The sequence below is a fragment of the Mustelus asterias genome, chromosome 3 (genome assembly GCF_964213995.1).
Source record: "Mustelus asterias chromosome 3, sMusAst1.hap1.1, whole genome shotgun sequence".
Lineage (NCBI taxonomy): Eukaryota > Metazoa > Chordata > Chondrichthyes > Carcharhiniformes > Triakidae > Mustelus > Mustelus asterias.
Genome location: NC_135803.1, coordinates 37,379,124 through 37,667,481, shown reverse-complemented (window position 1 = coordinate 37,667,481; position 288,358 = coordinate 37,379,124). Strand labels below are relative to the sequence as shown.

The window sequence follows — 288,358 nt, the reverse complement described above, 5'->3', positions numbered from 1 at the left end:
CACCTTCCACACTTGCCTCTTGCAACTGCACTGATTAATGGGCTGTAAAATTAAACAATACAGCTCCACAAATATAACAATGGTTATTCAGAATTAATGAAGCTTAATACATTTGTGACTGGGTCAGCACAACGCACATCCACCCCTCCATGCAACTCACATGTCAGTTATTAGCACTCTTACCTCTGAGTCACAAGGATTAACCCCACATGTACCCTGACTACATTGTCTCGGCTGAGGCACCCAAGTAGCCGCACAGAAGTGCTGCACTGTTGTAGGTGCTGCCCTTTGGTTGTTGTGATTCAGGTGGTTGATAAAGTCCCCATATTGTGAGTCAAAGTAGAACAGCGAGTTCTCCCAGTATTCTGGCCAATGTTCTCCTCTCAACAAAACCAGCACAAATAGATTGACTGGCCATTTATCTTATGGCTGTTTGTGGGATCTTGCAAGACACAGCCTGACTGCTATATGTGCCTATTAACAGTTACAACACTTCCAGTGTTGTGGCTCAGTGGTTAGCATTGCTGCCTCACAGCACCAGGGACCCGGGTTCAATTCCCACCTTAGATCACTGCCTGTGCAGAGTCTGAACGTTCTCCCTGTGCCTGCGTGGGTTTCCTCTGGGTGCCCTGGTTTCCTCCCACAATGTGAAAGACGTGCTGGTTTAGGTGCATTGGCCTTGCAAAATTCTCCCTCAATGTACCCCAACAGGCGCCACAGTGTGGCAACTAAGAGATTTTCACAGTAACTTCATTGCAGTCTTAATGTAAGCCTGATGTGACACTAATAAAATAAACTTTAAACTGTAATAAATTTCTGGTGTTGCGTTTTGAGATGAGAAAATCTGCTATGTAAGTGCAATTTTTTTCTTTTTACTTGAATCCATCCATTGTGGGATGGGGGGCCAGGGTAAATTAGCACCTGTGGGATTGGCCTTGGGCTGACTGGGAATTTTGACATCTGACGGACAGAATGCACAAAGTTTTGAGACATCACACGGTGCCCCAGAACAGAGGTGGACGTCTGTTGTAAGATTGAAGAGAACGCAGATCAGTTCAAGCAACTGAGAGGTGCCGTTATTAGTTTGGTGAAGCTAATTTGGTGTTCCTTGAAGCCAGGAGTTGAGGCAAAGAGAAGCCCATGAGCTGTGGTTATTTGCTTAGTGCAGCTTAGGAGCTGGGATCATGCCAGTGATTAGATACTGGAGGGCAAGACTTGTAACTTCATTGGAACTCAGGCTTTGGAGGAGAGATTGAGTAACTTGGAAGTGAGCAGTCACTGGGGCAATTTGAACTGGAGTTCTGTTGTCTGACAACTCTTTACAGGCAGAATAAGCAAGAGGGCCTACAGGCTGAGATGACATTACTGTTGAAGGAAAATGAGGTTAAATCCTTTTTTGGAGAAAAGTTGAAATCCCTCAAGAGGAAAATCAGAGTTTGAAGGAATTTTGTGATTCGTAATGATCACTGACATCTGGGTGGCTGCAGAGGAAATTTGTGAGATTAGACTTTGTTGTTTGTGCCTTTCGTGTGGTTTATTCCCAGCCACAGTTCATTAATTCATGTTTACCTTTGTTAATTATGGATATTATAGCATAAGATAGAGAGTATTGTCTGTTTGCTTTGTTGCCTTGTGTATTATAAGAAAAATCTGTTTATTGAAGATCGTGGAATCTTGTTTTATTCACTTAGTAAATACCTGGGATTTCAAATTTTGTCCACTTTAACAAAAAAGTGACTGGTCCCGAACTGGATCGTAACAATCTGGGGGTCTTAGTGGGATTTGACAAGCACAGACTGATACTGGTGCTGGGACTTGCTAAAGTTACGGTTAATTGCATCGCACAGTGAATTTTATGATTTTTATTGAAAAGCAGAATGGTTTTAAGTTTAAGTTTATTTATTAGGGTCACAAGTAGGCTTACATTAACACTGCAATTAAGTTACTGTGAAAATCCCCGAGTGGCCACACTTCGGTGTCTGTTCGGGTATACTAAGGGGCAGTCTACCATGGCCAATCCACCTAACCTGCACGTTTTTCAGACTATGGGAAGAAACCGGAGCACCCGGAGGAAATCTACGCAGACACGGGGAGAACGTGCAAACTGCACACAGACAGTGATGCAAGCCGGGAACCAAACCCGGATCCCCAGTGCTGTGAAACATTAATGCTAACCACTCTGCCACCGTGCCGCCAAATGGTTTCGTCAGTTGCTAAGACATTTCTGGAAAGGGAAAACTTATTCCTGAACGATTTGCAACAATCAATCAAAGCGAGGTTCATAGCATTAGCAACAAAGTTAAAGGTTGAGTTAAAAGCAGAGGCTAAAATAAGGTGAAGTTGCAGTTTTGGCAGATGTACTTATCCTAAAAGCCACGTATGGGTGTTTTAAAATTGACAGCAAGCAACAGTACTTTGAAGCGGAAATGACTAGCCCAGGGCCAAGAAAAGTTGGTTTCAGAGATAGAGCAATGTCTAGAGCTGCTTGAGGAACTGGGATCTACTCAGGAAAAGCTGATTGGTGTAAAGAACCATCTTTCATGCGCAAAATAGGTGAGTTGGATAATGAAAAATTGAAGACGGGTGAAAAACCATGAGCTTTGGTCACAGGAAGTAGAATACTTCAATGAGGCTTTGAAATATCTAAATAATAAATTCATAGTAAGAAAATCAGCATAGATTAAAACTTGATGAATTTCAAGTATCAGAAGTCTCTATAATATATCGTGAAAAACACCTTAAACAGGAAAAGGAATCACTGATGAATCAGTTGGTTGAATAACAAAATCAAAACCCAAAACTGTTGGAATACTGAAACTTTCTCATGAAACGAGCTGTGAAATTCTTGAACTCCAATGCAGATCCAGGGTGGGATTCTCCAGTCTCATCTGTGAAGGGACCCATTGCAAGCGAGAGCGGAAGATTTGGTGTTCCAGATAAAACTCCATTCACTGCCAGCGGCACAGGAAAATCCTAGGCGTGAACGAGGGCGGATGATTTTGGCACAATAGTTTAAAAGCAACTGAGGAAAAGTTAATGAGTAAATTTGAAAGAGTCTAAGTGGCAGCCAACAACCATGGAAGAAAGATTCCAAAAATGAGCTGAATGCCTATATGAATTGTCCAACTTGTATAAGGGTTCTGCAGATGACATTGAAACAAAGGTAACTCAACTCCTGTGGTACAGTGGTTAGCTCGTTCTGCTGTGGTACAGTACACACTGCTGTGGTACAGTGGTTAGCTCGTTCTGCTGTGGTACAGTACACACTGCTGTGGTACAGTGGTTAGCTCGTTCTGCTGTGGTACAGTACACACTGCTGTGGTACAGTGGTTAGCTCGTTCTGCTGTGGTACAGTACACACTGCTGTGGTACAGTGGTTAGCTCGTTCTGCTGTGGTACAGTACACACTGCTGTGGTACAGTGGTTAGCTCGTTCTGCTGTGGTACAGTACACACTGCTGTGGTACAGTGGTTAGCACTGCTGCCTCATAGCAGCAGGGACCCAAGTTCGATTCCCGTCTGGAGTCACTGTCTGCGCGAAGTCTGTATGTTCTCCCCATAGCTGCGCAGGTTTCTCTGGGTGCTCCGGTTTCCTCCCACAGTCCAAAAGATGTGCTTGTTAGGTGCATTGGCCATGCTAAATTCTCCCTCAGTGTACCCTGTGGTGAACCATCGTTGGTTCACCACTGGGGTTTGTTACCATGTTACTGTTGGGCTAGGGTGTTATTACTGTGGGGGTTGTACTATGTTGTTGGGTTAGGGTGTTTACCTGTTATGAGAGTTATCGTGGCACATTCCAGTGGGGTCCCGCCTCCGGTGGCAGGGTATAAGACCCCCTGCTCCGGCAGGACCCCTTCAGTCTGAACTGGTGTATTCGTGTTAGTAGTTCCCTTGTTACTTTATTAAAGCCTTCAATACCGAAGCCTTGATTCCATGTGCTTATTGACGCGCATCAATTTAATAAAGTAAACAGAAAACTCACAACTGTGCAACAAGAAGAAAAAAAAACAGAGAGTATGGAACAGATCCTAAAACCGGATCGTCTGACACTGGACCCACGTGCGTTCGGTGCAGCTAACACATTCGACCATTGGTGGAAGTGCTTTGAGGACTACCTGGCAGCCTCGGTAGCTATCACGACGGACAGTGATAGACTCCAGGTCCTCCACGCGAGGGTAAGCGACACGATTTACCTAGCCATTCGTGCAGCTCCCACTTACCAGGGTGCCGTCGAGCTCCTAAAGAATAGGTACATTATGCCACCCAACGAGATACATGCTCGTTACCTCCTCGCTACACGACGTCGGCAGTCGGGCGAAACCATAGAGGATTATGCCAATGAGCTCCTGCAGCTTGCCAGGGGTTGCGACTGTAAGGACGTCTCCGCCGAGCAGTATATGTACGACCTCGCCCGAGACGCGTTCGTAGCAGGGGTAGGATCCTCGTACATCAGGCTTAAATTGCTAGAAAAGGGGAAACTCAACTTGACCCAGGCAATGGGGATGGCCGTGAGGTTGGAGGCGGCGTCGAAGAGCTTGGCGCTGTACCCCGAGGACCACGTGCAGTCAACGTGGTTGGAGCAAGCTCTGCTCCCTCCTCGCCCCGCGAACCCGCGCTCCCAGACCGATTCGACGACGGCGGCAGCTCCAGGTGGCCAGCGATGCTATTTTTGTGGAGGGGCCAAGCATCCACGGCAACAGTGTCCGGCAAGAACGGCAATCTGCAGCCAGTGCGGTAAAAAAGGCCACTACGGCAAAGTCTGCAGGTCCAAACCTAAAAACGGCAGTGCAGCTTGTAACCCTCCAGAACGGAGACCATCTCTTTCGGCGTCGCAGCACCCACGAGGTCCGACCACGTGCGATCTCAGGACGGCGCCATCGTGGCACAGAGGAGGAGGAAGACCACCAGGAGTCGCTGCGCTTGGCGCCCTCGCCCACGTGCGATCCATGGGGGCGGCCATCATGGTCCACGACGACTAGGAGCGACCAGCAGGGGTCCTCAGCATCCACATCGGCAGCATGCAGCAGCGACCAGCAGGGGTCCTCAGCATCCACATCGGCAGCATGCAGTGATGCCCAGGGGCCAACGGTGGCGTCGATCTCTCTGGATCAGACCAGGCATTACAGACTGGAACATTCTATGATGGAGGTAAAGGTTAGTGGCAGAACTGTGAATTGTCTGTTTGACAGTGGGAGCACCGAAAGTTTCATACACCCTGAAACTGCTAAAAGGTGTGGACTCCGGGTTCTCCCTGCCAAACAGACAATTTCCATGGCATCACAGTCCCGGTCTGTACCGATCCAAGGACGATGTATGGTAACTCTTGAGGTACAGGGCACAGTTTACGAGCAATACAGGCTCCTTGTGCTACCTCACCTTTGCGCGCCAATTCTCCTCGGACTAAACTTTATGGTCCACATGAAGAGTGTGATCCTACAGTACGGTGGGCCACTCCCTTCACTGGCAGTAGGGAATCAGCCGCAGCCTCCAAATTGCCCAAAGCGCCCCGCGTGCAATTTATCCACCCTGAAGATCACGACACCATCCCTTTTTAAAAATCTGGTACCTGGCTGCAAGCCCATCGCTACTAAAAGTAGGCGTTACAGCGCTGAGGACCGGATCTTTATTAGATCTGAGGTTCAGCGGCTCCTCAAGGAAGGGATCATACAGGCCAGTGCTAGTCCATGGAGAGCGCAGGTCGTGGTAGTCAAAAGCGGGAACAAACCTCGGATGGTCATCGACTATAGTCAGACCATTAATAGATACACGCAGCTGGATGCGTATCCTCTCCCGCGCATTTCTGATATGGTCAATCAGATTGCGCAGTACCGAGTGTTTTCTACCATAGACCTTAAGTCCGCCTACCATCAACTCCCCATCCGCCCAGAGGACCGACAATATACGGCTTTTGAGGCGGATGGTCATCTATACCAATTCCTCAGGGTTCCATTTGGTGTCACCAATGGGGTCTCGGTCTTCCAGCGTGCTATGGACCGAATGGTGGACCAGAACGGGTTGCGGGCTACCTTCCCGTACCTGGATAACGTCACCATCTGCGGCCATGACCAGCAGGACCACGACACGAATCTCCAACACTTTCTGCGCACTGCATCTCGCCTGAATCTGACCTATAACAGGGAGAAGTGCGTATTCCGTACGCGTAGGTTAGCCATCCTCGGATACGTGGTGGAAAACGGGGTCATTGGCCCTGATCCAGACCGTATGCGCCCACTCACTGAACTTCCCTTACCCGCTAGCACGAAGGCACTGAGGAGATGCCTCGGGTTCTTTTCATATTATGCACAGTGGGTCCCCAACTACGCGGACAAAGCTCGTCCGCTCATTAAGTCCACGACCTTCCCACTTACGCCGGAGGCCCAATTGGCCTTCAAGGTTTTGAAGAGCGACATCTCGAAAGCCACGATGCACGCGGTGGATGAATCCATCCCTTTCCAGGTGGAGAGTGATGCATCTGACTTCGCCCTAGCCGCCACACTAAACCAGGCAGGCAGGCCCGTCGCGTTCTTTTCCCGCACCCTTCAAGGCCCAGAAATTCGGCACTCAGCGGTGGAAAAGGAGGCTCAGGCCATTGTGGAGGCAGTCAGACACTGGCGCCATTACCTGGCAGGTAAGCGGTTCACCCTGATCACGGATCAACGATCCGTGGCGTTTATGTTCAGTAACACGCAGAGGGGCAAGATCAAGAACGATAAGATCTTGCGGTGGAGAATTGAGCTCTCCACCTATAATTACGATATTATGTATCGTCCAGGGAAGCTCAATGAGCCCTCGGATGCCCTCTCGCGCGGAACATGCGCCATCATGCAGGAGGACCGCTTGAAGGCTCTCCACAATGATCTGTGTCATCCTGGAGTCACCAGACTCTACCACTTCATCAAAGCCCGCAACCTGCCCTACTCGGTGGAGGATGTCAGGTCAGTAACTAGAAGCTGTCGGATTTGCGCAGAATGCAAACCACACTTTTATCGACCAGACCGGGCACAATTGGTCAAGGCCACTCGCCCTTTTGAGAGGCTGAGTGTGGATTTTAAGGGCCCCCTTCCCTCAACGGACCGGAATGTCTATTTTCTCAATATAATAGACGAGTATTCCCGGTTTCCGTTTGTTTTCCCCTGTGCGGACACGTCAACTGCCACCGTCATCAAGGTTTTCAGTGAACTTTTTACCCTGTTCGGGTACCCCTGCTACATTCATAGCGACAGGGGCTCGTCGTTCATGAGCAACGACTTGAGGCAATTCCTGCTCTCATTCGGGATTGCCTCTAGTAGAACCACGAGCTACAACCCTAGGGGTAACGGACAGGTGGAAAGGGAGAATGCTACAGTCTGGAAGGCTGTCCTACTGGCACTGAAATCCAGGGGCCTTCCAGTCTCCCGTTGGCAGGAGGTCCTTCCAAATGCGCTCCATGCTATCCGCTCCCTCCTGTGTACGGCAACCAATGCTACTCCCCACGAGAGGATGTTCTCATTCCCTCGGAAGTCGTCCTCGGGGACCTCATTGCCAGCCTGGTTGACGTACCCAGGACCCGTCCTTCTGCGGCGCCATGTGAGGGCTCGCAAGTCCGACCCCTTGGTCGAACCGGTCCAACTCCTCCACGCCAACCCTCAGTATGCCTATGTGGCATATCCTGACGGGCGAGAGGACACTGTCTCCATTAGAGACCTGGCGCCCGCAGGGGACGTAGCAACCCCTGTCGCTCCTATTCCCCCAGTCACAAATCCACTACTCCTCATTACTTCCCCAGACGTGGCGCGGTCAGCACCGGGACCAGTGCATAACACTTTTACTCCCATGTACAGCTTGCCTGAGACTCGGAGATCGGCGCCACCATCATCATCACCACCACCACTACCACCAAACGTTCCAGGATCCCCTGCACCATCGCCTCACCAGGGCCGGCCGGCCCGGGAGTCCTTGAGGGGACAGCCAGACGTTACTTTAAGAGCGCCACCACAAGCACCTGCTCCGTTTTCGCAACCGGTGTTGAAGAGATCGGCGCCTGCTCCGGTTTCGCAACCGGTGTTGAGGAGATCGCAGCGTCGGTGCGGTCCTCCAGACCGTCTGGACTTGTGAATCCTGTGACTTTTCTGTTATTGTCTGTTATATGACCTGTTTTTCGTCCACCCCGCCACCTTTTGTTCTTAAAGGAGGGGTGAATGTGGTGAACCATCGTTGGTTCACCACTGGGGTTTGTTACCATGTTACTGTTGGGCTAGGGTGTTATTACTGTGGGGGTTGTACTATGTTGTTGGGTTAGGGTGTTTACCTGTTATGAGAGTTATCGTGGCACATTCCAGTGGGGTCCCGCCTCCGGTGGCAGGGTATAAGACCCCCTGCTCCGGCAGGACCCCTTCAGTCTGAACTGGTGTATTCGTGTTAGTAGTTCCCTTGTTACTTTATTAAAGCCTTCAATACCGAAGCCTTGATTCCATGTGCTTATTGACGCGCATCATACCCGAACAGGCACTGGAGTGTGGCGACTAGGGGATTTTCACAGTAACTTCATTGCAGTGTTAATGTAAGCCTACTTGTGACACTAATCAATAAACTTTAAACTTAATACTTGGGAACCTTCATTATCTCCTGAAACAAGCCAATGAACCCCTTAAAATAACTAAAGATCAACTTGTTGAATAGATGCCTCCAGAACCAGAGCAGACACTGAAGTAAAAAGATCACCAAACCTAGGAAGAAATTGGAAAGTTAGAGAGTAAACAACTATTTGGATGAAATTATGAAAGAACTGGCGATGAAGATTCTAATTTTTAAGCATCAATGTAAAGATGAATGAGTGCACATCTCTCGCCTAAACTAGAAGATGCCATGAAGGAAATTCACTATTTACAAAAAGGTACTGGTGAAGTGAATAAGAATTCTTCATTGCTCAAAGGGGGAACCAGAGATTAAGGCTGTGATTTTCCAGCCGCATCACTCCCAGCACAAATTGTGTTGGGGCAGCGCGGGGTCGGAGAATCGCGGGTAAGGGGTCTGGCTCATTCGGCACCTGCGTGAAACCCCAATGCAATGCTACCAGCCACCGTGCCCAGATGTGATCTGGTTCCCGCCCAGTGAGTGCATCAACCAGATTAGCACATTTTAGATAAGCATTTACATATGCTTAGTCCATTCGAGGCCAGATTCTGCCTGCTCCCGGGGTTCACCAACTCCCCGGTGCAGTGGGAACCTGGCAAGAATCACTATTGGTCACAAATGGAGACCAGGCGTGGTGGCCATTCTGGGGGCTCAGAGTGCATTGAAGCCCCTGGGTTGTTGGAGACATGGCTGGGGAGTGCCCATCTGGCACACTGGCAGTGCCATCCACTTCAAAAGGGGAGTGAAACGGCAGACTGTCAATCAGGATTAGACTCTGTCTACATTGTGCTCAGGATCAATGGGTTACTTTAGGAGATGTCAACCGTGAAGAGAAATCAAAATAAACACAGGTGGCTGGAGGATATTAGAAATCCATTGACCTGACAGCTGAATCTTTTACGAGGCACTGCACATTGAACTTATTACAGATCAAAGACTTCAAGTGCACTGGAGAGGGTTTCAATTATTTCTGCTTGCTGAAAAGCCACAGAAACTTCAAATCAAAGCTGTGTGCATACATTCAGGCTGAGTGCACAGCTGGGCAGACCGAAACATCCACCCCCTCACCCCCCGGGTGAAATTGGGTTTCCTCTGGGTGTTCTAGTTTCCTTCCACACTTCAAAGATGTGCGGGTTAGGTTGATGAGCCATAGTAAATTGCCTCTTTATGTCAGGGGACTAGCAGGGTAAATGTGTAGGGTTACGGGGATAGGGCCTGTTTGAGTTTGTTGTCGGTGCAGGCTTGATGGGCCAAAGTACTTCTTTTGTTTTGGTTAAGCTCTTATAAATCTGTAAATGCGAGGTGCATCATTGTGAAAATTGAAAAGGTTGCCTTTTCAGTATGTAATAAGCTGTTTGTTAAAAAGTTTTGATGGCAAGAACTTGTTGTATGTTCAAAGCTATAATAAATCTAGGGCGGTTCAGTAAGGCTAAAGAAGGAAAGGCTAAATTGCCAAGGAACAAATAATTGCATTTACAACAGTGTCAGACAGAATAACGATGCGACTGTATACGACTCCCCCTTGGCTCCAACTGCGGATCCTCCCCCAGACCTGGGATACGCGCCCTCGCACTCGATTGGCTCGGCTTCCCGCCTCGACACTCCATCGGGTCCGGCTCGACCACATGGCCTTTTGGAAATGCTCCCTTAAAGGGGCCACGCTACCACAAGAGCTATTGTAAAAAAATCTTTACTACAATGGAGCTTTCATTTTCCTAAGGAGAAGGGGTCTGAGGGTATTGAGCCATGGTAAATTAGCAACAGTAGGAGGGACCATTGGTTGACCGAAGATTGTAACATGTAAGGTACAAAGTTTTGATACGTCAGACCCTGCCTCAGAGCAAAGGTTGATCTCTTGTAAGAGTTAACAAGACACAGATCAGTTCAAGCAGCAAAGAGGAGCAGTTGTCAGCTCAATGAAGCTGAAGTGATTGACTGCTCTGTGAAGCTGGGAGGTTGGAGCAACAGACAAGAAGTCACTGGTCCATAACTGTATCATAACATTATATATCACACTTCTAATATAAATGACAAAATATGTTTTGTTTCTAAACACCATTGTTCCTTCAGAGTACAGAATTTAAAACATGCTTTATCCTGTTATTTGTATGCGCATTGAACAGAACCTTGAAGATTTTCCTTCTCAATCATTCATGTCACTGACATGATGAAATAAATCCTGTCAATTTGTATTAACTGATTCTGTTAATGCTGTCTTTGCAAAACAGGCGGGTAAGCCGAGGTGCCAGTATTTGTTAACACAACGGAGAGCTAAGCATATTTGTCTCTTGCTGAAAAAGAGACATGCTGTCAAAGCTTTTCATCTTGCACTCATCAGGACAGATGCAAGAATGCCAAATTTCAAAAGGAACAACAATTTATACTGCATGAGGAAAGGATGCTGATGCGTTGGCAAGTCTGCTCTGATTGAGTAAGGCACTGCCTTTGAGAATGCACCAGGGAATTATTGACCCCCAAATGTTTGTTTAATTCATTGCCTAGAAATGTCCAAAAGATGTGCAGGTTAGGTGGATTGGTCATGGTAAATTGCCCCTTAAAATCAGAGGGATTCGTAGGGTAAATATGTGGGGTTATAGGATAGGGCTTGGATGGGATTGTTGTTGGTGCAAGCTTGATGGGCTGAATGGCCTCCTTCTGCACTATAGGGATTCTATGATTCAATATTCCCTTTGCCTGCAGGACCAGGTCCCTACCTGCCAATACATGTAACTTCCAGCAAGCAGAAGTAAGCCACTTTGGGGGGAACTTTACCATTTTGAGTCTAAGTGTCGGATCTGGGCGTCAAATAGATCCGCGCCTGGAATCCTCTTTCCAGCGCGCCCATACGCGTTTTGCCGGCTCCGGCCCGATCCGCGCTGTGGGCGGGGCTTAGCACTGGCGGACCGATCGGAGCTCTGAACTGCGCATGCGCAGTTTGAAAAAATCTGACAGAGCGTGCCCGGGCACGAAAGAAAAAGCAGAAAGTGGAAAGCGGCTCTCTGACGTTCATCCTCTGGTCGGGGGGGTTCTGCTGCCTGTCTGCGGCCGATCCCTCCTGGCACCACCACTGGTACACTACCAGCCACAGCCATCTCTCCCACTCTCTCGCACCTGCAGGGAGAGTAATCTGTGGCTGGTAGTGTACCAGTGATGGTGCCAGGAGGGATCGGCCACAGACACGCAGCGGAGCCCCCCCGACCAGAGGATGAGACGTCACACCCCTCTCCCCGCACCCCCCCACCCCCAGCCCCCCCCCCTCCCCCCCAGGGGATGATTGGTCACACTCCCTCCCCTCCCACCCTCCCCAGAGGATGATACGTCACACCCCCTCTCCCCCACCCCCCCCCCCCCCCGCACCCCCGGGGATGATGCGTCACACTCCCTCTCCCCCCCCTCCCCAGGGGATGATACGTCATATCCCCCCCCCCCACCAAGGGATGATACATCACACCCCATCTCCCACCCCCAGGGGATGATACGTCACACCCCCTCTCAACCACGCACCCAGGGGATGAGACGTCACACCCTCTCCCTTCCCGCCCCCCACCCCCCCCAGGGGATGAGACATCACACCCCCTCCCCTCCCAACCCCCCATCCCCCCAGGGGATGAGACATCACACCCCCTCCCCTCCCACCTCCCCCCCGCCCCCTCCCCCAAGAGGATGAGACGTCACACCCCCTCTCCTCCTCCCACCCGCCTCCTGCCCCGACCAGAGGGTGACCTGGGTCAGAGAGCTGTTGCAGTCTCTGACCCCGCTCTTCGGAGGCTGCAGCGGCGACTTCAGACTTTTATTTGGCAGGTCGGTTACAGCGTGGACGTGGATCGGACCAGAAGACGGTAAAGTGGGATTTGGCGGTAGAGTTGGGCGTGCGGTTCATTAAGTCGATTTAAATGCATGCAAATGCATTTAAATTGTCGGGCCGCCTGATTCGGGCGCGGGCCGGACCCGCACCCGAATCGGGTGTCGGTAAAGCCACGATGTGCTCGGAATTGGGTGAAGATCGCGGTATCAGCCCGACGCCCAACTTTACCGCGATTTCACGCCCGAAAACGTGCGCGAAGTTTTGGTAAAATCAGGCCCTTTGTCAGACAGGCTTATAATCTTAAACGGTGTTTAGGAATGACACTAAATTAGTTAAAACAGCCAGAAGAAAGATTTATTTTAAAAGGAGGCCCTCCAGTGGAAATATATGAAGTTATATATTCTTTAATATTGCTTTTTATTGTGCTTGCTCATGTTAGAATTAACTACAAGACCTGAATCATTCAAAACAACAAAACATTTAAAGTATTAGTTGTACCTCTACGCTGCATGCTTGATATCGCAAGTAAGATTCTGTTATCAGTACCACTCCTGAGTAAAGAACAGCAGATACACCAATATGATACAACTTGTACTGGGAAAAAGTGAGCAATAAACGTTTTCTGATGCTGCTCCTATTTATTAATAAACTGAGCATTTTATCTTTGTGTCATCATAAGCCCAAAAGAAGTTTCCCTAACACGCAGTTTGATTGGTCTGAACTATATCCTAAATTAAGATAGAAAATACAGAATGTTTTATTTGTAATGGTATGTAACTATCTTAAGGAAGTATTTGATAGTATTAAAACTGTGAGGCATTGTCAGCCGATGAAACATCATAGCCACATCAAGGTGGGATTTTTAATTAACGTACAGTGCAATTATGAGTCCAATTTAAAATAAAACCCAGTAGTGAAAGGAAGGAAAGAGTTGCCAGCTCCACAAGGTAAAAATGCCTTTTCCAACACTCCTAGTGGACCTGGAGTACTTCCCCCATTGGTACCTTTAAGGAACAGTTCAGCTATCCGTCACTGATTGTAATTTCTCTCTCCCCTTCCCTGCTGACCTCCATCCACACCATCCGCATCCCCACCACCCAGCTCAGATGTCCCTCTGGGATGTCCCCAGCAATTTCCTCCTGCTGCTGATTAACATTCCTGGCTATGGAATAAAAATCGATCGTGCAATCCTGCCTGTCTGGCCTTGCCAGGTTCTTGAAACATTATCAGCTTTTCTCATACACTACCCTTGACGGATAGCACATTGAGAATCAGAATAGATGGACAGTGAGAAACAGAGTCAGAAAGGAAAACATGGAGGGGGACAGACTTAAAGAAAAACAGACAGAAGAGAGACAGAGAGAAACAGATAAAGAGAGACAGTGAGAATAAAGGAGGAAAAGTTAGAGAGGCTAGGGGTGCATCCACTAGAGTTTCGAAGAGTGTAAAGATGATTTGATCAAAATTTTTAAGATCCTGAGGGTTATTGACAGGGTGGATGTGAAGATGATGTTTCCTGCCACATATTCATGTTAAACTTCATCTGCCAAATTTTAGCCCACTCACCTAACCTACTCATATCCATTATTTCTTTATCGCATCTTACAATCCCACCTATTTTAGTGTCATCTGCAAATTTGGCGATAGTACCTCCTATACCAACATACAAGTTATTAATATAGATTATAAATAGTTGGGCCTGAGGACTGAACCCTGTGGCATCCCAGTAGTTACAGTTTGCCAACCAGAAAACAACCCATTTATCTCAACTCTCTGCTTTCTGTTGGTTAGTGAGTCCTCTATCCAAGCTAATAAATTACCCTTGACCCTATGTGATCTTACTTTGTGTATTAACCTTTTGTGCAGCGTCTTATCAAATGCCTTCTACATCTACAGGATTCCCATTATTCGCTTTGCCTGTTACATCTTCAAAGAACTCAAGCAAATTAGTCAAACACAGTTTACCCTTCATAAAACCATGCTGACTCTGATGGATTGCATTCTTTCCCAAATGTCCAGTTATTAATTCCTTAATAATAGATTCTAACGATTTCTAACGATAAACTAACTGGTCTATAGTTTCCTACCTTCTGCCTCCCTCCCTTATTGAATAAGGGCGTTATATAAGCATTTTTCCAATCCACTGGGACCTTTCCTGCATTCAGCGAATTTTGGAATAGTATAACCAATGGATCCAGTATCTCAGCTGCCACTCCCTTTAAGATCCTAGGATGTAGGCCAATAGGCCCTGGGGCATTGTCTGTCTTCAATCCCAATAGTTTGTTCAACACTTTTTCCCTATTGTGATGGTATTAGAATGCTCCACCAGGAAAACTGAGCCAAAATACTGATTTAGTGCCCCTGCCATTTCTGTGTTTCCCACTATTAACTCCCCAGTTTCATCCTCCAAGGGTCCAGCATTCACTTTAGTCATTCTCTTCCCTTTTATATAATTACAGAAGCCCATCCTATCCTTTATTATATTTTTTCTTTCATAATTTACCTTTTTTATTATGTTTTTAGTAACTCTAGTTTTCCAATGCCACTGGTCTTTGCAATGTGGTATACTTTAGTTGTTCCTTTATGTTATCTTTAACTTCTTTCCTTAACTCTGGATGTTTCCTCTCCCTCTGACAATCTTTTTTTTTCTCTGGAATGTATTTAAATTGGGAGGAATTGAATATCTCCTTAAACATCTGCCACTGATTATCAACTGTCCTACCTTTTCGTCTTCCTGCCCAGTCCACTAGGGCCAAATCTGGCCTGATGCCTATGAAATTACCTTCGTTTAGCTCCAGAATGCTAGTGTGGGACTCCAGTTTCTCACCCTCAACCTGAATTTGAAACTCTAGCATGCTATCATCACTCTTCCCTGGAGGATCCTTAACTATGAAATGATTAATTAATCCCTCCTCATTGCACAACACCAAATCGAGTTCCCTGGTTGGTTCCACAACATATTGTCCCAAGAAACAATCTCTAATACATTCAGTAAACTCTCCCTCATGGCTACCCTTGCCAACTTGATTAATCCAATCTATATGCATAGTGAAATCACCCATGATCATTACCATAACTTTCTAACAAGTCCCCAATATTTTCTCATTTATACTGTGCCCCACTGCAGAACTATTGTTTGGGGACCTATATATTACTTCCACCAGGGACACCTTGCCCTTGTTATTTCTTATTTCTACCCAGGCTGATTCTACGTTTTGCTCTCCAGTATCTATATCATTTCTCGTAACAGTACTGATCTCTTCCTTCACGAATAAATTTACACCATCTCCTTTTCCTTTCTGTTTATCCTTCCAAAATACTGAGTACCCTTTGGATATTTGTTCCCAAACCTGGTTCCCCTGCAACCACATCTCAGGAATCATCACCAAATCATACAATTTGTCTCTATTTGTGCTGTTAACTCTTGTGGTTGAATAGTTGAAGTTTGCCTATGCAGATAGACTCAACAAGCAAAATAGATCCAGCGAGTGAAGACTCCTGTTTTCACTGTAGATGATGGCTCTTGGTAACCTGAGTTAGAATAGCAGTGTGTCCAATATCTGTTTCTGGAAAACCTTCCTCAGTCTCTCCCTGTTGGGAAACAGTTTCTGTTTCAAGGTGTCTCTTGTGCTGTTCAATATGTTTCTCCCTTTAGGCAGATTCCAGTCTTTTCCTATAGTACGAAACCCAACGATGGTGGTTCCCAAAACTAACGAATGATGCTTCCAAATTGGGTATTGACCATTCAAACAGCCTTTCTCCAACCTATGGGTTCTTTGTTTTGTTTTTCACTAAAGTCCTGATTAATTAATTGTCTTTGTTCTGAAAGAAAGCCAGCAAATGGAAGGATCTCATTTACTCTTGTGGGACACTTGGTGAATTTCAAATTGTCTTTTGTGATCCTTCAGCCGCACTGATCTAAAAACTGAAAATTCCCACCCGACTGTCAATGGGATTTCACATTGTTCACATCCCACCCGCTAAAATTCCCGAAGCGGGTGGGATGGGAGAATTCCGGTATTCTTATAATGTTTTGAACCAACACAGAAAAGTGTTGTCTATCCCTTTTCTGAACAAAAGTTTTTTAAAGTTTTTTTTTAGCAAACAAGTGCTTTTCTAACATTTTGTACTTAAAAATCTACAATGTCATAACTACACGTTTGTGACAGTTTTCTGTGAAGAGTGGAGTTTTTATGTGAGTGATTAGCAAAGGTATGATTATTAAATATAAAAATCAAATGATTTTTCTCCTAATCATTGGATTTTATTGGAACAACACAAGATTTAACTTAACATCGTAACAACATCAAAATAGACTCAAAGGGTGACTCAAAGTTTTCTAAAGTCTCAAGGAAGTACCACAATCTTCAATTCTGGTCCTAAAAGCTGTCTATTTGTCTTGGACACACTTAAAATCTTGAGACTGTTTATGAACTGCAAATCAGCTCAATAAATGGGTACCAGGAATGTTGGAATTCGGAATACTTGCTTCCACTGATATTTGGTGCATTATTCACTGCCTTTATAGACTAAACAATGAAAAATTAAAGCTGAGAATTTCTGTATGAGTGGACAGTAATTTCATTGTCATTAAAATGTTATCCCATTCAATTACATGATAAATGATTGGAACATTTCAATGTTTGTATAATAGTTTCACTAAACTCATTGTTTAGAATAATATATCAAATATCTCTAGTAGGCAAAGCTAAAACACAATTAAGTGGCTCCCCGTTTGTTAACACTATCTAAGATACAAGATCGGTTATGACCCGTTTCCCAGCAACCTTAGACTGTTTAAAGTGCTTAAAAAGGGAAGCTTGCTGAGCAAGTCAGGGCTGAGATCAATTGTTTGAGGCCCAAGTGAGTTGCTTCTTCTTTGTATGCTCGTAGGTAACTTTCTGGAGTATTGGCCATTTAAACTTCTTGATCTGGAGGTTTCGACACAGGCTGCTCCCTGAATTTATATCAGTCAGGAAGTAGCTTTTACCATGAATCCACACTGGGAGATTCAAAAGCTTTCCCAGGATTAGTATTCAGGGAGGTTGAAATGAAACAACGGTACGTGAATGGGAGCAGTTCTGCAAGTAGACCGTGACTGGGGAGGCGATGGCCTAGTGGTATTATCACGAGACTATTAATCCAGAAACTCAGCTAATGTTCTTGGGACCTGGGTTCGAATCCCACCATGGCAGATGGTGGAATTTCAATTCAATAAAAAATATCTGGAATTAAGAATCTGCTGATGACCATAAAACCATTGTCGATTGTCAAAAAAAACCATCAAGTTCACTAATGTATCTTAGGGAAGGAAATCTGCCAACCTTACCTGATCTGGCCTAAATATGACTCCTGAGCCACAGCACTGTGGTTGACTCTCTACTGCCCTCGGGCAACTAGGGATGGGCAATAAATACTGGCCAGCCAGCGTCACCCATGTCCCATGAATGAATAAAAAAGTAGAGTAAAAGTGTATGACAACAGCAACAGTGAAGGAGATCATTGTAGGAAATTAGCAAAGGTGAGAAATGAAGATGGATCAGACTCTGATTAGCGGATAGCAACAATGAGTGTCCCTGGGTGTTTGGGGTGGGAGAAGGGTATGCAGAGCCCCAATTGAGGGGGGCACAGTCGTACAATGGTAAGCACTGATGCCTCACAGTGCCAGGAACCTGGGTTCGGTTCCAGCCTCGGATGACTGTCTGTGTAGAGTTTGCATATTCTCCCCATATCTGCATGAGTTTCCTCCAGGTGCTCTGGTTTCCTCCCACAGTCCAAAGATGTGCAGGTTAGGTGGATTACTCATGCTAAGTTGACCCTTAGCATCAGGGAGATTCGCAGGGTAAGTATGTGGGGTTATTTGGATAGGGCCTGGGTGGGATTATTGGCGGTGCAGGCTCGATGGGCTGAATGGCAGCAATGGAGCAGCACGGTAGCACAGTGGTTAGCACTGCTGCTTCACAGCGCCAGGGACCCAGGGTCGATTCCCAGCTTGGGTCACTGTCTGTGTGGAGTTTGCACGTTCTCCCTGTGTCTGCGTGGGTTTCTTCCGGGTGCTCCGGTTTCCTCCCCCATTCTGAAATACGTGCTGGTTAGGTGCATTAACCCGAAGAGGCGCCGGAGTGTGGCGACTAGGGGAATTTCACAGTAACTTCATTGCAGTGTTAATGTAAGCCTTACTTGGGACTAATAAGTAAACTTTAACTTGGCCTCCTTCTGCATTGCTGGGATTCTATGATCTTAATTACAGGGGGCATTTGTGTGAGGATAGTGTGATGGTGTGGGAGTTCAGGGAATCAGCGGGGAAAGCACTCCTTCTGCTGGACTACAAGCAGTGTTGTGAAGGCACCTACTTTGTCCCTAAAGCTGCTGAGGGATATCCTTCAGCTGTCTGGCCACCCATAAAATCCTCACAACAGCTTAAATCAGAGACGGGCAGCTCTGATTAAAATATTGAAATTGTCATAATGTCCCCTGGGAGCCCACCCTAGTCCCGTTTTCACATAACCCAAAAGTGCACAGATCGGAGACGTATTGCAGTCGAGATTCATATTGTTTAAATTTTAACATCTGACCCAAATATAGTGCTTGCATGTGAATACTCATCTCTACATCGCTCACTCATTCCTTATGTGCACTTCGCCGACTGAGAAATACCAGTGAGATAAAACATGAGCTGATGCAAATCATGCAGCTGCTTTATTTTGAATAAAAATACAGAATGCCAGTCAAAGCAAATTTGATTTGGTTCAATTTCAAAACTCCTCAAAAACTGGAGGAAAAAGTACACTAAGCCTGGTACACTATAACTTTTGTGCCCTGACTTAATTGTGTTTGACACTCTTTCTCTCAAACTTTCTCTTGCTTATTTCTCCAAATATTGACCTGCCTTTTAGCACTTCCCAGCCACAGGTCCACACGTCAGTTTGGCGAATTGCCCAAGTGTCGCTTTTTCCATTTCTATTGCAGCAAGTGGCAGGTTCATCCCTTCAACTTGTTTCCTGTTAAGGGATTCATTTAATAGACCTGTCAACCAAACCAACTACCTCCTGTCCCAAAATTACCATTCTCAACAAAGAATCACATCAGTAAAATTAATGTTCAAAGTCATTTTTAACCCCGATCTTGGTCTTAATCTGTGTATAGGTATGTTTTTATTTTCAATGATATTTCCATTTCCCTTTTAGACGCTGTTATGGGTTCTGCTTCCACCACTATTTACGGTTGCTCATAAAAATTCTTTGCTTAAAAAACATTTATGTTTTCCTATTTATCTTATCAAAACCCCTCTTAACTTTAAAGACTCCCATCAGATTTCTGTCCTTTTCCATTGGAAAGAGGAAGAAGTGCAAATACAACAGAATGAGAGAGCAGGGACATGCAATCATGAGAGATACACTCCGGGAGTGAGAGAAACAGAAATATATAGGAAGTGAAAAGCACAGAAACACAGTGAAAGAGAGACAGGGTGAAAAGTATAAACATACAGGGAGTGGGTAAGCAAGAAGAACAAACACACAGGGTGAATGACAAGCAAAGATGCAGAGAGAGACAGAGAGGGGGAATCACAGGCACTGGGAGAGCGAAAGAGGGAGAGAACAAGAGAATCTAGGATGCAGAGAGAGAATCTCAGACACTGGGAAGTGAGAGAGGGAAAAACACAGCACAGGAAAAGAAAAAAAGAAAAACAGATGCAGAGCGAGAGAAGCAAAGACACAGAGAAAGAATGAGAAAGAGACGCAGACACAGGAGCAACAGCGAGACAAAACACAGCAAGAGAATAAGAAACACAGGGTGAAAGAGTCATAGAGAACAACAGACACACAGAGGAAGTGAGAGGGAAACAGGGACTCATAGAAGGAGGATAAGAAAGAAACACAGGGGGTTGAATGGAAAGCACTCGCCATCCAGAGAGTTGGTGCGTAATGCACTCCCGCCAACTGTGCAGTGGGTGGGACTTCCATCCGCCCTAGGAAGGAAGTACTGCCTTGGAGAGCCATCAGCCAATCTGTGTACTGCAGTACTCTGTCTGGAGCTAAGTCATAGAATCATAGAATACCTACAGTGCAGAAGAGGCCATTTGGACCATTGAGTCTGCACCGACCCTCTGACACAGTATCTTACCCAGGCCCTCTCCCCCACCCCATCGCCACACATTTACCATGGCTAATCCACCTAACCTACATATCCCAGGACACTAAGGGGCAATTTAGCATGGCCAATCCACCTAAACTGCACATCTTTGGACTGTGGAGGAAACCGGAGCACCCGGAGGAAACCCACGCAGACACAAGGAGAAGGTGCAAACTCCACAAAGTCACCCAAGGATGAAATTGAACCTGGGTCCCTGGCACAGTGAGGCAGCAATGCTAACCATTGTGCCACCGTGCCTTCCTAGGACCATTCCCAAGGAAAGTCCCAAGGGTGCCGTGGGTGGGATTGTTGGGGATGACCTGGGGGTTCGGGAGATGAGCGGATCACAATGTTGGGAGGTAGGCCAAGGGGGGAGGTGGGGGGGGGGGGGGGGGGGGGGGAAGGCCAGAGCTCCCAGCTCCCAGAGGGATGGCCGCTCAAATCTGAAGTGACATTCAGATAGAGCTGCCACCAACCATCCCTCCCCCCCCCCCCCGCCCCCCCGCTCCGCCACTCCCTGCCCCTTCAACGCACAACTGAGAAAAGTTGAAAAATGGATTGGCGGCCTGCCCGTTCCGCCAGCACAATGACCTGAAAAACACATGGATAATGTAATATTTCGGGCAGTATGGCAGATAATGCTTTCAACTGGCTCCTTGGTTATTGGTGGGTGCGCTGCAAATCCACACCTGCGTTCACCGACCGAAATATTGTGCCAGTGCAAGATGATGTCAGAATGCATGCCCGGAGTCATTTACATGCTATTTTACATATTCCTGGTCCGATGTGAACCTGCCCACGATACGTAAAATTCTGCCCAGGGAAAGAGAGAGAGAACCGCAAACACACAGAGCAAGTGAGAGAGAAAAAAAGAAGCAGACACGCAGGTACACCACGATAGAGAGAAACAAACACTGTTCAGATATACGTTTCCTGCCTTGGAGCAGTGATTATACTTCATTGACTGTACAGAACTTTGGGAATGGTCCTGAAAGATACAATATAAAAACCAAACCTTTCCTTTATAAGAGTGGCCTGAAATGTCCAGGCTCCTGATTTATTTTGCCTCTCTTTGAGAATACCCTTGGCGTCCACTCAATGGGTTAGAATATAACTCCCTCTGCGAAGCAGAAATGGAGTGATAGCAGAGTGAAAATTGAGGTAGCATGGTCATCCCGTGCCCATTCCTTTTCCATATTTCCCAGGGCCAGCAACGAGATGATTGAGGAGAGCCCACTTGAATAAGGTGATAGCTTCAGTAATCAATGCAAATCAGTGCCCTACAACACACAGAATTCTTGATGATATAAACTGCCTGCAGAACAGGCAGGCAGGCACTCCATTGTTCAACTTTTTTCAATTGCAGGTGGGAAGGGGGGTTTGACACCTCAATCTGAAGGTCCCTTCAGATTTGGGGCATCCTTCCTTCGGGGGCCTGGGAGCTCTGTCCCTCCCTCTCTCCCCCTCGGCCAACCCCCCGACACTGTTATCGGCCTCCCTTCCATCCCCCAGGACATCCCCAACCATCCTGCCCCAGGGTCCCTGTGGGGCTTACCTTGGGAATGGGCCCTGGACTTGGTTCCAGGCAGGGTGCTGCAGTGCGATGGCCTAAAAATCGCATGGGCACCATATTTTGGTTGGTGGGCGAAGGTGCAGCCTGGCCGCCAACAACTATGGAGCCAATTGAAAGGATTATCTGCCCTACTGCCCACTATTTTACAAGCTTCCAGGTTGGACATGCACCCACCTGGGACACGTAAAACTCTGCCCACGGAGAGGAAACATGTACTATGGACATTTGGCTCAGTAAAACCTGTCAGAACAGCAAGATAGTCCTCCAAGTTCAGTGCTAAAGTAAGGAGGATCAGTGCTCCTTGAACATCCACAACAACATCGTGGGCCCTTGCTGCACCTGTATCTCCAGTGCCCAACCCCTCCCAACGCAAGATGGCAGATTGTTCCCTCACAGCTGAAATCCACAGTCTGCCATATATTTCCTATTGATGCTAGGTTCTCAAAATGAACTGACCATTCCCCCTTGCAAAATCGATCAACCAACAGTTAAAATCTACCCAAACAAATCCCTCAGAGTTGCAGCTGACATTAGGAACTCACCATATTAGGAAATCATTGGCGTGACTTACCTGCATTTTCCCATATATGATGCAACACACTGTGCTATTGCACTGTCAAAATTCAATTTACAGAACTGTCAGCAATGGCATACAAAATGAATGTGCTTGCATAGTTAGATACCATTTCCAATTCAAGGATGTCTTATAGTCTATTGGTAACTGCACTGCTTTCATACAGGTCTATCTTCTTCATGCCAATGGAATGTAAAATCAGGCAAGGCGTATAACAGACAGCTGATCCACCACCATCATTTTTTTTGTCCCCATTAGAATTGACAATTATCCCAGATGACATTGAACTGTGCTGTTGTTTAAAGACCTTTTCATTTTCAACTAGAAACTTCGTTCATCAAAGACTAAATTTGTCTTTATAGGTAAAATTGTAACATTCTCCACAAAGTGAACATAGCATAGCAAATCAATCACTGCTGCTGTAATTAAATACTCCATACAACTGCTAAGAGAATTCACATGGAACAAATTATACTGATTTCAGTTACCGTATCACAATATAAACCCAAACCTCTAACTACATTCCTTGGCTTAAAGATGGTTATATAGAAAGTGATGTAGTGGCCATGGAGACTTCTAATATTGCTTTTAAATTTGTCAAAGTTTACTTAAAACATTTTTCAACCATTATGTGCTTCAAGCTAAAAGGTTAACAATTTTGAACAATATCTTTATGGAGGAAAATCTATTTATTGTTTTCCCTCAGAGCTCCTCATGTTATCATTCACAATCTCTGCTGCACTAACATTAACAATATTTTTTACTCACTATGATTCCTGAACTCAAATTAGAGTTTTGGGCGCAATCTTATCTCATTTAGAAGAACAGGATTCATAACAAGCAAAGTCCAAAGTAACCTGAGTATTTTGTACCGTATTCATCTTATTGGTTTGTATAAACGGCAAGATATTAAAAGATAAATGGTCTTTTGCAAAGAATTTCTAGAATTGAATTACCTTTCCACGTGGAGGGGTCCCCCAGTGACAAAAGTGCTGCTAGTGAACTGTGGCCCTGACCTCCCACACCCCACATCCCTCTCGAGAGGCCCAGCAGGCATGGCGCTGGTGACTCCCAACCTCACTTACCCCTCTACAAGGGCTCCCAGCCATTGAGGTGCCCTCTCCCTCTAGTTGCAGCCCTCACAATGGCCACCACTAGTGGTGGCGCTGCTGTGGCTGCTGAGCTCTCAACCATCTGATTGGGCTGGCAGCTCTTTGCAGGGTGGGCCATCAGCTGCCCAAAACTCAAAATCAGCCAATGAGTTCTAATTTTTAAAAATCTCAACGCAATTGCCTGCACATATGAACAAATGATTCTCAAATCTATTAGCAAGGAGGAAACTTATTGAAAATATAATAGTCGCTTTGGTGCAATAGAAAGGCCTTTTTTAAGGAAAGAGTTTGTACCATAAGATCATAAGACCATAAGATGTAAGATCAGAAGTAGGCCATTCGGCCCATCAAGTCTGCACTGCCTTTCAAGAGATCATGACTAATCTGATATGACTGGAGTTTAGAGGAATGAGAGGGGATCTCATAGAAATGTATAAAATTCTAACAGGGTTAGACAAGGCAGGTTCAGAAAGAATGTTCCCAATGGTGGGGGAGTCCAGAACTAGGGGCCATAGTTTGAGGATAAGGGGTAAACCTTTTAGAACTGAGGTATGGAGAAAGTTCTTCATCCAGAGGGTGATGAATGTGTGGAATTCACTACTACCGAATGCAGCTGAGGCCAAAACATTGTCTGATTTCAAGAAGAAATTAGATATAGCTCTTGGGGCTAAGGGATCAGGGGATATGGGAGGAAGGAGGGAATCAGGATATTGAATTCGATGATCAGCCATGATCAAGATGAATGGTGGAGCAGGCTCGAAGGGCCGAATGGCCTACTCCTGCTTCTAGTTTCTATGTTTCTATGATATGACGATCCTCAACTCCACTTTCCCATCTTGTCCCCATAACCCTTGATTCCCTTACTGATGAAAACTCTGTCCAGCTCAGCCTTAAACATACTCAATGAACCATCTCTGCAGCACTCTGCGGTAAAAAAAATCCACAGATTCACAACCTCTGAGAGAAGAAATTCCTCCTCATCTCGGTCTTAAATGAGAAACCCCGTACTGAGATTATGCCCTGTGGTCATAGTCTCTCTCACAAAGGGAAACAACCTCTCAGCATATACCCTATCAAGCCCCCTATCTCAATAAGGTCACCTCTCATTCTCCTAAACTCCAATGACTAGTTCTTAAATGGAGTGCTGGAGGATTCCACCAGAGAAGAGTGTTCTTTTTTTACAAAGTACCTAACTGAATGTGGAGCTGGGAAGAGCAGCAGCGTACCCCCTGGCTACAGTCCCGAAGATCATCGCTGCCTGCTGATTCACCCTGTCCTGATTGCCTCCTTCCTCCTGGTATCACCCTCCTTTCCTCCATCACAATTCCCCATCACAACCACTTCGCAGCACCTACCTGAGCGCTACTGCCAGGGAAGCAGTCCCCTTTACGGGACACATGAGTTACCTCCAGACTCCGGATTGGTGTCTACAGCTCACCAAACTTGTGCTTATAAGGCCAGAGACCCAAGCTCAGATGGGTCTTAAGACTCTGGCCTACTCACATTTGCCCCAATATGCACTAACGTGAATTTCAATGCTAATGCTGCCTTCAAAAGGATATTGATAATACACAAGGCATGCAGAGTGTGTTTCGAAGGAAAATCTGATCAGGCTACAATTTTGTTGACAATTTTTTAAAAAAGAAAGTCCATCATTAATGTATACTATTTCTGTGTTTCTATGATGGTTGTAGGGAAAGTATATTCTACTGAATTATCACATATAATCTAATGGGAAATGTCTAAACATTTAAATGGTGCATCTCAATTACTCTTTGATATTCTACTTTAGAATTCGAGTCATTCTGGAGAACAAAACATACACTTCATTTGACATTAAATTCCAATTCAGTGACATAATGGATGGGAAATTCAGCATGTAAACTAATGTCCTCTTTCCTGTCACCTCAAGACAGGAAAATGGCTTAAATCAGGAGTTCTACAGCATTGGACAGAATTAACGGAGGGATAATAATAAAAATGCTGATATCTCCACCATGTTTGGGACCATGATTCAATTAAATAGTCTACACTTATTCTTTTAGTGTCAGTAGATTACATTGAATGGTCATATACTAAATATTGTACAAAGGAGATAGCTGCCCACCTGCTAATGTCTCTCTTGATTATCCTTGTCACCATATATACCCTTGCCTTGGGCGGCACAGTGGTTAGCTCTGCTGTCTCACAGCACCAACGACCCGGGTTCGATTCCCAGCTTGGGTCAATGTCTGTGTGGAGTTTACACGTTCTCCCTGTGTTCTGAGTGGGTTTCCTGCGGGTGCTCCAGTTTCCTCCCACACTCCAAAGATTTGCGAGTTTGGTTGATTGACCATACCAAATTGCCCCTTAATGTCAGGGGGTTGGTAGGGTAAATAAGTAGGATTATGGGGAAAGGGCCTGAGTGGGATTGTGGTCGGTGCAGACTCAATGTGCCAAATGGCCTCCTTCTGCACTGTAGGGGCTCTATGATTCTATTCTATGCCTGCAGGCAACATAACTTCAACCTTCTATAAGTTCCACTTCAATTATGTTGTAGATGAGAGTAGGCTATGGGCACAGACTTTGAATCTATAGAGAGCTTAAATGTAGTATGTGGGAGAGGAAGTAAGGGCTGAGCTAAAAGAAACCTATTCTATTCTAAATATTCACTAACTTATAGCACAGAAATATTATAAAACCATTTTGTCTTTTGAAATGGAAACTATCATTCCCCTCAGGATATCCCTCAAGTGCTACCTTAGATGTTTGGCCAACTGCAAAAGATCGTTGTGTGTGTCACTAACAGTGTCTGCAGCACCTCGTGACTTGAGACTGAAGCCGATTGTTGGTCAGACACAAACTTATAAATACCCTCTCTTAAAAACCAGTTAGAATTGAAACTTCATTACAAGGAGAGGGCATCACAGCAATTGATTAAATGTGTGCTCCTTCCTCAGGTAACACGGGCATATATACTTTACATGGTGTGAGTACAGTAAATCTATTTATGACCTAGTTTTATTGAGAAGGGAGTCTGTTGCTTTATTGAAACTCTAGAGCAGCAGATTTCTGCCAGGTTGGAGTAGATTTTCCCCCACAAACCCATCCTCCCCAGAGTGATACTAAAGCCATCACTGGACAGTGCAATAGTTCCAGCCACTCACAAGGTCAGGTTGTTTTGTCACCAGGTTGCATTTCCATCTCTTTGGTACAATGTTCAATTTTTCTGTGTTTGATTATGAGAGCCTGTTTACTCATTGTGCTTGATTAGTTCGGTTTGGATGTGGACTCAGGGAAAAAGTAAACACACTGGAGGAGTTTTGAGAAGCAGAAAGATGTAAACATGGATCAGGCATTAAACAAAAACTCCTGTAAATAAAGTTGCTATACTCATTGAAACTAGTGTGACATGTCTACAAATGTCCGAGGCTTAAAATACAACAGTTGACAGGTGTGTTCAACTGGGAGATGTAGGGGGAGTTGAAAGAGATTATTCATGCAGATTTTAGGTGTTAATGAACCACCAAGGTCCCCAAGATCCACATCCACCCTATTCACATGCCACCCAATATGCCTGCCCCCTACCACCTTACCAACCTGCTACCCTGCCACCCTAACCATCCTACCCATCTTCCAGCCTACCACCTCACTAACCTGCTACCCTACCACCTCACCCACCCAACCATCCTACCCGCTTACCATCTCACCCACCTCACTTACCCTATACCCTCACCCACCCTACCCACTTACCTCATCCAGTCTACTCCTTCACTCACCCTCTCACCTTACCCACTTACCTCATCCACCCGACCTACTCAACTACCCTACTCCCCTTCACTCATCCTACCCCTTTAGCCAGTTACCTTTCCTCGATAGTTTTTCAAAGATTCTTTGAGATATTTAGACTCTATTTCCCAAAATACGGCAGCTAGTGCCATAAAAAGGGGGTGTGGCTTGTCTTCCTCCAACGATCCGGCATCATGGAGAAGCAGTTCCATTTTACTGTTTCTGGAGAAGCCAGGATCTGACATCCCGGGCAGAAATGCAGAGGTCCAGCTGGCGCAGAAGTGTAGGAGCAGATTGGCAAACTAATGGTGATTACCACTTCCTGGGCCAACATATTGAGTTACAATAAAATATAATCCCTACAGTGCAGAAGGAGGCCATTTGGACCATCAAGTCTGCACCAACAACAATCCCACCCTGGCCCTATCCCCAAAATCCCACATATTTACCCTGCTAAGCCTTCTACCAATCACATCCCGGGACACTAAGGGGCAATTTAGCATGGCCAATCAACCTAACCTGCACATCTTTGGACTGTAGGAGGAAATCAGAGCACCCAGAGGAAACCCATACAGACACAGGGAGAATGTGCAAACTCCACACAGACAATGACCCAAGTCGGGAATCGAACCCAGGTCCCCTGAGCTGTGAGGCAACAGTGTTAACCACTGTGCCAGTGTGCCACCATGAACTCCTCCTTTGTGCTCCTCCTACCCAACATCTTGGAGACATATCAGTTTCTTTGGTTTGGACCAACAGTCTATTGTTACATTTATTAGCTTAGTCCATTGATCCTTTACAGACAATACTAATTGCTGATATGCTTCCCAAGTTTATTTGTCACTAACATATCGCTGCAGATCCTGTTTACAACAGAGATGTGTGAACATACAGTTCACATGTTAGAATTACTCAAACCCTTGTGTTTCTAACATTACTTGAGCACTGCAGCGTTAAAATTTAGTCCACTGGTTGCATTATGAAAAATAGGTCGATCCTTACAACAATGTATAGGCAAAAGAATTATTAAAAAGTTTTTTCAAGAATGTACTTTATTCATAGAAATTATATAAGTACATTTCATGATCATTCAAAGTTGATATTACCTAATTTTCAAACCAAATCAGTGTCTTCCAACATTGTGTGCTACTAAATTAAAAATTACAGATAATATTTACAAGATTCATTACAAACATATAAGTCAAGGGTTTTTTTCGGTTTCTGGCCCCCGATGGTTGAAAGGCCTTGGACTTTCCCCATTCAGTCTTTGAGTTAGCTGCCCCAGCTTTACAACATCCCTCTTCATAACAGGCTTATATCTGTTCAGCTTATATTCCACATATACTCTTGCACTTTGCCTAACAATTAGCAAACCACAAACCATATATTGGGGGAGGCAGTGGCGTTGTGGTATTGTCACTAGACTAGGAATCCAGAAACCCAGGGTAATGTTCTGGGGACACTGGTTTGAATCCCACCATGGCAGATGGGGCAATTTGAATTCAATAAAAATCTGAAATTAGAAGTCTAACGATGACCATGAAATCATTATTGATTGCGATTAAAAACCCATCAGTCTCACTAATGTCCTCGAGGGAAGGAAATCTGCCAGCCTTACCTGGTCTGGCCTACACGTGACTCCAGACCCACAGCAGCGTGGTTGATTCTTAACTGCCACCCAGTTCGAGGACAATTAGGAATGGACGACAAATGCTGACCTTGTCAGTGATGCCCACATCCCATGATAAATAAATAAATTGTTCACATGTTTATGTGAACAGTAGAGAAAATGTATTCCATCCCCTTGCACATGACTGGGACAGTCCCCTTATTTCCTCACATCTTTCTATATTTTATATATTCTATCAAACTATTCTATAGTTTATTTGCCATCTCAAAAATTGCCGCAGGGTCCTGATCACCTCATAGGACCCAGATTTAAATATCATGATTTCGTTATTGCTGTGTTCAGATAGCTGCCTGGATGACCTCATCTTGGAACAGACACAATCAATGGAAAGGTGTTGGTGTCTCTTTTCCTCTGATCCCTGAAGCACCGTTTCACCCAAGTGGAACTCCTGTTCATCCGAAAGCCAGTGGATTTTGCTACCAAATAAACCTGTTGGACTTTAACCTGGTGTTGTGAGACTTCTTACTGTGTTCACCCCAGTCCAACGCCGGCATCTCCACATCATTCATCCTAAAGCAGGTACACATATCGGCTGGAATTCTTCGGTCTCACACGCCGCACTACAACTGCCAGTGAGAACGGAGAATTTGGCACTCAGCCAAATCTCCATTCACAGCAACAGGAGTAGACAATCGCGGCCACGGGCGAGGTTGGAGAATTCTGGCCATCATGTGAGTGTGTGTGTGATATATTAAAAACAGGACATTAATAAATGGACATTATATCAATCTTTTGATCCATATCAAATGTAACTTCTTTAGAACATAGAACATAGAACATTACAGCACAGAACAGGCCCTTCGGCCCACGATGTTGTGCCGACCTTCATCTGAAACCAAGATCAAGCTATCCCACTCCCTACCATCCTGGTGTGCTCCATGTGCCTATCCAATAACCGCTTAAATGTTCCTAAAGTGTCTGACTCCACTATCACTGCAGGCAGTCCATTCCACACCCCAACCACTCTCTGCGTGAAGAACCTACCTCTGATATCCTTCCTATATCTCCCACCATGAACCCTATAGTTATGCCCCCTTGTAATAGCTCCATCCACCCGAGGAAATAGTCTTTGAACGTTCACTCGATCTATCCCCTTCATCATTTTATAAACCTCTATTAAGTCTCCCCTCAATCTCCTCCGTTCCAGAGAGAACAGCCCCAGCTCCCTCAACCTTTCCTCATAAGACCGACACTCCAAACCAGGCAGCATCCTGGTAAATCTCCTCTGCACTCTTTCCAGCGCTTCCACATCCTTCTTATAGTGAGGTGACCAGAACTGCACGCAATATTCCAAATGCGGTCTCACCAAGGTCCTGTACAGTTGCAGCATAACCCCACGGCTCTTAAACTCCAACCCCCTGTTAATAAAAGCTAACACACTATATGCCTTCTTCACAGCTCTATCCACTTGAGTGGCAACCTTTAGAGATCTGTGGATATGGACCCCAAGATCTCTCTGTTCCTCCACAGTCTTCAGAACCCTACCTTTGACCCTGTAATCCACATTTAAATTAGTCCTACCAAAATGAATCACCTCACATTTATCAGGGTTAAACTCCATTTGCCATTTTTCAGCCCAGCTTTGCATCCTATCTATGTCTCTTTGCAGCCTACAACAGCCCTCCACCTCATCCACTACTCCACCAATCTTGGTGTCATCAGCAAATTTACTGATCCACCCTTCAGCCCCCTCCTCTAAGTCATTAATAAAAATCACAAAGAGCAGAGGACCAAGCACCGATCCCTGCGGCACTCCGCTAGCAACCTGCCTCCAGTCCGAAAATTTTCCATCCACCACCACCCTCTGTCTTCGATCAGATAGCCAGTTACCTATCCAATCGGCCAACTTTCCCTCTATCCCACACCTCCTCACTTTCATCAGAAGCCGACCATGGGGGACCTTATCAAACGCCTTACTAAAATCCATGTATATGACATCAACCGCCCTACCTTCATCAACACACCTAGTTACCTCCTCAAAAAATTCTATCAAATTTGTGAGGCACGATTTGCCCTTCACAAATCCGTGCTGACTATCCCGGATTAATCCGCATCTTTCTAAATGGTCGTAAATCCCATCCCTAAGGACCTTTTCCATCAATTTACCAACCACCGAAGTCAGACTAACCGGTCTATAATTAACAGGGTCATTTCTATTCCCTTTCTTAAACAGAGGAACAACATTTGCCACTCTCCAGTCCTCTGGCACCATCCCCGTGGACAGCGAGGACCCAAAGATCAAAGCCAAAGGCTCTGCAATCTCATCCCTCGCCTCCCAAAGAATCCTAGGATACATTTCATCAGGCCCAGGGGACTTATCGACCTTCAGTTTATTCAAAACTGCCAATACATCCTCCCTCCGAACAACTATTTCCTCCAGCCTATTAGCCTGTAACACCTTCTCTTCCTGAAAAACATGGCCCCTCTCCTTGGTGAACACTGAAGAAAAGTATTCATTCATCACCTCGCCTATCTCTACTGATTCCATACACAAGTTCCCACCACTGTCCTTGACCGGCCCTAACCTCACCCTGGTCATTCTTTTATTCCTCACATAAGAGTAAAAAGCCTTGGGGTTTTCCTTGATCCGACCCGCCAAGGACTTCTCATGTCCCCTCCTAGCTCTCCTCAGCCCCTTTTTCAGCTCATTCCTTGCTAACTTGTAACCCTCAATCGAGCCATCTGAACCTTGTTTCCTCATCCCTACATAAGCTTCCCTCTTCCTTTTCACAAGACATTCCACCTCTTTTGTGAACCACGGTTCCCTCACTCGGCCATTTCCTCCCTGCCTGACAGGGACATACCTTTCTTGTAACTACATCTGCTAGAGGTTGCTTCTGGTAGCAATCATAATAGAAAAGTATTATATACCTGTGTGGGTGTTGCCAAAAACCATTGAAAGAAATTATCTGATCTATTCCCCGTGAGAACAGAATTTCTTTGAATAAAGCTGGAATTTAATTTTTCTATTGAATTTAAGATTCTGCAGGATTTGTCCACATATAAGATATCAGCTGGGAATGCAATGTAATGTCAACAACAACTTAAATGTATATAGTGCCTTTAACACAATAAAACATGCCAAAATCCTTCGAAGGAGTATTAGAAAATAAAATTAGACCATGAACTCCACAAGGATGTGATAGCACGAGAGGAGGTGTTTGCCAGGATGTTGCCTGGGATGGAGCATTTGAGCTATAAGGAGAGACTGGATAGGCTTGTTTTCTTTAGAGCAGAGAAGGCTGAGGGGGGACATGATTGAGGTGTATAAGGTTATGAGGGTTATGGACAGAGTGAACAGGGAGCAGCTGTTCCCCTTGGTTGAGGGGTCAATCACAAGGGGACATAGCTTTAGGGTAAGGGGCAGGAAATTCAGAGGGGGTTTCCTGCCTCTTATCCTAAAACTATAGTCCCTCATGATTTTTCCACTCAAGGGGGTGGTGGGAATCTGGAATGCACTGTCTGGGAAGGTAGTGCAGGTCAGAAACCTTACAATCTTTAAAAAATATTTGGATGAGCGCTTGAAATATCATAACTTTCAAGGATATGGGACAAGTGCAGGAAAATGGGACCAGCACGCCTTTAGTGGTAGATATTGTTGGTGCAGGCTCGATGGGCCAAAGGGCATTTTCTGCACTCTATGATTATATGACTCTGTGAGCTGATTAGGACAGATAACCAAATTGATCAAAGAAGTAGGTTTTAAGGAGCATCTTGTATGAAGAAAGAGAGATGGACAGGTTTACAGGAGGGATTCCGGACCCTATGGCCGAGGTAGGCATGGCCTTCACCAGTGGATTAAAATCAGAGATGCCCAAGAGGACATTCCATCATTTAAAGTAATCTCATCAGAGTTAATCTGAAATGATACACAGAACAAAAATGCTGCAGCTGTTGGAAATGTGAAATGAAAGCAGAATATTCTGGGCGAAGTATGCAGGTCAGGCAGCGTGTGTGGAGAGAGAAACAGTTAATGGGTGGAATTTTGTGGAGGTGACAGGTGTCTTGGCCACCAGCCTGTGAGATCCAACATCACCTCTGTGAGGGAAGGCCCACATATCTTGTGGCACTCGGAGAATTAACAGGCCAGCGGAGGCAGACCTGGGATTGAGGAGCCCGAGCACAGATGTCTATCCTACCGAGAGCAGCTGGCCAAATACAAGGCTGGCTGCCCTTCTCTGCTCAGCAGTGCCACTGAAGAGGCAGTGGCTGCTGCCAGAACTACACTCACCTGAGGCCTTGGGCCAAGGAGGCATGGAGGCACAAGTGAGCAATGACAGGAAGGGGGTCATAGAGGAGGGGAGATGGGGTTGGCAGCCAGGGCAGGGTGAGGCTGTTAATGGGCATCCCTCCTTCATGATGCAGGGCCCTCGATCAGTTGCTGAGTGCCTTTAAACAAGGGACCCCGCTGCAATCTTGCCAGAATTTGCTCTCCATGCTCCCCGCATGGCAAGTTCCCACCCACCACCCATTTAATACCAGCAACAGTGGGCTTCAATTGGTGACAGGGAAGCAAGGCTATTCAAGGGTCTTCCCACCATGGGCTTAATCAAGGCGGAGACAGAAAGGTAGCAGGGTCCTCACTCATCACCCACCCTCCTGATGAAATGCCCTTCCCCCACCAAACTCACCTTGGGGGAGGAAATAAGGTTTCATGTTCCAGTGTTTCATGTTTATATCAAATCTCTTCTTCCTTTCATTACCACTGAAGATTATAAGAACATGTTGCAAATAACCTTCCTGGTCCCTTTTAGTAAAGTATATAAGTTGTAAGGACACCACTACTGACTGAACTGGTTGAGTCTTGAAGGGCATACCTGTCAGATGAAATGCTATTGACCTGAGGTGTTGATCTGTTTCTCTCTCCACTGATGCTGTCAGACCTGCTGAGTTGTTTCCTGCAGATCATTTCCAGAATTTTCTGCTTTTAACTTTCAATGTGAGGTGAATATCTTTAAACAAGTGAAGCTACTCGATAAGGAAGCCTAGGTATATTGCTGCTGAGCCAGAGTACGGACCTGCCCATGTCAAAGCTGTAAAACTGGTTTTATAAGAGGTGGCTGTTTTGATATTATGGGCTAGCCTTGAGTATTGTACATTGTTTATCATACATACCTATGAGGGTCAATTCAAAACCCTCCCACTGGGTGGGAAAGGTGTGTGGGAGGTAATAAAATTATGCAATTCGCTTTATTGGCCTGAGGTATTTCCGTTTCTCCTTTGTAATATTTTATCTTTATTGCCTTTCAAGTCAGCGAGGTTTCTTGGTACCTGCAGGCACGCGTTTAATGGAAATGATAATATACCAATCAGATGATGTCATGGAGTCATAGAATCCCTACAGTGCAGAAGGAGGCCATTCAGCCTATCGAGCATACAACTACAACAATCCCATCCAGGCCCAACCCCATGTATTTACCCTGTTAGTCCCCCCCCCCGATATTAAGGGGTAATTAGCATGGCAAATCCACCTAACCCGTCTTTTGGACTGTGGGAGGAAACTGGAACACACGGAGGAAACCCATGCAGACATGGGGAGAATGTGCAAACTCCACACAGATAGTGACCCGAGGCCAAAATTGAACCCAGTCCCTCGCACTGTGAGGCAGCAGTGCTAACCACTGTGCCACCATGCTGCCCAGTGGTGCCATAATACTATTTCATAGAATGGAATCCCTACATTGCAGAAGGAGGCCATTCGGCCCACTGAATCTGCACCGACTCTCTCTGACAGAATACCTTACCCAGGCTCTTTCTCCCGCCTTATCACCGTAACCCCACACATTCTGAGTGGAGCTTGAGTTGAGGCCTATTGAGTCAAAAATCCACCAGGGAGACCTGGAGGAAGGTGGCAGAGTGGCCAGAGGAAGTTAGTTTCTTCGTTTTTGGAATGATTCCTTGGGACCGGCAGCTCCTCCAAGCCTTGAAAGGAATCCTTCAGCTCCTCAGCTGCAATCTCTCCTCCACCTTCCCCAGTCTCAGCACTGATCTGAGAGCTTACCTTATGCCGAGGGCCATTCCCTTGGGCAGATCCAGTGTTGTCTGACTCCCACTCCAAACCGCTGACCTTAACAGTATTCCTGACAGCATCGGGTGGGAGATTGATGTGCAAAATCGGGTTGCTCTTCATTCAACACCGAAAGGTGAAGGGGATATTCAATGTTTTCAACATCATGAAATGTTTTGAGAGAGTAAAGAAGGAAAAAATATTTGTAGGCTCAAAAGAATCGCTGAACACCGGACATAAATTTTAGTGAATTGGCAAAAGAAGCAGAGAAGACATGAGGAGAAAATATTTTGGGTTTTAAAAATCTCATTCATATTTACAAAGCTCTCCATGTCTGGTATTCTCCTTAAGCTCCACAACCCCCAGAATCTGTACTCATGTAACTCTTGCTTCTTGAGTATCCCTGATATTAATTGCTCCACCATTGATGGCTGCACTTTCAGATGTCTGGACACTAAGCTGTAGAAATTCCTCTGTAAACCTTTCCACTTCTCTATCGCACTCTCAATGACAGCTTCCATTGATATAGCGTATTTAATATATTGACACATTCAGAGAACTTCACAGATGCATAGTGAAACAAAGTATAACACTGAGCTACCTATGGAGGAGATATGGGGGTGACATATGGGTCAAAGGGATATGTTTTAACACGTGTCTTGAATGAGGAAAGCAAGGCAGAGTCACAGAGATGTGTAGGGTGGAAATTCCAGAGCTTGGGGACGGAAGGAATTGAAAGCACAGCTGCCAATGGTGCAAGGAGATGGTAGCATAGTGGTAATGTCACTGGACTAATAATCCAAAAGCCCAGGCTAATACTTTAGGAAAAATCCCACTACGGCAGCCGGTGAAATTTAAATTCAATTAATATAATCAGTAATGGTCACCAAAAAACTATCATTTGTTGTCATAAAGCCCATCTGGTTCACTAATGCCTTTTGGGGAAAGAAATTTGCCATTGTTACCTGGTCCGGTCTACATATAACTCCAGTCCCACAGGAATGTGATTAACTCTTAACTGCCTTCTGAAATGGGCTAGTAAGCAACTCGATTCACGGTCAATTAGTGAATGGCAATAAATGCGAGCCTTGCCAGGGGTGCACACATCCCATGAAAGAATTTAAAAAACAATGTGGGTGTACTTATACCACATGGCCTGCAGCGGTTGATTTTAGGCCCGCATGTTATTCTCCGGGACTGGCGCCATCTATTAACAGCACAGTGAGGTCGGAGAATTGCCTCCATTGTTTTAAATTCTCATCTTTGTTTTCTGATCTATTCATGGTATCGCCACTCCTTAGCTTTGCAATCTCCTGCAATCCCACAACCCTCTGAGATATCTGTGCACCCCTAATGACCCCTAATGTGAACAGAATTCCCACTCACCTGAAGAAGGGGCTCAGAGCCTCGAAAGCTTGTGTGGCTTTTGCTACCAAATAAACCTGTTGGACTTTAACCTGGTGTTGTTAAACTTCTTACCGCGGTTCAAAGTAACAGCTCATCACCACCTTCTCAATAGGGTGGGCAATAAATGCTGGCCTAGCCAGTGACACCCACACCTCATGAATTTTATAAATTGCAAATGCACAAGAGGCCAGAATTAGGGGTGCACAGATATCTCAGAGGGTTGTGGGATTGCAGGAGATTGCAAAGCTAAGGAGTGGCGATACCATGAATAGATCAGAAAACAAAGATGAGAATTTAAAACAATGGAGGCAATTCTCCGACCTCACTGTGCTGTTAATAGATGGCGCCAGTCCCGGAGAATAACATGCGGGCCTAAAATCAATTTCGGACCTGTTGTCAAACTGCTTGCAAGACTCCTGGCCACTTCCTACTGGCACAAACTGCATTGCGCCTTTTTTGGGCGCAAGTCTGATTTCCATATTTAACTTAGAATTTAAATATGCATAGCCCATTCAAATCCTAATACACAGAATTCACCAGCCTTCAGGCGTGGCGCGATAAAGGCAAAAATCACTACTGGTTTCCACCAGCAGAGACCTAGCAGAATAGTCATGCCGGAGGGCTCACAGGTCACTGAAGCCCTCAGGTGCTCAGGAACATGGCCAGGCAGTGCCCACCTGGCACACTGGTGGTGCCTGGCTAACAGTTAGTTTGGTACCATCAATGTGCAGGGGGCTGTGCCGAGGGGATGGGGCCTAATTGGGGGTCATGACAGGGTCTCTGCAGGGAGTGATCTGATGGGGAGGAAGCATGCAGTGATGGATTGTGAAGGCAGTCTTGAGGGAGACATGCCGGGGGTCTTGAGGGGGGCATGTCAGGGGTTTTGAAAGGGGGGCATGTTGGGGGTCTTGATGAGGGGCATGCTGGGGGTCTTGAGGGGGTCATGTCAGGGGTTTTGATGGGGGGGGGTATGTTGGGGGGGCATGTCAGGGGATCTTGATGGAGGGACATGCTGGGGGTTTTGATGGGGGGCATGTTGGGAGTTGAGCAATGGGACTCATCGGGATGGCCCCTATGCTGATGGCCCATATCGGGGACCAGGGTGGGGGAACATGCCGCTGATGAGGAGGGGAGATCCCAATGTCCATGGATGAGGGAAGGGGTCTTCCAATGGACTTTGAAGCCAATGTAGATCAGCGAGTGCTGTGGTGATGAAGGAACAGATCTTGCTGCAAAACAAGGCATGGGTGGCAGAGTTTTGCATAATTTCAAGTTTACAGAGGATAGAATGTGGGAGACCAACCAGAAGTGCATTGGGATAGTTCAGTCTAGAGGTAACAAAGGTATGGATGAGGTTTTCCCCCTGCAGGATCCTCTTTAAAACCTACTTCTTTCACAAAACTTTTGGCCATCTGCTGTAAGATCGATTTATGTGACTCACATACTTTGCTCTCTAACACTCCTGTGATGTGACTCGGAATATTTTGTTTCATTCGAGGCGCTATATAAAAACAAGTTGCTGTTTTGATCTGGAATGTACTGTTGGAAGGAGAGATGAAAGCTGATTCAAAAGTAACTTTCAAAAGGAGACTGAATAAGTTCTTGAAGAAAACTTCTACAGGGCTTTGGTGAAAGTGCAAGGACATGCGACAAATTAGATATTAAAGGCTCAATGGGCCAAAAAGGCCTCCTTCAGTGGCTGTAACATTGATGAATTAATGTGGATCACAGCAGTTAAAAACAGCTGGACTCTCTCCGATAGGTTTCCCTCCAGACTTATCATTCATTTTTGTCCCATCCACGCACTGATCCTGTACCAGGTTAAAGTTGACCTTGTACTTCAAAAGAATCTTTGCAAGTTCAAAAGTTTTCCATTCCTTGTTGTTGTGAAGGTTATTAGAACCTGTTTCAAATAACTTTCTTAGCCCTTTTTGTTCAAATATAAAAATTGGAGGGTACAGAATATAACTTGGGGATCCTCAATGCCCATTAACAAGGGGAGTCGGGGGGTGCTTGGTGGGTGGTAGTGTGAAATGGAAGAAAAGAGATTTCCTCCAGGTTCATGCTCCAACCACACAGCAATTTTACACTTGGGCGGCTATGGCCTTGGACGGGAAGCTCACCTTTGCCCCCCTTTGCCACTTAAAGGCTGGTCCTTTCCCAGCCTCCATTTTAGGTTGGTGGATTTACCTAGCTTGGGGAATGCCCAAAATAGACAAGACCTGAGATCTTCAGTGGGAACTGGGAGCCCAAGTGGGGTGGTGCCTCAATCAGAAGTCCCATCTGAAAGGGGTTCCATCCATTTGACCCACACCCTCTTAAGGTCCAGGTGGCCACTGAACCTTTTCCTCCCCACCCCACTCCAGCCCCCCCCCCTGCCTTTCCCCAACAGCCTGACACCCCAATTACCCTTCACAGCCTCCCAGGCTTTCCCCACCTGCCTTGCCCTGGGTCCCCTTAAACTTACTTTGTCCTCAGGTTCCGGGACTTAGGGTCAGGCATCTTCAGGTGTCTACAACTGCAGTGACTAGAGAGTTGCGGAGTGAGGGCCAGAGGTCCTGTCTACAACCACTTAATGCTCATTCAAGCCTGAAGTGGTTGTGGGGCACTGGGAACCGGCTCAACAAGTGGCAGGAAGGGAGTCACTGCCATCTGAAAAATTCAAACCCCTATCTATTCTGTCTAGACCCCTCATGAAAACCTCCATCAAATCTCTTCTCAGCCTTTTCTTCTTTAAGGAAACAACATCAGCTGCTCCAACATATCCATGTTGCTGAAGTTCCTCATCCCTGGAATCATTCTCATAAATCTTTCCTGCACCCCCTCCAAAGCCTTCACATCGTTCCTAAGCTGTGGTGCCCAGAGTTGGGCAAAATACACCAGGTGATGTGTTTTAGAAAGATTCATCATAATTTCCTTGTACTCTATCAACTGGGTCGAAGGGTTATGGAAAACAGGCAGGAAAGTGGGGTTGAGGCCAAGACAGGATCAACCTTGATCGTATTGAATGGTGGAACAGGCTCGAGGGGCTGAATTGCCTACTTCTGCTCCCAGTTCTTATGTTCCAGACAGGTTAATGGAATGAGTGGGCAAATGTCAGATTAAATTTAATGCAGAAGAAAAATGATGTGATTCACCTCAAGCAGTGTTATGGCCCTTGGCCAGACCCCTAAGTTGTTGGTAGGATGTGGTTTGGGACCAAAAACCTAAAACGATTTACAATATCTATCTTATACTCTGACATTCAATGTAAGTATGAGGTACATGTTAATTAAGAAACAAAGCTGTGGTCTAACACACCACATTGCACAGTAAATACCAAATGCAACCGAAAGAGTTTTCATGGATTTCTCAAAACCCATTCAGACTTCAGCAACATTAAGGTCAGGATGTTACGGCCGTTCACACCAGCGGGATTTTACCATCGCGCTGCAGTGAATGGAGATTTCCCTGGGCACCAAATTCTCCAATTTCACTGCAGCAGGAATGTGGTGTGAATGGCCAGTAAGATCTGATCTGATTTGATTTATTATTGTCGCATGTATTAGTATACAGAGAAAAGTATTGTTTCTTGTGCGCTATTCAGACAAAGCAGACCGTGCATAGAGAAGGGAAGGAGAAAGTGCAGAATGTAGTGTTACAGTCATAGCTAGAGTGTAGAGAAAGATCAACTTAGTGCAAGGTAGGTCCATTCAAAACTTTGATGGCAGCAGGGAAGAAGCTGTTCTTAAGTCTGTTGGGACGTGACCTCAGACTTCTTTTCCCGACAGAAGGTGGAAGAGAGAATGTCCGGGGTGTATAGGGTCCTTAATTATGCTGGCTGACAGAGTCAATGGATGGGAAGCTGGTTTGCGTGATGGGTTGGGCTACATTCACGACCTTTTGTAGTTTCTTATGGTCTTGTCAGAGCAGGAGCCTCAAAGTCAACCAATCTCACTGAAACTTCTCTCTCATGAAGGATTCTAATCTTTAATTTCAAAGATCTCAGCTTGGAATTCTTCCCAAAAGTTGCTGCAACTTGGACAGCAGCAACAATGCCACACCTCACAGGATTTTAATTTCAGCTCCTGACATTCTGGATTCCCGAGTCTACACTCAAATACCAACTCCCAAGCACAGCTTTGGCACTTTGGTTGTACCAAGCAGAACACAACTGTTCCAATGGCCCACAGCACCAACCTTTGGTTGCTTTCTTGGAACTTTAGGCTTCTCTTGAGCCCTCCTCACGTACCAGACTGGGATATGGGAGTAGGGCCTGGGTGGGATTGTGGTCGGTGCAGACTCGATGGGCCGAATGGCCTGTTTCTGCACTGTAGGGTTTCTATTTCTATGACTGGGACAACACCAACAACGGCCAACCTTGCAGGGTCACAATTGCGTCTTCTGAGATCCCATTCCCCTGAATTCTTCAGGCTACACCCAAACATCAAATGCCAGGCATAACTTCAGCCTTTGGTGGTGCTGAGCAGAACACTACTGCTCTGAAGGGTTATTTTGTCCCAGTAGTCCCCTTCAATTACCTGGGCTTGTCCTGAGCCCTTTTTACTTAAAGTCTGCTCCCCACAGTCCATTTCTTTGCTCCTCCCTTTTTCCTTAACTCGGACCAGTTTCTGTTCCCTGTCTCTATCCCTTACCCTGGATTTCCTTTTGGAACCTCTCCCTGTTCCCTCTCCCCTGTTTGGGATCTCTCCCTGTCCCTCTCCTTTGTCCCGGGTCTGGGCCATTTGCTGCCTATGACATTCCGCACCTGGTCTTTGCACCAATTTCCTTTCTTTTTTCAATGTGCTGGGCCTGTCCTGGTTCCAATGAACTTAAAGATGCTGAACTGTGTTTGTGCAGCCCATGCTGGGCCTACATACGCGCAGAAAGTCTGAGGTCTTTCAGGAGTTGAAGTTCCCGATCTCTGAACCCATCTTTAAGGTAAGTCTGGATTTCATAACAGTAGGAAGAGTAAAGAGAGCCATAATAAAACGAAGGATACAATATTAAGGGGGTGGAAGGAACTGTGGGTATATGCATACAAATTATTGAAAGTACAAGAGAAGGTTGACTAAGCGACTAATAAAGCATAGGGGAACCTGGGATATATAAATAGGACATTCAATACAAAGGATGGAAGTTATGATGAACCTGTCTCAAACACTGGTTCAGCCTCAACTGGAGAACAGTTTTGACAACGCACTCTATGAAGGATGTAAAAAGATTAGAAATCGTGCAGTAATGATTCACGAGAATGGTTCCAGGGCTGAGGAACTTCAGTTCGATGGATAGATTGCAAAAGCTGGGGTTGTTCTCCTAGGAGAAGAGAAGATTAAGCAGAGATTTGATGGAGGTGAGTCTGGACAGAGTAGATATAGAGAAAGTCTACTTGGTGGAAGGATTGCGAATCAGAGGGCACATATTAAAGATGATTTACAACACAAACAACAATGAGGAAAAGCATTTTTATGCAATGAATGGTTAGGATCTGGAATGCACAATGCACTGCCCGAGAGTCGAGTGGAGGCAGATTCAATCATGGCTTTTAAAAGAGAATTGAAAATTTAGCTAAAGAGAAAATCTTCCCATGGCTACAAGGAAAAAGTAGAGGGGTAAGGCAAGACAAAGTAATCTGAATGACCTCCTTCTGAGTCGTAACTATTCTATGATTCTATGATCTCCCAGTTTGCAGCTCATCATTGTATTAAGATGGTCAGCAATGCCATCTTCATGAGGACCAGCCAGTGTGTGCACTTCCCACTGATCTGGCCATTAAGGCAAAGAGAGTGAAAGGACTTGGGCCCATCACTGAATTCCCTCAGGTGCAGAATACCTTTGACACGTATACTTATCAAGGCGCGCACAGGACAGGCAGCAGCCTTCATCAACGTGAAAGGTGCCCACTCCATCGATGTAGAACTGGTCCCTGTGCACCACAAAGCTCTGCTCAAAATTCCCAATATGACACCTACATCCTAAGACAGTCCCAGGTGCCTGACCTTTTCAGGCCCTTTGTGCATCTTTAGGAGTGAATATTGGGTGATGGGGGTTACCCACGAAAGAGATGATTACTTACACTTGTGAGGAACCCAAGTACAGCTGCAGAGGGGAAATACAACAGCTACAAAGGGACAACTTGAACAACCACTGAGCAGGGCATTGGCCTTCTGAAGACATGGTTCAGTTGCCATGTTAGATAGGATGGAACTCTTCAGTATGTCCCAGCAAGGGTCTTGTGTATTGTGATAATGTGTATTGCTACAGGGGGGAAAAGCTTTGATTTAAATCAAGGTATTTAAACACTATTTGCCTTTACCAAATTCATGCTGGCTTTCCTCAATTAATCCATACTTAATAAAACTGTGAGTGAAAGTGCAGTGTGTGTGTGTTGGGGTGGGGGGCAGGAGTAATGAGAGTGTGCATGTGTATAGGGGGGATGAGAATGTGTGTGGTTGGGGGAGGAATGAGAGCGTAGTGTGTGTGTGGGAGTGAGAGAGTGAGTGTGCGTGTGGGATTGAGAGTGTATACATATGTGTGTGTTGGACAGTGAGAGCAGTGCTTATGGAGGGGGAGTGGGAGAGTGTGTGTTTGTGTGGGAGAGAGTGAGAGTGGGATTGAGAGTGTATTGGGCTGATTCTCTCAGCCCGCTGGGCAGTTTTTGCAGCACAGTGGGCTGGGAGACTCAAGCAGAGGCCATTTTGTGAGCTCCCCGCTAGGCACCATGGCCTCTGCGAGGCTCCAGCAGCCGGATTTCTGGCACCATCTGCTCTGCGCCAGATATTGATGCAGAGCTGAACAAATTATTCTAATCCTAATTTAAATATCCTTAACATATAATTGGCAGGCCCAGGACTGAAGTCTGTGGGCCCACTAGCCTCTTCCCAGAACCTACCCCCCCCCCACACCCCCCACGCCACCAGGAGTGTTTCACTCCAGCGCAGTTTACAATAGCTCCCCAGTTGCAGGGATCGAGCAGCCTGACTGCTCAAGAAGGAAACTCGCCACTGCCTTCTCAAGGGCAATTAAGGATGAGCAATAAATGCTGGCCTTGCCAGTGACACCCACATCCCCATCAATGAATTTTAAAAAGACAAATAATTACTGCTGTTATTAAGAAAGTCAGAGACTAATTTGAAGCAACATAAAATAATGAAGCTTTAACAACACTGGAGGCAATTCCCTATATTTTGTTTGCATGATGTCTACTGATTTTCTGTATATTACATCCATCCTACGATATTAAAACTATTTTTAAAAATCTGCTAACAAAAGGACTAGTGTGATTTTCTTTAAATAATGCACTTTGGAAAGACGTAGCCAGAACTCTCCCAACGTTTAAAATGGCAAATAAACCCACAAAGTAATCTTTTTAGCCGTCAACATGAACTGCTTTATATTTGTTAGGACTCTTTTGCCCAAGGTATAAATGTAGAGTGTAAGTTGAAATCAATTTAAAAATGCATAGTCAATTCTTGAGCCAAGCCAATGGGATAATTAAGTAGTCAGATGTAGAAACTTAAATTAGTGAGTAACACTATGGCAACAACTTTAACAAAACCCACCCTTCCAGACACAGTGATTGATGGTTTTACATCTCCCTATTTTACTCTCCATTGAGGTCATGGAAAGCAAAGTTGGGAGCGGTATATACCAGTGTTCCACTCCCTTAGCTTCCCATCATCAAGTTTAATGCATCCTCATTATACTTGATTGTTTTGTCAATTACTAGCCATTAAGAATCTGAGGTATTTTCAAATGTTAAGCTCACAAGTGATCCAGGTTGTCAAATATTTTATTTTGTAAATCATATTTCTTTTATTTCATCACAAGGTTTCAAATATTATTTAAATCCTGCTTGTAATAAGTGAATTATCAGACTGTGATTGCCTTGTCACGCAACACATTCTTGCAATTAATATTTTTAACAAATACTTCCAGTGAACAAAAACAGTTGTACTTTTCTGAGATGCAAAGATATTTTCACTCAAAAATGAAACATATATTTAATTCAGAGGGAGTCCGATACTGTGTAATTTCCTACAATTGCCTCTGTTACACATATCAAACCATTGCTGGGCTCTGAACAGAACACCAAATGCAAGATAGTTACACGACGTGCACGGAGTTCAACCATGATTACATGGTGCATCCATGTTCGTGCATGGTTCTGCTGTTCCACCATTTAAACCCAGCAAAAATGCAGTTAATGGAGTTGATTTTTACTTGGGCTGGAAATTTTCAAAGAGGGCACCAAAGCCGATGGTGATCCATCTGACATTCCCTGGCCTAAAGGATTCTATCTCCTCAGTTGCATTAGCATTTCTTGCTGCTGACTCCTACATAAAGTCTGCAGGAATATAATGGAGGCTAGCAGCTGGCGAGTCCATGGACTCCAGCCATTGTTGAGGTTAATGGATTGAACGGTAAGGTCCTCCCTAACATGGAATTTTAAATTTCATTGTGGTGCAATGACATTATCGGGTTGTTCAACATAATGTGGATTCCCGAGGGTTTGTTTAATTCAAATGAATGAATAACTCGATATTTATAGTGTTAAAAGGGGGCTGTATAATGAAATTCTGAAACTGCCTCTCATGATTTTTAAACCACTAAGATTAATGGTCACTAACTCATCAGCCTTGGCTTCAAGATGTGCATAACTGTGACAGAAAAGATGTACACCAACAGCACTCACTCAACACTAAGAAGTTGGACTAATATGGAGCTTTTAACACAGAACCATGTCACAAACACTTTGGAACATCAGTCCTTGTATTTCTTCAGAATGCAATTATACTCACACCAAAGAGAAGTAGACTGCATTTTGTCACCAAATTTTATGTGATTTGGAGTTTTAATCTCACACAGCAATAGCTTAACTTGCAGTTAGATATGATATTAATTATTACATAAGCATTGTCAGAACTGTATTACAGTCACATATTTGAAATGAGTTATTTTTTATATCTTCCTTCAAGCTACGTGCAACATTCTTCACAGTGGCTGCTTCAAACTATTTGATGCTATCGATGAAAGACTTCATTTCATACCTCAGCTGAATTTCAGGTAACAATACAGTATAAACAACATGATCCATGAAATCTTTAAAGTTTAGGATGGAAAATAGATCATTTTTCACATTTCTCTGTTGAACTCCACCAACATAGCTTAATTTCAACAAAAAAATAATTTACACATTTTCAGTTTTATTTAGTTCACTCTCTGGATATGGGCATCATTGGCAAGTCCAGCATTTATTGTCAAACCCAAGTTACTCTTGAGCAGCTGATGGTGGTTCCTGAATTGTTGCACTCCGTGTGGTGAAAGTTCTCCCACAATGATGTTTCACTGGATGTTCCAAGATTTTGACATGGCAATATTGAAGCAATGCTGATACTTGTCCAAGTCAGAATGGTCTTGAAAGGAAGCTTGTCGGTGATTATTTTCACATGTACCTAGTATCTTTGTTCTAGGTAGTGGAAGCTGTGGGTTTGTAAGCTGTTACCAAAGAAGCCTTGGTGAGTTGCCACAGCACAACCTGTGAATGGTGTGCTCTGTAGCTATGGTACTACAACGTCCCAGAGGGCGTGGATGTTTAAGCCAGTGGATGAGGTGCCAAACAAATGGACAGCGTTAGCCTAGGTTGTGTAAATCTTCCTAAGAGTTGGCGGAGCACCCAATCAAGTACAGTGTATCCCCTCACACTCCTGACTTGTATCTTATAGGTGATAAAGAGGCTTTGGGAAACACAAATTTAACATTGTATTCAAGTCTCCCAAATAGCTCAACAAACTTCTCTCATGAGAATGTAACCATAGATACTAAGAAATATCCAGGTACCATTCTTAATCTTTGTTGGCCCAGCTGATTTCAGCAAGGCCATGATAGGATTGCTCCACTGGGGCAGAAGGGGGAAATTTAGCCTTTTGTTTTGTTATTGGGATGTGAATGTTGCTGGCAAGTTTAGCATTATTACCCATCCTTAATTGCATTTGAAGATGTGATGGTGAGTCACATTCTTAAACCGCTGCAGTCCATGTGACATAGATACACTTAGAGCATTAAGAGGGAGAAATTATCAGGATTCTGACTTAGCAACACTGAAGGAATAGTAATATGATTCTAAGTCAGAATGGTGCGTGACTTGGGGAATTTGCAGGTGGTAGCACACACTCAAACACACAAGAAATAGAAGCAGGAGTGGGCCACCAGACCCTTTAAGCCTGCCCCGCCATTCAATATGATCATGGCATCAACTCCTTTCTGTGCCATTTCCCCATAGCTCTCTATTCCTCAATCTATCAAATATTTTTCCACTTTAAATACTTCCAATGATCCAGCTTCCACCACCCTTTGGGGCAGAGAATTCCTGAGATTCACCACCCTCTGCGAGAAGAAATTTCTACGCACCTCAGTTTTAAATGACCAGCCCTTTAACTTGTAGCTATGCCCCCTTGTTTGAGACTCTCCCTCTAGTGAAAACATCTCACCATCTACCCTGTCAAGCACCCTGGATCTTACATGTTTGAATACGGTTACCCCTCACTCTCCTAAACTCCAAGGAATAAAGACCCAGACTATTTAGTCTCTCCTAATAGGACAACCCTCTCATCCCAGGAATTAATCTGGTGAATCTCCTTTGGACTGCCTCCAATGTTATTATAACCTTTTTAAGGTAAGGGGACCAAAACTGGATCAGTATTCCAGGTGAGGCCTCACCAATGTTCTGTACAAAATGCTGTTTTCCTTCTTAACTACTAGCTGGACCTGCTTGCTACTTTTTTGCGATTCATGCACTAGAACACCTAAATCCCTCTGTACTTGATTCACCTGCAGCCTCTGTCCATTTAGATAATAATCTGCCTTTTGATTCCCCCTATCAAAGTGCATGACCTCACATTTCTCCACATGAAACTCCATTTAAATTCCCATGTGTCCATTGCCCTTGTTCTTCTAGGTGGTAGAGGTTACAGGTTTGGAAGGTTCTGTCTTAGGAGCCTGCAGTGCACCTTGTAGATGGTACACATTGCTGCTACTATGTATCGGGGTGGAGGGAGTGACTGTTCAGAGCGGTGGATGGGCTGCCAGTCAAGTCCACTGCTTTGCCCTGGATGGCGTTAATCTTCAATGGTGTTGTTAGAACTACATTTGTCCAGGCAATTGGGAAAGGCTTTGGGGAATCAAGAGGTGAGTCACTCTCTGCAGAATTCCAAGCCTCTGACCTGCTGCATGTTCTCCCCGTGCCTGCATGGGTTTCCTCCGGACGCTCCAGTTTCCTCCCACAGTCCGAAAGACATGCTGGTTAGGTACATTGGCCGTTTTAAATTCTCCCTCAGTGTACCCGAACAGGCACTGGAATGTGGCAATTAGGGGATTTTCGCAGAAACCTCATTGCAGTCTTAATGTAAGCCTACTTGTGACACTCAAATAAGCTTTAAAACTTTTAAAACTCTTGCAATCATAGTATTTACAAGGCTGGTCCAGTTATGTTTCTGATCAATGGTAACCCCAGGATGTTGCAGGGATTCACAATGTCGTTGAAAGTCATGGGGAAATGGTTACGTTATTTCTTGTTCGAGATGGCATTGCCTGGCACCTGTGTGACGTGCATGTTACTTGCCACTTATCAGCCCAAACCTGAGCATTGTTCAGGTTTTACTGCATGTTGACATGGAAAGCTTCAGTAATTGAGAAGTTGCGAATAGTACTGAACATTGTGCAATCGTCATTGAACAATCCCACTTGTGGCCTTATGATGGAGGGAAGTCATTTATTCTTAATTTCATCCCACCCTCTCCAGTTGAATTAAGAACAATTTAAGTTTAAGTGTATTTATTAGTGTCACAAGTAGGCTTACATTAACAATACAATGAAGTTACTGTGGAAATCATCTAGTCACCACACTCCGGCACCTATTCGGGTGCACTGAGGGAGAATTTAGCATGGCCAATGCACCTAACCAGCATGTCTTTCGGACTGTGGGGGTAAACTGGAGCACTGGGAGGAAACCCATGCAGACACAGGGAGAACTTGCAGATTCCGCAAAGGCATTGACCCAAGCCAAGGAATCGAACTAGGGTCCATGAGGCTGTGAGGCAACAGTGCTAACCGCTGTGCCACCGTGCCGTCAATTAAACAAGACTAACATGAACAATTATTATTATGGGTAAAAGAGGGCAAGTGGGTTTGCATGGATAAGGTGGGGGGGGGCAAGGGCCTGAGTAGAATGCTCTGTCAGAGACTCGGTGCAGGCTTGATGGGCTGAATGGCTTCCTTCTGGACTGTACAGATACTATGATTCTGTGAAGTGCTGCCTGTGGAAAGAGTCAATGCAGTCTAAATGTGTACCATGTAAAATCAGTGGCAGCTTGTTTTGCACCCTATTGACTTCAATGGAGAAGTAAATCAGTTGGAGTATAAACTAAACCCAATTCACCATCACTCGTTTTAAATACCCATCCAAGATAAATTTCTACCCAATATCTTCAGGACACAAGAGGGAAGTCCTCAAAGGGGGAAAGATATATTCGGTATGTGAATGGTTCATAAAGGGAAGGCTCACTGAATCCAGATAATGCAAGTTGTGTGGAATAAATAATGAAGTGAGCCACTAAGGTAGCTGGTAAACATTCAGGGCCCGATTTTACCATTTGGAGTCTAAGGGCCGGATCCGGGCGTAATACAGATTCGAGCCCGGAATCCTCTTTCCAGCACGCCCATACGCTTTTTGCCGGCTCATGCATGCGCATGCGCAGTTCAAAAAAAGTCTGAAGCAGCGCGCCCGGGCGGGAAAGAAAAAAAAGCAAAGAGAGCGGCTCTCTGACACATGGAAGAGTTGGCAAAAGTTATACCTGCTCTTGTTAGAAAAGTTCTAACAATCTAATAATGCTATTAAACTCAAAGCTTTTGCTGAAAGATTACACTTGCATCTATTTCAACTGTCTACTTTTGTTTCAGTAATGAATGTGAGCTGCTTGGGTTATTTTGGGCTGATTGTGTCTACTTGCAGGGCTCAAGTGAAAAATAAAGTGTGCATTTCTGAGAATCTTCAACCACACAGAACAAAGTACATCTATATCATTTTGAGTGTCTGTTCATTCCTGTTGTCATGATGTGGAGATGGCGGCGTTGGACTGGGGTAAACACAGTAAGAGTTTTAACAACACCAGGTTAAAGTCCAACAGGTTTTTTTTTTGAGAGCAGATATCCACTCCATCTGACGAAGGAGCAGCGCTCCGAAAGCTAATGGCATTTGCTACCACATAAACCTGTTGGACTTTAACCTGGTGTTGTTGAAACTCTTACTGCATTCCTGTTGTCACAGAGACGTCTCCCCATCAACATATTGTAAAATAAATATATAACAAACCCAGTACTTGTAGTGTATATCCTGAAGCAACAGTTCTTTAGAAGAAATTGCTAGTCCCAGGAACATCTAGGATATACTTAAGAAGTTAAATATTTTCAATCAAATGAATGTAATGGTAGTTTATGCAGAAAAATTAGTTTATTAACTTTCTAAAGTGTAACAATATTTTGAAAAGAGATGCTTTTTACTGTTAACGGATAGGAATTAAAACATTCAAATGTTTCAATTCCTATCCTTTAACAGTAAAGATAATGAATGGTTTACATGCTTGGAATGGTTTACGTCCTCCCCCCACCCCGCGCCCCCCCCCCCAACCAGAGATCCATCCTCCCCCCTCCCCCCTCACACTCGCAGAACCGCCACCGACCCGGGATGGCGGAATGGCTGCGACTACAAGACACCCATAAGTACCGGAGAGCTTTCGGACGCCATGCACCTACCTCCTCGCCAACCCTCACTGAGGAAGCGCCGGCTTCCGACTTTTATTTAGCAGGTCGCTAAAAGCGCGGATCCGGATCGGGCCGTGCAGTGGTAGAGTGGGATTTGGCGGTAGAGTTGGGCGGGCAGTTCATTAAATCGATTTAAATGCATGCATTTAAATAGTCCGGCCGCCCGATTCAGGTGCGGACCGGATCCCCGCGCCCGAATCGGGTGTCGGTAAAGCCGCGATCTGCTCGGATTCGGGTGCAGATTGCGTTAAAGGCCCGACACCCGAATTTACCGTGATTTTGCGCCCGTTTTCTTTGGTAAAATCAGCCCCTCAGTCTGCAAAGCATCACAATTCTTGCCAGATACCCTTATAAATTTTCAAATACTATATTTTCCATTAACAAAGAGGAAACATGACTAAAAAAGATCGATTTAAATATTATTTCTTCCAGTGCAGAATATATAAAAAGTTAAAAGGGACACACTGTTGATGCCTTTCTTATTAGATTTCTTACCTGCCTGACTGTAAGCAAAAAAAGTAAAGCAGGAAATACTTAAACCTTTCTGAGTTGGAGCTCAATGATGGGAGTTGAAATTGAACTTTAAAGTGGTTTGGACTATTGGCGCTCCTACTTAAGTTGCAATTTGTGTCGGGCAACATTTAAAAGTCACATTCTTGGAGCAATCGCGTTTCCTCCTCTGCAGCCTGGAGTTTGCCATATTCCGATGGGTGGCCCGCAGCGTCGGCCCGCTTCAGCTGGAAGCTGGGCTGGGTGTCCAGGAGAGCCGCACGCCAGGAGCAGCGGCTGTGCCACAGCGCAGTGAGCCAGAAGATGGCCAGCAGCAGCACGATGTTAAGCGCGACATGCCAGCAGAAGAAGCTGGTGATGAACATGAGGTTGGCCATGTCGTCGCTCCTCCAGGCTTGGCCGCTGAAGGGTCTGTAGAGGATGAAGGCGGCGTGGAGGAGCCAGGTCCCCTGGGTCATCACCAAGCAGGTCTTGGTGAACCACAGGACGTGGTCGTTGGGTCTCCAGATCTCGGCGGTGAGGACCAGGCAGACCAGGCAACAGGCGAGCAGCAGCAGCGTGTGCACCGAGTTTTCCACCCGTTCCTTGCCGTGCATGTGAGAGTACAGAAGCAAGGCTTCGATATAGAAAGCCAGGGCGATGCCAATGCTCTCCAGCAGGTAGAGGCGCCTGGGCAGGCAGGCCTGGCTCAGGATGTCCACCCAGCCACTCAGTGCGAAATAGGAATACATGGTGGCGTGCTGCCACTCATTGGGGTGTATGAATGGGAAGTCAGGCTTCTCTCTGTTGTACAGGGTCAGTTTGTACACTCCCGGTGGGTAAAAGAACTCCGCCAGCACTGCCAGGGTCCCGTAAAGGATCTTCATCACCCCCTCAGCGGGAATCCGCTTCAGGCAGCCCCTGAATCCCGGCTGCCGAGCCGGGGACACCAGTGGGATCCTCTCGCCCCGAAGCATCATCAAGGAGAACTTGAAAGCGTAGAGAACGCCGAAGGACAGGAAAGCCAGACCCGGCGAGATGTGACCGATGAAGGTGCCCATGCTGTGGTTACACACCCGGCTGCTTTGTTGTGTGAATGAAGGATTGCCTCCGCGATGAACCTGTCAAACCACATCCCGGCTGCTTCTCTTAAAAAAACATTTCCTGGGAACGCCTTTTACAGCTCCCTTTTCTTAAAGCACCTGTTCCCATAACTGTCAACTTGCAAAAGGCCAACTCCAGCGACATTCAGTAGAAAGTGAGCAAGCTTTAACCCACTGTAATAAAATTCACACCTCTTTTTTGTTACACAGGAGTCAAGGACAGTAACGCCCGGGGAATGTTCTTTTGCCAAGTTTCTTTATTAATAAGACTCGATTCTTTTGTTAGGTTTCTGTAGCGATGACCACTCCCACCCCTCCCCCGCACACACTGATGTGGTTATTGTTAAATAGTAAGAAGTCTCACAACGCCAGTTTTATTTGGAATCACGAGCTTTTGGAGCATTGCTCCTTCATCAGGTCCTTCATCAGGTGAATCGGAGGTACCTTTCCACTCACCTGATAAAGGAGCAGTGCTCCAAAAGCTGATTCCAAATAAACCCGTCAGACTTGATTTGATTTATTATTGTCACATGTATTAGTATAAAGTGAAAAGTATTGTTTAGAAACATAGAAACATAGAAAAACTACAGCACAAACAGGCCCTTCGGCCCACAAGTTGTGCCGAACACATCCCTACCTTCTAGACCTACCTATAACCCTCCATCCTATTACGCTCCATGTACTCATCCAGGAGTCTCTTAAAAGACCCTATTGAGTTCGCCTCCACCACCACTGACAGCAGCCGATTCCACTCGCCCACCACCCTCTGTGTGAAAAACGTACCCCTAACATCTCCCCTGTACCTACCCCCCACCACCCTAAACCTGTGACCTCTCGTAGCAGACATTTCCACCCTGGGAAAAAGCCTCTGAGAGTCCACCCGATCTATGCCTCTCAACATCTTATACACCTCTGTTAGGTCTCCTCTCATCCTTCGTCTCTCCAAGGAGAAAAGACCGAGCTCCCTCAGCCTATCCTCATAAGGCATGTCACTCAATCCAGGCAACATCCTTGTAAATCTCCTCTGCACCCTTTCAATCTTTTCCACATCGTTCCTGTAGCGAGGCGACCAGAACTGAGCACAGTACTCCAAGTGGGGTCTGACGAGGGTCTTATATAGCTGCATCATTATCCCCGGACTCCTAAACTCAATCCCTCGATTGATAAAGGCCAGCACACCATACGCCTTCTGAACCACCTCCTCCACCTGCGGGGCCGATTTCAGAGTCCTATGGACCCAGACCCCAAGGTCCTTCTGATCCTCTACAGTACTAAGAGTCTTTCCCTTTATATTGTACTCCTTCATCCCATTTGACCTACCAAAATGGACCACGATGCATTTATCTGGGTTGAAGTCCATCTGCCACTTGTCCGCCCAGTCTTGCATCCTATCTATGTCCCTCTGTAACTTCTGACATCCCTCTAGACTATTCACAACCCCACCAACCTTCGTGTCGTCGGCAAACCTACCAACCCATCCCTCCGCTTCCTCATCCAGGTCATCTATGAAAATGACAAACAGCAAGGGTCCCAGAACAGATCCCTGGGGCACACCACTGGTGACCGACCATTTAGAAAAACACCCATCTATACCCACTCTCTGCCTCCTTTGGGCAAGCCAGTTCTGGATCCACCGGGCAGCAGCCCCTTGGATCCCATGCCCTCTCACTTTTTCTAGAAGCCTTGCATGGGGGACCTTACCGAACACCTTGCTAAAATCCATATAAACCACATCTACCGCCTTCCCTTCGTCAATGTGTTTAGTCACATTTTCAAAGAACTCCACCAGGCTCGTAAGGCACGATCTGCCCTTGACAAAGCCATGCTGAGTATTCTTGAGCATACTAAACCTCTCTAAATGCTCATATATCCTGTCCCTCAGGATCTTCTCCATCAGTTTACCAACCACTGAAGTTAGACTCACCGGTCGGTAATTACCTGGGCTATCCCTATTCCCCTTCTTGAAAATAGGAACTACATCCGCAATCCTCCAATCCTCCAGCGCCTCTCCCGTCTCCATTGACTACGCAAAGATCATCGCCAGAGGCTCTGCAATCTCTTCCCTCGCCTCCCACAGTAACCTGGGGTACATCCCATCCGGACCCTGCGACTTATCTATCTTGATGCCATTCAAAGATTCCAGCACAACCTCTTTTTTAAAGTCCACATACTCAATCCTTTCAGTCCACCGCACCCCCGCAGTACATCCACCCAGCTCCTTCTCCTCTGTGAAAACCGAGGCAAAATACTCATTGAGCACCTCTGCCATTTCTACTGGTTCCGTACAAACTTTCCCGCCTTCACCTTTTATAGGCCCTATTCCGTCACGTCTCATCCTTTTACTCTTCACATATTTATAGAACGCCTTAGGGTTCTCCTTCATCCTACCTGCCAGGGCCTTCTCGTGACCCCTTCTGGCTCTCCTAATTTCCTTCTTTAGTCCCTTCCTACCAGCCGTTCACTCTTCTAAATCCCTATCTTCGCCAAGCTCTCTGAGCCTTTTGTACGCTTCCCTTTTCTTCTCGACTAGGTCCCGCACAGCTTTCGTGCACCACGGTTCCTTTAACCGACCAACACCTCCCTGTCTGCTTGGAACGTTGTCCTGTAGAACTCGAGACAGACATTCCTTGAAAAACTGCCACCTCTCTTCAGTACATTTCCCCGAGAATACCTCCTTCCAATTTACTCCTCTAATTTGCTGTTTCTTGTGCGCTATGCAGACAAAACTTACAGTACATAGAGAAGGAAATGAGAGAGTGCAGAATGTGGTGTTACAGTCATAGCTAGGATGTAGAGAAAGATCAACTTAATGCGAGGTAAGTCCATTCAAAAGTCTGATGACAGCAGAGAAGAAACTGTTTTTAACCTGGTGTTGTGAGATTTCTTGCTGTGCCCACCCCAGTCCAATGCCAGCATCTCCGCATTATTGTTAAGTAAACACTGCTGTGACTCAGTGATCTTTGGCAGCAAAACTGGACAGGGTCTGGGGACGGTACTCATAGAATCATAGAAACCCTACAGTACAGAAAGAGGCCATTCAGCCCATCGAGTCTGCACCGACCACAATCCCACCCAGGCCCTACCCCCACATCCCTACATATTGTACCCGCTAAACCACGCATCCCAGGACACTAAGGGGCAATTTTAGCATGGCCAATCAACCTAACCTGCACATCTTTGGACTGTGGGAGGAAACCGGAGCACCCGGAGGAAACCCACGCAGACACGAGGAGAATGTGCAAACTCCACACAGACAGTGACCCAAGCCGGGAATCGAATCCAGGTCCCTGGAGCTGTGAAGCAGCAGTGCTAACCACTGTGCTACCGTGCCGCCCTGTGGGGTACTGTGGGGTTGCACTGCACAGATTTCTTCTGATGCAGGCAGCATGCAAGCATTGGGCAGCCTCCTGATTTAAATGATTGTAGTGTACAGCCTGCACTGTCCAGTGGGCTACAGACCAGACCTGGCAAAATCCTGAGGAACCACTTAAAAAAGCAGCCTGTATCTCTTAAAGGAGAGGCACACATTGGTGCTGTAAATCATTCTACAACTGATACTCACCTGGCAGACACAAGAATGGCACAGCATGGCACGATAGCAAGCTCCAAGATTTTCCAATGCTACAACTGGAGGCCTTCATACAGTGGCTGCCCTTCACATCAAGGTAGCATTTGACCAAATGTGGCATTAAGGAGCCCGAGTAAAACAGGATTCAATCAGGTGGAATCAGAGGGGCATACCTGGCACAAAGGAAGATGGTTGTAGTTGTTGAAGGTCAATTATCTCAGCTCCAGGACATCACTGCAGGAGTCGCTCAGGGCAGTGCCCTACGTCCAGCCATCTTCAGCTGCTTATAGATGACCTTCCTTCCACCATAAGGTCAGAAGTGAGCATGTTCACTGATGATTGCACAATGTTCAGTGCCATTCGTCATTCCTCAGATTCTGAAGCAGTCTATTTCCAAATGCAACAAGACCTGGACAATATCCAGGCTCGGGCTGACAGGTGGCAAGTAACATTACACCAAACAAATGCCAGGCAATGACCATCTCCAATATTGGAGAATTTAGCCATTACCCCTTGAAATTCAATGGCAGTGTCATTGCTGAATTCCCCACCGTTAACATCCTGGGGGTTACTATTGACCAGAAACTGAACTAGACTAGCCATATAAATACTGTGGCTACAAGAGCAGATCAGAGGTTAGGAACCTTGCGGCGAGTAACTCACCGCCTGACTCCCCAAAGTCTGTCCACCATATACAGAGCACAAGTCAGGATTGTAATGAAATACTCTACTTGCCTGGATGGGTGCAGCTCCAACAATACCCAAGAAGCTCAACATCATCCAGGACAAAGCAGCCCACTTGATTGGCACTCCATTCACAAATATTCAGTCCTTCCAGCACAGATGCACAATGGCAGCCATGTGTACCATCTACAAGATGCACTGCAGGAACTTACTAAAAGTCTTTAGACAACACCTTCCAAACCCGCAACCACGCCGACCTAGAAGGATTAGGGCAGCAGATACATGTGAACACCATCTGGAAGTTCTCTTCCAAGCCACTCACTATTCTAAATTGGAAATTCACTGTTCCTTCATAGTTGAGGGGTCAGAATCCTGGAACTCCCTCAATAGCAGCACTGGGGAGTGTACGAGTGTACTGGGGAGTGTACATTTCCACTCCATCTGACGAAGGAGCAGCGCTACGAAAGCTAATGGTGTTTGCTACCAAATAAACCTGTTGGACTTTAACCTGGTGTTGTTAAAACTCTTGGAGTGTACCTACACCACATGGGCTGCAGTGGTTCAAGAAGGCAGCTCATCAACACCTTTCCAAGGACAATTAGTGATGGGCAACAATTGCTGGCCTAGTCAACGATGCTCACATCCCATGAATGATTTTTAAAAAGGTCTTTGGGGTCTTTCGCTGCTGTTGGGAGTCCAAACAGTACCACTTTTTCAAACAATCGCACTTTCAAAAACTGGACCTCAATGTGGTCCTGAGGAGACTCTGATGATAATCCTGCCTCTATAAAGAAGCAGTGAACTGCATGTCTTTAATTTGGGCTGATTGCCATGTTGATTTACTGCTGGTATCAGTTGGCACAGAGTCATCTGCATCTACATCTATTAACACCATTACATTATACACAAGGAATAAACTGCTTCTGTTTAACACTCTCAGTCAATTTCTAAATGAGTTTGATTTCATTTTTACTGAAGTAAATGACCGTAAATACATTGAAAGCATTGGGCTTCGTTTTAACAGCGAGGAAAACTGCCATGAAACAATTAGGACCATTGAAGCCTGGTACTGAACATAGACCCAGTTAATGACTTCAATCGCAAACAGTGTTTAAACAAATATTACACATCTGGAAAGTCCAAAGTTCAGTAACTTATTTCAATAAATTTTTAGGAGAGCAGAGATAATCACACCTGTTGTCATTGGTGTGATAAAACAAAAACAGCTTAATTTAAGATTAGAAATAAGCTAAGCCTGTATCCATTGGCATTTAGAAGAATGAGAGGTGAACTTCTTGAAACAAAAAAGATCCTGATTAGTCATAGGAACACAGGAAATAGGAGCGGGAGGAGGCCATTCTGCTCTCTGAGCCTGCTTCGCCATTCAGTATGATCATGGCTGATCATCCAATTCAATAGCCTGATCCCACCTGCCCCCCCTATCCTTTGATCCTTTTCACCCCAAGAGCTTGAAAACGTACAGGGCCGGATTCTCCGACCTCACCCGCAGCTGGGATTCTGTGGTCCCACTGCAGTGAACGGAGATTGGCTGAGCGCTGACGGCACTGGCAGGGCGTGAACGGCCAGAGAATTCTGGCCACAATATTTTAGCCTCAACTGCTTTCTGTGGTAGTGAATTTCACAGGCTTACCACTCCCTGGGTGAAGAAATTTCTCCTCATCTCAGTCCTAAAAAATTTACACCTTATCCGTAGACTATGACCCCTGGTTCTGGACTCCCCCACCATTGGGAACATCATTTCTGCATCTAACCTAACTAGTCCTGTAGAATTTTGTAGGTTTCTATGAGATCCCCCTCATTTTCTGAATTCCAGTGACTATGATCCGAACCAACTCAATTTCTCCTCAGTCCTGCCATCTCAGGAATCAGTCTGGTAAACCTTTGCTGCATTCCCTTTATAGCAAGGACATCCTTCCTCAGTTAAGAAGATCAAAAAAATATTCCAGGTGTGGCCTCACCAAGGCCCTGTTTAATTGCAGTTAAGATATCCCTTCTCCTGTACTCAAATCCTCTCTCTATGAAGACCAACCTACCAGTTGCCTTCTTTACCACCTGCTACACCTGCAAGCTTACCTTCAACAACTGGTGTACAAGGACATCCAGGTCTCATTGAACATTCCTCTCTCTCAATTTATAGCTATTCATATAGTAATCTGCCTTCCTGTTTTTGCTACCAAAGTGGATAACCTCACATCTATCCACATTATACTGCTCTGCCATGTATTTGCCAGCTCACTCAGCTTGTCCAAATCGCACTGAAATATCTCTGCATCCTCCCCACAGCTCACCCTCCCATCCAGCTTTGTATCATCTGGAAATTTGGAGATATTGCATTTAGTTCCCTCATCTAAATCACTAATATATATTGTGAATAGCTGGGGTCTTAGCACTGATCCCTGCAGTACCCCACTAGTCACTGCCTGCCATTCTGAAAAAGACCCATTTATTACCACTGTTTTGGCCACATTCTCCGACCATGCTCGCAGCCAGGAATCCCCTATCCCGCTGCAATGCACAAAGATTTGGCTGAGTGTCAAATTCTCCATCCTTGCTGGCAGTGACAGCGGGGCATGAACGGCTGGAGAATTCCAGCCCTTGTTTCCTGTCTGCCAACCATGTTTCTATCCATCTCAATGTATTCCCCGCAACCCCATGCGCTTTAATGTTACACACTAATTTCTTATTTGGGTCTTTGTCGAAAGCCTTCCGAAAGTCCAAGTAAACCACGTCCACTGGCTCCCCCTTATCAATTCTACTAGATCCATCCTTGACGAATTCCAGAAGATTTGTCAAGCATGATTTCCTTTTCATAAATCCATGCTGACTCTGTTTGATTTTGCCACTATTTACCAAGTGCTCTGCTATAAAATCCTTGATAATGGACTCTAGAATTTTCCCCACTACTCAGTCTGACTGGTCCATAATTCCTTGTTTTCTCTCTACCTCCCCTTTCAAATAGTGGGGTTACATTAGCTACCCTCCAATCTGTAGAAACTGTTGCAGAGTCTATAGAATATTGGAAGATGACCACCAAGGCATCCACTATTTCTAGGGCCACTTCCTTAAGTACTTTGGGATGTGGATTATCAGGCCCTGGGGATTTATCAGCCTTCATTCGCATAAGTAATTCCCCAACATAATTTCCCTACTAATGCTGATTTCCTTCAGTTCCTCCCTCTCACTGAACTCTGTGTTCTCCAACATTTCTGCTGCATTATTTATGTTGTCCTTTGTGAAGACAGCCATATTTTAGTTCCTCATTATAAATTGTCCTGTTTCTGACTGTAAGGGATCTACATTTATCTTCATCAATCTTTTTCTCTTCACATATCTTTAGAAGCTTTTACAGTCAGTTTTTAAGTCCCCAGCTATCTTACTGTTGTACTCGATTTTCCCCTTCTTAATCAATCCCTTGGTCATCCTTTGCTGAATTCTAAACTGCTCTCAATCCTCAGGTCAGTTGTTTTTACTGGCCAATTTGTATGCCTCTTCTTTGGATCTAATACCATCTCTAATTTCCCTTGAGAGCCGTAGTTGGCCACCTTTCCATTTTACTTTTGTGCCAGACAGGAATAAACAATTGTTGCAGTTCACCCATGCGCTTTTTGAATATTTGCCATTGCCTATCCATCGTCATCCCTTTAAGTAACATTTCCCAATCCATCATAGCCAACTCACATCACATACTATCATAATTTCCTTTATTAAGATTCAGAACCCTAGTCTCAGAATCAACCATGTCACTCTCCATCTTAATGAAGAATTGCTCATTCCCAAGGGGCCTCACAGAACTAGATTGCCAATTATTCCTTTCTCATTACACAATACCTAATCTAAGATTACCTCTTCTCCAGTTGATTGCTCAACGAATTGGCCCAGAAAACTATCCCGTATATACTCCAAGAATTCCTCTATGGTATTGTAATTAATTTGATTTGCCCAATCTATATGCAGATTAAAATTACCCATAATTACAGATTTTTTTTACTGAATGCCCTTCTAATTTTCTGTTTAATGCCACTCCCAACATCACCACTACAGTTTGGGGGTCTATACACAATTCCCACAAATGTTTTTTGCCCCTTAGTGTTTCTCAGCTCTACCCATATAGATTCCACATCATCCAAGCTTATATCTTTCATCATTGTTGTGTTAATTTCTTCTTTAAGCAGCAATGCAACTCCACCACCTTTTCCTTTTTAATCTGTCCTTCCTAAATACAGAATATCCCTGGATGTTCAGTTCCGATCCCTGGTCATCCTGCAACTATATCTCCGTAATCCTGACTACATCATACCCATTTACATCTATTTGCATGATTAGTTCATCCACTTTATTGTGAATGCTCCATGTGCTAAGGCACAAAGACTTCAGGCTTGTCTTTTGAATATTACTTTTCCGCTTCTCACTATTTTTTACCATGGCCCTGTTTGATTCTGGCCCTTGATTTCTCTGCTTATCACTTCTTATCGCCCTTACTGTCTTTTATTTTTGCCCTTAATTCCACCTCCTCTAACTCCTTGCATAAGTTCCCATCCCCCTGCCATACTAGTTTAAACCCTCCCCAACCACTCTAGCAAATACTTGTTCAGGTGTAACGAGTCCAGTTTGTACCTGTCCTACCTCCCCGGGACCAGTCTCAATGCCCCAGGAACCTTCCTCCTCACACCATCTCTTCAGCCATGCATTCATCCAATATATCCTGCTTTTTCTACTTGGATTGTCATGTGGCACTGGTAGTAATCCTGAAATCACTACCTTTGAGGCCCTATTTTTCAACTTGCGTCCTAACTCCCTATATTCTGCTTTTAGGACTTCATCCCATTTTCTATCTATGTCGTTTGTACCAATGTGTACCACGACCACTGGCTGTTCATCCACTCCCTTCAGAACATCCTGTAACCATTCCAAGACATCCTTGACCCTTGCACTAGGGAGGCAGCGTAGCATCCTGGAGTCTTGTTTGCGGCCACACAGACACCTATCTATTCCCCTAACAATTTAATTCCCTGTAACTATCGCGTTCCCACACTTTTTACTCCTCCCTGTGTAACAGAGCCAACTGTAGTGCAACAAATTGGGCTGTTGCTGCTTTCTCCTTGACAGGTCTTGACAGGGGTGGATGTTGAGAGGATGTTTCTTCTCGAGGGAGAACCTAGAACTACAGGACACAGTTTGAAAATAAGGGGTCGCCCATTTAAGACAGAGATGAGGCTGATTCTGAGTTTTTGAACTCTTCAAAAGGCAAGGGAAGCAGAGTCTTTGAATGTTTTTAAGGCAGAGATAGATTGTTGATAAGCAAGGGGATGAAAGGTTATGGGGATAAGTAGGAATTGGAGATGAGATTACAATCAGATCAGTCATGATCTTATTGAATGGTGGAGCAAGTTCGAGGGGCCTACTCCTGCTCCTAATTCATATGTTCATGTAATCTGCTGAATTGTTTAGGTTATCCTCAGGTTCCTCACTGGAGTCATTAGCTATCTCTTCAGTGGGTAGCCTTTGTCGCCAAGAATCCAGCCTAGAAGGTGCATGGTGAGAGTAACAAGCTTGGGTACCTGGAAATGCCTGAATTATGTAGGTATTGTGGCTAGTTCCAGTGTGTTGATTACATACCTTAGCTACCTTTCCCAAGTTGTTCCTCAAGGAATGTCACTGGGCAATCAACATTTGTTAATGTTTTTAAAAGTTTATTAAAGTGATTGAAGTACTTAAAGTATTTAAAATCATAATAGTCATAATAATAATGGGTGGCACAGTGGTTAGCACTGCTGCTTCACAGCGTCAGGGACACGGGTTCAATTCTTGGCTTGGGTCACTGTCTGTGCGGAGTCTGCACGTTCTCCCCATGTCTGTGTGGGTTTCCTCCAGGTGCTCCGGTTTCCTCCCATAGTCCAGCTGGTTAGGTGCATTGGCTCTGCTAAATTCTCCCTCGGTGTACCCGAACAGGCGCCAGAGTGTGGCGACTAGGGGATTTTCACAGTAACTTCATTGCAGTATTAATATAAGCCTGCTTGTGACTAATAAATAAATAGTCACTCATCTTTGAGGTGAAAAGGCATGTCTTCAGCTCATTATGCCATTAGTGGGGTGTGTCTTTGCCAGGCATGAGCTTCAAAGCCTCGGCAATGTCACTTTACAGCCAGCCTCCAGAGATTCTTTGCTAATGGCCCATGAAGATGTGCCGATCTGAACTGCATCCTCTCCCAGGAGCCATTTCTTTTAGCGTTTGCTAAAATAATTAGCTAGTTGGAGGTCAAAACCACACAATGTTTGCAATGGAAAATTAATAATTTATTGGCCTCTAGCTAAACCATGCAAGTTAAGATCATAATCTCACTGTGGGAAGTTGAAGGCACAGGTCAGTGTTCATCTTAATATTCCATATGCAAGAAAGTAGTCCTTACCAAGACGTTAGTGTTTTGTTTTACTAAGTGTTTTGTTTTACAAATAGTGTTGTCTTCTAACAAAGTTTTCCATTAGTATTTTGTGATTTGAATGAACATTATAATCACGTTCTACTATTGTCATGAACCAGAAACCCATAAGGATTAATTTAAAGGGGCACCTTTGTTCCACATACTATATCACCAATCAGACACAGTGGCCAAAAACCTCCATCCTTGCTCACGGCTGGGATTCTCCAGTATTACTGAAAGTGAATGGAGTTTTGGCTGTAATGCCAAATTCTCCATTCTCACTTGCAGCAGGGCAGACATAGATGAGATCGGATAATCCCTACCACATAGTATGAATTTTCCATCTCGTTAAAGTAAAATACGACAAAAAAATCTGTTTTAATTCATTTGAAGATGTAAATTTGATAGGGACATAAAAAATAAGAGCAGGAGTAGGCCATTTGTTCCCTCATTCAATAAGATTATGGCTGACCTGATGTGGCTTTAACTCCATATTCCTACCTACACCTCCCCATAACCCTCAAATCGCTTTTGATCAAAAATCTGTCCAACAGTCTTGAAAGTATTCAATGCCACATCCTCCACTATTCTTTAGAGGACAGCATTTCAACGACCCTCTGAGAGAAGAAATTCCTCCACATCGGTCTTAAATGGGAGATCCTTTATTTTGAAACTGTACCCCCTAGTTTTAAATAGCCCCATGAGGAGAAATACCCCCTCAGAATCTACCCTGTCAAGCCCCCTTAGAATCTTACTGTATATACTTGTATAAAAGTCAAGCCCATGATTTTTGGTTTTGACGTTGGGAAGAGAGAAGCCATTGCTTTAAATACTTGGGCTTCAATGGAAAGGCAAGAATTAAATCAACCAAATGCTTGTAAAAGTAAAACACTGCAGCTGCTGGAGATTTGAAATAAAACTAGAAAATGCAGCACCTGTGGAGAGAGAATCAGAATTAACGTTGCAAAGAGGAGTCCTATTGGATTTGAAACATTGGCCGGGATTTTCTGGCCGCACTCACCCCGAAACCGGAAAATCCCGCCCGAGGTCAATGGACCTTTCGATGGTTGGAACGGGAAAATTCCCCCATTTTTAAAAATCCAATTCAATCAAATCAAGTCCAATTAATAGTCTCAACAAGTGAGATATTCCCGATCCAGGCTGACGAGACAGGGCTCTCACCTTCTGTCTTGGGCTTGATCTACATGATCCAAGTTGATTGGAGTAGGCATTGCACCTCCTCCAAGGCTTGATCTCATTTGCATCTTAGCCAAAAGGCCGAGATGCCGCTTTTAAAAATTGCTTCAAATGAAGCTAAAATGTAACTTAATGACTTCAACCAAGTACAGCATGTCGATACTACACTTGATCTTAGCCAAAATGCCGAGAAGCGATTTTTAAAAACAACTTTTCCAATTCAATCAAATCAAGTCCAATTCAGAGTCTCAACAAGTTGAGACATTTCCGATCCAAGCTGACAAGACAGGGCCTCCACTCCTGTCTTGGGCCTGATCTACATGAGCCCAGCTGACTGGAGTAGGTGCAGACTCTCCTCCTCCAAGGCTTGATCTCATTTGCATCTTAGCCAAAAGGCCGAGATGCCGCTTTTAAAAATTGCTTCAAATGAAGCTTAAATGTAACCTAAAGACCTCAATCAAGCGCAGCATCCTATCCATACTACACTTGATCTTAGCCAAAAGGCCGAGAAGCGATTACTCCTTTCTTTGTCCACAAATGCTGCCAGACCTGCTGAGCGGTTTTCCAGCCAGCAGTTAGTTTTTATGTCAAATACTTCTCAACATGGTAACACTAGCAAAAATTAAATCCCAGTTGCCACAAAAGTTAAAAATGGATCATTACATTGATGGGTTAGTAGCTGAGATTATAAATGTTAGAAACATAGACAAACTACAGCACAAAACAGGCTCTTCGGCCCCACAAGTTGTGCCGAACATATCCCTACCTTTTAGGCCTACCTATAACCCTCCATCCTATTAAGTCCCATGTACTCATCCAGGAGTCTCTCAAAAGACCCTATTTGAGTTTGCCTCCACCACCACTGACAGCAGCCGATTCCACTCGCCCACCATCCTCTGTGTGAAAAACTTCCCCCTAACATTTCCCCTATACCTACCCCCCAGTACCTTAAACCTGTGTCCTCTCATAGCAGCCATTTTCACCCTGGGAAAAAGCCTCAGAGTCCACACGATCTATGCCTCTCAACATCTTATATACCTCTATTAGGTCTCCTCTCATCCTACGTCTCTCCAAGGAGAAAAGCCCGAGCTCCCTCAGCCTATCCTCATAAGGCATGCCACTCAATCCAGGCAACATCCTTGTAAATCTCCTCTGCACCCTTTCAATCTTTTCCACATCCTTCCTGTAATGAGGCGACCAGAACTGAGCACAGTTCTCCAAGTGGGGTCTGACGAGGGTCTTATATAGCTGCATCATTATCCCCGGACTCCTAAACTCAATCCCTCGATTGATAAAGGCCAGCACACCATACGCCTTCTTAACCACCTCCTCCACCTGCGGGGCCGATTTAAGAGTCCTATGGACCCAGACCCCAAGGTCCTTCTGATCCTCTACAGTACTAAGAGTCTTTCCCTTTATATTGTACTCCTTCATCCCATTTGACCTGCCAAAATGGACCACTACGCATTTATCTGGGTTGAAGTCCATCTGCCACTTCTCCGCCCAGTCTTGCGTCCTATTTACGTCCCTCTGTAACTTCTGACATCCCTCCAGACTATCCACAACCCCATCAACCTTCGTGTCGTCAGCAAACTTACCAACCCATCCCTCCACTTCCTCATCCAGGTCATTTATGAAAATGACAAACGGTAAGGGTCCCAGAACAGATCCCTGGGGCACACCACTGGTGACCGACCTCCATTTAGAAAAAGACCCTTCTATACCCACTCTCTGTCTCCTTTGGGCAAGCCAGTTCTGGATCCACAGGGCAGCAGCCCCTTAGATCCCATGCCCTCTCACTTTTTCTAGAAGCCTTGCATGGGGGACCTTATCGAACGCCTTGCTAAAATCCATATAAACCACATCTACCGCTTTCCCTTCGTCAATGTGTTTAGTCACATTTTCGAAGAACTCCACCAGGCTCGTAAGGCACGATCTGCCTTTGACACTTTTTAAGTGGAGAGATAATATTGTCTGGAACTTTGCATAGTGTGTTATAACCAGATGAGGTGTGAATTAGCTCCTCTCTATTCAGCTGCCTTTGTTGGCCGTAACAAAGGTTTAAGTTTCTTTTTCACGAGAATATGTCTTTTCTGAATCCAAACATATTAAATTATTTAAGCTGTGAGCCATAAGGATTCAATATTTTCTTGAGTTAAAGAGCAGATTTATTAACTACTAAACCAGAGGGGGGAAAAAATAATAAAAAACACAGCCCTCATGCAGTCATCCAGGCACACACACACTCATACAGGTACCAGTGATAAGGGAAGTTAGAGCCCTAAAAAAAAGTTAAAAGAATATACAGTTACATGTCCTTTGATCGCCCTTTAGTTGTCGATTTTTCAACATTGCGGCCAATTTGGACGACCTGCTTTCGTGAATGCAGTCAGATGTAGATGTCACAGTTACTGAGAGAGAGGCTATATCTTCTCTCACAATACCCATTATGTATTTCCAGGGGTTTGGGTTGGATCTGTTGGTGGCAGCCATGATTCAATATCCAGCACTTAGTATTTTACTGTATCTTCCTTCGTGAATTTCGGTGGTCTTCAAATTGTAGAAGATGTCCCTCTCTTCACACTCCCCTGAGAGTGTCTTGTTGGCTTTTTCGCCTTCATGTTGGAAGGTGGCCTTGCAATTTTAAACAGTTTGTTCTATCCCATTCCAAATTGTAGAATTTCTAGTCAGTTGAAAAATCCTTTTCAAAAATAAAAGGACAAAGCTTCAAATGTAAGAGGAGAAGGTGGACTCACTGATGTATCACTCAAAAATGCACATCCCCTTTTCACGACAGTAACGGTCCAACTCTTTCAGTGAGCAAGTTCGTGAATGGGTGAGTAGGCAGAGGGGTAGTCAGTTGCTCGGAGAGTAATCAGATTGGGAGGTGGTCAGGGAGTGGAGAAATTGGTGAGGGGGGTGGTCAGATCAGGAGGGTGACCATGGGTGAGGGGGTTGATAGCTTTGCTCAGTTGAGTTACATTTGCTCACCACTGAGTTAGGCCAGGTATTAATTAAATAGTCCAACATCTCCTGAGGAAGTATTCAAGTAAGTGCCATGTATCTGGCCCAGGGTCAGAGATATCCACACAGGGATTGGGTAATGGAATCAGCCCATCAGAAGCTCAAACTTCTCGGGTAGTTTCAGCGCACACCTGTGCATCAGGACTTGCGTGGAGTCCTGACATGCATCATTCAATTTACATCCTATTTCCGACAATCTGGAGCTGGGAAAATTGAGGCAATTAATCTGTCTGTACTTCACCTTCCTAGCCACTAGGGGTCATCTTGTCCATTAAATGTAGCCCAAATCAAGCACGTATGTCAACCTCTCAAAAACACTGTCCATGTATAATTCGACCCCATGACTTCTGGTCTAAACAACCGGTCTCAGAAATCTGACTTTTACACAAGTAGATGCTTTAATAAGATCAGCTCTCATTCTTCTGAACTCCAATGAGTTAAGGCCCAACCTGCTCAATCTTTCCTCAGAAGACAAGCACTTTATTCAAGGAATTAACTCAGCGAACCTTTACTGAACTCTGACCAACGCAAGTATATCTCCCCTTAAATAATGAGACCAAAACTGAACTCAGTAATTCAGATGCGGTCTGGCAACTCCCTTTACAGTTGTAATAAGGCTTCCCTACCTTTATGTTCCATCTCCTCTTGCAATAAAGACCAACATTCCACATGCCATCCTAATTACTTGCTCTACCAGCATTCAAACTTTCTTTACATGTACAAAGGCACCCTCTTGTGCCACTCATTCTGCAGTCTCTCTCCCTATTTAAATAATACTCCGCTCTTCATTTCTTCACACCGCACAAGAGGACAACCGCACACTTCCCCACATACTCCAATGGCCAAACATTTTCCCCACTCACTTTAACTATTGATTCCCCATTGTAGACTCAGCGCCCTCCTCACCACTTGCTTTCCAACTTAGGTATGCAGCAAATTTGGCAACAATGCACACAGTACTTTCATTAAGAAATCAATATAGATTGTAAACAATTGAGGCCCCAGCACTGATGCTTGTGGCATCCTTTCTAACCTGAAAATGACCCATTTGGCCTGACTCCATGTTGCCTGTCACTCAGACAGTCCTCTAACAATGATAATATGTCACCTCAACATTATCAGCTCATATCAAATGCTTTTTGTAAATCCAAATACACTAAATTTACTGGTTTACCTTTATCCATCCTGCTCAAAGGACTCGATAACAAGTTTGCCAAACACTATTTTCCTTTCACAATACCATGTTGACTCTGCTTGAATGTATTGTTTTTCTAGATGCCCCAGTACTATTTCCTTAATAATGGATTCCAACATTTTGCTAATGACATTTTCCTATTAAGAAGAGGTTAACCAGGAAAGAGTGGGGCCATAGGAGACTAAGAGGGCAATGTGAGACTGAAGTTGCAGGACATTGGAAGAGTGTTAAATGAATACTTCTCATCAGTCTTCACTCAGGAGAAGGAGGATGTAGGTGTAGAATGCAGGAAAAGAGACTGTGAGGACCTTCAGCAGTTTGACATAGGAAGCGAGGAGGTTATGGAGGCTTTGACGGGTTTAAAAATAGACAAATCCCCAGGACCGGATGAATTGCATCCCAGATTGCTGTGGGAGGTGTGGCAGGAAAGTGAAGATGGAGATGAAGCAGCCAGTTACAGACCGGTGAGTCAATGGAAGACAAACTATTGGAGAAAATTCTGAAGGAGAGAATTAATCTCCTATTGGAAAGGCATGGATGGGTTGATTAGGGACAGTCAGTACATCTTTGTCAAAGGGAGGTTGTGCCTAACAAATTTGATAGAAATTTTCAAAAATGTGATCAAGTGTGTGGATGAGGGAAGTGCAGTTGATGTAATTTAAATGGATTTTAGCAAAGCCTTTGACAAGGTCCCACATGGGAGACTGATTGAGAAGGTTGAAGCACATGGAGTTCAGGGAATCCTGGCAAGATGGATCAGAAACTGGCTTAGTTATAGGACAGAAAGGGTAGTGGTCGAAGGCTGTTTGAGTGATTGGAGACCAGTGTCCAGGGGTGTACCACAAGATTCAATGCCTGGTCCCTTGTTGTTTGTTACATATATAAATTATATAGATGAGAATGTGGGGGGAATGATAAGTAAGTTTACCGATGACACCAAGATTGGTAGGATGGTTAATAGTGAAGGAGGAGGTCTAGGTTACAGGAAGATATGGATGGGTTGGTCAGATGGGCAGAGCAGTGGCAGATGGTATTTAACCCTGATAAGTGTGAGGTGATGCCCTTTGGAAAAAGTAACAAGACAAGGGAGTATTTAGTGAATGGAAGGACACTTGGAAGCTCAGAGGAACAGAAGGATCTTGGGGTACTTATTCACAGGTCCCTGAGCAGAGCAGGTGAAAGAAGGCGCATGGGAAATTGCTTTTATCAGTCGTGACGTAGAGTATAAGAGCAAGGAGATTATGTTGGAGCTGTACAGAATGTTGGTTAGGCCACAAATGGAGTAGTGTGTACAGTTCTGGTCACCTCACTATAGGAAGGATGTGATTGCAGTAGGAGGGTACAGATGTTGCCTGGTATGGAGCTATAGAGGCTAGGTACGCTTGGATTGTTTTCTTTAGAACAGAGAAGGCTGAGGGGAGGGAGGATATGATTGAGACATCTAAGATTATGAGGTATGGACAGGGTGAGTATGAAGCAGCTGTCCCTTGGTTGAGGGGTCAATCATGGGAGAGCATAGTTTAGGATGAGGAACAGGAGATTCAGAGGGGATTTGAGAAAAGAAAAATCACTTAAAGTCTGATAGGAATCTGGAATGCATTGTCTGGGAAGGTAGTAGAGGCCGGAAACCTTACAGCGTTTAAGTAGTATTTGAATGAGCACTTGAAATATCATAACATTCAAGGATATGGGACAAGTCCTGGAAAATGGGATTAGCGTGCCTTTAGTGGTAGTTGTTGCTAGTACAGATTCGATGGGTTGAAGAACCTTTCTGTGCTGTATAATTCTGTGACTAACTAGCCAACAGTTCCCTAACTTTCACCTCCATTCTTTGAATAGTGGTTTTACATTTGTGATTTTCCAATATGCTGGGACCTTTCTAGAATCCAGGGAATATTGAAGATCACAGCCAATGCATCCACTATCTCTAAAGCCACTTCTGCTGCTACCCTATGATACAGGCCATCAGGTGCAAGGGACTTATCAGCCTTCAGTCCCATTAATTTATCAAGTTGTTCTATTCTTTCATGGGACGAGTGTCACTGGCTAGGCCACCATTTATTGCCCATTCCTAAATGCCCTCGAGAAAGTGGGTGGTGAGCTGCCTTCTTGAACCAGGGCAGTCCGCGTGTTGTAGAAGCACACACTGCTCGTAAACCAATGATAACAATTGTTTAATAAGTTCCTCCCCACTTTCTGTCATTTGATTTTCTATCATTCTTGCTTTTTGTGTCCCCCATCATGAAGACAGATGCAAAATACTTGTTCAAGGTCTGCACTATTTCTCATTATTAATTCCCCAGTCTCATTCTCTTAAGGGACAGCTTTTAAAAGTCTACCTATAGTTATATACCTTGCTAGTTTACTCATTATAATTTCACCCTAATATTTTTAGTCTATCTTTGCCGGTTTCTAAATGTTTCCGAATCTTCGGCTACTGTCATTCGCTAGACAAGTATTGCCCATCCCTAGTTGCCCTGTGATGGTGGTGGCTCTCATTCTTGAGCCAATGCACATTTTAGGTATTGAGTTTCAGTTAGTTGGTCCAGTGACAATAAAGGAACTTATGTCCAAATCAGGGTGATGTGTAACTTGGAGGTGGTAATGTTTCCATGCACCTGATGCCACTATTCTAAGTGGTGGAGGTTGCAGGTTTGGGAAGGGAGCTATTGTCATTTAATGCATAGCAAGTGGCATTTTGCCAGAAATCTATACTGAGGGCTCAATTTTTTACCATATATACCAATAACTTGGGATCGCCTTGACAAGATGTTCGTCTTCATCTTCATGATGAAGACGAACATCTCGCCAAGGCCATCCCCACACCCCCACTTCTTGCCTTCAAACAACCACACAACCTTAATCAGACCATTGTCCAGAGCAAACTACCCAGCTTTCAGGAGAACAGTGACCACGACACCACACAACCCTGCCACAGCAACCTCTGCAAGACGTGCCAGATCATCGACACGGATGCCATCATCTCATGTGAGAACACCATCCACCAGGGACACGGTACATACTCTTGTGACTCGGCCAACGTTGTCTACCTGATACGCTGCAGGAAAGGATGTCCCGAGGCATGGTACATTGGGGAGACCATGCAGACGCTATGACAACGAATGAATGAACACCGCTCGACAATCACCAGGCAGGAGTGTTCCCTTCCAGTCGGGGAACACTTCAGCAGTCACAGGCGCTCAGCCTCTGATCTTCGGGTAAGTGTTCTCCAAGGCGGCCTTCATGACACACGACAATGCAGAATCGCTGAGCAGAAACTGATAGCCAAGTTCCACACACATGAGGACGGCCTCAACCGGGATCTTGGTTCATGTCACACTATCTGTAACCCCCACGACTTGCCTGGGTTTGCAAAATCTCACTAACTGTCCTGGCTGGAGACAATACACATCTCTTTAACCTGTGCTTGGCCCTCTCTCCACTCACATTGTCTGTACCTTTAAGACTTGATTACCTGCAAAGACTCGCATTCCAACCATTATCTTGTAAATTGAGTTTGTGTCTGTATATGACCTGTTTGTGAACACAAGTCCTCACTCACCTGATGAAGGAGCCTGAGACTCTGAAAGCTAGTGCAACATAACATGGGTAGCACTGTGGCACAGTGGTTAGCACTGCTGCCTCTCAGTGCCAGGGACCCGGGTTGAGTCACTGTCGGTGTGGAGTTTGCACATTCTCCCCATGTCTGCTGGGTTTCCTCCGAGTGCTCCGGTTTCCTCCCACAGTCCAAAGATGTGCAGGTTAGGTGAATTGGCCATGCTAAATTGCCCCTTAGTGTCAGGGGGACTAGCGTGAGTAAATGCATGGGGTTATGGGAATAGGGCCTAGTGGGATTGTGGTCGGTGCAGACTCGATGGGCCAAACAGCCTCCTTCTGCACTATAGAATCCTATGATTCTATGAAACCTAGTGCACAAGTTCTTGCTTTTCCTCAGATTTGCACCTGGAAAATAAGTTTTAAGAACAAAAAAGCTCAAATCAGTAAACGTGATTTTACGGCCTTAAATTTATTTCAAATACTGCAAAACAGTGGATATTGATTCAGTCGAGTTGAATGACGACAACTAAAAAAAAACCTGCCATTATTAAATGTTGTGTGGAATTTAAATTGGTAAAACAGCAGATTTCACCTCTTAAGCTGAAAATCATGTGGTCTAAATACTTTGTTTTTAAATGAAGCACGAGAAAGAAAAATGAACCATATATTAAATTACAATTGTCAACAAAATTGTGCATTTTTCAGCTAGTTACTCCATTGCTGAAAAATATCCTCAACTGACCGATTTGGTTTGGAACATAGGAATTAGGAGTAGGAGGAGGCAATTCAGCCCTTCGAGCCCACTCCATCATTTAACATGATCATAGCTGATCTTATCCTGGTCTCAGCCCCACTTTCCTGCCTGCTTTCCCCATAACCCTTTATCCCACTTTCCATCAAAAACATACCTATCTCTTTCATGAATCTATTGATTGATTCTGCCTCCCCTGCACTCTGGGGCAATGAGTTCCACAGATTCACAATCCTCAGAGAGGTAGTTTCTCTTTATCTCAGTTTTGAACCTACCTCCTCTCACTCTATATCTGTGACCTCTTGTTCTAGACTGTCCCACAAGGGAGAACATATGTTTGCCGTCCACCTTATTAATCCTCTTTAGCATTTTTAAACCTCGAATAAGATCCTCCCCGCCCCCCCCCCCCCCCACCCCCCATTCTTCTGAACTCCAGCGAGTACACTCCCTGTACCACAGCCCTTTCATCCCTGGAAAATACAGATGAATAAATGTAAATGGGGTGGCCAATCTATCACCAGAGTTACACAGCTGACTGAAACTACTTGATCATTGTAGCAATTCCTGGCACTAATAGTAACTAAAAGTTGATGGCTTCGCCTTCAGGAATTGTATTGCAATGGCAATCCCCAATTAATTAGACATGATGTAGGAGTAATATGTTCACTTCTCTTCACCTCAAAAGGATTTTAATTCTCAGACCATAATTGTGCTTACATCTTAAATGCTAGAAGCAAGCATTATTGGTCAAATGTGGGATTTTACACCCTAGGAAAAGGGCAAATATCTGCAAATTTATTAATTTGCAAAATACGGAATTATTTTAAATTAAATTAGTGATTTAATTATCCTTCAACTGTATCCCGTATTCCTCTGCACAGCTACTCAGTAGTAAGTATTCAAAGCACAAAACTAGCTGAACAACATTCCTGTTGAGGGGATTCTCTGTCTCACTAGAAGCTTGCAAAAGAGCATGTGATGCCAAGTACAGGCACTGGATAATTTGTGCAAGAGTAATCTTATATCGTGAGCAGCAAAAATACCCCCTTGTGTTTAATTGTTCCCATTCCTTGACCTCTGAATGCTGCCGGGCATTTTTAAAGTTTCACAAATGATTTGCCAAATGTGCTTATACCAGACTAAAGCCATCAACCAGAAGTTTATAGTTTGCATTGAAAACTTCAGACCACATTAGAAAATCACGTTCTAAAAATGCTTTCTGGACTGGATTCTACATCAATTGCATCACCGTTCTCAATGCTTTTTACAGACCAAATTGGGGGTTGAGAAACAGCTTCAAATTTACATCTCAAAATACATCTCAAGTTGTTAAAAAAAATGCATTATTGCTGCTCCTTTAATCTACTGGGAGTTAAATATTATATTGTTCTGCTTAAAGCACGGTTGCCCAATTAACCATTAGCCAACTGCAAAGCAAATAGAGACAGAAGTATAGGAACAGAAGGCTATTCACCTCCTCAAGCCTGCTCCATCAATTTGATCATGGTTGATTTATATCTTCATTCCATTTACTCGTATCAGTTTCACATCACTTAAAAACTTACCTAATAAAAATATATCAATCTCAGTTCTGTAATTTTCAATTGACCTAACCTCAACAGCTTTTGGAGGAGAGATTTCCAGATCGTCACTACTCTTGTGTGTGAAGAAGTGTTTCCTGACAACACCCCAGAACAACCTAGTGTTCATTTTATGGTTATGCCCATCATATAAACATCCCAAATGCTGTATGACATTCGGATGATCTACGCTACGAGAAATCTATTGCCAGAACGTTAGCAGTATATTTACTGCTCAGAAATAGTGATCAAGCAGAACACAACCTTCAGCCTATACTCTCTGGAATTTAGAATTTAGGGGAGATCAAATTGAGGTATACAAGATGATAAAAGGTATAGATAAAGTAGACGTGGAGTGGATGCTTCCTCTTGTGGGGCATTCTAGGACGAGAGGTCATAGTCTTAGGATAAATGCGAAGTGATGCATTTTGGAAGAAATAATGTAGGGAGGAGTTATACAATAAATGGCAGAGCCATCAAGAGTATAGAAACACAGAGGGACCTAGGTGTGCAAGTCCACAAATCCTTGAAGGTGGCAACACAGGTGGAGAAGGTGGTGAAGAAGGCATATGGTATGCTTGCCTTTATAGGACGGGGTATAGAGTATAAAAGCTGGAGTCTGATGATGCAGCTGTATAGAACGCTGGTTAGGCCACATTTGGAGTACTGCGTCCAGTTCTGGTCGCCGCACTACCAGAAGGACGTGGAGGCGTTAGAGAGAGTGCAGAGAAGGTTTACCAGGATGTTGCCTGGTATGGAGGGTCTTAGCTATGAGGAGAGATTGGGTAAACTGGGGTTGTTCTCCCTGGAAAGACGGAGAATGAGGGGAGATCTAATAGAGGTGTACAAGATTATGAAGGGGATAGATAGGGTGAACGGTGGGAAGCTTTTTCCCAGATCAGAAGTGACGTTCGCGAGGGGTCACGGGCTCAAGGTGAGAGGGGTGAAGTATAACTCAGATATTAGAGGGATGTTTTTTACACAGAGGGTGGTGGGGGCCTGGAATGCGCTGCCAAGTAGGGTGGTGGAGGCAGGCACGCTGACATCGTTTAAGACTTACCTGGATAGTCACATGAGCAGCCTGGGAATGGAGGGATACAAACGATTGGTCTAGTTGGACCAAGGAGCAGCACAGGCTTGGAGGGCCGAAGGGCCTGTTTCCTGTGCTGTACTGTTCTTTGTTCTTTGATAAGGGGTAGCGAATCTACCCCAAAGTGCGGAGGATGCTTGGGACAGTGAGTAAATTTAAGGAGGGGGTTAGACAGATTAGACAGATTTTTAAACTGGTAATGGGTTAAAGGGTTATGGGGAGAAGGCAGGAAAATGGGGATGAGGAGCATATCAGCTGTGATCGAATGGCAGAGCAGACTCGATGGATTGAATGGTCTAATTCTGCTCCTATATCTTATGAATAACCATTTAGTCCAGTGACTAGTTATATTACCAAAACATGAAGAATCAAAAAAATATAAATGGAACAATTAAGCAGAAAGGTCATGACATACATTAGAAAATAGCAAAAATATTGAAAACTCAGAAGTCTATATTTATTTCCTTTCTAGACCTATGAAACTGTCTATTTCAAAAACGCACTGTTAGAATGCATGTGAACATTTAAAATGACCTCGTGAAGCGGTTTATAACTAGCCTCGAATATAGACTAATCTAGATCGGGAGGAATCCTTCAACAGTCACCCCCACCCAAAGTTGAGCCAACCACTTCACACAGACACTCAGTTTGGGTCGAAGAAAATGAAGCACGTCTCCCCGAAGGAAAGTGACTATTAAAAGACATTACCTTTTCCCAGGTGGCCACCAAATCATTTAACAGGCTAAGTTATAACTATTCAGATATTATGAGGGTCCGGGGGGGTCTCTCTTCAAAAATTGTATTTTCCACTTTCAGAAAATACAGGAGAGTGAGTTTTATACTGCATGCAGAAGACTACAAGAGACATTATACTTCACCAACTTATTTACAATTTTATTACAGAACTATTTAACATGCAGTGCACTTTAAAGTAGATAAGTACATCACAATGTTAATGACTATAAAAGGTAAAAAGCATAGGAAAAAACATTTCCAGTCCCGCCCATTACTGGAATCATCGCAGGTGCGACGGACAATTTGACGGACCATTTAAAAGTCAGTTGACTTTGGATGAGAATTTCCAGTCTCAGAGCAGACATGACCAGAAAATCCCCATAGCCTTAGTTCTAATACAGAATCCAATAAAACTTTAAAAATACAATGCCATAGCTAATATGAATTTAAGAATACCCACAAGTATTCAAAGTAAGGTTTCACCTGAATTCACCGAATAAATCAGTTATTGGCATTTGGATGGAAAAGCTAAAAGCAAAATACTGCGGATGCTGGAATCTGAAACAAAAACAGAAAATGCTGGAAAATCTCAGCAGGTCTGATAGCATCTGTGGAGAGAGAATAGAGCTGATGTTTCGAGTCCGTTTGACCCTTTATCACAGCAAAGAAGCTGTCCGCTTTACGATATTCAACTCCTTGAGGACTGGAGAAACATTGAAGGGGTTCTCCCTGTATGCTTCTACAATATCTCTGATGTTCTGAAAGGAAACTGGGACAGTTATACCTTTCTGAGCCATATTTCATAATTCTTTAGCAGCAATGGGTGCGACCTCTTTGATTAATGCTTCCCTTTAGATGTGTCCTTATTATTCAATTGTTAAAATGGTTTTATTATTCACACTGAATCAGATATATGGTCACAACACTAAAATATGCCCTTAATATCTTTCCTGTTCTCTTACAATTGTTTATATTTCTGTAGAAGTGATTTTAAACTTTTCAGACAAGGTGTTTGAGGTCTTGTTTTTCTAATTTGCTGAGCTAAGTTGCAAGGATGACTTCTGAATAGGTAAGGAGAGACAATATCATCGTCAAAGCTTTTAAAGTTCCTTTGAAAGTGACTTATTATCTTTGCTTAGTGTGAAGTGAACCTGGTAGGCCCTGGTGTTACTTTATGCGTGGCACAGACGAGGTCTGTTTTTAAACACCTGTTGAAGTCAAAACTGTCAGCAGGTGCTGCCCATGTATACGCTTTCTGGGTAAAAAATGGCCAAACGAATGTATGTCCATTTCCTCAATTCTGAAGTATAATATCCTAAATACGTATGAATTTTACCTATTTATTCATTTATCTCTTTCACACTAGAACATTTGCTTCAATTTTCACTCCGGCCACATCAGTGTGCACGGGAAACCAGGGTCAACGACAAATTCAAATGGCAAAGCCCAGTGAGATTTTACCTCCTGGGACTCATTTCCATATTCAGAAATTAACTCCTGCTCAATCCCCCTAGGAATCACTACCCACTTGGCAGGCGGAAGTGGGAATTTGAGATATGTTCGGCACAACTTGTGGGGCCGAAGGGCCTGTTTTGTGCTGTAGTTTTCTATGAAACCGGAGCACCCAGAGGAAACCCACGCAGACACGAGGAGAATGTGCAAACTCCACACAGACAGTGACCCAAGCCGGGAATCGAACCCAGGTCCCTGGAGCTGTGAAGCAGCAGTGCTAACCACTGTGCTACCGTGCCGCCCTTTACAGGAAGTAGCTGCCAGAGACTCATGGGGTATGTTTTTAGAGATCCCTCAGTGCAGGATCATAGTCTGGCGTGGCCCTATTAGGGCCCCATTCCTGCACTGAATAAAAATTTCCATTTGGCTACCGGGCTCCATACTGTGGCCAAAACATGACTGAAACAGACAGTATCCTGGAAGGAAGGGTCGCGACCACCCATCCTCCCCCCAGGAAACCCTATATACCCACCATGGTGATTAGGCCACAGCTACGGCCTTCAGACATCTTATGGAAGTGCTGCCTTTCCACAATCACAACCAGTCAGCTGTGGATTCTTTTATAAATTTAAGTCTTCTGACCTGTCTTCAGAAGCCTCCTTCCATCTTGCGGTGCTCACTCTCCTTTCTGCCGCTTTGCCTCGTGGGGTTGCCAATGCTTCACCACTGGATGATCTCTTATCAGTCCTCCAGTCTCAGGAGCCTGCCTGTCGTTCTTGACTGGACAGCAATCTCCCCTCTGGTCATTAATTGGTCAATCCTGCAAGAATTATTTCCCACATGCTGTGGGGTTAGAACCACTTTTGATCTCCCAAGTTGGGGACCTCACTCCAAATGGAAAGTCCAGCCCATGATTACAACCACTAATATTCAGACAAGACTTCTGGAGGCAGGAATTCCAACTGGGGGCAGCAGGGAGCCTGGAATAAGGGAGACCAAAGATTTTCATATGGACATCTGGAACAGCAATCCAAGGCTGTATAGGGAAAAAATAACTTTCTGGGTTCTTTGTAGCCCTCATTTTAAATCTTGGCAGTTTTAAAAATTCATTTGTGGGACATGGGCATCGCTGGCTGGACAGCACCTATTACCCATCCCTAGTTGGCCTCGAAAAGGTGGTGATAACTGTTTTGCTTGCTAGGCCATTTCAGAGGACAGTTAAGAGTCAACCACATTGCTGTGGCTCCGGAGCCACATGTAGGCCAGACCAGACAAGAACAGACTTCCTTCCCTGAAGGACACCAGTGAACCTGATGGGTTCCTCTGACAATCGACAATGGTTTCATGGCCATCAGCAAACTCCCAATTCCAGACACTTTCCACTGAATTCAAATTCCACCATCCGCCACGGCAGGACCCGAACCCAGGTCCCCAGAAAACTAGCTGAGTTCCTGGATTAATAGTCTAGTGATAATACCACTAGGCCATCATCTCCTGAGGTGGGAAGAAAACAACACTGCTTCCCTACTCAGGCTTAAATTATATACTGGGCCTCTAATAAGGCATTGGGGCCCAATCAATACATTGAAAGAAATCCCCAATGGCATCAGGTTGTTGGTGTCCTTCTCACGGACAATTTAACATTTGAGTTGCCGTGATCAGGGTGGGAAAGGAGTCGATATTTCCCCTGCACCATACTAACTCTCGCTCACCCCAGCCATGTGTCTGATTGGCAAAGAGGTTAAAATTATGATGCTTCTCACAATGGTTAAAGCTACAAGATAGATTTTAATGGTTAGTTTTCTTTAAAAAATGCAAACAGAAAAAAAATGTTTTAATTTATTACTGGCTTTAACACAGCCACGCCAGACTTCAATACAAAACATACATCATTAAATAAATTATGAAAAGTATATAGTTTCACATTGTGACAACATTCATCACAATCATGTTTTTCTTTCGTTCTAACATTAATTATTGATGTTTATATCCCAGTCTGACAATGTGCTTTTGTCTTAAAAACTTATTTAACAGTGATTTATTAGCAAATGTACACACGATATGGTCTGCAATTTAAAATATATATTTTTTGGTATGTGTACATTTAATGATATTTATATGTTAACTAGGACCTGGAACAAACAGGAATACACTGCATTCATTTGTTCATCTTTTATATAATATTTCTATTGTTTACCTGATCTCTATTACAGCAAAACTTATTTAATTTTACAGTCGCCAACATATACAAAAAATAGACTGAACAGAAGTGTTCACATTAAACGTCACATGATGCTTGAAGACTCACAACAGCAACATTGACTGGAGATCTGGAAAGAAAGAAAAGGTACAATTTTTGTGCAAATAAATAGTTTAAAGGAATTTCATTACAAAGAAGAATCAACACTGCGTTGGAAATAGAACATGGCAGGGAAACAAAGAATGATCAAGACTGGAGAGCAAGTTACAAAATGGTAATTGAATTATGTGATTCAGATGATGAAACAGAGACAAAAGCCTGAATGGCTTATGATATTTGAATCCCAGTATACTATTACTGCATCTATTTCAATAGTAAGAAGTTTAACAAAACCAGGTTAAAGTCCAACAGGTTTATTTGGTAGCAAAAGCCACACAAGCTTTCGAGGCTCTGAGCCCCTTCTTCAGGTGAGTGGGAATTCTGTTCACAAACAGAACTTATAAAGACACAGACTCAATTTACATGAATAATGGTTGGAATGCGAATACTTACAACTAATCCAGTCTTTAAGAAACAAAACAATGGGAGTGGAGAGAGCATCAAGACAGGCTAAAAAGATGTGTATTGTCTCCAGACAAGACAGCCAGTGAAACTCTGCAGGTCCACGCAACTGTGGGAGTTACAAATAGTGTGACAAATATGTAAATTGAGTCTGTGTCTTTATAAGTTCTGTTTGTGAACAGAATTCCCACTCACCTGAAGAAGGGGCTCAGAGCCTCGAAAGCTTGTGTGGCTTTTGCTACCAAATAAACCTGTTGGACTTTAACCTGGTGTTGTTAAACTTCTTACTGTGTTTACCCCAGTCCAACGCCGGCATCTCCACATCATGTCTATTTCAATATCCAGTGCTCTGAATAATGCAGATTGTATTTTTCAGCAATGCACATATTTGTTGTGGGCAGTGAAGGTGTTGTGCTGCTCCTGCAGGCTGTCTGAGAAAGACATCTTCAATGTGGCAACTTGAAGGTCACCAATACCTGACTTTGAAACATAAAATATTCTCCACTGGAACTTAACTGCCGAGGGAGGGGTTCTGGTATTGAGAGGGGATATAGCCCTGTGAGGGAGGCAAGACAAGATTTCAGAAGCGCATATTTGACCCCAGCAAAACTCATCTCAGAAATCCCAAAGGGCTAAACTCCATTCTCTTCCAATAAACGCAAAATACTGCAGATGCTGGAATCTGAAACAAAAACAGAAATTGCTGGAAAATCTCAGCAGGTCTGACTGTCTGTGGAGAGAGAATAGAGCCAACGTTTCGAGTCTGAATGACCCTTTGTCAGAGCTCTTTGTCATTTTCTTCCTATGGGGGAGAAGCCATTCCCATTTATGCTTTTGAATTGGATTGCAGCGATTCAAGCTACTTTTACTATTATATTTTGTCAGTGATAGAAACTGAGAGATTTGTTAAAAATTAAATTTTGACCTCGATTTATTTTTTGGAGAGGCTGGAAGAAACATATTTATTAGAGGATGTAGAAGTGGGTACAGAAACCCCAAGGATTTTGAAGACTATTAAAAAAAGTAGACTAGTTTAGAACAGGGATCACAGTGTGCCTTATATACCATAAGGAATCACAAGGTGCCTAAAATATATATATCATGCTAAGGTATTGTCTGCATAGACATATGTACCTAATTATTGGCAGAGAATTTTGAATAAGTATTGTAGATTTAAAATGTATTTTCAAATGTCTTGTAAGCCTTGACCAAGATGCAGCCTGCCCCAAAGCATAATGGGAAACAAGCAGAACTAGACAGATCACATTCTTTGGAAACAATAAGGTACAGAATATATTCACTATAAGTAGGAGACTATGCAGCTGCAAGCTACCAAAATTTTAAAATGAAACCTTACCTGTTCTTTAAATATTGCCATGTCATCTCTAAATGTCCATGTGAGCCACCCGAACAGTTTAATAACTGCATAAAAAAATGAAACCTCTGACAATACTGCTGAGGGAACTGATTAGAGGAGATTCCCTTGGTTTGCAGGTGGCGAGGGTGATCTGTGAACCTACCGGATTTGCGTAGGTAAGGTTACTAGGGAATGGGGAGGGGGGAGGGAACAAAGAACAATACAGCACAGGAACAGGCCCTTCGGCCGTCCAAGCCCACGCCGCTACCTAGTCCAAACTAGACCATTCTTTTGTATCCCTCCATTCCCACTCCGTTCATGTGGCTATCTAGATAAGTCTTAAACGTTCCCAGTGTGTCCGCCTCCACCACCTTGCCCGGCAGCGCATTCCAGGCCCCCACCCCCCTCTGTGTAAAATACGTCCTTCTGATATCCGTGTTAAATCTCCCCCCCCCCCCCCCTCACTTTGAACCTATGACCCCTCGTGAACGTCACCACTGACCTGGGAAAAAGCTTCCCACCGTTCACCCGATCTATGCCTTTCATAATTTTATACACCTCTATTAGGTCACCCCTCATCCTCCGTCTTTCCAGTGAGAACAACCCCAGTTTACCCAATCTCTCCTCATTACTAAGCCCTTCCATACCAGGCAACATCCTGGTAAACCTCTTCTGCACTCTCTCTAAAGCCTCCACGTCCTTCTGGTAATGTGGCGACCAGAACTGGGCGCAGTATTCCAAATGCGGCCGAACCAACGTTCTATACAACTGCAACATCAGATCCCAACTTTTATACTCTATGCCCCATCCTATAAAGGCAAGCATGCCATATGCCTTATTCACTACCTTCTCCACCTGTGACTTCACCTTCAAGGATCTGTGGACTTGCACACCCAGGTCCCTCTGCGTATCTACACCCTTTATGGTTCTGCCATTTATCGTATAGCTCCCCCCTACGTTAGTTCTACCAAAATGCATCACTTCGCATTTATCCGGATTGAACTCCATCTGCCATTTCTTTGCCCAAATTTCCAGCCTATCTATATCCTTCTGTAGCCTCTGACAATGTTCCTCACTATCTGCAAGTCCAGCCATTTTCGTGTCGTCCGCAAACTTACTGATCACCCCAGTTACACCTTCTTCCAGATCGTTTATATAAATCACAAACAGCAGAGGTCCCAATACAGAGCCCTGCGGAACACCACTAGTCACAGGCGTCCAGCCGGAAAAAGACCCTTCCACTACCACCCTCTGTCTTCTGTGACCAAGCCAGTTCTCTACCCATCTAGCCACCTCCCCCTTTATCCCATGAGATCCAACCTTTTGCACCAACCTACCATGAGGGACTTTGTCAAACGCTTTACTAAAGTCCATATAGACGACATCCACGGCCCTTCCCTCATCAACCATTCTAGTCACTTCTTCAAAAAACTCCACCAGGTTAGTGAGGCATGACCTCCCTCTCACAAAACCATGCTGTCTATCATAGAAAATCATAGAAACCCTACAGTGCAGAAGGAGGCCATTCGGCCCATCGAGTCTGCACCGACCACAATCCCACCCAGGCCCTACCCCCACATATTTACCCACTAATCCCACTAACCTACGCATCTCAGGACTCTAAGGGGCAATTTTTAAACTGGCCAATCAACCTAACCCGCACATCTTTGGACTGTGGGAGGAAACCGGAGCACCCGGAGGAAACCCACGCAGACACGAGGAGAATGTGCAAACTCCACACAGACAGTGACCCGAGCCGGGAATCGAACCTGGGACCCTGGAGCTGTGAAGCAGCAGTGCTAACCACTGTGCTACCGTGCCGTGCTATCGTTAATGAGTTAATGGGAGGAAGAACTTCCGGGTACGGTTGACCAATGAATTCCCAATTCTGCTAGAAGATGGAATGCTATTGGCCAAGGTAAATAATGTGTATTAATATAATTAGATCATCCAGTTCGGATGACAGGTTGGGCGGGAGAAACAAACCTTCAAAAAGGTATATCTGTTTTACACATGTATTGTAACGTCAGACAGACTTCAGCTGTCTCTCTCCCAATGCGTATTGGTCAAATAAAGAACTTCTTTAACCGCACATTGTCTTTTGCGAGTCTTTGGATTAGCTGAGTTCAGTTCAATACCTGGCACCAGACGGAAGCCCCCAGGAAAATCCCCTTAGAGGATCTCCTGCAACATTGACTGATGGTAATTGGAGATAATGATTTTATAAATGATTCGTGTTGCATGATGCCAAGTACAACATGTTAAATAAGAGTGATCTTCAACATTTCTGATGGACTGAAAAATCTCATTTCATTTTCAACAGTATAATGTAGTCCAATGCTACTTCAGTACTGATGGAATGCTGTATTGTCAGAGGTTTCATTTTTTGATGGAGTTATTAAACTGTTCGGGCAGCTCACATGGGCATTTAGAGATTACATGGCAAGATTTAAAGAACAGATAATGTTCCTTCTGTTTCGGTCAATATTCACCCTTTAACCAACAGCACACAAAACATTCACTATTCACTGGAGTATGGGAAATATTGCAAATTTGCTTAAATGGACTTTAAATATAATTTCTTCTCGATTGTACACATGACATAAAGCACTTGAATTGCACAAAGCCGATTTTAGAAGCCATTTAGCAATCCCTTGTGAAAATGGTGAAGTACACGCCAGCAGCCTCCTGCATACAGGGTTTTGGTATGCCTGGGTAGGGTGTGTATATGGGATGAGCTGAAGAGCCTTGGTTTCCTTGCCATTTTCAGTTGCCAGATGCCTTATAAATGGGTGTTTGGCAAATTGTGGTAGTCACGTCTATGGCTGGAATTCTGTGATCTCACCCGTGGCTGGGATTCTCCGGTCCCACTGCAGTGAATGGAGATTTGGCTGAGCGCCAAATTTTCTGTTCAGACTGGCAGTGGTAGTGGGGCGTGCAAGACTGGAGAGTTCTGGCCTATATTTGGGCTTTAAGCCTTCATTCCTTCAGTTATATTGAAGGATAAAACCTTAAAAAGTAAGGAAAATCTATAGGAGGAAATCCAAATGTTGATGGCACAAAATCAATATCTTTCTAATGTAATCACAGGCATGGAACCCTTAATTACTTTCTAAGTACATTCAGACAGAATTAATAGATCTTTAACAAACAAAGGAAATAAAAGTTACACTTAGATTTTTAACAGGTCAAAATCTGTAGGGGAGGCAATGGCCTAGTGGTATTAGGGCTGGACTATTAATTCAGAAACTCAGCTAATGTTCTGGGGACCCAGGTTTGAATCCCACTGTGGCAAATGGTGGAAACTGAATTCAATAAAAGATATCTGGAATTAAGAATCTACTGATGACCATGAAACCATTGTTGATTGTGGGAAAAACCCATCTGGTTCACTAATACCCTTTAGGGAAAGAAATCTGCCATCCTTACCTGGTCTGGCCTACATGTGACTCCAGAGCCACAGCAATGTGGTTGACTCTCAACTGCCCTCCAAGGGCACCAGGGATGGGCAATAAATACTAGCCATCTAGCGAAGCCCATTTCCCATAAATGAATTTTAAAAACTTACCCAAAAATGACCACATGGAATCCCTACAGTGCAGAAGGATGCCATTCAGCCCATCGAGCCTGCACCAACAACAATCCAACGCAGGCCCTATCTCCATAACCCCAAGTATGTACCCTGCTAATCCCCTGACACTAAGGGGAAATTCAGTATAGCTAATCCACCTAACTCTAGGAGGAAACCGGAGAACCTGGAGGAAACCCATGCAGACACAGGGAGAATGTGCAAACTCCACACAGAGAGTCACCCAAGGCCAGAATTGAACGCGGGTCCCTGAAGCTGAGGCAGCAGTGCTAGCCACTGTGCCGCCTCAACAATCACTCTCATACATGCATCACTCTACCCACACTTCTACAAAAACTTGAGTGCCTCTGAAAGAGTTATCAGATCATTTTTTTCTCTTTCCCCTTTCAATTAATTCTTCATCTCCCTGGTTAAAGCTAACACTCTACTCCCCTTCCCCGTTCAAACTTACTGCCTTCTCCCTTTCAAGCTAATTCCACCTAAATATTCTGCTACCACCAGCCTCCCAACTTCATATTTTCACTCACACCACAAGATACCCCTTCCAACTTCCCCGCTCTTCTCCCCTGTCCATTTTCTCCCACCCTGCTGCTAATGGAAATAATTCCAGTCACTGCATACTGTAGGCAGGAACTGCTGTTCTTGCTAGAATTTCGCCCTACAGTAAGTGGCACCTGAAAGCATTTTCAATAACAATCAGGTAGGAGTAGCACAATGGAGAATGTGCCCAATGGAGTCAATGAATGCTGACATGCAAACTGCATCCAGATGATAGTGGGGATAAGATTTGACAAGGATAAATACTAAATCTGAGCTACTAAGTTCAGGAAACGTGCCCTAGAATTTACATGCAAACATTATTTTACTTCATACAGATTAGTTCAATCGAGGTATTCAAGAGGACATTAGATAATTACTTGAATAGAAATAAGGTACAGGGATACAAGAAAAAGCACCAAGTCATAACAGTCATTTGGAGAGCTGGTGCAAATACAATGGGCCAAATGGCCTCCTTTTGCGTAATAACATTTCTGTGATTCAGAAGACATTCAACAATAAATAAGTAGTTGCTCAATTTGAAAGATAATAGCCGTGATCGAACAGCCCCATTGACTGTAGGCGCAAGGCCTGTAATGGCTGCTAAAACTCATGGGAGGCCAAAGAATTAGATCTTCTCCACCCCTCTCTGATGATATAATCAGGTTCACACCCATGAAGGGAGTGAGCCTGATTTATATAAATTATCACATTAGCAGTCTTGACGCCTCTACTTCCGTCCTCATCCTAACTACCCTCCCAGCCGGTGTGATATCATACCAGCACAAATCACTACTGGGTTTCAAAAATGAAAATCAGTCCAGATGACCCCGCCAGGGGCGCACAGGTAAGTTTAGCCCCCAAGCCAGGTAGCGAGGGACATGCCTGGGCATTACCCCCTGGCATGACCGGGGTGCTCCATTACTGGGGTTCCACATATCCATATGTGGGGGGTGGAATTTGACCTTTCGCGTGTGGGATTGGGCGGGAGGGGGGGTGCTTTACATTTAAATCAGAGATCAGGTGCCCTTTAAAAACACCGCCCTGATCTCAGGATTCCCAGTGTTGCCAGCTTTCTTAGGCCCTGCCCCTTCAGCTGACTGTGAATCTCGCTTCACCTTTGCACAGGGTGCTGTTCAATATGGCATGAGAAGGCAGCTGTGCAGCCCGAGAGCAATGGTCACCTGGCCCACTGGCATCTTAACTGTCCTCTTTGACTAAATAAAAAACAATTCCAGAAGCTTTAATACAAGCTCAGTTCATGTGTAAAACTATGACTATTATACGCCTTTACAGGGCATGACATTCCTCTGCTACACTGAAATAGAGTGGAATTTTGATTACTTTTTTAAAAATATTGATTTCCTGGTAAAGCAAGAGAAATGGGATCACAGTCTGCACCTATTCTACTAACCACACATTAATATTATACTGTTATGGTCAATAAAGCTTTCTTTTCAAGCATAGGTTCCTCTTGGTGAAGGTGAAATTGAAACTCTTTAGTATTGGGGGTGATTTTAAGAAATTTTATATTTAAAGCCTTCTATCCCCTTTTTAAGAATTCTCAGTTGCGTTTTGTCTAGTGGGCTAGGATTTCTTATGAACGTTGGGTTGTGGCATTTTGGAAACTTGCCACCAGCAGATATGTGACGTTAGGTGGGCTGAGGAGTTAGTGGAGTGTCCAGCTTAATTCTGCAGTCCTAGAAAGAACTGAGCTTCGTAGAATGAAAGACAATGCTTGTACAATGCATATTTCTGTTACTGCACAGATGTCTTGCTTGTACATGCCATAACTAGTCGATTGCTATTTCTACAACCCTTCAGTTAGATCACTCTGTTTCTGGCACCATGAAACATCTTATTTCTGAGATAATAGTGGATGGTGAACTGCCTTTAGACCACTATATGATGTCCAGATTCACCTCTGGGTTCTGAAGTTGCAATGCTGGGATTCGTGAGAGCTGAAATTTGAGCTTCACCATGATCATTTAGTTAATGGGCAATTCTACACAGACTGCACTTATATTTCCCTTGTGGATTTCAGAATTGCTGTTTGTCTCAGAGTGTATTGTCTTCTCTTTTCCCATTTATCTCAGGGATGGATTCTCTCTCCACAGCCCCCCAGTCTGCTCAGTCTGTCTCATGAACTCTGGGGCACTACTGCCTCTGTTGCACTCCCCTGAGACACTCCACTTGGGTGGGAACCGGTTAAATCAAGGAAAAAGGTTTCTAGTAATCACACCTCGGGTGCATTTCCTTCATCCTTTGCTACTTCCAGGACTTTTGCTTTTCCCTGACTATTTTAGCCTTTTTAAAAATGTTACTGACCATACTCTGGCCTCCGCAAACTTGTTTGCTTTAATTTCTATAGACTTTAACAGCTGCTGTAAACTCTTTTGGCTTTTCTTCAGCTTCTTTAGTCCTTACTTGTTCTATTGCCTCCTGTAGGAATCTCAGGGTTTCCTCAGTCCTCTGCAGCCGAGCAGCATATTGTTGTTTCCATCATTTCCCTCAGTCTTTGGGGACTGTTCTCGATCCTCTGGACACAAGGCTCACTTCCAGCCAAATCCTGCTCCAACGGTAGGTCTGTCCCCAGCATTGGCAAGCTCAGAATGACCCTAATCATCACTACTCATGTAACTAACTTATTCTGCAGGTAGAGTTTAACTCGGGGAACCTTCGAGCATTTGGCTGTAGACCCTTTTTGCCAATGCTGTGGTATTTGTTCTGCTGTCAATTGGCACCTCTGTAACCTTTGCTACAAGTAAGGTTTACAGACAGCCAGTGTCCCTGAGGATAGGTATCTCTCTTCTCAGGACCTGGGATACAACAGGAATATTTTTTCCATTGCAAAAATTCAGATTGGTAACCTGATCCTCCCTGGGCACAGTTGAAATGTTCATTACTCTCATGGCTACAGATACTGTCCTGACTGCAGCGTCCCCTGTTGGTTCCTTGACATGCCAACAATGTTCTTCAATTGCCCAAGTTTCCCATGTTGCAGTCTGACCCGGTCTCTTCTGGATCTTGGGATAATAGAGGATCTCAGTATCAGAGGCCAGTTTTGGTCACATAGTCAACAGCCACTGCCCACGCATAATATCTTAAAGCTAAAAGGCCGCTGATGTACAACAGGAAACAGACACTAGTTTTTCATCTTTCTTAAACTTGTGAAAAACTGGTTTCACCAGTTTTCTTCAGTTGAATTTCAAACCTGATAACATCCAGTGGATTGACTTAGTGTTTTGAGTAAGCTTCAAACAATGGCAAGTATGAATTCCACAAATATAATCATCTTGGTATGCCCATTTGAGGGCGAGGCTCTACCCATAGTTAATTAATATGTAACACAGTTTGATCATCTGTGCTGAATAAGCAATGGTCATTTACCACCACCTTAACAGTTAATTCCCCTTTCAAATTACTAAACGATGGTTCCAAAAACTTTGATTTCAGCTCAGCCTATGCGCAAAGTTATATGACATGCCTCTACTGGGCATGACATTTAATAACAGGCACACATTTAATGAATACGTCCACAGAGAATTATCAATAATCACACCGCAATTGATTCCCTTTGATAATGCATTGTTCTGATATTCAAGAATATGTCTACATTGCAGCTAATTGACACACCCATTTGGGAGAGCCAAGTTATAAATATGCACCACAGTTCACACTGAAGTCACTGATGACTTGCTGGAAAGATTGTTAGGATGCATGTATAGAAGTCTGCTTCTGTTTTTAACATTTAAAAATTGGATAGAAGCATTACTTAGTTATTATTAATGCTGGAGTCTATGGGCCCTTTTTTACCATTTTGATTCCAAGTGCTGGGCGGACTTGAAACTGGGAATGTTTCAGATCCGACTTTTAGACCCGTGTTCAGGTGCCCCCACATGCCCGCTGCCTGAAAAAATATCAGCAATTCCAAATCGTGCTGCAGAAGCCTGTGGGCGGGGCTTAACGTGCCCAAAATCCTGCAGCTCCGATCGGCGCCTCCAACTGTGCATGCACAGAAAAAAAGATAGAATACGGCTCCCCTGCCACATCCCTCCCGGGCCAGATAATGCCTCCCCCTGGCCCCCACAGACATTGCCCCACCACCACAACATTACTGACTCCCTTATTTCCCACCACCTCCACCACCCAGACCGTTCGCGGGCCCCTCCCCCACTTTCCCCTCACCAATCTCAGGCAAAGTGGCAGCAGACCCCCCTTCTCCCCACCACTGATCTCAGGCAGAGTGGCAGCGGACCCACCCCCCGCCCGACTTTACCGAGTTTACGCACTCGAAAACAGCTGCAACTTGATGGTAAAATCTGGCCCGATATGTCTATATAGATCACTTGGTGAAATCTCAAAATTGAGTTGGTCTTCCAGCTTTACTTCAGTCAGTCAATCAGATTAAGACATTACTTCAGGTACAGTGTCAAGAGGAAACAAGAAAGGAAGAGGGTGATAAGTTCCCAAGAACCAGAACCAGGGGTGTGGTATGCAACTCAGAGATAGGAAAGGTGATTCAACAATTTGGACATAGTTTTCACAAAAACAGATGATTTAGATTTACATTGGAAATAGATACGCATTTGGTCAGAAACAAAAACAGTTATGAAACAAAGGGCAGAATTTTCTTGTCCCCTCTTGCAGGCGAGATCTTTGGTCACCGCCAAAGTTGAACCCTTGCAGTGGATTTCCTGGCTGTGGAAAGGCGAGCCATACAAAAACCTATAGGCTTAGACAACACTAGAAGACCTTGTTGGCAGCCAGTGGCTTGCTGCATCCAGCACATGGGGGTGCTGAAAGATCCTGGCCATAGGTGATGAACTATAGGTTGTTTTTGAACGCAGACTTGCTAGGTGGGGCAAAATGACGTTTTTGGTGTTGTACATTCTTCTTTTCTCCAGTTAACTTTGGAATAGGGTTAATTTTAATTTCTATGCATACTCAATTATTTCTTCTGTCACTCTACCTTGTACTTGGTCTGCTGGGTTTCCTATCCACTTTCAGCAATCATCGTCTATATTGCTTCTGTTCACAGTTGAAATCAGGGTTGGGGGAGGTTCAACCAAGTAGCTGTATGATAATATCATCATTATCTACAGTAGAAAACATGGGTAGATGAATTTAGTCAGTTCGTTATTACGTAAATCTCAAGAGCACTACATGCATAAAGATTATTAGCATTTTAAAAAATTATTCACGTTGGGGGAGTTGGTGATAAGGCCAGCATTTATTACCCTCAATAAGGTGGTGGGGAAATGCCTTATAAAACTGCCGCAGTTTATACAATGAAGGTATACTCACAACACTGTTAGGTAGACTTCCAGGATTTTGAAGCAGTGACAGTAAATAAATTATATGCAGTTCAAGACAGTGTGTGTCTGGGAAGGGAACTTGGTGATGGTGATTTTATCATGTGCTTGCTGTTCTAAGCTTTCTAGATGGCAGAAGTCATGGTTAGGAAGGTGCCATGAAACAGAACTAGATAAGATGTCACAATATATCTTGTAGATGGTACACAGTGGAGCCACAGTGCACCAGCGATGGAAAAAGTGATCTTTTAAAGTAATGGATGGGATGCCAATCCAACAAACTGCTTTGTCCTGGATGGGAACCCACTTCCTGAATAGTGTTGGCGCTGCACTCGTCCAGGCAAGTGGAGAGAATTTCATCATGCTCTTGAATTGTATCTTTTAGGTGGTAGTAATGTTTTGAGTCGTCGATAGTAGAGTCATTTACCATGAAATACCCAGCCTCTGAGCTCTTGTAGGTTTGGTCCAGTTGGGTTTCTGGTCAATGGTGGCCACCATTATCACCCTGAGCCTGACTTTGGTCCAGATACACATGCATGAAGGTATGGACCACTTCATTATCTGAGAAGTGGTTGCACAGTGATTAGCATTAGGACGGCACAGTGGCAGTGTGGTTAACACTGCTGCCTCACAGCACCAGGGACCCAGGTTCAATTCTGGCCTTGGGTGACTGCCTGTGTGGAGTACGCATGTTATTCCCATGTCTGAATGGGTTTCCTCCAGATGCTCTAGCTTCCTCCCACAGTCCAAAGATGTGCAGGTTAGGTGGTTTGGCTATGTTAAATTGCCCCTTAATGTTCCAAGATGTGTAGGTTAGTGAGATTAGCAAGGTAAATATGTGGGATTATGGGGAGAGGGCCTGGTTGGGATGCAGACTCAAACTGCACAGCCTCAACCCACTGACCCCGCTGCCCTCCGACGATGCTCAACAGCTCCACGCCAATATTCTCAACGTCCCAAAATTTTTGTAACCATCGCCCTCTAGTGTTGTCTCTCTTTGCATTATGTGGAGGATATGTTTCAGGATATTGACAAAGAGAGAGAGATTCTGCAAACAATCCCTTCACTGATACCATGATGGTCATGGCATTTCCCAAGTGAGTTCCCTCTGAAATCTTTGGCACTGACACTTTCACAGACAGCCTGAAAATTGGATAGGAAATCACTTTAGTTTGTGGAATTCTGGTCCCAAATCGCACCGTGTTTGCTGGGATATTGAACGAACTGTGAATGATTAGGATCAACAGCCCTTCCTGGACAAGCTGTTATTAATCACTAACCTTTCCCTGTGCTATTACGTGGTTCTGGGTGTGATATCATGCTTTGATAAGTCGTCACCCAACTTTTCTTTAAAGCAGGTAGCTTGTGGTCAATCTACGCCAAGCCAAATAGGGATTCAGTGTTGGTCCAAGCTCCTTGGTTTTAAATTTACTTCTCTACACACCCACCCACACACTTTAACATCGTTGAACAGGAGCCAGGGATTCCAGAAGGCGAGACAGGAGAGTGGGTGCGGGAGGAGGTGAACACTGCCGGTGAGTGTGGTGGTGAAGGGGACGAACATTTGAACATTGCCTGGAGGGGAGTGAACATTGTCAAGTGGAGGGGATAGCATTACTAGGAGGGAGGGGTAAATCATAAAATCTCTACGGTGCAGGAGGCCATTCGGCCCATCGTGTCTGCACCAACCCTCCGACAGAGTACCTTACCCAGGCCCACCCATTGCCCTATTCCCATAACTTCATGCATTTACCCTACTAATCCCAAAACCTACACACCATGGGACATGAAGGGGCAATTTAGCATGGCCAATCCACCTAACCTGCACATCTTTGAACTGTGGAAGGAAACTGGAACACCTGGAGGAAACCCATGGAGACACTGGGAGAACATGCAAATTCCACACAGTCAATTTAGGCCCGAATTGAACCCGAGCCCTGCGAGGCACAGTGGTTAGCACTGATGCAGCGTGCTATTGGAGGTGAACATTGCTGTGGGTTGTGCAGTGCACATCAGTGAAGTAAGTTGAGTCAGAGGCCACTCCCATATCAGAAGATTTGAGCCATTGTTTTAGGTTGATGGCATTGACCAGACTGGAAAAATCTGGAGATGTAATAGGTTTTAGGCAAGTACAGCCAGGAGAAAGGGATGGAAGATGGGAAAAGGAAACAAAAATGGAAGGTCTGTGATAGGATAGAAGGCAGGATTAATTAAATGACAAAATTAAAGTCAATGCAAAGCAAAGTGGGGCAAGTAAAATAAAACAATAAAATGGGTTTGGACAAGGTATAGCAGAACTATCAACAACTGCCATCTGAAACAAAAGGACAGAAGCTGTGGTCTGAAATTTTTGATCACGATCTTGAGTCCTGTGCTGTAAAGTGCCATTTTGAAAGATAAGTAATAGGATTCTCCCAAAAAAATCAAAGTGTCGAATTTGTGTAAAAACTAGAATAAATCCCACTGGTTTTCTCAGCAAGATTTTCAAAATGAATCTCCCACACTCTGTGCACTGCAGAGTGCACTAGCATGAATCATGCTAAAAATCAGGGGGCAGGGTCTATTCCCGCTGGAGAGCCGACAGTATAGCACTGAGTGGGCTACCGCGCATGCACCGACCTTGGCGCTGACAGATCAGCACATACGCAGTCACCCCGCACTGCAGGCCAGCTCAATCGCTGGCCAGCCCCATGACCCCACATCACTGACCCCCCAAACCCATGATTGCTGGCCCCCCCCGGATGTGTCCAGGCCAGCCAAGTGCAGTGCCAAGGAGACAGGCTGGCACTGTCAAGCTGGCAATGCCCAGGGGGCACACCCTTACCCCCGATCCTCTGGGGGCCACGATGGCCCTCCTTCACTCCAGCGGGGTCAGACCGCCAGCTCCTCATTAGTGAGAAGTTGTTGTAAATCCCGCTGAAGTGAAACACTCCTGACAGGGGAGAGAGGGGTTGGGGGAAAGAGGATAGCTGACCCGGAGACTTCAGTCCTGGGCCCACTAATTACATGTTAATTGGATTAAAATGAAGATTAACATAATTTATACAGCTCCACACCGGTTTCTGGCACGGAGCTGACAGCGCTGGAAATCTGACGCCCGGAGACTAGCGGAGGCCGTGGCACCCAGCGGAAAGTCCGCTAAACGGTCGGTGCAGCGGGCTAGGAGAATTGCCCCCAAGATGCTGTTCCTCGAGATCACATTGGGCTTCGATGAAACAAAGTAGGAAGCCAAAGAAGCAGGGTCAGAGCCACAGTGGGCAAAACGCGACATGACAAGTGGCCAAAAGCATGCAGGCTGAACTGAGACATTCTGTAAAGGGTAAGTGAGATCCACTGTTATGTGCAGCATATTCAATATATTAAATTGAAAGATAAAGTAAGTTGCTATTTCACCTGGCGAATCTAAGGAACCTGCAAAACGTATAACATTGCCAGCTGAATTTCTAATTCATATGCCACAAATTACACCAAGTACTAGAAACTGCAAAGTAATGCTCATTTGTGAGGTTCATTAATTACATTTTACTTACAGTCAGAAGTGTCAGTAGACCCATCATGACTCCTAACATTATGTAAAGATTATTAGTTAATCCTCCTGCCCACATAGGACCCAATATAGTGGCAAGTCCACCTATTGAACGACGGAATCCTTGACTGAATCCTGGAAAGAAAAGGGAAGCATTCAGAGCTAAACAAGCACATATGAAAGTAACATGTACCATATTTTCAGACAAACTTGCACATCATCACTTGCATGTTGGAAATACAATTAAAATTAAGAACTAAAAACAATGTCTTTAAAATATAGTAAGCCATAGTCTATTTACAATTCACTGATGAGACATCTTCAACCCCAAGCATTACACACAAAAAGTGACCAACTAAAAGCAATACTGAAAAAAGGTTGGAATAGTCAAAGAGCCCTACAGGATACTTCAAAAGGTATCATTTCTGTTAGTTTACATTTGCAGAGACAGATGGACTATGCAAATAAAGCCGATAACCTTCAGTTACGCTTAGGGTGGGGTGGCATTATGTGGCAAGAATAAGGCCTCAAATCAAAGAGAATAAGGTGAGAAAATACCTGAAGGAGGAAATATAAAATTGACTGTTCCTTGAATGAACAATGGCAGCACAGGAACAAGCAAGCAAATGGGCTACAAAGATGGTACTCAGTCTGGAAAAAAAAAGTGGCAAACCAGTGACCGAACCTTTGTGCTTGTAACAGAAGTAGGGATCATGTTTGGATTGGGTATCAGAGCTAGGCACATGTTTTGTAGAGGGAGGCTGATGTGGCAGCTCTTTGAATTCTTATACTGTGGTAAACTTTACAACCTCACCAAGAATGGCCAGATATTTTCCTAGACTCATTCTCCCAGTTTCTTCAGGTGTATGATATTCCTTCAATTACCCTCATGATGCCAGACGAGCTAGCTTAAAATGATGTGTCAAGTCAAAGTGAACTCTGTCCAGGTTTTCCAAATGATTCTTTTAAATGAAGTTTCTGCTTCACTTCTAATAGCAATCCAATCCAGGTTTTACACCACCCCATTTAGGATTTTTTGTCTTGACTGCTGTACAAACTGTTCACAATTGTTTTAACTCTTGATTCTCAGACTCTATTAAAATAGCATCAAATATTTGATTTACCTCTGAAGTCTACTTTCCCACTTTAAATCTGGTTACTGCAATTGTTTCTTTAACTCAGATTATTTTGTTTACTATTCCTTGAATTCTTCTGAATGAAACCTTGGTCTGTGTCCTCTTAGCTTCAGTCATCTTAAAACGTTCTTTCTGTCCCTGGTTATCTGGACTATAACTGGTTCTTTAGGAAGCCTGCCTCTTTGCAGCTCTTGTCCTGTCCAGTCTTTCTTCTGGAAGAGTTGAGGATGTTCACTCCCTAGTGTCCTGTCTCCAATTGCCCACAATTTCCACTAAAACGAAAAAAAGAAATTTCTTCCCTCTAGAAAGTGGCCCCCTGTTGGAGGCAACCATTGCTAGCTTATTTACTCTTCATGGCGTAGCCTTCTCTAAACACAATAGAAACACAGTTGGAACGGAACCAACCCACACACTGACAAATACCTTTGTCCAGCATGAATTGAACTATAGGTTTTACCCTTCCTTCTACAGAAACATTAAATTAAAACCACTTAAACCTATACCTTATTTCCAATGTTTAATACAAATATAAATCCGTTAAAACTACTCTTACTTTCTTAATCATATCCCACTTTTATTCTGCACTTACAACCCTGATTTTGATGTGACTGATCTGATTAACCTCCTGGTCAATGGGAAGCATCCATTGTAGGTGATGTAGATGGTGGACAACTCAACGATGACGATGTCATTGAAGATTATGGAGAGTCATTAGACTCTCTCTTATTTGTAAATTTCTTTATAGGTGCCACAAATATTACTTAGCATGTTGGACAAAGTCTGGGTATTTTCCAGGTTCTGTTGTCAACTGGCATGGGTTACTTCATTAGCAGAGGAGTTGGGAATGGAGATGATCACACTGGAAACATCAGTGAACAGCCCCACTTGTGATGATCTTTATGTGAGGCCTGGCATATGTATCTTTCCCTGGTCTAATTAGTAAAACAACCATGCAGCTTACCAATCCCACTTAAAGTCATTACCTTTAAACACGTGCATTTGATAATGCTTTTAAAAAGGATTTTTGAAATAATTGTTTAATAAAAATGATGTAAAATTCAAAACATAAGTCCCAACCCTACATGCTGCAGCTAAAAAGTCACGTTAAAAATGTTATGACAAACTCAATAGATGGGACACATTGAAACCTAATTCCAATATACATACTCTTATCACAAAAAATGAGGGTATGGGGGAGTGAATCTACACCCAACTAACCTTGTGTTTTCTCAGCTGTAACTTTTGAAAACAAAGACACTTGAGAAACAGCAACAAATGGCAACCCCAGAATTTGGAGAAACACACCTACCACAAACTCTGATAGCAAAATGGCAAAACTCCCTGAAAAGAAAAAGACAAGAGGATCATATTTTTAAAAACTACTTAAGTGAATATAAACTCATGCATAACTGGACACAATAAAGTTGCTACCTACTGGAGTTTGGAATACCTTGTAAACAATAAGCGGGAAGTTGGAGTTGGTAGTAATCTGACCTGTGAGTAAAAGCATGGGTCTGGAAGTTGCACTGCCAAAAGTACAGCAGGCAGGGATCACTGTCCTAAAGACCCTGTACCTACTACAAGGGATGGATTAATTTGTATAATAGAGTTACAGGGCACTGAAAATTTGAAGCAGTGCCTTGCCATTCACATCAGGAGACATGTACCTTCGAATATAGTCATAATATACAATCATGAAGCTCACCAACTGTGCTTTATGGCAGTCAAACTGATAAATAGCACTTGTCATCAGGGATGTTTTAAATCAAAACGAGAGCAAAAGTGGTTAGATATTTTTAATTAATTGAAATGATTATACATGCAAAATCATCAGGTACAGCATTGAGGCTTATTCTGCGACCTACCTGTTCAACATCACGTAGAACAGAAGCATTCATTTCATCTTGTTTGAGTTCACTTCAATTGTAAGGGCTATGCAAAATTAATTGATTCATATGTAAATACTATAGCTTCTAATTGTCAATCACCCAAGAATTAAACTTTTAACCTACTTGGAAGCAGCAATGGGCATCTTAGAAAAAATACTTCTTTATATACCAGAAATTATACTTTGCATTTGAAATGTTTTATTCTAGAAAACCTAATGATGGGCAAGTGACAAAATAAGATACACAAGCAACAGAATTCTTACCTTTTGGGTTTGCCAGGAAAATTAAACACCAAATACAAGAAATGTTGCAAATGACAAGGCCCGCTGCCAGGATTACTCGATCGGTAAACCTCGTGCTTAGCCACCTCACAAGAAAGAATCCAACTATGACCTATAAAACAGAAAATTAAAATGTTTACACCAGAAAGAATTTGAAAATGATTATAGAATCTAATATTAAATTCCACAAATAGACAATATCTGAATTTCAAAATTAATTTAATTTCCTTTTTCCCCACCATTGAAATCAAGCATCCTATAGAGTAGAATTCCAAACAACGAGTAGACAATAATGGGAACTTAGCCCAAATTCAGATATGATCCACAAAATTTGTGACATACATACCTGTCACTACCAAACTTTATAAAATTGTCTAACCTTAATTCAAAGTTGCTTAATTCGAAGGTAATATCATCCAAATATTGTTCAAATACTCAAGTCTCATTTTGCTGTCTCACCTATGTTGCCTCATCTGAATTATTGGATAGATTTTTTAAGATTAAAAAATGCTACACATTACAAGTTTTCAGTCTTTGAATTCTTGTAGACAAAGTTGCATTCAAGGCAGCATTTATAGTGCAACTCCTGATTTCAGAATCTGGGGAGGTAGGATTCTCACTGCATGTTTAAATCAATTGCTTGTAAGGTTAATAAATGTTCTGTTTGGCAGAGTCTTGCCAGGTATGGTACAAGACCAACCCTTCCAAGGAACCATTTTGCCTCTCTCTCGAACCAGGTCAATCAAAATCTACACTATTGGAATCGCTACAGATGATCGATTGGTAAAGGCAAAATCTACAGTACTTCATCATGATTCTGAATTACAATTTTTACTTACCTCTACACCACACATACAGTACATCAAACTGTTCTCCAATTCTCCAAAGTTAAAATACTTTTGTGTAATAGGAGTAACCATTGTCTGAAATGAAAGATCAGCATATTAACAAATACATTGAACATATTTTATTTCATAAGGCAAGGCAGAAAACATTCATAAAACTTCAAACACCATTATTAAAAAAACTCAAATAATTGTACATAGAAATTAACAGTATGTCATTTCAATTGCTACGGTACTTACCATAATTATATTTAAAACGTTTTGGATAACAATGCAGTGAATAATTAGCCATTCGGTATCAATATCGTCGTGCAATGGTGGTCATTAACTATACTGGGAGCAAAGACTGGCAAAAAAGGAGTGGTAGAGCAATAATCTCAGAGTTTAAACTGAGGTGGTTGATGATGCTGTGTAAAAGGCAGGAGCAGTGTTGATAATAGTCATAATATAACCATGCAAAGATTTTGCATTCCTACAAAAGCTATATGTTAGGCTATTAATTCGAGATCAACGATCTCAAAACAATAAAAAGGTATGATTTCTCTCAACGACTGACCTCCTGCTTCCAAGAAAATGTCAACTTCATATTGGTTACCACAGTACCACAAGGAGCAGAGAATATAATTTAAGTGACACAATGGGATTTTATATGATGCAAGATTAGGACAGCACTATAACAGTGTTAATCTAATATATGGTGATAATATTTCCATGAATGCATCAGATGCATGATTTTCCCAGAACCAACCTAAAAACTTTATTTTTAGAATGCCTAGAGGATGCTTAAAATTATGTTTGGGACAGGGCAAGTATCTTAGAAAGAAGTCCACACTGCCCTTCCTAAGAGTAAAGCTCTTTTAAAAATGTATCAGTAGCAACCAAACTCAACAGGAACTAGCTTTTTTTTAAAAAGGCATATCCACTCACACATCAATTTGCTGTATGAAATTAAAATTGATCATTTCTAAGGAAAAAGTAAACATGATTGATCTCAAGCAATTAATAAATACAAGTGCAGAGAATTAAATTTCAGTTTAACAACAGCTCCACTATCCATCATTGAACTACATCTACTTTATTCAAGCAATCAACCCAGGAACCTGCAGAGTAACCCCTAAACTGCTAAGTAGAGCTTTAGATGGCAAACATCACCTTAAGCTAAACAATTAGCTATTCAAAATGATGTTCTGGTTAAATCTACTCACATACCTCTAAAGCAGTCTGATTGAATAGTGTAATGAATTGTGCAGTAAGGACAACCACAACTTCCTCTCGTAGGTATTCTAAAATGGGAAAACAACACCATACTGATCATACATGGGTTTTAAACAACTGCAAGAGTTAAGAGAAAATTCAGTAAATTTTCATTTTCACTACACTGATTGTCATAGCTACTTTTAGAACACCTCAGCTACATAATTCAACAACAACGTTGTGGCACTACATTTTATAGCGATAGAATTAATACTTAACTACTAAATCACATCTGTTACTTAATCTGGTCTACAGACAGCAATCTTAATTCATACAAATAAGGTGATTGGGTACTAGTATATTCATTTGAAAAGAGATAATTTCAAGGAAAATATCCTGAGAATTTACTTATAATTATAATATACCTTTCTGGTAAAAAAAACACAATGTGAAGACCAAAATGTCTGGCAGATTTATTTTACGGAAAACTAAATAAAAATAAATGTTCTCCCATTTATTTGTTCTGGGAAGATTTTTTGCATCATACAATTGTAAAAACCTTTTGTCCACAAGGTGGCACATTGCAACTGCCAAAAAACATGAAGTCCAAGAGCAAGGGACCGTATAATCAATGAAAACAAAAAAAAACAAAGAAATTAAGCACTATGAAGTCTAAAGGTTTCTTGGAGTACATCAAACCACAGGAATTCTTTAGCTTCTCCAGTCACTTTCCAGTATAAATTCTGCAGTTTTTTTCTATATCATCAACAAACAACAGGGAGAATTGAAGTTTCTGGCTGCAACCAGTATTAGTCTTTCATCTGTAGGAAGGCATATACATTTGTAAATAGCTAATGTAATCTACCTAGGGAAATAAAAACAAATACAGAATTAATTCATTTCTCTTTAAGACTAATCAGGCTAAGGAAATTTAATTATTTCTTTGCCGCCCATAACTTATTGAAGGTGCTGTGACTGTTATCTCTTGTTTATACCATGCAAACACGCATGTGTAGGCCCAGCAAAGAACATAGTAAACTAATCACCAAAATACAAGCATTGAGAACCCAAGCAATTAATTTTGAAATATCATAACCTTGATAGGCAACGAACAGTTTTAACATGAGATGATTTATAGGATAAGAGAATAAGACTTGCACTTAAAGGACAAGAGAGGCCAAATCCAACTAAATTAGAAAAGCAGAAAGAGACAAGAAAGAAAGCAAGAGAATGAAAAATAAAACTTTAAAGATAGGGCTTCAAGGTGGCATAATGGTGCCTCACACTGCTGCCTCACAGTGTCAGGAACCTGGGTTCAATAATGGCTTTGGGTGACTGTCTGTGTGGAGTTTGCACATTCTCCCCGTGTCTGTGTGGGTTTCCTCCGGGTGCTCCAGTTTCCTCCCACAGTCCAAAGGTGAGAGAGTTCGGTTGAATGGTCTTACAATTGCCCCTTCGTGTCAGAGGGATTAGCATGGGGTTACAGGGAAAGGGCCTGGGTGGGATTATTGTTGTCTCCGATTATTGATGGGCCAAATGATCTCCTTCTGCACTGTAGGGATTCTATGATGCTATGATCCTTTGTCTACTCTGCAATAGTATTCTATCTTCGCTTATTGCACTCTGTGTATTGTGGCAACATTTGGAAAAGTTAAGCCTTCTAAAAAGCCACCCCACTGCCAGCACACTGCTGGTGAGCATGCTCAATAGCCTCAAATTGGTGCCCTAAATATACAGATTGGCTGTCCATCTCCGTTGAGCAAGTAACTAATCCCCATGCTGGCCTGTCCCCTAGGAAACCTCCCTGGTGGCAAGAATACACCAAGGAGCTCATTATTTTCCTACTATCCCGGGGCTAGGAAAAGTCTGACCTTTTTTGAATTTGATTAAAATCTCACACGTCTTTTTAAAAGACATAACTGATAACCCATAAAGCATAATACATGATGATCCACAGCACAACCACTTCTGAAATAAATCATATTCAACAAACATGGGGGGGGTGGGGAGCAATTCTCCCAGCCCGCTGCACTGCTCCAGTGGTGCAGCAGGCCAGGAGACATCAGCAGGGACCGTTTTGCGGGCTTCCCGCTGGGCGTCACGGCCTCCGCACATCTCCGGAACCAGGTTTTTCAACATAATCAGCTCCGTGCCAGCTGATTACAATATGGAAATCACAATTTCCATCTGATTAGTGGGCCCAAGACTGAAGTCTCCCGGCCCACTAGCATCTCCCTCCCCCCCCCCCCCCCCCCCCACCTGCTTCTCCTTCCCCCCCCCCCCCCATCCCCCTCCCATCCTCCACCCTCCTCACCTCCCCTCCCCCCACGCCTCTCCTTCCCCCCCCCCCCCCCCACCCCTCCCTCCCTTCACCCCCCCACCTCCCTTCCCCCCGGCCTCCCCTCCCCTCCCCCCCACCCCCTGCCTCCCCTTCCCCCCCGCCCCCACCAACCACCTGCCTCCCACCCACCCCCTCCTTCAACCCACCGGGAGTTGAAGCGGGATTTACTCCTGCTCCCCACTAATAGGGAACAGGTGGCTTAACCCCGCTGGAAGGAAAAGAGGACATTGAGGGCCCCCCAAGGAGGTCGGGTGTAAGGGGGGTGTGCCCCTTGGGCAGTGTCAGCCTGGCACCACCCAAGGGACAAAGTGGCACTGCCCACAGGGCACTGACAAGGGGGCAGGACCAGAGAGGATGGGGGACCCACTGCCATTCTGCAATTGTAGCATTGGGAGAAGGAGGGAAGAGAGGATTAGGGCTGTCCAGGGTGGTGGGGGGGGGGGGGGGGGCGGCGGGTGGACATCGGTGTTGGTCAGTGGGATGTGTGGGGGGGGGGGGAAAGAGTCGGGACATTGGGACAATCCACGGGAGGTCCGGGAGACCAGTGATCCAGGGGCATGGAGTGTCAGAAGCCCAACAATAGGGGTTGTAGGCCTGGCCAGCAATTGGACTGGCTAGCGATCTGGAGACTGGCAATAGGTGGGTGGGGGGCGTGGGGTCACTGCACATACCCCGATCTCTGTGCTGACTGATCAGTGCATGCGCAGTGGCCCGTTCAGTGCTATATGTTGCCGGCCTCACAAGCAGGAATAGATCCGTCCCCTGATTTCCAGAGTGAATCATGCTTGGACACTCTGATGCTCAGTGATGGAGATTCATTCTGGAAATCAGTCTAAAAAAAAGCCAGCGCGATTTACTCCAATTTTCCTGCACATTGGGAACTTAGAAATTTTTGGGAGAATCACAGCCAGGGTGTTTAAGTTGTGTTAAATATTGCGACAAATTAGTTTTTTGATACAAAAAGATAAACAATTGTACAGATGAGTTGGGTGGAGCTGAAGTTTACAAAGGAGTTCCAGCTAATAATTTGCTAATACCCACCTTTAGTAGCACTAAAATTGTGGAATGGATTATCATTTGTTTTGCAATCTTCATCAATGTGTCCATTAGGGATATTTTGATGGTCATCTACTGTGCTATTTTCACCATCCATTTCATTAATTGGTGGAACACGTAATTTTTCATCTTCATTAATGCTACCATACTGATTGTTCTCTGCAGCTGCATAATTCCCATCATCATCATGAACCAAAGGTTCTTCCTCCTCCTCAGCTGAAATTAGTCTTCTTTGAGATTTGCGTTTGGGAACCAATGGAAGGTCATAATACATAAAAATTATTATCACTTGAAGAATGATCCACATAAGACACATGAACAACTGTAACAAAATGAACAAAAACACATTAGTGTGTGAAAGAGACTTCTGTGCAAAGTCTGAATATCTTTGAACTTTTGGCACAATTATCATGCAAAATGCCTATGCAAATACTATCTTGCAACTTACCATATTAGCATGTCATCTTAATAGAGTAGGCTGAAAGCTTGTAGGGAAAATTGGTATCTCAACATATTCAGACTTCTAGACATCACTGTTTATTGTTACATGTTTATACAATCTTGAACATCTTCCTTTCTTTACATCTGCGATTAGCTTCCTCACCAAATGCACAAATTGCATTTTCGATTACTCTGAGCATGGTGTATTACCTTACCCTTCCCTGCACTCCTTGGCACAGCTGATCACACCAAAGTCTATCCTCTGTTGCCATTTCAGTGGGACTGCCCTCGCTTAGTTTCACTTATCCATCAGCAGCCAGAGCATCACTAAATTTTAGTTTGTTGCTTCTCTTTGCTTTCCCCTTCGACACCCTGAATTAGCTACAACTTACAGAAAATGTCGCAGTCCATGTCCTCATCCACAATAATTTCATCAAACCCTCCCTCTGCAAACTCGACTGGCTTCCCATTCCCCAGCTTGCTGAGTTAAAAATAGCCTGCGCCCTCAGCTTACCCCACTTTAGTGATCTCCTTCTGTCTTATGTCCTGGTTCATGCCCTATGCACCTCTAACACTACACTTCCTTGCTCCCTCTACTCCATTGTCAACAGCTGCTCGTATAGCAGTTAAGAGCCTGCCATCTTAATTAAAATAAAATACTTTCCTCCTTACTGTAAAACCCGCAGATGTAGTCCTACATTCAGAGTGCTAAATCAGGACAATTCAGGTTTTTCTAAAAACTTACTCAAATTAAATATTTTGAGATTTACAATATATGTTTGGGTTTAAAATGCTTAAGGTACATCAGAAAAAATATTTACTCATCGAGAAAGGAACTCTACATTTGGTGCTAGCTTTGCAGCATTTAAACATTTATGTTGCAAGTACTGCTTCAAAGACAAATATATCTACTGACCACAATCCTTTGAAATGGCTGGAAAAGTTACAAAACCAGAATGTTCAGGTAGAGTTTATTACTGCAACCACTTAATTTACAAACTATGATGTGGTTGGATGAGAAAATTTAATTGCTGCTGCACTGTCAAAAATTCAAAAAAGCTTGGGCATTTGGAAAATGGACTGAAATGAACACTATTTTTACAAAATGCTTGTGTATATTTCCCTGATTGGTATGTAGCCTATAGTGTAACAGTTTGGTGTGTATAGATAAACATAGTAAGTAATGAAAAATAGGTTGAGAAAATGAAACCGTCTTTTTGGAATTATGACCGCTCATCTTATTGTGAGGTTGGAGGTGTGAAGACCATATTATTATTTTAATATTTTTGGGGTTTATTGTACTGTTCTGTGAAGCAGGCTTGTGGGGGCTGTGTGGGTGTATGTGCGTGTCTGACTTTCTGTGTGTGTACGTACAATTTAATTAAGCTGGGGACTGACTACAAAGCGGAGGACATCAAAGGGGCTAGGTGTGAAAGGCAGGCACCTGAAGTGAATTTGGCGAAGTTGGGTGTTCTTCAAGCAACTAAAACATGGGTGGAAATTTGCATTAGGAGATAAAGAAGGTTTGTTGTGTTCAGTTGTTGAATTTCAATAGGAGGCAAGAAGGAGTTTACAACTTGGATAACATTATAAATGAATATGGCAAGGTTATTCATTTTATTTTATCCAAAAGTGGTGGCATGAGGAAAACCATAAGATTTTATATTCTGGGAAAGGTGAATTTCAAAGAAGGAGATGGACAATGGGAAAAGAGAAAAATAACATACTTAGGAAGAGATGAGAGAGCTATTTAGGAGTGGCCTTGTAAGACCTCCTGGAGTGTGCCAAGAGAGAACTGTGAAAAGAAGCAAAGTAGAACAGTCAGCCCAGAAAGTGTATGTTTTTCCAGAAAGCAAGGTTTCATTTTAAAGTTTTTTGGAATTTCCACAGCAGAGTAGGAAAGAGAGAGAAGTCCTGTGATATACCTCCCCTCAAGCAACAATGGGGTTTCCTTGTGGTAATATTGCTGTATTTTATTTTAATAGATTAAGTAGCTATAGGGAATGGTTGCCTAAAGGGATGTCTATGTGCGAGTCTAATCAAGTAGGAATCTTTTGGGGAGTAAGGATAATGTTCTATAAGGATAATTTTAACTGTGCAAATGAAATCTTGTGTGTTTAAACTTTCTTTTCTTAATAAATGTTTTCATAGAATCATAGAAACCCTACAATGCAGAAACAGGCCATTCGGCCCATCAAGTCTGCACTGACCACAATCCCACTAATCCCACTAATCCCTCTAACCTACGCATCTCAGGACAGTAAGGGGCAATTTTAGCATGGACAATCAACCTAACCCGCACATCTTTGGACTGTGGGAGGAAACCGGAGCACCCGGAGGAAACCCACGCAGACACGAGGAGAATGTGCAAACTCCACACAGACAGTGACCCAAGCCGGGAATCGAACCCAGGCCCCTGGAGCTGTGAAGCAGCAGTGCTAACCACTGTGCTACCGTGAATAAAATTATTATTTTAATTTAATGTTTAAAATCTCCAGAAGTGTTACGGGAATTTGTGGCTTCTGACTTTAGTAGACGTATCTTCTCGTAGCAAATTACAAAAAGAAAAGAGCTGCGATAACTTGCTAAGTTTCCCTTTGGGATTTGGTATACACAGCACTTATTAGCATGTGCCAGATCATAACAATTAAAAATAAGCCACTAATTATAATTATTCTTAATTCTACATGAATTCACAAAGTAAAAGTTTAAAAGATGAACAAAGCAATTCTTACCCCAGGTGATGTGTATTTATTCACTTTAAATGGTCCTAGGTTGAAGTTGCAAAGTCTCAGGAACAGGTTAAATCCTGGTCCTAAAGGAGACACATTAAAAATTCTAGCTAATTTTTAAAAATTGGTGGAGCAGTCATGAACAGTGCTGAAGATTTAAAAATGCCCACTGGAGGCAGAAGTATCATTACTGAGCACAAGATATAAAGAGATGAGAAAGTTTTGCACTCAGAAATGTGGATCTTTGGAATTCCCTACCCTAGAAGGTTGCGCATGTTCCATCAAAGCTGCGATGGACAGATTTTTGGGAATCAAGGGTTATTGGGAGCAGTCAGGAAAGTGGAGTTGAGGCAGAAGATCAGCCATAATTAGACTGAATAGCAGAGCAGGCTTGAGGGGCTGAATGGTCTACTAGTCCTATTTCTTATGTTTCCATTAAGCTCATACTGAAACAAGTTAGTTTCAAGTAACACGTTTCATTTTCTTAAGGAATTACTACCCAATTTTTAAACAAAATCAATCAAGGAAAAAATAAATTTTAACATATGCAAATTATTACATTCAAGATTAGTTCTGAAAGATGATCGAAATAATTTAGAATTTAACCACTATTTTCAGTTGGTGTTATCCACTATCAGCACCAAGCAATGCAAGTCTTCTACAGAAGTGACAAACTACATGGCCTCCTTCAGTACTATAATGATGATTCTAAGAAAAAGATAGCCCAGGCATGACCATGATCAAAAAAGGAGACGACAGAGACAGAACAAAGTGAATGCAAGAACAGTGGACATGTGGGACCAGGAAACACATTCTGGGTCGGAGAGAAAAAACAAACTGCAGAACGTTCAATCAAAATTAAAGCATCAATTCTTACCCTATAGGTGACCAGGTTTGGAAGATGGAAAAATGCTGTCCTGAGTTTAAAGTATCATGCTATAATGTCATGGAGATAATAGAGGCAAGGCTCAAAAAACAAGGGACAGGAGTGGGTACGAAGTATTACTGGCTACAATGTGATCAGTAAAGAAAGGAAGAGGGGTAGTAGCACTGGTTACGGAAACTGTTATAGTGCTGGAGGAACAGGATGTTCAAGCTCTAAACCTATTTTGTTTGAGCCAAGAAACAATAGACAAACTCGAGTAGGTATTCTATAGGCTTCCAGCAGGAAAGATAAAAGGGATCAAATTTGCAATCAAATGGTAGATAGATGCAAGAATTATACTTTTTTTAATCATTCAAGGAATGTGGGCTTCGCTGGCTAGGCCAACATTAATTGCCCATCCCCAATTGCGCTCGAGAAGATGGTGGTGAGCTGCCTTCTTGAACTGCTGCCATCTATATTGTGTAGGTACAGCCACAACAGTCAGAGAGGGATTTCCAGGATTTTAACCGAACAACAGTGAAGGAACAGCGATATATTTCCAAGTCTGGATGGTGAGCAGCTGGGAGGGGAATTTCCAGGTGATGGTGTTCCCATGTATCTGCTGCATTTGGGTCTAGATAGCATTGGGTTTGAAGGTGCTCTCTAAGGAGCGTTGCTGAGTTCTTGGAGTGCAACTTGTAGATGTTACACACTGGTGCTACCGTGCATCGGTTGTGGAGGGAGTGAGTGTTTGTGAAAGGTAGAAATCAAGCGGGCTGTTTTGTCCTGGATGGTGTCAAGCTTCTTGAATGTTGTTGGAGCTGCACCCATCCAAGCAAGGGGAGAATATTATATCATGTTCCTGACTTGTCCCTTATAGATTGTGGACAGGCTTTGGGGCATCAGGAGGAGAGTTACTCACTGCAGGATACCTAGCCTCTGACCTGTTCTTGTAGCCACAGTATTTATATGGCTGGTCCAGTTCAGTTTCTTGTAAATGGTAACATCCAGGATGTTGACAGTGGGGGATTCAGTGATGGTAATGCCATTGAATGTCTAGGGGCAATGGTTAGATTCTCTTTTGTTAGAGATGGTCAATGCTTGGCACTTGTGTGGGCAAATGTTACTTGCCACTTGTCAGCCCAAGCCTGGATATTGTCCAGGTCTTGCTGCAATTACTGCTTCTGTACCTGAGGAGTCTTGAATGGTGCTAAACATTGTGGGGATGTTCGCTGATGATTGTGCAATCAGCAAACATCCCCACTTCTGACCTTATGATGGAAGGAAGGTAATTGATGACGTAGCTGAAATGGTTAGGCAGAGGACAATCCCCTGAGGAACTCCTGCAGTGATGTCCTGTAGCTAAGATGATTGACCTCCAAATCCCACATCATGCAGGTATGGACCACTTCATTATCTGAAAAGTTGTGAATGGTGTTGAACATTACAGTGGGCAGTCCCATATATCACCTTATGTTGGAGAGAAGGTCGTCGTTGAAGCAGCTGTATGTGTTGGGCCTAGGACACTGCCCTGAGGAACTCCTGCAGTGATGTTATGGGGCTTAATTAACTGGCCTCCTATAATCACAACTATCTTCCTTTTTACTAGGTATGACTCAAACCAGCAGAGAGTTTTCCCCTCAATTTTCATTGACTCCAGTTTTGCCTGCGCTCCAAGATGCCAAACTCACAAATGCTGCCTTGATGCCAAGGACAGTTACTCTCACCTCACCTCTAAAGTTCAGCTCTTTTGTCCATGTTTGAACCAAGGCTGTAACGAGATTAGCAGCTGAGTGGCTCCGGCAGAACTCAAACTGAGCATCCATGAGCAAGTTATTACTGAGCAAGTGCCACTAGTTATAACTAAGGATTTTAATTGTCTTAATATAAACTTGGGTAGCAATTGTGTAAAGGGCAAGGAGAGAAGTGGACTCAGATGAATAGATCAGTTACTTCTCCGGCTGGACGAGGCATTACTAGATCCAGTTGAGGGTAACCGATGGATCAAGTATCAGTAGGGGAACATTTACAGGACAGTGATCAAAGGTTTAGGTTAGCTATGGAAAAGGACAAGGAGCAATCCAGTGTTTGAAATATTTAACTGGCGTATGCACGACTTCAACTGGGTGAGAACAGATCTGACCCAGATAAATTGGGATCAAAAATTGTCAAGCAAAACTGTAACAGAGCAATGGAGTGAATTTAAAGAGAAGAAAGCTCAGGTATAGCCAAGGTGGATTATATGCTTTTGTTCAAATGGCAGACAACGATCCAGCAGAGCGATGAGTGCCATTCAATTAGGGAGAGTTGGAAGATTACTGATTCATTAATAATGTTAGCTTCTTTTGAAAGGATATCGCATCCTTTAATTAGTATTAATTATTTATTCTTTACTGAGATTTTGGCTGTGCCCCAGTAAATAGAACTATAGTGCCATCTGGTAGTGGTTCCAAGATACTGCACTCAGATAGATGCTAAATAAGTTGCTCGAATCAGTTAATTGACAGTCATTTGATCTTGCTTGTTGCTCCACCGTATTACATTGCAATGTGTATCAGGTGTTTTTATTTAAATCCTCCTTGGTACTCAGGTAATTCAAATAATGCTTGTTTCTGCCGTACTAATTCAAAGGTTTGATTAAAATAACGCTGAATCATGAATTGTACAGTTGACTTTGTAGTTCAAAAAATGATTTTTCAAAGTACATTTTTAGCCATTTTGACTGTGGAGCATAACTAACTATGACAAAAGTATCAAAACTGCACTCTATTGGAGAAGGGTGCACATCTAAGACCTGGATAAATATGGGGGGGTGATTCTTCCAACCTTGCCGCGCCTGACGCAGGTCGCGCCGATCCTGGAGAATAGTGCGCTGGCTTAAAAATCGGTTTCGCGCCCAGCGCCAAACAGTTTGCAAGTCTCCCAACCCTTTCCAATGGTGTGAACTGGATCGCGCTCAGAAATGAGCCTTTAAATATGCATAGGCTGTTCAAACCCCAACACACGGAAGTCTCCGACCTTCGAGCGCAACGCGATAACGGTGAGAATTACAACTGGTCTACACCACTGGAGACCTGACACAATGGTAATGTCGGGGGGGGGGGGTTCTCGGAGACCATTGAAGACCCCGGATGGTCGAGGGCATGGCTTGACAGTGCCCATCGGGCACTCCGGAGCCCACCAGACACTGGCTGTGCCATTTGGGCACCGCCAATGTGCTAGTGCCAGAGAAGTGGAGCCTGAGTGGGGAATATGGTGGGGAGGTATGCAGAGGGAGTCATGCAGAGGTAGATCATGTCAGGGGACATATCAAGGGTCAGGAATGTTGACCCATTGGGAGGGAGGACCCGATGCCAATGACTTGCGTTGGGTTGGGGAAACATACATTGCACTGTGCGATCGGGACGCCTTGCGAAACGGCGCCTGAGCACTTTGAAGCCGGACACAGTGGCATATTTAGGTCCTGCCACCTTCTCCAGTACTGGCGCGAAATTTCCAACTGTCCAAAAACATGACTAAGGGAGAACTGTGGTGTGGAGCCTGCCTGAGAAACCGGCATGGATCACTCCATTATTCTTGCCGTTATGACACTTTTTATTTTGGGCGAATTCCACTCATGTAGCAAGACCACTGAAATAGTTCACTCATTACTTGTGTCTCTGATTAAGGCAGCTCAACATTGTCATTGAAATGGTACTAGATAGATACTTAATAAACAAGGGGGTGAAAGGTTATGGGGGGGGGGGGGCGGGGGGCAGGCAGGAATGAGAGGTTGAGGTTTAAATCAGATCAGCCATGATCTTATTGAATTGTGGAGCAGGATACAGAGACCGAGTAGACTACTGCTGCACCTAATTCATATGTTTATATATGTATAGGTACAAGGCATTCCATAGCTTTGCATTACCACTAACCATTAACACTTACCAATCAGCAGCCCAGCCTGTCGTGCAGCCATGACAACAGCAAATACTGTAGCCCGTTCCTCTGTTGTGGTAGAACGAGTAAGGTATCCAAAAATGCATGCACCAGCTCCTGTACCTATACCTGTAAAGAAATTATACGTTTTTTCAGGAGATTAGCAAGATAGTTAAAGCACAATTTTCTGCAGCCAACCTTTAATAAGTGAATGAGTCTTGCCAAATAGAGATAAGAAATTATGAGTGGCAGACATCAACAATCAGTCTTTTGCACAGTTATTTGACATTGACAGCATTTCACAGTGAAGATTACTTTTATTTTGGCTTGAAAAGTTAGGGTGCTTTATTTTGCCCGTGAACAGCAATTACACGATTTCTTCTACTGAAGAAAGAAAAAGAGCACGGTCAGGAAAAAAATCATTTACATAAAGGTTCTGAATTCCAAATCCTCTTTCACAACCTACTGCTAAAGCAGACCTTTGGACTGTTTTAAAAGAGAATCAGATAGTTTGTTGAAGAGAAATGCTGAAGGACATGGAAAGCAAGCAGAATTGTGGTAATAAACCTGATTGCTCCTTTGAAGAACAAGACTACACAAACTTGAATGGTGGACCAAAACAATTTGATTCTATTCGGTATACCATTATCAATATAGACATGTGCAAGACCAGTAAAGACCTCCTTTCAATCCGTCTGGATTGCTGGAGTTCAGCAACCAATTGCACAGTTTACGACCCATATCCTACTGCAAATTGTCTTTCAACACCCTTTCAAAATTACTGAGATTAGCAGTTTCAATTGCCTCACTGCTTGGGGTGAACTGCTCATTCATCAACTATTTTGTGAAATATTTAAAAATGCGATCTGTTCATTATTTTCCCTATTAAATATTATTCCATGGCCCTTCATTATAGAAATCATAGAAACCCTACAGTGCAGAAAGAGGCCATTTGGCCCATCGAGTCTGCACCGACCACAATCCCACCCAAGCCCTACCCCCATATCCCTACATATTTACCTGCTAATCCCTCTAACCTACGCATCTCAGGACTCGAAGGAGCAATTTTTAGCATGGCCAATCAACCTAACCCGCACATCTTTGGACTGTGGGAGGAAACCGGAGCACCCGGTTATTATTATTATTATTGTTATTAATGAAATTGTGATAAACCATTTCTCCACGTTGAACTTCTTCATATTCTTAAGGATCTGGATCAGCCCAGCCTTCTCCTTTCATTCTTCTATTTAACACTGACAAACTCAGCAGGGACAATCTTACCAGCTCGTCACACTGGTCAATAGGCACGGTGAGCTGATAAGATCACGCCAGAGGTGCAAAATCAAGTGCACGCCTGGTTTCTCACCTCAGGAAGGGCGCGAGTCTGGTTTAAATATTCAAATAAGAATTTAAATAGAATTAGTGAGCCTGGGATGCAATCCTCCAAGGTCACTTGCCTTAACGGTCTTGCTGGTGAAGGTCCTCACCGGCAAGGACCATCTACGGTCCCCATCAAGGGGGCCTTGATGTGATGGTGTCACGGATAGGACCAGAGGTCACTGAGGCCCCCGGGTCGTCGAGGGCAGGGGGTGTGCAGGAAGAATAAAAAAGCGGATTATCCAAATGGTGAGGGATTGCAGAGTTCTGAGATGAAGAGGTGTTTGCGTGTCCTGGTGCATGAATCACAAGAGGTTGGAATGCTGGTACAGCAAGTTATTAGGAAGGTATTAGAATGTTATCGTTTATTGCGAGGGGAATTGAATACAAAAGTAGAGGTTTTGCTTCAGTTATACAGGGCATTGGTGAGACCACATCAGGGGCACTGCTTACAGTATTGGTCTTCATATTTAAGGAAGGATGTAAATGCATTGAAGCAATTCAGGGAATGTTTATTACAATAATACAATGAATGGGTGGGTTGTCTTGTGAGGAAAGGTTGGACAGGGTAAGCTTGTATCCACTGGAGTTCAAAAGAGTAAGAAGTGACTTGATTGAAACCTTTGATCCTGAAGGGTGGATGTGGAAAGGATGTTTCCTCTTGTGGGAGAATCTCGAACTAGGGGTCAGTGTTTAAAAAATGGATCGCCCATTTAAAACGTAAGGAGAACTTTTTTTTTCTGTGGAGGTCTTTGAACTCTTGTTCCTCAAAAGGTGGTGGAAGTAGAGTCTTTGAATATTTTTAAGGCAGCGTGAGATAGATTCTTGAAAAGCAAGGGGGTGAAAGGTTATTGGGGTAGGTGGGGATGTGGAGTTGAGGTCACAATCAGATCAAGCAAGATCTTGCTAAATGGTGGAGGAGGCTCGAAGGGTCAAGCAGACTATGCCTGCTCCTAATTCGAGTGCTCATGTGTAACTTTCACAATACCATCGTAAAGGGTATTGTCTCCAAAAAATGAGAAGATCCAGGAGGTGCCTCCAAAAGGACATCCCCAATGACAATATGGACATTACATTCAGTTGTTTGACTGTTATCTTATAAAGTACCTTCCCTGCGTAATTATGTAGAATTTCTTCTTGAAACAATTTTGTAATTAAAAATGACCCAGTATTGCTAGAGGAACTCTCTGTAGTTATTGTTTATCAAGTTCACTACATCCAGATATGGCAGATGTAAAGAGTCAACATTATACACATTTCCAAATTAATTATTTTATAGTAAGTGGATCCTGTGATCTGTGCATTTTCTATCTACTTTCTTAAACATGACAGTGTTTTATCATTTTCCTTCCAAATTAATGATATTGCAATAATATACTTCACTTTACAAAAAATGGTAAGAGATGTAAGAGATGAAGACATACATCACTAACTTACTTCAAATAAATCTGTATGCAGAATCTCAAATTTTACTCACTTCACAATGACATTGAAATTGCTTTTATATAATAGTGACCCTATATCTAATAAAACAAATCAAGATAGTGAAGAAAGGTGAAAGAAAGTTTTTCTCGACAATAATACAGCTGTGATAATTCAGCTTACCTGCTACTAGCCGACTACCAAGTAGTAACCATTTTGAATATCCCATGAAGTACATAAAGTTTCCTAAAAACAAAAGTTGATTAATTAATTCCATAATATTTTGTCTTTGTTACAATTCATCAAATTACTCTTCATAGAAAGGTAAGAAAATACTACAGGTACACACAAGGTAAGTCAGCTTTGGAAAGCCAAAATGACAGATTTTTTTAAAATGGGATTGTTTCACACTGTCAGCATCAGGTCACACTATACTATGTCTGTTCCATTGAAGGGCATCAACCTTAATTGTTGACAAGTCATTCTCTTTCAGTTATTAACTGACCCTACGTACATTTTTGGTATAAATCAAAACAGAAAATATTGGAAATACTCAACATGTCTGGCAGCATTCATGGAGAGGGAAACTGAGCAAACGATTCACATGGATGATCTTTCATCAGTATCAAAAAGCCTGGATTCAACAACAGGCTATTTGGGCAGAAGTTGTTTCAAATTCCGATATCCCCATAGACCCAGGTTCGATTCCCGGTTTGGGTCACTGTCTGTGTGAAGTTTGCACGTTCTCCCTGTATCTGCATGGGTTTCCTCCGGGTGCTCCAGTTTCCTCCCACAGTCAGGAAGACGGGCTGGTTAGGTGCTAAATTTTCCCTCAGTGTACCCGAACAGGCACCGGAGTGTGGTGACACAGGGGATTTTCACAGTAACTTCATTGCAGTGTTAATGTAAGCCCACTTGTGACTAATAAATAAATAAACTTTAAACTACGGACTCAAGTATGTCCCCGTTGGCTCCAATGTGTTTCCCTGCCTGGATATCATCTTGATTGACAAGAGTGCCTTCAGTCACGCAGGGAACACTCCAAAGCAGGTCACAGAACCAATAGGCCTGATCCACAATCATGAGGAGCTCCCCATCCCAAGGGCCACTGTCTGGAGAAGGACGGGGGTCTGATTGAGGGGAAGGAGCTTGGGACCAGAGTAGCACTCCTATTCCTCCTGTTCCACAAGCAGTACTATGAAAACATTTACTATTCCCCGAAGCTGCGCTCAAATCACTTCAGCTGTCGGGTTTCCTGAGACCTGCTAAACCCAGACACCCAGTGTAAACCTCCAAAACACATTGAAGAAAGAGGCTGCAAGCTTCATTAAAATATTTAAATTCCCGCCATAGAAAATCTGGAAGTGTAATGTGAGCATATGACCTGACCCCAACCCACCCATGTGTTAAAAATCAGCCACTTGATCTGATTTTCCTTCTTCCCCAGCAATTCCACATCTTTAAGTTTTCTATTGTGTACTTTTTGAACATTACAACTGATACAGTATGAAATATCCGTTCTACAAGTTACTGGTGCACTAATTGGTTAGAGATGGGATAAAATTTGATTTGTCACATGTACTAGTATATTGTGAAAAGGATTGTTTCTTGCGCACTATACAAAGCATACCGCACATAGAGAAGGAGAGAGTGCAGAATGTAGTGTTACAGTCATAGCTAGGGTGTAGAGAAAAATCAACTTAATGCAAGGTAGGTCCATTCAAAAGTCTGATGGTAGCAGGGAAGAAGCTGTTCTTGAGCCGGTTGATACGTGCACTCAGACTTTTGTATCTTTTTCCCGATGGAAGAAGGTGGAAGAGATTATGGCCGGGATGCGTGGGGTAAAGACGTAAAGAGAGCTTCAGGTTTTTAAGTGTCCAGATCCCCTCGTGCCAACACTATAGTTAAGAAAGCCCACCAACACCTCTACTTTCTCAGGAAGACTAAGAAAATTTGGCACGTCAGCTATGACTCTCACCAACTCTTACAGATGCACCATAGAAAGCATTCTTTCTGGTTGTATCAGCTTGGCATGGCTCCTGCTCTGCCCAAGACAGCAAGAAACTACAAAGGGTCGTGAATGAAGCCCAATCCATCACATAAACCAGCCTCCCATCCATTGACTCTGTCTACACTTCCCGGCTGACTCGGAAAAGCAGCCAGCATAATTAAGGACCCCACACACCCCGAACATTCTCTCTTCTACCTTCTTCCGTCAGGAAAAAGATACAAAAGTCTGAGGTCACATACCAACCGACTCATGAACAGCTTCTTCCCTGCTGCTGTCAGACTTTTGAATGGACCTACTTCATACTAAGTTGATCTTTCTCTACACCCTAGCTACGACACTACATTTTGCACTCTTTTCCTTCTCTGCGAACGGTAGGCTTTGTCTGTATAGCATGCAAGAAATAATACTTTTCACTGCATTCTAATTCATGTGACAATAATAAATCAAATCAAATTCAAATCAAAAACATCAAATCAAATCTAAGTTGGAGAGAGTCGTAGTGGACATGCCAAATTTCCTTAGTCTCCTGAGAAAGTAGAGGCATTGGTAGGCTTTCTTATCTATAGCGTGGCATGGAGGGACCAGGACAGGTTGTTGGTTCTCTAGACACATATAAACTTGAAGCTCTCGACTATTTATACTTCGTCCCCATTGATATAGACAGGGGCATGTCCTCCACTACACTCCTTGAAGTCGACGACTGTCTCCTTTGTTTTGTTGACATTGAGGGAGAGATTATTGTCATCACACTAGTTCACCAGATTCTCTCTTTCCTGTACACCGCCTCGTCATTGTTTGAGATCCGACCCACTATGGTGGTGTCATCAGCAAACTTGAAAATCGAGTTGGTGGGGAATTTGGCAACACAGTCATAGGTGCATAAGGAATGTAGTAAGGGGCTGAGGACACAGCCTTGTGGGGCATCAGTGTTGAGGATGATCGTGGAGGAGGTGTTTTGCCTATCCTTACTGATTGCGGTCTGTGCGTTAGGAAGTCTAGGGAAAGGGAGGAGCCGAGCCCAGGCCACAGAGTTTGGAGATGAGTTTCGTAGGGATAATGGTTTTGAAGGCTAAGTTGTAATAAATAGGAGTCTGGCATAAGTGTCTATGTTATCTAGGTGTTCCAGGCTTGAGTGTAGGGCTTGGGAGATGGTGTCTGCTATGGACTTGTTGCGGTGATAGGCAAACTGTAGTGGATCCAGGCAAGCTGGGAGGTCGGAATTGATTCGTGCTGTGACTAACCTTTCAAAGCACTTTATAATGATGGATGTCAGTGCCACTGTACGATAGTCATTAAGGCATGCTGCCTGGCTTTTCTTTGGTACCAGGATACCAAAGAAGCAAAACATTTAAAATATCTGGTGAAATACTGCACAAGTCTCTGCTACCTTTATTCAATCAATGCACTTTAGTCTCCCCCTCCATTATCCTACCCAGAATTGTTCTCTGCTTCCGAACAGCCACTGTAATTATTAATACATCTGTCAATGGATAAAAAGGATGGGAAGAGTTAACTTACCTGCAATCTCAAATAAATTAGCAAATAATATGATGGCCTTTGTCCTTTGTGTTTTATCTGAAACATGTCCAAAGATGGGGCTTGCAATCAGCCCACTAAAACTGAACGCAGAGAGCCCCAGACCCAGAAAATAAGGTTCTGCATCAAGCGTCTGAAGATATGCCCAGATTGTTGGAAGTATTACAGCTGAAACAACAAATAAAAACAAGCATTTAGAACGCACCTCAAATTATGCCTGGTTACAACTATATTACAAAATACAGTGCAGGAGGTGGCCTTTCAGCCGATCATGCTTGTACTGCCTTTATGAATGCTCTATTCCCTTTGTGCCATTCTCCCACCTTCTCCCCCTAATCCTGCACATTCTTCAATTTCACTCTGATTTCCTTTTGATTTCTTCAATTGAACCTGGTTCATTTTCAGTACACGCATTTAAATTTAGAAATACCAACGCACCTCCAGTGATGTTGCCCATGTTAAATTTTACCATTTGGGTGAATGTTGCCCAGGTGAGAACAGAGGGAGGTGTTACATTTCAGGAAAAAAAAAGTTGTGGAAGATCGAACTGGAGTTTTTATAAGCATTTATTTACATGGTTACACATTACAAGCATACACTTCCGAACCCAAAAGCACATTCTCAGTCTATTTAAAGTGGTACCAGTGAATTCCCAGTTACCCCACCTGCATAACATTAACAGGATCCTTCACTCTCCTTATTAAGCATATACAAATAACATTTCAAAATATATTAAATCAAAAATCACCATATTGTGTACAAATATTACATCATGTGACACCCCTCTTCCACAGCCCTGAACTTTTTCTACATTTCTGCTTGTAATCGAGGAGTATAAAAAGTGCAAGAAGCTACTTAAGAGGGAAATCAGGAGGGCTAAAAGAAGACATGAGGTTGCTTTGGCAGACAGAGTGAAGGAAAATCCAAAGAGCTTCTATAGGTATGTTAGGAGCAAAAGGATAGTGAGGGATAAAATTGGTCCTCTTGAAGACCAGAGTGGTAGACTGTGTATGGAACCAAAAGAAATGGGGGAGATACTAAATGGTTTTTTTGCATCCATATTTACTGAGGAAACGGGCATGGAGTCTACGGAAATAGGGCAAACAGGTAGGGAGGTCATGGAACCTTTACAGATTAAAGGGGAGGAGGTGCTCGCTGTCTTGAGGCAAATCGGAGTGGATAAATCCCCAGGACTGGACAGGGTATTCCCACGGACCTTGAGGGAAGCTAGTGTTGAACTTGCAGGGGCCCTGGCAGACATATTTAAAATGTCAGTATTCACGGGGGAGGTGCCGGATGATTGGAGGGTGGCTCATGTTGTTCCGTTGTTTAAAAAAGGTTCCAAAAGAAATCCGGGAAATTATAGGCCAGTACGTTTGACGTCGGTGGTGGGCAAGTTATTGGAAGGTGTGAGAAGGGATAGGATCTACAAATATTTGGATAGACAGGGACTTATTAGGGAGAGTCAACATGGCTTTGTGCGTGGGAGGTCATGTTTGACCAATCTATTAGAGTTTTTCGAGGAGGTTACCAGGAAAGTGGATGAAGGGAAGGCGGTGGATGTTGTCTACCTGGATTTCAGCAAGGCCTTTGACAAGGTCCCTCATGGGAGGTTAGTTAGGAAGGTTCAGTCGCTAGGTATACATGGGGAGATAGTAAATTGAATTAGACACTGGCTCAATGGAAGAAGTCAGAGAGTGGTTGTGGAGGATTGCTTCTCTGAGTGGAGGCCTGTGACTAGTGGTGTGCCGCAGGGGTCGGTGTTGGGTCCATTGTTGTTTGTCATCTATATCAATGATCTGGATGATAATGTGGTAAATTGGATCAGCAAGTTTGCTGATGATACAAAGATTGGAGGTGTAGTGGACAGTGAGGAAGGTTTTCAAAGCTTGCAGAGGGATTTGGACCAACTAGAAAAATGGGCTGAAAAATGGCAAATGGAATTTAACGCAGACAAGTGTGAGATATTGCACTTTGGAAGGACAAACCAAAGTAGAACGTACAGGGTAAATGGTAGGACTCTGAAGAGTGCAGTTGAACAGAGGGATCTGGGAATACAGGTACAGAATTCCCTAAAAGTGACGTCACAGGTGGATAGGGTCGTGAAGAGTGCCTTTGGTACATTGGCCTTTATAAATTGGAGTATCGAGTATAAAAGTTGGAGTGTTATGGTAAGGTTATATAAGGCATTGGTGAGGCCGAATTTGGAGTATTGTGTACAGTTTTGGTCACCTAGTTACAGGAAGGATGTAAATAAGGTTGAAAGAGTGCAGAGAAGGTTCACAAGGATGTCGCCGGGACTTGAGAAGCTGAGTTACAGAGAGAGATTGAATAGGTTGGGACTTTATTCCCTGGAGCGTAGAAGATTGAGGGGAGATTTGATAGAGGTGTATAAGATTTTGATGGGTATAGATAGAGTGAATGCAAGCAGGCTTTTTCCGCTGAGGCTAGGGGAGAAAAAAACCAGAGGGCATGGGTTAAGGGTGAAAGGAGAAAAGTTTAAAGGGAATATTAAGGGGGGCTTCTTCACGCAGAGAGTGGTGGGAGTGTGGAATGAGCTGCCGGATAAAGTTTTAACATTTAGGAAAAACTTGGATGCGTTCATGGATGAGAGGGGTGTGGAGGGATATGGTCCAAGTGCAGGTCAGTGGGACTAGGCAAAAAATGGTTCGGCACAGACAAGGGCCAAAAGGCCTGTTTCTGAGCTGCAATTTTCTATGGTTCTAGAGTTGATCCCCTGGCTTGGTGGTAATGGTAGATTGGGGGATATGCCGGGCCATGAAGTTGCAGATTGCGGTTGAGTACAATTATTCTGCTGCTGATGGCCCACAGAGCCTCATGAATGCCCAATCTTGAGTTGTTAGATCTGTTCAAAGTCTATCTCATTTAGCACAGTGTAGCGTCACACAGCAGGATGAAGGGTATCCTCAACCTGAAGAGAGAGCTGTGTTTCCACAAGGACTGTGCAGTGGTCACTCGGACTGATACGGTCATGGAGAGGTGAATCTGCGGCAGGCAGGTTCGTGAGGATAAGATCAAGAATTTTTTTCCCTCTTGTTGGTTCTCGCAGCTATGTCCTTTAGCACGAGGCCAGCTCTATCTGGACATTGAAGTCCCCCACCCAGAGTACATTCTGCGTCCTTGCCATTCTCAGTACTTCCTCCAAGTAGTGTTCAACATGGAAGAGTACGGATTCATCAGCTGAGGGGGGTCAGTACGTGGTAATCAGCAGGAGGCTTCCTTACCCATGTTTGACCTGGTGCCATGAGACTTCATGGGGTCCAGAGTCAATGTTGGGAATTTCTAGGACAACTTCTTCCTGACTGTATTTATTTCAATGTGTGCTCTCAATTTGTGCACTTTGTTATGAATGCTATGCACATTCGAACAGAGCCTTTAGTTTAGTCTTTTTGCGTTATTTGTAACATCTAGTCTTGATTCTTTGTGCATTCTTAGTTTTTTTCTCTCTCTCCCTTCCTGCCATTCTCCAATCCTCTTTTCCCCATTACTATTTTCCTCTCCTCTGATCTCTACTCTTGGATATACCACATCTTTCTACATCTGATCCCTTGCCCCCACTATTTAGTTTGAAACCCTCTCTATTTCCCTGGTTATGTGGTTCACCAGAACACTGGTCCCAGCATGGTTCTGGTGTAGACCATCCCATTGAGACCTGCCTCCACTTTCTCCAGTACTGGTGCCAGTGACCCACAAACCAGAACTCACTTCTCCCTCTCCAGTCTTTGAGCCACATATTCACCTTTCAAATTTTATGTAACCTATACTAATTTGCACGTGATTCAGGTCATGATTCAGAGATTATAACCTCTGAGGTCCTGCTCTTCAACTTGGTGCCCAGCTCCTCCTACTCTCTGTGGAGAATCTCTTTCCTCGCTCTGCCCAAGTCATTGGTACCTACATGAACCACGACAACTGGATCACCCCCTCCCACTGCAAGCTCCTCTGCAACCCTGAGCATATGCCCTGAATCCTGGCAACAGGCAGGAAACACAGCCACCTGAACTCACACTCTTTGCTGCAGAGAACAGTGTCAATCCCGCTCACTATATCGCCCCCACTACCATCACATTCCTTTTTGCTTCCACAACCTGAATGGCTTCCTGCACCATGGCACCAAGATCAGTTTGTTCATCCACGCTGCAGCCCCCAAACACGCCGAGAGAACAAGGCTTACAATAGGACGTGACGGCACACCTCTGTAAATAAATTCTACAGATTTCACAGCCCCACGTCTTCAGCAGTCTTCAAAAGATCATGTGCGCCTTGGAGGTAAACATCGCCTGGTTGGCTCAAGGGCCTCACTTGGCATGGTAGTCCTTGCTGTATTTGCTGCAAATGAAGACAATGGGCTGAGTAGGTGCAGGATTTGCTCGCCTCCGGGTTTCTCTGGGTTCTCTTTTTGGCCAGCTGAGCTTTCCATTTCTGCTCACCTTTTCCAAAACCCATTCCAGGGTCATGGCCGTTGACGACAGTTTCCCAGTTGTTTGTATCAATATCTAATATTTCATAAATACCACTCTATTTTCAATTGTCTTCAACTTTGGTGAAAGGTTATCCAGACTCGGGACGCTAGCTCTGTTCTCTCTCCACAGGTGCTGTAAGTCCTGCTGAGCTTTTCCAGCATTTTCTGTATTTGCTTCTTTTCCTATCACCTGATATTTGCCTACAAAGACATCAAGGGCAGGCAGGAGAGTGGAGTTCAGGCCACAATCAGATCAGCCATGATCTATTAAATGGCAAATGGCCTGCTCCTATGTCCAAAGGTTCTTCTGTTCTTACTGTTTCACGTCAGTGTTAGACATCAGATTAACGGGCTAAAATAACGTCCTGACTGAGTAAACTGCAGATTTTCTAAAAATAACTGCCTCATCATACGCCATGTGTTATGATCCAGCAGATGTTAACTGCTGGGCAAAGCAAATCCCAAAGGAAACTCGGCCCATGTATCACAACCCTTTTTTTGTATTCTGACAATGAGAAAAATAATCTAGTGAATTCAGAAACCACAATTTCGGGATTATAATCATTAGATTAAAATACTTATTAACAAAATAAACTAAAACTTCAGCACACAAGACTACATTTGCATGATTAAAATTTGCTTCATGGTACATCCCTCAAAAGAGCCTGATTTGGTTAGACACACAGGCAAACACCCTCTTGGCAACATTCCCTTATATTTAACATCAACATTCCAGTAATGTTACCACAAGGCAAACCCGCTGTTGCAGTAGCAAAGGTATATGCAGTAAGAAGTCTCACAACACCAGGTTAAAGTCCAACAGGTTTATTTGGCAGCACAAACTTTCGGAGCACTGCCCCTTCATCAGGTGAGTGGGAGTTGTGTTCACAAACAGGTCATATACAGACACAAACTCAATTTACAAGATAATGGTTGGAATGCGAGTCTTTACGGGTAATCAAGTCTTAAAGGTACAAACAATGTGAGTGGAGAGAGAGCCAAGCACAAGTTAAAGAGATGTGTATTGTCTCCAGCCAGGACAGTTAGTGAGATTTTGCAAGCCCAGGCAAGTCGAGGGGGTGACATAGTGTGACATGATTGGCCCTCTCTCCACTCACATTGTCTGTACCTTTAAGACTTGATTACCTGTAAAAACTCGCATTCCAACCATTATCTTGTAAATTGAGTTTGTGTCTATATATGCCCTGTTTGTGAACACAACTCCCACTCACCTGATGAAGGGGCAGTGCTCCGAAAGCTTGTGCTGCCAAATAAACCTGTTGGGATTTTAACCTGGCGTTGAGAGACTTCTTACTGTGCTTACCCCAGTCCAACGCCGGCATCTCCACATCATGGCAAAGGGATATGACAGGACCTCTCATATTCCTTCCACTCTGCTGTGGAATTCAAGAAACCTCAACACAAAACATTGCTTTCTAAAAAACAGACACTTTCCTGGCTTGGCTGCATCAAACTTTGTCTTTTTACAGCTCTATTCCCTACACAAAGCTATACCCAGGAGAGCTCACATATTCACCCCTAACACAGTTGAACAGTTCGCCTTAATTATATTTTTTCTCCTTCATCTTTGATTTCATTGTCCTTAGCTCCTCTTTGAAATTAAACTTTCCCAAAAGATAAAAATCTTTCATGTTCTCCCTCTTGCCCCTACTTTTGGGTCAAATAAAATTGAATAACCTTTCCTTATTTTTTATGAACTTTTCCGAGTTGTAAAACATTTTACTCCCCTTTGAAATGTAACAGCTGCAAATCCAAACCCTTACTTTTCTCCTGATGCAAATCTCTCCCCACTGTTGGATTACTTACGGAAAATTCATTTGGCCATACCATACTAGCTTCAAATGCATGCCTTAAGCACCTACACTCCTTTTTATGTCTGAAATCCAAGCAGATAAATTATTTTGTGTACAGGCCCACAATTCTTCACGGAATAACCACAATAGTCCCCAAAAATATTTTAAAATAACATCTCTTGTTACACGTCAAGTTCCAGTTGCACCTGTTTCAGGCTAACTTTCCTCAAGAGCATAGGTATCTCACTCAAGACAGAGGCAATGATTCTCTCAAATTGGGAAATAGTGCCCCAAACCAGGGGGAAACCTGGAGGGATTCCCACTGGCGATAGCAGCGTCTATCAACTGGGATTCTTCCCACCTGATGGATGCCAATTTATGCACTGCAGATAACCTACCGGCCAGCCCCGCAGTTCCGAGACCGGGTTGCCAATTTTAAATGGTGCCCTGATTTCCGCGATTGCCTACTGGCCCACCTTCCCCCCGAAAAAAATGAAATGGTGCCCCCCTGCCCCCCCACTTACCAGGGGAGCACCACCACACCCCCACCCACAAATAAACCCCCTTCCCCCTACAAACCACGCAGACATGAAGGTAACTCAACCTAAACCACCCCCTCAGACTCAACTCTTCTCTCAGACCCCCACTCAGATTTACCTTCCCCCTCAGACCCCCCACCCACCCACTTTCAGGCCACAGTCAAGAAAAAGGATTTTATCAATTTCAAAAAGCCTTCAGTGACAGTCTGAGATGTGAATGCATCTGAAGTGGTTTCACTGATGCTCACCGCAAGCTAAGTCTGTGGTTTCTGCTTTGTAAAAGAGGAAGTGAGAACTGTTTGTGTCTGAGTGGGGAAGGGAGCCTGAGTGGGGGGTCTGAGGGTGAAGGGGACCTCAGTGGGCGGAAGAGGTCACCCTCCATCTGTGTGGTGTGGGGGAGGAAGAGGGGTGAAGAACACCCCTCTTTGCTGAGGGGTTGGTGGTGCCCCCCCGGATCCTTGGGGTAAACACGCCAGGTCCACGATTGTGAAGACCTGTAGTGAAATCTGCTCAGTGCTGATCCAGCTGGCGAGGCAGCTGCATAACAGAAGGCCGTTGAATCGGCCCCCAAACCTGCTAATTGGTAAAGAGGCCATCTGAATGTTTATTGGGTTCCGCTTGCTCTGGCTGTGAACCCAATCACGGACAGCAGGCGAGGCCAGGAGCATAGCGCTGGCTTTGGCGCCCGCCGTTATTCTCCCGCCCACTGTAATTCACGATTGCAGCTAGCGGGCCCGGAAAATTGCAGTTTTCCATCTGAATATGTATTTTCGTAGTTTCCAACCTTCATCTTTAAGCCACCATCCTCTGCTACCACATTATATGCCAGAAAGCCAATTGGTGAAAGATAGAATCAGAACTAATCTTCACACATTTTCATATTTATTTGCAGAGTCACACATTTCAAGTTCACACCTCCTAACTCGAATGTACTTGTTATCACAGTTTCAGTCTGTGTCTATTTATCAGACCACAAGTAAATTCCCAGTTAATGATCACCACCACTTATTAATGTATAATTAATAGTGGGTGAGCAAAAGAGAGAAAAAGCACAGTAAAAAAGAATGGATTGGCTGAGAGAGAAAGATAAGTGAGAAGGAGCAGACAGGCGAGAGCAGCAGCAAAATGGAAAGTCTAGGATGCTGCCTGGTTTGGAGGGTAGGTCTTTGAGGAAAGGTTGGGGGAGCTAGGGCTGTTCTCTCTGGAGCGGAGGAGGTTGAGGGGAGACTTAATAGAGGTCTATAAAATGATGAAGGGGATAGATAGAGTGAACGTTCAAAGACTATTTCCTCGGGTGGTTGGAGCTATTACAAGGGGGCATAACTATAGGGTTCATGGTGGGAGATATAGGAAGGATATCAGAGGTAGGTTCTTTACGCAGAGAGTGGTTGGGGTGTGGAATGGACTGCCTGCAGTGATAGTGGAGTCAGACACTTTAGGAACATTTAAGCGGTTATTGGATAGGCACATGGAGCACACCAGCATGATAGGGAGTGGGATAGCTTGATCTTGGTTTCAGATAAAGCTCGGCACAACATCGTGGGCCGAAGGGCCTGTTCTGTGCTGTACTGTTCTGTGTTCTATGTTGATAGGAAAGAGCGAGAATAGTAAGCAGGGGAAAGAAACAGCAAGTACGTGAGAAAGCAAAAGTGAGAAACAGGAAATAAATTTGAGAAAAAAGAGGGATAAAGAGTGGACAGGAGCTAGGACAAGCAGGACGCATGTATGAGCTCTTACTTGTCTACAAAGGAAAAATACTTGAGACAAAAATAATCAGAGGCAGGTAACCCTAATGTTTTGTTCATAACAGCAATAAGAACACAACAGCATTTTCACATATTTGCTCATTAAATAAAACGAATTAAACTATCACACTGTATAAATATTTCAATAAACTTGTAAAATAAGTTTCAGATACAGAATAGTGCATTGTGTATTCTATACCAAAACAATTTGTAAATTGATAGCTATACAAAATGGCTTTAAGAATGAATTTGTGTAAATGCCTCAATACACTGATTAAAGTGTCCAGATGTGGATAATGAAGCTTTATTGTGGTATTTCTGCAAAAAATAAAGAATTTGTATCACTGTCAGTGCAGACACGGTGGCACAGTGGTTAGCACTGCTACCTCACAGCCCAGGTTCAATTCCTGGCTTGAGTCACTGTCTGTGTGGAGTTTGCACATTCTCCCCGTGTCTGCGTGGGTTTCCTTCGAGTGCCCCGGTTTCCTCCCACAGTTCAAAGATGTGTGGATTAGATGGATTGGCCATGCTAAATTGCCCCTTAGTGCCAGGGGGACCAGCTAGGGTAAATATATGGGGATAGGGCCTGGGTGGGATTGTGGTCGGTACAGACTCGATGGGCCAAATGGCCTCCTCCTGCACTGCAGGATTTTATGACACAGAATACATTTAAGTTCCAAATCACTACCTTCATTCCAGTTCCATCCAAGTGCAATGATTCCTGTGTGCCTGTTGCACAACAACCTATGTTAAAACTCTGTCGCACGGCAGTGAACTTAAGTTAATTATCTGGTCACATTTCTCCAATAATCATGGACCAGATATTGTATGAAGGATAGAAAGGGTATGAAGGTCCCTCATGGCAGACTGGTGCAGAAGGTGAAGTCGCATGGGATCAGAGGTGAGCTGGCAAGGTGGATACAAAACTGGCTCAGTCAAAGAAGACAAGACTTTGCAAGGCTTGACTGTTCTTGAGGACTTGACCAGGCAAGACTGTTCTCTTCCTGTGGGGGAGCACTTCAGCAGTCACGGGCATTCAGCCTTGGATCTTCAGGTAAGCGTTCTCCAAGGCGGCCTTCACGACACACGACAGCGCAGAGTCACTGAGCAGAAACTGATAGCCAAGTTCCGCACACATGAGGACGGTCTAAACCGGGATGTTGGATTTATGTCACATTATCAGTAACCCCCACAGCTTGACTCCTGGACTTGCACAATTTCACAAGCTGTACTGTCTGGAGACAATACACATCTCTTTAACCTGTGTTGAATGCTCCCTCCACCCACATTGTCTGTGCATTTAAGACCTGGCTGGCTGTAGAGATTTGCATTCTAATCAGTATTCTGTAATTTGATTTCTGTGTCTGTGCCCTGTTTGAGAACAGAGACCACTCCATCTGACGAAGGAGCATTTCTCCGAAAGCTTATGGTATTTGCTACCAAATAAACCTGTTGGACTTTAACCTGGTGTTGTGAGACTTCTTACTCAGTCAAAGAAGACAGAGGGTAGCAGTGGAAGGGTGCATTTCTGAATGGAGGGCCATATATGACAAGTGGCGTTCCTCAGGGATCAGTGCTGGGGCCTTTGCTGTTTAAATGATTTGGAGGAAAATGTAACTGGATTGATTAGTAAGTTTGCGGACGAAACAAAGGTTGGCCGATTTGCAGATAGCGATGAGGACCATCAGAGGATACAGCAGGATATAGATCAGTTGGAGACTTGGGCGGAGATATGGCAGATGGAGTTTAATCCGGACAAATGTGAGGTAATGCATTTTGGAAGGTCTAATACAGATAGGAAATATACAGTAAAGGCAGAACCCTTAAGAGTATTGATAGGCAAAGGGATCTGGGTGTACAGGTACACAGGTCACTGGAAGTGGCAATGCAGGTGGAGAAGGTAGTCAAGAAGGCATATGGCATGCTTGTCTTCATCGGCTGGGGTATTGAGTTTAAAAATTGGCAAGTCATGTTGACGCTTTATAGAACCTTAGTGAGGCTGCACTTGGAATATAGTGTTCAATTCTGGTCGCCACATTACCAGAAGGATGTGGAGGCTTTGGAGAGGGTACAGAAAAGATTTACCAGGATGTTGCCTGGTATGGAGGGCATTAGCTATGAGGAGAGGTTGGAGAAACTTGGTTTGTTCTCACTGGTGCGATGGAGGTTGAGGGGAGACCTGATAGAAGTCTACAAGATTATGAGAGGCATGGACAGAGTGGATAGTCAGAAGCTTTTCCCCAGGGTGGAAGAGTCAATTACTAGGGGGCATAGGTTGAAGGTGCGAGGGCAAGTTTTAAAAGAGATGTACGAGGCAGATTTTTTACAGAGAGTGGTGGGTGCCTGGAACTCATTGCCGGGGGAGGTAATGGAAGCGGATACAGTAGTGACTTTTAAGGGGCGTCTTGACAAGTACATGACTGAGATGGGAATAGAGGGATATGGTCCCCGGAAGCGTAGGGGGTTTTAGTTAATTCAGGCAGGTGCAGGCTTGGAGGGCCGAAGGGCCTGTTCCTGTGCTGTAATTTTCTTTGTTAGAAACATTGGGCTATGAAAAATTAGACAATTAAATTCCATCTTTTAAACCCCAAAAATGTATTTAAAAACTAATCGATTTTGAGATCAGATATTAATATTTACCCTAACTGAAGTAAACCATTCAACAACAGGTACAAAAAAAGTGTTAGTTTGTTCTGTCAAAGTAGTAATAATTATTGCAATACTCTCAGAATCAGTTCTTCACCTTCAGAAGCTTTAAAATAACTACAACTATTTTGCTGGTTAAAAATGCTGTTTGTTACATTATTTTTATACATATCAGTGAGGGAGAATATACAAGCTCATTAGGATGGATTTCAAATATACAAATGGCATTATCTGGAAAATGTAACTGTTACTCTTGAAGAATTGCAGCATTTATAATATGTACTCTCTGCTAAAGCGCACTTTCAGCTCAATGTCACATGGTAGTCATTCTTCCTCCTAAGGTTCAATAGTTTTCCTATCCGTTTTAATGAATATTAACAGAGCAGCCTGCTGCTATAACACCCATACAAAACACAAAGTGACTGTAGAATATTGGATTTGCTTAGCCTTGTATTGTACTGTATTGGTTCTGGCTCCATTTTGTACAGGATATTACCATGCCAATTCACATTCAAATCATATTTTAAAAACATTACACATCAGCAATATAGTTATAGAATTATAGAATCCCCACAGTGCGGAAGGAGGCCATTTGGCCCATCAAGTCTGCACCAATTCTCTGAAAGAGCATCTCACCTAGACCCACCTCCCCTAACTTACACATCTTTGGTCACTAAGGGGCAATTAGTAAGACCAATCTACCAGACTACCCAGATGAAAACCACACAGACACGGGAGAATGGGCAAACTCCACACTATCACCCAAGGCAGGAATCGAACACGGGTCCCTGGCGCTGTGAGACAGCAGTGCTAACCACTATGTCACCATGCCGATACCCGATAAGGATGAATGCAACAGAAAATTACTTACACAATGATATTTTAAAACAATGTAAAATACTTTTTTTAAGTTCAACATCACAAAAAAACGATATGTTGTCATATGCTTACAATACATAGTCAATTATTCTATTGTAGTGTAGACCAATAAGATTCTAACATTAGGTTTTGCTCACAAAATGACAACATAAATCAATTTTATTTTTGAAAAGAAAACACTGCCATTACTGGTTACAATCCATGCTTACTACACAAGCTCAATAAGAATTCATATAAAAATATCAGTCAAGGAACATCAGAACATGCCTGGTTACTAAAACATATTTTATTCCTTAATTAACGTTTAAGATTTCTTAGAACAAGGTAGTAAAAAAAAAACTCAAGTATTTCTTCAAGGTAGAGACACCATTAATCTTCAAGTTTTATAGCAAAATAATGCCACTCAAGCACCATCAGTCATTTAGCAATTTAGTTGGTTCTAAATCAAGTTATCTACTGCTATTTACATCAGATTTTGTTAAATAAAACTAATTTATGAGGAAATTTTGCATCTTTTATTCAGCAGAAAATGCAGAATATCTGAACAAATGATGCAGTTTATTACCTCTTAAATTGGCACCAAGCGAAAGATTAATAGTGATGGAATTGAAGGAATTAATAAACCAATTGAGAGATTAATATTTCCTTCTATCCCACCAGCAACTAATCCGGAAAACAAAAAGGGAATGAGGAATACAGCATATTGTGGAAGTTACAAGTATATCTCCGGAAATCCAATTTGAGTATCTCAGTTCCAAAACAAAAATCACAGTATGTACACTATCCTCCCACTTACTGTGGTTAGCACTGCTGCATCACAATGCCAGGGAGCCAGGTTCAATTCCTGGCTTGTTCGTTGGTGCCGAGTCTGCACGTTCTCCCCCTGTCTGCATGGGCTTCCTCTGGGTGCTCCGGTTTCTTCCCACAGTCTGAAATGCTTGTTGGGTGCATTGGCCATGATAAATTCTCCCTTAGTGTACCCGAACAGGTGCTGGAGTGTGGCGACTAGGGCCTTTTGCACAATAACTTCATTGCAGTGTTAATGTAAGTCTACTTGTGACCCTCATAAATAAACTTACAATTTCATTTTCTAATTTGCTCCTCCAGCTTTACTAACCAAATCAAGTGCTTTCCTATGTTACCAGATCTACAGCAAACGTTTAATTGAATGGCTTAGCATAGGGCGGCACGGTAGCACAGTGGTTAGCACTGCTGCCTCACAGTGCCAGGGACCCGGGTTCGACTGCCGGCTTGAATCACTGTCTGTGTGGAGTTTGCACATTCTCCCCATGTCTGCCTGGATTTCCTCTGGGTGCTCCGGTTTTCTCCCACAGTCTGAAAGATGTGCTGGTTAGGTGCATTGAGCCGAACAGGCGCCGGAGTGTGGGGACTAGGGAATTTCACAGTAACTTCATTGTAGTGTTAATGTAAGCCTCACTTGTGACTAATAAATAAATAAACTTTAACTTTAATTGAATGTTTCTATTATCACTAATAAGTGACTTCCAGCTTCAATGCTCATATTCCAAACACTGCTCAGGACCCAAATTACACACACTTTGATATGGATTCCAAGTGAACTGCATGGCTAACAAGTACAGTAGCTACTATTCCAGTTTTGTCGTCACATTGTTAACACTATTGTTAAAGTTTATACTAGACAACAGCAATTTTGGGCACCATAAACTATTCCAGCACACAGCACTTTTCTTCCATCTTTCTCCGAAGCTCCAAGGTGCCGTGTGCAGTACAAAACAATCGTGTCTAATGAGTTGAAACAAAATCTGAAGGGTGGTACAGCTAAAGGTGCCAGAATTCAAAATTGCTCATTACACTATGTGATGCTTTTAGATTAGCTCCAGTCTCAGTTACGTGAAAGCACTTCTTACAACGATATTCGCTGTGTACCACATTTAACAGGAAACTGTCTGAAACAACTTCAAAGTTGCTGTCAGTTAACACTGGCTTCACACTTAAAGCTTTCAACAAGACAGTCAAAGCTTCTTCGAGAAGTTTCAATATTTGAATATAACAGCATGGTGATCCCCAGCATGCATTTCATAATTAGCCACTGCCGTAATCAGAAAAACAATTATGCATTTCTAAATTAAACACAAATTCAAATTAATAACACTGGAGAGAAAACAAAAACCATTAAAACACATTGGGAATAGAATAATTTCTGCTGTAACGCAACTCCTAATTTTCCATGTAACTTTACTCAACGCTGGGACATCATGATCTTGTGACACAAAACTACAGCCAATGGTGCATTTGCATTCAGTGCACTGAATGTTTTTGTAAGAAAAGTATTTGCTCAGAATTAAATACTGGAGGAATGTTTATTTAATATTGTGAACGTTCAGATCTTGAGTGAACAACATGATTTAATGAGCTAAACAATCAGAATTAAAGGATGTACAAATCTGGAGTCAGGACCTGAACAGAATAAGACAGGGCAAGATTCCCCTCTTCAAAGAACCTCACTCCACTCTGGAGTCAGGTCAAGCACTGACATTGACATTTGCAAAACAAATCCAACATCCTCTGTTTTTATTCTACTGGCCTGTCCTTATTTTCAAAGCAGTTTATTGTGCTTGCTTCTAACCAGAGAGGAAGGTACAAGAATGCTGTAATGTGGAATTGTTCATTTGTTTGATTCTGTACCCAAAATATTTTTTTTTAAACTTAAACTTCTATAGCAGTTTTACTGCTATTTATTCTACTTTAGCCTTAACAATATCATTTATCTTTCATACACATCAATAAAATTTAAAAATAAACACCAGGATTTTCAATTGCCCAAAGGGTCTGGAAGGAGAATGGGCTTTCTCTGAAAATAGCATTCCTTATTGGTAGTCAATGTCCCAGTGTCTTCAGGATGTGATGAAAGTTTCAAAATGAGGACGGTGGAAGGGCCGGTTATCTGCTCGACTCCTATTTAAGATCCTGTAAAACTCCTTGAGGACCCTGTTAATGGCTGGGGAAGACGACTTTCAATTTTTAAATTACTGAACCCAAACAGTCTGATGCGTGTTAGTCCATAGCTGTCAAGTTCACCCCCCGCCCCCCCCCCCCCCCCCCCGGGTTATACTCCAGATTTGGAGTATCATTCAGATCACCGTTTCACCATTTTTGTGTGTTGTGTAGCCACTAGCCCTCCAATACGTGGCCTCCTCTCTTTAACAAGGCAGCAGCAGCAGGCCCCATCATGACCGACATCTGCCTTTGACCCTCATCCTCTACAGGCAGCTCTCACCTCCTGGTGATGCTTGCTGCCACTAATTGGGCCTTAAACTGACCTTCAGCCCAAATAGGTCATTTATATTTTACAACTGCATGTGTGATTGACTCAGATGCAGGTTGGGACCCAGAAATGATCTGGGCATTGGATTCCTGAGTGAGAATTGAAATTTAAGCTCAAAATGACAATAAAACACCACTTGAAATATCCAAGTGTGATGGACATTTCCAGTTGGGAAAAACACCCAGATCTATTTTATGTTGATCAGGTTCGAAACAGCTTCTATGCCATTTCAGTTCTCAAGTCACACTTTGACTAAAAGGGGCTTTTACTCTCAGCAGCTTCTTCACTTGGCATTCGACAAAGGATTTCAGCATCACTTACACTGGTGGTGTTGGTTCCTCTTCAAATTTAGTGAATTAATGGTCCAGATCTTCCAAGGAGCAACAATGATAGTTGGATTGCCACTCTGCCCAGACACTGTTCTGCATTTCTTGCCAGGTCTTCTAAACCTGACTTTTCCAGAAATACAGGGGTGTTCCTTGGACAGCCCTGTTCGATTGCAGCAAGAGTTGGAGGAGACAGGACACATTCTGTTTTTATGGCACTAGCTGTCATAAGGTAAGGCTAAACGTCTAATGTGAGTGGGTGAATGGATGAAAAAGTGAGTACTTTTGAATGAATAAATAGGTTAGGTAATGGGGTGGAGAGGGTGGGTAAGTTGGGGGGGAGGGGGACACAAGGTGGCAGAAGCAGGGTGGCATTGGGGTGAGGTTAAGTGTCAGGACAGGCGGTCAGGTCAGGGGCTAGTCAGGAGGCAAGAATGGGAATATGGTTAGGCATCAGGGAGTCACGGGGTCATTGGGAAAGTGGGGGGTTTGGGTGTGGTCAATGCGAGAGATAAAGGGGTCAGTTCTGAAAAAACCCAGGAGTTTGATTGTTTTAATCTGTCTAACTAATCCTATGTAAACATTTAGGTGAGTACATGAGAAATGTACAAGGTCTCAGCCTCTAACTCAGAGTCAGAGACATTCACAAGGGTCCCGGGGAGCAGGGGTTTGCCCATCAAAAGTTGAAACTTCCCAGGCAAATCCCATGGAGGTCAGCTCATCAGGATTTCTAACAAAACAGACCTGAAGATGTGAGTCAATGCGATTTCATTGACCTTAATCAACAGCCTTAGTTTCTCTCTTAGTAAGGTGACTAGAACTACACCTTTCAGAGATTCCATCAATGGTTCAGTTGCAGAATATGCTTCATACTATGATACATAAGGTAAGTTCCATTCACGATGATTACCCAGTGATCTGGGTAAAACTACATACATGTAGATGGGAGTAGAGGATAGGTCAGTTTTCAGTAATTAAGTGACCAACCAACACTCAACACTTGAGGCTCACATGAAGAATGGCCACTTTAGCAAGTTACTGCAAGGTCACCGATGATCCAGATCTCTACTGCAGCATAGTTCATCTGTTCAAATTGGAAACTTGCAATGACAGGGGTGAAAGAAACAACCAGTCCTCTTCTAACCAGCCTTGTCTCATATGGACTTGCTAAATATCTTAGGAAGATATGAAATTACAGAACCAAAACTTGCTTCATACATTTCTTCACATCACATTGCAAATAAAATCCTACATGAGCATAACTTAACTTCCTCTTATCATATGGTTAAATTTTCTGTGAGGACGTAATTGGGAAGTTACATCCAAAAATAAATACATTTACACCTAAACTTCCTGGCAATTTCATAGCAAGAAGGTAAAAATGAGTGTAAAGGAACAGAAATGAACATTAACATATTGGGCTAAAGAAGGTGTCAAACTCATTCCTTCATTCAGCTTCAATAATTATTTAAGTTATTCAAGTTTGAATAATATTCATATACATTGATGCAACATGTTTAAAAGTACACAATCTCGGCAAAATTCCAATATCATCAATTTCAACAAAGCAGAAAATACAGATCTGTTTAAAGGATGTTTTTAAGTCACGATAAGATCTCAGAAAATAACTTGTTCCATTCTATCTTTAAAAATCTGGTGTAAATTTACACCCATGTTCAAACTGTGAAATTGCAGGAAATGCATATGTATTGACTCTTCAGCCTGTGAACAAAGACTTAAAATGAACCAAGCTGCAGTTGCAGGGATCACAAAATGGGTATAAAAGAGGGTAAAAATTTTGTCATTACATGAGCGTGTGTGCATGCTCATAAACTGAAAATTTCATGCCACAGAAACAGCGAACAACAAGTCATCAAACAGAAAGTCACAAACCAGTGCTACAACATGGAATTCCACCCAGAGTAATACAGTCATATGCTGCCCTCCCATCATGCCTGAGAAACACTGATGAGCACAATGAGCCAACCTTGAATTTCCTGCAATTTCACAGATTGAACACGTGTAAATTTACACCCATATTTTTAAAGATAGAATGGAACAAGTTATTTTCTGAGATCTTATCATGACTTAAAAACATCCTTTAAACAGATCTGTATTTTCTGCTTTGTTGAAATTTATGATATTGGAATTCTGCCAAGGATGTGGCAACCTTGACTCCAGGTTCTATACGAGGCAGCACGATGGCACAGTGGTTAGTACCAGGGACCCGGGTTCGATTCCCAGCTTGGGTCACTGTCTGTGCGGAGTCTGCACGTTCTCCCGCGTCTGTGTGGGTTTCCTCCAGGCGCTCTGGTTTCCTCCCACAGTCTGAAAGATGTGGTTAGGTGCATTGGCCATGCTAAATTCTCCCTCAGTGTACCCGAATAGGTGCTGGAGTGTGGCAACTCGAGGATTTCCACAGTAATTTCATCGCAGTGTTAATGTAAGCCTACTCGTGACACTAATAAAAAAGTGTCAGGCTTCTCTCTTCAGTTGCACTGCCTAATTAAAAGACTTTCTATGCTGCCAAACTCCTGCAGTCCTGCAACAATATCAAGAAAGTCCATATCCTCAACCAAGCTCCTCAATAATCATGACCAATGAATCTAAATCCAACATTATCTCTCGCAGGTAGCCAAACCCCATTTGCCTTCCCAAGTACTGCTAAATATAAGAAATCTGATTGGTGCACATTGCATATCATCTTGCTGTGTACTCTCAGCTTTCAAAATAGAAAGGAGTAAAGAAAATCCACAGCTAAAAGAGAACATTTGTCATAAAAGGCACTTTTTCCAGTTACCACGTAGTAATGGTCACATTTGTGTAACACATTCCCAAAGTACCAGCAAAAATCTCAAAATACCTTTAATAAAAATAGAATTTGGCTTCTTCAGTCAATATAAATCAGCAGCCCCAATTCTTACTGACATGATACAAACAATCCTCTTGTTATATTACAAATCTTCTGACTCAACAGTAGACCTACTTGCATATTTGAAATGGGCCATTCCTGAAAGAACAATAAATACATATAAACCTTTCCTAAAGTCATCCTCTGTATCTCTCATTTCCAAAATATAAATATGTTCTCCACCGTTGCATAGCTGATTTAAATCCTATAACAGTAAAATGGTTATCACAAATGCAATCATATGTTTAAAACGGTACTGCTGGATAATTATAATAATGGGTAATGATCATTTGAAATTAATCTCAAGATTAAGTTTTGCTGCTACTTAATAAAGCAAGATAGGACAGACCAATTAATCACAAGTCAGTCTGTCTAACCTGGATGGTGGACGAAATATTGGGAAGAAATTCAAGGACAGGTATAAATTTTAATTTAGAAAGCCACTCATTAATCAAAGAAAGTCAAATGGATTTGTTAAGGAGAGGTCATGTCTGATTAACTTGACTGAATATTTGAGGAGGTAACCAGGAGTGTTGTTGAGGTTGGCACATTTAAATAGTGAACATGCTTTTTGACACGATTCCATGACAGACTGGGCAGAAAAGTTAAAGCTCATGGGACCCAATTAAAAGTGGCAAGTTGGATCCAAAATTTTACATGGCAGGAAATAATGGGTAATGTCAATGGATGTTCCTGTGACTGCAAGGTCATTGTCATTTGGATTTTACAGGGCTCAGTACTGGATCCCTAATTTCTCATGATATACACCAAGGATTTAGACTTGAATGTCAGGGACATGATTAAGAAGTTTGGAGATGATCGGAAAATTGGCTGCTTGGTGAATATTGAGGAAGGTAGCAATATCCTGAGATATGTGAGGTAATGCATTTTGGGAGGGCAAAAAAGGCAAGGGAATTATCAGTAAATGGTAGGATACTGTGAAGTGTAGAGGAACACAAGGACCTTGGAGTGCATGCCCATAGAACCATGAGGGTCAATATAGTGGTTGAGAAAGCATACAGGATACTTTCTTTTTTTTCATCTAGGAATAGAGTGAAAAGCAGAGAGGTTATGACAGAACTGCATAAAACACTAAGACCACAGGTACGAGTACTGCATTACAGGATGTGATTGCACTGGAGTACAGTGGAGATTTACGAGGGTGTCGCCAGGAATGGAGGATTTTAGCTGTGAAGAAAGATTTGATAAACTGGGCTATTTTGTTTGGATTAGAGCAGACTGAAGGAAGGTTTAATTGAGATGTATAAAATTATGAGGGATAGGATAGGAAGAGCAGTGAGGTCCTTAACCAGAAGATATAAATTTATATAATTGTTGAAAGAATTAAAGGGAGTTGAGGAGAACTGTTTTCAAGAAGGTGGTGGGGGGCTGAAACTCATTGCCTGAAAATTGTAGAGGCAAAAACCCTTAGCTCATTTAAAAATACTTGGATGTGCACTGAAATGTCATAGCCAAAGTGATATTCGGCTCTGAAACTGTTTTTCAACCAGCACAGACGCAATGGGCCAATGGCCGTCTGTGCTGTAAATTTTCTACATTTTTATTAGTTTGCTGGTAAGGAACATTTCTTCATCTCTAGTCACTTTGCTCCTCCATATGACCAGTGAGTCACAGAGGTGGCAATGACTCCTGACAGAGAGGGTCCAGAGGAGGTTCACGAGAACCTCATAGGAAGCTACATATCAGTACCAAGAGTTTACCTCACATAGGGGACACTTGTAACTGTTAGTCCAAATGGATCCGGGGCACTTATAAATACAAAAAATCTACAAACCGCAACACATTCCTCAACTTTTATAGGTACAAATACTTTATTTTCATTTAATAAGATGCCCCCTATGGTGTTTACAATTAGCAATGTATTTTAAATCTGGAGATCATGTCTAAATCATCTCACTTTCCCTAATTCTACACAATTTTGTCAACCAAAACAATAATGTTCACATCACAAAACAACAACATGCTATTTCACTCAGCAGACTGATTCCCTTTCAATGCTTGCAGAGGTCAATGACTGCTCCTGACCACAGTCACCCCCTCTCAATTGTGTTCAGAAGTACTGCAGGGCGTTTGAACGATTGTGTGTTCATCTCCCTCCCATAGCCTCTGCCTGACTCTCAATTATTGAAGATGCGAAATCTGTCTGCATATTTCAGATTCTGTCTGATTTAATTCTGTTCCCTAGCTCACTTTGAGGATCGCAAAAGCTTTTTCCCCGGTGACACACTTTCTCCCAACAGCAACCATCTCTCCCCGCACGTTTTAATTTTTCCTTGCTGTAAGTGCAAAACTGCGCTTGCTGTGAATGACATTAACGCACCAAATGTCAGTGACAGTTCAGCACCTGGCTGCTAAATAGAAGACCCTAAAGTTTAACATCAGACTGCATTAAAGATAAGACAGGGTTACAAATTATAGACAGATCGGATTTTGTATTTTTGCTTCCGTGTATTTATGTCTTTTAACTTATTCAAATGCCTCCATTTAAAAATAAGTTGGCAGGTGACCAAGCAGATGTGACATCAGCTTGAGCAGGTAATGGTTAACAAAATTATTCAGCCAAACGGAGAAGTCTCGAACCTTACTTTTACCCACAGTGCCTGCTAGCTGTGGTGGTTAGTTAACGCTCATTAAATGGTTAAAGCAAAATGTGAATGAGTCCTTGATGATCACAGAGCGACTGTTGAACCCAGAGCTTGACATTGCAACCGAAATCTCTAACTGATGAAACACCAGTTGGTCCCCTCACCCGGCTGCAGCTACAAAACCAGTAAACAGCCCGGGTACAGGCTTGTGAACACCAGATGTGACAGCTCACAAATTGTTCCCAACTCCCCGCCATGGTGTGACCAGGATGCAGTGAGAAGGGGGTCTGCTCAGGGGGGGGTCTGCTCAGGGGGGGGTCTGCTCCTCACTGTACAGGGGGGGGGGGGAGGGCTCTGCTCCTCACTGTACAGGGGGGGGGGAGGTCTCTGCTCCTCACTGTACAGGGGGGGGGGGGGGAGGGCTCTGCTCCTCACTGTACAGGGGGGGAGAAGGGGGGGTCTGCTCCTCACTGTACAGGGGGGGGGAGGGCTCTGCTCCTCACTGTACAGGGGGGGGAGGTCTCTGCTCCTCACTGTACAGGGGGGGGGGGGAGGGCTCTGCTCCTCACTGTACAGGGGGGGGAGAAGGGGGGGTCTGCTCCTCACTGTACGGGGGGGGGGGACTGCTCCTCACTGTACGGGGGGGGGGGGGGGGGAGAAGGGGGGGTCTGCTCCTCACTGTACCGGGGGGGGGGGTCTGCTCCTCATTGTACGGGGGGGGTAATCTGTTTCTTACCGTACTCGATGCCGCTGAAGAGGAAGAGGAGACCAATGGTGATGTTGGTGAGTCGGCGCTTGGTGCGCTGCTCCATGGCACTGGCCCTCGCCTGCAGCCGGCCGGAGGAGGCAACCGCTTCCCGTGAACAGGCCGCCGGACACGGCAGCTCTCCGCCCTGCCAGGTGGAGGTCCAGGACGCGCTGAGTTGAGGCGTCACTGAGCTGACAACAGAGGCCTGCTCGAGCCGCTCTCCTAGATCCCCTCAGGCCGGCGACGGCGATGCTTCAGGGGGAGAGCGTGCCGCCGGCATGACCCCGCCCCCTGACCTGGCCCCGCCCCTTCGCACCTGGCCCCGTCCACCCTTGCCCACACTGACCATGTTCCGCCCCCTTGGCACCGCCCCCTCCCACTTAGCCCCGCCCGTCCTGGCCACACGTGCTGACCATGGCCCGCCCCTTGCCACCTGGCCCCGCCCCACCTTGACCACGCCCCCTATACATCCCATCCCTTGCCACCTGACAACAGAGGAGACTAGAACACCGAAGATGTCCTTATGCACTTCCATAATATAGGAGCAAATTCAGGCCATTCGACCCATTTGGCCTGTTCCGCCATTCGATCATGGTTGATAAATTTCTCAATCCTATTCTCCCGCCTTTTCCTTGTAACCTTTGATCCCTTACCAATCAAGAACCTATCTTTCACAGACTTCATATGGCCAAATGCTACAGTTCGTCTCCCATACACCTAAAGACTTCTGCTTCATCCATTGTCTCGCCCCAACTGATAAAAACAAATGATCCCTTTTCTCAGACCAAATTTATTTTTTTTTTAAAATAAAATTGTGTATGTTGTATATGGCATAGAGCACACTGATTCATAAAATAAGCTTTTTCTGTTAATCAAGAAGCACATTTTTATTTAGACACTGGAGAGTTCAATTACCGGTACATCCATTATGTATACTCAGTAATACAAAAAGTACACTTGCTTTTCACTTAATAGCAACTTAATAAAACTTTCTTTAATTTCACACAGTGAGGCAAATACTTTTCCTTCAGTGGTTCCTTTCCTACATAATCTCCTTTAAAACAGGGAAACTGGAAATGTAGGGCAATATTTACACATTCGGTGTGATAATCATTTGTTGACGATATTGCAACAAACAAACTTGATTTCATTGATAAGACAAGAAACTTTCAGATGGACATCATTTTGTCTATGTATCTTAGAATGCAAGCTTCTTCATTAGCAGGTACACTCTGGAATCCACCTCAAAGCCATGTAAATTATTTGCATCGCCTTGAAGCCTCATTAATAGACCACCATAGGACACATAGGCTGATCTGAAAGAAGTGAAAATCCACAATGAGTATTTCTACAACATTTTCAAGAAAATTTAAATTTAAAACATTATCTCTACTCCAAGCATTTAGAGCATGTTAACAAGCTGAGGCACCAGTATCTGGGTTAATGTTTCGGGTCCATATGACTTGTTAGCTCTGAAGAAGTCTATTGGACTCAAAAGATATTAATTCTGTTTTTCTCTCCACAGGTGCTGCCAGACCTACTAAGCTTTTCCAACATTTTCTGTTTTATTTCAGACTTCCAGCATCTGCAGTATTTTGCCTTTTTCATTATTGCACCATTATCAGGAATAGTTTTAATTCAAGATGTTCTTTACCATCTGTTGATTAGTACCTTTTCCACTTTGAATACTGTCGTTCCGAAGTACAAAGTCTAATTTTAGAAATTACATTATGTCCTTGGGAGGGGGGGGGGGGGGGAGAGAGAGAGAGAGAGAGAGAGAGAGAGGGGTAATGGGGGAGCAGGAGGCAATGGTGTTGTGTTAATGTCACTGGACCAGCAAACGAGGGGCCCAGGCTCATTTTCTAGGGACACTGTTTCAAATCCCATCAGGCAGCTGGTGGAATTTAAAATTAATAAAATCTGGAATTAAAAACTAGTCTAATAGTGACCACAAACCCATTGTCAATTGTTAAAAAAAGCTATCTGGTTCACTAATACTCTTAAAAGGAAGGAAATCTGCCATTCTTACCTCTATGTCACTTATACCAACATTGAGAGAGCTGTCCCACAGACTAGTCGAGCAACAGCCTGACAGTCATAATATAGACCACTGTCACCAGCCCTCTATATGTCCTGGGTCTTCGGCAGGTGATGAGGGAACCAACACAAGGAAAAGCCTACTTGATGTTGTCCTCACCAATCTACCGGTCGTAGAAGCATCTGTCTATGACAGTATGAGCAATACCCTCCATAGTGTTTTATGGCACAACCTATATGCTAAATGGTATAAATTTCAAACAAACATAGCAACTCGAAACTTGGCAGCCACAAGGTGCTGTGCGCAATCAGCAGCAGCAGAATTGTATCCAAACACAATCTGTAACCTTATGGCCTTGCATATGCCCAACTCTACCATTACCATTAAGCTGGGGGATCAACTCTGGTTCAATGCAGAGCAAACTGCCGGCTCCAAGTGGAGAGGATCTCCAAGAAGATCGCGCATATTGACACAGACATCAAATTTCTACACAGATGCAACGACAACGAATGAATGAACAGCGCTCAACAATTACTAGGCAGGAGTGTTCCCTTCCAGTCGGGGAACACTTCAGCAGTCACAGGCATTCAGCCTCTGATCTTCAGGTAAGCGTTCTCCAAGACGGCCTTCACGACACACGACAACACAGAATCGCTGAGCAGAAACTGATAGCCAAGTTCCGCACACAGGAGGACGGCCGCAACCGGGATCTTGGGTTCATGTCACACTATCTGTAACCCCCACGACTTGCCTGGGCTTGCAAAATCCTGGCTGGAGTCAATACACATCTCTGTAACCTGTGCTTAACCCTCTCTCCACTCACATTACATTGTCTGTATCTTTAAGACTTGATTACCTGTAAAGACTCGCATTCCAACCATTATTTTGTAAATTGAGTTTGTGTCTTTATATGCCCTGTTTGTGAACACAAGTCCCCACTCACTTGAAGGAGCTTGAGGCTCTGAAAGCTAGTGCTGCCAAATAAACCTGTTGGACTTTAACCTGGTGTTGTGAGACTTCTTTCAATACAGAGTGCAGGGGTGCATGGCAGGAACAGCACCCGGCATTACTAAAAATGTGTCAACCTGGTGAAGCTACAACACAGGACTATTTGTATGCCAAACAGTGGAAGCAGCATGCAAAAGAGCTAAACAATCTCACAACCAATGGATCAGAACCAAGCTCTGCACCCTGTTACATCCAGTTGTGAATGGTGGTGGACAATTAAATAACTAACTGGAGGAGGAGGCTCCACAAATATACCCATCCTCAATGATGGGGGAGCCCAGCACATCAGTGCAAAAGACAAGACTGAAGCATTTGGAGCCACATAGTCTCCTCGTGAAGTCCCTATCATCACAGATGCCAGTTTTGAGCCAATTCATAGAATCATAGAATTTTACAGCACAGAAGGAGGCCATTTGGCCCATTGTGTCTGCACTGGCTCACGAAAGAACTACCCAAATAGTTCCAATTCAACTCACTCCCCAAATATCAAGAAACAGCTAAAGACACTGGATGCTGCAAAGCCTTGTGCCTTGACAACATTCCAACAAAAGTATTGAAGACTTGTATTCCAGAACTAGCTGCAGCTCAAGTCTAACACAACTGCAACACTGGCATCTATCTGGCAATGTGCAAAATTGTCAAGGTTTGTCCTGTCCACAAAATGGAGAAACCCAACACAGCCAATTACAGCTCCAGTCTACTCTCAATCAGCAGCACTTACTCAGCAATAACCTGCTCATTGATGCTAAGTTTGGGATCTGCCAGTGTAAGTCAGTTCCTGACCTCAGTACTGCCTTGATCCAAACATGGACAAAAGAGCTGAAGTCAAGAGATGAGGTGAGTAAGACAGTCCTTGACATCAAGGCAGCATATGACCAAGTGTGGCATCAAGGATCCCTGGCAAAACTGAAGTCATGGGAATCAGGGGGAAATCTCTCCACTGGTTGAAGTCATACTTCACACAGAAGAAGTTGGTTGTGATTGTTGGTCGTCAAGTCATCTCAGTCCCGGGACATCTTTGCACGAGTTCCTCAGGTTATTGCCCTAGGCCCAACCACCTTCAGCTGTTTCAGCAATTACCTTCTCTCCATCATAAGGTTAGAAGTGGGGATGTTTGTGGATGATTGCACAATGTTCAGCACCAAAATCTGGACCACATTCAGACTTGGGCTTAAGTGGCAAATGGTATTCATGCCACACAAGTACCAGGCAATGCCAATCTCCAACAAAAGAAAATCTAACCATCTCTCCATGACATTCAATGGCATTACCATTACGTAATTCTGAATTCCTCCATCAACATTCTGGACAAAGCAGCCTGCTTCATTGGCACCCCATCCACAAACATTCCCTCCCTCCACCCTGATGCACAATGGCAGCAGTGTGTACCATCTACAAGATATACTCACTAAGGCCCCTTCAACAGCATCTCCCAAACCCAGGACCTCTAATATCTAGAAGGGCAATGGCAGCAATGCAAGGAACACTACCACCTGCAAGCTCTCCTTCAAGTCACACGCCATCTTGACTCGGAATTGCATCACCATTCCTTCAATGTGGCTGGGTCAAAATCTCAACATTAAGGCAGCTCAACACCTCCTTCTCAAGGGCAATTAAGAATAGGCAATAAATATTGGCCTTGCCAGCAACACCCACATCCCATGAATGAATAATAAAAAGGATTTTCTGTGCTCAATGCACCCAAAGATGTTACCAAATTATCTCTATGAACATTTGCAGCATCTATTTTAAATAATACAACTCTTTAATAACACTTTAACTCTTTGGGGCGGCACGGTAGTACAGTGGTTAGCACTGCTGCTTCACAGCGCCAAGGACCCGGGTTCGATTCCCGGCTTGGGTCACCGTGTGCGTGGAATTTGCACGTTCTCCCTGTATCCGTGTGGGTTTCCTGCGGGTGCTCCGGTTTCCTTCCACATTCTGAAAGACGTGCTGGTTAGGTGCATTGACCCGAACAGGTGCCGGACTGTGGCGACTAGGGGAATTTCACAGTAACTTCTTTGCAGTGTTAATGTAATGTGTTACTTGTGACTAATAAATAAACTTTAATAAATGTATAACCAATTTCAGTTAACTTTAATCATGCAGTCATTCAAATTGTACTCACAGTCTGGTGGCTGCTTCTGTCGAGCTTTCATCACCTTCTATTCTATAAACCTTTCCATACATTACATATTCAAATTGGTCAGCCCTGATACAAAATAGAAAAAACAGCATTTAGTAAGGTGAGAAAATAAATTCATAGAAGCTGAACAACTTACATTTTTGAATCCAGATGATTACAGGCTAAATACTACGGGCAACTGTTCGCATTACCAGTCTATTCCCATTCAATGCACTCAGCAATAATTAGTTCTTCACTACAGAAAGTAAGTGTTCCATTTGTCTTTATACTCTGATATCTGACTGCTTAAATTCTTTTCACATAAGATACTGAGCAACCAAATCAAAAGTACTTTGATATTGTCATCTGAACTATTCTAACTAAGGCACATTTTGTTACAAATCATATCTTGGAAGTGAAAATTAGTCAGAGATCATGCTCTTGATGGAAATCCAGTACCTGTGTTTGAAGTAGAAGTATAAGAGAATGCACATGCATATGTGTGAAAAATGGATTGTGTTAATCTTTATAGTCTAATCATGTATCAAAGTTCACCATCATTGCTCACACATAAACAATGAGCAATCAGACAAGATACCAGAATTTTCAATGAGCCTCAGTTGAGCCTTAAGAAGAGAATGGAAGAAAGTAGCAAAGAAAAAAGGACAACATGTACATAAAATAAAAGATTGGCATTGATTTGCTTGGACAAATAAGCAAGAGAATAGTGGGCAATTCAAATAATAACTGAGTCATCAGAAACATACTCCAGAATAAGATCCAAGATTAACCTACAAAATCATCAAGTGTCCCTGAGAATGATTTAAACTAAAATACCATTGTTAAAAACTTTACATATTAACAGTTCATCAATCAAAACTGTCCTTTGCTCATCTTTTTCAAAACTAGTCCCCACATTGTTTTAGTGCTCAGCTTTTCAACACCTGAAGAATCATAGAATCCCTACAGTGCAGGAGGCGGCCATTCAGCCCATCGAGCCTGCACTGACAACACTCCCATTCAGGCGCTATCCCCGTAACCCCAAGTATTTACCCTGCTAATCTCTCTGACATGAAGGGCCAATTTACTACGGCCAATCAAGCTAACCTGCACATCTTGGGAGTGTGAGAGGAAACCGGAACACCCAGAGGAAACCCACACAGTCGCGGGGAGAACGTGCAAACTCCACGCAGATAGTCACCCGAGGCTGGAACTGAACCCGGGTCCCTGGCGCTGTGAGGCAGCAGTGCTAACCATCATGCCCCCTGCCTTTCAGTAAGCCTGCAGCTTTATAAAAAGCAATATGGAGCATAGGATAATGGAAGACAAAAACAGTGATCCAGCGTCCTTCAAAGCCCAGTCTTAAACAGAGCAATTATGTAGCATGTGATATCTCAAAATCAGCCACTATAGGGTAAATTCTACAACCTAGAAATCATAGAAACCCTACAGTACAGAAAGAGGCCATTCGGCCCATCAAGTCTGCACCGACCACAATCCCACCCAGGCCTTACCCCCATCCCTACATATTTTACCCGCTAATCCCTCTAACCTACGCATCCCAGGACACTAAGGGGCAATTTTAGCATGGCCAATCAACCTAACCCGCACATCTTTGGACTGTGGGAGGAAACCGGAGCACCCGGAGGAAACCCACGCAGACACGAGGAGAATGTGCAAACTCCACACAGACAGTGACCCGAGCCGGGAATCGAACCCGGAACCCTGGAGCTGTGAAGCAGCAGTGCTAACCACTGTGCTACCGTGCCGCCTATAAAAATAAAATAAAATATAGCATAAAAGGAAAATATGTAAGTGCATAATTAATACTTAATGTAACAATCACCTCTGAAGACCAGCTTATAAACAGAATCCTGCTCAATCACGTTTGTTTAAAGCTTACCAGCATCACAATGCACGATAAAGCCATGAAAATGTTTTTTCCAGAAATTTGCAAAGTGAACATTATAACCTGACAAGCTGTTCTGGAACAGGAAATAAAAATACTTTTCCTTCAGGTCCTGTTGAGTATAGATATAAGCCGCAATTCTCCCGAATTGAGACTAACTGCCCATTCCACTGGAAAATCTGGAAAGTTAGCAGCATCTATCAGGTTCAGGTAGCATTCTCCCACCTGACACATACTAATTTATGCATCGCGGAAACCCACCAGACAGCCCCACTGTTCCGGGACAGGGCTGCCATTTCGCCCTATTCTCTGCCATCATCTACCAGCCCCCCTTCCCCGCAAAAAATGAAGTTATGCCGTCCGTGACCAGGGGAACAGCACCAACCCCCCACCAAAAGGGGGTCCACCCTCCTCCCCAAACCGGGGTCATTTTCCTCCCCCTCACCACAAATAATGAGTAACCGCCCCCTTCCACACACCACATAAGCATGAGGGTGACCCGACACAAACCCACCCCACCCCCTACTTAGACGAGGCTCCACCCCACTCCCCCCCCAACCAGGTGCCCTTCACCTTTAGACTTCCACTCAGGCTCCCCATCCCCCTCAGACATCCCACCCCTTTGGGATGTAGTGAAGGAAAAGGCTTTGATCGGTCAATTTTAAAAAGCCTTCAATGACAGTCTGAGCTGTGAATGCATTTGAAGTAGTTTCAGTCTTCCTCACTGTAAGCTAGGTCTGTGATTTCTGCTTTGTAAAAGAGGAAGCAAGAACTGTTTGAGAGTCTGAGGGGGGAGGAGAGCCTGAGTTGGGGTTACCCTCTGCCTGCATGATATGGGGGTGTAAATACCCCTCATTGCTGAGGGGTTGGTGTTGCCCCCGGACCCTTGGGATCCAATATGCCAGGTCCATGATTCTGAAGACCTGTAGTGAAACCCGCACGGTGCCAATCCAGATGGGGGGTGGCAGCTGCATAGCACGATGCCGCTGAATTGGCCTTCAAGCCCGCTAATTAGTAAAGAGGCCATTGAATATTTATTGGGTTCCTGCCTGCTCTGGCCAGGAACCAAATTGCAGACAACAGATGGGGCCGAGAGCATCGTACTGGCTTTGGCGCCTAGCACAATACCTGTTTCTCTGAACTATTGCGATCACAATCGGAGCTAGCTAGCCCGCAGAATGCGCACCCCTCCCCCCCACAATGTATTTATCAGCCCAGTTTAAAAACGACATAGGTTAGATGCATCAGTATGACAGATAGGAAAAGACCAGCTGATTCATTAAGTCTGTCCATCTTATTAGGCCACACCTGCCAGCAAACATAGAATCTCCTGCGCGAGGAAAACCTAAAGGCAATACAACAAAATTTGGAAACTTCCTCTCTATCCCAAAGTAATCAGCCAAATTCCAGTTAACAAGCGACGCCTCACTGCATACCCTACCTACTTCAATATACTGTCATGATAATTAGGAGCTCATCTTGTTCACTTCTGAATACCTGTAGAAAATGCATTCAATGCAATAACCTGCAACATGGTCCAAAGGTGGACAAGCCTCAATGAAAAGAAAATCTGGTGCATTTGCTTATATATCTTGCAAGCACGTTGTCTAAATCTTCTCTAACAATTTCCAACTCAAAATGCCAATGTTAATTGTGTAGCAATAGAGTGTATTCAGGTGGTGGGCAATAACTGAGGATTTACTTGGGCTTCTATATATAGAAGCAGACTGAAATTGTGGTTTTTGGGTTAGGAGGTGTATGTTTGTGATGTGTGTCTCTGTAAATAAAAGCTGAAGTATAAAGATTACGCTCCAGTTCCATCCTTCAATGGCTAAATATACAGAATAGAACAGTCGATCCACAATTCTAATTCTTTCATTAGTTCAAATGTCTTCAAACTCGAGAGTTCTCTGCAATAAAAAGATCCAGTTCTTTATTGTGGTAACTAGACACCTGAAGCTAGGAGTTGTTTTCTGAATCCATTCTGGGCCTTCATCAGCAACTTGAGGAAACCATAACTAATTTGAGTTAATTTATTACTGTCACATGTATTATTATGTATTGTTTTTTGCATGCTATACAAAGTATACCGTTCACAGAGAAGGAAAGAGTGAAGAATGTAGTGTTACAGTCATAGCTAGGGTGTAGAGAAAGATCAACTTAGTGCGAGGTATTGAAGTATTCTAGATGAGGCCTAAAAAAGATCTTTATACAAAATCAGTACAATGTGTCTGTTTTGTAACGAACTGTCTCAGCAAAATATTCTAATGAGGCTAGGTAGAGAATTCTATGTTATTAGCTCAGTGATAATGACAGAAGAGCGATATATATCCATGTCAGAAGCGTGTAGCATAAGAGGGAGTTTGCAAGCAGTGACGTTCTTACAACATTATCCTTCTCCATGGTAGATGACACTGGTAGATGGTACTGCGAAATTAACCTTGGTGAGTTTCTGCAATCCTGTAAATTGTGCCCACTGCAACAACAGGGGGTTAGTAATGGAGGAGTAGATATTGCGTCCAGTGGCAATGATCAAGTGAATTGCAGTCCTGGATGGTATCAAACATTCATATAAAGTGACATTCTGGCTGTGCCCATTCAGATGAATGGCTAAGTATTCCATCACACTCATAGATAGTGGAGCACTGTCCTTCTCTACTGTAAGATTCTATGATTGTATAACTACCTTGATGGTCGGTCATCTGTGGGGTTATATTCTCCATCATCCGGCGTTCCATCTTCATACAAAGTACTTGCTATCACAAGACGAAACTTATCACCTGAGGAAACGCAGCAAGAAAAATAAACTTTCAATAAAATTTGGTTAAAAAAATATTGGGTTTCACAACACTTTTCCTGGTCTAGTCGATACCACCATCCAAAACTTGAATAAATTCAAAATACAATTTCCTTGCCTACAATTATTCTACCTCCTTCCAAGAGTGGCACAATTAAATCAATGAATTAATTGACACTGTCCACTTCAAACCCACTCCAAATCTATATAGCACTGTATGTAAAACAAAAAAGTACAAACCGTCACATTACACCTGAAGGATACTATAAATGATATTTTTTTTAAAACTACTTGCCAAACAAAGTATCTCTACATATAATATTATTACCCTGGATACTTTTGACTTCTGAGAAAATAATCATTTCTACAAGTGCAACATTTCATACTATAAATTTCCATTACATTCCAGCACACTGCTCTTAATTATCAAATCTAATTATGCCATTGAACTGAATTCATAAAATCAAGGAAGTTAATTATTAAAAATGATTTAATACTTTTGGGTTTTACCAAATTGAACATCAATTCAGCATTTTGTGGATGAGCATCAATGCAGTCTCAAATAATTTTGGCTTCGCTATAACTGCAAATAAAACCATCTTTTTAATCCTTACCAACATCAAAAATTTCAATGACAATGATAGCCTGGTGAACATGTGTAAGTGTGCATGTGCAAAAAGGATAAAATCAGGAGTATATCTGAATGTTGGCCATTCTCCATACGATGGCTGTCAAACTGAAAAAGATTTCAACTATACCATTGTAGCATTGACTCAGCTTATCTATAATTGAGCTTGAGGTTTAAACGACAATAATTACAGAAATATGTGTTAATTGAAATTCTTACCAAGTTCAACAGGGTAAATCTGAATGTTTACGTCAAGTATCAGGTCCATTTTAAAGGATTCACTCTCACAATGCAGGCGTGAAACTGTTAAGACAAGACAAAAATCCTGTTACCTGCCCAAACATGTCTAAATATTGTCATCAGTCATTTTGTCTGGATTCCAGAATTGCCACCGAACACTAACACACAGGTATCTAATGGATAATCAAATATTATTCGCAAGTTGCTACAGTTGTGTAGGATACTGTTGAGACCACATCTGCTGTACTGTGTACAGTTTGCGTCTCCTTATTTAAGAAAGGATATAAATGCATTTGAAATAATTCAAGGAAGATTCATTTGATTAACACCTGGGATGGGGGTTGGTTATCTTATGAGGAACAGTTGGACAGCTGGGCTTATATCAATTGGAGTTTAGAAGAATGAGAGTTGATGTTATTGAATGTATGAGATCCTGAGAGGGCTTGACAAGGTGGATGCTGAAAGAATGTTTCTACTTGTGGGAGAAAGTAGAACTAGTGGACACAGTTTAAAAATAAGGGGTTGCTAATTTAAGATGGAGATGAGGAGATTTTTTTCTCTCTCAGAGGATTGAGTCTTTCAAACTCTCCTCTCCAGACAGCAGTGGAGGCAGGGTCATTAAATATTTTTCAGGGCAAAGTAGATAAAATCATAACTGACAAGGGAGTCGAAGGGCATCGGTGGTAGGCGGGAATGTGAATTTGAGCCCACAATCAGAACAGTCACGATCTTATTAAATGGCAGAGTAGGCTGGATGGGGCCAAATGGTCTACTCCTGCTCCTAATTAATATGTTCATATTTTAGAAATATTCATAGGAATAACTTTATTAGATAGCACATTTATTATCAGCTAAAACTTATTTGCACTATAGTATATTAGAAGCATAAAATCCCTACAGAAGGAAGCCATTCAGCCCATCAAGCCTGCACCGACAACAATCCCATCCAGACCCTATCCCCGTAACCCAAAGTATTTACCTTGTTAATCTCCCTAACACCAAGGGGTAATTTAGCATGGTCAATCAACCTAACCCACATATCTTTAGAGTGTGGAGGAAAATCGGAGCACCCAGAGGAAGCCCACGCAGACACAGGGAGAACATGCAAAGTCCAGCCACCTGAGGCCAGAATTAACTCAGGATACCTGGCATTGTGAGGCAGCAGTGCCAACTGTGCCACGTGCCGCCCAGCCACTGTGTCCTTTCTCCCTTGTTAAAAACTGGCTATTTATTACTCTACTGCACAAAGCACAAAATAATTCAAAGCAAACCAAATTAATTAAATTAAAAATTGTCAACAGTAGGCAAGAGTATTCTCCCATCAATACATTTTAAAATACTACAATTAAAGAGGGAGGAAACCCATATGGAAGAACAACATGGACCAGTTAAACCAAATGACTTGTTTCGAGAATTTTGATTGCATGTAATTATACCTCATGGAATTCTTTGAGAAGCGACAGACACGATAAGGGGGAGGTATCATTAAATGGATGGACTATGCACAGACTTATATTTGATATTTTATATTTGAAAATAATTGATAAAAACATGGAAGATTACTAAAAACATTGAGTATGGAATGAGGGAGGCAAATAGTTTTGCATCATAGCTGAAAGGCATAATACAGTATGTTAATCTTCACCGTATGCATCAATGAATTGAACAGTGAGGGAACAGTGTAAATATTTGCAGATGTTATCAAAAGCAGGAGGTATAATAAATTACTTAACAGACCAAAGAAAGTTATGAAGCAATGTTGATAAATTGCGGAATTAGCTCAAACAAAAAGCAAGTGGAATTCAACAAAAACTTGAATTTATATAGCACCATAATAGTAAAACATTCCAAGGTTCTCCACAGGAAGAATTAGCAAAATTTGACATCAAGCCACCTAAGGAAACATGAGGGAAGATGCTCAAATGTTTGGTCAAAGAGACAGTTCTTAATCTGCTATCCTGGTTTACCAGGAAGCTGCCTGGATTAGAGGGCATGAGCTACAAGGAGAGGCTGGACAAACTAGGGTTGTTTTTCTCTGGAGCGGCAGAGGCTGAGGGGAGAGACCTGGTAGAAGTCTATAAAATTATGAGGGGCATAAATAGGGTTGACAATCAGAATCTTTTTAAAAGAATTGAAATGCCTAATACTAGGGGGTACGGACTTAAAGCGAGAGGGGGAAAAGTTTGATCCAGGTTCGATTCCTGGCTTGGGTGACTGACTATGCGGAGTCTGCATGCTCTTCTCATGCCTGCGTGGGTTTGCTCCGGGTGCTCTGGTTTCCTCCCACAGTCCGAAAGATGTGCTGGTTCGGTGCATTGGCTATGCTAAATTCTCCCTCAATGTACCCAAACAGGCGCCAGAGTGTGGTGTCTAGGGGATTTTCACTGACTTAACTGCACTGTTAATGTAAGCCTATTTGTGACACTAATAAATAACTTAAAAGGCGATGTGAGTGGATTTGATTTGTCACATATATTAACATACAGTGAAAAGTATTGTTTCTTGCACGCTATACAGACAAAACATACCCTTCATAGAGAAAGAAACGATAGAGTGCAGAATGTGTTACAGTCATAGCTAGAGTGCAGAGAAAGATAAATTTAATGCAAGGTAAGTCCGTTCAAAAGTCCGACAGCAGCAGGGAAGAAGCTGTTCTTGAGTCGGTTGGTACGTGACCTCAGACTTTTGTATCTTTTCCCCCAAAGGAAGAAGGTGGAAGAGAGAGTGTCCGGGGTGCGTGTGTTCCTTAATTTGCTGGCTGCTTTGCTGAGGCAACAGGAAGTGTAGACAGAGTCAATGGATGGGAGGCTGGTTTGCGTGATGGATTGGGCTACATTCATGACCTTTTGTAGTTCCTTGTGGTCTTGGGCAGAGCAGGAGCCATACCAAGCTGTGATACAACCAGAAAGAATGCTTTCTATGGTGCATCTGTAAAAGTTGGTGAGAGTCGTAGCTGACATGCCAAATTTCCTTAGTCTTCTGAGAAAGTAGAGGCGTTGGTGGGCTTTCTTAACTATAGTGTCAGCATGGGGGGACCAGGACAGGTTGTTGGTGATCTGGACACCTAAAAACCTAAAGCTCTCGACCCTTTCTACTTCGTCCCCGTTGATGTAGACAGGAACATGTTCTCCTTTACGCTTCCTTAAGTCGATGACAATCTCCTTTGTTTTGTTGACATTGAGGGAAAGATTATTGTTGCCACACTAGTTCACCAGATTTTCTATCTCATTCCTGTACTCAGTCTCGTCATTGTTTGAGATCCGACCCACTACGGTGGTGTCATCAGCAAACTTGAAAATCGAATTGGAGGGGAATTTGGCCGCACAGTTGTAGGTGTACGAGGAGTATAGTAGGGGGCTAAGAACACAGCCTTGTGAGGCCCCGGTGTTGAGGATGATCATGGAGGTGGTGTAGTTGCCTATCCTTACTGAATGTGGTCTGTGAGTTAGGAAGTTCAGGATCCAGTTGCATAGGGAGGTGCCGAGGCCCAGGCCATGGAGTTTGGAGATGAGTTTAGTGGGAATAATAATGTTGAAGGCTGAGCTGTAGTCAATAAATAGGAGTTTGACATTGGTGTTCTTGTTACCTAGGTGTTCTAGGGTTGAGTGCAGGGCCAGGGAAATGACGTCTGCTGTGGACCTGTTGTGGCAGTAGGCAAACTGTAGTGGATCCAGGTGGTCCAGGAGGCTAGAATTGATTCGTGCCATGATTAACCTTTTGAAGCACTTCATAATGATGGATGTCAGAGCCACTGGCCGATAGTCATTAAGGCACGTTGCTTGGTTTTTCTTACTGGGATGATGGTCATCTTCTTGAAGCAGATAGGGACCTCAAATTGTTGTGAAGAGAGGTTGAAGATGTCTGGGAATACCTCCACCAGCTGATCTGCGCAGGATCTGAGTGCATGTCCGGGGGGTACCCCATCCGGGCCAGTTGCTTTCTGTGGACTGACCTTCAAGAAAGCTGCTCTGACATCTGCAATGGTGACCTCAGATTCAGGTTCATCCACAGCTTCCAGGGTGGAGGGCATGGTCTCACTGACGTCTTGCTCAAAATGGGCAAGTTTTTCTTTTTTACACAGAGTGGTAGGTGTCTAGAACACGCTGCCAGGGGTGGTGGCAGAAGGCACAACCATCTCTGGTGAAGACTTCCGAAAGCTTGTGGCTTGTGCTACCAAATAAACCTGTTGGACTTTAACCTGGTGTTGTGAGACTTCTTACTGAAGTCATTAAAATCAGGGAAACAAAATCAGAATTCAAGTAGATGTAAGGTGATAGATTTTGGTTAAAAAAGTAACTATACTCAGAATAGATCTAGGTTGAGCGCTGAAGAAGAGATTTACAAGTATGGGTTCAAAATGCATTTAAAACTGCACAAAAAGGTTTGCATGGCTGTAAAAAAAAACTTATGAAAATCCAGGTTTTATCACAAAGGTATAATATAGAAGGCAAGAGGAAATGATGACTTAAAGAAAGATTTATAAGTGAATACTGATTTGATAGAAGACAGCTGGGACTACCTCCCACTTCTGACATTATTTTCTGGGGGGGCGGCACAGTGGTTAGCACTGCTACCTCACAGCATCAGGGACCAGGTTCGATTCCCAGCTTGGGTGACTGTGCTGAGTCTGTATGTTCTCCCCACATCTGCATGGGTTTACTCCAGGTGCTCCGGTTTCCTCCCACAATCTGAAAGATGTGCTGGTTAGGTGCATTGGCCATGCTAAATTCTTCCTCAGTGTGCCCGAACAGGCGCTGGAGTGTGGTGACGAGGGGGTTTTCACAGTAACTTCATTGCAGTGTTAATGTAAGCCTACTTATGACACTAATAAATAAACTTACAATTTCATCTTCTAATTCGCTCCTCCAGTTTTACTAACCAAATCAACTTCAAAACTTAACTAGAGGAAAACACACGTGCAATACTACAAGAGCTGGTTACGGGAGAGAATTGTTAAACTAGATACTGCGCATTAAAAAAGCATTGGGAGATTGTAAGGGATGCTGGTGAGAGGCTGCTCCTTTCCAGGTTGGGAGTGAGCTGTCTCATCCCAACCTCATGGACCCGGGGAAAGCTCACGCAGGGGCGCTCACCTTTCCTTACCTCGATCAAACTTTATACCTTCCGGGTCAATATCTTTCACATCAAAAATATCTTCAAATAAAATCCCCGCCATCCTTGGATTAGTAAAACTGAAGTTTTAACTTCGAGCAAACATAAACAGGACAAATTTCAACCGCTAACCAAGCTGGGCCCCTATTCTGGTACAGCGAGTTTCTCAAGGTATGCCGGGATACTGGCGGACCAGCCCTGACTCACAGCAGACTGGCAGCAGCGCAGTGTGAGCATATGGCCACAACTCCGCCATCTTTGATCAAGGCATTGCTTTGGCTCTTAAGACTGAGGTATTTTTTATTGTTATATAAACACAACGTGGAAGTTTTCTTTTAGCTCTCCCTATTTTTCAATATTTCTTAAAGCCCCATCAAAACAAATTTACAAAACAAATTTAATGCAAAGTACTGGAGGTGCTGGAAATCTGTAATAAAACAGCTGTGGGGAGGTCTGCAGCACGTGTGGAGAAGGAAACAGTCAATGGGCTGGATTTTCCTGAAGGTTTTATTCACCCTGACATTGGGACCAAGCCCGCACTTGCCAGCAGCGAGAGCAATCTTCGTGGGGCCAGCCTCCTACTCGTTCATTCCTTCCACTGCCAGCGAATGGTGCGGCAGTATGAGATATGCTGTGCATTTTGCTAAGTCTCCTTCAGTAGCACTTTCCAAATCCACAACCTTAACCAACTAAAATGACAAGGGCAATGAGCATGTGGGAGTTACGACCAAATGCAAGTGACCCTCCAAGTCACACACCATACTAGCTTGGAACTATACATCGCCATTCCTATGTTGTTGCTTGGTCAAATTCCTGGAACTCCCTTCAGCACTGTGGGTATAGTGACAGCACACAGTTCAAGAAGGCATCTCATCACCATTCCTAAGGACAATAAGGGATGGGCAATAAATGCTGGTCTTGTCAACAAAACACATCTCATGCACAAAGAAAGAAAATTGGAGACTACAGTCTCTGGCTTTTCATCAGCTTGGATACATTCAGCCCCAGATGAGGGATCAGTGGAAAGCCACAGTGTGCACCACAATTCTTTCTTGGATTCCAACATTCCCCTCCACCAAAGAGCTTTATGACATATTTTTGTGGCCTCCAACTTTGCTATAATGCTTAGCACCAACGATATTAGAACTACAAGAATCAATGCAACAATTGACTGGGGCATTGCAATTTACAGTAGCTCCCCTCCCAAGAGAAAATGAGGGAACTGTCAGCACTTACTTTGATGAAAACCTATATGAGCGAGGAGGAATGAGGTGAGAACCAGTTGGGATCTGACATAGTAATAAGGTATGTACGATGAAAAAGTTATTGACAAAGTAGACGTAGGGTGAGATTTTCTGGCTACGCTCACCCCAAAACCAGAAAATCTCACCCGAGGTCAACGGACCTTTGCATGATCCGCCCCCTGCTCGCTACAATTCCCTTGTCAGGCAGGACAGGAAAATCCCCCCCCCCCCCCCCCGCCGTAGAGTGGATGCTTCCTCTTGTGGGGCAATCAAGAGATCATAATTTTAGGGAAAGGGGTAGCAGATTTAAAACAGACATGAGGAGAAACTACTTCTCTCAAAGAGTCACGAGTCTGTGAAATTGACTACCTTAGAATGCGGTGGATGCTGGGACATTGAGTAAATCTGAGGAGATAGACAGATTTTTAATTAGTAATGGGTTGAAGGGTTCTGGAGAATAGGCAGGAAGGTGGAGTTGAGGACAAGATGAGATCAACCATGACTGTACTGAATGGCAGAACAGGCTCGAGGTTCTAAATTGCCTACTCTTGCTCCTAGCTCTTATATTCTTATAGCTGAGGTGGATGCTTCCATCAGGCAAGGAAACCTTAGTGCAAAACATAAAAAAATTCTGCAATGTCTCTTTAGCCACACATTTGGTTGACACTTCTGGGTACAAATGGATGTTAACTTCGAGGCCAATAATTCATTAACATGGTGTAGGCTGGATTTTTGGCTATTAATTTGTCAGATCAAAAAACTACTTACAAAGATCCATTTTTAAAATAGAAATTTCACAATAAGGTTCATTATTACTTCCATTAAACTATCAATTCAAATAAAACAAATTAAAAAAGAGAATAATCTTGTCCAACATCCCGGTACCGAAGAAAAACCAAGCAGCGTGCCTTAATGGCTATTGGCCGGTGGCTCTGACATCCATCATTATTAAGTGCTTCAAAAGGCTAGTCATGGCATGAATCAATTCCAGCCTCTCAGACTATCTGGATCCACTACAGTTTGCCTACCGCCGCAACAGGTCCACAGCAGACGCCATCTCCCTAGCCCTGCACTCAACCCTGGAACACCCAGATAACAAAGACACCTATGTCAGACTCCTATTTATTGACTACAGCTCAGCCTTCAACACAATTATTCCCACGAAACTCATCTCCAAGCTCTGTGGCCTGGGCCTCGGCAACTCCCTCTGCAACTGGATCCTGAACTTCCTAACTCACAGACCACAATCAGTAAGGATAGGCAACAACACCTCCTCCACGATCATCTTCATCCAGGAATGAGATAGAAAATCGGGTGAACTGGTGCGGCAACAATAATCTCTCCCTCAATGTCAACAAAATGAAGGAGATTGTCATCAACTTCAGGAAGCGTAAAGGAGAACATGCCCCTGTCTACATCAATGGGGACGAAGTAGAAAGGGTCGAGAGCTTCACGTTTTTAGGTGTCCAGATCACCAACAACCTGTCCTGGTCCCCCCACGCCGACACTATAGTTAAGAAAGCCCACCAACGCCTCTACTTTCTCAGAAGACTCAGGAAATTTGGCATGTCAGCTACGACTCTCACCAACTTTTATAGATGCACCAGAGAAAGCATTCTTTCTGGTTGTATCACAGCTTGGTATGGCTCCTGCTCTGCCCAAGACCGCAAGGAACTACAAAAGGTCGTGAATGTAGTCCAATCCATCAGGCAAATCAGCTTCCCATCCATTGGCTCTATCTACGCTTCCTGCTGCCATAGCAAAGCAGCCAGCATAATTAAAGACGCCACGCACCCCGGACATTCTCTCTTCCACCTTCTTCCATCGGGAAAATGATACAAAAGTCTGAGTTCACGTACCAACCGACTCAAGAACAGCTTCTTCCCTGCTGCTGTCAGACTTTTGAATGGACTTACCTTGCATTAAGTTGATCTTTCTCTACACCCTAGCTATGACTGTAACACTATATTCTCCACTCGCTCGTTTCCTTCTCTATGAACGGTATGCTCTGTCTGTATAGCGCACAAGAAACAACACTTTTCACTGTATGCTAATACATGTGACAATAATAAATCAAATCAAATCAAATTACTAAACTACAACGTTCAAGTGCTGACAAGTTTATAAATAATATTGCTAGTGTCCACTGTAAGGGCTAAGTGAAGATTTGAAAGCACAAGCCCAAATATTTGACTAACCTTGTCAAACTGTGAAACTGTCAGTTCTATCAGGCGATCTAACGTTATTTTGAAAGGAGCAGTGGGTGAATGAAAAAAATACATCTCAATTGGTGTTTGAATATTAAACCTCTCCCCTCCCAGTTACACTGGTGCTTTTCATCTATTTTGTTATAGAGTAACATAGGCAGAAGTAGATTAAGAGGGAAAACTCACAATGTTAACATTAAAGTGGTATAGTAGAGAGAAACTAAGTGGAAGAGAATCCCTTATAAAATAATCAAACTGACTGTTGAAATAGGATAAGTTATTGGACAATAACCACAGTCAAATGCCTTCTGAAAGGGAAAATCCCACATGATCAACTTTGTCTTATTGTTTAATATGATTAATCTCACCTTCCGAAAAGGTTTTAACAAGAGACAATGAAATAATTCAGGAAACCTGACTGGAAAGGAATATCATTTATTTACAAAACATAGAGTAAAGCCATAACCATGGAGTACACACAACCTAAGTACCCTACCTAAGTTTTAAGTTTACTGTGAAAATCCCCTAGTCACCACACTCTGGCACTTGTTCGAGTACACTCAGGGAAATTTTAGCTTGGCCAATGCACCTAACCAGCACGTTTTTTGGACTGTGGGAGAAAGCTGGAGCACTCCGAGGAAACCCACGCAGACATGGGGAGAACGTATAGACTCCACACAGATAGTGACCCAAGCTGGGAATCAAACCCAGGTCCCTGGTGCTGTGAGGCAGCAGTGCTAATCACTGTGCCACCTTGCCACCCCAAGCCTGCAGTTCAGCAGGCCCAGTCCTGGGTCTGCCTTATGAAAGGCTTAGGTAATGAATTCCAACTGGACAGGCTGTTACCTGGGTGACTCATACTAAATAAACCCCACAGGGAGATCAATCAGTGATTCCCATTGGGCCTCATGGGGGTTATTGCAGGCCATTAATTAAGTTTAAAACTGCAGGGATTCAGGGTAAATGCTGAGACTAGATTGAAAGAATTGGGCAATCATAGAATCCCTACAGTGCAGAAATAGGCCATTGGGCCCATCGAGCTGCAGCAACAATAACCTCACCCAGGCCCTATCCCTGTAACCCCACCCTGCTAATCTCCCTGACATTATGCAACAATTTAGCATGGCCAACCAACCCAACCTGCATATCTTTAGACTGTGGGAGGAAACCAGAGCACCTGCAGGAAGCCAACGGAGACACGAGGAGAATGTGCAAATCCACACAGTCACTCAAGGTTGGAATCGAATTCGGGTTCCTGCCGCTGTGAGGCTGCAGTGCTAACCACTATGCCTTCGTGCCACCCTAATGAGTAAGAAAAAATGAACATGTGCATGAGGGGTGGGAAATAGTACTGTATGGGGTGCCCCAAGTCTTGGTGCTGTGACCACCGTTGTTTCTAATTTACATAAATGACCTGCAGTCAGAAACTCAATGGAAAGTGGTCAAATTTGCGATTTATTTTCCAGCATAGGAATTGAAGAGGGAATAAGCAGCTCACAAATAGCAGAATAAATTGCATAAACTCTGTAAATTATAAATCAGTGGCAGCTGAAATATAGTGCAGAGAAAAGATAAGGAACTCAGGTACTGAAATAGTTAAGGAAGTTGCGGAAATCTTAGTAGGTTTGATATAAAACAGGTTCAATTAACGCAGAATAGCAATCAACAAAAGCACTAAAATATTGAGCTCCATGGCCAAAGTATTAGAGAATAGGCTGAAGGATTAATGATCAACCTTTATCTTGGTTTGGTCAGACTTCACCATGAATACACCATTGTGTTATGCTCATCAAGCAACAAAAGAGAAATTGAATTACTGGAATCAATTCAGGGAAGTGTTACTGTGTGATCTCCCAGTGTCAGGAATCTGAGTTATGAAAAAACCTGGAGAAACTTGAGCAGTTAGACCTAAGGGGGGAGGTAGGGGGATCAGGGGTTGGTGATTGTGTGACGTTAAAGGTATTAAGGAAGTGACTCTTGAATGTTACATTAAATTAAATTGCAGTATTAGTTCTAAGGGATACAGATTTAAACTAATAAATGTAAATTTCACATCCTATTACAATTACAAAGTTTATTGGGTTATGCTTTGAGACATTCTCTTCAGGATAAAATGAAGGAATATGGGAGTTATGTCACCTGTTCTGAATTCTTTCTGACAATAAGCTTAGTAACTGCCTGTTATGGGGAGTTTGGGGTAGTGGGTGTAGGGCAGGTCGTTTTACTGGGAAGAAGGTGTTCACACATGTAGACAATGGCAAGAGCATCTGTGCTGACTGTGGATAGATTGTTAGACTTCAGGTCTCACAAAGAGATGTTAGGAATGTTGGGTTTTCCGAACAGTTATACATTAAACTGACTATTTAATTCCAAGATATAGTAGACTTGGGGGTTTATTATATAGCTAATTAGCATTTCTACCTGGATACAAGGCCCTTGTGATTCATGTTCCATGGGGATGGACTGTAGGATAGAAGAGTCAATGTAAAGCCATTGTGATATTAGGTTGTAGGTTTCTTAAGATAGCCTTGAACCTCAGATAGGTAATTCTGCAAGAATCTGAGACAGCCTCAGAAGTCTACAAGATTATGAGAGGCATGGACAGAGTGGATAGTCAGAAGCTTTTTCCCAGGGTGGAAGAGTCAATTACTAGGGGACATAGGTTTAAGGTGCGAGGGGCAAGGTTTAAAGGAGATGTACAAGGCAGATATTTTGCACAGAGAGTAGTGGGTGCCTGGAACTTGTTGCCGGGGGAGGTAGTGGAAACAGATACGGTAGTGACTTATAAGGGGCGTCTTGACAAGTACATGAATAGGATGGGAATAGAGGGATATGGTCCCCGGAAGGGTAGGGGGTCTTAATTAAGTTGGGCAGCATGTTCGGTGCAGGCTTGGAGGGCCGAAGGGCCTGTTCCTGTGCTGTAATTTTCTTTGTTTCTTGTTCTAGAGGCAGAGAGCAAAGAGATAAAGACAGCCAATTCTGCACCAAAGGAGTCCAATCCATGCATTGACCATATTTTATTTGAAAAACCTCCAGTCATATGTCAGATACTTCCTTTCAAAGTTGAAAAGCCCACAGTTCTCCTGACTGGGAGTTTCCATGTTGTGGTGGGACACACACACACACACACCGTCCCACCCATCCAGTCCCCCCACCCCCACGGGAGATTCAGTAGCCCAGCCAAAGGTCCATTGACTTTTTTTCTGGACCAGACAATTCGGAGAATCCCTTTTCTCACAACTCATTTAGGTGAAAATCATAGAAGTGCATAGTAAATTGTACAACAGAATGTATTTGTCAAAATTCTCTTTACTTTTTCAATAAACTCATTGGATTTCTTAAATCAATTTAGTTAAACAATGGCACTCAACATTAATAATCAATTTGTCAGAGAATGGCCAGGAAGCCATTACAAAGCTGGCAGATCCTGGCAGGAGGTAAGGCCGATATCATTCCCTCACTATGATTTCCCTCCCCTGTTTCTGTCCAGAATGCTGGTAATTTCACAACTATCACATGCACATGGGAATGGGGGAGGGCCCTTCCAGAACTACAAAGTGGATAATCCTGGCTGGCACGTTGAGACATGAATTACAAAATGTATATGATAAAGGTAAGCAAGGACAATTTGTAAAAAGAGAAAAAGATTGAAATTGCCAGATTATTTTAAGTGGCCTTGTAAAGAGATAAAATAAAGTTTATTTATTAGTCACAAGTAGGCTTACATTAACACTGCAATGAAGTTACTGTGAAAATCCCCCCATTCGCCGCACTCCAGTGCCTGTCCGGGTACACTGAGGGAGAATTTAGCATGGCCCAATCCACCTAGCCAACACAACATTCAGAATGTGAGAGGAAACCGGAGCACCCAAAGGAAACCCACGCAGACACGGGGAGAACATGCAAACTCTGCACAGACAATGACTCAAGGCAGGAATTGAACCCAGGTCCCTGGTGCTGTGAAGGCAGCAGTGCTAACCACTGTGCCACCATGCCGATAAGGTAATTGATGAGTTGCCTTGAGAACACACTTGAGCCATACAACTGAACGGGAAGCACTGATCGAAAATTCTGATGAACTATAGCAAATGATACCACAGTGGCTATTAGAGGCAATTCTTCAATCAGCTGGCTCAGTTCATAGCCCTTTTACCCAGACTCACAAAGTTGCAGATTCAAACCCAGAGTTAGACTGATACTCTAATGTAGTACTGAGAGGATGTAGCATTGCCAGAGGTGTTGTCCTATGGATGGCAGGTTAAAATGAGGCACTACTAGGATGATACTGGGATTTGATGGTTTGAGTTATAAGGAGAGGCTGGATAGACTGGAACTTTTTTTCTGGAGCGTAGGAGGCATTGGTGTGACCTTATAGAGGTCTATAAAATAATGAGGGGCATAGATCAGCTAGATAGTCAACATCTTTTTCCAAAGGGAGAGGAGTCTAAAACTAGAAGGCATAGGTTTAAGGTGAGAGAGGAGAGATACAAAAGGGTCCAGAGGGGCAGGTTTTTCGCACAGAGGGTGGTGAGCATCTGGAACAAGCTGCCAGAGGTAGTAGTAGAGGTGGGTAAAAAGTATTCAGTTACATGGTTAAGGTTGGTCTTGAGAGATATGGGCCAAATGCAAGCAATTGGGACTAGCTTAACAGTAAAAACTAGGCAGCATGGACAGGTTGGGCTGAAGGGCCTGATTCCATGCTGTAAACCTCTGTGACTCTATGACTGTCAACCTATTTGTAAGGAGGTTAAAAATTGCACAACACAACCGCAGAAAGCCTCAAGAAGCGTAGAAAGTGATCGGCTGAAATTAAAGGGAAAATTAGGAAAGCAACGAGAGGACATAGAAAATATTGGCAAATAAAATCAATAAAAACTCAAAGGTATATTATATAAAGCCAGAGAAGTACTTAGGAAACAGTCGTATCGATTAGAGAACAAATAGACAATGTGTGCAGAGTTAGATATGGGCATGGTTCTTAATGAATACTTTGCATCAGTCTTCACAAAAGAGGGGTTTGATGCAGACGGTGCAGTGAAAGACAAATGTGAAATATTAGATGGTATGTATGAACATACATGGCAGGTAGCACAGTGGTTAGCACTGCTGCTTCACAGCTCCAGGGACCTGGGTTCGATTCCCGGCTTGGGTCACTGTCTGTGTGGAGTTTGCACATTCTCCTCGTGTCTGCGTGGGTTTCCTCCGGGTGCTCCGGTTTCCTCCCACAGTCCAAAGATGTGCGGGTTAGGTTGATTGGCTATGCTAAAATTGCCCCTTAGTGTCCTGGGATGTGTAGATTAGAGGGATTAGCGGGTAGGATATGGGGGTAGGGCCTGGGTGGGATTGTGGTTGGTGCAGACTCGATGGGCCGAATGGCCTCTTTCTGTACTGTAGGATTTCTATGATTTCTATGAACATAGTGGAAGTGAAAATATTAATGGTTTAACATTTTTGAAAATGGATAAGTTACCTCGCTCAGGTGGCTGCTAAGAGGAGTAAGAGAGGAAATGGCGACGGCTTTGACCATCATTTTCCAATCCTCTCTAGCTACGAATGTGCTGCAAGAGGGCTCAAGCATTGCTAACGTTGTGGGGCTGTTTAAAAAGGAAGGAAGGGGTAAATTGAGTAATTATAGACAAGCCAGCCTTATCTCCACAGTGAGAAAATTATTGGAAGAAATTCTGAAAGTATAAATCGTAATTTAGAAAGGTATAGATATATTAAGGACAGTCAGGATGGATTTATTAAGGGAAGCTGGTGTCTGATTAACTTGACTGAATTTTATGAGGAGGTTATAACAAGGAAGGTCAGTGAGACTAATCACACTGTTTGATTTGTCTACATGGATTTTAGCTTGGCGTTTGATGAGGTCCCACATGACAGATTAGTCAGTAAGTTAACAGGCCATGTGATCCAGTTTGATCTAAAGGTGGCTTGCTGAGAACGAGCAGCTTATCCAAATATTTAATGAGACTTAACCAAGGAGCCATCAGGCTGGTGTAGTATGCACCCAATATGACACTTGCCTCATGCGGATTCCAGTTAAAACTCTCCCCTTGAATCTGCCTCCTTGTACAACAAGTTGCGAGATCATTGATATTTTGGTTAGAAGGAAATGCATTTCATGAGGTCTTGAAGCTTTGGTATCTCTTGAAAAGTTGTAAATATTGTTTCAGATCTGTACATTTGAAAGCATTGGCATGGCGTATCTGCCGTTGCTTCACTGGTATTAAAGTGCAACTGGGCAGACACAGATGGGAAATGAAATAAGGATGTGCTTACTATCAAAGGTACCTCCTGCCCATCATATTTCCTGCTAATTATGGATTACATTCAATATATTTGCACATTTAGCATAAGCATATTGGAAAGGATATTCAATATATTTTCTCTATGCATGTATGCCAGGAATACTTGTTTATCTCCAACGCCTGCTATTACTTTGGTGATAGAGGGCAGAGTGGGGAGAAGGGGGGGTCCTTGGAATTTAACTTTTAAAAATGTGAAAATGTGCAATCAATTACTCATAGACTAAAGAAATAAAAATGTCTCAACTATTATCACCAACTTTATTGCTGTTGGCAAACATTTTCTGCAGCAGGTTTATCTAGTCTGTCATACCAGAGAAAGCCCAATTGAACAAAAGGATATGTGTGCCAATATGTTTTACTTACACTGACCAAAATAATCTTGTCTGACTATGGTTAGTTGTATTTTTTTAGTTATGTGATCATCTATCATTAAATAGTTCACGTATTTTAATTTAAAGAAATTGTCCAGGGAAATGAAATAACCAAGAAGCAAACTGCAGTTCCACAGAACGGTTTGAGGATTTTCTGCTTCCCTTGTTAATGAAGTCCCTGAATGAGGGAACTATCTGCTCACTGTATCATCTCTTGCATAATTTATTAACAGTCAAGTGGAAACTACAGCATCAATTGCCATTAAAGTTCCAGTCAAAGCAAGCATTCTGGTGTCATCTGTCCAGGGTTTATTTTTACTCAGAAGAGAAAAAGGAAAAGAGAAGCAGTTTTACATAGAAATTGTGTTACCTGTAATTGAGAAATTGTATAAATCAGTCATTTAAAAAAATATTTTCTTATTTTGCTTGATTACACACAAAAAATATTGGTAACACTAGGTTTAAGTTTAACATGATTGTGCCTGTTTTATGGGTATAAAATGAGTGCAATACCCAATTTAGCAATGCAGAGGTCAATGGCCAATGTGCATGGGACTTTGGGCCAATGCTAAATTGCTTGGAGCCTTTATTAGATAACCATTATTATCGGGCTCATTTTAATGTTGGATTGAGGCGTTTGTGGTCATTTCAGAACAAGACTCAAATTTATTTCTTCCTGTCAGAGTTTTGCGCACCATGAATAGCCTCAACCAGCAATGTATGAAGAAACATTACAGCACAGCACTGGCCCTTTGGCCCTCGATGTTGCGCCGACCTGTGAAACCAATCTAAAGCCCATCTAACCTATACTATTCCAATATCATCCATATGTTTATCCAATGACCATTTAAATGCCCTTAATGTTGGCGAGTCCACTACTGTTGCAGGCAGGGCATTCCACACCCTTGCTACTCTCTGAGTAAAGAGCCTACCTCTGACATCACTCCTCACTGTAACACTGAGAATACCCCTCACTGTAACACTCTGATATACCTCACACCCCTCACTGTATCACTCTCTGAACTGCGAGAGGTTGCCTCGAAAGAGGCTCAGAAATTTGCATATTTTGGTTTACTGCGGAGTTAGAAGTGACAGGCTGTCTCCTCCTCCACAGAACAACAGCAGCTCCTACCAGCTCACCTCCTAACCACCTTCCCTTCCTTCTTGACATTCAACCTTACCTCTGGGCCTCAGCTATGGCTGGTTCAGGCCCTGACAGATGAGCAACATTGAGCAACATGATTAAAATTGAGGAAAAAATAAACCAACTTATTCTGCAAAGAAGATATTCCATTCACGGCAGTCTGATTTTTGTGCATTAGTATTTATCTGAGGAAGAGTTCAGCATGATAAATATGACTATGTTGGACTAGCATTTCAGTAATTCTTCTCCGCGTTAGGACAGTATTGTTAATAACTGCTGACAGTTCTGTTGTAGGTTCATGAAAGCCAGTGTTTTAACTGACAGATGCACATTCCAGAAACCACGAGGTTCCTACCCTAATTTTGTACAAAAGCTAATTTTTTTATAACAATAGTTACAGCTGAGAGAAAAGGGATTACATTGTGTATTGCACAAATGACTTTCATCAGCTGTGAAAGAAGTATAGAATATGCCCTTTTGGGCACACAAAAGATGTCTTGAGTTCATAGTTGTAAATATATATTTTCTATTCTTTTATGGGATGTGGGTGTTGCCTTCATTTGTTGCCCATCCATAAATGCCCTTGAGAAGATGTGGTGTGCCACCCTATTGAATCGCGACAGTCCATCTGGTGCAGGTTCACCTGCAGTGCTGCTGGGAAGGAAGTTGCAGGATTTGAATCCCGTGATCCTGAAGGAATGGCAATATGGTTCCAAGTCAGGATAGTGGGTGACTTGGAGGGAAACCTGCAGGTGGTGGTGTTTCCATTTGTCTGCTGCCCTTGTCATTCTATGTGGTAGAGGTCAATGGTTTGGTAGATGCTATCAAAGGAGGGTTTGTTGATTGTGGACTTTGTATGTGGCACACTCTGCTACCACTGTGCATTAGTGGCCATTGAATGTCATGGGGAGATAGTCAGATTCTCTTTTGTTGGAGATTGCCATTGCCGGGCACTTGTGTGTACAAATGTTACTTGCCACTTATCAGCCCAAGCCTGAATATTGTCCATTTGGCTTCGGTACCTGAGGAGTTGGTAATGGTACTTGACTTTGCAGGAAAATGGAGAATATTTCATCACCCTCCTGACTTGTACCTTGTGGACGGTGGACAGGCTTTTGGTAGTCAGGAGGAGAATTATTTGCCACAAAATTCCCACCCACTGACCTGCTCTTATAGCCACAGTTTTTATATGGCGAGTCCAGTTCATTTCTGGTCAATCGTAATCCCCAGATATTGATAGAGGGAGATTCAAAGATGATAATACTTGCAAGGGGCAATGGTTAGATTCTCTCTTTTTGGAGATGGTAAGAAGTCTCACAACACCAGATGGAGATGGTCATTGCTTGGTTCTTGTGTGGTGTGAATGTTACTTGTCATTTATAGCCCAATCGTGAATGTTGTCCATGTTGTCTTACATGACTGCTTCAGAATCTGAGGAGTTGCTCATGGTACCTTCAACCATCAGTGACCATTTCCACTTCTGACCTTATGATGGAGGGAAGGTCATTGATGAAGCACTTGAGGATGGTTGGACTTAGGTCATTCACCTAAGGAAACCCTGCAACAACGTCCTGTGGCTGAGATGATTAGCCACTGACAACCACTTTCCTTTATGTGAGGTATAACCGTAACCATTGCAGTTTTCCCCGACTCGCATTGACTTCAGTTTAGCTGGTGCTCCTTGATCCCACTCTCAGTCAGATGCTGACTTAATGTCAAGGCCAATCACTATCAGCTCCATATATGAAATAAAATGATCTCTGTAGAAAATTAAGCAAATCTCTAAGTTTATATTAGAATGTTATATCACATTTCTGACAATCTACTGGAATCATAGAAACCCTACAGTGCAGAAAGAGGCCATTGGGCCCATCGGGTCCACACCAGCCACAATCCCACCCAGGCCCTACCCCCATATTCCTACACATTTACCCGCTAATCCCTCTAACCTACGCATCTCAGGACACGAAGGGGCAATTTTAGCATGGCCAATCAACCTAACCCGCACATCTTTGGACTGTGGGAGGAAACCCACGCAGACACGAGGAGAATGTGCAAACTTCACACAGACAGTGACCCAAGCCAGGAATTGAACCCAGGTTCCTGGAGCCGTGAAGCGGCAGTGCTAACCACTGTGCTACCGTGCCGCAGGAATACTAATAGATATTCCTGCTTTAATTTTTCTGATATAAAGAATTTAAAGCAAATTATTGTGAATGCTGGAATTGGAAACAAAAACAGAAAATGCTAGAAAATCTCAACAGATCTGACCGCACCAGTGGAGAGAGAATGGAGCTAAGGTTTTGAGTCTGGATGACTATTCTTCAGAGATCCAGTATAAAGAATTACTAGGTCCTACTGCAGCTTTGAAGTTGATCTGACAGGACATTAAGTGGAAGTCAATCTCTAGAGGGATGGAAAATTTGAAGAGTCATAACTGATTGTCCTTGTGGGTCTCTTTGTAGCTACCTCGTAAACCAAGAGGACATTTGGAGCATACTGCTTTTTAACAGCCTAGCATGCATGGTTTGAGATCACCAGAAGCGGGGAGGGGGAAATCATTTGAGTAATATACATTAGTTATGCTGCTTTGCACAGGGAGATTTGGCAATATTAACCTGTACTGTCTATAGAAGTGATACCTCATGGGAGCACTAAAATGCTTAGATTTAAAAAAAACTCGATACAAATTGAATGTTTTGTGTTAGGGAAACGTAAAGTTAAAATAATTAAAAAGAAAGGAGAGAATAAAGTTCAGGAGGAAAGGTGCGTAGACGTTTTTAATATTTTGAGCAAAATTCTCCCATCCGTGACTAAGGACTAAGTCCCAAAGTGGGGCAGGAATATGGAGTGTTTTCCCACTGTGGAGGCTGGCGGGAAACCACACCATAACTTCTGGCCCCAACCTCATTAATTATGCACTTGGGGGTTTTGCGCCATACTCTGTGATGGGAAGGGCACGATGGCAGGAGTCCCGTCATCATGTCTGGTGCCATATTGAAAAGGTGCCCAGTATCACCGACCAGCCGTTGAAGAAAGAAGATGGACCTCCTGAAAACGAAGATGGACCTCCAGGAATGCACTGAGGCTGAAAGATGGACATTCTTGATGATAATGAAGCTGGAAGATCCACCTGCAGATGCTCCCCCACCCAATGCTGTGGTGTTAGGGGGTCCAGGGTCGCTGGCAGGCTCCATTCCAAACTCTGGATTCAGCCCCAGGCATTGTTCAGGTGAGTACTAACTAATGCATGCCTCCTTGTTCCAAATGTGTTCCGGATTGGCGTGGTTTCCCACTGGTATCACGGAGAATCGGTCGTGGGGGCAAGATTCTGGTTGGGCCGTCATCCGCGTTCCACTAGTGGAATGCAAATCAGTTTCACGCTGGCGTCCGGTGGGTTTCCCGATTTGCCATGGGCGGGCACCAGCGGAAGATCCCGTGGGAAATTCCCACTGGCGTGAAATCAGTTTTTAGATTCCTGCTGAATTCTCCTGCCTGCCCACTCACCATTGAACTCGCTGGCAGGGCCATGGGAGAATTCTGCCCTTTGTGTCTGTTTCAGTTGTTGACAGTTATTACTGACTCTGACATTTGCATCAACTCCAACGTTGGTTGACTTCAGTGTGTGAAGTGAAAAATGAAAAACTGAAGTCCAAGAAGCCAGGTGGTCTGTTTCCCACCAAGAGGTTGGTTTAGATTGGCCAATAAATTCATCCAAACTGGTTACTGATAGAACAGAAACGCACACTTATTTGGAAAAGGAGGCCTAGTGATATTATCGCTGGAATATTAATTCAGAAACTCAGCCAATGTTCTGGGGACCTGAGTTTGAATCCTGCCATGGCAGATGGTGGAACCTGAATTCAACAAAAATCATCTGGAATTATGAATCTACCGATGACCATGAAACCATTGTCGATTTTTAGAAAAGCCCATCTGGTTCACTGATGTCCTTTAGGGAAGGAAATCTGCCGTCCTTACCTCGTCTGGCCTACCTGTGACACCAGAGCCACCGCAATGTGGTTGACTTTCAATTGCCCCCCTCAAGGGCAATTAGGGATGGGCAATATAATGCTGGCCAGCCAGCCATGCCCATGTCCCATAAAAAAAGCTAAAAATAGTTCTTCACTCTTGCTGAAGGCTTGCAGTCACACCGCTGACCTCCTACCTGAAACTGAACTTACATGCGGACAGAATTAGGAAACCCCCAGACTCAGCGTTTGTTATGTTGGTGAATGAATTGAATTCCAGAAAGTAACACAGTTCGGTGGGCGGGACCACTTCTCACGCGTTCATTTCAGATTACCATCACAATATTGGGAGTGACAAGCCTCAGCGCAGAAAGCAATGTCACTGGTGTAATCCTTAACTTGATCTGCATACAAGTTGCAGGCAGCTTTAAAACTTCAGGAATAGTGTTGCATTTACAATAACAGCAACCTATAGCAGGACGAACACTAAACAGCTGTGTGGGATGTTCAGATCACAACAGTAAGTCGCTGCTTTATTCAGCTTATAATTTTGCGGCAGACAAATCGGCAAATGCAGCCAGCTTTTTACCACGTGGAACTAAATCTGGTGCTATTTTCAAACCAGTGGACCTTCTGACAGCCAACTGTGGAATGAATGACGCCTCGGTCATTGGGTTGAGTATTTATAACTTGTTTTGATGCAAGTACCATTCGTGAGCCCTGCACCTCAGTTGATTTATTTGGACTATTAATGATTATGATTCCGAGTTTAATTGGGAGGAATTCTTTGTGTGTATGTTTTTAAATTAAATGTCATCATCTCTCAGGCAGAAGATTTGAGAAACGGCTTGATGCCACACTAGGCTGGTGGGAGAGAGAAGCTATTACAGGCGTCTGGAATTAGACGGAGTTGATACTGGCAACACTTAGTATAAGTTATAAAATCAGTGTAAAAATCCTTATTTGTTATGAAACAAGTTGAACAGAAGTCACTGAGATTTACAGCATTTGCGTTTGAGATTTGCATTGTTCCACTTTTTTATTGTGTTGAGTGATTTAAATAGTTTGATTGCTTTACATATTTAGAGGATATAATGCGTGGCAACAGATTAGGATGCTTAACACTTAGGTCTTAGAAATCCACTCTGTACAATATAACCGATTAAATGTGATAATTCATCATAAATGGTTTGGAGATGTCGAGGGGTTAATATCAAAATTTGCAAATTGCATCAAATTAAGAACAGTAAGAAGTCTCACAACACCAAGTTAAAGTCCAACAGGTTTATTTGGAATCACGATCTTTCGGAGCGCTGCGCCTTCATCAGGTGAGTCACACACCTGATGAAGGAGCAGCGCTCCGAAATCTCGTGATTCCAAATAAACCTGTTGGACTTTAAACTTTAAGTTGTGAGACTTCTTACTGAACCCACCCCAGTCCAATGCCGGCATCTCCACATCAAATTAAGGAACACAGTAAAGCGTGAGGAAGAGTGTAGAGGACTTGAGGAAGATGTAGACAGGTGATTGAGTAGACAAATGCAGCACCGTGTAACATGGGTCGCTTCTTGGCCTTTTGGATAAGATCAAGCCCGAGGTGGGGTGCAATGCCTTTTCTCGTCAGCTTGGATCTTATATGTCTCTTTTTTGGGGACCATGAATTGGATTCAATTTGAATTGTCTTTTGGAGCAAGCAAGGAGATGGATTTAGGGCATGTGCTTTGTAACTTTAAAAATTGAGTATTTTTCAAAGTTGTGAAGAATAGTCAAGTTTGCATAATGTTATTATAGACAAACAAGGTGTCTATCTCTCAAGGTGGCCAGTCACATGTTTTGTACACATGGAGTTTGTGATTTCTTATAGTTAGATATGTTACTAATGATCTCCTATTATAAAAATATGTGTTTCTGAGATCTGCATCAAAAGATTGAATAATGTTTTCTCATATTTCAACCAACAATAAATTGCATGGTGGAAATGAGGAGGAAAAAGAGAGACATGCTATGATTGTAAACAGGGAACCTCTGCTCTTTGTTAATTACACAAATGTCGGATGAAATGCTGGCCTCAGTAATGGTGACGATGTAACTGCTAGATTGTCATTTTTTTTAAAAATCTGATTCCCTTCCTTGTCTGGTCTGTATGTGACATCAAAGCCACAGATTTGTGGTTGACTTTTAATTGTCCTCTGAAATAAACTAGCAGAGACAAAAACAGAAAATGCTGGAGAAACTCAGCAGGTCGTGTGGCATCTGTGGAGAGAGAATGGAGCCAACGTTTTGAGTCCAGATGATACTTCAGAGCTGACAAAAGGTCATCCAGACTCGAAATGTTTGCTCCATTCTCTCTCCAAAAATGCTGTCAGACCTGCTGAGTTTCTCCGGCATTTCCTGTTTTTGTTTCGGATTCTAGCATCCGCAGTATTTTGCCTTTAACCTAGCAGAGAATTCTGTTGACAAGGAGGTGGCTTACCTTCTCAAGGGCAATTAGGGATGGGCAATGAATATTGGCTGTAGCCAGTGATGCCTAAATCCCATGAATGGATTTTAAAAAATTCCCAAGTGGCTTCTAACAGTGGAACAAAAGTTGGCACCCGAATTATACAATAAAATATACACTATTTAATTATCCATCTGTCAGCTACCCGGTGTAGAATTTAACTGGATCAATCACCACATCAGGCATTAACACTCCTCAAAGCAAAGCCCACAAACACAACTGTGAGGAATTCCTGGTCTGTTCTGATCCCCTGAAGATTTACTAGATAAAGATACTTCACTATTTAGCTCTCAGTCAATGAATGACTTTCGAGGTTAGTCAGTGTCTAGCTCTCTCTGTAGGTATGTATTTTTAGAATTATCAACATAAAGCTCTCTATCCCCTCTCTCTGCTATTTTTAATCAGACAATGATGCAAATACTCAGCAAGGCAGCCAGTCTCTGTGCAGAGGATAGAGGAATTAACGGTTCAGGTATTAGTTCTAACTGAAACCCCATCGCTGAAACATGAACTTTAAAGGGCGGGATTTTCCAGAAGCGCTCACCTCAAAATGGGAAAATCCTGCCCAAGGTCAACTGACCTTTGTGTGGTCCGCCGCCCCCACCTGCTACAATTCCCGTGGCGGGTGGGACGGGAAAATTCCCCCTTTGTTCTCTTAAGAGATGGGAATGATCGAAGTGTTTGATTTTCTGTGGTTTCAGATTTTCAGCATCATTAGTTTGTCAGTTTTGTATGTTTGTACAAAGTGACCCAATACTTTCTATATTCAATTTGAATATTTTGATCAATTATGCAGAGTAAGTTTTCAAAATGCTTTAATGCATGTTTTCCATTTCAGATGGCTTCTAATGACCACATTAGTGTGGAATACTCTGGGGATCCCCACCCTGGGGACTTAATAGAAATATTTAGACCTGCATATCAGCATTGGGCTCTTTACCTGGGAGATGGCTACGTTATTAATGTGGCACCTTTAGGTAAGATAAATGAAGAAGAAAAAATAATTAGCACTGCACAAACTTCGTCTCTGCTTTAAATTTTCAAAGCTTGCCACTAATTTTGATTAAAAATGTCCCTTAAATCTCTGCCATGTTAAATTGTTAAATATTCCATGTATAAATAAAGGCACTCGGTTGAGGCACTAATCCTATCCCATTCCCACCTACTCTTGCATATAACCTCTGTTTAAGCCTTTGTTTTAGTTTCTTGCCAGTGGCACATCCAAAACACAGGGCCAGTTAGCTTATTAGATTTGTGTTCAATGTGTCACCAAAGGCCCACAGACTGTATTCACACATACCGCACACGTGCTCTCTTATCTCAAGCTGATTGATATTGGAGGCCGCCGCTGTCCCTTGGTTCGGGGGTGAGGTCAACCCGGGGTCCTGAGTTAAGGCCATGGGTTTCCATGTGACTGAACAGGTCACTTCTCTATCCTCGATCTTTGAGCACATGGGGCAGGACGTTCCATGTAATAGTGGGATTCAGAGTGCAGGCTTTGATTCCTTTTCTTTCCTTCTCTGCCGCCGCTCTGCCTCGTCATTAAGATTCCGTGATTCAAAGTGTGATGCTGTTTGATGGACAAGCGGTTCCCATTTTGTGCAATTGGTATGAAGCTTCTCGCAGTCATTGATGTCAATAGTGACATGTTTCATGGAGAGATTCAGTGTTTTTGAAGCGCTTTCTTTGTCGCCCCGGTATGCTGGCCATTTGAGAATTGAAAACAGACCTGGCAGAGAGACGCCTTTCAACCTTCCAGACACAATTTCCAGTCCATCGAAGTTGATTTTGCAGAGTATTGCTGAAAGCTTGTGGATTTGGTTTCAAGGACAATTAGCATTTGTTTGACGGCCATCTCATTGAATACAGCGGATGTGGCGGAAGCATCACTGATGAAATTTCCCTAACACCTGTCATGCCCAGTAAAAGCATGTCATATTCATAACTTCAAACATGGAGTGTGCTCATATGGAAGCTTTATTTAAAATGGACATTGATGAATTGTTAAGACTGCTGTCAAGGGGTCTGTTGACCTTTGCTTATTCAACTCAAACAATCAAGCTTTCAGAAAGTTCGAATTGAAATATGAAGTGTGGAATGCAAATACCAAGACAAATGTTCTCTGTGGGCTTTGTATCAGCCATTGTTCAATTTTTACCCAAAGTACAGAATCAATGGACTTATTGGGTGACGATCTTATTTGCTCATCCTGCCAGTGTACACAGTATACTGGGAGATCGGGGGCACTTGCGCAATGGCGCCCCGAGAGCTCAGCAACCAGCTTCTTGGCGAGATTAGCTCCACTCCCTCCCCCTGCTGGCGAGAATTGCATTGTGGCTCTTTTTTTCAACTAAGTGCCGTACGATCGTGACACGAGCATGCCCAAATTTCAGTGTGATTTACTCCTGTTTACACGTTTGTTCAGTACTTAGAATTTTTTTGGTAAGATCGCTTCCACAGACTCTATAGGCAAAATTATGCGTTACCCTGCCAGCGGGTTTGTAGATGGGGGATGTCTGTAAAATTCCTCGTATGGCCTTCCCAATGGACTACTATCGGCCTGACCTCTCCGCAATTTTATGCTGGAATGGCTAAGGCCTAGGCTGACTTGTTCAACTTTACCCCAACTGAGGCCTTTCAGCAGCTAATTATTGTCCACTTGATCGTTTCCCTCCCAGCCTCAATTTTCAGGCTGGCAGGAGGAGATTAGGGGCAGGGGGAAGCTTGGAAAGTGACCCTATTGAAGCCTCGGGCAGGAGCAGGGCCCCTCTAGCAGCAACCTCCTAATAACATGGGATCCTCCCAGCCTAATTCCAAAACACCAAGAAATTGGTCTCCTGATACAAAAATTAGGAGTGCCTAACTTCATGACCTGCTGACATTAATCTATTCAAATGAAGCGTACTGTAATCCTGCTTTCAACTCCAGCCAACTGAATTTATCTAAACAGCAATTCAAAAGTGGAACAGACTTCCTTCTGCACCAGACTGCAAAGACTTTTTTTCCTATAATGAGTGAAACATGTGAATTCTTAACAACTCTTTTGGTTCAACTGTTAGTGGGTCACCTTCTTTAACTGTATCCCTTTTGAGTGCATGGTATGTCACTGATATGGCATTTAGATTTTTGTGGAGAGTGTGGTGGTGAATAAATAATTCTGTTTATTGAAATCCTTTAAGGTCTGCCGTTGTTATGTGAATTTACCACACTCGGGGACTAAGAAACACACACATCTACTCCTTCCAAAAAAACACTGATTGCAGATGATTGCAGATAGTGAGGAAGGAAATTGGGGTTTTAGTTTATTTCTTGTCCTCTGTCCATAACATGCTCTTATGTGTTACCGATATACAGTCCAGGCCTTGCTCCAGTACTTGCGTGGTTGTGACGACAACTACTCTGCACACAAGGACTTTCATTGGCTTGTCGTGGTCAAACACTCACTGTCATAGTTTGTAGAAGACTGAGCTGGCACAGCTGATCCACTGTTGGATCTGCTAGTCAATGGTGGCATTTTGAGATCACTGTGTGTCCTGCTAGTGCAGGAAGGTCATCGACAAATCTAAAGCCGAATCTTGCCCACAATGGAAAACAGACGCACAAACTTAAATTGCCACTCAAAATTTCAGGTTAGATAAAACATGATCTATCTATTTATTATTGTCATTGAATCTTTTTAAAAATCGGTACAGCTTTATGTTCCTAACTTGGGCATATTGAATCATCCAGGTACAATACATCGTGAAAAATCAGGTGCAGAACATCAAATATCCATCAGGGAGCCAGCCAATTGCCCATCCCATTTTTAATCTTTGTGACCGTGTCCAGGTGTTTCAGTAGTCCTCGAAGCAGGGACATGAAAATTTGCTCACTGAGGGAGCTTTTAGTCTCCCGCCTCGATGTACATGCTCCCTTGTTTGAAATGGGTGTCTGCCATAGAAAAAGATAAAGCTAAAGGAAATTACCCAGGTGAAAATGGGTATTGTATTTTCATAGAAGAAATCATAGAATCATTGTATTTTGTTCTTAATAAAGTAGCCCTTTCTGGTTCCAACGTCCAAATGAAACCTGAGAAACTAAATGGAGAGGATAAGTATCATGCTGAGGTTGGGGAATGAGGAGAGTTCTGATCTCCGTCGCTTACAATGAAGCCACAGATTAAACTGCACGTGAACCGCATTGGCACCAAATGCAGCCTTTTCAGATAGGTGACTGCCAAGGAGTGTGAAGTGCTCAACATGTTCCAACACACATAGGAGTTGAAATATTTGGTGCACCAGCTGTGGATTGATATGAGAGTTTTGTTTTGCGATTTTTCAACGACAGGCCAAGTTTCTTGTCTGCAGAATTGAAGAGATCGAGAGGGGCTTACAAATCTGGTGCACAATGGGCGAGGACACTGCAGCCATCCACAAAACTGTCGATCATCCCTGTCTGCGGTGGTCAGTTTAGCTTTGACACGGAGATGGCTGAAGTTAAAAAACAGAAAGTCTTCACTGGCAGAACTGATGAAAGAAGACTCTGCATCACACCAGCTCATTGATATAAAGATGCCACAAAAAGATAGCAAAGAGTTCAATACCGCTGATGCAATCATGCTTATTTTTAGGTTTCTTAGTGTCACAAGTAGGCTTAGGCTTACATTAACATTGCAGTGAGGTTACTGTGAAAATCCCCGAGTCGCCGCACTCCGGCGCCTGTTCGGGTACACTGAGGGAGAATTTAGCATGGCCAATTCACCTAACCAACATGTCTTTCAGACTGTGGGAGGAAACACGGGGAGAATGTGCAGACTACACACTGACAGTTACCCAAGATGGGAATCGAACTTGGGTCCCTGATGCTGTGAGGCAGCAATGCCCACCATAGAAGCTGATAATTATACAGACAAAAGACAAGTATTTAAAGCAGATCAATAGCTGTGTTGACATTGGAAGAATTTACATTGCTATAGTAAATCATAATTATAGTGTGGCTATTTTAACAGACATAATTTAATATTTGCAATTTGTTAAAAATGATTTGTTTACTGGCGATCTGAGACCATGGCAGTGTTCCTGAACCATCTCTCTTCCTAAACCTTGTTTTTATTTTCATCCAACAGAGGAAGGGCCACCTGCTTCATTCACTAGCGCAAAGTCAGTTTTCAGCAGGAAAGCAATGGCAAAAATGCAACCACTTAAAGACGTTGTTGGTCAGGACACTTTCAAAATAAATAACAAATATGATGATAACCACACACCTCTGCCAGTGGATGAAATTGTTAAGCGGGCAGAGTTTCTGATTGGTCAGGAAGTGTCCTATGATTTGCTCGGAAATAACTGTGAGCATTTTGTCACCTTGCTTCGCTACGGTGAGGGTGTCTCTGATCAGGTACGTGGCTTGCCTCAAAATTCTAGTGCATGATTATTTTGCACAGTGTAACATATGCACTTCAGATAAGAAGTAAGCTGCGGGTCTCAAACGGATGCAAGAATCACCGCAGGTTTGGATTTCCCCTCAGTGATGTATGATAACAGTTCCTTACTCTCCTACCTTCAGAAAAACATAAGACCTTGAGACCATAAGATATAGGAGCAGAATCATGCCATTCGGTCCATCGAGTCTGCTCCGCCATTCAATCATGGCTGATATGATTCTCATCCCCATTCTCCTGCCTTCTCCCCTTAATCCTTGATCTCCTTATTGATCAATAAAACCGTTAGATAACTATATTGATACAATAGTGTTGAGTATCACAATGAAAAGTGTATATGAACAAAATACTTCTCAATCTACAGAGAAATTACACCAGCAAGCACTTTGCAAAATGATACCTATCAATTTCTACAAAAAATGCTGGAAAATCTCAGCACGAGTGACAGCATCTATGGAGAGAGATTTAAATTCCAACATCTGCAGTAATTTGCTTTTACCTATCAATTTCTAATTAGCTTTGAAATAATCAACAGATTTTTAATAATCATATTTTGAAACATTTCTTTTCAATCAGAATTATACATGGGGTTAAAGTTAAAGTTTATTTATTAGTCACAAGTAAGGCTTACATTAACACTGCAATGAAGTTACTGTGAAATTCCCCTAGTCGCCACAGTGCGGCGCCTGTTTGGGTCAATGCACCTAACCAGCATGTCTTTCAGAATGTGGGAGGAAACCGGAGCACCCGGAGGAAACCCACGCAGACACGGGGAGAACGTGCAAACTCCACACAGACAGTAACCCAAGCGGGAATCAAACCCAGGTCCCCAGGTTTTGACAGGTGCCATTCTTATTGATTTCTTTTTGTTTCCAAGCATAATATTTACTGATTATCCCATCACCAATTAAGCTATGAGTTGGTTACAGTCATCCCCATGAAATCATATATCACAAAGAGATGTTGACCTGATTTTTACACTCTCCTGCCGGTGCATTTTTAGGCAGGGGAGAGAGTGAAATAAAAGGAATGTACTTCCTGCTGTGTTGCCGTATGCCCTGACCTTGCAGAGATTTTCCACTGGAGCAGGCAAGACCCACCCTTGCCCCACACTCCTGACTGACCAAAATGGAGGCAGCTGATGATTTAAATGGCCAACTGCCTCTCTAAAACGCACATGTGTGAATAGTGCCCTGCCCCCATTTCCGCCCGAATGAAAACGTGCCAATCTCGGGGGGCAGGGCTTATAATTTTTGGCCACTTCTGCCATTTTTGCCATGACAGAGAGGCTTTCCGTCATCGTGCAAATCTGGGTCTAAGTGTGTTATTTGGCAAGCTCAATATTTTTTTAAGATTTACAAAAATTATGATTGACCCATCATTTTAAGAAATCTTTCAAAGGGATTCAAACATGATCAACTGCCAGTACAAACATTTTGGGCGGAATTATCCTGTCCCATCTGCCACAGGAATCGTAGGGGGCAGGACATCGTCCATGCAAAGGTCCTTTGACCTCGGGCGGGATTTTCCAGGCTTGCGGCAAGCATGGCCGCAAAATCCCACCCTTTGTGACTTAGCAATTTTCACATCAACCAACATATGATCTAATCAATGGAGCTCCACAACTACTAAGATAAAAGCAAATTATTGCAGATGCTGGAATCTGAGACAAAAACAGAAAATCTCAGCAGGTGTGACAGGATCAGTGGAGAGAGAACAGAGCTAACCCTCCGTGACTGGATCATTCAGACTCAAAACATTGGCTCTGTTCTCTCTCCACAGATGCTGTCAGACCTGCTGAGATTTTCCAGCATTTTCTGATTTTGTCCCACACCTACTGACCAGTTGTATTAACTTTTTGTTAAATATCCTTTTGTTTCCTCAGGCAAGCAGAGCGATCAGCGCCATTTCCTTCGTAACAGCTGCCGCTGGTGCCTTTTCAATGATTGGACTATTTCATAATAGATCAAGGCAAAGGAATTATTGAAGGATGTTCAAGAAGAGGAAAGTAATTGTATATGAAAACTGAGACAAATTAAAAATAAATGAACAAAAATGTGGTTTGAAGTCCTTTGTTATTATTTAACCCATTTTAAAATTTTATATTCAACCATCTTGAGCCAAATTGTTCATTTATTTTTCCGAAAAAAATTGATATAGGCAATTTCAAATTATCTTAAATTCAGATAACATTGAATATTGTCTACGTTAAATTAATATATTATTTCTAAATATTTTTCAGGAATGTATTTAAGTGTACACATTTTAGCTAATACTTTCATACATATAACAGATGTTACTTATGGAATAATGGTAAAATGCAAGTCATTAGCTTGTTTATATTCAATTATAAGGCTAAGTGCAAGATTTATGTGTAGTTAGCAAGCCAGGCTGATATGAAACATGCAGAAATCAAATATACTTGTTTCTAAGAGCTGTCTGTAATGGAGGTTGCTCTGTGGGATACTTTCCCCATGCTCCACTAAAGGCAAAAATGGAATACAGGCAAATTTATGCAAAAAGATCGAAAGAACAGAAACTAATTGATTTAGTTACAGACAAATAAAATAGGACAATGACCAGTAAGTCACAAAATAAAACTAAAATATAATTTTGGCACTGACCCAAGCCCATTATAAAATTCCCATGTAATGGCATCTTTTGCCAAGCAACTCCATTATAATTTGCATAACGTTAATAAATATAAACTAGCAATGTAGCACAAGTGTCATGCAGGGATAGATAGAGAAGGGGCACAGACAGATCAGGATCAATAGAGTGACAGAAACAGGCAGGAATTGATGGGGATGGAGTAATATAGGAATGCAGAAATTGAGAAGAGGTAGAGGCAAACATAGTTGGAGAAAAAGAGATCGACGAGTGAAAAAAGGGAAACAGACAGTTGATTGAAGAAGAATAAATAGAAATATTCAAACTATTATTGAGAGAGAGAGGCAGATTAGTAAGGGCGGAATTATCCGGTCCTGCCCGCCACAGGAACCATAGTGGGTGGGACAGGACCATGCAAAGGTTTATTGACCTCAGGTGAGACTTTCTGGTCTTGGGGCGAGCGCGGCCAGAAAATCCTGCCCTAAGAGTCTCTCCCTTTGTAAGAGACAGAGACCTAGAATTTCCTTGGAGGTGTTCTCATTCTATTGCAATAACATTGTGTGTAACAGAGGTTTCTGCCAAGTTACAGTGTTGGAAGGGGACCAGCTCTGAGGAAATCACTGGCCCAAAAAATAAAATGGACAAAAATCAAGAATAACATCAAAAATGCTGAGAAGTGTTAGAGGTTAAAAACAATACCCAAAAGTTTGCTAGGTTGAGAGAAAATTATCAAAGCTCAGTAATTCTTTATAAGTTTTGATTATGTTTCTTGGACAACGTCATGTGCAACTCTTACAATCGAGAAAATACATTGTTAACAAGGTACCAAGACTTGGTTGAAGCTTGATGGGAAATGTCAAAGTAGTTAATAAATTTGAACAAGTAATTGTACATGGCAGATTGTACATAATTAGGATTTACAAATGTCTTATCTGTAAATTAATGATTTGTTCCATATTAAGGAAAATGTAAAGTTATTTGGGTAAGGGATAAATTTGCATCTATCAATCTCTCTTTCATAAGTAAGTGGACTGGACTGCCTTGAAATGTTGATTAGGGCTCATGATACTTTAGATACAACTGGAATCTGTGAAGAAGATTACAATAGCACATAACCTCTATTGAAGTTATAATCAATACATATGTATTGTGTGGATAAATTCAAATGTATGGACAAGCGTTGATCATCAGTCTTTGTCTTGATGTGTCTATGGATTCAGTAGCAGTGCAATAACCCATTTGATATTTTCTTTTAAACTTTGAAACAAAAATTTAAAACTGCCTGGATATTGGTTGTGATTCGTACAATCTGGGCATAGTACTAATGGTACAAAACCAATTTTATCAGTTGATCCACAGACATGGATTCAAACCCCATCACAGCACATGGGGAACTTAAATTCGGTTAATTAGACAAATCTAGACTGAAACTAGCTAATAATGGTAACTGTCATGAAACTTCATTTTCATATAGTTAAAATCTTGGAACTCTTTTCCTAACAGCACTGTAGGTGTACCAACACCAGATGGACTGCAACTGTTCAGGAAGGTAATTCATCATCATCTTCTCAAGGGACAGTTAGGGATGAGCAACAACTGCTGGCCTTAATTGTCAACGATATTCACATCACATGAAAGAATAACAGCATCAGTTTAATTCCTGTTCTGGATGAGGTAGATTTGGGATCCACCTCCTCGCTCTCCTCCTGAAAGGAGAAGATTCTGGCAAACCATCACTGACAATAGAATGGTGAAGAAAACGGCTCAGGCTAAAACGTCAGCAGACCATGAGCCAAGAACCTGCCTTCGGGTAGAGCACAAATGAAGGAATGAATTCAAGAGAAAGCTGGACAAGCAAATGAGGGAGAAATTAATAGAGCACCGAGATAACAGCTGACTCCACACTTGGCAGCTCCTGAACTTTTTCCTGGTTCAACTGGCCTTACCCAGCCCTTACCCACCCCCAGCAATGAAGATCCTTCCTTTACGGGCACTTTCTCCCGAGGCGAACAAGTCGAGCTGGGAATTTTGTCAACCACCACCACCCACCTCGAGAATGAAAATTCAGACCATCATGTTGCAGGAATACATTATCAGTAAGATTATAGGTCAACAGATGAAATTCAAGTATTTTTTTTTCACTACCTTATAAAGATATTCCACTGTTAAGATGCCAAAATCACTTCATGTTTCTTAAGCAATTATCCAAATGCGATTGAATCATTCACATTCTCATTGAAACCGATAATTTTTATATAAAATGCTGCACATACAAAGAGTGAGGTTTACAACATTTACAATGAGGTGGAAAACAGTTAAAAATTGAGAGGCATAATAGGACTACTGCTTTCTTCATGAGGTCACATTGGATGAGGATGCTCCCACATGTATGAATTGATGTAGGGAGCATCAGAAATGGTTAAGCAATGAGCATGAATTATGTAGAGTATGTGCTATTGATTATTAATGATCTAGAACACCATCACTGTAGGAAATAAAGACTTAGTTTATTCAGTCTTCCCATCTAATCTGCACAGTGTTCAAGTTCCAGGCAGATTTAAACTTTGTTCCAGTAAAGCAATAGAAACCAATATTATTTTGTTTCACGATGCTTAAGTGTGCAACTTTTTATTGAATAGTTTGTGAATGAAATGGAAGGTGTAATTTGATTCTGATAATGACGTTATTAGAGTAATAGCAGTAAAGAGAGTCCTGTATCACAGAGCAAATGACAATTGCCCAAAATTCTTAGATGATTTTCAGCATATCTATATCTTATGAAAATTTAATTACTTTCAAATCGTTTACATGAATCTCACTTTCGTTATTGTACTTCATTACAAAACATGTTTACCAAAGTCAGTTGACAGGTGGAATGGTGCCTCAATGCAAAGTTAAAATTTGCTGCAGTGTTATCAGTAAGTATATTAAATGTCCTCTTTCTTGTAGCCTCCCTCCTCATTTTGCCTTGAAGTAGAATTTGCAAATCCATTTGACACCTCTTTAGAGATTTTGTCATGTTCATAACTCTTATTAGAGTAATTTTCCAGAGTTTCTTCCTCCGCAATGCAAAATGTTGTATAATCTGTATCACCTTCTGGCGGCCAGTTTGGCTCTTTCTTTATTATTCTTTGCATCTTCTTGTAACGCTGTGTAGATTTTACTTTACAACATCTTTTTAGGAACACCCTGAGGCATCTGTTTTCTATCACAATTTCCTAGTAAAATAACATCAGCCTTATTCATTAATTAGTTTTTCTTCAATCAACCTGCAGGTTTCATTTCCTTTAAAATCAAGCAACTTGTCCTTTTAATAAAAGGTGTGGTTATTACAATCTAAATAAAAATGTCACTATCTTCACACTGAAAGCCCTAAGTTTAAAGCAATTACATAATAAGTTGTAGCCTGTTGGCTTTTACCATTGTTGTGATCGAGTAATAAACTAATTGCTCCCCTGTTGTGTTGTATTTAGGGATTCAAGGCTAAGAGTTGTCTTCAGATTAAATTGAATTAGAAGGCAGGGAAAACTTGAATCAAGGACTGTAGGTGTAAGCTTTCTAATAATGTTAAGACAAATACCTATAAAATGTATGGATAATTTAGCCCCCATTGTAAAGACATACATTTAGTGTTCTAATATTTAATTTCAATCTCTTGTGACATTGCATGGTAGGAAGTCTAGACCAAGTCTAGCCTTGAGTGGAATTGTGTGAGGATTAAGCCACAATTTGGACCAGGTCCCAGTTTCAAATCATCCGTTCTGTCCTTATTTTTATCTTTCCACTACAAATTCCTCTGTCCACAATTAATGGGAACATTTGTCATGTTGTAATCACATAGCTAGTCATGTTGTAATCATGCAGCCAGTGGTGGCACAATATTCTCCACTGGGAGAAGGTGCAAGCACAGGCTGACAAGCTTGATAAAGAAAGTTTCCAAAACAAAAGTAAGTGGATGTCAGAATTTATCGTGCAAACAATGAACAGTCCGGCACTGAAACTGTTCCAGTTTTGCATATTTAAAGGCAGCATTACATTGGAAATGTTCTTATCTTGGGAACACTTTATATAAAAAATTCAGCATCAACAAAACCGACTTGGTCCATTAGTTTGTAATCACAAGTTACAAAGAAGCTTTGCATATAGATACTTAGATCCACATGCAAAGCTCTGTTATCAATTTACTGTAGTGATAGGAAACAGTTCGTTGAAGCATTCAGTCTCTCATAACATTAACAAAGTTTTAAAATGAAACTTTGTGTTGAACTAAAGTTGTACTGAAGCCTGGGCAAACAAACGGCCTTCTGTGGTTGTCAGAGATCAGACAGCCAACTTGTACTATCACTTTTACTGATGCACACCTGAAAACACTACCTGCTTTTAAAGTGGCAGTCTTTCAGTAGATGGGTTCTGATTTCAATGCAGTCAAAGTGCAGGGAGGAGGAAGATCCGAAAGAATGTACTTATCATGAAAGACTGAACAGGGTGGAGCTCTTTTCTCTGGTAAAGAGAAGGCTTAAGGGGTGAAGGGGAGAAAAGGCTTTAAAATTCTGAAGCGGTTTGAAGATGTCTCCAGTTTTTGGTGACACCAAGATTAATGGTCATAAATATAAGAAAGTCACCAATGAATCCAATCGGGAAATTAGGAAACAATCCTTTATCCAAAGAGTGGGAAGCATGTGGAGGTCCCCACTGCATGGAGTAGATGAGAAAAAAGCATGGATACATTTAAGGGGAAATTAGATGTTTTACCAGACAGCAGTGATCAGCATGCTCCGATATACTTTGGAGACTTGGACAACGTCCAAAGAGGTTTGAGACCTCAGCAGACACTTCAAAACAACGGAGAAGTACCATCAGCGGTGTCTTTGCAAGATACTCCAAATCTGGTGGCAAGATGGGCAGTCTTTCTCACCCAAGCCAACATGCCCAGATTAAAGCAGCTAGTCACTCAAAACCAACTCTGCTGGGCAGGACATATTGTTCACATGCCTGACACCAGACTCTTGAAACAACTGCTCTTCTCAAAAATTGGTCATGGCAGGAGACTTCCAGTGGACAGCAGAAACATTTTAGGGATGTCCTCAAAGCACCCCTAAAGAGGTCAAACATTATATCGACACATGGCAATCCCTGACTTGTGACGAACCAAATGGAAAAGGTTCTTTTGTACAGGCACAGAACACATCGAAAGACTTTGTTGGGAACATGAAGAAGTGAAGTCGAGGCATTGGAGAAAGCACACAAAACTTCAAACAATTCATCTACCCAGCTTTTCGAACACCATCTGCCCCCATATGTGGATCGCACTTTGGACTTATCAACCATCTCAGAGTCCACTGAACTGGCATGGAAGAAAGTCGTCCTGTCCTCAATCCCAAGAGACCGACTAAGAAGAGATAAGCACATGAGGGAGAAAGGAATAGAAGAATCTGTTGATATATGTTGATAGGAGTAGACAAAGGAGGGCAGCTGGAGGTTTCTAGATTAACACAAGTGCTGGCACAGACCTGTTGGACAGAATGGCCTGTGCTATAAATTCTCTCTATTTCTATGTAAGATTCAAAAATATCAACAGTACATATTTGCGGCGTAAATAAGCCAAAGCTTACTTACCTCAATGGCCATCATAACAAAAAAATGAACAAGAACCATAACTAGAAGGTAAACCCTCCAGCTTCTTGGAGTGCAAACAAGCTGAGAAAAGAAAAGAGGTTTAACATTACAATGTTAAAATAAACCATTGATAGCCTCTTTGTTCCAGTAATTTACTGCAATTGAATGAATTAAATTGCATTTTTATCACAAAAGCTTTCTGTGAGAGAGAGAAAGTTAGATGCATTTTCTATGTCTGATTATGTTCTTATTCCTTTATACTTGTGGAAATATTATAGTCGAGACCTTGATTCTTATTACATTGGTTTACTTATGCTAACAATGAATTTTATCACTTACCTTTATGAAAGCGCAAGAACAAAATGATAATGGTAGATAAGATGTTGCAGGTTGCATACAGGGAGGAGATTTGGAGCAGTAATGGGAATGGGGAATACATGGGGTTTGGTAGTACTGGGAATGTGATCTTGTTGTCTTGGGTGGCTGGAAGGGGAATGAAATGGTGTTGCAGTTCTCAAATATTGGAGAGGAATTTCCTTAAGTTTCAAAGTAGTGATTGGGAGTCATAAAGTTCTCAGAACATTGTGAGTGCTCAGTTGGGAGTGTGAAAGTGATAGGGGAGCAGTCTTGTGATCTTGGATACTCAGATAAGCATAATAGGATGTGAGCGGAGTGAACTCTTTCTCAGCATGGGAGTACTGAGTGGGAGGTGCCTTGATTGGGAACACTGAGAGAAGCGGTGCAAGTTTATAAAACAATAAAAGTAGTGTTGCAGTGTTTGGTAAAACAAGAAATGGATAATGAGATTTGGGAGCAGTGGATAAAGGTACTGGGTTCTGGGACAATTGATGGATTGGAATGAAGAAATATTGGAGCAAGGGGCTGGATACATGATACAGAGAAGCTTGGGAAGGGACTGAATTGCAGGGGAGAAGATTCCTGAGGTCCAGTAAGAATGAAGGGACGAGTAGGGGTTGGTGTGGAGTAGGGTATGATATGATTGGAAGGTGAGGATCTGAAAGTATTTTAGGGAAGAATGGTGAGGGAGAATTGAAGACTATCAATGGAATCTTCTGGAATTAATCCCTGCCTGAAGGGCAGGACAACCTTGGATAGAAAACTAATTTACTAATGGACAAGCTTAGCAGGAACTCTTAATTCAGCCACACCATTACTATCCCGCTTTGACCAATGACAGAAGGTGGGCAGGATGACGAGTACACTCTGTCAAAAGAAGGATAAGGGACAACAACGTGTGTCAGAGAAGCTCACCAGAACTTGAATTTTTGAGGGTGCAGGCACTATAGGAATGGAGAGGACCTGGCAATGCTACGCGCTAGGTCTCCCTTTTACCTGGAGATCTGACTGCCAGGTCTGAGGAGGTACAGTAAGGTGAACATACCCAAGGATGTGAAAAAGAGGACAGACCCTCTAACCGAAGTAGCCTGGATGGCAGTGACTGAGGAATTCAGCAGCAGGAGTGAGATCGCTCTAACCTGGAAACAATGCACCACGACGAACCAGGGCTCAGGAGGGTCTGGCAGGTGAGCGTAATATAACTTCAGTTGCCAAGCCATACTCTAACATTCCCAGCATTCTCCTGTACAGCAGTACTAAGGTCAACGCATCTCGCAGCTATCATTCTCCGCATGCATCCATCATGCCCATCTAAATAGCCAACATTCAAACTCACCCTCATCCAATTATCCTCACACCCATGCTCTGCAAATACTCTTCAAAATTTTGTCTTATCTTCCTTCCTCAAAAGCGATACAAACACTCACACCTCTTTGTTTTCTCCCCTTGCAGGAGATGAGAGCACACAACTAAGAATGCACCAACAGTCAAGACTAAATGTTACTAAGATAACAAAAATATAAAACTAAAGGCTCTGTATCTGAATGCTCATAGCATGAATTGATAGCCCCACACTGAGGTAAATAAATTTGATCTGAAAGCCATTATGGAGATATGGCTGCAGGATGACAATGAATGAATCCTGAATACCGAGAGTATATGACATTTTAAAAAAAGAAGCTCGGTAAAGGTGGAGAGGTAGCATTTAATAGGTATGGCATTGGTGCAATAGTTAGAGGTGACCTTGGTTTGGGAGATCAAAATGTGGTTTTGATGGAAGTGGTTTACAGGTCCCTAACAGTAACCATAATGTAGGTCAAAGCATACAAGAAGAAATATTGGGTGGCATGTGGAAAAGGGGCAAAAATAATCATGGATGATTTTATCTGCACACAAACTGGAAAAATCAGATTGCCAATAATTCATTGGATGGGTTCATCAAATGCTTTTGAGATAATTTCTTAGAGTAGTAAGTTCTGGAACCAACCAGCTAGACTTAGTGTTGTATGATGTGACCGGATTAATTAATGACCTTGGAGTAAAGGCACTCCAAGAGGCAGTGACCACAGTATGATTGAATTTTACATCCAGTTTGAAAGGGAGAAGAGTGTGTCTAAGACTAATATTTTGAACTTAAATAGGGGCAACAATGGAGATATGAAAGCCGAGCCTGCTGAAGTGAACTGAGATACTGGACTACTGGATAGATCAATAGAGAAGTAGTGGCAGATATTTAAGGGGATATTTCAGAATGCTCAGAATAAGTATATTCCTACTATAAAGAAACATTCTAATGGGAGGACTCACCATCCATGGTTAACTAAAGAAGTTAAGGAAAGCTTCAAACTTAAAGAAACTTAATTGTATAAAGTTGACAGGCAGGACAGATGATTGGTTAAAATATAAAGAGCAGCACAGAATGACTAAAAGATCAGGAGAAAAAAAGAGTATGAGCTGAAGATAGCAAGAAATGTAAAAATGGATAGCAAGAATTTCTACAGATATTTAAAAAGAAAAAGAGTAAGTAAAGTGAGTGTTGGTCCTCTGGAGATTGACAATGGGGAGTTGATAGTTGATAAGGAAATGGCAGGTGGAATGAACAAATATTTTGCTTCTGTCCTCACTATAGAATACATAAAAAACATTTCAGTAACAGCTGGAAATCAGGAGGTGGAAGGGAGAGAGGAACTTGGTGAAATTACAATCACTAGGGATATACTGAGCAAAGTGATGAAGTTGTGGGCTGGCAAGTCTTTGGGTTCTGATGGACCTCATCCTAGGGCCTTAAAAGAAGTGGCCAATGAGACAGCAGATGCATTGGCTTTGATTTTCCAGAATTCACTCGATATTGGAAAGGTTCCATCAAATGAGCAATTGTATGCCCTCTGTTGAAAAAGGGAGGGAAGCAGAAAACAGGAAACAATAGACCAGTTAGCTTAATGTCCATTGGAAAGTTTATAACTGGGCAGAAAAACTCGATTCAGAATCGTTTTGTGAAAGAGGAATCATGTTTAACCAATTTATTATAGTTCTTTGAAGGAGTAACTTGTACTGTGGATAAAGGGGAGCGTGTAGACATACAGGGGGGAATTTTCCCATCCCATCTGCCACAGGAATCGTAGCGGGAGCGGGGGTGGACCATGCAAAGTTCCATTGACTTCAGGCAGGAATTTCCAGTTTGGGATCAAGCACGGCTGGAAAGTCCCGCCCACTGTTCTTGGATTTAGTAGAGTGCCACATCAAGGGATATTGCTCATAGTGCAGTGTCTTATGAGGAAAGGTTGCACAGACTGGGCTTGTTTCCACTGGAGTTTAGAAGAGTGAGGGGTGACTTGATTGAAGTATATAAAATTCTAAATTGTTTCAATAACGTAGATGTGGAAAGGGTGTTTCCTGTTGTGGGTGAGTCCAGAAATAGGGGCACTGTTTAAAATTAGGGTTCACCCTTTTAGAACAGAAGGGAGGAGAAATGTTTTCTCTCAGAGGGTTTTGAGACTTTGGCTCTCTCCCTCAGAAGGCTGTGGAATCAGGGTCACTAAATATATTTAAGGAGGATGTAGATAGATTCTTTTTAGGCAAAGGAATCAAAGGTTATTGGGGGGTAGATGGGAATGTGGAATTTAAAACACAAACAAATCAACTAAGATCATATTGAGCAGGCGTGAGGAGTCAAATAGCTTATCTTTGCTCCTATTTCACATCTTCGTAGGTTTGTATAATATTGGCAATTATTGTACCAAGAGGGGTAAAATACTATTTCAGTGAAGGAGCAAAGCAGCCTAATCCACAACCGTTATTTTCCATTCCTGCTGAAGTTGAATGTTACACCTTTATGGCTTTATGTACTTACATCCAGTGCATTGTATAAAGTATCCTGCTCACCGAAAAGGAAATAGAGACATGTTCCAACCTGAGCCAAAAGGACAAGCATAAAAATATCTGAAATCAAAGAGAAGATAACCAATGAATGAAAAAGCTGGGGAACTAACAATGTGTCTTCCCTATTTCCAACATAAATTAACCAGTAGTTTGTATCCAGCATCATCTGATCTTAATTCAGACTTTCCAGCACAAGTGAGCTAATTTGTTTTTAGGGCTAAATCAGTACTCCCAGGAGAGAACAGCTCTTGTTAAGATGACACATTGGAAAATCATGGGTACACTGAAAATCAAAGCCTGTGCCGCCATGGTGCATTTCCTGTGATGAGCTCTTCATCAGGAATGGACAACAGTTCCCTTTAATTCCTTATAGAATCATAGAATCCCTACATTGCAGAAAGAGGCCATTTGGCCCATCGAGTCTTCACTGACCACAATCCCACCAAGGTCCTATTCCCGTAATCCCACATATTTACCCTGCTAATCCTCCAGACACTAGGGTCAATGTAGCATGGCCAATAAGTGCCAAATGACCACATACATGTCTAGCAAGCTTTGTTCTTAGTGCAATCTGCCGAAAATGGTTCAGATGAGGAATATAGAAGCAACTGAGCAGCGTGATAGCATTCTATCACCCACATACACCACCCAGTCTGTGATCTCGAAGTTTGTGGCATCTTTAGATTAAACTGAAATATAATCTTGTAAATCTCTTAACCGTATAGATAGAAGAAAGATACAGAGAACTATAACTCTGTTGTTCTTTTGAAGTGCCATATCATCAACAATTTTACAAGCATTCTTCTTTGATTTACAATTTTTATTCAAACCCTCTAAGTATTAACTTTTTTTCGGAATAAGGTTTCACAGGAACTGGTCACTCTCTAGCACCTATTGTCGGCAAATTTGTTGAAGATACAAAGGTAGCTAAGAAAGCAAATTATGAGGAAGTTACAAAGAGTCTGTGATGTGATATAGATCAGCTAAGTGAGTGGCAAACATTGACAGGGGGAATATAATGTGGGAAAATGTGAGGGTTCCAACTTTGAAGGAAGAATGTAAATAAAGAACATTATTTAAGTGGACAGAGCCTGCAGAATGCTCCAGTGCAGAAGGATGTGGGTGTCTTTGTACATGAATCACAAAATGTCAGCATGCAGGCTCAACAAATAATCAGGAAGGCAAATGCAATGTTGTCCTTTATTGCATGTGGGATAGAGTGTAAAATAGGGAAGTCTTGCTGTAAAGGACATTTATGGGACTGCACCTGGAATACTGTACACAGTTTTGGTCAACTTACTTAGGGAGGGACATAATTGCGTTGGGAGCAGTTCAGAGAAGGTTCACTAGGCTGATTCCTGGGATGAGGGGTTTGTCTTATGAGGGAAAGTAAGCAGCTTGGGCTTATGCTCATTGGAGTTTAGAAGAATGAAAGGTCATTTTATTGAAACATTTTGACAAAAAAGATACTGAGAGGATGTTTCCCCTGTGAGGGAATCTGGAACTGGGGGCGCTGTTTCAAAATAAGGAGTCTCCCATTGGAGATTGAGAGAGGAGGAATTTCTTCTCTCAGAAGGTCACTCGTGTTTGGCTGGATCTTTGAATATGTTAAAGGCTGAGTTAGACAGATTTTTGATTGGCAGGGGGATCCAGGGTTATGGGGGGGGGGGGGGGGGGGGGGGGAGGCAGGAAAGTGGAGTTAAAGCCACAGTCAGATCAGGCATCATCTTATTGAATGACAGAGCAGGTTCAGGGGGCCATATGGCTCCTTTTTCTTAGGTTCTTATGGCCATTCATGATATTTGGGTTTCGACTGTGATAGATTTTCTTTTTAGGTGTTGTTGTTCCCACCTGTTTAATGATTGTGCTGGCTTGATCTAATTTGTGGAGTCAGTTGCAGTTGCACAGTGTAGTGAGGTTTGGGACCGGAACAGCAGAAATAAGGACCTGAGCAATTGCATTTTTTTAGCCTTGATTTTTTAAATAATGGATCTTGGGTAACTTTAAAGGGTGCAAAGATTTAAAGGTACAAATCAGGATAACATATCGCTTGTGCAAGGCTTGGTTGTTCAGGCTAAAACCTTAAAAAAACACTTAGACCACTTCAGGGCCAGGGAGATTGCTGCCCCCAGTGCCAGCCCTCAGCTTGAAGTTGACTTTGCGTTGGCCCCTCCGGATAGTGAAAGTTTGGACTCTGAGATGGAGCCTGGAGAAGTGGGCCTCCAGGCTGAAGCAGAACCTGAGGAGGAAATGCTTCGCGAACTTTGATGTTCCCTCTGAAAAAGAAGGTCCGCAGTTCTTTCTGTCCTCAAGGAACCAAAGTTTCTTTTTTGGCTTTCAGGTTGGGACTCCATCCTCCTTTGCAAGTTTGGGAATAATAGGCTCAATCTGGTATGAAGATGTCGGCCCATCAGCAGACCTGTTGTGGTGTGTGGTGTGATCCTGTAATCGAAGAAAAATCATTCCAGTTTAGTCTCCAAGGATGCCGCCGGTTGTTTCTTCATACTATTGTTGAAGGTTTGAACCGGCCGTTCTGCCGATCCATTTGATGAAGATTGATAAGGTGCAGTTCGGACATCTCGGATACCATTGGAAAGCATGAAGTTCTGAAAATCACTGATAGGAAAGGCTGTGCCGTTATTGGAGACCAGAACGTCCGGTATCCATGTGTGCTGAAGTTTAGCCACAATTTCTTGATCATAGCCTGAGTAGTTGTGGAACTCATGTGGTGCACTTCCAGCCACTTGGAGTGCATCCGCCATGATTAAAAACATAGAACCTATAAAGGGACCTGCAAAGTCCACATGCACGGGCACCCATGGCCTGCCAGGCCACTCCCATGGGTGAAGGTGGGAGTTATTGATTTTCCTGGCACAGGTCACATCGCTTCACCAAATCTGTGATGTCAGAATCAAGACTGGGCCACCAGATGTAACTCCTGGCCAACATCTTAATTGTTGATACTCCGAGGTGGCCATTACGTAGTTCCATTAATATTGGACATTGTTCTGGGGGCAGAACAATTACTCGGGCCTCTAAAGAATGATCCCATCCTTAACACCAAGTTCAGCTTTCTGAATAAGATAGGGTTTCATTTCTTCAGATGGTCATCCTTGTAATCCTACATGTAGGATCATGTGTCTAATTTTGGGTAAGGTTAGGTCTTCTTTGGATCCAGGCTTTGAACTGCCTTGCTGACACTGGCAAGGTCTCCAAAATGTTCAGGGTCATCACAACCTCTTCTACTGCTGGTGAAGGAGCCAGGCTTGTAGGCAATGGGAGGCAACTCAGTGCGTCCACATTAGCTATCTGGGTCACAGGGCAATGTTCTAGAATATATGGCTGTCAATAGCAAGGCCCAGTGCTGTATCTGAGTGGAGGCAATGGGGCGGGGGGGTGGGGGGGGGGGGGGGGGGGGGGGGGCGTGCAATTACCTTGTCCTCTTTGAAGAGGCCCACTAAGGGTTTATGGTCAGTAACTATTAAAAAATGTTGACAATAGACGTATTAATGGAATTTTTTCACACCCAATGTGACCACCAACTCTTTCTTCACAATTTGAGAATATTGTCACCCTGCATTTGAAAGGGTCCTGGAGGCATATGCACTGGGCTTCTCCATCCCGTCTTTCCAGCAATGTGACAGCACTGCACCACCCCCGTATGGGGAAGCATCACAAACCAAAATAAGTTATTTCTTCGGGTCAATATGGACCAGTAGGTTGGATGACAGTAAATGATGTTTGACCTGAGAAAAAGCCTCTGTCTGCAAAGCTCCCCAAGATCACCTGTGGTATTTCTGTAGAAGAGCATGTAAGGGGGCCAGCATGGAAGCTGAATTCAGTATAAATTTTCCGTAATAATTGACTAACCCCAGGAAGCATTTTAGCTCTGTGGTGTTCCTTGGGATCAGTGCCTCCTTGATGGCCGTCTGGAAAACATATTTCTCCCTCTTGAATGGACTCCTGCCCTGGAAAATCATTGCAGGACTTCTTCTCGGTTGACCAGGTGTTCCTGTTCTAAAGCCCCTGTGACCAAGATGTCATCTAAATATACTGCTACCTTGAGTAGCCCTTGAACGATGTTCACCATAACCCTCTGGAAGATGGCAGATGCCGACGAGACCTCAAAAGGCAAACGGGTATACTCATAGAGTCCCTTATGTGTGTTGATTGTCACGTTTCCTAGAGGACTCGTCCACTTCAAGCTGGAGATAGGCCAGGCTCGTATCCAACTTGGAGAACAAATTGCCACCTGTTAATTTGATGTACAGCTTTTCGATCTGAGGCATCGTGTACCTATCGGGGTCAGAGACCCAATTGACCGTCTGTTTATAATCCCCGCAAAGACAAACTGATTTGTTGTGTTTAAGAAAAGAGGCTATTTGCACGGACCATTCTGCAAATTGCACAGGCCTCATTATATCCAAACTTTTGCGACATCCTATTTCAGTTTCCACCTTCTTCAGCATGGAGTAAGGGACTGGTCTGACTCTGAAATACCTAGATGTAGTGTCGGGGTCAATATAGATCTTGGCCTTTGCTCTTTCTATTTTCCTCAGGCCCCTCCTGGTAACCTCATACTATCCTCCCATGGCTCCCCTGAAGATTTCCAACCTGTTGAGTGAAATCTGCTGAAGCTAATCTCTCCCCATAGGGCTTGGTCCGTACCCCCATACAACAATGAGCGAGAGGGCTGACTGCTGTCTAGGTTACCAGGGCCACTGTAGTGCCTTTTATTTGTAAAGGTTCCCTCGTGTAGGTGACCAGCCTGGCCTTCATATCTTCTAACCTCAGGATTAGTTGCCTATTGTCTCTGGAAGAGGAGATACCCCTGCATGGAACGCTCAGGTACCAGCCTCGGCTTCCTTCCTAGGCAGCATGCATTTTGCCTGTTCCTGAAACATCGCTGTGGCTGTGTTCTTTGACAGTGCTTGCAGTAATCCATCCACTGGCAACTATACCCTTCTAGAGTATATTCTTTAATGCTCTTAGTGTCAATATTGTTGTTCCTTGACTGTCTGGTGATGACATTAGGGTTTCTATATTGAATGTGACTCTTTATTACTTGATTGACACAAGCACTCTCTCTCCATTGAGGACTGGTTGCATGAGGTCCCTCTCACTAGTTGGAAGACATTGTTGTTTGATGCCCCTTATAACTCCTGAGTCCTTTTATCCATCTTCTCACGTCTCAAGGCTCAACAGCTTTTTGTAAGTCCAAATTGGATTCTGCTAACAGCTTCTTTTGGATGGTTAGGTCATTTATTCCACAGACCAATCTGTCCTGCAACATTTCACTAAGAGGCAGTCCAAATGCACAACGTTCAGCTAGTTGCTGAAACCTAACCAAGAACTCAGTGATAGGTTCGCCAGGGGTTCTCTCAGCCATGTTGAAGTGATATATCTGGAGAATTACTGGGAGCTTCAGGTCATAGTGGGTTTTTTTAAAACCAGGTCCACCAACTCATTAAAAGTTTTCTGGATAGGTCAGATTTCTTATTACACTGAAAGTTGGTGCGGTGCCCTGTATGCTGTTAACAATATCACTTCTTGCTCTTTGTCCCCTTCAATGTTGTTAGTATAGAAGGAGTAACGCATGCACCCCGTGAATTGGGCCCAGTGTTCCCCATTGGTGTCACAGGGCTCCACTTTCCCGAAAAGAGGCATAATGGCTGTTCCTTACCGGATAAATTCTTGACGTTCAGAGGTTCTCCAGAGGGAAAGATGGAGGAAGAAAAACATTTTCTCCTCATTGCCACTGTAGTAATTTAGCCACATGCTGGTTTCCATCACTAACACCCTTTATTGTGAACCAAAGGAAAAGGCCACTCCCATGGGTTACAGTCAGATAGTCTTCACCTCGGGACCTCCAACTCCGGTCTTGCTAAGGTTGCAGGCTTGAAAATCCTGGCTGGCTGCTTCCCATTCATTGAACCTATGCTCGCTCAACAAGGCAGCTTGCAGTCCATGAAGCCTACGGGGCGATCTATAGTATTAATGGTCCACTAATGATCCATGGTTGTCATGACAGTATCCTTCCATGTAATTAGGTCAATCTGAATCCAACCACTCCACACACACGCTTCAATCAGAGGTTTCTGAATAAAATCCAGAGATGGGAATATTTGCAACTTCAACTCTCCCTGGCTAAATGGCAGGGCAACGAATTGTAGCATCTTATTATTTTCTCAGATGAGACTGGCTAACTGAACATGAAGTTGGAGTCTAACCTGAGTTTCCAACATATGGTGATGATGGCTGGGGCAGCACAGTGGCACAGTGGTTAGCATTGCTGCCTCACAGCGCCAGGGACCCGGGTTCAAATCTGGCCTCGGGTCACTGTATGTGTGGAATTTGCACATTCTCCCCGTGTCTGCATGGGTTTCCTCAGGGTGCTCCGGTTTCTTCCCACAATCTAAAGGTGTGTGGGTTAGGTTGATTGGCCATGACAACTTAACCCTAGTGTCCAGGGGATTAGCCGGGTAAATATGAAGGGTTACGGAGGTAGGGCCTGGATGGAATTGTGGATGGTGCAGACTTGATGGGCCAAATGGCCTCCTTCCGCACTGTAGGGATTCTATGATCCAGAAGGAGAGCTGTCATTGATATTTTCAGTGGTACTTAGTTCACTTAGATATGACTCAAAATATAAAAAATTGGCACATCAAATAGTGCAATCTGGATTTTTGAAAATCCATATCTTAATGTTAGCTACTGAGGAATAATTTCAAATCAATTATTAAATATATACATTTATATTTAGCTGAAAATCTGAATAGATAATAATTTCATTGAAGCTAATAGAAATAACAAGCTTCCTTACAGTTAGTATAGATTGGTTTTCGATAGGGCTTTCCTTTGCTGAATACAATTGCTGTCGTTATACAGTTGAAAAGGGATAGAAGGTACACAGTGGTATTCTCATAGCTCCTATAGCTATCTTCATTTGATGCCAGCCGGTTAGCAACAGCATCTGTTGTCTTGTTAGTTGTAGTTATGTCATCACTGGTTAGGTTTGTGGGTCTACAAGCTCTGCAAAGAGAAATTATTAAAGACTTTTAAATACAATTATAAGTTCTTTAGTATGATTGATTGTCAAATATCAAAGTGCCTTTGTCCCTCTGTAAAGTCCCTATAACTACTAGAGGTAAGTAGAAAAAGTAACATGACCAGACTTAATTGTCATTTCTTGAGTATGCCAACGTAAGGGGTCTTGTGTGATGGGTTGGTATATATTATCAGAAGATAACTTGGTCCCATTTTTCAAAAAGACATTAAAGTCAATCCCTGGGAAAGAAAATTAAGTTAAGCTTAAAACAGGCTGCTGATTCACAATCAGCCAGTTTCTGCATGGAATACCTCTAAACTCAGAAGTTAACAGAACATATCATAGAGATATCATAGAATCCCAAAAGTGCAGAAGAGGTCATTCGGCCCATCGAGTCTCCATCAACTCTCTGACAGAGTGCCTTACCAGGCCCTCTTCCTGTAACCCCACACATTTTCCAAGGCTAATCCATCTAACCTAAACATCTTGGGACACTAAGGGACAATTTAGCATGGCCAATTCACCAAACCTGCACACCTTTGCACTGTGAGAGGAAACCGGAGCACCCAGAGGAAATCCATGCAGACATGAGGAGAACTCCACACAGACAGTCACCCAAGGTCGGAATTGAACCTGGGTCCCTGGAGCTGTGAGGTAGCAGTGCTAACCACTGTGTCACGTGCAACCCATATCATTATCGATGGTATAAATAAACACTGAGCAGGTACAGTAGTTGTAAGGAACCCCAATACAGCTTTAGAAAGCAGAGATCACACCTGATCCAATGTTTTGAAGAGGTAGTGAGAACGAAGAATTAGGGAGATTGCATGATCATCGGCTACTATTTCTAAAAGGTTTTTGATCAAGTGCCACATGAGGCATTAAGTGAAAATAATATATCTCAAAGTGTAGAAAATGAAATTAAAGATTAAAAGGGTTATGAAAAGGAGACTTTTTCATGGATCTTTCTCAATGAGCTTCAATAATGAATGAAATGCTTGAGTGTTCAATCTTTTTCTGTTCATTATATGCCTCATAATCAAGAAGAGAGCATAGCCAATACAATAAATACATTTTCAGATGACTCCAAATTGTGTAACAAAATCACTAAAAGAGGAAACCAGATTGAAAGTTGATATGGTTAGGTTGGGACAGTGGGTTCCAATGTAGAGGAGTGGGAAATTATAAACATAGATACTTAAAATAAGGGCAAGGAATTCAATATGAATGAGTGTTAGTTATAAATTAGTATAAGGGAGAAAAAAATTGGATGTGAACATTGGCTGCTCCCTCAAGCATCAAGCTCAGCGTAAGGAGGCCACATAGAAAAATAGTGCAGTGGGATGGGAGAATCACCTCCAATTTCTCTTTCATAAAACCAAGTTGACTCTGCCTGATTCTATTATGATTTTCTAAATATCCTGTTATAACCTCCTTAATAATACATTTCAGCAATTTCCCTATGACAGATGTTAGGTTAACTGGCTAAAAGTTCCCTGCTTTCTGTCTCCCACTTTCCTTGAATAAAGATGTCACATTTGCCGTTTTCCAATCTGCTGGGAGCCTTCCAGAATCTAAGGAATTTTCAAAGATTATAACCAATGCCTCTTATTAACTCTGCAGCCACTTTAAGACCTTAGGGTGCAGGCCATCAGGTCCTGGGAACTTCTCCATCTTTAGGTCTCATAGTTTTTCCAGTATCTTTCCCTAGTTGATAGCAATTGTTTTAAATTCCTCCCTCCCTTTCACCTCTTGATTTTCAAGTATGTTTGAGAATTTTTCTCAGTCATCGACAGCGAAGATTGGCACAAAATACCTGTTTAATGCTTTTGCCATTTGCTTGTTTGCTATTGTTAATTCCCCAGGCTCACTCTCCAAAGGACCAAACTTGTTTTAGTTACTTTTCTTTATATTAAAAAATTTGTAGAAACTCTTACTATCTGTTTTGGTATTTCTAGCTAGCTTTCTCTCTTTTTATTTACTTATTCTTTGCTAGTTCTTAAAGTCTATCCAATCTTCAGACCTACCACCAGTTTTCAGTGATTATATACAGTGTTTCTTTCAACTTTACACTATCCTTAATTTCCTTATTTAGACACCGATGATGCATTCTTCTCAAGGTGTCTTTCTCTCTCACTGGGGACAACAGTTGCTGAGAATGATTAAATATCTCCGTAAAAGTTTGCATTGCATCGCTACTGTCCTATCTTCTGTCCTACCTTCTACCCCAATTTTGCAGTTCATTTTAGCCAATTCTGCATCCGTACCCGTATAATTACCTTTAATTTGATACAAAACACTTGTCTTAGATCCATAAATCTCGCCTTCAAACTATCATGTTCTATTCTATCATGTTATCACCAGTGTTGCCCATATTGCTCCTTTACTATGACGTTATTGATTAATCCAGTCTCATTGCACATGACCAGGTCTAGAGTAACATGCTAGCTGAGGCAAATGACATAAATGCAGTAAAAGGGTAGCTGGAAAAACACTATATGGTGAAAAGAATAGATGGATATGGGGTTAGATGATGAAGTCTGGGAGGAGACATTTGTGTAGCATAAATAACAGCATGGACCTGTTGAACCAGATAGCCTGTTTCTGTGGTGTAAATACTTTAATAATGTAAAGCATGTTAATGCTTGGTACCTGTATATATCTGTGCGCGTGTACCAAGGTTGTTGCTGAACCATGATGAATCCAAACACATGTAAAACCAGGCTAAGAACAACGTTGAGAATAACTGACAGCAGCAAAGGTGGAGAGATAAGCTGGCCAGGGGGTCGATTCAGGTCCAACTGTGGATGTGCATGGTTGAAACTCACTGAAATAGAAATAAAAATTTGAATGAGCTCACCTCAGTTCATTTATACAAATATCTTGAATCTGCTGAATATCTCGAATCTGCTGAAACCTCTCCCAAATATTCCTAAATACTGAGTGAGTATTATATACCATCACTATGACAACATGAGAAAACTGGCAGAGCTAGTTTATATAAATGATAACATATCTACGGTTGAGTCACAAGACTGCAACATATTCAACAGGTCTCAACAATTTCAAACTGGAACAGCAAAGAATTTTGAGTGTACATTGAGACCCAGCTGTAACAATACTTACTTGTGATACCAATAACAGTCGTAATAGCCAGATCCTCAAACAAAAATTGATAATTCCCAAAAGTATTTGATTCCTAAATTGAAAAAGCAGTTTTATGTTAATAGATTGAATATATGTAACTTGTAAATTTATAGTTTATGTTAGAATAATGTGTACAGACTCTGCAGTTGCTCAGATTGTTGCCAGCGTGTGGACAGAAAGTAGGTTGCACAGTACTGGAGTACGAGTAGCACAAAATACATTTCTTCATTAGATTAGCATGCAGAAGACAGCCACAAATAATGTCTCAATGTGATTGAAACTTTTATATATGCTGCTTTATAAAATAGCTGGAGTTGTGAAATTTCAGAGGACCAGGATGCGCTCCCTGAAAACCTAATTGGCACGTTTGTGTCATGTTGTGTTAACTTTGTAGACTGGGTGGAACCTGGATTTAATTCTTGAGGTGTGCTTACTTAACTTTGGTTTAAATATGTTCTTTAGTAGCAGCAATACTGGTGAGTTTTCAAGCAGGATTCAGAACAATCTGATGAAAAGTGATCAACCTGCAGTGTAAACTCTGGTCCTTTCTGCATGGGTGCTGCCTGACCTGCTGTGTATTTCAAGCGTTTTCTGTGTTCAGATTTCCAGCATCCTCAATATTTTACTGTTGTTTCCGAAAAATAAATTTGTCTTTCAGTTCCAGCATTTCAAATCTGAATGGATTTGGTGGGCTTTATAGATGGTGCTCTAAATTTTAACCAAAATCTTTTTGAATCCACATATAAATATGTATATAGAAAATTTGACCGAACAAAAGTAAAACGTGAAAATCTTCCAATTCCGGAAAGGTAAATTCGAAAAATTACTCATACCCAGTACAGACACAAAACCCCAACATACTGGATCAAGCTGTAGAGAGCCATATACTTAAATATGCAAAACGAGGAGACCAGTGCTGCCCTTCCCTCCCTGTTGGAGAAAAAAAAGTAAAGACATTTATCATTAAACTGTTAATAAAAGCATTATATGTGACCAATGCTTTTCATTCCTAAACCTTGCCTGCCTAGCCTGAATCTATTCTCTTCTTCAGGGATGGTCAGTGACTACGTCCTTCTGTGTGTATCATTACTGAATGACATAAGATGCTCATTGTCTGTGTTGCCATGCCTATGTCACATAAAAGTCCGCTGTATTGTAGCCTAAGGAGGCACATGAGCAATACTGAATTCAACATAAACACTGCACGCTGAATAGTTGGAAGTTGGAAAAACCTTGATTGAAAAATTTGCCATTTCAACTTGAGGCTTTTTCACACTGCTTAAGAAAGTTACTCCAGAATGTATTTTTAAGGCAGTGATGGATAATGCATGAATATGCTAGGAAGACAGCATTATACAGCTAGATCCTGCATCATTGTTTCAAGGTATCTTACTTCACTATTGAATTAAATGCAAGAATGACTTTGACCTACAATGTTGAAAGAGACACACTTATGTACCACATTTAAAATCAATAGAATTTTAAATCTAGAGATTATTTCTGGCATAATTTATGGGAATGATATAGCACCACTGAGAGCGGCATGATGGCACAGTGGTTAGCACTGCTGCCTCACGGCGCCAGGGACCCGGGTTCAATTCTGGCCTCTGGTCACTGTCTGTGTGAATTTGCACATTCTTCCCGTGCCTGCGTGGGTTTCCTCCGGGTGCGCAGGTCTCCTCCCACAGTCCAAAGATGCGCGGGTTAAGTTGATTAGCCATGCTAAATTGACCCTTGTGTCAGGGGCATAGCAGGGCAAATATATGGGGTTACAGGAATGCGGCCTGGGTGGGATTGTGGTCGGTGCAGACTCGATGGGCCGAATGGCCTCCTTCTGCACTGTAGGGATTCTATGAAATGACAGATAGCATGTTTGTTGAATGATGCACCATACCCTTGCTCCACCCCAGCCAAAGTCCAAGCCATGCACATCGGTTTGAAATGTAGGAATGTGTGCAAGTAAGACCATTCATGCCATAAGTAGCAGTTATCTCGAGGGCAGTGCATTTTGGAAAGCTTCCTCAATGCACGTGCAATGCATTTTTGCCACCCACCCAAACTTGAGTCAGTTGGCAGAATTTATTGCTCCCCAGATGCAAACTGGGAGGAGGTGGGAGAGCCATTTGACGAGGTGGGAAGGGTTACAATGAAGACCCCTTCACCCTCAAGTCCAAAAATAGAAGGGAGGCCTCCTTGTTTGAAGTCCAATCGAGGAGGCTGATCACCGAGACTTTCTACTCATGGGCAGCTGACTACATTTAATTCCCTCTCGCCAGCCACCTGCAGGCTGAGTAAGCATGTGGCTTTGCTAAAATTGCAGGATTCTCTATGGGGTGAATTTCTGCTGACAATACAGCTAATGACTTTGGTGCATTACCCAAGCACACATGCACAGCATGCTTACATTGAGAGCCATGCCACCACAGGAAATGCAATTGAGCAGTCTAGTGGTGTGCTGAAACATCAGTCCAGATCTTCTTCTGGTTTCTGGATCGTGGGAGACCATACATACCCCAGAAAATGCGTGACAAGATCCCTCAGAATTCCCAACGCACTGACTTCATGGGAATTGCGAGGAAAATTTGAATTTCTGATGGCCAATTCCCCAATAAGGTCTCCAAATCTCATAGAAACCCTACAGTGCAGAAGGAGGCCATTCGGCCCATCGAGTCTGCACCGACCACAATCCCACCCAGGCCCATATATTTACTCGCTAAGCCCTCTAACCTACGCATCTCAGGATTCTAAGGGGCAATTTTTAACCTGGCCAATCAACCTAACCCGCACATCTTTGGACTGTGGGAGGAAACCGGAGCACCCGGAGGAAGCCCACGCAGACACGAGGAGAATGTGCAAACTCCACACAGACAGTGACCTGAGCCGGGAATCGAACCCAGGACCCTGGAGCTGTGAAGCAGCAGTGCTAACCACTGCGCTACCGTGCCGCTCTGTGATAGAGGCAAAGACTTCAGACAGTTCTGATTTATTTACCTGAATAATTTCCCAGGTAATGTTTGCCAGAAAGGTCTGAGTCTAACTCATACGTAATTATACAACTATCCTCCTCCGACCATACCTCCCAACCACATCACAACGAACCTCTCAACACTCCATTTACCCCCTGACATGACCTGACTAGCTCCAACCACCTAAATCCCCCGACCTGACCCACTTCATCCACCTGCCACCCTATCCACCTTCTACCTACCATCTGCCACCCTATACACATTCTTGTGGCACACCTGGGTCTTTGGTCACTTGCACAGCCTTTTGACCATTTGTGTGGCGGGCCCGCCATGTACCCCTGGATACAGAGTATTGTTCCTGTTTGCCAAACAGAAATTGCAGCCCTGTTCTCTAGGACAGATATGCTTTTCGCATGACTGGTCAGCAGCTAGCTCATCCAGTTGCAATGCACCTGCCCTTTTAGGGGTGCAAGCTATCTTTAAATAGTGTGATAAAATTATGATTTTGGGCCTCTGCTGATGTGTGTGATCTATGAACGGCAGGACTGTAAGAGAAAGCAACAACAAGACTGTTGGCTCTCTGCCTGCGTTTCAATCAACAGACACAGGTTATTCATAAAGCCCGTTGTCCATTTGGAGATGCTCGTCAACTAATCCACTTCATGTCTCAGCAAGGATCCTTCAATCTGATTGTTTAAGGAGACATGCCATTGCTTGGCCTGTTCACTCTTGGCCACAGGTCCCCTGCAGAGGATGTCCCTCTGTGTTTGGTTCTTCAGTTACACTGTGTAAAAACCCACAGGTTTGTTGGCAGATTTAGGTGCAATAACTACATCACCATTGTCTGCAAATGTTGGGCAGGATACAGATTCAATTAACTATCTCACCACTTGGAGTCAGTGCTTAATGGTAAAAAAAGGTAATTCGAACCACTTGGCTATGTTTGAAGCTGGACATTAAGGCTACAGAAATCACAAACATGATTAAAGCTAGCACACGTGACTTTTTTAAAAAATCTGTTGCATTTTAAGTATGACTAACATTGGCTCAATGACTGGCCAATTTATGAAGAATGAAATGGAACCCATGCCGATGCTTCTAGATGTTCCAAGTGGGATGATTGCAATCTGAAATGCAGATCCACTCCTCACCATCGAAGAACTGAAAATAAAGCATACTTCTGATTTCTTAGAATCATAGAATTCTACAGTGCAGAAGGAGGCCATTCAGCCCATTGAATCTGCACCAACCACAATCCCACCCAGGCCCTATCCCCATAACCCCATGCATTTACCCTAGCTAGTCCCCTGATACTAAAGGGCAATTTAGCATGGCCAGTCCACCTAACCCGCACATCTTTGGACTGTGGGAGGAAACCAGAGCACCTGGAGGAAACCCATGCAGACACGGGGAGAATGTACAAATTCCACACAGAAAGTGATCCAAGCCACGAATCGAACCCAGGTCCCTGGGGTTGTGAGGCAGCAGTGCTAACCATTGTGCCACCATGCCGCCCCTTTATGCAGTATTTCGAGAAACTTCATGGAAAGAAGCACAGTGGCTAGTTCCAAATCTTACTATGTTATATAATTCACAATCTTGTACTGTTAAATATTAATTTTTGAATGTGCTGTTATTTGTCAAATATCTTGGTCAATGTTCATTCTTTGTGAAGTCCTGTCATGTATATTGTTTCCTGTATAAATTAATTTCTGTGGTGCTGGTACACCAAGAACTGGATTCCTAAATTGTTATTTTGCCCTGTAACTTTTTAAAGCGGAATCACACAATAAAATAATAGTGATTTCTTACAATCTGTGCGGAGTTTGAATCGATGTTGATGGACTTACTTGATAAGATGTGGAACACAGTCAATATTAGGAATTTTTGAGGTAAATGGTGAAGCTACTGAAGCCTCCTGTTCAGACAGTGAGATCCCTGCATGAGCAGTCTTCAAAGCCTAGAAATAAAAATATTTAAACTCTTGCAGATCCGTCTCTTTTCATGTTTTCAGCCCTGCCAGATTAGACCTGTGGAAATTGTGCTATTCCTGATTTTCACTGAGATCATTTTTGCAGTGAACTGCAAATATAATGCTGAGAAATTGAACTTGTGATCAAAACAGGCAGCAAGTCAACAACATAGCTGCTTTGAATGTTGGTACCGGCCAACCTGAAGTCTGATGGAAATACAGTATCGAGCCTCAGTTGAATTAAACAGGCTAGTTTCAGATGGAAATAAGGTGGCCAGTGCCCATTGCTAGTTGGGGCCTGCCAAACCCCAGCCAGCTCTGTGGCTGAGTCAACTGCAGGTAGGCCCTTGACGCCTAGGGAAAATGAGGGCCTTGAGATCCTGACCTCAAATTTGTGCTCCTAACTTTCATTTTTCACCAATAAAATGGGCAAAATTATGTTGAATTTCTCATCCAAACTGCTTGGTAAAGTCAATTTTCCTCAATGTTTTTCACTGTAAACGTGCAAGTAGAAAATCACATGGTCAGTCAATCAGCACAATTGCTGAACGAGATTAATTGATGGCAAATCTACCAAGAGCAATTGTGCAAGAGGTCTCAGTAGTGGTAGCTACAGTGGCTAGGGATATATGAATGGGATTAGACAAAGTTGACATGGATTTATGAAAGGGAAATCATGTTTGAGAAACCTACTGGAGTTTTTGTGGATGTAACTAGCAGAATAGATAGGGTGGATGTGATGTATTTGGATTTTCAGAAAACTTTCGATAAAGTGTGCGGAGTTTGAATAGATGTTGGTACGAAGTTGGTTTGCAAAACTAAAGCACACGGAATTGGGATAATATATTGACATAGATTGAGAATTGGTTAGCAGACAGGAAACAGAGTAGGAATAAATGTGTCTTTTTCAGAATGGCAAGTGGTGACTAGTGGGGTACCTCAAGGTATCAGTGCTTAGCCCCCAGCTATTCACAATATACTTCAATGATTTGGATGAGGGAACCATATGTAATATTTTCGAGCGCAATCTTACCTGCTGTTCACACCACGCTCCCGCTACAGCAAGGTCGGAGAATTTGGTGGCCATCCAAATTCCCGCCAGTGTGAACGGCGATAAGATTCCGGCCATAATGTTTGCTGATGACACAAAACTTGGTGGGAATATGAGTGGTGAGGAGGATGTTATGAGGCTTCAAAGTGATTTGGAAGAGTTGAATGAGTGGCAAATACATGGCAGATACAGTATAACGTGAATAAATCTGAAGTTATCCACTTTGGACAGAGAAACAGAATAACAGTATTATTTCAATGGTGATAGATTGGAAAATGTTGACGTACAAGGGTGTCCTTGTACACCAATTGCTGAAGGCAAGCATGCGGGTATACAGAAGCAGTTAAGAAGGCAAATGGTGTGTTGGCCTTCATTACTACAGCCTGAGAGTGCAGGAGCAAGGATGTCTTACTGCAGCTGTACAGGGCATTGGTGAGACCTGGAGTTTCATGTGCAGTTTTGGCCTCCTTATCTAAAAGATATACTTGCCACAGAGGGAATGCAGCGAAGGTTCACCAGACTGATTCCTGGCTTGGCAAACTTGTCATGTGAGGAGAGATTGGGTCGACTGGGCCTGTATTCTTCTAAGCTCCAGTGCATGAGAGGGGATCTCATTGAACGTAATATTACACTGGGTGGCCAATTAAGGCCTGCCCAGTGTGTAATGCATCTGCCAATTAGGTCTCTGAGCAGGCAGGGGGAAGCGTGGTGGGGGCTGGATGAAAAGGAGAGTAGGCAGCACCCTAAAGGCTGGCTGGAGTGTGGTGGAGGCTGAGGGTGCTGTGTATCACAGCTATTCAGAAGAATGTCATTAATTCCAAGAGGCCATGGAAGGTGGGAAGACAAGTTGGATGGGCTAAGGACCTCCCCCCCACTCTCCCAGAACTAGGATCTGATCATCCTTGGAATGGAACTATGTTCCCCAGACAGGATTGAATGGCATAGTTATCTGGAGAATCTGTCGTGTCCTAATGTCAATAAAACTAGAAGCCAGTTGATAAGTCTCAGTAGATCCTTAGATTATTCAGATGGAAAAGTCCCATGTTTCATCCTGAAGTTGGAGGGTTACAATTGGTATTAGCGCCTCAAGCTACAGAAAGCACATTTACCAAGAATTGCCACTCTTGATTGCTCTTCAATCACCTTCAGCAGTAAAGTACGCATGAATGTAAGGAAAAAGTAAGTTTCAGATTGGAATGAAGCCCTCACGCTGAAAACACCAAGGTTTATTATCTATTGACTATGGAAAGGTTACAAATCTATTTTAATTTGATGCAGCATGATAGACACCTCAGATCGATTGCAAACTGGCTCACACCACTAAGACTGTTGTAATCTAAATGGTAACTAAACTGATGACATTTCCAACTCATTCCATTAAAGCTCTAACAAATAAAGCAAGGCAGTCAGGGAAGACAGTCTCAGCTGTGCACCTACCTATTATTCTGCTCATCTCACAAGATTCAGATACAGCTCAAGGTCTCACCAGGCAAAGCTTTAGAGTATTCAAAAGAGGAACCTCGATTTCTGCACATGTTCATTTGAGTATTGTTCTGTTTCCTTTAAATTCCTCACTCTAGATTGCTATTTTAAATCAGCTCTAATTGTATTTTACTGAAAGACATTCAAAGAGGTTTGAGAGTGAATTACTACAACTCCAATTAATTTATAGGACTGGGAGCTGGATGATGAAAATATATGAAATTAGGGAAAGCTAATTTATGTTACAGGTATTAGCTGTGAACGATTTCACTTTCTTAAAATCTTGCAGATTTTCTTTACCACACAAAGTCTGAGATGTGCACCATAGATAAACATTTAAATTCGACCAAAACAATTCACAATTTGAATGACATGACTTGCGCAAGACTATTATCCATCATTTCCATTCAGGTCAGTGTTTACCATTTTCTTTTGCAAGATTGAAAGGCTAGGATCAAAAATTACTCAAGTTTCTTCACTTTATAGCTATACTAAATCATCAAAACTAAATTATTTCTATCCTATAAGTAGTACATAATTCATGTTGAACCAGCCTTCAAGTTTAATACATTACTCATGCATTTAATTTATTAACCAATGTTAAATATTAATTACAGTGCATTGGCTCAGGGTTAATGTTGGTATAGACACTGATATTTTACAGAGATTCTATTTTATGTGGTCTAATTTTTTTTTAAAATCATCTTTTATGAATGGAAGTTAACTGGATTCTGCTGATTAGAATTCTAACAATACTTACCCCACAGTCATTTGCACCATCTCCACACATTCCCACATAATAACTGGAAAATAAAAAAAACAGCCATTTCTCAGAAATGTCCAATTACTGAGAGAAGAATGGTCTTTTTCTAGATACTGTTCTTCAAGAATGTACATAGTTACTTTAATTAAATTATTAAACTACATACAAAAATCACTTTCAAAATTCTACATGTCTTTTGAAAGTGCTGAAAGTTAATTTATTGCATTGCTTCAGAGAGTTAAGATTAATTATACTTACAGATCTAAAGCTATCACTTCTGCACCAAAATCGCATTTAGAACAAACGCAGATTACTGCAAAAGGGGCAAGTGTGATGTTTTGAAGTTCTAGTTTACAGAAAGTAGAGCAGTAAGTGTATACATTGATACTTCCAGGAACTGGGGTGGGAGGAAGCATCCTGGAAGTATTTAAGAAACAGCTCAATTCTATAAAGATAGACAGTAGGTTTGTTCTGGATGGATGAGTGCACATGTAATTAATGGTCTTTTGGATCCAACTACATCTTGTGATCTGCAGATCTTTGTCAATCTATTTTTGACAACAGAGTTCGAAAGAAAAGGAACACAAAAATTATTGCCATAAAGTAATGCAGAAGATTTGTGGAATTCTTATGGGAAACCTATTTGCATAAGACATTTGAATGAAAATAAATTATTTTAGCTCTGACTTGAGATTTCTGGCCAGACTGCTGCCAGAGACAGGTAAATACATTTAATTGGTGATAAAGGACATTAAAAATAATCTATTGTAAAGAATTTCCTAAACTTTTATCCATAGACTAAAGTTGCTATCTTGCAACTTTATTGCTCGATAAATGAAATAATTTGATTTCAGAGTTGGCAATTGCTCACAGCGAATCAATTAAAAACCATGCAATTGAAATCACGGCAAATTAATGTATACAACGAATGGGGTTCATTGAAGACCATTTTTTGCTAGACTTAGCATGTCTTTATTTTAGTCAAAAATACGCATTGATAAAACTTACTCCAACTTTTGAAATTCCTCTATTAGGCTTCCCTTCTGGTTTGGTGACATTCTGGCAAAAACTGTAGCACTTATAAGCAACTGAAATGAAAATATAATTGAGAATGTTTACTCTGAGTGGTGCTTAATGGTATTGTTATACATGCACATGGACATCATTTAAGAAAAATAGGCATAATACAATCATACAGATAACCTTTTTATTAAATGACTTACCTTTGGTAGTAAATGATAGAAGTGTTGTATTAAAATATCGTAGGATTTTCCAGTCATAGCAAAATGGAAGTTTTTCTTCCCAAACTCATCTATCGGAATTTTAGTTTCCTTGAACACATAAATATCATATTTTGTGTTTAATGCTATTAGACAAAATCATAGAACCACAAAAAATATTCCTATAATGTACTTGCTGTGTGTTACAGAGTAAAGTTGTTCAGATGGCATTAGTAGAAATCAAATTAAAGCTTTTGTAACCTATGAGTAACATTTGAACAAATAACTGATACAATAATAATGAATTGAAAGCTAAGTAATTTATGTACTAAAATATCCTCATAATATCATAATGCTTGTTACATTGTTCCATAAACCATCAATGTCACAATTTACTAGCCACATAAATACACAACTATAATGATTTAAAATAGCTGACTGAGTTATGAGACAGAAATTGAAACTCTTTGTTCTATTGGTATATTGCTTAGATATTGTTCACAAAATGTATAATGTTCCTCAGATAATTCGCTGGCAGCTAATTATTGTAGGATATTCATTAACTACAACATTGTTGTGAACTCTAGCACTTAATATTCATTCAATACTTACATCAGGACAAATCTGACCACCGTTCTTGTCATTTTCCATCAACGTCCAGTTAATGACAGCTGGACCAGATTCCTTTGTTTCTAAGGCTTCTATTAAAATGATTCTGTGTGTTAATGGAATCATTCCAGCATTTCTCGCCACTGTAACAGCAGTCTGCAAGTTATCACCTGTGGAAAGTGGCTGCAATTTAAAAACAGTTTGTAACAGTCTCACTGCTAAATGAGAAAACTTAACTGTAAATCATCCTACTCTGCATAATTGCATGCTCTGAGTAGTTCATAGAACATAGAACATAGAACATAGAACATTACAGCGCAGAACAGGCCCTTCGGCCCACGATGTTGCACCGACCAGTTAAAAAAAACAAACTGTGACCCTCCAACCTAAACCAATTTCTTTTCGTCCATGAACCTATCTACGGATCTCTTAAACGCCCCCAAACTAGGCGCATTTACTACTGATGCTGGCAGGGCATTCCAATCCCTCACCACCCTCTGGGTAAAGAACCTACCCCTGACATCGGTTCTATAACTACCCCCCCTCAATTTAAAGCCATGCCCCCTCGTGCTGGATTTCTCCATCAGAGGAAAAAGGCTATCACTATCCACCCTATCTAAACCTCTAATCATCTTATATGTTTCAATAAGATCCCCTCTTAGCCGCCGCCTTTCCAGCGAAAACAATCCCAAATCCCTCAGCCTCTCCTCATAGGATCTCCCCTCCATACCAGGCAACATCCTGGTAAACCTCCTCTGCACCCTCTCCAAAGCCTCCACATCCTTCCTGTAATGTGGGGACCAGAACTGCACACAGTACTCCAAGTGCGGCCGCACCAGAGTTGTGTACAGTTGCAACATCTGACTATTCATCAGTGGTGTATATTTTTTAAAACTTCTTCCCGCTGTATTATTGTGAAAATTAGACCAAGTCAAAATAAAGCATTTTCTAATAGGTTATGAATCTTATCCTTACAAAACTTGGAGAACATGATGAGACTTCATTTTAAGGAATACACTAAGGAGGAGGTTTTGAGCCTGTACTCTCTGTCTGAGGGAATGGTGGCGCACATTCAAAATGCAGAAAGCGCGATTCACACTAGTGAATGATAGTGAAACATGCCGCGGGACCACAGGAAGCTCATTTTAAAACATTAGCAGGCACTCTCTCCAGGACATCCCCTCTCACTGGATATTAAGTGGGTGCCATTTACAATAGTTTCACCTAGACACTAACCTGTCGTGTGGGTCGCCTGGAGATGCGTAAATGTGAATATAGTCCCCAGAGGAGAGGGACATGGCCAGACAGTGGATTGGCAATGCCCCCTGGCGCAGGTTGGCACTGCCAGGTTGGCACCAGGCCCATGTCAATCTGGCAGTGCGAACCTGTGCCAAGGGGCGGGTCCCATGGAACTCTCCTCATGGGAGAGTGGGTGTGGTGGTGGGGGGGGGATATTCATTTAGATTTGGTTGTGGGTTGGGAGTAGATGGAGGAGCAGCGGATGCCGGCGATGGCCATTGGGGGAGAGTGCTGGCTCCAACTGAGTGGGGTGTGCGGTGGGAAAAGGGCCGATGATCGCAGGGTGGGGGGGAGGAAGGGGCCAATGATCAGGGGGAATGGGGGGGGGAGGAAGAGTCTGATGATCGGAGGGGAAAGGGGCCACTGACGAGGGTGGAAGGAGGAGGAAGGAGCCAATGATCAGGGGGGAGGATCTTATGATTGGGGGGGTGGGGCCGCTGATCAGGGGAAAAGGGGGAAAGAAGTGCCGACTCCAACTGGGGATGGGAGCCCCCGAGACCTTGCTGGTGGGCTGGGGGAGAGATTTATTCCTGTTCTGATCGGGGCACCCTTCAATGATGGTGCCCCTATCTCAATGCAGCTGGGTTTTGCTGGCTTTTTAAAGCCATGCCCCCCTGCATGACAGCATGAAAAACCCTCCTTGATTTTTGTAGGGAATGTTGTAAGATCAGGAGAGAAAACTGAGCTGTTTCTCTGAGAGAGTCAGCGATCAACTGGGCCATGGAACCCAAATCTGATCCTACCTGCCCTCCACACAGCTCATGAGACAGTAATTCGGAATGGGAACTTCAGCCAATTTTCTCCCTTGACCTCAAGTCAATTATAACAATATATTGTTTGGGATTGGCTGGTCCCATATGGACTGAATTTGGGTCTTTTTCTGATTTGTATGGCTGGCTACCCTAACTCAGCTATTAGCTAGTCTATAAGCATATTTACAATAAATCGAATAAGCTATAATAAATTTCCCAAGCACCTGTGATCATAACTGTTCGAATCCTGGCATTAGACAACTCAGATAGAACAGGAATTGTCTGTGGTTTCAATTTGTTCTCCAGAATCAGTAACCCAAGAAATACCAGGTCAGACTCCACATCTTCCCTAGTATAAAAAAGCAAGAAAAAATAAAGCAATTAATACAATTTTTAGGCTCATGATGTACATGATGTATATTCAAAAGTTGTACTTTTTTCAGTTAAATGCTTTGAACTTTTGAACTAATACTCTACTAATAGTTCAGTAAAGATAGGGTTTAGGTATTGTATATTGTTGCAGTGGCATGATATGTCTATAAAGATTATTGGGGGTAGACATTTTACTTTTCAAAGCAACGTGGAATACAGACCTTCAGAAAATGGACTCCAGAGAGTCAGGTGACTTATTTTGTTGCTTCTGCACAGAGACAGACATATCTGAACGTATCACTGGAAATAGTTACTTAAAATGCAAATGTCCTTCTCATATACTGATTGACTTTCCTTCACCATTTCAATGGAAGAAATTTAAAATGGCATTGGCTGTTACACTTGCTGACCCTGTGAAGATGGACTTCAAATAACAATATTTCAGGGGCTAATCATAGCTGGAATGTTGATGAGCTGGCAGACACCCTTCATTGTGTGGCAAACTGTTTAATCGTCAACCGATTGTTTGGACAATGGAAGACATTGATGCTGTTGTCATATGACAGAAACTGGCTTGAGATGAGAAGTATCTGCAAGAACCTTATTAATCCACAAGGACAAGCCAGGACAGCCTGGCATACAAAGACTTGAGGGAAACCACCCCTTGCCCAGTGTAAGGGAGGACCCTGGCTCAAAGGTCATCTCAGGCAGAGAAGTGGTTTATTAATTTTACTTGCCAGAGTGTAGTTTGCTACTGGGGCTTCAACTGAAAAGCCAAAACTTGCTGTTGTTTGGGGTGGACAAGTGTGAATTCATCTCCAGAAACCTGCAACCTTCATTTGTCTTCAGTATATCAAGAGCAAACCCTTCAGGTTTGCAATGTTTCAACTACTATCTTGAGGGCTGAACAGTAGTGACTTTTTGTTACCTTTATGTAAATTAAGTGCATTTTACATCATTAGAAATCAACACTCCTTGTGTGTATCTAATATGTGTGAGGTCTGAATGTTTCAGGTGTTGTAAGAAATAAAGATTTATCCTTTCTTTTGTTTTAACCCTACAAGAAAGCTTGTTTCATGCCTGTTCTTTAGGGTCACAGCACTTGAGGGGTTAAAATACTCTTCAAAAATATATTTTGCTTTAGCCAGCTGAGAGATGAGAAAAAGGAAAAAAATTATCACACATCTCTCCCCATGTGTAACCAGATCCAGAAAATGCAGTTCTCTCATTTATGCAAAATAAAAACTAGGTTTTGATAGGAGAAATAAAAGTGAAATACTACGGATTCTGGAAATAAAAACAGAAAATCCTGCATAAACCCAGCAGGTCTGGCAGTATCTGTGGAGAAAGAAATAGAGTTAATGTTTTGAGTCCAGATGATTCTTCTTCAGAGCAGAAGAGTGGTGATGGATTTTACAGTTATATAGTTGAGATGGGGGTGGAGAAGGTGGAGCAGAATAGAAGGTCATGGATAAGTGGGAGCTACAAAAATGTAATGGATCCAAGACAGAGGGAGTGTTAATGGTAGCGAAAGGACTAAAGATGGTGCTGATAGTGACATGAAGGTAAGATAGGAGAAAAAAGATCAGTGCTCAGTGAAAGCAAAACTAAAGAACAAGTGATAGATGGCCCCCTGTGGGGGAAGGGGTTTCATTGAGACAAACAAAGAAAATGAAAAACAGAACAGGGGTCAAAATGGAGGGGAGAGTTCACAGTCTAAAGTTGTTGAACTCAATGTTGAGTCCAGAAGGCTGTGACGTGCTGAATCAGAAGATGAGGCGTTGTTGCTCCAGTTTCCGTTGGGCTTCACTGGACATTGCAGCAGGCCAAGGCCGGACATGTGGGCATGAGAACAAGACAGTGAGTTGAAATGGCAAGTGACAGGAAGGACAGGGTCATGCTTGCGGACTGACCAAAGGCATTCCGCAAAGCGGGCACCCAGTTTGCGTTTAGTCTCCACAGTGTAGAGGAGACTGCATTGGGAACAGTGAGCACAGCAGACCAAGTTAAAGGAGATGCAAGTGAAATGCTTCTTCACCTGAAAGAAATATTTGGGGCCTTGGACAGTGTGGAAGCAGGAGGTAAAAGGGGAGGGGCTGCATCTTCCGCGAGGTCATGGGAAGAGAATGAAGATTGGAAGCGATGGAAGAGTGTCACAGAGGAACTGTCCCAGTGGAATGCTGACAGGGGAATGAGGGGCAGATTTATTTTGTGGTAATATCGCACTGGAGTTGGCAGAAATGGCAGAGGATGATCCTATGGATGGGAATGCTGGTAGGGTGGAAAGTACGGCCAAGACAGACCCTGTCATGGTTCTGAGAGAGAGGGGAGAGTTGAGGGCAGAGGTGTGGGAGATTGTGTGCCCTGCCAGCCACAGTCAGGGGGGAAATCCTCGGTTGAGGAAAATGGCAGACATGTCAGAAGTGCTATATTTGAAGGTTGCATCATTGGAACAGATGCAGTGGAGGTGGAGAAACTGGGAGAATGGGATGGAATTCTTACAGGAAGTGGAGTGTGAGGAGCTGTAGTTGAGGTAGGGGTTGATATTTTTCAATTCCTTTCAAAAAGTATTTGCGTGAAGAGAAACGTGAGCAGTCTTATCCTAGACTGGAATTATGAGATCCTCCCAATGTGCATATAAAAGGTATCTTAATTTTAACCAGAACCCTTGGAACAGTTCTCAAATTTGCTGGCTTCCTTTTCAAACTGGAAAGATATAATTGCAAATGAAGGAATGTTAGGACAGATTCCATTCTCAGTTGGATTGGAGCTCAACCATCTCTTCAAATAAAAAAAATAAAGCCACACAATCAAAGCCATGAATGAAAGAAAGGATCACTTCTCTTTCTGCGCAGATCATATAGAACAGTAAGGGATGTGTTACACACATACAGAAGTACAAAATGGCTTACTGAACAATCCCAGAAATTTTAAACAGAACTCTTTGCACAGTTGGCATGGAAAAATCAAATTGGAGCAACAGATCTAATGTGCTTGAAGAGTTAACTTTTAACGTTTGATATTTGGATTCAATTTCCATACAAATATGTGTATTTGTCATTTCTGTGTCAGCCTCACATTCTGAGAAGTTAGGGAGCGATAAGTTGACTCTTCCTCTGTCTGGTGCTGGACACCCATGGAAACGGGAGATGTGAGGTCGCCTCCTGCCTCACTTACACCCATCTCCACTCCTCTGAGGGACCGCTGTATATCCTGCACAAAATAAATAAGGCGACAATCCAACCATCTCCAGCCGTTTGAGGTGGCCTTCGCACGCAGGAAATGGGAACCCCCGGGGAAAAAAAGCAGGAAAATTAAGCTCTGCGTTTTGCTAAACAACAGGCCCACCACTTTGTCAGTGATTTTTGTTTTAAAATAAGAATTTCATCCCTTACGTAAGAGTGAACACTAATCCGATTCCTATAACACTTGGTAGTCACATTTGTATGAGTAAATATTTTGTGTTTAGCACAGGTCTGAACGCTGCACTTTTTATAAATAATATATAAAAATTGAGAAGCTTATTGAAAAATAAAAACATGCTAGAAAAGTAATTGTGCCTCCTGATGTTTAGCATCAATTTTTAAAAATCTATTCACCAGTTTCAACATTTTACTTGTGACGTGTCAGTTGTGTAGTCCTCCAACAGTGTGAACGCTGCAACATTGGAACAGATTGTAGATAACTGTTAACATTTATTGAATTGTTCTAGTGAGAGTTTGAATCAATACATTTACAGGTGTCTTTGAGGTTGTATTCTGTTCCGATTATAAATTGGCATGACCAACGTACTGAATTCCCATCTTTAATGACTGGAGTATGCTGATCTGACTCACCTCTTTAAATTGGCTACTGTGATGTCTCTGCTGTTCCAAAGAGACTTAAATGCAAATCCAATAACTCGAAAACCCTGCTTCGTGTAACGCTGCAGTTCAGTTGAGAAACTCCGTGGAACTGCAAGATATGTGAATGTATGCTGTCAATTAATTGAGCATTATTACAACGCATTCTCTGATAAACACAGATAGAAAGAGATTAAAGTTTAAATGCATCTGATTTTGGATGTGGATTTCAATTCCCATGCCTAGCCCTATTGAAATAGACAGCCTCCTGTCTATTCACTTCCCTGATCTTATTGTGCAGTCCAAGATTAGAATGTGTTCCAGCTCACCCCCCAACTCTTAAAGGTAATTTCCCCTCTTAAAGGGGAGTTGTCCTCACTGAGAGGAAGTTGCTGCTGACTGCCAGTTCTACAATAGTCCACAATTGAAACAAAACAAATGGAACGCCAGGACAGAACCCCAGGTTCAAGGATGTGTCACTGAAAGCCTTACGCATGGAGATGGATAGGAATATAGAGGCCGTGTTTCTGCAGGGAACCATGTAGGAATGTCCTCCAAAGGGAATGGCTACAGTTGACCAGGAAGGTCAATGTGAGGAATTTGGTATTGAGGACCTGGCAGCGATGCCAGTGACCTCATGCAGGGGCCTGGTCAGGATTAGCGAATGCATTTTGACGTGACATATACCAGCCACCAAATCATCAATGTCTCCTGCTGCTCAATGCACCAGAACCCCACTCATTCATGAGCAGTCCCTGGCAGTCAGGGTTCAGGTCCTACATTCAGATACTCAACTTCAGCATGACACAACCTCCCAATGATGCCAGCCTCACACACCCCTTGCAGTCCCTATGTACCCCCAGCTATTCAACTCTCACAGGCACAGTATCCAAACAAGTTGCAACACACCCATTGGTATTCTTCCCTTTTTCTTGCAGGACATTGTAGCACACAGTAGACGGGTGCAGAACAGAACTTACAATGGACAAGGTTGCCTTCATTGCCTGAGGCCCAATCGAGGAGATGATTCTCCACAGCATAGGTTTGGCTGTGTTAGATTGGATATCACCAAGAACATTGAAGATGACAATATACTCCTAGTTTATGCCCCTTCAGAACTTTCAGTTCCCCTAATCCTATATCTGGCATAAACTGCAAGTTGCAGGTAATGTGACCTTTTTCTTCCTACACATTGTGATATGCCAATCTCCTCCCATTATTAATGTTGAAGCCCTGTCACGGTCAGGGCTTCTATAGAGAGCCCTCATTCCCCTCTCTCTTTGCAGAGCTTCCTAGAGGTCCTGCAACTACATTCTCCATACCTTTTGCAGACTTGTGCCGGAATTCTCCAACCTTGCCCACAGCTGGGATTTTCCAGTCCCACTGCAGTGAACGGAGATTTGGCTGAGTGCCAAACTCTCGGTTCTCGCTGGAAGTGGCAGCCGGGCATGCGAGACTGGAGAACTCTGGCTGGTTTATATTGATGAATGAATCCCTCTGCCCTCCCTAATTGAATGCACAGACTTACCAAACAACATCCAAAATTAAACCACAATATATTCACAAATACTGCTACAGTATTAGTAAAGACAAAAGCACTCCAGCTGCAAGTTGCATGCCTCTTCTTTCAAAGAACAAAGAGCAAGTTTCTCATACAAATTAACACAGGTTTAGCTTACTGTGATTGGCACGTGTACACTGGTCTAATTTTCAAAATGTACAAAAAATCAGTCGGTACTGTTTTTAATGTTAAGATCCAACACTCCTGATGCTTCCCACACATGTCTGGCATACCTGTGCTGGTGTCCTTCCCGACAAAGAGCACCATGTCGCACTGGGAGTGGGCAAAAGCACCTCATGTGCCCTTTTCTTACATTGGGGTTTTCATTGTGCCAGCAGCAGAGGTGTCACAAAACCCAATAGTGCAGCCATAAGGCAATTGAGAAAATTTTTTAAAAAGTTATCCTGTAATAGTGCTTTTTACCTGATCTTTGATCAGTTGATGGCACTCTAACCTCTAGGTGAGCAAGTTGTGGATCTGAGATCTGCTCAAGAATGGGGCGGCATGGTAGCACAGTGGTTAGCACTGCTGCCTCACAGCGCCAGGGACCCGTGTTCGACTCCCAGCTTGGGTCACTGTCTGTGTGGAGTTTGCACGTTCTCCCCGTGTCTGCGTGGGTTTGCTCCGGTTTCCTCCCACATCCTCTCACGTGCTGGTTAGGTACATTGACATGAACAGGCACCAGACTGTGGCGACTAGGGGAATTTCACAGTAACTTCATTGCAGTGTTAATGTAAGCCTACTTGTGACTAATAAATAAACTTTAATGCTAGCATATAAATTACACTGACATTGCAGAACATAATGAGGGCATATGGCACTGTTGGGTATGTTGATTTTGGGGTGATAAGTTAAATTGAGGTCCTATCCATTTAGCAAAACATTTCACAATGAACATTGCAGCTCATATGACATAAGTTAAAGAAGAACAGGGATAGGCTGACAGAATGATGCAGCACAGAACAAAGCTATTTTGTCCATTATGCCTATTCCATCTGCTTGGTGGGGCTGATCAAGTAAGCCAACAACCCTGCCCTTCCTGTAGAGCTGTGTAAATTCTCTCTTCCCATTATTTCGCCAATTCCCTTTCCAAACTTATATTGAATTTGCTTCTGCCACCTTTCAGGCAGCACATTCTGGGTCAGAACAACTCCCTTCATAACTTATTTTACCTATGTTGACTCTGTTTCTTTTGCCAATCATCTTTCGTCTGCATCATCTAATTAGTGATCCTTCGGATATTGGTGTCTCCTTACTTATCAAAACCCTCATAAGTTTGAACACGTCTATCAAATCTCCCATTTACTTTCTCTGCTCAAAAGGAAAACAGCCACAGTTTCTTGAGCCTCTCAAAGTAACTGATGTAATAGAGCGGTCTGGTATATGGAACTGAGTCTGGTATGTGGGACTGAGTACAATACTACCCACTACCCACACAGTGATATAAGAAGGCCCATGGGTCAGTGTAGTGTTGACCAGAGATCTGTTAAGACCGAGGATGGAGATAGATCTATACCTGTACCCTTTCCTGTATATTTGTATATAGTTATAAGTAGTTGATAAAGACGTGCTATAAACACATAGTAGATGACAAAGACTTTCTTTTAAAGTCTTTAAAAGACATGTTCTGCAACCAAAACTATCCCAATAATGAAGTCCTTCATCTCTGGTACCATTCTAGTAAATCTCCTCTGCATATTCTCTAAGGTGTTATCATCCTTTCTTAATTATGGTGTTCAAAATTAGTCACAAGACTACAGCTGGGTACTTACCACCACAACTTTCTTATTTTGTACTGTTTGCCCCTGATTGCAAAGCCAAGAACCTCTTTATGCCTTGTTAACAGCCTTTTCAACATGTCCTGTCATCTTCACTGGCTTTCATATGGACACCTTCAAGTCTCTGCATCTCCTTCAATATTGTACTGTTTAGTTTATATTGCTTCTCCTTACTCTTCCTATTACATTGCATTATTTCACACTTCTGTGCTTCAAATTTAACCTGCCATTTCACCAACCTATGTCCTCTTGAAATTGCTACGACCTTCCTCATTGTTTAGTACATTTTGGAGGCTTGTATCAAATGAAAACTTTAAAATAATTCCCCGTTTACTCAAGTCCAGGTCATTAATATATATTAAAAACACTTGTGGTCCCAGTACCAAACCCTGGTGAACATCACTATACATTTGCCTCCAGTTTAAAAAACAATTGGTTGCCAGTACCCTCTGCTTTCTGTTCTTTAACTCATTATAGATCCACATTGCCACTGTCCCTTCATGCCACAGGCTTCAATTTTGCTAATAAAATTATTATATGACACTTTGTCAAATGCCTTTCGAAAGTTCAAGTGCGCAGCATCAACCGCACTAGTCTCCATCACATCAAGTCATACTATTAGTTCTCCTGGTGTCTTGGGCAACAACCCTCTCTCAACCCAACACCATCAAAAACAGATTACCTCATCATGTATCTTTGCTAATTGGATCATCCTGAGTGTAAATAGCTGTTGCATTTCATTACTATTACTGCACTTCACTGGAATTCATTGTATCTGAGGCAGTTTGAATTATTTCTGAGAAATATCATCAAGCACTTCTTTAGAGTGTTGACTTTCTCCCAACATCAATATGTATCATGAATTTCACACATTCAGGAACTAATCATAATATCAGTAAATGCTTTTGTTTTCAAGGATAGTTAATCAAACCTGTTTCAGGTTTACAAAGCTGAATAACGGTCTCTGGTGCTCCCTTAAGGTAGACAGTCAGTTTCTCGTTTCCAATCACTTGGGTTACAACTGACATTCTCTGCAGTGCTGGTGAGAATGGGTATTGCTTCAGAACTATAATTCCTTCCTTTGACACCTGTAATATAAAGTAACATTGTCCTGTTGAGGAATTTGACAAGTGAATTACTCTTTAACACATTTTGTGTTGTTACTTTGCTGCTATTAGAACCACAGTGTTTTACAGCAGATAAGGCCATTCAGTCATTGTGTCAATGTTAAAGAAATGCAAAACTAATCCCACTACCCGCGCTCTCCATTTGGCCAAATGCCTTCTTCTGCTTCAGATACTTACCCATTTTTCCTGGACGAGATGCTTCAACCACTTCCTGTGGCAAAGCATTCCATTTTCTATATTGTCAGGAAATGTCTTCTGCTCTGCCTCCTCATTCACTCACTGATTAGATTTAAATTGATGGATCCTCAAAATGGGCGACACGGTAGCACAGTGGTTAGCACTGCTGCTTCACAGCTCCAGGGACCTGGGTTCAATTCCCAGCTTGGGTCACTGTCTGTGTGGAGTTTGCACATTCTCCTCGTGTCTGCATGGGTTTGCTCCGGTTTCCTCCCACAATCCAAAGATGTGCGGGTTAGGTTGATTGGCCATGCTAAAAATTGCCCCTTAGTGTCCTGAGATGCGTAGGTTAGAGGGATTAGCGGGTAAATATGTAGGGATTGGGTGGGATTGTGGTCGGTGCAGACTCGATGGGCCAAATGGCCACTTTCTGCACTGTAGGGATTCTATGATAATACTGAGCCCCCAACAAAAGGAAATGTTCCATCAGATACTTCATCAAAACTCTTTTCATAATTTTTAAAAAATCTCTATTTTATATCCTATTGCCCATCTTTGCGTCATTGTTCCAAAATCTCAAATCTCTCCTCGAGACTACAGTTTTTTATCCTTGTCTTCATCCCGGTGAATTTATGTAAATATTTGCATACAAATAGATGAGCTGAAAATAATTGCTTTAAGAGTGTAAAGCAGGAATGTTCTAATGAATTGAGTTCCTGGTTTGAAGGGAAGCGCTGAGTATTAGTTAAAAAAAATCACGTACCTTATTGGCTCTAGGTCCTGGTTTGACAACAAATGAATGTGCTTCCTCATTTGGCTGCTTTAACATTGTGTTTTCTTTCAGTTCCTGACATAAGTTCAAAAATTTAATTAAACTTTTAATTTCTTTAAATTGAAATATATCTCATTATATTTATATACAGCAACCTGGTGGACAAAAGGCAGTCTGAATAAATTTGGACAGTGACCTCTCAGATACCTGTAACTAAATGTGCAATCTTAAAACAGCTCAAAGCATATGAAGTAGGAAGAAGGAAAGAGCTTGTATTTACAGAGAAACTTTTACATACTTAGGATATCCCAAAGTTCTTCACAACTAATAATTGCTTTGGAATTGTAACCACTGTAAATCTACAGGCAGGCATAAGAGCCTATTTACACGCAATGAGATTTCGCAAACAGTAAATGGGAATAATGATCAGTTATTCTGCCTTCAATGATATCCGCTGAGAGGGACAATGTTGGTGAGGAGACTGGGACACCTCTCTGTTATTCTTCCAACGCTGCTCTGGAATCTGAAATGTTCACTTGACTCACTAGACGGGCAAAAACGGGCCTTAGCTTACAGTCTCAGATAAAGATGGCAACTCCAACAGAACAACACAACCCCAACTACAAATTCCACAGTATGTCTATTATTGCTGGACGCAATGTCTTACTCAATGTGTTGCTAATCAGTATATTCATGGATCTCATCAGGGAATATTTTGTAGAGGTTTTGTTTCATACAGGGAAGAAGTTCATGTCAGTTTCCTCTCCAACACAAATTCTTTCCCAGCAGCTTGTTATACTCCAGCAAGTCAATTGGTAAAGGGAACTGACGCCAATCTTTACACACTTTCATAAGTATTTATTGACAAAGTTTCACAGTACAAGCATGAATCTCCTAACCCAACAAACACAGTTTTAGTCTGTCTATTTATTGGGGCAAAGGTGAGTCTCCAGTTAATTACCCACATAAAAGCAAAAACAATTAACATATAGTTAATGTAGCCAAATGTCACAGTCAAAATCAATTTTCCAAGGGCATGTCGTCCCAACAAAGGAAGGATTTGTGCTTGGATATTAAAAGACTTTAGAAAATAAGGCTAGAAATCGAAAGAGGACAATGTTAACATGAAGATGTGGATTGGGAGGAATTTTGACCTAATCCACCTGACAGGCAGCTGATAGGTGCCATTAGCTCCCGATTTCACACACTGCCCTGTTTTAATTCTTCAATGAAATTTAAATACAGCTGGCATTTTAACGTCACAACTAATTCAATTACACCAGTTTTCAGCCGAACAGATTAGGGGGGGAATCTTACCAAAAAATGGCGGAGTGTTGTTTCCGGATAGAAAACCGGCATGTTTCTCTCTAGAGAAATAGGTCAGTTTTCTCTCCAGCTCTTGCCTCACTCTGCCAAAAAAAAATCCAGGAGGTGTGTTTCACGCAATCATGCAGGGGGCGGGGCCTCAACACGCTGGCAAAGCCCCGCTGCACAGAGAACGGGGCGCCATCTTTAAAGGGGGCCCCAATCATAACCTGAGTAAACCCCACCCCCAGCCCATCGCAGAGGTCCCAGGGGCTCCCAACCTGAGTAAACCTCACCTTCCAGCCCATCATGGAGGTCCCGGGGGCTCCCCTCACCACCCCCTCACCACCCCTGATCAGAGTTAGCACTTCTCTACTCCTGCATCCGCAACCATTGGCCCCTTCCTCCTCCACCCCCGATCATTGGCCCTTTCTCTACCCCCCCCCAACCAACCCCCCCCAACCAACCCCCCCCCCCCCCCCCCCCCCGATCATCAGCTCCTTCCCCTGGTTATCTGCCCCTTCTCCCCCTCAGATCATTGGCTCCCTCCCTCTCCCCCCCCCACCCCCCCCCAAACATCGGCCCCTTGAGCCCCACCATGGGCAAATGCACGGTGCCAACTTGGCAGTGCCAACCTGCACCAAGGGGCAGTGCCAGGGGCCCTTACCAGGAAGACCCCCATGACAGATTCACGTTTGGGTGAACCTGTTGTAAACTGCACCAATGTGACATCATGATGGAACGGTGTCAGTGTACAGCCGGGGAGGGCGGGTTAATTATATTAAAATCTATTCAGATCCATGTAAAGCAGGGTCACACTCATTAGAGGCATGAACCTGCGACATCGCCAGTGGCGGGTGGGGAAGATCCAAAATCGCCGGCGAGAACTGCGACTTCTGGACCCTGAGGTCCAGCCAGCATTCGCATGGACGGTTAAATGACTTCCATGATGTCAAAGTAATTTTTAATCACCAGCATGTTCTGAGACTTTAGAAGCTCCCTGGAACAATTACTTTGCAAATCACACAGTGCAGTGCTGAAATAATGACAAAAGCAATTTACATTTGTATCAAACCTTTAGCATAGAGAAATATCCCAAAGCATTTCACAGACATAAATCTGAAATAGATGCTGAGGTATTTGGAAAGAAGAAAACATATTAGCAGGGGAAGGTAAAAGCTTGCCCCAACAGATTAATTTCAAGGACAATTTTAAAGGAGGAGAAGAATTTTGGAAGAAAATTCCAAAGATAGTGACTAGGCGCTGAAAGTACAGTTAGCAATGGTTGGTCAAAAGGTAGGGGGACATGGACAAGAGGCCAAAGGACTGCAGAGTTCAGGAGACAAGATGTAAGGCTAAAGGGGAGGTGATGGCCTAGTGGTATTATCACTAAACTATTAATCCAGAAACTCAGCTAATGTCTAGGGACCCGGGTTCGAATCCCACCACAGCAGATGGTGGAATTTGAATTCAATAGAAATATCTGGAATTACGAATCTACTGATGACCATGAAACCATTGTTGATTGTCAGAAGAACCAATCCAGTTCACTAATCTCCTTTAGGGAAGGCAATCTGTCATCCTTACCTGGCCTGGCCTACCTATGACTCCAGAGCCACAGCAATATGATTGACTCTCAACTACCCTCAGCAAGCCACTCAGTTCAAGGCAACTAGGGATGGGCAATAAATGCCAGCCAGCCAGTGCTGCTCATGTCCCATGAATTAATATAAAGGAGATGCATAGATAGGAATAAACAGAATCAAAAAAATGCTTCTGGAAAATATAATGTTAAGATGCTAAGAAATAAATTTGAGTCTCAATTTGTGAAAATGGAAACATGCAATTTCTTTAAAACATGCCATCTATCTCTTACCCAACGAGTTGTCTCAAACATTTTTAAATCCAGTGGGTCACCTTGAAGAGTGTTGTCTAAGAGGATCAGTGAGTGACAACTGGCCATAGCACCAAAGAATGGCCCCCATGGTAACATATCTTCACTGTTAAACTTGAATATATTCTGTAAACTGGACATTTAGAAAGATCTTAATAGATACACAAGGTTAGTCATAAATCTGTGCTGTTTTGTTCCCCTATGGTTAACAATTTAAAGCTCTCATCATTTTTCATAAATATTCAAAAACCACATAGAATCATCAAAATCATGAATGCCATTTAAGAATATTGAAAGATGAAAATATTTCTCAAAGCTATCCCAAAGTAGAAATTGTTTATTTTGTTTAACATTTGATGCGTCAGTAGAAAGATTTAGTTTTTTCAAAAACTCCATGATGAGAGGACCTACAATGTAATCACTACATTTGCCTAATAAATCAAATAATGTAGATAAAGCATAGAAGTTGCTCCATATAAGAATGCTTTGCTGTACTGTGACTTCTACTATGACATTTTTCTTCTTGTCCATGACCAGTAATCTAAACCTACCTCTCGCAAAAGCTAATGCGGGGATGCTAAGAGCAATCATGCACCAAGGAATTAAACCTTTTCAAAGGTTTTGGTTCTATAATTTCAAGTGAACATTGTGGTGAACCATCGTTGGTTCCCACCAGGTAGTACTGAGCCAGGGTCTGGCCAGTACTATGAGTCTGTATATATGTTGCTGTTGGGGTTAGGGTTGGGTTGTTCTACTTGTTACTGTTGGGGTTAGGGTTGGGCTGTTCTACCTGTATTATAGTTATTATGGTACATCCCAGTCGGGCTCCGCCTCCTGGGAGAGGTATAAAGGTCACTGCTCTGTCTGGGACCCCTCAGTCTGGGATCGTGTACTATATATGGTAGCTTCATTGTAATAGTAAATAAAAGCCTTTATTTCCTTGAGCATCTCTAGCCTCGTGAGTAATAACGCGCATCAAACATACCCTTTCCCTTTAGTTGATGCTAAGCCCCACAAATCCAGTCCTTCTTCAGTCAGAGTTCCTGTCTGCATGAAGCACAAAATAGTAAATAACTCTGGTGAAGAGAAGATTATGAAGTAAAGAAATACACTACTCATAGCATAAACAAAATTAGACACTGTGTAATGCTTTGCATTACTTGTGCATTAACGTTTAACATATTTAACAGAAATTCCTCTCTCTGCTATTTTTGTAGAAACTTTATTTAATTTATTCAAAATAATAGAGATGAATTTCAAGATGAACATATTAAAGACTTGTACTAAAAACGAATAATATAAAATGTATTGGTTTTCTATAATATTTTCTATCAATCAGGGTATAGCTTGCTCCAGGGTAGCACAATGGCACAGTGGTTAGCACTGCTGCCTCACAGTCAGGGACCCGGGTTCAATTCCGGCCTCAGATGACTGTCTGTGTAGAATTTGCATGCTCTCCTCATGTATGCATGGGTTTCCTCCCACACTCCAAAGATGCTAGGTGGATAGGCCACGCTGAATTGCCCCTCAGTGTCAGGGGGATTAGCAAGGTAAATAAGTGGGGTTGTGGGGATAGGGTGTGGGTGGGATTGTTGTCAGTGCAGGCCGAATGGCCTCCTTCTGCAATGTAGGGATTCTATGATTCATCTACTTATTTTTGTAAGAAGAATAGACATGAGATTAAAACATTTGCAATGAATATAATGTTTTATCTTTACTTTGTATAATTCTAGATGGAGTAAGTCTGAATTAAAAATGGATTCAGTCAACTGTCTGAGATATTTTTCAATAGCTCCTCTTTGTTCTGTCACAAAGTCACATAGCCAATCTACCTGCATGCAATCAGACCTCGTCCATCTGCTTAAGGGGAATCTGTGTCTTAAGTGGGATAGCTTCTTGGAAATAATGAATTTAGTTGTGCCTCAGTTTTCTTTTGTAGAGATAGTAATATCTTGCTCTGATCCTGAGCAATAGAAATAACCCACTTGTCAGTTTGAGGTGTATGTACTGTTTTCACATTGACCAAGGCTGACAGCACCCTCTACATTTGGCATGTTAATATTACAGATTTACGTAGAATAACTCCAAGAACATCAGACTAATGGTCAGACTAATGACCCTTCACAATAAACACACGGGCCAGGATTTTATGATTGCCATGCAGGCGTGGTTAGCCTGACTGTTTATGAACTGGGGTGTGATGACCTAGAGAACAGTCTTGCCTGGTGATTGTCGAGCGGTGTTCATTCATCGCTGCAGGAAAAGATGTCCCGAGGCATGGTACATTGGGGAAACCATGCAGACGCTACGACAACGGATGAATGAACACCGCTCGACAATCACCAGGCAAGACTGTTCTCTTCCTGTGGGGGAGCACTTCAGCAGTCACGGGCATTCAGCCTCTGATCTTCAGGTAAGCGATCTCCAAGGCGGCCTTCACGACACACGACAGCGCAGAGTCGCTGAGCAGAAACTGATAGCCAAGTTCCGCACACATGAGGACGGCCTAAACCGGGATATTGGATTTATGTCACACTATCAGTAACCCCCACAGCTTGCCTCTTGGACTTGCGGGCTGTCCTGTCTGGAGACAATACACATCTCTTTAACCTGTGCTTAATGCTCCCGCCACTCACATTGTCTGTATCTTTAAGATCTGGTTGGCTGTAGGGATTCGCATTCTAATCAGTATTCTGTAACTTGATTTTGTGTCTCTGTGCCCTGTTTGAGAGCAGATTTCCACTCCATCTGACGAAGGAGCAGCGCTCCGAAAGTATTTGCTACCAAATAAACCTGTTGGACTTTAACCTGGTGTTGTTAAAACTCTTACTGTGTTCCTCCCACAGTCCAGGGATGTGCGGGTTAGGTGGATCGGCCATGCTAAATTGCCCCTTAGTGTTAGGGGGATTACCAGGGTAAATACGCAGGGTTACGAGGATAAGGCCTGGCTGGGATTGTTGTCAGTGCAGGCTCGATGGGCCAAATGGCCTCTTTCTGTACTGTCGGGATCCTATGAACTCCAGTTTCACCAAAACGTTGAGTTACATCGGATCCACCAGTTCCTCATTCCGTTCATGGTTACAAATACAATCTAAATGAATGACAGTCATACAATGTGAAATACAAGCTTAAACCAGCAAGAACATTAATGAAAGGATTACTTTGTGATTACTGTACAGTAAATGGCAAATTGACGCAATCAAGTTTAAAAAAAGGCATACCTTGTCAAAACAGATAAGATTCAATTGTCCACAAATATTGATTCTCTGTGGGCTAATGCAAAAGATTCCCTTCTTTTTCAATCTTTCTTGGGCGTATATTATGCCTATAGTCACAGCAGCAGGTAAGGCAGGAGATACAGCAATTGTTATCACATCGAGTGCTTTCCTCACGATCTCCCCTGCTGGTACCTGTCACCCGAGAAGAATATTGTCAATCATCTTGCAGCAAATCAGGCATATCACAAGTATTTCTACCACAAAATAGATGCTATGCAAAAAAACTTTTCATCATTTCTCAGAGTTAATCAAAAAGTGGAGTTATGCAAACTCCACTGAATGATTTAATTCATTTTGGGCTTGAAGTTACTCTTTATAGCTGCTGAATGAATCGTACCAGCCTTTTGTTAATCTTGCCCTTGCCAAAGTGATTTCTATGACCTTTTGCATTGGACGTTTTGATTTGATTTATTATTGTCACATGTATCAGTATAAGTGAAAAGTATTGTTTCTTGCATGTTATACAGACAATGCATACCGACGTGACTGTTAACCATCAGTACAATTGTGATGGGAGTCACTTTGTCCATCTTAATATTATTCAACCTGCCTACATCTGATCCTTCTTCAGAATTACTCTCTATGCTGTACTCTGGAGCTGGAATTTTTTTTCTCCAGCAGCGGGCAGGTCCTGTTTAGCCCTGCATTTGCTTCTTATTAGTCCCTTTCTGCTGCAGGTGTAACACACAGTTTCCCTAAACCTACACTACATGGAGCCCACCCACCTACATGGGTGGGCTCCATGTAGTGGAGTGAACTGGCTGAAGGCACGGGATACTGCAAAGGAAATAGGCCCCAACAACATCCCAGCCATAGCACTGAAGACTTATGCTCCAGAACTAGCTGACCACTAGCCAAGCTGCTTCGAGGCAAATAAAACACTATTCATGTATACAACTGCTCACTGATGATTGCGCAATCATCAGCACCATTCAGAATTCCTCAGATCCTAAAGCAGTCAGTGCAAGCACAAAGTAAGACTTAGGCAACATCCAAGCTCATCAGTGCAAGACAGAAGTCAGGGGTTTGATGGAACACTCTTCATTTTCCTGGATTAGCACAACTCCAACAGCACTCAAAAAGTTAGATATGGTCCAGTTCAAAGTGGCCAACTTGATTGCCCCCCCTGCCGCCACCCCCCCCTCCACCCCCACACCATCCACCACCTTAAAAATTCACTCCCTCCAACATTAATTCACAATGGCAGAAGGGTATACCATCTACAAGATGCACTGCAGCAACTCACCAAGGCTCCTTCAACAACACCTTCCAAACATGCGACCTCTACCATTAGAAGGATGACAATAGCAGATACATGAGAACACTACCCTGCAAGTTTCCCACCAAGCAATACACCATCCCGGTTTGGAACTGTATCACTGTTCTTTACCGTTGCTGGGTCAGAATCTTGGAACTCCCTTTCTAATAGCACTGTGGGTCTATCTACTGCATTGGTTCAAGAAGGCTGCTCACCACCTGATGCGCGACAATTAAGCACGTGGAACCAAGGCTTCGATATTGAAGGCTTTTATTGTGTAACAATGGAACTACTAACACGAATACACCAGTTCAGACTGAAGGGGTCCTGCCGGAGCAGAGGGTCTTATACCTCTGCTCCGGCAACGATGGTTCACCACATTCACCCCTCCTTTAAAACAAAAGGTGGCGGGGTGCAAGAAAAAACAGGTCATATAAACAGAATTCACAAGTCCAGACGGTCTGGAGGACCGCACCGACGCTGTGATCTCCTCAACACCGGTTGCGAAACCGGAGCAGGTGCTTGCGGTGGCGTTCTCTCCAAAACAACGTCCGGCTGTCCCCTCAAGGACTCCCGGGCCGGTTGGCCCTGGTGAGGCGATGGTGCAGGGGATCCTTGAACCTTTGGTGGTGGTGATGGCGATGGTGATGGTGGCGCCGATCTCCGAGTCTCAGGCAAGCTGTACATGGGAGTAAAAGTGTTATGCACTGGTCCCGGTGCTGACCGCGCCACGTCTGGGGAAGCAATGAGGAGTAGTGGATTCGTGACTGGGGGAATAGGAGCGACAGGAGTTGCTATGTCCCCTGCGGGCGCCAGGTCTCTAATGGAGACAGTGTCCTCTCGCCCGTCAGGATATGCCACATAGGCATACTGAGGGTTGGCGTGGAGGAGTTGGACCGGTTCGACCAAGGGGTCGGACCTGCAAGCCCTCACATGTCGCCGCAGAAGGACGGGTCCTGGGTACGTCAACCAGGCTGGCAATGAGATCCCCGAGGACGACTTCCGAGGGAATGAGAACATCCTCTCGTGGGGAGTAGCATTGGTTGCCGTACACAGGAGGGAGCGGATAGAATGGAGCGCATTTGGAAGGACCTCCTGCCAACGGGAGACTGGAAGGCCCCTGGATTTCAGTGCCAGTAGGACAGCCTTCCAGACTGTAGCATTCTCCCTTTCCACCTGTCCGTTACCCCTAGGGTTGTAGCTCGTGGTTCTACTAGAGGCAATCCCGAATGAGAGCAGGAATTGCCTCAAGTCATTGCTCATGAACGATGAGCCCCTGTCGCTATGAATGTAGCAGGGGTACCCGAACAGGGTAAAAAGCTCACTGAATGCCTTGATGACGGTGGCAGTCGACGTGTCCGCACAGGGGACAACAAACAGGAACCGGGAGTACTCGTCTATTATGTTGAGGAAATAGACATTCCGGTCCGTTGAGGGAAGGGGGCCCTTAAAATCCACACTCAGCCTCTCAAAAGGGCGAGTGGCCTTGACCAATTGTGCCCGGTCTGGTCGATAAAAGTGTGGTTTGCATTCTGCGCAAATCCGACAGCTTCTCGTCACTGACCTGACATCCTCCACCGAGTAGGGCAGGTTGCGGGCTTTGACGAAATGGTAGAGTCTGGTGACTCCAGGATGACACAGATCATTGTGGAGAGCCTTCAAGCGGTCCTCCTGCATGATGGCGCATGTTCCGCGCGAGAGGGCATCCGAGGGCTCATTGAGCTTCCCTGGACGATACATAATATCGTAATTATAGGTGGAGAGCTCAATTCTCCACCGCAAGATCTTATCGTTCTTGATCTTGCCCCTCTGCGTGTTGCTGAACATAAACGCCACGGATCGTTGATCCGTGATCAGGGTGAACCGCTTCCCTGCCAGGTAATGGCGCCAGTGTCTGACTGCCTCCACAATGGCCTGAGCCTCCTTCTCCACCGCTGAGTGCCGAATTTCGGGGCCTTGAAGGGTGCGGGAAAAGAACGCGACCGGCCTGTCTGCCTGGTTTAGTGTGGCGGCTAGGGCGAAATCCGATGCATCACTCTCCACCTGGAAAGGGATGGATTCATCCACCGCGTGCATCGTGGCTTTCGAGATGTCGCTTTTCAAAGCCTTGAAGGCCAATTGGGCCTCCGGCGTAAGTGGGAAGGTCGTGGACTTAATGAGCGGACGAGCTTTGTCCGCGTAGTTGGGGACCCACTGTGCATAGTACGAAAAGAACCCGAGGCATCTCCTCAGTGCTTTCGTGCTAGCGGGCAAGGGAAGTTCAGTAAGTGGGCGCATACGGTCTGGATCAGGGCCAATGACCCCGTTTTCCACCACGTATCCGAGGATGGCTAACCTGCGCGTACGGAATACGCACTTCTCCCTGTTATAGGTCAGATTCAGGCGAGATGCAGTGCGCAGAAAGTGTTGGAGATTCGTGTCGTGGTCCTGCTGGTCATGGCCGCAGATGGTGACGTTATCCAGGTACGGGAAGGTAGCCCGCAACCCGTTCTGGTCCACCATTCGGTCCATAGCACGCTGGAAGACTGAGACCCCATTGGTGACACCAAATGGAACCCTGAGGAATTGGTATAGACGACCATCCGCCTCAAAAGCCGTATATTGTCGGTCCTCTGGGCGGATGGGGAGTTGATGGTAGGCGGACTTAAGGTCTATGTTAGAGAACACTCGGTACTGCGCAATCTGATTGACCATATCAGAAATGCGCGGGAGAGGATACGCATCCAGCTGCGTATAACGATTAATGGTCTGACTATAGTCGATGACCATCCGAGGTTTGTTCCCGCTTTTGACTACCACGACCTGCGCTCTCCACGGACTAGCACTGGCCTGTATGATCCCTTCCTTGAGGAGCCGCTGAACCTCAGATCTAATAAAGATCCGGTCCTCAGCGCTGTAACGCCTACTTTTAGTAGCGATGGGCTTGCAGCCAGGTACCAGATTCTTAAAGAGGGACGGTGTAGTGATTTTCAGAGTGGATAGATTGCATGCAGAGCGCTTTGGGCAATTTGGAGGCTGCGGCTGATTCCCTACTGCCAGTGAAGGGAGTGGCCCACCGTACTGTAGGATCACACTCTTCATGTGGACCATAAAATTTAGTCCGAGGAGAATTGGCGCACAAAGGTGAGGTAACACAAGGAGCCTGTATTGCTCGTAAATTGTGCCCTGTACCTCAAGAGTTACCATACATCGTCCTTGGATCGGTACAGACCGGGACCGTGATGCCATGGAAATTGTCTGCTTGGCAGGGAGAACCCGGAGTCCACACCTTTTAGCAGTTTCAGGGTGTATGAAACTTTCGGTGCTCCCACTGTCAAACAGACAATTCACAGTTCGACCATTTACCTTTATATCCATCATGGAATTCTCAAGCCTGTGGTGCTTAGACTGGTCCAGGGAGATCGACGCCACCGTTGGCCCCTGGGCGTCACTGCATGCCGCCGATGTTGATGCTGAGGACCCCTGCTGGTCGCTCCTAGTCGTCGTGGACCATGATGGCCGCCCCCATGAATCGCACATGGGCGAGGGCGCCAAACGCAGCGACTCCTGGTGGTCTTCCTCCTCCTCCGTCAGCCACGATGGCGCCGTCCTGGGTTCGCACGTGGTCGGACCTCGTGGGTACTGCAACGCCGAAGGAGATTGTCTCCGTTCTGGAGGGTTACAAGCTGCACTGCCGTTTTTAGACTTTGACCTGCAGACTTTGCCGTAGTGGCCTTTTTTACCGCACTGGCTGCAGATAGCCGTTCTTGCCGGACACTACTGCCGTGGATGCTTGGCCCCACCACAAAAATAGCATCGCTGGCCACCTGGAGCTGCCGCCGTCGTCGGATCGATCTGGGAGCGCGGGTTAGCGGGGCGAGGAGGGAGCTGAGCTTGCTCCTGCCACGTTGACTGCACGTGGTCCTCGGGGTACAGCGCCAAGCTCTTCGACGCCGCTTCCAGCATCCCAGCCATCTCCATTGCTTGGGTCAAGTCGAGGTTCCCCTTTTCCAGCAATTTAAGCCTGATGTACGAGGACCCTACCCCTGCTACGAACGCGTCTCGGGCGAGGTCGTACATATATTGTTCGGCTGATACGTCTTTACAATCGCAACCCCTGGCAAGCTGCAGGAGCTCATTGGCGTAGTCCTCCATGGTTTCGCCCGACTGCCGATATCGTGTAGCGAGGAGGTAACGAGCGTGTATCTCGTTGGGTGGCTTCGTGTATCGTTTCTTCAGGAGCTCGACGGCCCTCGGGTAAGTGGGAGCCGCACGAATGGCGAGATAAATCGTGTCGCTTACCCTTGCGTGGAGGACCTGGAGTTTATCACTGTCTGTAGTGATAGCTACAGAGGCTGCCAGGTAGTCCTCGAAACACTTCCACCAATGGTCGAATGTGTTAGCGGCACCGACCGCACGGGGGTCCAGTGCCAGACGATCTGGTTTTAAGATCTGTTCCATACTCTTTTTTTGTACAGCTGAGAGTTTTCTGTTACACAATAAAATTGATGCGCGACAATTAAGTACGTGGAACCAAGGCTTCGATATTGAAGGCTTTTATTGTGTAACAATGGAACTACTAACACGAATACACCAGTTCAGACTGAAGGGGTCCTGCCGGAGCAGAGGGTCTTATACCTCGCCACCGGAGGCGGGACCCCACTGGAATGTGCCATGATAACACTTATAATAGGTAAACACCCTAACCCAACAACATTGTACAACCCCCACAGTAACAACACCCTAGCCCAACAGTAACATAATAACAACCCCCAGTGGTGAACCAACGATGGTTCACCACACCACCACCTTCCCAAGGGTAATTAGGAATGGGCAACAATGCTGGTCTAACCAATGACTTTACCCACCATGAAAGGATTTTTAAAAATGGAATTTGGAATAAGGAACAGTGAGTATGAGTCGAGATTTATAGTTGGAAAAGACCACAGGTAAGAAAAACTAAGGTTGTAATCTGAAAGCAAGGAAGGGAACTTGTAAATCAATCCAGGAAAAGAATCGATATAACGTCAATTTTGTTATTTCTGGTGCATTGGTGTACAGTAACTGTTGTTAACTTACCCCATTTAGCACAAGGATACAGACTGAATAGATCATTCCAATTGTTGCAATAACTGTCAGGCAAACCAGAAATCGAAAGGCATCTTGGTACAGTTTGAAGTCCATTGGCTTTGGGAACATAATGGATCTCACCAACTCCCCTTTGGTCGTAGTAAAACCTGAAGTGAGATGATTTAATTGGTAATAAAGATGAGAAACTATTAATGAAGTTATCAGTTATTGAGTTGTTCTCAATAGCAACATGATTGTGAAGGATGAAACAAACCTTTTCTATTCTGAGATGCACAAATTGCCATTGGTTTGAGGGACTGATAGTTCCATCATTACTAAAGTATTAGTAATTACACACTGCAAACTATTTTAACTTCCTATTAATGGGGTTTTTTACTTAATGGGTGAAGAAGCAATGCTCTTCCAGAGCTTGACAATGTTAATACTATTAGGACATAAATAAATCCAATCCCAATGATTTTCTAACTATATTTCCTTCTCTCCATTGAAGAAGAATCAATGCTTTTGCCTATAGTCTTCCTACCCAGTATTGTAGCTGAACCTATTGTTGAAATTTGAGGGACTAAAGCTTTACATCTCAATAACACAACACATTGCTGTGGCATCAATAACCTAGTGTCTAATCTCAAAAACACAAGTTGACATATCGAGTTAGATCTCCATGTATACCACTCAGGCACTAGCACCACTTTGGAGTGCAGGACAGAAAATTAGGCAGATAAGATTGTACGCAAGGAGCAAACCCCAATCAATTTTCCTTCTATTGATTCTTTTATGCATTCTGCCTAGGTGATGAGTAATGCATAGATTAAAGATGATTAATGCACTCAAGGTGAAGACAAAACATTTACCCCTGCTGAAATGAAGTGCAGCAGGTGGAGAAGTTTGTATTCTGCAACATTTATATGGAAATATTTACACCCCAAATAATTAATATTTTTATCTGTAAGATACCTGTTCGATAGACAACAGCTTTCACTTCACCCTGGCCTGTTGCCTTTGACTGAATCACTTGGGTCCCACAGAAAAGGATGTGGTGCTTGTAATCTCCAGTCGAGCTCTTCCAAAAGTTAGAGATAGCTACGCTTGGCAATGGCGTCTTTGTTACAGGAATACTTTCACCTTATAGTAGGACCAAGTAATAGGTAAATCAACAAAGTTATAATCAGTCAACAGTAATTAATTACTGTATTCTGAAATTCATAATAAAGCAGTAAAAATATGTGGAGATTTTCTATGCTTGACACTAACCAAGAGTCAAGTTTGCTGGATTTTCCAATTCATTATCAATGGGGGGCAAAGTCCTGAAATTATTTTTGCCAACAGGCAAGAGCTCACCACAGTCTGGTGGTGGTGGGCAGTGGGTGGTGATGGGTAGTGGGTGGTGGTGGGTTATAAGAGGAAGGAAAGTATTATGTTCCATTAGTCCTTAAAGCTTACAGAGTAAGTGGCCACAATACGTAAAAGTGACCCTTCACCCCTAGATTTCACCTACATGTGATTCTAGGCTACATTATATGGTTGACTGCTATGGCCCCTCCCCCCCAAGGGAAACTAGTGATGGCCAATTAATGCTCACTTGCTAGTGTCACGCACATCTCAGTAACAAAAAGAATGAAAGTTCTTGAATGAGAGAAAGAAAGTTAAAGCTATATTGAACCAAATCCATTCAAACATCAATGTGATAAGTTCGAGGCTCCTGCCAACTAACTAAGCCGATTGGTAAGTTCTGTCACCCATCTTATGCGTGTGTTGATGACCTCCTTCCTCAAATATCATTCTTCTAATTTCTCTTTTCGCGAGGGGGAACATAAGCAATAAGAGTAAGTTAAGCATACAGCCCTTCGAGACTGACCCATCATTCAATGCAATCATGTTGCTCTTTTTGCCTCAACTCCACTTTCCTCATCATTCCTATCTATCTTTAACATCTATCTATCATTCAGAAAAAAATGTCTGACTTACAGAGAAAGGAATTTGACCCAAACAGGTAGTTTCTCCACTGCTTCAATTTTTCTATCCTTGAGAAACTTTAATGTCCCCTTGCTCTTGAGGGGGCCACTAGCAAACGTAGAAGTGACAATCAAGTTTATTTAACTTTCCAATTTTCAGAGAACAAGTAGGATAAGCTTGCACACAAGGGAAGAAGAGAGATTCTTACCCGTAAGCATGCTCTCATTGACAATGCAGTCCCCATGGATCAGTACAGCGTCGCAGGACAATATTCGCTTATTTCCCGTAACTAAAAAAACATCACCAGGTGCCAGCTCACTCGATGGAACTTCCTCATACGCTGTAAATATAAGCAACAACATGTAAACTATTCAATCCACTTCGGCTTTTCGACCCTGTTAACTTCCAAGGTGAGCAGGGGAGAAAGCAAGTCATAACGTGGATATTGTGGTACTAAATCTGATAGCATGAACCTGCAAGAGGAAAGAAAAGCTTATCTTTGGTAAGACGATCCATACTTTTGAGGTCATGAGAGGGGGTAAGATAGCATGGGAAAACATGCAGTGAATTGATTTCAACACACTGGGGATGCAAAGAGGAGAGCGAGTGTGTAGGATGGTCTATTTGTAGCTTAGAAGAAAATCATGTTGAGAGCACCAATGTCTAAAGTAGTGTCAATAAAAATGGCAAGAAATAATACAATGGACTGACAGGAGTTGAAGGTGGGAGGCTTTTTAATGAAAGGAGCCAATATGGAGGAGATGCTAGCTGTCTCACTTAGAGTATAATAAAAAATGTTATCTATTGATTCTCACTGTCTGACAATTGTATGAAAGAAAACACTATTGAAGTACCTATTGTGCAAAAATTATCATTTTTTTCCGGTTTAACAAAATAAAAATGTTTCTCCAGGTTTCCATCCATACCTTTGAGAGTAAAAAGGGGTTCTATGGCTGGAAATGTTTGGGAAATCCTGCCTTACTGCACTGTAATGGTAAAATGAACTGAATTCCTGGGTCACAAGAGTAGTAGACAGGGACACAGCACTGCTCTCTCTCTCTCTTGGAAAATAGGTACAAACCTAATCTGATAAATGAAAGTCTTCAGTCTCCTCGATCAGCTGCAAGATTGTATTGGTTCAAAGTGAAATGAATTCAGTCAGTCTCATCCAATTACTTGGTATTAGCTTGCAGGACATTTCTGCCCATACATTAGTGCTAAATTGAGAAGGATCCAGGAAAAATCAGAATGGTGCATTGCAAGAACCCGTAAAAATCAGCTCTTTGGAAGCTATTATTAGGTACATTGCTGGACAAAAAATTGACACACACAAGAGAAGTGTATTGGAAGGAATAATATTTCAATGAATAAGAACATATGAGTAAGGAAGGAGTACCAAGGAATGGGTGATGAATTGTGAAGCAAAAGCAAATGAAACTGAACCATTATTTGAATATAGCTTGAGCCATGAAATAGGAGACAGTCAGAGCATTGAAAATAGCTCACCTCCATCCTTTCTGCAAACAGTGACCATCATGTTATTGTGAGATTCCACAAGTCTGTGCAACTTCATAGATTGCTGGAAACAGTAAAGTAAGAACTTACTCTGCCTATTCTATTACCATTTCCAAGTTAATGAAATCCTTGCATTTCATTAGTCAGATCTCAGAAGGTGCAATGAAGGTTTACAGAAACACAGAATCAGAATCACAGAATACCACAGTGCAGAAGAGGCCCTTTGGCCCATCGAGCATGAAAGGCCCTGACCTGCCCACCTTATGGCCCATAGCCTTGAATGTTATGGTGTGCCAAGTACTCATCCAGGTGCTTTTTAAAGGATGTGAGGCATCACGCCTCCACCACCCTCCCAGGTAGCGCATTCCAGACCATCACCACCCTCTGGGTAAAATGGTTTTTCCTTAAATCACCCCTAAATCTCCCAACCCTCATTTTTAACTTGTGTCCCCTCGTAACTGACCCTTCAACTGAGGGTTTAAGTCTGATTAAATATGCATCTTCTTAACAAAGCTCAAACAAAAGGTTTAACAGTTCACGCGTGGTTGGCATCAGTAAACAGGCGGGTGAATTGATCACTGCACCAGCATTGTAAAATACAAATTAGGATAGCACCAGGTAGAGCTTTAAATATTATCTCTGCTTAAAAACTCACCTGACGCACATCATACACGGAAAAGGCAATGGAAATGAGTGACATTATTATGAGTACGACTGAATATTCTGTATAGTCCTCAGAAAGCCACAGACACACACTAAAGATTTGAAATGTATAAAATGGATTTAAAACCTATGACAAAAGACAAAAGAAAGCTGAAAAGTTATCTGTTTACAATTAATTTGGAAGAAATAATTAGAAAACACAGAATAAAATGTACCTCTTTGCAAAGTAGCTTCCAAATGGGAACAATTTGGATTTCAATTGTATTAGGTCCAAATATTAATCTCCTGCATTTAAACATTATAGGGTTATTAAAAAGAGGACCTAATTTCCATTTCATTGCTATTTAAATATCATGCAATAATGATGTTAGAAATGTACATAAATGACCACATTGCTAGGTCTTCTTTGTCTCTGAAGCCAAGGGTAATAAATACAAACATATTTGACATAATTTAGGCAATATTCAAAACTAAGATAAACACTTAGGTAATCATCAATTGAATAAAATGTAACTTTCGTCCTCTTCTGTCCAATAAAAGTTGAATAAATAAAAGCCCAATTTATTTAACATCTGTTGCAAGAGAAACAGGGGTCATGTTTCAGATTCATGACCTTTTGTCAGAGTCTACTAAAGTTAGAAATGTGACAGTTGTTAAGCGAGCACAGGGACAGGGGGAGAGGAATGAACAAAAGGGAAAGCCTGCGATATAATGGAAGGCAGGGATGATTACATGACAAATAGATAATGGTGCAAGGGAAAAGGCTGGTAATGGGAGAAGTAAGGAAACAAAAAATGAGTCGAGAGGAGGTGTAAATGACAAAAGCAGAACCATTACCGGCTTTGAAAAAACAGAAATAGTGGTTATGATCTGAAATATCTTTTGGCTTTGCCAGATCTGATGAAAGGTCATCAACCTGAAAAATTGAGATTAATTTTAACCCAGAGTTAAAAAGTAGCAATTGTTACTGGATTGGTGATCCAGAGACATGAGTTCAAATCCCACCACAGCGGCTGGAGAATTTAAATTCAGTTAATTAATTAAATCTGGGATTAAAAATATAATATCAATATTGGTGCACATGAAATCACTGGATTATTGTAAAACAAACCCATCTGGTTCACTAATGTTACTTTGGGAAGGAAACCTGCTGTATTTATCTGGTCTAGTTGACTTGTGATTCCTGACCCTAATGATGTGTTGGCTCTTAACCGCCCTCGGACATGGCCTAGATTATTAGGAATGGCTGGTAAATATTGGCGATCACAGTAAGAAGTTTAACAACACCAGGTTAAAGTCCAACAGGTTTATTTGGTAGCAAAAGCCACACAAGCTTTCGGAGCTGCAAGCCCCTTCTTCAGGTGAGTGGGAATTCTGTTCACAAACAGAGCATATAAAGACACAAACTCAATTTACATGAATAATGGTTGGAATGCGAATACTTACAACTAATCAAGTCTTTAAGAAACAAAACAACATGAGTGGAGAGAGCATCAAGACAGGCTAAAAAGATGTGTATTGTCTCCAGACAAGACAGCCAGTGAAACTCTGTGGGAGTTACAAATAGTGGGACATGAACCCAATATCCCGGTTGAGGCCGTCCTCGTGTGTGCGGAACTTGGCTATCAGTTTCTGCTCAGCGACTCTGCGCCGTTGTGTGTCGCGAAGGCCGCCTTGGAGAACGCTTACCCGAATATCAGAGGCCGAATGCCCGTGACCGCTGAAGTGCTCCCCAACAGGAAGAGAACAGTCTTGCCTGGTGATTGTCGAGCTCGACAATCACCAGGCAAGACTGTTCTCTTCCTGTTGGGGAGCACTTCAGCGGTCACGGGCATTCGGCCTTTGATATTCGGGTAAGCGTTCTCCAAGGCGGCCTTCGCGACACACGATGGCGCAGAGTCGCTGAGCAGAAACTGATAGCCAAGTTCCGCACACACGAGGACGGCCTCAACCGGGATATTGGGTTCATGTCCCACTATTTGTAACCCCCACAGAGTTTCACTGGCTGTCTTGTCTGGAGACAATACACATCTTTTTAGCCTGTCTTGATGCTCTCTCCACTCATGTTGTTTTGTTTCTTAAAGACTTGATTAGTTGTAAGTATTCGCATTCCAACCATTATTCATGTAAATTGAGTTTGTGTCTTTATATGCTCTGTTTGTGAACAGAATTCCCACTCACCTGAAGAAGGGGCTTGCAGCTCCGAAAGCTTGTGTGGCTTTTGCTACCAAATAAACCTGTTGGACTTTAACTTGGTGTTGTTAAACTTCTTACTGTGTTTACCCCAGTCCAACACCGGCATCTCCACATCACAAATATTGGCGATGCCAGCAAGATCCACTTGAACTTTTTTTTTAAAGGCTAGGTTGGATCAGGTGGAAAGTTAAAATGTAACAAATTTCAAACGCAAACCTAATCTGTCTACTTCTAGTTTTAACCAAGGCTACATGCCTCATATTTCATCTGTATTCCAGCTTTAATGTTGGCTTGCCAATGTTTTCCTGGTCTTCAGGGAAACTAGTCACTGAAGGGAGGTGAGGACTGTACAAAAGAACAGGAAAGTACCTATCCAGCAATGCTTGTGGGCCAGGAGGAACAGAAGTGCAAGTCCCCACCCATCAAACCACTCTGTTACCATCCCTTGTGATCCGTGCCCCCAATCACTCCCCACCCTGATACCCTTCTGATGTCTTTCACTATCTGTGATTTCCTTCCTAGCTACTCAGTCACCCACTCCCATCTCCCCAGCCCTTCTGAAGTCCTCTCTATAACTGCAAAAGTACCTATGTATTACCAGTGCACCACATTTTTTTTAATACAGTATACCTCAGCATTATGTTTGCAATTTTTGTCTTCTATTTGAATCCCCCCAACCTCCACCCCCAGCCTCCCTCCCCCAGGAATCCTCACCCATGTAATCCCTCATCCTCGGTGCATCCATCGGCGCAGACTCAATGGGTTAAAAGACCTCCTCTGTACTGTATGACACTATGACTATCCCACAACTAATCCCTCATAGATTCTGCAGTCCTACCTGCCTGACAGCCAGACAACCTATCGATAATGCAGGTTGTGGCCAGGAAATGAATTCCAGGTCTGATAATTAGGTATTTGTGTTAAATTCAACAGGACTAGAAGCAAACCTGCTGCCAGGATTCCTGTGTGCTAAACTTCATCGTGAGCAACATCCAACTCTGTTTCTCTCTCCACAGATTCTGCCTGACATGTTGAGTATTTCCAGCATTTTCTGTTTTTATTTAGATTTCCAGAATCCGTAATATTTTGCTAAAATCAAATCAAACTGTCCGTGGGGGTTGGATAACACAGTAGGCGAAAGTGTTGGTTCCAGCATGAAAAACCGGTCAATGGTGCCGGTGTGTTTTTGGGTCAAATCTTATGGTTTATGAGGATTAATATTTATTCCCGTGGGTTTCACAATGCTCCAGCGGCGCTTTTCCTCTGATTCGTCCACCGCGTAATGACATAACTGCAAGCACTGGGGAGTTCCATATGAACGACTCCCCGCCACTTGTTCCACAATGACTGCAGGGGATGGTAGCCAAGTGGTCAGCACTGTGCTTTTCAAAGGGAGCCCTCCAGAAACTGGATGGAGTGGAGCTGAGGCCGGAAACCCTATACCCCTGCTCCAGGAGACGGCCTTCCAGCAAAGTCTGGGGTGCAGTGGCAGTCCTGGTCAGTGCAAGCGCACTACAGAAGAGGACTGGGCAGCAGTTTTGGAAGAAGATGAATGATCTTCTTTGCTCAGCCAGGGTAGGTGAACCACCCCCAGTCCCCCATTGGACCCCTTGGACACCCCTCGCACCCCCAACCCTTTCTCTCACTCAGCCACCTTGGTCTATTCCAACATCAGGCACTAGGTCCCCACTTCCCTCCCACAATCACCATGTTCCACCAGTAGCTGCTATGCCCCTCACACTCCAGCTCCCACCCAAGCCCCACCCTCGCCATATGTCATCACCATTTTAAATGTCAACACTACCACCCAAACTCTCCCTATCTGTGATATTGCAGGACAAACTCAACCACAACAGAGCACTGCCGTCTGGAGTCATACCCATGTTGCAGACCCTCATGTGTTTTGAGGAGAGGGCCCTTGAGCTGGCTTGGATGGAGGAAGACCGCTGCTGGTGAAGTGGGGGCAGCAAAGAAACTTGAAAATCCTCAACAGAAATGCTGTTATTCCTCAAGTCTCAAATGAGTAAATACTGTTCCCTCCATGTCCCATGTAATGCACAGTGGCATAGAGATTAGCCCTGCTGCCTCACGGCACCAGGGACCTAGGTTGGATTCCCGGCTTGGGTCACTGTCTGTGTGGAGTTTGCACATTCTCCCTGTGTCTGCACGGGTTTCCTCCGGGTGCTCCAGTTTCCTCCCATAAAGATGTGCGGGTTAGGTGCATTGGCCATGTTAAATTGCCACTTAGTGTCCCGGGATGTGTAGGTTAGAAAGATTAGCAGGGTAAATATTTGGGGTTACAGGGATAGGGCCTGGCTGGCATTGTTATCCAAGGGGCCAAATGGCCTCCTTCTGCACTGCAGGGTTTTTATGGTTACAATGTGCCTTCTCTTGCAGGGCAACCACCAGAACAGAGAAGAGTTTTTTCTAGGAAGTCCTTGATTTTAAAAAGGAAAATTACTGTTCCCGTTTACGGCAAAAATCAATATTTACGAGCTTTAAGCAAAGTTAGTTGGCCATAAAATCAAACAATAGAACGGTTTCTCTCTGTCTCATACACACATTAACAGAATGCATTATCAAGCCAAATTATTATTTTTTACTAACTACCTGATAGCTTCTTCTGTGGTTGTTAATCCAGAGCCAAATTTATAACGGATATCAGCACAGGAGTGACTGTCTTCCAGTACTCTGAATAAAGCAATGAGTTAAAGAATACATTTGAAGAAGCTTAAAATTACCTTAATTCCAGAAAGACAGATGGATTTGCAAAAACTTACTCAGCTCGAACAAACTGCTTTTCACGAAGGTCCCAGATGTACCTGATCTTTTGAATTTCAATGTACCGTACCTATAGGGATGAGCCAAGAGAATAAATATATTTTGAAAAATAAAATGTAACATATAAGCAGGGCTGTAACAAATAACAAATGTTCCTGTGGGTTTCCTTCGGGTGCTCCGGTTTCCTCCCACAGTCTGAAAGACGTGCTGGTTAGGTGCATTGACCCGAACAGGTGCCGGAGTGTAGGGGAATTTCACAGTGACTTCATTGCAGTGTTAATGTAAGCCTTACTTGTGACTAATAAACTTTTTATCTCTGTTTTAATTAAATTAAGAGCTTCAAACATGTTACTGCGCATATAGTTTTAAATGCTAAAATGCACAAGAGCAGAACTTAAAGGTTCCTCTTACTTTTAAATCAGGTTCCATGATGATTCTGTGTAGTAATGATGTCTCATCAGAGAAAAGTGAATGTTGTAGTTCACCTCTTGCTGGTTTCCTGAGTAAAGATAAGTGAATCCACATTATCTTCTTCTTAGTCCAGATTTTAAATTCATCCTGAACAGAAAGGAAGGAAAAACATATTTACCGAATGTGTGCGCTCATTTTGTAAACATCTAATAGTGAATTCAAATTTCACCAATGGAGCTGGAAGCAAATTGCTAATGGGCTGGATTTTATGCTCCATCACCAGCGGGGTTTGAAGCCATGGGGCACATTCTTCCTGCTGCCCACATGCCTGCTCCGACCTGAAAAAATAGGTGGTTTGAGGTGGGGTGGCGGGGGGGGTGGGCGGGGGGGGGAGGTGGCATTGAATGGCCCTGCCTACCTTTGGGCCGACTGAGACCCTTATGATCACTTAAGGGCTTCATCCTAACACTTCCGGTATTTTACATCTGGGCTATGTCCTTTTGGGGCCCCCTGGCCCACCAGAGAAACCGCCCCCCCCCCCCCCCCGCCCCCCCAACCCAGGACATTTCCACCCCCACCCAACCTTCTTAACCCTCCCACCCCAGTCTCTTGAACCTGGCCCCCCACATCCCCCACTCAACCTCTTGCCTTCATTTATCTACCTTGCTACAACATCTAACCTTAGACTTACTTGTCAGTCTGGGTTCCTAAGCACGAGGAACTGCTTGTCCCAGCAATGGCTACTGCTGCCCTGCTGGGACTACATAGCTGCCAACAAATTGGTTTGGCCAGCAGCTCTCTACGGCAGGTCTTCTGAGAAAAGGACAAGGTCTCGACTTAAAAGCAATCAACGCTTTTAAGAGCTTGATATTCTTTAAAGCCTCCACCAAGGTCACTTAGGGATAACAAAATATCTTGTGAGAGTCCAGCAATCAGTCTGGTGGTCAGGCATTAGAAGAATTGCTCCATAGAAGAAACTATTTCTAATTGTTTACATGTGCAGTAAACAGCCAAGAGCAAAAAGGATCGCTATCACCTTCTATTTTTCTATCAAGGCTGTGGGAGCACCTGGGAATGGAGTTATTTGATTTTAAATGGAAAACATTCCTTACTTTCATTGATTACTACTCAAGGTGGATTGGAGTAAACAGATTGCATGGTATCATGGTGGAAACAGTCATTCTATCACTGAAGAGGATTAATGCAACACATGGGATTCTGGATATTGTCGTGTCAGACAGTGGACCACAATTTGCCAATGCGTTATTCCAAAATTTTGCAAAAGCGTTTCATTCACGTAGCCAGTTCATCTTGCTATCCTCAGACTGGCGGAGAGGCTGAGAGAGTTATACCCACCGTTAAAGTGTCGCTGAAGAAGAATGAAGACATTAATGTAACTCTTTTGAGTTACCAAACCGCACAACTACAAAATGGTTTAGCATCATCTCAGTTATTGATGGGAAGGAGATCAAGAACATAGCCTCCACCTCTGACACAGAAACTTAAACTCCATATCACCATGGATGACCATGAGAGGATAAAACAGCATGAGGGAGAACAGAAAAACAAATAGGCTCATAACTTTGAACACAGGCGCACAGTATTTGAATTACCAGTGCTGAAACCGGGGAGAGTGTATGGGTCTGAGACCTACAGAAAGAAGGCACAATCATTGAGAGAACGCCACAACCAAGATCATACAGGGTTGGGACAAACCAAGGTGCCATAAGGAGAAACAGCAGTGCCTTCATATCTTTGGAAAAAAGCCAATAGAAACTTGGCTTACTACTCAGATCCCGAAGAGGGAGAAGAAATAAGGCAAATTATTACAGCCACACATGAAGCTATCACTCACACTAACAGGAGGGAGAATATGGAATATCTTCAACTTCAGAAAGAGATCAGGGAGATTAGCCAAGGCATCTCAGAAAGTAACCCTGAGAGGTTTGAGACTTTTGGAGGAGATGGAGGAGAATGTAAATATGATAGGAATAAACATTTGGGGAAGATGTAGAGTAAAAAGTTATCAAAAGCACACGATGCTGATGTCATGATGATTTAACATCACATGATGGAGCAACAGGGGTCTGGAGGGAAAAGAAGTTCCAATCTTATACAGAGTTCCAATATGTACATCATAGCTGTAAATAAAGAGTAATGGTTGAAACTAATTACAGTCTCAAGCAGCTTACGTTGGGAGAATAGAAAAGCCTCAAATAACCCTTTCTAGATTGCAAATACATGATAAAACAATCTCCAATATCTTGTTATCATTTTTATGATGTGTGCAAATGGTATGTGAAGATATTGTGCGTTTTTTTTAATGTTTCAGGAAAATGTTTTAAAGTTCAGCTTTTTCTATAAGTAGTCAATATGTCTGGTAAACGTACAGCTGAGACACTAGGGAAAGCAGAATAATTGCTCACTTCAACCTTGCAAGTGGTTATGTTAAGTTGAGTTAATGGACTTTTGTTTACTTAAGTTTGGCTGGGATTTCAGAGTAGCGTGATTGATAAGGTTATGTGATGTTATGGTTTATGTGCAGTCTTGGATCTGTAGGAAAAAGAAACAAGCTTTTGTAGAAAAGGAGTTGGAGTTTGGCTGTTCTGGTTGAAGTTAGGGGAATTTGCAGGCTTCTGAAAGCTTTACATCTCTCTGAAAACTCCAAGGCTGTCTACACTCATTATGGCAAGTATTTTTTGATTGCTAACTATATTTAAAGCAGGTTTTAAGTCTTTTAGAAGAATGTTGCTTATCTGGAACTAAAATAGTGATAAATTAGAAATTAGAGTTGTTTCTTTTCCAGTTAAAGATTGTTCAATTGATAAGAGTTAAGCTACTACATTTTGTTAGATTTATACTTAAACTGTGTTATGAATAAAGCTTGTTTGATAAAAAGATACCTAATTTGTCAGTGGAATTACTCCTGGAAGGAAACATCCTTTCCCCACATTTATAACAAAATTGAAAAACTGTTTCGCTAGTATGGCTTCACAATATACCTTGGGGTTCTGGTCTGGGACCCTAATCCTTTAAAGGAAGAGCACAGGTGGAAACCTCAGATAATTGGAATAAATGCCAAATACAAAATAATTTCTGTTGCATTTCTGCTGCTCTTTCTCCAAGTAGCAATGAGAAAGTGAAGAACTCCCAAAGAAATCGTACCCCAGCGTTTCTATCCTCTTCAGCAGAGTTGTTGTTCTTTCCATTTGCACATGTTTCTTTTCACTAATGCTTGGTGAATCAATTAATAAAGATCCCTCCAACTTATGTCACATGTGGTGCCAATTTCTATTGAGTACCTGGAAGGACAAGAGATACTGACAATGCATCTTCTGAAGGATTCTCCTCCTCAGTTGATGTGGCTATAATACCCAAGTCAAGTAACAAACTTAGAAAAAGGGAAGAGGACAAAGGTTAGCATATTGCATGGCGATAGAAAGTAGAGAGAGAAAAAGGAAGGAAAAATTCCCAAAGTGCGTCTGATTTTCAAGCCGGCCAACTTCAATGTGGCTTCAATGCTCTTCTCAGTGATGTTGATAGCAGCCTCTTCCTCCTGCTCTGGTAGTCTATTTCCTGTTGCACATTAGGTTCTCCTATAAGTGTCACTATTTTCCTGTTAAAATGTTTTAACGACGTATGAGGCAGATCAGGAAGAAGCAGCAAGCAAGGCCAAGAGGGAAAAGTAATTGTGAGAGCAGTGACAACCTCTGAAGGTTTGGGTATAAGCAGAAAAAATGCGCAGTGAAATGTTCCATGTTGCCATGAGGAGGTCTATGTCAAATGGGAAGGATTGATAGCACTGGGGTTAAAGTAGGGGTCCTAAAGTTGACCATTCAGGGAACGTGAAAGAGTTGAAGGGCACCTATCCAAGTTCTCCTAATCAAATCATTATTTTTTTCCTCTGTATTGCAGCCGGATCCTGGGGACAATGCTGTTGGTATTGACATTTTCTGAAACTTCCCTCCAGGCCTGTTACCCATTACTGAAGGGAAGACGAGAAGATGATTTCTGTCCTGCTGATCAATTGAGCAATCAGTATTTCTGCCATTACCTCAGAGAATTTTGGGGCCCAGTTAGAATTCAATTTTTGCCTTCTGCTACACAATCAACCTGGTAACTGACTCCCACAATGAAGCACACCTCTCCTTTGAGATGTTGCTTTAAGGCTAAAAATAACATCTGGCCCTCCTAATCAGTGAACTGTCCAAAGGGACTGTGCTACATGATGGCAAGCCTGGAAATTAATTACAATTCGGCTACAAGATGAAAATTGCAAGGACACCAAACCAGTTTCTTCAGGCACATAACCTTCCCCCAGCCACCTGATTTAGACACCACTCAAAACTCAGCCCAAAGACAGCAAACTTCCAAAAAAATGAGAATCACGGGAAATAGTAAGTGAAACAATAATGAGTTAACCTGGGGTGACTGTCACCTATCGACACTATACTGGAATTAAACCCCCATATGCTTCCTATAAAATGCCTAATTTGTGCACATCTGTATTGTTGGCTGGAATTCTCCGACCTCGCTTGCACTGGGATTTGGCTAAGTGCCAAATTATCCGTGCAGTGGCAAGTGCGAGATGGGAGAATTTCGGTCTTTGTCTGTGAAGAGTCCAATGTGCCCCACACCTTGTGGTACTTCAAATCCCTATGGAACAATAGTTGCCTTTGTTACTGTTGGTGGTCAGGGCTGAAGTGCATGCTTGTCTTTCTATCGAGTATCACCTCCTTGATGTAGTAGTTTATGGTTAACCAACTGATGTTTCATGCATCTTCAGAGAATGCCTGAAATAAGCTAGTAGGATATAATTTCAAGCCTGTTATTACATAGAACATGGAACAATACAGCCCTTTGGTCCCCAATGTAGTGCTGAACATGGCGCCAAATTAAACTAATCCCTTCTGCCTCCCTCAGTTCGATAGCTCATCCCTTACCTTTCCTGATACAGTGACCACTGGTTTGGTGGAAACATTCCTGCCTCTTAAGTTTGTAGGGTTTTGGGCATCATGCCAAACAGCCACAGCTAGCAGAATACTGATAACCAGCTCTAATGTCCAGTGGGGATACTTGCATCCAATGGGTGCAAGTGCCTTCCTCTCAACCCATTGTAAAGTGTAGGAGGGTCTCTGCAACCCCAACTATTTTATTACAGGAAAGGCTAAGACTTACCGTTGTTCTAAGCAGGACAATGTCAGCTTCTTGCAGAGTGCATTGAATACATTTAGCCCAGACATTCCACTCGGGTCGCCAGTAAAACAGAAGCAGCAGAAATCCACACGTTAGGACAGATCCTATGACAAACAGGACACTGCGGCAGCGACTGGACTTATAACCAAATATGTCCTATACAGAACAGAAATCGTAATAGTCCATCAGTACTTATTATTAATGAAGAAACTGTGCATCAGATGGCATTATAACGTAAGTTTCAGTGCAGACTAATGGCTCACCTGTAGCAAGTTGGATATCTTGCAGATTTATAATGATAGGACCATTAAAACATATAAGGTGGAATATGTGATTCTGCCACTGAAATGAAACTGTATTAAAGCTTGGTTGTCCTTCAAATTTAGTTACTAGAAATAAATAGAAGCCTGATGTCAACTAGAATTTGCATTGTATCCCTGAGGGAGGATTACAAATTGTTAGGTGCTGAGAAGTATACGTTTCCAAATCAAATTGTCATGAACAAATTCCACAGGTGACCACAAGTTAAAGCAATTTTCTAAAAATCTCAACCTCCATATCATGATATAAAAGACAAGCCATAAGCAACGGCCATTGATATGTGGTTTCTCAGAAGAGTGGAAGGAATTGCAAGATCCCCCCAAAATATCCCAGAAATCCTTGTAATAAATACAGAATTTGACTTATATTCATTGTAAGCCAGTGAAGCTACTAATAAAAACAAAATATTGAGGATAGTTTTAAAGGTTGAGGTTAAAGGACAAGAAGAGCTCATTTACATCAGTATAAGAAAGCTTCAGGGTTAAAAATAGCCGTTTGCTGGCTAAATTAAAGAGCTACCCATTATTCCAGAGATTTTGAATTATGAAGCATACAAACTGTAAATTTTACCTCTTGGTGAAATGCAGGAACTGAATATTGAAATTTAAGAGCCAAGATTAAAAAGCCAAGATAGGGGTGACCCGGCAGCACAGTGGTTAGCACTGCCTCACAGCGCCAGGGATCTGGGTTCAATTCTGGCCTTGGGTAACTGTCTGTGGGGAGTTTGCATGTCCTCCTCGTGTCTGCGTGGGTTTCCTCCGGGTGCTCCAGTTTCCTCCCACAGTCCAAAGATGTGCCGGTTAGGTGGATTGGCTATGCTAAATTGGCCCTTAGTGTCAGGGGGATTAGAAGGGTAAATACGTGGGGTTACAGGGATCAGGCTTGGGTGGGATTGTTGATTAGTGCAGGCTCGATGGGCCGAATGGCCTCCTTCTGCACTGTATGTATTCTATGATTAAACTCCATGCCAGATTCGAGGAGTGTGAGCAGGGTACTTGTCAGATTCTAACTGCTGTGCCTCATTCGAATTAGCACCGTGCAATTGCTTGACAGTTTAAGATGGAAAGTGGCAGTTGGTCAGTATCGGAGGATGAAAATCAGATGATGCTCCTCCAGATCCCCAGATAGGAAAGAGTTTTCATTATAAATACATTAGTGGAACACCCTGACAGTATTACCTGATTCAAAAATTCACTGGGACCAGTTCTGGGGGAAGATGGAATGTGTACAGGCCAGACAGAGTTTGCAGAAAGAAGAAGCATTTTGCATTGGGGTTGGTGGTATAAATAAAATCTGGCCGAGGGCCTGTCGTCATTTTCAGGCTCTTCCCTCAGCAAGTTACCAGTCTGTTTCAGGCCCCACAGCAAGAGGAAGTCCTTCCTCAGAGGCCAGTCGCTCTCCAGTACCCAGAGTGCTGCTGGGAGCAGTGGGTACTACCAGTAATGTAGTGAGGTCTGAAAGATGGGGTGCTGTACTGGAACCTGGACAAGGCTTCAACTAAAGGCCTCATCACTGACAGTTTGGGAGGCCCCAACAAAGTTGGGAGGGTTGTGGGGGGTGGGGGGGGGGGGGGAGGTTGCAGTCTAGGATAATCAGGCTAAGAGAGGAGGGGAATGGAGGGGACACCTTATATGGCTTCCATTAGCACCTGGGAGCCACGAAGGAGGCACCTACCTTGCCCACCAGTAGCCTGCACAGTGAAAAATGCCAGGCTGAATGTTTGGCACGAGCTTCTCCCACCACTGGGAAAATTGTGGCCAGTGCAGGGGCAGGCGGTTGCATGGCAGACACAGTAACCATGGCATTTTATGGCCTCCCTACCTGACCACCCCCTCACACCCCAACTTCCCCACCTGGAGGATTGGGTGGCGTAAAATCAAGCTCAAGATTAGGAAATCAATTGTGATAGGGGACTCGACAGTTAGGGAAATAGGTAAGTGTTCCTGAGGCTGAATCCAGTATAGTATGTTGTATCCCAGATGCCTGGGTCAAGGATGTCATTAAGCACCGGTAGAGCAAATTCTGGGAGTGTGGGGGTGGTGGGGGCGGTGGTTCTACATCTACAGAAAAACATAGGTGGAAAGAGGGATGAGCTCCTGCAACAAGAGGTTTGGGTGAAAAGAAAAAACGAATACATTCGGACATATGAAATGGGAGCAACAATAGGCCATTGGGCCTTTTAAGCATGCGCTGCCATTAATTAAGATCATGGCTGATGTAATATCTTGTAAAGACAAATGATCACCAAGAGATTAACAAATGGACGGTTTATTAAGGTAAGTAACTGTGGAAGCTTGGTCCCTTTAATGGCAATCCTACCTGGGCCATGTGACTGGGCTGGAACCAATGGAGTGCGAGCACGTGAACCTGAGCTGATCGGGAGTGAGGGTGTGCATCCCCAGGCCTGCAGTTGGAGTCAAGATGTTGTTAGGAGAAGACCTATCTAGTTGTGCTTGCTAAACCCTTTCTTTTATATAGTTCTTCCCAATCACTAAATCCTTTAGTTTGTTATTTGCCACATCGAACTGTCTCAAGTTACGACAGTAACTACATACATAGAATGTTATGAAGGCTACCATAATCCACAACTCCAGACTCATAACTGGCAAGGAAAACCCATCAGCTACAGTATTTGTACGCTCCAGCCCAATTGGCTGAACAGGTTACATGACCCTCCAGGAACTTGCCCCTTAAAAGTGGCACGCTGCCACAGCTGATCTGTTTGTGTGTTTCTAATTCCACACTTCTATTTACCCCCGATCTGATTCCCTTGCCTAACAAAAACCTTTCTATCTCTGTCTTAAAAATGTTCACTGAACCCACCTCTGACGCAGACAGTTCCAAAGTCGCACAACGCTCAGAGAGAGAAAATTTCTTCTCATCTCTGTCCTAAAAGGGTGATCCCTAATTTTAAAGTAAGCAGGACATCAGAGGTAGTAATCTCTGGAATAGATGGATACAGTGTGGTGAACCATCGTTGGTTCCCACCAGGTAGTACTGAGCCAGGGTCTGGCCAGTACTATGAGTCTGTATATATGTTACTGTTGGGGTTAGGGTTGGGCTGTTCTACATGTTACTGTTGGGGTTAGGGTTGGGCTGTTCTACCTGTAATATAGTTATTATGGTACATCCCAGTCGGGCTCCGCCTCCTGGGAGAGGTATAAAGGTCACTGCTCTGTCTGGGACCCTTTAGTCTGGGATCGTGTACTATATATGGTAGCTCTATTGTAGTAGTCAATAAAAGCCTTTATTTCCTCGAGCATCTCTAGCCTCGTGAGTTATATCGCGCATCATACAGCAAGTTAAAGTGTGGCTGCAGAGATGATGTGGAAGGGAGAACTTTGGATTCCTGGAATATTGGGACCAGTTCTGGGACAGATGGGACTTGCACAAGCCAGTCAGATTGCACCTGAACAGATTCAGGAACAATGTCCTTGTGAGGTGATTTGCTAGTGCTATTGGGGTAGACTTAAACTAATTTACCAGGAATGTGAGAACTAGGAAGTCGTGTTACAGGGGAAAAAGGTAAGGGGTGGAATTTTACAAAACAAATTCTAAGTGCCAAATGAATGAAAAAACAGGAGAGAATTGGAGTGGTTTTTTGGGTTGATTGCAAGTAGCAACTAAAAAACACAACAGTCAATAGGTTAGACGTTTCAGAGGATGTTGATTTTTGGGTGCTTGTAGGTGAACCTCGGGTGTCTGCTTTCTCGTATTGACTGCAATCTCTGGTGTTTATGGTTTAGTTTGGATTTCAGCCGTGGTTGTCTTCACCAGAGTCGACGTAGTGCTTGGTGGTTGACTTGGTGTTGAAGTATTTTCAAATGAGGTACTGTCCTCCCCACTTGTTTTGAAGTATTCTAGGGTTCTTGTGTATGTCCAGGTCTTCACTTGACACAGCTAGTTGCTGATTCTGTCTCTGACAAACTGCTTCCGGTTGTCAAAAGTTGGTCTGCATGTCTTCTCCACACTACATCATCCTGAGTTTGTATGATGTAGGAGACTGGTCCTGTCTGTGCTAAGACATGGCAGGTATCCAGTTCTCACTGGCAGTATAGTTCCTTGCCAATACTGCTTGACCTTCATGAAAAACAGTATTTAGCCCGGTTCTCATTTGTATAACCTGACCTTGCTGTTTCTTTTCAACAATTTCTCTTGTCTTGGGCGGCTTAAGCAAATCAAACGCTGTGCAAAACTGACATTTTATCATGGGCAATTCTCGAGAACTTTGGGTTGTTGAATGTGTAGTATTCTTATACGTCATCAAGAACTGACCCAATCAGTTAGACAATGAATCGTGCTCCCGAGTTACTTTCAATGAATGTTTCATTATTTGAACAAACCACTTTGTCAGCCCATTTGTGGCAGGATGATAAGGAGCAGATCGGATGTGTTGAATCCAGTTCTCCTTTAAATTGTGAATTTTTGCAAAATGAACTGTGGCTTATTGTCACACACAAGTTGTTCAGGATAGTCGAATCTTCCAAAAGTCTCAACCAATCTTTCTACAGTTCTCTCCAACGACATAGTCATCATAATTGCAACTTCAAGCCATTTTGAGTGTGAGCTGACCACAATGAGAAACATAGACCCTTAGAATGGTTCGGCATAATCTCTATGAACACTTTGCCATGGCCCTTCTGATCATTCCCATGGGTGTAATGGCACTAGTGGCGGCAGGTTCAGAACTTTTGCACAAGACAAACACATTCCTGCCTTCTCCTCAATTTCGGTATCAAGTCCTGGCTACCAAAAATAGCTTCTGGCTATCTCCTTCATCTTTACTGTACCACGGTGACCTTCATGTCGTTGGCTTAGTACATGTTTCCTTAATAATGATGGTATAATGACTCTTATTCCCCAGAGGAGACAACCAGCTGTACAGATAGTTTGAGCTTTCGGATGACATATAGCTTAAACTCCGGGTTTGCTCCCACTGTCTTGCCAGAAAGTAACATGTCCATAACTTCTGACAGTACTGGGTCATTTCTGGTTTCCTTCTCAACTTGTTCTGGAGTTATCGGAGTGTTATCTACTTGCTTGAAGTAGAAAATGTTTCCACTCAAACTGTTTATTGATGATGTATTGGATAAATGTAATCAGGAGGTTGATTGGCCATGCTAAAATTGCCCCTCAGTGTCCTGAGATGCGTAGGTTAGAGGGATTAGCAGGTAAATATGTAGGGATATGGGGGTAGGGCCTGGGTGGGATTGTGGTCGGTGCAGACTCGATGGGCCGAATGGTCTCTTTCTGCACTGTAGGGTTTCTAGAATTCTAGTCCATCAGTGTTCCCATGGAGATTTGATTGACGATATTTTATCATGTATGTGTGTGCTGGCAACAGCAATGCCTATCTCTACATTTGGCTCACTGCCAGAGATGGAATCCTAGTATGAGGCCCAAATATCATTGTCAGTAGTCGATGATCCGTTAATAAAGTAAATTCCCTTCCATACAGATATTTGTAGAAACGTTGGATTCTGAAAATGATTGAGAGCTTCTTTCTACATCTGTGCATAGTTCATTTCTACTTTATTCAAGGATCTTGATGCAAAAGCTTTCGGATTCTCTTCACCATTGGATATTATATGAGACACCACTATCCCCACCCCAGATGGTGATGTGTCACATCCCAATGGCAAAAGTAAATTCAGATCAAAGTGTGTCAGGACTTCTGACTTTGGTAATACCTCTTGGCTTATATGAAGACTTTCTCACATTGATCCACCCATTTCCATCTCCTGTTTTGACACAATAAGTTGTGTAAAAGCTTAAGGATAGTCGCTAGATTAGGGGAAAACCTTCCATAATAAGCACAAAAATGAACAAAGCTGATTGATGTTTTGAGGTGCTGGTGATGAAGGATGAGAACTTCCTCCTCATCCCACACTCTCTGCTGATTCACAAGCTGCAGAAGGTGTAAGCACAGCACCCTTTACATTCCCCACACCCCATCCTTCTCCTTGTGCCTTTAGCCTTTCAGATATGCAAGACAGTGATGATGAAACCTCGCTCACAGCCACCAGTTCAGGCACTGAAACTGTGCGGAACTTAGAGGTAGGAACAGAGACAAGACACCAATCACGGGTAACCTGAAATCAGAGCAAGGGAAAAGGCTAGCGCATGAGTTCTGCTGTAGAGGACTCAGGTGCACACTTTAATGGGACAACCTACAGATCAAGACTGATGGGTTTGAACAGCAGAATTCCTGGAGCAGGAAGTATCTGCTTGCCAAGCTACGGCACTTCCATGTCCATTCATCCACTGTACATTTTTTGAACCAGTGAACCCTAAAGTGACATCTTCATTATGTATCCTTGGCTGAGAGCCTAGAATTCCATCAGTCTGTTGAAACAACTGAGCCCTGGAGAAAACACCACTTGATTGACAATTCCGGCTCTCTGGAATTTTCTGTCAAATGCACAATATCTATTTATACAAGATTAAGAGGTTTCAAGTGCTTGCTGTTTCTGCTATTGATACTTTAAAGGATCTGGATGATTGACACTTTTATTGGCTTATAGTAAAAAAGTTAAGTAAATGGAAAGTGATGAATGACTGTTTTATTGAAGTTTCGTTTTTACTGCCACTGTAAAGTTCATTGCTTCTATACAGTATGGAGAACCTGAGTGGGCATGGAAGAGCCGTAGCTCGGACTAAAGGGCATGAAGGGTTATGGGGGTACGTGGAGAGGCATGTGGATAGCACATGGGGAGCATGATGGTGTTGTGAGGGGTGTGACTGGTGTGTGCTGCAGGACCTTCGTATTTTTGTTTTAACTGGGACAAAGTCCACAACATACTTTGGCACCCGACAGTCCCTGTGGCCGCCTCGGAGTTGTTTCCCCAGACTGAATGCAGCCTGCACCCATCCTCCCTCCCCTCCCAGCAGTGAAGATCATGCCTCCAGTGCCACTTAATCCCGAGGTGTAGGTAGGAATTTTACCAGCTCCTGCTGCTCATCTCAAGTGTGACAATTCAGGCATTATACCTATCAGGGAAAGATAACCAGGCTGAATCTCTTTTTCTTGAAAATACAAGATTCAGTTGCGACCTATAAAGGTTTTCAAAATGATGAAAGGCTTTGATACAGTAGACTAAAGAATGAATGTTTTCACTCATGGGAAGAACAAATCAAGAGGTTAACAGTATGAGATAATTGCCAAGAAATCATATAGAAATTCAGATCGCCCTTCGTAACCAAGAGTAGTGAGGATATGAACTAATAACGCAGGAGTACATCCTTTTTGGTCTGTAAAGGGACCAAAGTGTATGAAAATCAAGCAGGTGATTGAAATTGAGGTCAAGGATCACCCATGATCTTATTAAATAGTCTTGCAAGCACAAAGGGGTGCGTGGCCTACTGCTCCTATTTCTTATCCCACTTCCTCCTCATCCCACACTCTCTGCTGATTCACAAGCTGCAGAAGGTGGAAGCACAGTACCCTTTACATTCCCCACACTCCATCCTTCCCCTTGTGCCTTTAGCCTTTCAGATACACAAGACAGTGATGATGAAACCTCACTGTCATTTGCTCTCATGCTCGCAGTTTCAGGCACTGAAATTGTGCGGAACTTAGAGGTAGGAACAGAGACAAGACACCAATCATGGGTAACCTGAAATCAGAGCAAGGGAAAAGGTTAGCGCGTGAATCCTGCTGCAGAAGACTCAGGTGCGCCCTTTAATGGAACAACCCACAAAACAAGACTGATGGGTATGAACAACAGAATTCCTGGAGCATTAGGAAGCCCTTCTATTCAATGTCATAGAAAGAGGAGACCAAGTTCAACTTGATACAGGGTTCAACAAAGCCTGGAGCCCATTCTTTCCAGCATGGAAGTTGTGGCCAGCTCCATCAGAACTCTTGTGGACACAAGCATGATACACTGTCTGATGGCCAATGTCTCAGCTTCCCCCATTGCAGCGCAATCAGCTTCCAGCAGAACTCTGTGTGTTGGGGTGGACTCAAACTGCTACCATATAAGGTCCGCTTACTACCTCGTATGCTTAGATTGTAATCCATAGTCATGAGGGCAATAATGTGCAAAGGGCTTTGCAGACATTCACGGTAGTCCAGCAGTCTCTCCTCAATAGATGAGCTTCTCAAAAGCAATTAGGGATGGTTAATAAATGGGATGTCCAGATCCCATGAATGAATAAGTAAAAAGACTTAGGCTGGAATTTTACCACCCCACCCGCCACAGAATTGAAACGGGTGGGGGTGGACAATGGAAATGTCCATTGACCTCATGTGGGATTTTACAGTTTTGTGATGAGTGAGGCCATAAAATCCCACCCTTAGATTGCTGAGATGACGCCCCAGGGGTGTGGAAGTGGCTCTATGGATCATGGTACTACGCTCACTCAGGAATGCAGCATTCATTCTCTCACACCTGCCAGCCTGCTGGCCTAGACTGCTGCCATTCATGTCAATGAGCTGGAGTTTCTAAGGACAACATTACTGAAGCCCAGGTATTGAACACATTTGCAATATTGTGCTTCAGGTAGGAGAATTGCTTCCTGCACGTGCTAAGCAGATATTGGCACTTAAGAGCCCTTCTGCCCCTTTGATACCTCTTCTAGCAGCTTGCCCTGCTCTGTGTGGCCTCTCTACATTCTCCAAATCATGCTGTATTCCGAGAGTAATGGCTACCAACAGAGTCAACCTGGGATCTACCTGGTTTAAGTGGTATCCTTGAAGTCATCAAATACTCCTTGAAAACCTGCCAGACCTTTGCAATTTTAAAGAACTGTGGAAAGCAACAAACAATTGTCAAATCAAAGCAACAGCCAGAAGAAATCAAACATCAACTAACCTTTAAACAATTGATGACAGCCACAGTCTTATTATTTGTCCCACCAGCTGATGGTTGGGCCGAGTGGGTAAGATGGCGCCCGATTTCTCACCTCTCGCGATCTTACAGGCACCGGACATTGGCGAGATCAGCCTTGTGCCCATCTTACATTATTTTTTTCACAGAGTGAGGTAAGATTCGATTTTTTTACTCGTCCAAAAAAAAGCACAATTCCCAACCGTTTTCACGCTCATTCGGCCTTTTTTTTGGTAAGATCGCCCCACATTTCTTTAAATAGTACTTGCAGAGGTCTTTTCCACTGCTAAGTATGTGTTCATCTGTATGAGATTAAGTGAGGGTGTTAGCTGGAGCATTGAACATCAGAATGTAACCCTGATGTCAATTCAGCTTTGTATGATTGACGTCACAATCTAGCTACTCTGCAAGCCTCTAGCGACCATTCACTGTAGGAGCACTAATGTCCTCAACAGTATGGTATTCAAGGCAGCTTGCCCCAAAGTCTGTGAGTGATCACAGACCTCCGTTAGATCCCCCAATTAGTACCTAGAGCACCCAACTGATCCCAATTTCACATTGAACAAGGTAAGAAAATTCTCACCAAACATGTTTAATTTCAGGTCTCAATTAAGCAGAGAACTTTATTTAAACACATTTTATTAAGTTTGCTCAAATTTGTTCCATTTGGTCATTTAAAACCAATTCTAATATTTAGTAAGACATCATTGTTCCCACATTTTGCACAGAAATCAAGTTGTAATCTGAAAAACTGGCTCCTTCTTTACATTCTTTGATATAAATGAAGCCAAAACATTCCATGCTGTAAATTCCATACTTAATTAAGGAATTGATGGGGTCATATTTTCATGAAAGGCAAGTCTATTCTTCCAGGAGTAGATTTCCTTAAAATGGGGCAGCTTTCTGTTTAAAATGATGAATGTTATATCGCATCCGATGGACTAGCTGAATAAAAATACTCCTACGTCTGACATGCACTGGTTATTTACGCACCAAAAGAAAAATACTTCAATTGTAATTGTGTCATATTGCGAAAGAAACAATTGCTGCATCATTTAGTTAGCAAAATTACTAAAAATCAGATACAATTTGAAAAAGACATTTAAAAATTACCTGATTTGATTTATTATTGTCACATGTATTAGTATACAGTGAAAAGTATTGTTTCTTGTGCAGCATACGACAAAGCATACCGTTCATAGAGAAGGAAACGAGAGAGTGCAGAATGTAGTGTTACAGTCATAGCTAGGGTATAGAGAAAGATCAACTTAATGCAAGGTAGGTCCATCCAAAATTCTGATGGCAGCAGGGAAGAAGCTGTCCTTGAGTCAGTTGGTACGTGACCTCAGACTTTTGTATCTGTTCATTTACAATGTTATTTTTCTCATTTTGAGGATATTTATGTTTCTGTCATTTCGACTTTCTGATTGTTCACATGACAATATCACCTATTTATTCTTCATGGAAATTTATATTAAAGGAAACAGGTTAGTATTCATTTAAAAACTCTCAGAAACATCCCAATGTGCTTCACCGACAAGTTGCTTTGAATTGTAGTACAGTAATTTCTTACCTAAAGTTATAGTTGCATTCCTGAAATGCAATTTTTAAGTGACACAGTTTTAAGTGAAACTTGCGTTCCCATAGGAATCCAAGTTAAAGCTGGAATTAGGTTCCTTCGGACCTTCTTGCCCAGAAGTAAACAATGTACAAGTTGAGGTACTGTGCTACACCTGTACAGCACTGCATTGTTAGCTGGAATAATTTGAAAAATAAAATGAATGTATCAGAAATGGTGCATAACTTTGCATTAAAATAACATTGAATCATGCAAATAGCCTCTGAGAAGCAAAGCTTCTGTGTCTCGCCCATAGCACTCTAAAAACTCAATGTGTAGTGTCAGAGATTTCACCTCAAATACTTCCATCCACTTGAATGTGCATCGCCAAGCAGCAAAAACATTATGCCCATGAATGAACCAATATCATCAGTATAGACTCATATCCAAGGCTGACCGGATCACTCCCAAGGGTGCAGTGGGGCTGCAGCATGTGCCTTAGTTGCAATTGGCACCATTTGCAGTGCTTGATTAGGCTCTCAATGTCGGCATCAATGCCAGGCCATCACACATAACTCCTGGTGAGCATCTTCATCTTAGATATACCCGGATGGGCACTGTGCCTTTCGGCTCAGAGCTACAGGAACGACCACTCTAGCTCCCCAAGTATGATGCCATCTTCACAACTTAATTCATTCTGTTATGTATAATATGGTTTGATCTCTTCAGAAACTAGCTCACTGGCCCAACCTATTGGTATTCTGTTCGTCACTTTGGACAGCAGCAGATCTCTACTGACCCAATACTTGGTTTGCTGCCCCGAAACTGGCAAAGTGTCCAAGAAATTCAATGGCATAACAATTTCCTGTGATACACTCTCTGGTAAAGGCAGGTGACCAAATGCATCCATATTTGTGATGTGTTCCAGGCCAGTGCTCGAATGTAAGTTTGTAGGTGGACAGAATTAATGCCCAATGATGAATTCTTGATGATGCAATTGGCGGAATAGCCTTGTCTTCTTCAAAAAGACCCAAGAGCGGTTTGTGGTCCGTAACAATGGTAAAGTGCCTCCCATGCAGGTACTGGTGGAATTTTACTCCATGTACCATTGAAAAGCATTTGTTCTCAATCTGAGGGTAGCCTTTCTCGGCCTCTGGAGTGTTCTCAAGATGTACCCTATAGGTCTTTCAAATCCATCATCCATCTTATGGGACAATACTGCACTGACGCCATATGGAAAGGTATCACAGGTTAACATCAGTTCCTTATGATGCACCATCAATCGAGCAAAGACTAGTTTGTATGCAAGAACAAATAGGCTTTTATTAGCAAAAGACTTGGAGCACACCCATGCCGATGAACTGGTCCAGACTGAGGCGGCCGGGGGGGGAGCAGTCGCCTTTATACCTGGACCGGGGGTGGAGGAGTCTCGGGTAGGGCCGGCATGTCACATATACAGGTAATAAGCTAACAGTGGTTTACCACACCTTAGACAGGTCGAAATGCACAAGTAAACTCAATTAATGTAACATTGCTTTATTCTGTTAAACGTTTCTCTCTGGGACATTTTCAAAGACCAATGCTGGTGCTTTTTTAAGCAAGGGGGCCAATAATGTTGACAAATTTGGTTGAAAACCCTCATAGTAATTCACCATTCCTAAGAATGACGAGAACTCAGATGTGTTTCTGGGTGCTGGAGCCTCCTTTATTGATTTGACTTTGTTTTCCATGGCGTGTAATCCTTGTGCATCTAAATGATACTCCATTTAGCGGTCGGAGGGCAGAACTGAGCGTAACTGTGAGTATAAAACTAACTTACCTCGGGGATTCGCGGCCTAGTCTGCAGCGAGCGGTCGGAGGGCGGAGCTGAGCGTAACTGTGAGTATAAAACTAACTTACCTTTTTTTCAGAGCAGCAGGAAACCGGAAGTCGGCTGTGGGGAGTTCTGGGACTGTTTGTAGTTTGCTTTTATAGTGCGGGTCGCGGTGGTTGCTGGTTAAGTGTTTTATTTTTACCTGTATATAAGTTGGGCGGTTCCTAAACCTGAGACACTACAATAAGTGTCCCCCACCCTTCCACCTCCTCTAACCTAACTGGGGTGAGTAAATATCAGGTAAGCTCTTTTTTTCTTTCTTGTTGTATGAGCAAGTTATCTAGAGGGGATGGTAGTGAAGGCAGTGCAATGTTCCTCTTGCAGAATGTTTGAGGTGAGGGATGCCGTCAGTGTCCCTGCTGATTTCACCTGTGGGAAGTGCACCTATCTGCAGCTCCTCAAAAACCATGTTAGGGAACTGGAGCTGGAGCTGGATGAACCTCGGATCATTCGGGAGGCAGAGGTGGCCATAGATAGAAGCTTCAGGGATATAGATACTCCGAGGAATGAAGATAGATGGGTGACGGTTAGAGGGGCTGGGAGGAAGCAGTCAGTGCAGGGATCCCCTGTGGTCGTTCCCCTCGACAACAAGTATTCCGCTTTGGATACAGTTGAGGGGGACGACCTACCAGTGGTAAGCCACGGTGACTGGATCTCCAGCACTGAGTCCGTCCCTGTGGCTCCGAAGGGAAAGAGGGAGAGCAGGAGAGCAATCGTTATTGGGGACTCGTTAATTAGAGGGATAGATAGGAGGTTCTGTGGCAGCAAAAGAGACTCATGGATGGTATGTTGCCTCCTGGATGCCAGGGTCCGTGATGTCTTGGACCGTGTTTTCAGGATTCTTAAGGGGGATGGGGAACAGTCACAAGTCGTGGTACACATTGGTACCAATGACATAGGTAAGAGAAGGGACGGGGATTTAAAACAGGAATTTAAAGAGCTAGGGTGGAAGCTGAGAGCCAGGACAAACCATGTTGTCATCTCTGGTTTGTTGCCACTGCCACGTGATAGCGAGTTGAGGAACAGGGAGAGAGTGCAGATAAACACGTGGCTGCAGGGATGGTGTAGGAGAGAGGGTTTCAGCTACATGGATAATTGAAACACATTCTGGGGAAGGTGGGACCTGTACAAGCAGGACGGGTTGGGGGCACCAATATCCTGGGAGGGAAATTTGCTACGGCTCTTCGGGGGGGGTTTAAACTAATTTGTCAGGGGGATGGGAAAAGGAGCTGTAGTCCAGAAGTCAGTGTTGAGTGTAGTGAGGTACTGAGGAAGATATCAAGGTCGCAGGAGTGTATCGGCAGACAGGAAGGTAGGTTGAAGTATGTCTACTACTACAAGGAGCATCCAAAATAAGGCAGGTGAACTTGGAGCATGGATTGGTACTTGGGACAATGATGTTGTGGCCATTACGGAGACATGGTTAGAACAGGGACAGGAATGGTTGTTGGAAGTTCCGGGGTATAGATGTATCAGTAAGAGTAGGGAAGATGGTAAAAGAGGTGGTGGAGTAGCACTGTTAATCAAGGATAGTTTAACGGCTGCAGAAAGGCAGTGCGAGGGGGATCTGCCTACTGAGGTAATATGGGCTGAAGTTAGAAATAGGAAAGGAGCGGTCACGTTGTTAGGAGTTGTCTATAGGCCTCCAAATAGTAATAGAGATGTGGAGGAAGAAATTGTAAAGCAGATTATGGATAGGCGTGGAGGTCACAGGGTAGTTGTCATGGGTGACTTTAACTTTCCAAATATTGATTGGAACCTTTTTAGGTCGAATAGTTCGGATGGGGCAGTTTTTGTACAGTGTGTGCAGGAGAGTTTCCTGACACAATATGTGGATAGGCCAACAAGAGGTGGGGCCACATTGGATTTGGTACTGGGAAATGAACCGGGCCAAGTGTTAGATTTGGTTGTGGGAGAGCACTTTGGAGATAGCGACCACAATTCGGTGTCTTTTGTTATTGCAATGGAGAGGGATAGGGCCGTACAGCAGGGCAAGGTTTATAATTGGGGGAGGGGTAATTATGATGCGATTAGGCAAGAATTAGGGAGCACAAGATGGGGACAGAAACTGTCAGGGAAAGGCACAAATGAAAAGTGGAGCTTGTTCAAGGAACAAATACTGCGTGTCCTTGATAGGTATGTCCCTGTCAGGCAGGGAGGAAATGGCCGAGTGAGGGAACCATGGTTCACAAAAGAGGTTGAATGTCTTGTCAAGAGGAAGAAGGAAGCGTATGTAAGGATGAGAAAACAAAGTTCAGTTGGGTCCATTGAGGGTTACAAGTTAGCAAGGAATGAGCTGAAGAAAGGGCTTAGGAGAGCTAGGAGGGGGCATGAGAAGTCCTTGGCAGGTCGGATCAAGGAAAACCCCAAGGCTTTTTACTCTTATGTGAGGAATAAAAGAATGACCAGGGTGAGGTTAGGGCCGATCAAGGACAGTAGTGGGAACTTGTGCATGGAGTCAGAAGAGATAGGAGAGGCGATGAATGAATACTTTTCTTCAGTGTTCACCAAAGAGAGGGGCCATGTTTTTGAGGATGAGAGTGTGATACAGGCCGATAGGCTGGAGGAGGCAGATGTTCTGAGGGAAGATGTATTAGCAATTTTGAAAAACCTGAAGGTCGATAAGTCCCCTGGGCCAGATGAGATATATCCTAGGATTCTTTGGGAGGCAAGGGATGAGATTGCAGAGCCTTTGGCTTTGATCTTTGGGTCCTCACTGTCCACGGGAATAGTGCCAGAGGACTGGAGAGTGGCAAATGTTGTTCCTCTGTTCAAGAAAGGAAATAGGAATGACCCTGGTAATTATAGGCTGGTTAGTCTTACTTCGGTGGTTGGTAAGTTAATGGAAAAGATCCTGAGGGATAGGATTTACGACCATTTAGAAAGATGCAGCTTAATCCGGGATAGTCAAAATGGATTCGTGAAGGGTAAGTCTTGCCTCACAAATTTGATTGAATTTTTTGAGGCGGTAACTAAGTGTGTCGATGAAGGTAGAGCAGTTGATGTCATATACATGGATTTTAGTAAGACGTTTGATAAGGTCCCCCATGGTCGGCTCATGAAGAAAGTAAGGAGGTGTGGGATAGAGGGAAATTTGGTCGATTGGATAAGTAACTGGCTATCTCATAGAAGACAGAGGGTGGTGGTGGATGGAAAATTTTCAGACTGGAGACCAGTTACCAGTGGTGTACCACAAGGATCAGTGCTGGGTCCTCTGCCATTTGTAATTTTTATAAATGACTTGGAGGAGGGGGCTGACGGATGGATCAGTAAATTTGTGGATAACGCCAAGATTGGTGGAGTAGTGGATGAGGTGGAGGGCTGTTGTAGGCTGCAAAGAGACATTGATAGGATACAGAGCTGGGCCGAAAAATGGCAGATGGAGTTTAACCCTGATAAGTGCGAGGTGATTCATTTTGGGAGGACAAATTTGAATGCGGATTACAGGGTCAAAGGTAGGGTTCTTAGGAATGTGGTGGAACAGAGAGATCTTGGGGTTCATATCCACAGATCTCTGAAGGTTGCCACTCAAGTGGATAGAGCCGTGAAGAAGGTCTGTCGTGTGTTAGCGTTTATTAACAGTGGGTTTGAGTTTAAGAGCCGTGGGGTTGTGCTGCAACTGTACAGGACCTTGGTGAGACCACATTTTGAATATTGTGTGCAGTTCTGGTCACCTCACTATAAGAAGGACGTGGAAGCACTGGAAAGAGTGCAAAGGAGATTTACCAGGATGCTGCCTGGTTTGGAGGGTGGGCCTAATGAGGAAAGGTTGAGGGAGCTCGGGCTTTTCTCTTTAGAGCGGAGGAGGTTGAGAGGCGACTTAATAGAGGTTTATAAGATGATGAGGGGGATAGATAGAGTGGACGTTCAGAGACTATTTCTTCGGGTGGATGTAGCTGTTACTAGGGGGCATAACTATAAGGTTCGTGGTGGAAGATATAGGAGGGATGTCCAAGGTAGGTTCTTTACTCAGAGAGTGGTTGGGGTGTGGAATGTACTGCCTGCTGTGATAGTGGAGTCGGACACTTTAGGAACTTTCTTGGCCTCTGGTGATAGTGGTGATGGCTCTGGCATCGGAACATGGTGGCCTTTGGCCCAGAGGGCAGCACGCGGCGGGTGCAGGGTCAGGCTACAGATGATGTAAAACCAAAAATGGCAATGTATATCGGAGAAACAGGCCATAAAGAATAAATCATGTCAAAATGAAGTGATCTTATGGAGGGTGATTTAAAGTGAGGACTTACTGTCACTTGTCATGGAGGCAAATGCAACAGGCATTCTTTGCAGAGTAAGATTCCACAAGCAGCATGAGCTGAATGACCTGTTAATCTGCTTTGGTACTGTTGATTTATGATTTGGCCAATGCACGAGGAAAACAATCTTATGTTCTGGAATGATGCCTTCGGATGTCCAATGTCCACTTAAAACATACGTTCAGGGATATGACTGGCACTGGCATTGCATAAACATTGATCTCCTTGGAGTGCAGAGTGGTTTGAAAGTCCTTCCTTTTAATGACTGCAAATACCTTTTGCAAACAAAATGCAAATGGACCAGGCGCATATCTTACTTCCAGTAAACACAGCTTGCATGATGTTTAATAGTTCAAAGGATTAACATAAAATGATAAATAAACCTAGCTGTGTTGTCATTACATAACATGTGATAGAAATGTGAGATGAGGACAATATCCTGAATCTCTGTTAGAAAGTAAGCAAATACCTTCATTCAAAAATAAAAATTGCAGGATACTTTGACCTGGAACCACAAAAGCTTGTGCCAAAATCCTGTCAGACCTTAAAGACAATCTTTCACTGTTTGGAAATTCAGAATGTACACAATAAAACTTCATCTTTCCGAAGAACAATATTAGTTTGACAATTCGTCCTAAATTCACTCAGTCCTATCGCACAATATCCTGTGACATTCTGCCTGGACCTTACTCTTGGGTGGAAATGCAGTGAGATTTCCAACCTCTGCCACCACTTCCAGGATTTTGCCCCAGCAAAATCAAGTCCATACTGCATTCAGATGTTAGTCAATAATAGGAATGCATTATTCAACATATCCTTTATATTACCATCTTAATAATGCTGCCCATTAGGAAGCCCATTGCTCTTCACCTGTAAAGCTTTGCTACGATGACAGAGCAATTTAAAAATTAAAAGGCGATCAATTACAAAGTGACTGCAAAATGCAAAGGTGAGAGATGTAAAACATTTTTACCCCCCACAGTTGGGTAACCAGGGCAACAGTATATGACCTCCAACCTGTATCATTTTATATTGATGCTATTTATTCCATGCAGAGCTAAATTTTCAGCTTTTCTGTTAGAACTAAGCAGGCCAGGCAGTGACTAGACTGGAACCGAGTCATGATATATTGCAATGGTGATGTGAGATTTGTATGTGTAATTTTAATCTTTAATTTCAGCAGTTAGTCAACATTTGTTGCAAGCAAAGACACTGGCTGGGATAATTGTCCCCCCAAACCCTCCCCGCTCGCCCCCGCCAAGTGGCGGGTTTTCCAGTGATGGAGGCAGCTCACCATTGGCTGCTGGTGGGATCTTCTGGTCCCGCCAAAGTCAATGGACATTTGCGTTGCTCGCTGGCTGTGCCACCAGGCAAACTGTCATGGGGGGGGGGTGGGGGGTTGGTGTGTGTGTGTGGGGGGGGGGGGGGGGGGGGGAGCATTGCCTTCAGCAGGGCCGAAGGTGCCACTGGCAGAAAGGGCCAGTAAATCTTGCCTATTGATATAAAATGCAGGTCACTTGACAATTCTAGAATTACAACTTGATCGGTTTTTGGAAGGTTCCAATGTGAATGACAATTAAGGCATGCCAAGGCAAACCTCCTATGCAACCCCACACCTGCTGATGTCAAGAATGATATTGAAGATGTAGTGAACCTTATAACTGGCTCTCACCAATTGTATTTCTATAAAGCTATCCTTTCAGACAGAAACAGGTCTGCAAGGGCAATGGCGATATAGAAGGCGATCATGAGTTCTTCCTAGTTCATCACAGAGAAGAATGGTCCTTTCAGAAGTAAAGGCTGGGACATTAACCAAATTAATCAGCTGGAGATTTGGGCCGAAAGATGGCAGATGGAATTTAACCCAGACAAATGTGAGGTGATGTGATTTGGAAAATCTACTGCAGAAGGAAAGTATACAGTAAATAGTAGAGCCCTTAGAAATATTAGCATTCAGAGGGATCTAGGCATGCACATCCACAGTTCCCTGAAGGTGGCAACCGAAATAGACAAGGTGGTCAAGAAGGCAAATGGCATGCTGGCCTTCATCAGTTGGGGCATTGAGTATAGGAATTGGAAAAGTATGTTGCAGCTGTATAAGACTTTGGTTCGGCGCATTTGGAGTATTATGTACAATTCTGATTGCCACATTACTGGAAGGAGGTTGATACATTGGAAAGGGTGCAGAAGAGATTTACCAGGATGTTGCCTGGTTTGGAAGATATGGACTATGAAGAAAGGTTGAACAAACTTGGATTGTTTTTGTTGGCGCGTCGGAGGATGAGGGGGTACCTGATAGAGGTTTATAAGATTATGACAGGCTTGGATAGAGTGGATAGTCAGCGTCTTTTTCCCAGGGTCGAAGGGTCAATTACTCAGGTGTATAGGTTGAAAGTGAGAGGGGGAAAGTTTAAAAGAGATGTAGGGGCAAGTTTTTCACGCACAGGGTGGTGAATGCCTGGAACACGCTGTCGGAGGAGGTGGTGGAAGCAGATTCTACAACAATGTTCAAGAGGCATCTGGATAGATAGATAAATAGGCAGTGAATGGAGCGATATGGACCACATAGAGGCAAGAAAATATTATATTAGAGAGTCTGTGTTGGCACAGACTTGGTGGGTTGAAGGACCTATTCCTGTGCTGTACTGTTCTTTGTTCTTTGTTCTAATCACCTGGGCGGTAACATAATAGCCAAAGTCTGTCCAGACAAGAGTTAATCAATTACCTTCTGTGGCATATTCATCATTGATTATGATTATAACACTATATTCTGCACTCACTCCTTTCCTTCTCTATGTACAGTATGCTTTGTCTGTATAGCGCACAAGAATAATGCTTTTCCTTGTACACTAATACATGTGATAATAATAAATCAAATCAAATCATTGAGAGAGGGCATGTGACCAGGATCACTATTTTAATATGTCTTTTATAACAACACCCTGATTGCTTTTGGCAGTCTGAAAGGGAGTCTGCAATCCCTCTCTCCCTTCTCTCTCAAGTTCAGAGCACTATCTTGGATACATTTTGGAATCCACCACAGAGATAGAGAATTTCAATTGAAAGAAACCTCAGGTATAATGGCATCAAATTTTGGAAAAGATGGATTACAATTTAAAAGAGAGCATCTAGAGAAATTTCGGCTCACATTGGCTTCAATCCCACCGACATTTCAAGAGCACTGCGAAAAATTTGCCTCAAGCACGAACATTCGCAATGGAGTCATAAACTATGGAATTTCTATCTTTTTGTCTTTCTTCATTGAATCTTAATTTGGCCAAATGTTAACCTCGTCTACCGTATAACTTGTAATTTTATGTATGTGTGTGTGTGTGTGTGTGTTACAAAGGTCAGGTCGAGGATTTATTTTTAAAAATATCTTCATATCTTTACTTGGGTGGGTTTTAGCTCAATAAAAATTAACCCCCTTTATGTTTAAACACAAGAGAGACTGTCAGCCTGAGTTATTTTCAATCGGCATGTAAATGGTTCAGTACTGACACAGAATTAATAACGTTACCATCATAAATCAGAAAAAAAACCCTGATATTATCAATCGAGGAGTCGGAAAGAAAGGTTGAGTCCTGACACATGTCTTCACCCACAAACTTTCCTTTACAGAGACATCCACAACATATTGTGCACCAATAATCAAGCTTTCAGCTTGCTTTTATACATGTGTGCACAGATGTGTCCCAATTGATTAACTCCCAATTGATATAGAATCGATATTCATCACCTGACAATGATCCAGCATCCCAGTCTTTTTTTTTGTACTGGGATGCCAGCCTAGATTAGTTACTCAAGCACCTCAATCTTCTGGTCCCACGGTGAGAATACTGCCAACAAAGTTAGCTGGAATGCATTCCTGCCTGATACTGGTCCCCAATCTTATCGAAAATGCTGGATTATTTCTTTAGGTCTTGAAGCATTTGAGTTTTAACTTCTGTGTAAATACCTCCAAATTGGAGCTGCCACAAATTTTAATGACTTTAACTTAAAATGACAATTTTGTTCCTTTTACAATATTCAAAGAAGTTCTGAAAAACAAGCCTCAGAGCACACTCAAACTATCCGGCAGAACTTGGAGGTGTTGTCATCATTATTGCTTACAACTGCAAGGTAATATTCAACTATCTATAGGTCCGTTTTATTTATTTTATTAATTTATATGACATCAATTCAAAATAGATGATCCTTACATTAAGAACATTAATAAAATTTAAAACGGACTAAAATTTCACGGGAAAAGCATGCCTCGACGCAGAATAGATAAAGATGCATTAAACAGACTTCACGTGTTATGAATGATTTATGTTTGCAATACTTGTGTATAATTTACTTTTGGCTGGAGCTTGTCAAAGTTGAGTTTAGATAATTTCTCTTAAATACTACCTTTAAAACAGGAAACCATTGCTAACGTTTGCTAACAATGTATTGATTTTTGCACTGTTGTTTCAATGCACACAATTTACCAGGATAGAAAAAATATATAGTTTTTTTCTCCCTTCCACATTCTTAAACTGTATGCACTTGAAATAGTAGAAATACTTGTAATTAAATTGTATTGCTGGAGTAGAACAAATGTGAGTACAGCCAAACCTACATACCTGTCGGAGGTTATATACCTACTAAGGATGCTATAGTGAATGGATGTAGTATTCCGGTACTTGTTAGGTAGATGTGAATACAGAAATGATTTCTAAATATTTTAATGAATATATAATTTCTTTTTGCTCTACTTTGATTTTCTCCGCACTCCCAATTTTTCATTTTTGTTCTTGAAAATAACATATATTTTCATAGGTTCTGGCAGGCAACCAATATCTCAACCAAGTGGCTGATCTTCATTTGGGGACTTTGATATTTGAAGGCTATATGACAATAAGAAAGCAGTTGGAGGAATACCGCAGTGAAGCCTGATCATATATATTATCATCCCTATCCTACATCTGCATGTATGAACTTTTCAAAAGACGAACTGCGCAGATCTAAAGAAACGGCATGGTGGCACAGGGGTTAGCACTGCTGCCTCAGAGCTAGGGACCCGGGTTCGATTCCGGCCTGGGAGACTGCCTGTGAGGGGTCTGCGTGGGTGCGTGGGTTTCTTCCGGGTGCTCTGGTATCCTCCCACAGTCCAAAGGTGTGCAGGTTGGGTGCATTGGCCGTGCTAAATTGCCCCCTAGTGTGCCAAGATGTGTAGGTTAGGGGGATTAGCTGGGTAAATGCGTGGGGTTACGGGGATAGGCGGGGAGTCGATGCAGACTTGATGGGCCAAATGGCCTCCTTTTGCACTGTAGGGATTCTATAAAAAAAAAATTCCTCAGCTCTGGGGATGCTGAAGGAAATTGTAGCATTAACCACTGTTTTGGATCACATCTACTAAAAACCCATACACTGAACTGGGAACTTCATGGACTGTATAGTTCCATATCAAAGGACACTATGAGTCAATTGGCAGCCTCTGTATTTTTATTTCTCATGTTCTTTTTAGTCATTTCTTTTTAATTTTTGTGCCAATTTCTTTTTAATCTTCCTGCTTGAGTCAAGGAGGAAAGATTTTCTGATTTGAAAAATGATATTTCAAGTGAAATTCTGTGGTCTCACACAGCAGAGAATATGGTACAGGAGGTTTTAGATTTCATCTGTTCCTTCAAATTTAGAACTACAACATTTGTATTTATCCTTCAACTCAGGTGACAAATAAGCTTCAACGGCTTGAGAATCAATTCTAAACAAAATATTTAAGTTTCCACAGCAACCTTTAAGAGGATTGTATGCAATTATAATAAGATTGTTCCATCATGCAGCAAACTAATAGTTACTGAAAACTTATGGCCACGTACGTTACTTCAAAATTAAACTGCATGCCCTTGAAAAATATACTTACCTGTTCCCCTTCTTCTCCTGGATTAAGCAAGCCATGGTGACCTTTCAGAACATTTTCCTCCATTAGAAATAACTGCAATCCTGTTTCATGCGCCCGGTTGGGTTTTTTTTGTCCAGCACAGTATGAGATGACTTCAAATAAGCACTTGCATAACTTGAAAGCACTGGAATTACTTTATTGAAAGCGTTACTTCCTGTCCACGCCTCCCTTATTAGCATAAGCCTTTAAATTTGTGCTTGAAGGTTTCAGCTGATCTCTGGAATAGTTCCAAACTGAAAAAGCATTCTCTTAATCCTTCTAACTTTAAGAAGAGCAACATTTTGGTGGCATGTTGGGGATTTGAGTATATAATGAAAATATGAGGAGATCATCAGGTTTCAGCTATACACCTGAAAACACAGCAGATTCCAGCTTCTAATTTAGTACTTCCCACAGCTCATGTTGTTTCAATCACTTTTTTGTGACTGGTTTAAACATTTAACGCTTGGTTGCAGATTCTGGGCATCCAGCAAGACAATCTCCAGTGATACAATCATCTGATAAAAGGTCATAGACCTGAATTATTAACCCCACTTTCTTCACTCCACAGAAGCTGCCTGCCTCACTGACAGTTTCCAGAATTTTACATTTTAATGCAGTAACCAACTTTACTTGTTCTTCATACAAAATTATATGCAAATATCACAGGTATGGAATGAGAATGAGGTTGAATTCACGAAGAGAGAAAAAAGACAATTTTAAAATAGGCAGGAACAGAGGCTGAGTGCAAACAAAATCATGCTGAGTGTGGGATATTAAACCAGTGGATAACATTGTTTATTATTTTTCCCAAAGATGCCCACCAATTATTATTTCAGGAAGGCAGTTCAGGTCTGGTTTAAGTAACACCTAAAAAAACCTGTTGGTTAAATACATCAAACAGTAACATTGACTTTTATACAGAATCAAAATGTTGTTGCTGCTGGAAATCTAAACTAAAATACAGAAAGTACTGTTACTGTTCAGCAGGTCTCGCAATACCTGTGGAGGGAGAAACAAGAGTTAACATAAGAAAATAAGTACTAGGAGCAGGAGTAGGCCATTTGGCCCCTCGAGACTGCTCCGCCATTCAATAAGATCATGGCTGATCTTTTCTTGGACTCAGTTCCACTTATCCGCCCGCTCACGTAACTCTTGATTCCTTTGCTGTTCAAAAATGTATCTATCCTTGCCTTAAAAACATTCAATGAGGTAGCCTCAACTGCTTCACTGGGCAGGGAATTCCACAGATTCACAACCCTTTGTGTGAAGAAGTTCCTCCTCAACTGAGTCCTAAATCTGTTTCCCCTTATTTTGAGGCCATGCCCCCTAGTTCTAGTTTCACCTGCCAGCGGAAGCAACTTCCCTGCTTCTATCTTATCTATTCCCTTCATAATCTTATATGTTTCTATAAGATCTCCCCTCATTCTTCTGAATTCCAATGAGTATAGCCCAGTTAACTACTCACTCTCTCCTCATAAGCCAACCCCTTCAACTCCAGAATCGACCTAGTGAATCTCCTCTGCACCCCCTCCAGCGTCAGTAAATCCTTTCTCAAGTAAGGAGACCAAAATTGTACACAGTACTCCAGGTGTGGCCTCACCAGCACCCTATACAATTGCAACATAACCTCGCTGTTTTTAAACTCCATCCCTCCAGCAATGAAGGACAAAATTCCATTTCCCTTCTTAATTACCTGCTGCACCTGCAAACCAACTCCTTGTGATTCTTGCACAAGAACACCCAGGTCCTCTGCACAGCAGCATGCTGCAATTTTTTACCATTTAAATAATAGTCCATTTTGCTGTTATTCCTACCAAAATGGATGACCTCACATTTACCAACATTGTACTCCATCTGCCAGACCCTCGCCCACTCACTTAGACTATCTATATCCCTTTGCAGGCTTTCAGCATCCTCTGCACACTTTGTTCTGCCACTCATCTTAGTGTCATCTGCGAATTTTGACACACCATACTTGGTCCCCAACTCCAAATCATCTATGCAAATTGTAAACAGTTGCGGTCCCAACACTGATCCCTGAGGCACACCACTAGTCACTGATCGCCAACCAGGAAAACACCCATTTACCCCCACTCTTTGCTTTCTGTTAGTTAACCAATCCTCTATCTATGCTAATACATTACCCGTAACATCGTGCACCTTTGTTATGTAGCAGTCTTTGGTGCGGCACCTTGTCAAATGCCTTCTGGAAATCCAGATACCCCACATCCACAGGTTCCCTATTATCCACTGCACATGTAATGTTCTCAAAGAATTCCATCAAATTATTCAAACATGACCTTCCCTTCATGAACCCATGTTGCGTCTTACCAATGGGACAATTTATATCCAGATGTCTCGCTATTTCTTCCTTGATGATAGATTCAAGCATTTTCCCTACTACAGAAGTTAAGCTAACTGGCCTATAGTTACCCGTCTTTTGTCTACCTCCTTTTTTAAACAGTGGCATCACATTTGCTGTTTTCCAACCTGTGGGAACCACCCCAGAATCCAGCGAATTTTGGTAAATTATCACTCGTGCTTTTGCTATTTCTCCCGCCATCTCTTTTAGTACCCTGGGGTGCATTCCATCAGGACCAGGAGACTTGTCTACCTTTAGCCCCATTAACTTGCTCAACACTATCTCTTTTGTGATAATGATAGTTTCTAGGTCCTCACCTGCCATAGCCTTCCTGTCATCAATTTTTGGCATGTTATTTGTGTCTTCCACTGTGAAGACCGACACAAAATACCTGTTCAATGCCTCAGCCATTTTCTCATTTCCAGTTATTACATCCCCCTTCTCATCCTCTAAAGGACCAATGTTTACTTCAGCCACTCTTTTCGTTTTATATACTTGTAGAAACTTTTGCTATCTGTTTTTATATTCTGAGCTAGTTTACTCTCATAATCCATCTTACTTTTCTTTATAGCTTTTTTCGTGGCTTTCTGTTGACTTTAAAGATTTCCCAAATCTCTAGATTCCCATTAATCTTTGCCACTTTGAATGCATTTTCTTTCAATTTGATACCCTCCTTTATTTCCTTAAGCTTTTCTACAGTCCTTTCTTATCACTGGTGTATAAGTTTGCTGAGCACTGTGAAAGATCGCTTTGAAAGTCCTCCACTGTTCCTCAATTGTCCCACCATAAAGTTTTTGCTCCCAGTCTACCTTAGCCAACGCCTCCCTCATCCCTTTGTAATCTCCTTTGTTTAAGCACAAGACACTGGTATTGGATTTTACCTTCACACGCTCTCTCTCTGCATTTTAAATTCAACCATATTATTTTAGGTCATTACGTTTTAGGTTAATGACATATATCATCAGAACTGGACATTCGGTTCTATAAGCTATGATTGTTTTATTTCTAAACTTCTTGTCAGTAGTATCGAATTCTAGTATCAGGCCCTTCATTTTAGTTTTACCATAATAAGTAGACTAGGTTAAGGTAATTATAAAGTGCCTTATAGAGATAGTAAGAATTCACAATGTGCCTGGAACAATATATGCAAAGGTATTATAAATTGCAAAGGTATTATAAACTGTATATCCACAAATTAACCAAGTATTATAAGCTTAAACTGTATTTTCAACCCTGTTTTGTGCACCTTGGCCAACTTCATTCTAAATGCAGCATGATGGGAAATGCAGTGGTAGACAGGCCAAATTCTGTTACTACAATGAAGCACAGAAAGGCAGCTTCTTGTATCTGTTTTTGGATATGCGAAAGGCACATTTAATCACAGGCCTGGTATGTAAGGGAGTGGATTCTTTCATGGGTAGCGAGGCTGGAGCAGTCTCTCAAGCTGATAAAGGAGGCCCAGGTTCCAGCAAAAGAGTGACTTCTTTCACCAATTAAAAATCACAGATGTTAATAATGGCTTTGGCTACTGGTGATGACATGGGTTAGGTTTCTTAGATAAAGGGGAAGGAACCTACATGGGCAATAAGCTAATAAGCTCCTATTCCTGTTGACAGGTAGAATGTTATTGGCTCAGGTAATAATGTTGCATATTGTGATTGGGCCCTCCAGTCTGATTGACGAGGCTAGGCGGGATATTGAAATGTTAAGAATAATATAATAATTTTACCGGGCAATATTAGGTCAGAGAGCACAGTCAACCCTCAATGACTATGTCTCTCTCCTGATGCATGCATTAGCAAATAAATTCCTTTTCGTTCTTTAAATACATGCTGTCTTTCGCAGTCTATGTATTGGTTGAGTGAGGTTCAACAAATACAGGGCACCCCAAGGGGAACACCCTTCAGAAAATGTCTCTTACAATTTGGCACTGCGAACAGGGTACTCACCAGTGACCGGCGGTGAGACGTGTTCCCAAAAGGTGGGTGAGTATTTTCTTTAAATACCACCCAGTAGCTAGGGGGCTACACGTCTAGCAGCCGGAATCCGCAAGTTGAGTATCTTGGACTGGGGAAGAGGTGCGAAAGCAGTGTGTATGTAAAGAGCCCACGTTTAACTTAGAGGGGCCGGGGACGGACTCTCGGATCTCCTATGGAGTGGAGCCGAAAAAGCCGCGAGGATAGAAGTTTGCAGAGAAGCTACGCTTAAACATAGGGGGCCGGGGACGGACTCTCGGACACTCCTATGCAGCGGAGCCAAAGAGGCTGCGTAGTTAGAGAAGCATCAAGTGGCTAGAATGTGTGTACAGACGGCAGCTGGCTCGGGCGCAAGGAACTCACAGGGAGGGGTTCCAGTGGTAGGGACAAGACCGTGTGAGAGAACCGGCAGGGAGAGGTCCCAGGGGTACAGGTCTCCTGTGAGAGACTTGTGTGAGAGAGAGAGAGAGAGAGACAGGTTAAATTGGTTGGTCTAACGTGTCGTAGACCAAAGAGGGGAGTAAAGGGTTAAAAGCGGGCACAGACTCTCTGTGGATGGCACAGAGAGAGAAGATGTAATTGTGCGATTCATGGTCATTTTCAAGAATAGGAATCTGACAGAGATTTGAGCTCTGCCATGTTGGGAAAGGAAAATCAATTTCAAGATGGCGTTACATTATGTCTGAAAAGTTGTAAGGAGAGTTAACCATTTAGGCACACAATTGATTTGATTTTATATCTGCCTGTGTTGGTTACGGAGGCAGCGTTGTAGAAATAATTAATCATGCAAATGTTGAGCTAAACTGGAGAGACTGTAAGTAAGTGTTGATTTTTTAATTTAATAAGGATATTTAAAAGTGATAAAAATAAATTTAATTTTGGATTAATCAGGATTAAGCTTGTTGTTACTTACGAAAATGTATTCTTGATAGAACTGACAATGTAAAGATAAACGGAAAGAATTATTCCGGAGTGTTTGAAGTGATTATGTCAATCTGAGCGAATTTATTCCACCCCTGCTGAAACAAGCAGAGAATTAACCCACTCTGTCCCAGACTGGGTGGATCTTTGTGTTATAAGACTTAAAGTAGTTTAAGACATAAAAACAAAAATCGAATAGAAAGGGGAGTTACATTAGGTAGATTGGGAGTGCGTGTTTATTGCTGGGAATTATTATATTGCCATAATGCATTCTAGTTAAAATATGTGACATGGATATGCCAAGTAGTGAATCAACCACAAAACAAAGCATACCTTGTTGTAAATTTTGAATATGGGAAGGTTGAAAACTATATTAGATGCCAGATGGACTAAAAGGGACAGCCCGCCTATAACACCAAATTGACAGATCAATATAATTAGAAATGAGGGAAATAATTCAATGGAATAAATGAGAAAGGAAAATGAACAGGATAATAAAAGATACGTTATAGAGGAGCTGACAGCAAACAGAGGAGGACAGAATCAAAAATGAGATTCATTGGATACAAGAGAGACATTTAAAGGGATCCAAAGAAAGTAGAAAGCAGTTTAGGTGATAACTATAGATGAAGGAACAAAGTTTCCTTAAAGGAAAGAAGAGATAAGATAGACAATAATGGGCAGTTGAAAGCCCAAAACACTGTTTTCTGAGTTTGGGATGATTCTGACATAAGAAAATGTGTTGTAAGCAAGTTACCTTAATAAAATGATGTTATTTAAGACAAGAACAAACAATTAAAACAAGTTATGGCCTGGGATCAAATTGAAAGATTTGATCTCTGTTTCAAAGATGTTCTTAGGTTAAAGCATTCGGGGGGGAAAAAGAGATAGTTTCCAGAGGACCGGGGGAAGGTTATTTGTGTACAAAGGCTTTTCAGCGGAAAAGGGGTAAGACAAGTATTGAAGACTTTTTAACTATTGTAGGAATTTTGTGGAAGATTATGCCCGAGTGGTCAAGCCCTTACAGGACTTGATAAAGGGAGGAAAGGCTAGTCAGGAAAAGATAGAGTGGGGAGATGCAGAAGTACACGCTTTTTCAGATTTGAGGCAGGCTTTGGTGACAGCCCCAGCTTTGGTCACCAAACCATTCCACATTTTCTGTGAGGAAAATGATGGGGTGTTACTCAAGGCAGCTGTAGTTGCTCAGCAGCATGGGAACAGATTGAGACTGATGAGGTGTTACTCCACTCAATTACTCAGTTGCCAGAAGGATGCATCGGTGTGTGAGGGCACTAGCTTGTGCCTCGTGGACGGTCAAAGTTTCAGAGCCCCTCACCTTGATGGGCAAAAATGATCCTGCATTGCCTGCATACTCAGGAATTTATTCCAGGCAGCCACTGCCCCTTTAGAAGCAGCAATATTAGATAAAAGTTCAAGCTCACAGGAAAATTGAGAATGAAGTGCAGCAAGAAAACCATTTTGCCAACCAGGCAGCAAAGGCCTTAGTAAAACAGGATAGGGAGTGGACACAGCCTGTAGGGTTGGCAGCTGTAGCAGTTGAGGACAGTCCAGATATTGATGTAAAACAAGTGCAGGAACAAGCATGTGAAGAGGAAAAGGAGCAATGGAAAAAAAGATGGAGGATGGTAAGGTCATGATGGAATATGGAGGAGAGAAGGGAAAATAATAGTTCCTAAAGTAATACAGCGTTCGCTGCTGAAAATTTATCACGGAATAGCACACACGAGCAGGGACAGAGTGCTTGATTTATTGAAGAAATGTTAGTATTGTCAGAAGTGTCTGCAGTGCACCCTAGTGGTGCCAGGACGTCTCTGAAAGATTAAAATGGGAAGTCAACCCAGACCCAAAGGACCCTGGGAGAATTTACAAATGGATGTTAGAGGGCCGTTACCAGGGGTACAGGGGAAGCGTACTGTTTAGTAATTGTAGACCCGTTTACTCGATGGGTTGAAGCATTCCCATGTAAAGATGCCACAGCTACAACAGTAGCTGTGATAATACCAAATAAGATAATTCCAGGTGGTGAATGCCTCTTCAGCTGGATTCTGATCAGGGAACTCATTTCACAGGGAGAGTTTTAAAAGAGGGATCTGTCGTATGTTGGGAATAAAGCAGAGGTTTCACATACCACATCACCCTCAGAGTTGAGGCATGGTGGAAAGGATGAATTGAATATGGAGGAATCTAATAGACCATCTACATTTTCTTGAAAAGCAGGTGATCACGCAACAACAGCACCGAGATTGGACGAAATTGACGGGAGAGAGTACTGCTAAATTGCCTTCACCGGGAGATAAAGTAATGGTGAAACTCATGACAGACAAAAAGGGGCTAGGAACTCGATGGGAAGGGCCTTTTGATGTGGTGGTTACAGGGCAGATATGTGCCCTAATTGATAAGAAGTGCGGCCCGCGCTGGAGACACTGGACTCAGTTGAAGCCGTACCCTGGTGGTAAGCCCCAAGATAGCGAACCTGACCCAGCGACTGAATGATTTATTATAATAGTAGAAGTAGAGAGAATCTGATTAGGTCAAATTTATTCTGATTGCTAAATTTGAGGTCATGAGGCCATCTGGATTGTATTACATGTTATATGCTAGCGAAGATACCCAGAGCTCTACAACAAAAACTACAATCAAGGCACAGCTCCAATCAAGATTGACCAAACATCCTCCAACGCAGATGCAAGTTAAGTTGCAAGCGCGTACAAAGTGTGACGCGGTGAATGTGCAAAGTTTGTAAACAAGCTGTATTATTAGCTGACATTGATCAGCAATTGTGTTTGATTGTAAGACAGAAGTTGTAGAGACTGCTATAATGAATGCCTGTGATTATATCTTTTCAGCATTGAATGTACAGATTTTGACTCAGGTGGGACCAGCGTTCTCCTTGGGAGGTACATGTTAATACTTACTCATATATGGCACGCAGATATGCTAGATTGACTAGTCAGGCAAAGTGTTGGGTATGTTCGCACATCCCCATACGTGCAGGAGGGGGAATCAGTAGAGAATAAAGGAAATAATTTCTTAACAGTGAGTCTTGTGCAGGGAAGTTAGGTCATTATATACCTGTCTATAACCTAGGGGAACCAGCTCCTAGTTTAGTTTTAAAACAGCCAACACCAAAACCAAAAGGGATATATTGTGCTAGAAACATGGAAGGCCAAGGGGAAAACTTGGGCATGAGTGAATGTGAACACATGGTAGATCAAAGCACCCAGCTATACCTGTGTCCACCCAGTAATGACCAGTAATCGTGCAATATTTCTTGTTGCTTTAGAAGAGGCAACACTTATCCAACTCTCAATGGAACATATTGGATTTGTGGGGATAGGGCATATCCTTGGCTCCCTGTTGGATGGAAGGGGTCATGCTACCTTGGATATGTAATCCCATATATATATCACACTCCTAAACTCCCTCCCTTGCCAAGACATCGACGAGCTATTACAGAAACAGAACGGTTCTTTGGCATATTGTTTCCCCAATATGGAGTAGCTAAAGCAATACGTGAAATTCTGGTTCTATGCTCCATTTTGGAACAAGTCGCCAATGATACAGCAATTGCCTTTGCTAAGGTTAATGATGAGAAGGTAGTCATGCGCACTGTGGTACTTCAACACGGATTGGCATTGGATTAAGTCTTGGCGGCAAGGGGTGGGAGTTGTGCAGTGATTGGATCAGGGTGTTGCATGGACATACCAGATAGTTTGGAAAACATAACTAATCTGGTTAATCATAGCAGGAAAGAGGTGGAGAAACGCAAAGACCCTGAACCATTTATCTTAGGTGGTTGGCTCTCAGGCTGGCTGGACTCCTTGGGAACATCAATCCTCACAAGGGATTACAATATTCTTCATGGTGATCTTGGCACTGATGGTGCTTGTCAATGTAGTTATGTGCGCTTGCACAAGGTTGTCCAAGTCCACAGAAGGGATGGTATTAGTCATAGCAGTTAAGTTGAGCAAGCAAGGATACGAAGGGGCCAGTCATCCTTCAGGACATAGGGATAAGTATTGGGACACTTCTATTTAGTGGCCTTATCTTGGGCTATAGCCAAGGGCCAAAAGCAGGAACTGATCGGGGGGGGGGGGGGGCGGAGGGGGTGGTAGTATAGAATTCTAGTATCAGGCCCTTCATTTTAGTTTTTCCATAATAAGTAGACTAGGTTAAGGTAATTATAAAGTGCCTTATATATATAGTAAGAATTCACAATGTGCCTGGAACAATATATGCAGAGGTATTATAAATTGCAAAGGTATTATAAACTGTATATCCACAAATTAACCAAGTATTATAAGCTTAAACTGTATTTTCAACCCTGTCTTGTGCGCCTTGGCCAACTTCATTCTGAATGCAGCATGATGGTAAACACAGTGGTAGACAGGCCAAATTCTGTTACTACAATGGAGCACAGAAAGGCAGCTTCTCTGTTTTTGGATATGTGAAAGGCACATTTAATCACAGGCTTGGATTCGTTCATGGGTAGCGAGGCTGGAGCAGTCTCTCAAGCTGATAAAGGAGGCCCAAGTTCCAGCAAAAGAGTGACTCCTTTCACCAATTAAAAATCACAGATGTTAATAATGGCCTTGGTTACTGGTAATGAGGTGGGTTAGGTTTCTTAGGTAAAAGGGAAGGAAACTACATGGGCAATAAGCTAATAAGCTCCTATTCCTGTTGACAGGTAGAATGTTATTGGCTAAGGTAATAATGTTGCATATTGTGATTGGGCCCTCCAGTCTGATTGACGAGGCTAGGCGGGATATTGAAATGTTAAGCATAATATAATAATTTTACCGGGCAATATTAGGTCAGAGAGCACAGTCAACCCTCAATGACTGTGTTTCTCTCCTGATGCATGCATTAGCAAATAAATTCCTTTTCATTCTTTAAATATATGCTGTCTTTCACAGTGATGCACCATCAATCAAGCAAAGACTAGTTGTATGCAAGAACAAATAGGCTTTTATTAACAAGAACTAGGAGCCATCCCTGTCGGAGATCTGGTCCGTACTAAAGGCTAGGGGGAGGAGCCATTGCCTTTATACCCGGACCAGGGGGGAGGAGTCTTGGGCGGAGCCGACAGGGGTGTGCCACATATACAGGTAATAACAGATACTAACTAACAGTGGATAACGACAACAGATAACAGATAACAATGGTTAACCACATTCACCCCCTGTTTAAAAAAAGAGTCCGTCGGGGGTGAGGCAGAATGAACAATATATTTACGTTCAGTCTATCTGGAGGCTTGCTCTGCCGCTGCGACTGCCGTAGTGCCGGTTCCGATGTAGGTTCAGGTCGCGGTGTTGTTTCAAGCGCCAGGACGTTGTTGTCATCAGTAGTCTCGTCCAATCGTCGAGTGCGTGGTGACGACTCCTGGGGCTCAGGCGAGCTGTATACGGGGGTGAGAGGAGTGAATAGTGGTTCTGATGTGGTAGGGACAAAGTTGGGGATTGGAGGTGAGGGCTTGTGGGCCATAGTGGTCCCTGAGTCGCCCATCGGAGTACGCCACATAGGCGTACTGGGGGTTGGCGTGGAGGAGTTGAACCCTTTCGACCAGGGGGTCAGACTTACGGGTCCTGGCATGCTTCCGAAGCAGGACAAGGCCCGGGTATGCCAGCCACGATGGTAGTGGAGTCCCTGAGGAAGACTTCCTGGGGAACACGAACATCCATTCGTGGGGGGTGGCATTGGTTGCCGTGCACAAGGAGGGACCTAATGGAGTGTAGTGCCTCCGGTAGGACCTCTTGCCTTTAGACCGTAGCGCTAGTAAAACGGTCTTCCAGACTGTTGCCTTCTCTCTCTCCACCTGTCCGTTTCCCCGGGGGTTGTAGCTAGTAGTCCTACTTGAGGCTATACCTTTGGAGAGCAGGTACCGTCGCAGTTCATCACTCATGAAGGAGGATCCCCGGTCGCTATGGATATAGCTAGGGAAACCGGACAGAGTGAAGAGGCTGCGCAGGGCCCTGATGACCGTGGCCGAGGACATATCTGGGCAGGGAATCGCGAAGGGGAAACGTGAATACTCGTCAATGACATTGAGGAAATATATGTTGCGATCAGATGAGGGGAGGGGGCCTTTGAAGTCAATGCTTAGGCGTTCAAAGGGGCGGGTGGCTTTTATGAGGTGTGCCCTGTCTGGTCGGTAGAAGTGCGGCTTGCATTCTGCGCAGACCTGGCAATTTCGAGTTATAGACCTGACATCCTCAACGGAGTAGGGCAGGTTACGGGCTCTAATGAAGTGAAAAAACCTGGTGACCCCCGGGTGGCAGAGGTCGTTGTGGAGAGCCTGTAACCAGTTCACCTGCGCACTGGCACATGTTCCACGGGACAGGGCGTCAGGTGGCTCATTGAGCTTCCCAGGCCGATACAAGATATCGTAATTGTAGGTGGAGAGTTCGATTCTCCACCGCAATATCTTATCGTTCTTGATATTGCCCCGCTGCATATTGTTGAACATGAAGGCAACGGATCATTGGTCCGTGAGTAGGGTGAACCGTTTACCAGCCAAATAGTGGCGCCAGTGCCGTACAGCTTCCACTATGGCTTGGGCCTCCTTTTCGACAGAGGAGTTTTGAGTTTCGGGGCCTTGGAGGGTTCGTGAAAAGAAGGCCACGGGTCTGCCCGCCTGGTTAAGGGTGGCGGCTAGGGCGAAGTCAGACGCATCGCTCTCCACTTGGAACGGGATGGATTCGTCTATAGCGTGATTCGTGGCCTTTGTGATGTCTGCTTTGATGCAGTCGAAGGCCAGACGGGCCTCTGCCGTCAGGGGAAAAGAGGTGGATTTTATGAGCGGACGGGCTTTATCCGCATAGTTGGGGACCCACTGTGCATAGTACGAGAAGAAACCCAGGCATCTTCTCAATGCTTTGAGGCTAGTGGGAAGGGGAAGTTCCAGGAGGGGACGCATACGGTCCGGATCGGGGCCGATTACTCCATTTTCCACTACGTACCCGAGGATGGCGAGGCGGTGTGTACGGAATATGCACTTCTCCTTATTGTAGGTCAGGTTAAGGAGGCTAGCCGTGTGCAGGAATCTGTGGAGGTTGGCATCATGGTCCTGCTGGTCATGGCCCCAGATGGTGATGTTATCCAGGTACGGGAAGGTGGCCCACAGCCCGTTCTGGTCTACCATTCGGTCCACTTCATGCTGGAAGACCGAGACCCCGTTGGTGATGCCAAAAGGGACCCTAAGGAAGTGGTAAAGGCGATCATCCGCCTCGAACGCCGTATATTGGCGGTCCTCCGGGCGGATAGGGAGCTGGTGGTATGCTGACTTCAAGTCAATGGTGGAGAACACCCGATATTGTGCAATCTGATTGACCATGTCAGATATGCGGGGAAGAGGATACGCGTCCAGCTGCGTGTATCGATTAATGGTCTGACTGTAGTCAATGACCATTCTGTGTTTCTCCCCAGTCTTAATGACTACCACTTGTGCTGTCCAGGGGCTGGTACAGGCCTCGATGATCCCTTCCTTGAGGAGCCGCCGGACTTCGGACCTGATAAAGGCCCTGTCTCCAACACTATACCGCCTGCTCTTGGTGGCGATGGCTTGCAGTCAGGAGTGAGATTCGCAAACAAGGAGGGAGGGGCGATTTTAAGGGTCGAGAGACTGCAGGTGGTGCGCGGTGGGCAATTTAGACGCCGCTGACTGCAGATGGAGAGCGGGGGAAAAGGCCCATTATACTGTATAGTGACACTCTTCAGATGGGTCATGAAATCTAGCCCCAGGAGTACCGCAGCGCAGAGATGTGGCAGCACGAGGAGCCTGAAGCTATCGTATACTGTGCCCCGCACCTTCAGGGTCACCATGCAGTACCCGAGGACATTTACAGAGCGGGACTGCGATGCCATGGAGATCGTTTGCTTGACGGGCTGCACGGAAAGGGCGTATCGACGCACCGTATCAGGGTGAATGAAGCTCTCCATACTCCTGTTGTCAAACAACCAATGCTCCCTGTGCCCGTTTACCTCGATGTCCATCATGGACTTGGTGAGTTGATGAGGCTTGGACTGGTCCAGGGTAACCAACGCCACCGTTGAATCTTGCAGATAGCCATAGGGGGCAGATGAGGTAGGAGATGGTGGCCCCTGCTGGTCGCTCGCGGCCGAAATCATCCAAGATGGTGGCCCCCGTGGGTCGCACGTGGCCAGAGTCGTCCAAGATGGTGGCCCCCGCGGGTCGCACGCGGCCGGGGTAATCCAAGATGGCGGCCCCCGCGGGTCGCACGCGGCCTGTGTCGTCCAAGATGGCGGCCCCCGTGGGTCACATGCGGCGCTCGTGGATTTGGAGGTGGACTTACGGCAGACTTTGGCATAGTATCCCTTCTTCCCACACGCGGAGCAGAACGACTCCCTCGCCGGGCAGCGTTGTCGGGGGTGCTCACCCAGGCTGCAGAAGTAGCACTTCGGGCCTCCAGAGGCTGCTGCAGCGGTCAGATCACCGGTGAAATGTGGTGCGGCGTAGGTCTGTGGCCCTCCCGAGTACAGGGGTAGCGACGGCTGCGGTGTCCACGATGCGCCCACGTGGTCAGGTGAGTAGGCCTCGAGATATTGGGAGGTCACCTCTAAGGATTCGGCCAGTTCCACAGTTTTCTTTAAGTCCAGCGCACCCTGTTCCAGTAGCCGTTGTCGGATATAGGTCGTCCCGATGCCCGTGACAAAGGCATCACTGATTAAGTCCTCTGTGTATTGGGTGGCAGTCACAGTCTTGCAGTTGTAGTTCTGGGCAAGCAGTCGCAACGCGCGCAGGAATTGGTCAACCGATTCTCCTGGCTGCCGTCTGCGCGTAGCTAGGAGATGTCTTGCGTAAACTTCATTAGGCCGTTTGTTATACCGGCCCTTTAAAAGTTCGATGGCATCCTTGTAATTTTCAGCTTCCCGAATCATAGAATATACTACGTCGCTTACCCGGCCGTGGAGCACTCGTAGTTTGTCGGCATCCGTACGGACAGCAGTGGAGGCGTCGATGTAGTCTTCGAAGCATTTCAGCCAATGATCAAACGTGTTTGACGCTCCTGCAGTTTGAGGATCCAGATTCAATCTGTCGGGTTTTAACATCTGCTCCATTTTAAAATCTTGTTAATAAAATTGATGCACCATCAATCAAGCAAAGACTAGTTTGTATGCAAGAATTAATAGGCTTTTATTAACAAGAACTTGGAGCCATCCCTGCCGGAGATCTGGTCGGTGCTAAAGGCTAGGGGGAGGAGCCATCGCCTTTATACCCGGACCAGGGGGAGGAGTCTTGGGTGGAGCCGACAGGGGTGTGCTACATATACAGGTAATAACAGATACTAACAGTGGTTAACCACAACAGATAACAGATAACAGTGGTTTACCACACACAGTCTATGTATTGGTTGAGTGAGGTTCAACAAATACAGGGCACACCCAAGGGGAACACCCTTCAATCATCCATGCCTTCTGAGATTTATGATAATAAATGTTTTTGCAATGTTTCGCCAATGTTTTGCTGAAGCCACTCTGCAGAATGCTGTGGCACACTGCTCCATGGAGTTGGGATGTGGAGATGCCGGCGTTGGACTGGGGTAAACACAGTAAGAGTTTTAACAACACCGGGTTAAAGTCCAACAGGTTTATTTGGTAGCAAATACCATTAGCTTTCGGAGCGCTGCTCCTTCGTCAGATGGAGTGGAAATCATGGACTGGACTTGCAGAATCTCACTGGCTGTCCTGTCTGGAGACAATACACATCTCTTTAACCTGTGCTTAATGCTCCCTCCACTCACATTGTCTGTATCTTTAAGACCTGGTTGGTTGTAGAGATTCGCATTCTAATCATAGAATCATAGAATCATAGAAACCCTACAGTGCAGAAGGAGGCCATTCGGCCCATCGAGTCTGCACCGACCACAATCCCACCCAGGCCCTACCCCCACCC

The 288,358-nt window shown here is 43.2% G+C and overlaps 5 protein-coding genes, 1 non-coding gene and 1 pseudogene across 11 annotated transcripts; 1 reads left to right on the top strand and 6 right to left on the bottom strand.

Annotated features, from left to right (window-relative positions):
- Nucleotides 1–50,952: 50,952 nt before the first annotated feature.
- LOC144483546 (transmembrane epididymal protein 1-like) lies at nt 50,953–52,028 on the bottom strand. Its single transcript, XM_078202189.1, has one exon. The coding sequence runs from the start codon at nt 52,026–52,028 to the stop codon at nt 51,120–51,122; it is 909 nt and encodes a 302-aa protein (XP_078058315.1). The 3' UTR covers nt 50,953–51,119.
- Nucleotides 52,029–63,974: 11,946 nt separating this feature from the next.
- On the bottom strand, nt 63,975–64,157 carry LOC144491935 (U2 spliceosomal RNA). The gene has a single exon (XR_013497518.1). It is a non-coding gene; the product is annotated as a U2 spliceosomal RNA (small nuclear RNA).
- A 163-nt stretch (nt 64,158–64,320) lies between these two features.
- LOC144491914 (U2 spliceosomal RNA) lies at nt 64,321–64,475 on the bottom strand (annotated as a pseudogene).
- A 14,639-nt stretch (nt 64,476–79,114) lies between these two features.
- mfsd8l1 (major facilitator superfamily domain containing 8-like 1) lies at nt 79,115–139,855 on the bottom strand. The gene is made up of 13 exons (XM_078202188.1): nt 139,466–139,855; nt 117,456–117,641; nt 114,110–114,172; nt 111,137–111,256; nt 106,348–106,427; nt 103,157–103,493; nt 99,790–99,863; nt 98,575–98,658; nt 97,718–97,847; nt 96,784–96,906; nt 94,434–94,564; nt 90,561–90,687; nt 79,115–79,674 (listed from the first exon to the last, which is right to left on the bottom strand). Exons 1-12 carry the CDS (start codon nt 139,539–139,541, stop codon nt 90,595–90,597), a joined length of 1,497 nt encoding a protein of 498 aa, XP_078058314.1. The 5' UTR covers nt 139,542–139,855; the 3' UTR covers nt 79,115–79,674; nt 90,561–90,594.
- Nucleotides 139,856–140,255: 400 nt separating this feature from the next.
- polr2h (RNA polymerase II, I and III subunit H) lies at nt 140,256–155,517 on the bottom strand. 3 transcript variants are annotated; one of them, XM_078202185.1, is made up of 5 exons: nt 155,326–155,517; nt 150,202–150,285; nt 149,244–149,337; nt 144,652–144,735; nt 140,256–140,793 (listed from the first exon to the last, which is right to left on the bottom strand). In XM_078202185.1, exons 1-5 carry the CDS (start codon nt 155,396–155,398, stop codon nt 140,676–140,678), a joined length of 453 nt encoding a protein of 150 aa, XP_078058311.1. In that variant the 5' UTR covers nt 155,399–155,517; the 3' UTR covers nt 140,256–140,675. The 3 variants fall into 3 exon arrangements, with proteins under 3 accessions (XP_078058311.1, XP_078058312.1, XP_078058313.1); XM_078202186.1 differs by having other exon boundaries at nt 140,343–140,793; nt 155,316–155,490; XM_078202187.1 differs by lacking the exon at nt 155,326–155,517 and adding an exon at nt 155,064–155,309 and having other exon boundaries at nt 140,343–140,793.
- Nucleotides 155,518–170,741: 15,224 nt separating this feature from the next.
- Nucleotides 170,742–184,560, top strand: plaat1 (phospholipase A and acyltransferase 1). 4 transcript variants are annotated; one of them, XM_078207858.1, is made up of 5 exons: nt 170,742–171,102; nt 173,921–174,059; nt 178,187–178,455; nt 180,384–180,506; nt 182,612–184,560. In XM_078207858.1, the coding sequence occupies exons 2-4, from the start codon at nt 173,921–173,923 to the stop codon at nt 180,483–180,485; spliced, it is 510 nt and encodes a 169-aa protein (XP_078063984.1). In that variant the 5' UTR covers nt 170,742–171,102; the 3' UTR covers nt 180,486–180,506; nt 182,612–184,560. The 4 variants fall into 4 exon arrangements, with proteins under 4 accessions (XP_078063984.1, XP_078063981.1, XP_078063988.1 ...); XM_078207866.1 differs by lacking the exon at nt 170,742–171,102 and adding an exon at nt 171,140–171,256; XM_078207855.1 differs by lacking the exon at nt 182,612–184,560 and having other exon boundaries at nt 180,384–180,558.
- Nucleotides 183,596–273,207, bottom strand: LOC144490016 (putative cation-transporting ATPase 13A4). The gene is made up of 30 exons (XM_078207846.1): nt 273,145–273,207; nt 250,401–250,574; nt 245,223–245,369; nt 244,811–244,881; nt 244,641–244,721; nt 240,050–240,119; nt 239,827–239,961; nt 239,163–239,235; nt 237,865–237,996; nt 236,658–236,825; nt 235,692–235,849; nt 229,319–229,507; nt 227,083–227,144; nt 226,080–226,230; nt 222,890–222,973; nt 221,754–221,910; nt 217,478–217,595; nt 213,494–213,618; nt 211,222–211,388; nt 210,613–210,720; nt 210,398–210,477; nt 209,387–209,429; nt 205,972–206,081; nt 201,989–202,085; nt 201,135–201,207; nt 200,661–200,835; nt 197,784–197,992; nt 190,932–191,020; nt 186,725–186,805; nt 183,596–184,326 (listed from the first exon to the last, which is right to left on the bottom strand). Exons 1-30 carry the CDS (start codon nt 273,205–273,207, stop codon nt 184,036–184,038), a joined length of 3,681 nt encoding a protein of 1,226 aa, XP_078063972.1. The 3' UTR covers nt 183,596–184,035.
- Between the last annotated feature and the right edge of the window lie 15,151 nt (nt 273,208–288,358).

Excerpts from the sequence above, each read along its gene's own strand:
- polr2h (XM_078202185.1), bottom strand. The coding sequence starts at position 155,398 with ATGGCGGGGATTTTATTTGAAGATATTTTTGATGTGAAAGATATTGAC. Across the intron at positions 150,286-155,325 it reads AGGTATAAAGTTTGATCGAG|TTTCACGCCTGCATTGTGAG; the intron begins GTAAGGAAAGGT and ends TTGTCTTAACAG. Across the intron at positions 144,736-149,243 it reads ACAGATGACCGACCATCAAG|GGCTGACCAATTTGAATATG; the intron begins GTAGTTATACAA and ends ATTTTGTATCAG.
- LOC144483546 (XM_078202189.1), bottom strand. The coding sequence starts at position 52,028 with ATGGGCACCTTCATCGGTCACATCTCGCCGGGTCTGGCTTTCCTGTCC.
- plaat1 (XM_078207858.1), top strand. The coding sequence starts at position 173,921 with ATGGCTTCTAATGACCACATTAGTGTGGAATACTCTGGGGATCCCCAC. Across the intron at positions 174,060-178,186 it reads TATTAATGTGGCACCTTTAG|AGGAAGGGCCACCTGCTTCA; the intron begins GTAAGATAAATG and ends TTCATCCAACAG. Across the intron at positions 178,456-180,383 it reads GTGAGGGTGTCTCTGATCAG|GCAAGCAGAGCGATCAGCGC; the intron begins GTACGTGGCTTG and ends TTGTTTCCTCAG.
- mfsd8l1 (XM_078202188.1), bottom strand. The coding sequence starts at position 139,541 with ATGGAGCAGCGCACCAAGCGCCGACTCACCAACATCACCATTGGTCTC. Across the intron at positions 98,659-99,789 it reads TCAATCAGACTGCTTTAGAG|ACAATGGTTACTCCTATTAC; the intron begins GTATGTGAGTAG and ends CTTTCATTTCAG. Across the intron at positions 97,848-98,574 it reads ACTGTATGTGTGGTGTAGAG|GTCATAGTTGGATTCTTTCT; the intron begins GTAAGTAAAAAT and ends TCTGTTTTATAG.
- LOC144490016 (XM_078207846.1), bottom strand. The coding sequence starts at position 273,207 with ATGGAGGAAAATGTTCTGAAAGGTCACCATGGCTTGCTTAATCCAGGA. Across the intron at positions 221,911-222,889 it reads CAGGACCTAGAGCCAATAAG|GTGTCAAAGGAAGGAATTAT; the intron begins GTACGTGATTTT and ends TTTATATTACAG. Across the intron at positions 201,208-201,988 it reads GGGTTTTGTGTCTGTACTGG|GAATCAAATACTTTTGGGAA; the intron begins GTATGAGTAATT and ends TTTTCAATTTAG.